This window comes from Rhinoraja longicauda, chromosome 20 (genome assembly GCF_053455715.1).
Source record: "Rhinoraja longicauda isolate Sanriku21f chromosome 20, sRhiLon1.1, whole genome shotgun sequence".
Lineage (NCBI taxonomy): Eukaryota > Metazoa > Chordata > Chondrichthyes > Rajiformes > Arhynchobatidae > Rhinoraja > Rhinoraja longicauda.
Window position 1 is genome coordinate 10,035,431 of NC_135972.1, and position 288,358 is coordinate 10,323,788.

General features: G+C 47.3%; 2 protein-coding genes across 4 annotated transcripts; both read right to left on the reverse strand.

Moving 5' to 3' along the window:
- Positions 1–13,072: 13,072 nt before the first annotated feature.
- LOC144603554 (prosaposin receptor GPR37-like) lies at positions 13,073–33,205 on the reverse strand. Of its 2 annotated transcripts, XM_078416930.1 has the most exons (4): positions 33,178–33,205; positions 31,593–31,885; positions 30,855–31,547; positions 13,073–14,922 (listed from the first exon to the last, which is right to left on the reverse strand). In XM_078416930.1, exons 1-4 carry the CDS (start codon positions 33,188–33,190, stop codon positions 14,104–14,106), a joined length of 1,818 nt encoding a protein of 605 aa, XP_078273056.1. In that variant the 5' UTR covers positions 33,191–33,205; the 3' UTR covers positions 13,073–14,103. The 2 variants fall into 2 exon arrangements, with proteins under 2 accessions (XP_078273056.1, XP_078273055.1); XM_078416929.1 differs by having other exon boundaries at positions 30,855–31,885.
- A 9,249-nt stretch (positions 33,206–42,454) lies between these two features.
- On the reverse strand, positions 42,455–190,530 carry pot1 (protection of telomeres 1 homolog). 2 transcript variants are annotated; one of them, XM_078416516.1, is made up of 20 exons: positions 190,486–190,530; positions 160,862–160,999; positions 154,369–154,441; positions 148,885–148,982; positions 146,320–146,430; positions 139,074–139,124; positions 129,292–129,406; positions 101,562–101,692; positions 86,570–86,860; positions 75,973–76,128; positions 65,125–65,306; positions 59,908–59,996; positions 57,161–57,217; positions 55,094–55,250; positions 53,979–54,187; positions 52,268–52,403; positions 50,610–50,698; positions 49,866–49,960; positions 45,164–45,269; positions 42,455–43,389 (listed from the first exon to the last, which is right to left on the reverse strand). In XM_078416516.1, exons 2-20 carry the CDS (start codon positions 160,982–160,984, stop codon positions 43,274–43,276), a joined length of 2,385 nt encoding a protein of 794 aa, XP_078272642.1. In that variant the 5' UTR covers positions 160,985–160,999; positions 190,486–190,530; the 3' UTR covers positions 42,455–43,273. The 2 variants fall into 2 exon arrangements, with proteins under 2 accessions (XP_078272642.1, XP_078272643.1); XM_078416517.1 differs by lacking the exon at positions 190,486–190,530 and adding an exon at positions 167,248–167,283.
- Positions 190,531–288,358: the final 97,828 nt, after the last annotated feature.

Genomic DNA, 288,358 nt, shown 5'->3' on the forward strand with positions numbered 1-288,358 from the left:
GCAAGTGAAAATGGGGGGGGTTTCCAACAATGCTGAGATTTTCGGCGTGACTTGTAGCATACAGTGCGGAAGAAAGAGAAGATTGTGGACTAATTGAAAACAAAGCAGCAATTACGCCGCTCTCTAAACTCTCGTGGGAATCTCCCCGAAAACTGTCTTCGTGGGCCGGGGCTGAGCTGAGCTCCCACCAATATCGAACAACCGTTTCACTTTGTTGCGTCGAGGCCAATTTTCCCCTCAGCTGCCACTGAGAGTTTTCTTTAACAGGAATAAGACAGGAGCCCAGGCAGTTACATGATAATCGGCTTTTAATGCGCATCGCAATTGCTATCAAATGAGGTGATAATTTAGACACTGGGGCGTTTGTTACGTGAGATTTGATGTGTTGTAATCGTCCAGAAATTGCTAATAAAATGTTTGATTACCCTTGCTGTTATTAATGAGAAAATCCACCGAGCAACTTCTAGCACGGATGAGGCCTGACGTAAGAATGCTTAAACCGTGATGTTTGGCCTGAGGAAGGGTCTCGACCTGAAACGTCACCTATTCCTTTTCTCATAAGGTCATAAGGTAATAAGTGAAGGAGTAGAATTAGGCCATTTGGCCCATCAAATCTACTCCGCCATTCGCTCATGGCTGATCTATCTCTCCCTCCTAACCCCATTCTCCTGCCTGCCTTCTCCCCATAACCCCTGACACCTGTACTAATCAAGAATCTATCCATCTCTGCCTTAAAAATATACACTGACTTGGCCTCCACAGTCTTCTGTGGCAAAGAATCCCACAGATTCACCACCTCTCCAGAGGTGCTGCCTGACCAGCTGCATTACTCCAGCATTTTGTGTCTATCTTCTGTCTGCATCCCGTCCCACATCATGATTTGGACCAATCGTTTGGGGCGGCACTGTGGCACAGCGGTAGAGTTGCAGCCTTACAACGCCAGGTTCGATCCTGACTACGGGTGCTGTCCGTATGGAGTTGGTACATTTTCCCTGTGGTCGCGTGGGCGTTCTCTGGGTGCTCCGGTTTCCTCCCACACTCCAAACAGGTTTGTAGGTTAATTGGCTTTGGTAAAGTTGTAAATTGTCCCCTGTGCGTGGGATGGTATGTGGTGTATGTACAGGGTGCTCGCTGGTCGTCTCAGACTCGGTGGACCAAAGAGCCTGTTACTACGCTGTATCTCAAAAGTCTGAAATCTAAAGTCACTTTCGGCCATTTTGCACCACTTCGCCATTACGCTCAGAAAAAACTTGCAGCTTGACGTTAACCCGCCTTTTACTTTTGAGAACTTGCTGTGTTTGCACGTTTAATTTAAATTAAACATGCTGCCGAAAGATCAGTCCTGTAATTGTCAGCTCAAGTCCATTTTTAATTATGTGATCGTCGTTAATTCATTGCCAATCAACCTCTCCATTAGATGACATTTACCATGTTATTGCATGAAAATCCAGGCTATTATCCACAGGTTAAATATAAACATGAAAAAGCAAACTGCGCGAGCTAGGATTACTACAAACCCTCTCCTAATTATGCATCTCCAAGGTTTCCATGATGTGTATTGATTATTTCATCTTTGATAATGACATTATTTATTCCTCCCCTTCTCCCAATTCAGATCTGCTAATGTGCTGAGGTATTCAGAAGCAGCAATGGATTTATTTCAAACTTGGATTCCAGGCACGTAATTACTTCAATCAAAGAACACTGCCCGTTGAGTTCAGAGGAAAGGTCTTCAACATCAAATGTCCCTCTCTCTCTCTCACTCGATACTCTTTGACCTGTTGAGTAATTCCACATTGTCTCCATTTCGTCCACGCTCAATAATCTCAACAGTTTGGAAGAGCCTGATTTTGGTCTATTTTTTAATCTTGAACTTTCATCGTAGATGTGCATAACTCATGCTGGTGAAATGTTCCATAAAGTCCAATACCTCTTTCAAATCATGAGTGTACATGATCATGAGAGGGATGCATCGGGTAGATGCACAGTTGTGTAGGAAAATACCTGCAGATGCTGGTACAAATCGAAGGTATCACAAAATGCTGGGTAGATGCACAGAGTTTCTTGCCCAGACAGAGTAATTGTATATGACAATAAAAATCTCTTGATTCATTATTTGTTTGCTGCCAACATCTATTTAGAGTCATAGAGTCACAGCGTGATACAGTGTTGAAACAGGCCCTTGGGCCCAACTTGCCCACACTGGCCAACTAGTCCCACTTGCCTACGTTTGGTTCATATTCCTCCAAACCTGTCCTATCCATGTACCTGTCTAACTGCTTCTTAAACGTTGGGATAGTGTCAGCCTCAACTACCTCTTCTGGCAGCTTGTTCCATACACCCACCACCCTTTGTGTGAAAAAAGTACCCCTGAGATTCCTATTAAATCTTTTCCCCTTCACCTTAAACCCATGTCCTCTGGTCCTCGATTAACCTACTCTGGGGCAAGAGACTCTGTGCATCTACCCGATCTATTCCTCTTCAGACTGAGAGTCGGGGAGAGGGAAACTAGAGGTGGCAGCGAGAGAGGGTGCTGCTGAAGTCTCGTCGGAGAGAGGAGGAGAACTTCTTCAAAGTAGACATACCTTGAGGAAGTTTCACAGGGGATTTATGTATTTTAACCATAGTGGGTGAGATTAAGGGGAACAGCCAGGGAAGTGGAACTGAGGTTAAGGTCATACAAGCAATGATCGTATTGAATGATGGAATAAACTCAAAGATCCCTCGACCTGACATCTCACCCTATTGCTAATGTTCTCACGGTCTAATTTTCACTGATTATGGAAATTCAAATGGACAAATTGCAATAATTAATTTCAACATTCCACAATGTAAATTATACACCATTTTAATGCAGCATTAAATAAGTTATTGCAGAGCAGCTATTTATATATCATGTGAGAATTCATTATATCTAAACAGATGAAAACTAGTCTTAGATTTCTTTTGATAGATGCAGTATCACAAACGTGTAATTTATGATGATTATGGCCCCCAGTAAAAACAATGCATTTTAATTTTAGTACGAAGCGGACTATAGAAAGAGCTGCTGTACTGTGCTATAGAAAGAGACACTGTGGTGGTGGGCCGGATCTCCGACAACGATGAGAAGGCCTACCGGGAGGAGGTGGCCGATCTGGCACTCCTCTTGAATGTCAAAAAAACTAAGGAGCTGATTGTGGACTTTAGAAGGGCTCAACATCCGAGGACGTACACGCCACTGGAAATAAATGGGCCTACTGTGGATAGGGTGAGCAGGTTTAAATACCTGGGAGTCCACATCAAAGAGGATCTGACATGGACAACGCACATTGCCACACTGGTGGGTAAAGCAAAGCAGCGCCTTTACCACCTTAGACAGCTGAGGAAATTCAGAGTGTCTCTGAGGATCCTTCAATGCTTCTACTCTGGGGCTGTAGAAAGCATCTTGTCCGGCAACATCACAGTCTGGTTTGGGAACAGCTCTGCCCAGGACAGGAAGGCCCTGCAGAGAGTAGTGCGTTCGGCAGAACGCACCATGGGAACTACACTCGCCCCCCTGCAGGACCGAAACATCAGGAGGTGCAGATCCAGAGCAAGCAACATTATGGGGGACCCCTAACACCCCAGTAACGGACTTCCAGCTGCTACGGTCAGGCAAACGCCTCCGCTGCCACGCTGTGAAAACGGAGAGGATGAGACGGAGTTTCTTCCCACAGGCCATCAGGACTGTTAACTATTATAACTCCAAGGACTAAACTTTTCTTTTCTGTATTAACTTTAATTTACATGCTATAATTGTAATTCTTTTTTTGCACAATCCGCAGGCATTGCCACTTTCATTTCACTGCACATCGTGTATGTGTATGTGACAAATAAACTTGACTTGACTTGACTTGCAGGTTAGGCTTAATCAGCACTTCCATCAACAGCTAGTCAGACTGATCTACCATCCTGCCTTTGCAGTGAAATTCTGCCATTGCCAGCTGTTGCATAATGTAGGCTTGGAGACCTAAGAGCTGTAAAATAAAACTAACTTGCACAGATTGCCCTTTCCCTGACCCTGTGTAAGCCAAAGTGAAATCTTGTGTAGTTGGGAACGCTAACAGCACATTCCAATTAAAGTATTATACGTGGATGCATGCTCTATGATGTATCAACTTGAAAAATGTACTATGGTAAGAAGTTATCAGGTGGTGATGGAGCCATTACAAGAAGCTTCGAGAACTCTATCCTAAGAAAGCCAACTTTCCTGTCATCTTTTGGTGCAGCGGTTCTCTTAACTTTAGACCCCCTCAATTTAGTATCAGGAGACTATTGCGGTAAAATTAAGGTCTTCGTTATGTAAGCTTGTAAAGTTTGAAGGAGGTAAAATTGTCCCCTTACAGCGCCAGAGACCTGGGTTCGATCCTGACTATGGGTGCTGTCTGCACGGAGTTTGTACGTTTTCCTTGTGACCCACGTGGGTTTTCTCCTGGGTGCTCCGGTTTCCTCCCACATTCCAAAGACATACAGGCTAATTGGCTTGGTAAAATTGTAAATTATCCCTGGTGTGTGTCGGATAACTTTAGTGTTTGGGGATCGCTGGTCGGCGCGGACCTGATGGGCCGAAGGGCTTGTTTCCGCGCTGTATCTCTAAACTAAGCTAAACTAAAATCTTCACAGCCCTCATTGGATGTTTAGTTTAGTTTAGTTTAGTTTATTATTATCACGTCCGCCGATATATAGTGCAAAGTTTTTGTTTGCGTGCTATAAAGTAAAAAAGACTAGACATGAATGCAATCAAGCCATCCGCTGTGCAAGGATCGCAAATAAAAGGTCTAAGGTGCCTCCATACCATTAGAGGAAACATCCTCCAACTTGTTGAACCAACTCTGGATGTTTCATTAAGATGATCTCTCAACTTCACTGATGCTCAACTTCGCTGAGCACAGGTGTAATCTGCTCAATCTTTCCACCGAAGATAATCAGTTCATTTCCAAAATCAATTCAGCGACCGTGCCTGAATTTCTATAATGTACGTGCTTCCTGGGGTTGCCAACTTCCTCACTTCCAAATACAGGACAAGGTGACGTCACCGCCCCACGCCCCACGTGACCTCACCAAGCCAGCGGCCACGTGCTCCCGTTCCACCAATGGCGGCCTCCCGGCCTGGGCGGCCGCCATTGGTGGAGCGGGAGCACGTGGCCGCTGGCTGGGTGATGTCACGTGGGGCGCGGGGCGGTGACGTCACCCTTTGTCCCTTATTTGGGAGTGAGGAAGTTGGCAACCCCACTAATACGGGACAAGGACGGTCCCGTACGGGACAGACTAATTTAACCCAAAGTACGGGATGTCCCGGCTAATACGGGACAGTTGGCAACCCCAGTGCTTCCTTCCTTAAAAACGACCACTGTTCCATATTCGACCTGGTGCAGTCAGGCCAGGGCGGCACAGTGGCGCAGCAGTAGAGCTGCTGCCTTACAGCGCCAGTGACCCGGGTTAGATCCTGACTACTTATCCTGATCATGTCTATACGGAGTTTGTACGTTCTCCCTGTGACTGAGTGGGTTTTCTCCGGGTGATCCGGTTTCCTCCCACTTTCCAATGCCGTGCAGGTTTGTAGGTTGATTAGCGTCTGTAAATAGTCCCTAGTGCGTAAGAAAGAACTGATGTACGGAGATCGCTGGTCAGTGCGGAGTGGATGGACACAAGTTCCTGTTTCTGAACTGTATCTCTAAAACTAAAACTAAATTCATACCAAGAGTGCACTACCTTTTTTCACGCCATTGCAATTTCGAGCCAATATTTTATTTTCTATTGCACTACAATTCTATCTGCACTGTCTGACTGTCTTTTGAAGTTTGTCTCTCAGCGACACAAGCATTGGAGCACAACAGGGGACTTAAGGCACTGACTTAATGAAGACTCACTCCGAGGAGCTAAAGACTTCAGTAGGCCACTTCACAGCCCTCATTGCAAAACCAGGCTCAGCATGTCCTAGAGGAAACACTGTACCTTTACACTTTGACTTTAGAGATACAGCTTGGAAACAGGCCCTTTGGCCCACCGAGTCCATGCCGACCAGCGATCCACTAGCACCATGGGGACAATTTTACCTCCTTCAAACTTTACAAGCTTACATAACGAAGACCTGAATTTTACCGCAATAGTCTCCTGATACTAAATTGAGGGGGGTCTAAAGTTAAGAGAACATGTGCATTTTACAAAGTATGTAGAAATTAGCACTGAAGATTCTGTTCACTGAGTCATCTTAGCCTCTTTGAAAATGTTGTTCAATGTATCACATTCCCCAGCCTTTTCATTCCCTAAAGCCGTGAATATTTTCTCCTTCAATCCTTTTTATCCATTTTCCTTTTGAAAATGACTATTGAAAGAATTTCCAACACTCCTTCAGGCAAGAACTTCCAGCTACATGTCCCAGATCATTACAGCTCCATGGATTATTTTTGACAGTTGTTAGACTTCAGACTTTAGTCTTTACTAGACCTAGTGGACCCGTTGGGCCCAAACCTCTCCTGCATTGGTGTAGCACCCTCTCCTCCCCCACTCCTCCCACCCCTCTCCCCCCACCCTTCCCCTCCCCTCCCCTCCCCTCCTTCCCTCTATCCCTCCCTCCCTCCCCATCCCCTCCCCTCCCCTCCCCTCCTTCCCTCTCCCCCTCCCTCCCTCCCCATCCCCTCCCCTCTCCTCCCCCTCCCCCCTCCTCCCCCTCCCCCCCTCCTCCCCTCCTCCCCCTCCCTCCCTCCTCCCCCTCCCCCTCCCCCTCCCTCCCTTCTCCCCTCCCTCTGCCCCTCCCTCCTTTCTCCCCTCCCCCTGCCCCTCCCCCCTCCCCCCTCCTCCCCCTCCTTCCCTCCTCCCCTTCCTCCCCTCCCCTCCCCCTCCCTCCCTTCTCCCTTCCCCCTGCCCCTCCCTCCCTTCTCCCCTCCCCTGCCCCTCCCCCCTCCTCACCCTCCCCCCTCCTCCCCCTCCCCCCTCCTCCCCCTCCCTCCCTCCTCCCCCTTCCTCCCCTCCCCCTCCCCCTCCCTCCCTTCTCCCCTCCCCCTGCCCCTCCCCTCTCCCTCCCTCCTCCCTCCTCCCCTCCCTCCAACCCCTTCCCTCCTCCTCCCCTCCCCATTCCCCTCCCCCACTCCATCCCCTCAACCCCCTTATCCCTCCCTTCCTCCCCTCCCTCCCTCCCTCCCTCCCTCCCTCCCTCCCTAGGAGATAGATTTAAACTTTAAAGTGTGAATAACTTAAAAAAATATAACACCAATTTCAATGAAACTTCTTCCATTAGCACCAAAGGGACGACGGTGAGTAAGGTGGGCCTAAAATTGTCATTGTGTACTGTTTCGGCTGTAGTTCTGGAACAAACAAACAAACAAACAAACGTGAGTTTTAATATATAGATAGACACAGAGCGGAAACAGGTCGTTCGGCCCACCGAGTCTATACTGACCGGATATCACCCCATACACTAGCACTATCCTACACACTAGGGACGATTTACAATTTTACCGAAGCCTATTAGCCTACAAACCGAGACGTGTTTGGAGTGTGGGAGACAAATGGAGGAACCGGAGGAATACCCACACAGGTCACGGGGAGAACGTGCAAACTCCGTACAGAGAGCACCCATAGTCAGGATCGAACCCGGGTCTCTGACGCTGTAAGACGGCAACTCCACTGCCACACCACTGTGCAGTCATATTATGTTCGTTTTCTTCTCATTTTACAATTTCTGAAATAGCATTTTCCATTTTTGCTTTATTATAAAATGTAACATATTCAGAGAATGGGCTATGATTAGAAGGGGATGAGGGTAGGGGGGTGGAAGTTCACGAATTGTAGGAGAAGAATTAGGCCATTCGGCCCATCGAATCTACTCCGCCATTCAATCGTGGCTGATCTCTGCCTCCTATTCCCATTTTCCATGCTGGTACAAATCGAAGGTATTTATTCACAAAATGCTGGAGTAACTCAGCAGGTCAGGCAGCATCTCAGGAGAGAAGGAATGGGTGACGTTTCGGGTCGAGACCCTTCTTCAGACTGATATCAGGGGGGCGGGACAAAGGAAGGATATAGGTGGAGACAGGAAGATAGAGGGAGAACTGGGAAGGGGAGGGGAAGAGAGGGACAGAGGAACTATCTAAAGTTGGAGAAGTCAATGTTCATACCGCTGGGCTGCAAGCTGCCCAAGCGAAATATCCTAATCCTTATCATTCTTATCTTGGCTCCACATTGTATTTACTAAGACAGATCGTTTTAATACTTTTAGGACGTTTCCAGTTTCCAAATTCATGGAGAAAACAGTGAGAAATACTCCAGTATCCATCAATATAAATATTTTATTCTCTGCATTTTTGCTCGATGTTTTGATACATCTGATAGGTTGAAAAGGTATAATAAAGCAGAAATGGAAAATGCTATTTCAGAAGTAGCAAACTGAGAAGAAAACTAAAAGAAGACAACGCCACAGTGGTGCAGCGGTAGAGTTGCTGCCTTACAGCGCCAGTGACTGGGCTCGATCCAGACTACGGGTGCTGTCTATACGGAGTTTACACGTTCTCCCTGTGACTGCGTGGGTTTTCTCTGGGTGCTCCGGTTTCCTCCCACACTCCAAAGACGTACAGGTTTGTAGGTTAATTGACTTCGGTAAATTGTCCCGAGTGTGTGTAGGATAGTGCTCGTGTACGGGGATCGCTGGTCGTCACGGGACCCGGTGGGCCAAAGGGCCTGTTTCCGCGCTGTGTCTCTAAACGAAACTAAACAATCTAAAGAGGCTGGAAATAGAAATTGGATCTCAGAAACTGAAGAACGTCCATGAATTGTGCAGTGGGGAATAAACACCAGGCAGTAAAGCATTGAAATGATCATTGGTATTTATGAAACGTATTCAGAGATAGGGATGCTTTCCTGCTTCAAAATGTGCTCAATATTGGCAGATGGTCTAGACAATCAGAGGGAAAGCAGGAGAAAGCGAACATCTTTGCAGACAACAATGAAACTCACACATCTTCAGTGAGCCGCTCAGAGAGGTGTTTCACTAGTGCGTGTTTTTCATCTTTTACCCCCAAGGAGAGATTCCTGCGCAGGGATTCTGCCCCTCTCCATCGGGGACCTGGGTTGGAGGGTATTGCACTGAGGAGTCTGCAACAACCTGCTCCCCGCGCGGTTCACAGACTCGCCAGCCTGCCTGCCATTTTTGCGGGTTGGAAGAGTCTGTGTACCACGTGTACATGGAGTGTGTGAGGTTGCAGCCCCTGTTCCAATATCTAAAGGGGCTGCTCCTTGCTTTTTGGCTGCACTTTTCACCCACCATCCTCATCTTTGGACACCCTGTGCGTAGGGGAGAGGGTAGGGCCGAAGATGTCCTGGTTGGGTTGCTCCTGGGCCTGGCCAAGCTGGCCATCCGCGAGTCACGGCGCCAGGCGGAAGAGGGCTCTGCCCGAGCCAGCTGCCTGCCCCTTTTCCCGGGTTACATCCACGCCCGGGTGGTGTTGGAGAGGGACTACGCGCTGTCCACGGGCACCCTGGGGGATTTCCGGGACCGCTGGGCGCCGCGGGGGATTGGATGTATCCTGGATGGGGATTGTAATATAATTGTATAATAGTTTCAATTGGTTTATTTGCTTGTATAGATAGTATTCTGGTGGTGGGTTCTGTTTTGGTTTTATTGTATTGTATATGTTATTTTAATATTTGAATAAATATTTTTGATTTTTAAAAAAATTAAAAATCGAGAGATTCCCGGTGAACAGACTTTCTGATCATTGGCGCTTGGCTGAATCTCCAATTTTCAACATTGTGTTTAGTTTAGTTTAGAGACACAGAGCAAAAACAGGCCCTTTGGCCTACCGGGTCCACGCCGACCAGCGATCCCCACACGCCAACACTACCCTACACACACTACGGGCAATTTATAATTTTTTAACAAAGCCAATTAACCTACAAACCTGTACGTCTGTGGAGTATGGGAGGAAACCGGAGCACCCGGAGAAAACCCACGCAGGTCAAGGGGAGAACTTGTGAGAGGACGTGATTTGCAATGAAATGGGTGGAAAGCAAACTGTGTTGCGGAGTAATGTTGAGGGCCAAAGACATCAACAATTAGATGGGACATCACGGGTAATAGAAAGCTCCATCAACATATTGCTCAGCTCAATACTTTCGCTGAACTCCTTCGCTCAGTCCTCCTAGACCTACCCGATCTCTCGATTGCTAAACACTTTAACTCCCCTCCCATTCCCACACTTACCTTTCAATCCTGGGCCTCCACCACTGTCAGAGTGAGACCCAAAGCAAATTGGAGGAACGGCACCTCATATTTCACTTGGGGCAGCTTACACCCCAGTGGTATAAATGTTGATTTCTCTAACTTCAAGTAACCCTTGCTCTCCCTCTCTCTCCATCCCTCCCCCACCCTAGTTCTCGGACTAGTTTCAAAGTCCTTCTGATTAATTTTACCGTTTGAATGCCTCCTTGTCACCTTCCCCTCAGCTAACAATGAACCATTCTACCTTTCCTTAGCATTGTCTGCTTTGATCTGTCATTTTCAAACCTTTCCCTTCCATATCTCTGGACTTCCTCTCTCCTGACCCTCAGTCTGAAGAAGGGTCTCAACCCGAAACGTCACCGATTCATTTTCTCCAGAGATGCTGCCTGACCTGCTGAGTTACTCCAGTGTTTTGTGTCTATCTTTGGTTTAAACCTGCATCTGCAGTTCTTTCCTACATATTCCTTCGCTCAGCCTGTTATTATGTGTAATCTGTTGCCCAGTGATTTGCATGCGTCAATGCTCTCAAAGGCACCCCTACAGTTCCTTTTATGCTCCACCATGCCCATTGTAGGCAGTTTAGATATCTAATCGTATAGAGGCTGACATACTCTCAGTGACAACCTATCCTCATACATATATATATAAAGGATAGTGCAGTCTTCCTAAAGGGAGCTGTGTTGCATGTGTTGGTAACTCGTACAAGCACAACAACACAAGTAACAACCTCAGGTTTAACACTTGCCAGCCGGCATCCGTTTCCTCTTTAAAAAAAAAAAAAAGTTTCGAGATACAGCATGAAAACAGGCCCATTCGCCCACTGAGTCCGTGCCGACCAGCGATCCCCATGCACTAACACTATCCTACACTCACTAAGGACAATTTACAATTTTACCCAAGCCAATTAACCTACGAACCTTTGGAGTGTGGGAGGAAACCTGAGCACCCAGAGGAAACCACGCAGGTCACGGGGGGAACGTACAAGTTCCGTACAGACAGCACCCGTGGTCAGTGTAAGAAAATAACTGCAGACGCTGGTACAAATCGAAGGTATTTATTCACAAAATGCTGGAGTAACTCAGCGGGTCAGGCAGCATCTCAGGAGAGAAGGAATGGGCGACGTTTCGGGTCGAGACCCTTCTTCAGACTGATATCAGGGGGGCGGGACAAAGGAAGGATATAGGTGGAGACAGGAAGACAGTGGGAGATCTGGGAAGGGGGATGGGGGGAAGAGAGGGACAGAGGAACTATCTAAAGTTGGAGAAGTCAATGTTCATACCGCTGGGCTGCAAGCTGCCCAGGCAAAATATGAGGTGCTGTTCCTCCAATTGCTGCGCACTGCTCTGTCTTTCAGGCACTGAATGTTACTTTACCACGAACACCGCTGCACTGGTCAAGAAGGCACAGCAACGACTGTTCTACCTAAGAACACTGAAGAAGTCTGGTCTACCCCAACAGCTGCTAACGACCTTCTACCGCTGCACCATAGAGAGCACCCTAACACATAGCATCCCTGTGTGGTACCTCAGCTGCACGGAGGCAGAGAGGAGAGTCTTCAGCGGGTAGTCCACAGAGCTCAGAAGACTATCGGAACACAGCTACCAGCCTTGGAGGGCATCTACAACACACGATGCCTCAGAAAAGCCACCAGCATTCACAAAGACTCCTCACACCCCTGCAACAGTCTGTTCGAACTTCTACCATCGGGCAGACGCTAAAAGGCCTTCTACGCCCGCACCTCCAGACTCAGGAACAGCATCATCCCCAGGGCCATAGCTGCTATGAACCGGTCCTGCTGAGCCGGATGGTCACATCGCACAGTGAACCAGCACAGACCTACTTGCACTTTATACTGTTTTAAAACTGTTTCTAATTTTGTTTCACTGGGTTGTATAAATTTATACTGATTAGCTAATTAATTTATTGCATCGTATGGGAGGCACATTCCCAATCTCGTTGTACCCCTGTACAATGACAATAAAGATATATTGTATTGTATTGTATTGTATTGTATTGTATTGTACAAGGCATGTAAAAGTCTGTTCCCACTGGGTCCCTGGCTCTTTTGACAATTACCTTAACTAGTCGGCCTCTGGTTATTGATCTCCTGCTTGCAGAAGCAATTTCTCCCTAACAACTCTATCAGCAGATCTCACTGTTGTGAACTCCTCAAGTAAATTGCTTTTACACAAACTTGCACCAGATGATCTGCTCTCGATACTTGATGTGACCAACCCGGGCAAAGCAATCCCATAGTCTTTGACCACCTCAAGGTCAATCTATTTAAATATATCTGCGTATTGTGTTTTAACCAAGTACGGTGCAATATGATTTCTGAATGTTGAGGGCCAGTGGTGCAGTGGTAGAGTTGCTGCCTTACAGCGCCAGAGACCCGGTTTCGATTCTGACCACGGGTGCCGTCTGTACGTAGTTTGTACGTTCTCCCCGTGACCGCGTGGGTTTTCTCCGGTTGCTCTGGTTTCCTCCCACTCTCCAAAGACGTACAGGTTTGTAGGTTAATTGGCTTTGGTAAAAATTGTAAGTGTGTGTGGGATAGTGCTAGTGTAAGGGAATTGCTGGTCGGCACGGACCTGGTGGGCCGAAGGGCCTGTTTCCACGCTGCATCTTTCAACCAAACTAGTCATTTTAATCAGGACAGTGATTAATTAATGACTAATCACTTTTTCAAAATGGATCAATACGTTAATCAGAAAGTTGCAGTAGCTCACAGATTTCCAGTTTAAAATCCATTCATACAAGCATACAAAAAACACGCCAAGCATACAAAAAACACGCGTACGACCAAGTAATAACAATAGGGCTTAATGAATGAAAAATGTTTTAACTTGGGAGTTTATTTGCAAGGAAACTTCTTTAAAAATAAAAATCAAATGGTTACAGAGCCATATGGAGAAACATTAAAGTAAAATCATGTTTTTTTGATTTACAACTCGATTATTACAAAACCAACATCACAAAATAGGGACCAGGTATTGTCAACGTGAGGATGGTCAGGACTCGAACTGCTCGTGTACTTGGCTTCCAACATCAACTCTTGCAAACCAGATAGTCGATGATTGACTGCTCGCTGCAGCTACCGTACAGCACAAAACAGCCTGACGGTTGGTTCACATAAAGATAGACACAAACTGCTGGAGTAACTCAGCGGGAACAGGCAGCATCTCTGGAGAGAAGGAACGGGTGACGTTCTGGGTCGAGACCCTTCGTCAGGCTGATGTCAGGGGAGCTCAGTCCACATAAACCCACCCGATCTCCCGGTTGCTACACACTTTAACTCTCCCTCCCATTCCCGCACGGACCTTTCTGACCTGGGCCTCCTCAGCTGGGTGAGGCCCAGCGTAAATTGGAGGAACAGCACCTCACATTCTGCTTGGGCGACTTACACCCCAGCGGTATTGACTTCTCTAACTACAAGTATCCTTGCTTTCCCCCTCCCTCCATCCCTCCCCCTTCCCAGTTCTCCGACCAGTCTTACTGTCTCCAACTACATTTTTTTCTCTTTCGTTGTTGTTACCTTCTCCCAGCTAACAGTGATCTATGTGTAAGAAGGAACTGCAGATGCTGGTTTAAATCGAAGGTAGACACAGAGTGCTGGAGTAACTCAGCAGGTCAGGCAGCATCTCTGGAGAGAAGGAATGGGTGACGTTTCGGGTCGAGACCTTTCTTCAGACTGATCTATTCTACATTTCCATAACAGTGATGTATTCTACATGTTCTTTCATCTCCATTCCCTTTGTCCTGTTTTCACACCTCGCACTTCCTTGTCTATGTATCTCCCTCTCCCCGTGACACCAGTCTGAAGGTTGGTCCGTCCGGCCCGTCCTTCCTGCCCAACTGGCTGCGGCTCAGCAGTGCGTGGCCACCGAGGTGTAGGTGGACATCTCGCGGCGGATGGTGCTGAAGGGCGACAGCTCCAGCTCGGTGGTGAACTCGTTGTCGTTGTCCTCGCTGGCCGCTACGGACGACTTTGGGCCGCACTCCTCGCAGCAGCAGCAGCAGCAGTCGAGCAAGGCCCTGCTGAAGGGCTTGCACAGGCAGAAGAGGACCACCGGGGTGACGCACGACTTGAAGAACAAGAGGAACTGGCTGATGAGCTGCAGGAGGTCGACGGTGCGCTGGGACACCCCGGTGGCCATGTAGGCAGTCACGATGTTGCAGATGTTCTCGGGGATGATGCAGAGGCCGTATAGGATGGTGAGAGCCACCACCGTGCAGTTCATCTGCCCCTCCAGCTGGATCTGCCGCTTGTTCCCCCGGGCGCACGACTTCTCCGCCGCCCGGATCTTCCTCGCCGTCACCACGGAGCTGCCGATGGTGAAGAGGGTGGGCAGGCAGAAGTAGCAGCCGAAGTACCACCACATCCTGGCGCCGTCGTAGGTGAGGGCCAGCACGTAGATGGAGTCGGGCAGCTGGGGGGAGATCTTCACCAGGCAGCGGTCCACGGTGAGGGAGGAGGAGGAGGCCACCTCCTCGGTGGACAGTTGCCGCAGGGCGATCTCCGGGAGGGCCAGCAGCAGGGCGCCCACCCAAATCACGGCCAGCTTGGCCGCCGTCGACGAGCAGTTCTCGATCATCTCGTAGTACATCTGCACGTTGGTGGCCGCCCGGAACCTGTCGATGCACAGGGCGCACAGGGTGAAGGTGGTCACTCCCAGGGAAGCAACCTGCCAGAGAAGCAACCAAGAGAACAACACTTTAATGTCACGTTCTAACAATAAAGGGGTAGGCAGGCCATTTAAACATAGAAACATAGAAAATAGGTGCAGGAGTAGGCCATTCAGCCATTCAATATGATCATGGCTGATCATCCAACTCAGTATCCCGTACCTGCCTTTCTCTCGATACCCCCTGATCCCTTTAGCCACAAGGGCCACATCTAACTCCCTCTTAAATATAGCCAATAAACTGGCCTCAACTACCTTCTGTGGCAGAGAATTCCACAGATTCAGCACTCTGTGTGAAAAAAAACTTTCTCATCTCGGTCCTAAAAGGCTAAAAGATTTAGGACTGAAATGATAAAAAAAAACATTTTCACCCGGTGAATCTGTGGAATTCTCTGCCACAGAATGCAATGGGGGCCAATTCACTCGTTTTCAAGCGAGAGTTAGATATAGCTCTTAGGGCTAGCGGAATCAAGGGATATGGGGAGAAAGCAGGAACGGGGTACTGATTTTAGATGATCAGCCATGATCATATTGAATGTTGGTGCTGGCTCGAAGGGTCGAATGGCCTACTCCTGCATCTATTTTTCTATGTATTGTTGGCAGATTAATTTCCCTCCTGGGATAAATAAAGTTCTATCGTATCGTATCGTTATGCCTCCTGTTTTATACAATACTGCAAATCAATTAACAACAAACAAAATCACCATCCAGCTAATGCTAACATTTTAATGGAAGCTCCTGGTTCTATTTAGCTTTCCAATGTATATGGAAGATATATGAACGTAAAGCATATACATACGAACATATGAAGGTATTACATGAAGCAATATTTGAAAATCAACACTCACTATAGTAAGTTCATAAGTTCTATGAGCAGAATTAACCCATTTGGCCCATCAAGTCTACTCCGCCATTCAATCGTGGCTGATCAACCCCATTCCCCTGCCTTCTCCCCATAACCCCCTGACACCCGTACAAATGAAAGGGGAGAAATGTTTAATCTCGGCCAGATCACATTGATGGCTGAGACAGTACAATGGATATTCCTGAGATAGACACAAAATGCTGGAGTAACTCAGCGGGTCAGGCAGCATCTCTGGAGAAAAGGAATAGGTGACATTTTGGGTCCAGACCTGAGTCTGAAGAAGGGTTTCGACCAGAAACCTCACCTATTCCTTCTCTCCAGAGATGCTGCCTGACCCGCTGAGTTACTCCAGCATTCGTGTCTAGTTTCATGGTAAAACAGCATCTGCAGTTCCTTCTTGCACAATGGATATTCCTTGGTTCTATTTTGCTTGACATCGCATTTATTTGAACATCAACGCACATTATTGCACTCGAGAAGAAACATTTAATCTCGGCCAGATCACTTTGATGGCTGAGGAGCACAAGGACTTTGACTTGGAACATAGGCAGCGGTTGTTGATAAACAGTGTGCTCTTTCACACAGGCAAAACTGAGCCTTTCAGAACAGTGGTAGGCCATTCGTGCCACAGGACTCATGCTAGCTCCTTAAAAGCATGATCTAATAATCTTTCCACACAGCCTTATAATTTTCTTCCCCTTCTTTAGTTTAGTTTGGTTTATTGTCACTTGTCACAGTATTGTCACAGTGAAAAACTTTTGTTACGTGCCATCCAGTCAGCAAAAGGACTATACATGATTACAATCGTCCTTGACATAAATGCAATACCCTCATTAAATAAAAAAGATTCTTCAAGCTGAGAGCAAACCTACTTCAAATATGATCTGTGTAGTCCAACCACTGTACAACCTTCTCAAAGACTTCATTCTATGCCATCCATCCAAAGACAATAAGTGCACCTTTCCAACTCACTTTATTTCTTTCACAACATCTACATTTTAAGATCATGTTCAGCTGTGGTATTTTATCATATATCATATCATATATATACAGCCGGGAACAGGCCTTTTCGGCCCACCAAGTCCGTGCCGCCCAGTGATCCCCGCACATTAACACTATCCTACACCCACTAGGGACAATTTTTACTTTTACATTTACCCAGCCATGGAATATTTTGTGCTTTAAGACTTTACGAGCATTGACTTGAAACATTCTTTTTAACAAGAGTATTTGCTGTCTAAAACATTCCCTTGCTGATGTCATTGTGGTGTCCCTAACATGCATTGCACCAACTTGTCAAGAATTTCTTGACAGGACAATTCAATGGCATAACCTCCAAATTTCTTGATTAGGAAGGACGTCAAAAGTTGCGGGGAGAAGGTAAGAGAATGGAGTTTAGTTTAGTTTAGTCTAGAGATACTGTGTGGAAGCAGGCCCTTCGGCCCACCGAGTTCATGCCAACCAGCGATCAACCGCTTACTCGTTCTATCCTACACGCGAGGGACATTTTACAGAAGCCAACTAACCTAAATACCTGTACGTCTTTGGAATGTGGGGGAAAATCAAAGCAACTGGAGAAAACCCGTGCACGTGGTCACAACTCCGTACAGACGGCACCTGTAGTCAGGATTGAACCCGGGTCTCTGGCGCTGTAAGCCAGCAACTCTACCACTGTGCCATTCTATTTGAGTGGGAAAAATAAATCAGCCATGATTGGCTCTCCCAGTGACCGCGTAGGTTTTCTCCGGGTGCTCCGGTTTCCTCCCACACTCCAAAGACGTACAGGTTTGTAGGCAAATTGGCTTTCGGAAAACTGTAAATTGTCCCTCGTGTTAGTGTACGGGGATTGCTGCGCAGGATAACAGCTAATTAATCTACCAACCCACGTGTTTTTGGAAGTAGGGGTAAACTAGGGCGCCCGGGGGAAACCTATGCAGCGACAGGCAGGACCTGCAAACTCCACGCAGACAGCACTGGAGGTCAGGGTTAAAGCCAAGTCACTGGAGCTGTGAGGGAGATGTTCTGCTTAGATGCACCACCTCTAAGAACTGCCCAGAGCCTCAATCTGGACTAGGGGAGTTTAAACCCCTGCCTCAGTTGGTAATGATTTCCCCTTACAAATGGAAGTCACAACCTGCCGCACGTAATTTGAATTGAAACGCATTTTTGAGCCACAATATCATTGAGTGGATGTTTTAGGTTTGTTTAGTTTAGAGATACAGCTTGGAAGCAGGCCCTTCAGCCCACCGAGTCCATGCCGACCAACTATCACCAGTACACCAGCTTAGTTTAGTTTAGTTTAGAGTACAGGTGTGGAAACGGGCCCTTCGGCTCACTGAGTCCAGCGATCCCCGCACACTAACACTATCCTACACACACTAGGGACAATTTACTTTTATACCAAGTCAATTAACCTTCAAACCTGTACTTCTTTGGAGTGCGGGAGGAAACTGAAAATCTCAGAGAAAACCCACGCGGGTCACGGGGAGAACGTACAAGCTCCGTACAGACAGCACCTGTAGTCGGGATCGAACCCGGGTCTCTGGCGCTGAGAGTGCTGTAAGGCAGCAACTCTACCGTTGCGCCACCGTGCCATATACTTGCCGCATGTAATTTACATTGAAACGCATTTCCCTGCCACAATATCAGCAACTGGAAGTTTTAGTTCGGTTTAGAGAGACAGCCTGGAAACAGGCCCTTCAGCCCACCACGTCCACGCCGACCAATGATCATCCAGAGACTAGTTCTATCCTGGACATTAGGAGCAACTTACAGAAGCTAATTAACCTACAAACCTGCACGTCTTTGGAATGTGGGAGGAAACCGGAGCACCCGGAGAAAACCCACGCACGTGGTCACAGGGAAAACGTGCAAACTCCGTACGGGCAATACTGGTAGTCGGGATCAAACCCGGGTCTCTGGCGCTGTGAAGCAGCAACTCTACTGCTGCACCACTGTGCCGTCCACAAAGTTCTCAACTTCATACTCAACCCATAACATTAAGTGTGTCCTAAACAGTACAAGATGATAAAATAGGAGCTAGCTTGAAAGAAGAGTTGAGTCAGATAGTAAGCAGATGCACAAAATTAATGCTTGGAAAATTTTCACGCACACTCTGTTTTATGATTGTGATTTTAATAACCATTAGAGACTAAAATGTTTTACCTCATAAATATTTGTATTATTTTTTTACTGCGCTCTTCATCATGTTACTTCAATTACGATACAAACGTTTTGAAGCTGGTATTTACGTTCGGACCTTTGGTGCATTTATCAATAATCCACCACCACCCCCCTTTTCAAACGCTCCCTCTTTTGCTGAAAGAAGTAATGCATGGCCTGGTCCCACAGTGGAGCAATAGACAATAGACAATAGGTGCAGGAGGAGGCCATTCGGCCCTTCGAGCCAGCACCGCCATTCAATGTGATCATGGCTGATCATTCTCAATCAGTACCCCGTTCCTGCCTTCTCCCCATACCCCCTGACTCCGCTATCCTTAAGAGCTCTATCTAGCTCTCTCTTGAATGCATTCAGAGAATTGGCCTCCACTGCCTTCTGAGGCAGAGAATTCCACAGATTCGCAACTATGACTGAAAAAGTTTTTCCTCATCTCAGTTCTAAATGGCCTACCCCTTATTCTTAAACTGTGGCCCCTTGTTCTGGACTCCCCCAACATTGGGAACATATTTCCTGCCTCTAACGTGTCCAACCCCTTAATAATCTTATACGTTTCGATAAGATCTCCTCTCATCCTTCTAAATTCCAGTGTATACAAGCCTAGTCGCTCCAGTCTATCAACATATGACAGTCCCGCCATTCCGGGAATTAACCTAGTAAACCTACGCTGCACGCCCTCAATAGCAAGAATATCCTTCCTCAAATTTGGAGACCAAAACTGCACACAGTACTCCAGGTGCGGTCTCACTAGGGCCCGGTACAACTGCAGAAGGACCTCTTTGCTCCTATACTCAACTCCTCTTGTTATGAAGGCCAACATTCCATTGGCGCAGCAGTAGAGTTGCTGCCTTACAGCACCAGAGACCCAGGGTCGATCCTGCCTGCGGGTGCTGTCTGTACGGAGCGTGTACGTTCTCCCTGTGACCGCGTGGGTTTTCTCCGGTTGCTCCGTTTTCCCCCCGCACTCCAAAGAAGTATAGTTTTGTAAGTTAATTGGCTGCGATAAAATTGTAAATTGTCCCTAGTGTGTGTAGAATAGTGTTAGCGTGCGGGGATCGTTGGTCGGTGCGGGCTCGGTGGGCCGATGAGCCTGTTTCTGCGCTGTATCTCTAAAGTCTAAAGTATAGGCACTCTCGACAATCTTCAACGCGACACCTAAGACATCAGATTTTGAACGGGCTTCGTCACAACAGCTGGGCTCTCTGCTTCTGAATGTAGAAATGTAGCTGGAGTACCTCGGCAGGGCAGGCAGCATTGTTGGAAAACATTGATAGGCAACGTTTCAGGTCGGGACCATTCTTCAGTCAGACCTGAAATGGTACCTATCCATGTTCTCCAACAATGCTGCTCAACCCGCTGAGTTACTCCAGTACTTTGTGTCTTTTTTTATTTATTACGATTTAATGTCCAATCACTTCCACGAGTTTTAGGTTGATCATTATTGTCACCTGTACCGAGTTATAATGAAAAGCTTTTGTTTGCGAGCTATCTAATCAAAGCAGATAATACCGTACATTAATAAAATCAAAGATAGCCACAAAATGCTGGAGTAACTCAGCGGGTCAGACAACATCTCTAGAGAAAAGGGAATATGTGACGTTTTGGGTCGAGACAGTTTTTCAGACCCGAAACGTCACCTATTCCTTTTTTGTTCAGAGATGCTGCCTGCCCCGCTCAGTTACTCCAGCTTTGTATGTCAATCTTCAGTTTAAACCAGCATCCGCAGTTCTTTCCTACACCAGAATATGACCGCGCCAAACACAACTACACAGGCAAAGTGAACAGAAAGATACCAGAACACAGAACATAGTTTCTCCGCAATGTAGCGTAACAGTTCGAGAGAAAAAGGCAATGAGGTATGTTGGAGAATCAGACAGAACCCCTTCTTATGGAAGATCATTTAGAAGTCTCATAACAGAGGGGTTCCAGTCTGGAATAAGTGCTTCCAAGTTTCTGGAACAGGGAGGAGAAGGAATGACTTGATTGGGGAAAAGCCATTGATTATGTTGGCTGCTTTTCTGAGGCAGCATGAAGTGTGGATGGGCAAATGGTGGGGATTCTGGTCGATGTAATCAATGGCTAATGAACTCAGAAACAGAAAACCTGTGTCCATGCGGTTAGCAAGCTAATTTATATCAGTGACTGTCTAATCCAGTTTTTGCCCGTGTGCATCATTTGAGGACTATTATATGGAGAAATATAATGACCGGACTCTCGTTTTTTCTATTTTCTTCTTGCTTACATACTTTATTACATGCAGGTTATGCAAACCAGAGCCATATTTGCTAGATCAAAGAAAAGCAAAATACTGTACAGTCTGCAAATTTGAAATAAGAGCAGAAAATGTCAGAGATGCTTAGCAAGATTCAAAGATAAATGTTAGTTTAGTTCAGAGATACAGTGCAGAAACAGGCCCTTCAGCCCACTGAGTCCGCAACGACCAGCGATCCCCGCACACTAACACCATCCTACCCGAGGAACAATTTCTACGTTTATACCAAGCCAATTAACCTAAAAAACCTGTTCGTCTTTGGGGTGTGGGAGGAAACCGAAGTTCTCGGAAGAAACCCACGCGGTCACGGGGAGAACGCACAAACTTCAGCAACTCTACCGCTGCGCTGCCTCGCAATGCATGAAAAGTACAATGTGGCATGAATTAACTTGATGCGTAAACTGGGCAAGTTTGTTCTGGTAGAACTATTTCCTGATAGAAGAATATACCTTCTGGATAGAAGTGTGTAGAAATATAAAATTATTGGAAGCACAGATAAGGTGGATGGTCAAAACCTTTTTTCCCAGGGTGGAAATGTCAAAGCCTAGAAGTCACAGCTTTAAGGTGTGAGGGGCAAAGTTAAGACAATAGACAATAGGTGCAGGAGGAGGCCATTCGGCCCTTCGAGCCATCACCGCCATTCAATGTGATCATGGTTGATCATTCTCAACCAGTACCCCATTCCTGCCTTCTCCCCATACCCCCTGACTCCGCTATCCTTAAGAGCTCTATCTAGCTCTCTCTTGAATGCATTCAGAGAATTGGCCTCCACTGCCTTCTGAGGCAGAGAATTCCCCAGATTCACAACTCTCTGACTGAAAAAGTTCTTCCTCATCTCAGTTCTAAATGGCCTACCCCTTATTCTTAAACTGTGGCCCCTTGTTCTGGACTCCCCCAACATTGGGAACACGTTTCCTGCCTCTGACGTGTCCAACCCCTTAATAATCTTATACGTTTCGATAACATAATAATGTTATACGTTTCGATAAGGTAATAATCTTATACGTTTCGATAAGATAATAATCTTATACGTTTTGGGATATTGGGATTTGAGTTTTGGGATATACGTTTTGGGATATTGGGATTTGAGTTTTCTTGCAATGCTTTATACATTACAAATCTCTTCTCTGTGTTTGAAGTGACAGTGTTAAAAAAAAACTGCATTTGACAGAAAATTCAGCATGTCGAAGAACACAAGATGTGAAAGTAATACTGTGCGTGAAGCGCTAATGGATGTCTGTTGACAGGCAGCAGTCACCATTAAATTGTACCAGTTTGTATAGAAGATAAATCCTACACAGAAATTGAAACATTAAGACTCCCTTTCTGATGCAGGGTTGCAATATATTGTACTCAACTTTCACAGCTGAGCATCAGGGACATGAGATTACTTCAAGGTTTTTAATTGTCCCAACTCAATAAAATGCCGACCCATTTAGCCCATAATTGGCTAGAATCCTCCTGCCAAGCGCCATTATTGCCAGTAAAACGTGTAATTAATTCCGTTGTATTTTACTTCAAGATTCATTGGGCAGGATCAATCATCATGGACTGGTTTCCACTGCTTGGATGGCTTGCCTTGTGTGAACAGTGCGCACATCAATCAGGTATGCACATGCATCTGCATTTCAATAAATAAACTCTGTGTTTTATGACTGTTGGCAGATCAATTTCCCTCCTGGGATAAATAAAGTTCGATCATATCGTATCGTATCGGAGAGGTGAGACTCCTAAATGTTGCTCTTGCTTTTCATTCACTGTCAGACATCTGTGGCAGTGATTAATTTGGTCATTATTAACTGAGATGAAATCCATCTTCATGGTATGATACATGAACCAGTCTTTCCTCTGCCAAGCCTTTACCCAGATAACTGAGAATGAAACAAGATAATAACTTTCGGCAGCATATTCTTCTTCTTCGTGATGAACCTGCGTTCTTTCCAGCTATATTGCACCACATTGTTTAAACATCAGAAATGATTTAACCGCTCCACAGGCATTAACTTGTCTTGTCTCTGAAGAACTGATTGATTTTGCATATCTGCACTTACTGCAGCTATAGACAGACTAGTACAGACCAGGAACAGGCTCTTCGGCCCACAATGTCCATGCCGAACATAATGCCAAGCTAAACTAATCTCCTCTGTCTGCACATGGTGCATATCCCCCCATTCCCTGCGTAACTATGTGCCCGTCCAAAAGCCTGTTAAATGCCACTATTATATCTGCCTCCACCACTACCCCTTGCAGCTCGTTCCAGGCACCCACCACACTCTGTGTGAAAAACACTTGACTCGAAAATAGGGTCATCCTGCACGGAAACAGGCCCTTCGGCCCAACTTGCCCATGCCGACCAAGATGCCCCATCCACGCTAGTCCCACCTACCCACGTTTGGCCAATGTCCCGTTAAACTTTTCCTTACCATGTACCTGTCCAAATGTCTTTTAAATGTGGTAATAGTATCTGTCTCAACCACCTCTTCTGGCAGCTTGTTCCATACACCCACCACCTACTGTGTGAAAAGGTTGCACTTCAGGTTCCTATTAAATCTTTCCCCTCTCATCTTAAATTTTTCCTTCCTTGTTATTCACCTGATGATTTTGTACACCTCTATAAGATCACCACTTAACCTCCTGTGCTCCAAGGAATAAAGTCCCAGCCTGCCCAACCTCTCCCGAGAGCTCATGCACTCAATTCCTGCCAATACCCTTGCAAATTCTCTCTGCATTCTTTGCAGCTTAACAACATAATTCGCAAAGCAGGGTGACCAAAGCTGAACACAATACTCCAAATGTGGCATCACAAATGTCTTGTATAACTGCAACATAACATCCCAACTTCTATACTAATCTCCTTTAAAATTAAAAATCACCTTAGATCCAAAATTAATAATTTTAGGATTATCAGAAAACATTACAAATTTCACACTAAGTCAGAGGCGCTTTCTTGACTACAGTTTAATAACTGCGAAAAAATTAATACTTAAATTTTGGGAAAAAACAGTAACCCCCACAATTAAAATGTGGATTACGGAAATGACCGAGACCTTGCATTTGGAAAAAAATAAGGTTTACCTTAATTGACAAACCAGATCTATTTTTTAAAATATGGTCTCCATTTATTGAATTTAAAAAAAAGTAAATGGGTTTGTCACAAAACTAAAATTTAAAACTAAAGTTAAAACTTGAGTTTAGGGTTGGATGTACAACTATACTCATCAACTCCCGGATCTATCCCCATAACCTTTATATTTGTAATTCTCTTTTTTCTTTGCTTTCTCTCTATTAGTTTATAGTCTTTTTTTTCAGTCTCTTTTCATCTTTATTTTTTCTTTAAAAATTTAAAAATTGAAGCTATGTAAGAATTCTATAACCAGTTTGTCGTTTATTATTATTTGTACATATGCTTTAAAAAATTATAACATTTTTTTTTAATCTATGCTCTCTATCCTTTGATATTCCCATCATGAGAAAAGATTTCTGACTGTCTGCTTCTGGGCATTAGTTCCGTTTATCTGTATTCATAAGAATATCAGGTGTGGCACAGTGGTGCAGCTGGTTGAGTTATTGCTCACAGCACTAGACGCGTGGGTTCGATCCTAACCTTTGGTGCTATCCATGCCCGGAGATTGCATGTTCTCCATGTGACTGTGTGGGTTTTCGATGGGTGCTCCGGTTTCCTCCCACTCACAAATACATGTGGGTTTACAGGTTAATTGGCCTCTGTAATATTGCCCCCAGTGTAGAGCGGAGATGAGGAAGAACTTTTTCAGTCAGAGAGTGGTGAAGGTGTGGAATTCTCTGCCTCAGAGGGCAGTGGAGGCCAGTTCGTTGGATGCTTTCAAGAGAGAGCTGGATAGAGCTCTTAAGGATAGCGGAGTGAGGGGGTATGGGGAGAAGGCAGGAACGGGGTACTGATTGAGAGTGATCAGCCATGATCGCATTGAATGGCGGTGCTGGCTCGAAGGGCTGAATGGCCTACTCCTGCACCTATTGTCTATTGTCTATTGTCTAGAGGGAATGAATGAGAAAGTGGGATAACACAGAACTAGTGAAACATTTGGACAGGAACATGGATAGGAAAGGTTTACAGGGGATATGGGCCAAACGCAGGCAGACGAGACTAATGCAGAAGGGACGTGTTGGCCGGTGTGGGCAAGATGGGCCGAAGGGCCAGTTTCCATGCTGTAAGACTCTATGACGCTAGTGTGCACGGGTGATCGATGGTCCAGGTGGGCCGAATAGCCTGCTTGCATGCTGTATCTCAAAACTAAACTAATTAAGAGAAAATGCTGGAAACACTGAGCAAGCCAGGCTGGCATCTGTATCAATTAAAACAGTTAACTCTTCAGGTCGAAAACCCTTGTCAGAACTTGTGAGAAAGAGGGAAGATTTTCATTACCCATACCGTGGCACTCAATTCCTGCCAATAGATCCAACCAGTAGATCCTGCCAATAGATCCAACCAGTAGATCCTGCCACCTCACAGCTCCTAAGCCCCAAGTTCACCACTGACCGCTGGTGCTGACTGTGTGGAGTTTGCATGTTCTCCCTGTGAGTATACAGGTTTCCCCTGGGTGTTCCGGTTTCCTCCCACACCCCAAAGATGTGTGGATTTGTACGTTGGTTGAACACTGCACTCTGTATCCACTGTGTAGATACATGGTAGACTCTGGGGGAAATTGATGGTATAAAGGGGAATAGAGTTTAGGACGATGAGGTGGGGGGAGGGCCTCATTGAAACTTACTCAATAGTGAAAGGCCTGGATAGAGTGAACGCAGAGAGGATGTTTCCATGAGTGGGAGAGTCAACGACCAGAGGCCACAGCCTCAGAGTTAAAGGACGTATCTTTAGAAAGGGGATGATGAGGAATTTATTTAGTCAGAGGGTGATAAATCTGTGGAATTCATTGCCACAGACAGTTGCGAAGGCCAAGTCAATGGATATTTTTAAGGCGGAGATTGACAGATTCTTGATTAGAAACATAGAAACATAGAAAATAGGTGCAGGAGTAGGCCATTCGGCCCTTCGAGCCTGCACCGCCATTCAATATGATCATGGCTGATCATCCAACTCAGTATCCCGTACCTGCCTTCTCTCCATACCCCCTGATCCCTTTAGCCACAAGGGCCACATCTAACTCCCTCTTAAATGTAGCCAATGAACTGGCCTCAACTACCTTCTGTGGCAGAGAATTCCACAGATTCACCACTCTCTGTGTGAAAAAAAACGTTCTCATCTCGGTCCTAAAAGACTTCCCTCTTATCCTTAAACTGTGACCCCTTGTTCTGGACTTCCCCAACATCGGGACCAATCTTCCTGCATCTAGCCTGTCCAACCCCTTATGAATTTTGTAAGTTTCTATAAGATCCCCATCAATCTTCTAAATTCCAGCGAGTACAAGCCGAGTCTATCCAGTCTTTCTTCATTTAAAAGTCCTGCCATCCCATAGTACGGGTGTCAAGGGTTATGAGGAGAAGGCAGGAGAATGGCGTTGAGAGGGAAAGATAGATCAGCCATGACTGAATGGCGGAGTAGACTTGATGGGCCGAATGTCCTAGCTGCGCTCTTAGAATTTATGAACTTCGGACACTTTTGGATAGGCATATGGAAATGCAGGGAATGGAGGGGTGTGGATCATGTGCAGGCAGATAAGAGTTGGTCTTGGCAGAAGAACCCATTCCTGCCCTATACTGTTCTCTTGTTTAGAGAGATTCAGCAGGGGAACAAGTCCCAGCCCTATCTACTAATACAATTAGATTAATGTAGGGTCAATGCAAATGGGTGCTTGATAGTTGATTTAGACAGCTGATTTAGACAAAGGGCTGATTTAGGCTTGACAGCTGATTTAGTGGTTTGAAAGGCCTGTTTTCTTGCTGTGTGACACTATTTATTGGTCATGATTCAAACATATGTTCAAGGTATTTGCACTGTGTCAAATGTAATCTTATTTATTCACAAAATGCTGGAGTAACTCAGCAGGTCAGGCAGCATCTCAGGAGAGAAGGAATGGGTGACGTTTCGGGTCGAGACCCTTCGTCAGACCCATTCCTTCTCTCCTGAGATGCTGCCTGACCTGCTGAGTTACTCCAGCATTTTGTGAATAAATACCTTCGATTTGTACCAGCATCTGCAGTTATTTTCTTATACCAAATGTAATCTTACAGTCACGTTTTTTTTAGAAGTACAGGCCCATCGGCCCACCAAGTCCGCGCCGACCAGCGATCACCCACCCATACACTCGTCCTATCCTCCACACTGGGGACAATTTACAGAAGCCAATTGACCTACAAACCTGCTCATCTTTGGAGTGTGGGAGGCAACCGGGGCAACCGGAGAAAACCCATGCGGTCACAGGGAGGACGTACAAACTCCGTACAGACAGCGCCCGTAGTTGGGATCAAACTCGGGTCTCTGGCGCTGTGAGGCAGCAACTCAACCTCCGCACCACCATGCCGCCCAAAATAGGATTGTGATGGAGCCACTCTAACACGCCTGCTCTGTTTCTAATGACATTTCAGAGTTGCTTTAATGTAACCATATAACCATATAACCATATAACAACTACAGCACGGAAACAGGCCCGTTCGGCCCTTCCAGTCCACGCCGACCACTCTCCCTGACCTAGTCTCATCTACCTGCACTCAGACCATAACCCTCTAATCCCCTTATCCATATACCTATCCAATTTACTCTTAAATAATAAAATCGAGCCAGCCTCCACCACTTCCACCGGAAGCCCATTCCATACAGCCACCACCCTCTGAGTAAAGAAGTTACCCCTCATGTTACCCCTAAACTTTTGTCCCTCAATTCTGAAGCTATGTCCCCTTGTTGGAATCTTCCCCACTCTCAAAGGGAAAAGCCTACCCACGTCAACTCTGTCCGTCCCTCTCAAAATTTAAAAAACCTCTATCAAGTCCCCCCTCAACCTTCTACGCTCCAAAGAATAAAGACCCAACCTGTTCAACCTCTCTCTGTAGCTTAAGTGCTGAAACCCAGGCAACATTCTAGTAAATCTCCTCTGTACCCTCTCCATTTTGTCGACATCTTTCCTATAATTTGGCGATGTAGCTGACACATTAAAATATTGGTGCAGTCAATGGACTCTGATCCACGCCAATTAAATGACATTGTATGTTCAGAGCAGATTAATCATGCTATTTGGTAAAAAAAAACACCAGTGCTCAATAGAACCCTCTTCAAAATGGGCAAGAATGCTGGAGTAACTCAGGGGGCCAGGCAGCATCTCTGGAGAAAGTAGATTGGTGACCTTTCGGGTCGGGACTCTTCTTCAGACGGATTGTAATCGGGAGAGTGGGGGGAAAACATTGGAAGGGAAGAAAAAAATAAGACCAATCAAGGGTCTCGACCCGAAACGTCGCCCATTCCTCCTCTCCAGAGATGCTGCCTGTCCCGCTGAGTTACTCCAGCATTTTGTGTCTATCTTCCATCTGGATAGCCGACTGTTAGTGGAGAAAGGGGAAGGGTGTGAAGAGGGGAGGGAGAGGGGAGGGGAGGGGAGGGGAGGTGTTTGTAGAACTTACCTGAAATTGGAGAATTCATTCATTCATCATATGGATAAACGTTGAATTCTCCGATTGAGGTGACTTCCACAAACACCTCTGTCCCCTCTCTCCCTCTCCCCCTTTACGCCGAGTGACTATATAGCATGCAACAAAAAAAGCTTTTCACTGTACCTCGTTGGGCATGACAACAAACTCATCTAAACTAAACTAGTTCCACAGGTCACAACGATGTATCCCTCTTGGGTTCACACCCGTCTCTAACCGACAGTCAGCCCATCGGGGAACCTCCTTGCCCGAGCTCACCTGTCTCCGGCTCACCTGTCTCCGGCTCACCTGTGCCCGGGCTCACCTGTCTCCGGCTCACCTGTCTCCGGCTCACCTGTCTCCGGCTCACCTGTCTCCGGCTCACCTGTCTCCGGCTCACCTGTCTCCGGCTCACCTGTCTCCGGCTCACCTGTCTCAGGCCCCGCTTTGTCTTGTTTGTTCCTCGACTTCTTCCAGTTATCCCCATTCTCCTCACTACAGTCTGAAGAAGGGTCCCGGCCCGAAACGCCACCCATCCATCCATTGTCTCCAGAGGTGCTGCCTGACCCGCTGAGTTACTCCAGCACTTTTTTTTGTGGTCTATCTTAGATATAAACCAGCATCTGCAGTTCCTTTTTATTAACCCTGTGGGGTTGGCTTTGGGTTTTCCAGGTGCTTTTGCTAAGAGGTAAGAGCTTTTGGTTTTCTATGCACGTGTTGTGGGAGGCTCAATACGTTGGTTCATTAACCCGCCCATTACTATCTTTATGGATGATTTAAAACAGCAAACACATTCGGACCAGGGGGCATCCATATGCCTATAAATGTACATTTACACGCCAGGAGGCACAGTAGTCCATGCCGATCAGCGACCACCCGCTCACACTAGTTCTGTCTCACACACTGGGGACAATTTACAGCAGTCAATTAACTCACAAAGCTTTTACGTCTTTGGGATGGTGTGAGAGGAAACCGGGAAAACGCGGGAGGAAACTCACGTGGACAAGGTAGAGCGTGGAAAGTCCACACACGGATAAGGGTTAGCACCCGAGGCCGGCATCGAACCGGGGTCTTAGACGCTGCGAGACAGCAACTCTCACCGTGCGCCTCACTGCACTAACCCCATGGTTAGTGGGAGAATGCTGGAGGATGGTAGATAGAGGATGGAGAATGGTGAGGGAAAGATGGACCAAGCCATGATTCAAAGGGGGAGAGGTGCGATGGGCCGAGTGGCCTAATTCTGCTCCTAGAACTTATGAACTCGACCACCCCTGTGCCACTCTGTTGCACAAAGTGGGCAGCGACCTCTAAACCTTTTCTATCCATGTACCAGAGGAGAAGGGCAATCTTTGTCCCCAAGGCTGTTCAGCTCCTCAACTCCCAATCACCCTTGTTCTGCTGCTCACCCTGTTACCCCCCCCCCCCCCAATAGTTTTTGTACTACTTTGTAAATTGCCCCACGGGGACAAATAAAGTGTTTTTGAACTTGAACTTGAACTGTCCAGGTGTATTTTAAACATTGTTATAGTACTTGTCTCAACTACCTCCTCTGGCAGCTTGTTCCATACACCCACAACTCACTGTGTGAAAAAATGATGTGCTTCGGGTTCCTATTAAATCTTTCCCCTCACACCTTAAACCTCTGTCCTCTGTTTCCTGATTCCACTGCTCTGGGTAAAAGACTCTTGTGCATCGGTCTGAAGAAGGGTCTCGACCCGAAACGTCGCCCATTCCTTCTCTCCTGAGATGCTGCCTGACCCGCTGAGTTACTCCAGCATTTTGTGAATAAATACCTTGGTTCTGTGCGTTCAGCCTATCATTCCCCCTCACAATTTTATACCCCCTTATAAGATCACCCCCTCAGTCTCCTGTGCTCCAAGGGATAAAGTCCCAGCCTGCCCAAACTCTCCCTTTAGCTCAGGCCCTCAAACCCTGGCAACATCTTTGTCAAAGATGCACTGTTTCTGCACGGAATTTCTCTATGGCTCTACTTTGGAAGTGTGGGGTGGGGCAGCTAGTCCCAAAAATAAGTATAAAATGCTGGAAAGGGGTTTTCTCCTCACCTCCAGATAAGGGATCACCTTGCATGTAAAATCTCCAAGAAGCCACTTTTTGGTCAGCTCGTGAAATATAACCAGAGGCAGACAGAAAAAGATGACCAGGAAGTCCCAGAACGCCAAGTTGGCCAACAGAGAGTTGGAGATACTCCTCATGTAATAGTTGTGGCAAACGATGCACATGATGGACAGGTTGGCCATGATGCCGATCACGAAGATGACAATGGAGAGACACATGACGGCGTAGGCTCCGTACGAGTCCTCGGTCACCGGGTAGAAAGGGTTCTTCAGCCGGCGTCTCTTGGCCGGCGCTTGGAGCTGGAGCAAGGCTGGAGGCTCCTGCAAGGTCAGGTGGAAGGAGGTGTTGGTGGGACCCCGGGCCCTGGCGGTGTAGACGTTGGGGCCATCCAGCGACCCGTTGAGAAGAAGCCCCGACGACTCCGGCCAACCTCGCACCTCGCTGGAGAACCTCGAGGAGTTGTGACCTTGCAGGTTCTGCCGACCCTTGCCCCTAGTTTGCCCGCCGCTTTTAATCCCGTCCGTCCCCCGCTTGGACCTCGGACTGGTGCCCTTGGGGGCAATTGCAACGGTGCTGCTTTCCACCAAGGTGGGTCGTCCTGGCTCGACCCTTCCACTGGAGACGCGGTGCACGGAGATGCTTTTCTTTGGAGATCCTCGCTGGATGTCCTGAGCTGGGACCTCCTGAGCTGGGACCTCCTGAGCTGGGACCTCCTGAGCTGGGACCTCCTGAGCTGGGACCTCCTGAGCTGGGACCTCCAGCGGCACATGGTTCTCTGGCAGGTTCCACTGGTGCCTGGGACCCCAGTCGGTGCGAGCCGAGTAGTTGCGGTGCCCGGGGAGGTGGGCGAGGGAAGAGGAGTCCTCTCCAGAGGTCCCGGTGGATCGCAGGTGCCCCGGGTTGTCCACCGGTCGCCTCTGCCCGCTGCCGCTGGAGCTCCTCGGCTTCTCCAGGCGAGGGGTGGCCGAGATAACCCGGAGGAGGCAAAGAGCCAGCGCCCAGCGCCGCATCCTGGGGTCTGCACTCAGAGAAGGAGGGGAGGGGGTGGGATGGGAGGAAAGGGACAAGAGAAACGTTCAACCTTCTCTCCAGCGATCAAGGCGACATTGGCAGTGCGCCCCTCTCCACTCCGAGGCGCGGTTAAAGGCACTGTAACAATCTGCCCGTGGACCGGTGGCAAGTGGAAGATAGTCCAAGCATCACCGGGGTCATCGCCAAGACCCTCCCAACTCTGCCTCTCGCAGTAGTAGCCCCTCAGCCGCGTCCTAATCCACCGTCTGAAGAAGGGTCTCCACCCGAAACATCACCTACACCTTCCCTCCAGGGATGCTGCCCGACCCGCTGGGTCACTCCAGCTTTCAGTGTCTGTCTTCGGTTGGAAGCCACATCTGCGGGCGCTCCCTGCACCAACCTCCTCTATCTCGCCTGGCTGTTGGTGCCAGCGCTTGGCAAAGGGGACTGGGGTCCTGGAGAACCAAGGGGCGGAGACGGAGACCTCAGGAGAGGAGAGGGTTGTCAGCCGGGGCGAGTGTGGAGCCCGCTGTTTTCCTGCAAACTTGAATCTCCCCCGGGTCTTGATCCACCCAGAACGGACCCGCCCGCTCACACACCGTCAGCCGGAGTACTTGGACGTTTCATAAGTCTTCATAAGCCTTGTTGCAAACGCCACACTTTGCTCTGCCCGCCTGCACTGTCGCGGGGCGGATGAGCGACTGTACTTGCCTCCTTATTGAATCGGAATCTGCGACTCTCCCCCCTCCTCTCCTCTCCTCACCGCACCTTCTCTCCCATTGCACGCTTGGTCTCAGTACAGATCATCACGGCCGCCTTCTCGCTGTCTACCTGCAGCGCTGGGAGTAGTCGGGTCTATTCGCTCCCTCCCTCTCTCTCTCTCTCTCTCTCTCTCTCTCTCACACACACACTTAGTCAATGCCGAGCAACACTCACTAACAACGTGCCAACAGCTCCCTCCTGCTTCTGCACCAAACGCAACACCCTGACATTTCCATTCTCCAACAGCGTCCCCTTAAAGAGACTGACACACTCTCTCTCTCTCTGTTCTCTCTCTCTCTCTCTCTCTCTCTCTCTCTCTCTCTCTCTCTCTCTCTCTCTCTCTCTCTCTCTCTCTCTCTCTCTCTCTCTCTCTCTCTCTCTGTCTCTCTCTCTCTGAACAAACTGTTGGTTATTTCTTTAAAGTGTTAGAACAAGTTTGGCAAGATCTTAGCCCATGGGTGTCGCGATAAATCACTGCAGCCTTCATGGGGAATGCAGGCACGGCGGCACTTGTGTTCGCTGTGGTTGGGAACTCACCAGGAACATGCATCTTGTTCCTGCATGCTTGAGTGGATCATAAATGTCGCTTGTATTGAGTCTCCGCCAAATTGCTAACTCTCTGTCTGAGACCATATCAGGTTGCAATCTGGCTTCTTCAACCCGTATTTTCTTTTTTTCCAAAACAAGTTATTACACATGTATATATATATATATATTTACATGCATGTGTAAGAAGGAACTGCAGATGCTGCTTTAAATCGAAGTTAGACACAAAATGCTGGAGTAACTCAGCGGGACAGGCAGCATCTCTGGAGAGAAGGAATGGGTGACTTTTCGGGTCGAGGCCATTCTTCAGACAGATCAAGAAGGTTCAGACTGATGAAGAAAGGTCTCGACCCGAAACGTTACCCATTCCTTCTCTCCAGAGATGTTGCCTGTCCCGCTGAGTTACTCCAGCATTCTGTGTCTATCTTCGATTTAAATCAGCATCTGCAGTTCTTTCCTACATATTTGTATACATCTGTATGCATGTGTGTTATATATATAGTGTATAAATGTAGAACACAAGTACTTTGTGTTTTAATAGTTATATATATATATATATATATATATATATATATCACAAAGTATATATACACAGAAGTATATATTACACAAAGCATATTATATATATATATTATACAAACACAAAGTACTTGTACTATACATATATATTACTCAAGTTATCTGTGTTTATATAGTAGTATATATCACTATTAAAACCACAAATAACGTGCTATATGCTATATATATGTATTCATTTGAATTATTGGAAGTATAAACTACTGGTTCAAAAGCAATATACATAAACACTAACACTTACACACTAATGTGGTTCCAGTTGCACATTAAATCAGAATATTGAACGTTAAATGTCGACCAAAGGACTTCAATGCATAATTGGAAATGATATTCAGAATCCCAGGGTCGCTGTATTCACAGGGAGAATACTTTGGTGGTGCAGCGATAGAGTTCATGTCTTACAGAAGGAGACCCGGGTTCGATCCCGACTACGGGTGTTGTCTGTTCGGTGTTTGTACGTTCTTCCCCGTGACCTGCGTGGGTTTTTCCTCGGAGATCTTCGGGTTCCTCCCACACTCCAAAGACGTGCAGGTTTTGTAGGTTAATTGGTTTGGTATAATTTTAATTTGGCCCTGTTGTGTGCTGGGTAGTGCTAATGTGTGGGGATTGCTGGTCGGCGCGGACTGGTGGGCGAAAGGGCCTGTTTCCGCGCTGTATCTCTAAACTAAACTAAACTCAGCGGGACAGGCAGCATCTCTGGATGGAAGGAATGGGTGACGTTTCGGGTCGAGACCCTTCTTCAGACGGGTCTCCTCCAGTCCAAAGCTTGTCAGTCGACCTTCCATGGTTCAGCTCCCTCAAGCTCTGCTGCCCATTCGCCAAATCCGATCAAATTTGTCCACTGCAAATATATTGTCCACTGTAATATTATTCATGGAAACCTCCATTTATAAAGCACCTGTAATCTAAAATACCCAAAGCATTTCAAAAGAGGGATTACCTAAAAAATATATACTTGACGTGGAGCCAGATTAAGTGAATTTAGGGCAGATCACCAGAAAAACAAGTCAGAAGTGAGACAGGGAGATTTACGGAGGGAATTCCAAATTTAGGACCGAGGAAGCTGAAGGAACAATTGCTAATGCTGGAATGGAAGAAATGGAGAGTGTGCAAGTGGATTGGATTTGGAAGGCAGCAGAGATTATGGAGCAGGTTACAGAGTTCATTCCACACCAGCCTTTACTGATGGCCGCGTTTTAAAATCTCATTGTTTTCAAATCTTCCCATAACACTGGCCCCTCCCTTGCTCAGCGACCTTCTCCCACTCTGTAACCTGCTCCATAATCTCTGCTGCCTTCCAAATCCAACCCACTTGCACATTCTCTATTTCCTCCATTCCAGCATTACCAATTGTTCCTTCAGCTTCCTCGATCCTAAATTTGGAATTCCCTCCGTAAATCTCCCTGCTTTTCTCTCTCACTCCTGACTTGTTTTTCCGGTGATCTGCCCTAAATTCACTTAATCTGGCTCCACGTCAAGTATTATTATTTTTTTAGGTAATCCCTCTTTTGAAATGCTTTGGGTATTTTAGATTACAGGTGCTTTATAAATGGAAGTTTCCATGAATAACATTACCAAGCTACGTCTAACAAAAACAGTTTGGCGAGATTAAATTGACTATACGTGTAGGAAGGAACTCCAGATGCTGGTTTGAACCGACGATAGACACAAAATGCTGGAGTAACTCAGCGGGTCAGGCAGCATCTCTGGAGAGAAGGGATAGGTGACGTTTCAGGTCGAACCCTCCTTCAGACTGACAGTGAGGGGAAAGGGAAACAAGAGATATAGGCTTAAATTCTCTGCCTCAGGTGGAATTCTCTGCCTCAGAAGGCAGTGGAGGCCAATTATCTGAATGCATTCACGAGAGAGCTAGATAGAGCTCTTAAGGATAGCGGAGTCAGGGGGTATGGGGAGAAGGCAGGAACGGGGTACTGATTGAGGATGATCAGCCATGATCACATTGAATGGTGGTGCTGGCTAGTAGGGCCGAATGGCCTTCTCCTGCACCTATTGACTATACATTGCGGGCAAATTTGCAAAATTCACCAATGGCACTAAACATGAAAATATACATGTTTTGCTGTTTTGTTTAGATTTTAGTTTAGTTGAGAGATGCAGCACGGAAACAGGCCCTTCGGCCCACCGTGTCTGTGCCAACCATGGGTCCCTGTACACTAGCTCGACCCTACAAACTAGGGACAATTTTACCAAAGCCAATTAACCTCCAAACCTGCAAGTCTTTGTGGGAGGAAACCGGAGCACCCCGAGAAAACCCACGCGGGTCACGGGGAGAACGTGCAAAACTCCGTACAGACATCACCCGTAGTCGGGATCGAACCCGGGTTTCTGGCGCTGTAAGGCAGCAACTCTACCACTGCGCCGCTCTAAACTGTAAATTATTTATCAGATCGGATGATGTAGCCTGCCTTGGATTATTTAAAGCATCCTTCATCAGAACTCAATGAAGGGTCATTGACATGAGACATTTGCTTTGTTTCACTCACCAGAGTTGCTGCCTGACCTGCTATTTATGTTTTCCGTTTCATTTCAGATTGTCGGCATCTGCAGCAATTTGGCTTTCCTTGCAGTTGACAAAACGTGATCAACCTAGTCCTGGGGAGATACTGCGAATGAATTCATCTCCAGGCCCTTCTCTGGGCCAATGGTGTTGGCTTTTGAAGAGGGCAGACTTCCATCTCCGGAGTCTGCTTTCATTGTTGCTGAAACCTCTGTTACTGGGCGAATTCACCACTAGTTGTGTCCGTCTAGCTTCACGCTCACATTCCTTGATCTTATTGAAACTTTTAAACAGAGTTAAAGGTCTGAAAGAGGGTCTCGACCCCAAAGCGTCACCGACCCACGTTCTCCAGATGTTGCCCTGACCTGCTGAGTTACTCCGGCGCTTTGTGCCCTTTTGTGTATTACGATCAGAGCAGACTCGATGGGCCGAATGGTCTAATTCTGCTGCTGCGTCTAATGAACCAGCATCTGCATGTCCAAAGTCTAAAGTCTACTTCAGACTGAAGAGAACCATCCCCCAATGGCCAATAAAACAAGCAGCTCTTTCTGAAGCACAAATACTCAATCACACAAGCTCATCCACTCTGGGCCAAAATCTTTTTACTTCTGACCATAATTCTGTAATTTTATTTTAAATAAGCACAGTATAAACAGTCTGGCAGAAAAGAGTAACGCCATGTTTCCAGTCAATTAACAGACCTCGTCATTATTCAGGATAGGTTTCCATCATTGGCAGGTGACACATTAATAATTAGCCTCCTACAACCTTGCAACTTGAGAACATTTACACCAGCTTGGTACTGTCATCAACTCATCCAAAGGATATGAACAGGCAAGGTCACTGCAACAGCAATTAAATATCCCACACTAATTTTGTTCAGAGATACAGCGCGGAAACAGGCCCTTCGGCTCACCGATTCCGGATCACCCCGCACACTAATACTATCCCACACACGCTCGGGACAATTTTTACACTTTTCCCAAGCCATTTAACCTACAGACCTGTACGTCTTCGGAGTGTGGGAGGAAACAGAAGATCTCGGAGAAAACCCACGCAGGTCATGGGGAGAACGTACAAACTCCGTACCGACCTATGGTCGGGATCGAACCCGGGTCTCCGGCGTCGTAAGGCAACAACTCTACCGCTGCGCCACCCTCTTAAGATTTGGACGAATATTTTGGGTCCACTATTTGAACCCTTTCACTTCCTTGGTTTAATTTCTTCCCTTTTCACTTTGTTGGTTAAGATACTTGGGGCTGTGATCATTATTAAGGCAAACCTATTTGTTGAGTTGTGTGTATGTGTGTGCTGACTCTTTAAGTAATCCAATTAGCCCCATTCCCTTGTTTTTCCTAAAGGTAGGCAATGTGTGTGTTTTTTAGTCTCATAAACTGTTATCCAATTCAATTTTCAGTTAACAAAGAATCTGCTCCCACTGTTCCTTCTGGTAGTGCATTTCAGGTCAATTCCACGATTCAAGGTGTAAAACAATAGACAATAGGTGCAGGAGTAGGCCATTCGGCCCTTCGAGCCAGCACCACCATTCAATGTGATCATGGCTGATCATTCTCAATCAGTACCCCGTTCCTACCTTCTCCCCATAACCCCTGACTCCGCTATCCTTAAGAGCTCTATCTAGTTCTCTCTTGAATGCATTCAGAGACTTGGCCTCCACTGCCTTCTGAGGCAGTGAATTCCACAGATTTACAACTCTCCGACTGAAAAAGTTTTTCCTCATCTCTGTTCTAAATGGCCTACCCCTTATTCTTAAACTGTGGCCCCTGATTCTGGACTCCCCCAACATTGGGAACATGTTTCCTGCCTCTAACGTGTCCAACCCCTTAATAATCTTATATGTTTCGATAAGATCCCCTCTCACCCTTCTAAATTCCAGTGTATACAAGCCTAGTCGCTCCAGTCTTTCAATATAGGACAGTCCCGCCATTCCGGGAATTAACCTAGTAAACCTACGCTGCACGCCCTCAATAGCAAGAATATCCTTCCTCAAATTTGGAGATCAAAACTGCACACAGTACTCCAGGTGAGGTCTTACTAGGGCCCTGTACAACTGCAGAAGGACCTCTTTGCTCCTATACTCAACTCCTCTTGTTATGAAGGCCAACATTCCATTGGCTTTTCATTGAATCTAAAATTCAAAAAACGATTTCATTGAATCTCTGGTAATTTTGTAAATTATTATTTATGTCCTCTGGTTACGTCCCACTTCTAACGGCGGGAAGAAAATGCTCGCAGTGATCATTTATAAGAATCATCAGCGGAGGCTCTGAGCCAGCATGTTGAAAGGCTGGAGCGATTGGGCTTGTATACATTGGAATTTAGAAGGATGAGGGGGGATCTTATTGAAACATATAAGATAATTAGGGGATTGGACACATTAGAGGCAGGAAACATGTTCCCAATGTTGGGGGAGTCCAGAACAAGGGGCCACAGTTTAAGAATAAGGGGTAGGCCATTTAGAACGGAGATGAGGTAGAACTTTTTCAGTCAGAGAGTGGTGAAGGTGTGGAATTCTCTGCCTCAGAAGGCAGTGGAGGCCAGTTCGTTGGATGCTTTCAAGAGAGAGCTGGATAGAGCTCTTAAGGATAGCGGAGTGAGGGGGTATGGGGAGAAGGCAGGAACGGGGTACTGATTGAGAGTGATCAGCCATGATCGCATTGAATGGCGGTGCTGGCTCGAAGGGCTGAATGGCCTACTGCTGCACCTATTGTCTATTGACACAGAGCTTAGCTGACGGCCACGAGAAGACCAGAGGTGGTCACAAACCATCAGCAGCAGTGCCTGGTCCGCGTGCTTTAGTCCGTTAGCAGTCATCTGGCACAAGGTGATGAGCCCCCCAAATTTAAGATGCCGTTCAATGTTCTTACACCTGTGCCTAAACACCACTTTGACATCAGTAGCTTTAAGCAGTAAGTCACAATGAAGGACGATCAGAGTTCTTGCGTTAATTTGAGTTTGCCACCTGGTTTAAATTTTTTTTCTTTAATCTTCAAACAAGTTTATGCAAAGGTTTAATTTACATGGTGTACACATTGGCAACCTGTTTATGAGATCATAAGATGTAGCAGCTGAATTAGGCCCATCGAGCCTGCTCTGCCATTCGATCATTGCCCGTCTCCGTCCATCCCTCTCCTCCACAGCTGCAGAAACCCTCATCCACGCCTTCATCACCTCCCGTCTGGACTACTGCAACAGCCTCTATGGCGCACCCTCAAAAATCATCAATAAACTTCAATACATTCAAAACTCCGCTGCCCGTCTACTCACACACACCTCGATCCGTGACCATATCACCCCCGTCCTTTATAAACTCCACTGGCTCCCCATCCCCCAGAGAATCCAGTACAAAATCCTCCTCATAACCTCCAAAGCCCTCCATAACCTGGCCCCATCCTACCTGACCGACCTCCTCCACAGGCACACTCCCACCTGCACCCTCCGCTCTGCCGCTGCCAATCTCCTATCCCCCCACATCCGGACTAAACTCAGATCCTGGGGGGACAGGGCTTTCTCCATCGCTGCTCCCACCCTATGGAACTCACTACCCCAAACCGTTAGAGACTCCCCCACACTCACCACATTCAAAACATCGCTGAAGTCTCACCTGTTCAGCACTGCCTTCAACCACTGAAGGTCACCTCACCTACTGTCTCCTTTCTCTGTTCATTTATTTATTTACTTATTTATCTATTTATTAATTTCCCTATGTTCTCAAAATCTCTGTAAAGCGTCTTTGAGTATATGAAAAGCGCTATATAAATAAAATGTATTATTATTATTATTATTATGGCTGATCAATCATTCTCTCTCAACCCCATTCTCCTGCTTTCTCCCCATAACCTTTGACACCCTTACCAATCAAGAATTTATCAATCTCCGCTTTGAAAATACCTTATGATGGCCTCCACAGCCTTCTGTGGCAATGATTTCCACCGATTCACCACCCTCTGTCGAAAGAAATTCCTCCTCGTCTCCATTCCAAAGATGCGTGCTTTTATTCTGAGGCGTGCCCTCTGGTCCTAGACTCTCCCTCTACTGGATACATCCACTCTGTCTCGTCCTCTCAATGTTACTATTCTCAGATATGGCCACTTTCTTTGACTAAATATATAAATGATACAATGAGGAAGACACTGCAGGATGAGATGCCACTGACACCCTTTCTGGTTAACATTCGGTTGGGAAGTCTTTGCTGGGATGAATTGGGCTTCAGGGAAGAACACCTGAAACAAGGAGCCAGGTGATCAGTGCAGCACCTGAGATGTACATACCACACGTGTAAAATAGCTGAACATCGATTATCATTGGGAATAAAATCGCAAGGGGGCCTCGTTGAAACTTACCAATCGGTGAAAGGCCTGGATAGAGTGGATGTGAAGAGGTTGTTTCCACTCGTGGGAGTCTCGGACCAGAGGCCAGATCTTTAGAATTAAAGGATGTTCCTTTAGGAAGGAGATGGGGAGGAATTTCTTTAGTCAGAGGGTGGTGACTCTGTGGAATTCATTGCCACAGCAGGCTGTGGAGGCCAAGTCATTGGGTATTTTTAAGGGAGAGATAAATAGATTCTTGATTAGTGTGGGCGTCAGGGGTTTCCACGCTGTATCTCTAAAGTCAAAATTCCAAAGACGTGCAGGTTTAGAGGTTAATATAAGGTCATAAGTAATAGGGGCAGAATTAGGCCATTTGGCCCATCAAGTCTACTCTGCCATTCAATCATAGCTGATCTATCTCTCCCTCCTAACCCCATTCTTTTGCCTTTCCCCCATAACCCCTGACACCCTACTATTTTCTTCTTCAATAATTCCAGCAGATTCCCCTTCTCCAAAACCATGCTGACTTCGGCCTGTTTTATCATGAACATTTTATCATAATATCTGGTAAACTAAGCTAAACAATGCTCATCATTCTAACCAGCCACTTCTCTATAATCTTAGTGTTAGAAGTTTTCATATTTCTGCTTCGTTTCCATAAAGTGTCAGTGTTTCCACAAGCTGTTAGTTTAGTCTATTGTCACGTGTACCGAGGTACAGTGAAAAGCTTTTGTTGCGCGCTAACCAGTCAGCGGAAAGACAATGCATGATTACAATCGAGCCGTCCACAGTTAATGTGCTAACAGATTTGGATGTTTCAGTCACTGACAGCTGGTTTGGCTTGGCAGTAAAGACAGAAACGCTGATTCTGTAAACAGATGACATACAGCCCAAAATGTTTGCCCTTTAGGCATGCCAGCTTGCAAATAAAACTTGCCCTTTATCATGGCATCATCCCTCTCATCTCAGCATCTGAAGACCGTGGCTTGAATCGGCACATCCTTCAGCTCCCCTTTGATGTAGGAATACTCTATTCAAGTGCCACCTTCGAGACATCATATCACACCGAGTCCTTATCTATCATCCCTGTTGAAGTTAATACAACCCCTGGTATTTTTGTTTACGAGATACAGCATGGAAACAGGCCCTTCGGCTCACCGAGTCCACGCCGACCATCGATCACCCATTCACACTAGTTCTACGTTATCCTACTTTCCCATCAATTCCCCACACATTTTTATATATATATATTTATATATATATATATATAGTGTGTTTTAAAAATACAGCATGGAAACAGGCCCACCGAGCCCATGCCGATCATAGATCAACCATACACTAGTTCTATGTTATCCCACTTTCGCATTCTACACACTAGTGTCCAATTTACAGAAGCCAATTAACCTACAAATCTGCACGTCTTTGGAGTGTGGGAGGAAACCGGAGCACCCGGAGAAAACCCACATGGTCACAGGGAGAACGTGCAAACTCTGTATAGACAGCACCCGGAGTCAGGATCGAACCAGTGTCTCTGGTGCTGTAAAGCAGCAACTCTACCACTGCGCCACCTTGCTGTTCACTATGTGTGTGTGTGTGTGTACATGCACAAATATGTCTACTGCCGGACCCTGACGTGAGAGGACGCTGGCGTTGTGTATTCGCCGCTTTTCCGTCAGGATAGTTTGTCTGTTTGTTTCTATGTTAATTGTTTTTGTAAAGCGCTTTGAGCATGTGATAAGGCGCTATATAAAATAAATGGATTATTATTATTATTATTATGTAAACCTAGTACTTTGTAAACACCCAAAAGCAAAAAAAAACTTCAGTGTCTTTATAAATATGTGTATGTATATAAATACATACATCTACATACACACATATATCACACACCCACACACACACATATATATATATACATACAACAAAAGTTGAACTTTTTTGGTGTTTATTAAGGTGCTTACAGAGTACTATGTTTACAAATGTTTGTGCTGCTACAAGTAAGAATCTCAATTTTCCTTTTCAAGACACGCGGCAATAAAACACTCTTGACTTTTATTGTACTCGCCGTCAATTGAAGCTTTACCATGAACCACAGTCTTCTCCGTGTGCTCTGCGTCTCCAGGGGTTGCCATAAACGGGATCCATTACAATTGAAGTTGGGCACAAAAAGCTGTAGTTACTCAGCGGGACAGGCAGCGTCTCTGGAGAGAAGGAATGGGTGACGTTTAAGGTCGAGGCCCTTCTTCACAAGGGTCTCGACGCGAAACGTCATCCGTTCGTTCCTTCTCTCCTGAGACGCCGCCTGTCCCGCTGAGTTACTCCAGCTTTTTGTGCCCATCTTCGGTTTAAACCTGCACCTGTAGTTCCTCCCTACACACTCCATTCCAATTCATGCAGTGCAGCGGATGATAAAGCACTTGTGAAGGGAGGAATCCAACCGCGGGTACACAAGTCGACCACGGTGGGTGCAAACCCAGAGTATTGCAGCCTGCGTCCCGTCCTGGTGAACGAAACAGTGTACTGAAACCTTAAGTGTTTATCAACCCTTCTCCTGGCCCGTAGAATGGTGAAGATTTATCACTGCCTTTGTTCCAGTGATAAATATTAAAGCACAAGAGGGCGAACTCGTGGTAAAGTTGGTGAAGATCGAGGATGTGAAATACTAAATGGCTTCAAACCCTGCCACTGTTGAATCGAACACTTGATAGCAGGTCTTCTGTTCCGAGCCTTCCCCAACGTTATAGGACTTGAGGCAGCATTCCAGCCATGGATAATCCTCTGTGGGAACACGGATAACACAGGAGTCAGCATGCTCATCACCACAGGCCTGATCAACACCCCAAACTCTGCGCGCTTAGTTCCCTATCAGAAAGGACAATTAATAAATGGTTTAATTAATTTCATGGACCGTGTCACAGAGAGAGAAACAAGGACAAAAAGAGGGGAGGAAAATGGGCAAGGGGAAGATGGAAGGCTAGGGGAAGATGGAAGGCTAGGGGAAGATGGAAGGCTAGGGGAGGAGTCAGTGAAATGGAGCGACTGGGAGCTTAGACTGTAGAGATATGGCGTGGAAACGGACCCACTGAGTCTGCGCCAACCAGCGATCCCCATACACTAGCACTATCCTACACGCCAGTGTCTCACTTCCACCAGGTGGCGCCAGCAATGGCTGCCTCGCCAACAGCCTATCTGACCCTTCCTTCTTTGTTGTTTTTTTTAGTATGTGTTAAATGTATGTTTTAGTGTTCCTTCGTTTGTTTTATGTGGGGGGTGGGGGAAACTTTTTAAAATCTCTTTCCTCGACGAAGATGCGATTTTTTCCCGTATCGTATCTCCGTCCGCACTGCGGCCTAACATTGTGGAGCTGGCGGCGTCTGCTGGAGGCCGGCTTCGGGAGCCTGCGGACTTAACATCGTGGAGCTCGCAATCCCAGTTGGGGATCGTCCTTGGAGCACCAACCGCGGAAGCCTGCGGACTTTAACATGGTGGAGCTCGCGGTCCCTGGTGGGAGACCGACTTTGGGAGCTCCAAGCCGCAGGAGCTTCGATCGCCCCGAACGCGGGAGCTTCAATCGCCCCGACACGGGGAGCTTCAACCATTGGCTGCGGGAGCTTCGATCGCCCTGACCGCGGGGAATAAAGAGGGAAGATTAGACTTTAAGGCCTTCCATCGCAGTGAGGAATGTGGGGAATCCGCTGTGGTGGATGCTTATGTTAACTTTTATGTAGTTGTGTGTCTTGTTGCTTTTTTTAAAAACATGGCTGTATGATAATTCGAATATCACTGTACCTTAATTAGTACACGTGACAATAAAAGTCCTTTGAAACATTTGACAAGTTACAATTTTACCGAAGCTTGTTAACCTACAAACCTGCACGTGTTTGGGAGTGTGGGAGGAAACCGGAGCGCCCGGAGAAAACCCACAGGTCAAGGGGAGAATGTGCAAACTCTGTACAGACAGCGCCAGCAGTCAGGATCAAACTCTACCGCTGCGCCACTGTGCTGCCCGAAATTCCTACTCCATTTTCTGTCTTTTAACTAATTCTCAATAGTTTTGAGTACAGGCCCAGTGCCGTCACACGCTCATCAGAAGGCAGTGGAGCCTCAGAAGGTAGTGGAGCCTCAGAAGGCAGTGGAGCCTCAGAAGGCAGTGGAGCCTCAGAAGGCAGTGGAGGCCAATTCTCTGAATGCATTCAAGAGAGAGCTAGATAGAGCTCTTAAGGATAGCGGAGTCAGGGGGTATGGGGAGAAGGCAGGAACGGGGTACTGATTGAGAATGATCAGCCATGATCACATTGAATGCCGGTGCTGGCTCGAAGGGCCGAATGGCCTCCTCCTGCACCTATTGTCTATCATATGTTAACCCAATCATTCCTGGCATCATTCTCGTAAACTGTTTGTGTGTGCGTGTGTGTTTGTGTGTGCGTGTGTGTGTGTGTGGGCGCGTGCGTGTACAACAAAATATGCATAAATCACATTGAATCCCGCCCCAGGCATCCCTCTTCGCCTTCCCGAGTGTAGGTTATTTAACGCGCACTATCGCCCCCATTACCAGGACTTGTCTTTGGAGGACATAAGGTGTTCATTATTCTTGTTAGCTTTTCCTGAAGTACTTCACTGATCACAACATCAGCTGCAGAAATCCCAAAGAATTTCTCCTGCAAGTAAAGATGAGCCACAATTAATTGGATTCCTATTACCCGCTGAGTCCTCCTTTTAATTATCAACTGCAATCGACTTAAAACAAACACAAGATTCTTCCCGTCACTGTCTTATATGAGCTCTGAACAATACAGCTTCTGTGATTAGCCGCACCAGGCACTGAAGCCACAGATGTTTGGAGCTGTAGGTAATTATTTCTGATCGACGTCGAGGGGACAGCAGAGTCTGTTACCACCAGCAGCAAGAGAGGAGAGAAGTCTGGGTTGAGAATCTTAAAACAGGTTTAGTTTAGTTTAGAGATACAGCGCGGAAACAGGCCCTTCGGCCCAACGAGTCCACACCGACCAGCGATCCCCGTACACTAACACTGTCCTACACACACCAGGGACAATATACAATTACAGCAAGCCAATTAGCTGACAAACCTGTACGTCTTTGGAGTGTGGGGGGAAACCGGAGCCCCCGGTGAAAACCCACGCAGGTCACGGGGAGAACGTACAAACTCCCTACAGACAAGCACCCGTAGTCAGGATCTGAACCCGAGTCTCTGGCGCTGTAAGGCAGCAGCTCTACCGCTGCGCCACCGTGCCGCCCTTGTTTATTGAGGTAAATACATTTAAAATAGAAAAAAGGCAAAATGCGATAACAGTGGATCGAACTCAAGGAGTATGAAAACCTATTCCAGATCGTCTGCGCATCTTTGGGATGCGGGAGGAAATTGGAGTCACTGGAGAGAACCCGTGCGGTCAACAGGGAGAACATGCAAACTCCGCAGACAGCACCCGAGAACACGATGGAACCCGAGGCAGCAGCACTACCTGCTGCACCACTGTACAACCCACAACCACACGACATCAATGCAAGATGATAATACAGAAGGACATAAGTACAATCAAATACTGATGAATAAATTGGAGAAAATAATTATTAATAAGCAACGTTATTAGAACGTCACTGGGAAACATTTTATATGATGTTTAATGGAGAACAGGAAACATTACAGCCTGCTAAAGAGACAAATTAAACTCTCATGAGATGCGAATAGTGAAAAGCTTGGATAGAGTGGATGTGGAGAGGATGTTTCCACTAGTGGGAGAGTCTAGGACCAGAGGTCAAAGCCTCAGAATTCAAGGACGTCCCTTTAGGAAGGAGATGAGAAGGAATTTAGTCAGAGGGTGGTGAATCTGTGGAATTCTTTGCCACAGAAGGCTGTGGATGTCAAGTCATTAGATATTTTTAAGGTAGAGATAGATAGATTCCTGATTAGTGCAGGTGCCAGGGGCTTTGGAGAGAAGGCAGGAGAATGGGGTTAGGAGGGAGAGATAGATCAGCCATGATTAAATGGCAGAGTAGACTTGTGTTGAATGGTGTAATTCTGCTCCTATCACAACTTAAGATAGAAATTGAGGATAAGGAAAAAGGGCACCCATTAAATATAATATACAGCAGCAAAGTTGCATAGCAATAGAACATGGTAAGGAGACAAAACAATATAAATCAAAGAGGAACCATGAAATTAAGTTATCATGGAATTGAAGCAATAAAGTGGAATATTTTATAGTATCAATAAAACTAGGATGGTTGGGATGGAAATTAGGACTAACAAGAGTTAGAGTTAGAGGATGGAAATTAGGACTAGTAAGGGTTAGAACAGGCAATACCATGAGAAATGACAGTAAGATGACAGAGAAAGTATTTATTCACAAAATGCTGGAGTAACTCAGCAGGTCAGGCAACATCTCAGGAGAGAAGGAATGGGTGACGTTTCGGGTCGAGACCCTTCTTCAGACTGAACCCAACTGAAACGTCACCCATTCCTTCTCTCCTGAGATGCTGCCTGACCTGACCTGCTGAGTTACTCCAGTATTTTGTGAATAACTACCTTCAATTTGTACCAGCATCTGCAGTTATTTTCCTACACTGACAGAGAAAGTAAATCATTATTTCACCTTGGCCAGGGTAATTGGACAATAAGTCTATTGAGATTTAGAGATACAGCACGGAAACAGGCCCTTCGGCCCACCGAGTCCGCGCCGACTATCGGTTACTCGTTCACACCACTTCTATCACACCACTCCCACTTTCTCATCCACTCCTTGCACATTAGGGGGAATTTTACAGAGGCCAATGAACCTACGAACCTGCACGTCTTTGGGGTGTGGGAGGAAACCAGAGCACCTAGAGGAAACCCACATGGTCACAGGGAGAACGTGCAAACTCCACAAAGACAGCACCCGTAGTCAGGATCAAACACGGGTGTCTAGCACTGTGAAGCAGCAGCTCTACCAGCTGCGCCACTGTGCCGCCCTAATATCTGTATACTAAAACTCTCGTTTGTTATCTTGTTTGTGACTGAACTTCAGCCAAAACAGAATACGATAGCGCGACAATTTTAGGCCCAACTTGCTCCCCATTGTCACTTTAGTGATAATGCAAGTAGTTTTATTGAAATCGGTGTTATATATTTAAAGTTATTCACATTTTAAAGTTTAAAAGGAGGGGAGGGGAGGGGGGGGGGGGGGGGAGGGAGGGAAGGGGGGAGTGGGGGAGAAGGGGGGGTGGGGTTGAGGAGACAGGGGAGGGGGGAGGACAGGGTGCTGCACCAATGCAGGAGAGGTTTGGGATCAACGGATCCACTTGGTCTAGTTGCGTATAAAATTTAAAAAGGGGATATGTTATAAAATTGAATTAAATTCAAAGAGGATAAAACCCATTCCAGATTATCTGCATCCACACTATTTAGTGGAGAATTAGCAGATACATATCTAATACCTTGTTAAATAAAGATGCATTCCCAGAAGAGCAGTAGATAATTAATATAACGTCTGCATTTAAGAAGAGGTGGAACAAGTTCAATGAATTATAAACCAGTCAATTTTACATTCGGAAAATAATAGAATTCCCTCGCTTTAAGGTAAGACGGGCAAAGTTTAAATAATTGTGAGGGACAACGTTTTGTTTTACACAGAGGGCGGTTAGTGCCGAGAACACGCTGCCAGGAGTGGTGGTGAAAGCAGATACTATAGTGGGAGTTTAGAGACTTATAGATAGGCATATGGATATGCAGGGAATGGTGGGATATGGGTTATTGAAGATAGATAACAGATGGTCTTGACATCATGTTTGGCACAGACTTTGTGGGCCGAAGGGCCTGTTCTTGTGCTGTACTGTTCTCTGTTCTTTATGTATGTATATTATATGTGATGCCAAGACCATCTCTAATCTATCTTCAATAACCCATATTCCTCCATTCCCTGCATATCCAGTCTTTAAAATGCCACTAGAGCATCTGCCTTCACCACCATTATATATAAACATAGCACAAAAAGTAAGGAAATTTGTGTTTGGTAGATTATTTCTTTGTTGTAACAATGCTTCTTGGCAATAAATCTTATACCGTTGGAAAGCCTGTTTATTTCCCTTTTAAATGGCGCCACATTTGTAAGGAACATGCATTTGTGGGATGAGCAGCAGAGCTGAGTATATGGGTTGCGCCCATGAAAAATTTCCCAAATCTTCACTGCCAATGCCAAACAGCTTATTCTGCTGTTGCTATTGACTCTTGTTTTGAGCTTCTGGTACCCACAGGTGCTGACAAGAATGGGATGCCATTCCACAACAGTGTGTGACCAGGCTGGTGACCAGCATGAGGAGGAGGTGCCAGGCTGTTATGGCTGTGTATGGTTCTTCCACACGCTACTGTGGCTCCTGTTTATTAAATGAATAAATTGTTAAATTGCCAATATGTCTTGTTTCTTTAGACTTCAATCATCCAATCCACCAAACAATACCGAACAAGAGTCAATGGCAGAATAAGCTGTTTGGCATTGGCAGAGAAGATTTGGCAAATTTTCCATGGGCGCATCCCATATACTCAGCTCTGCTGCTCATCCCACAAATGCATGTTCCTTACAAATGTGGCGCCATTTAAAAGGGAAATAAACAGGCTTTCCAACGGTATAAGATTTATTGCCAAGAAGCATTGTTACAACAAAGAAATAATCTACCAAACACAAATTTCCTTACTTTTTGTGCTATGTTTATATATAATCAAGGGATATGGGGAAAAAGCAGGAATGGGGTACTGATTTTAGATGATCAGCCATGATCACATTGAATGGCAGTGCTGGCTCGAAGGGCCGAATGGCCTCCTCCTGCAGTTATTTTTCTACGTCATATAGATATATCTATCTGTGTGTGTATGTGTATACAGTATATAAATATGTGTATGTATGTGTATATGTGTGTGTGTGTGTATGTATATGCATGTATGTATACATACATGTGTGTGTGTGCGTGTATATGCATGTATGTATACATACATGTGTGTGTGTGTGTGTGTGTGTGTATAGTGAACTTTTTTTTCTTGTTTATTATATTGTTTACAGAGTACTATGTTTACATATTCTGTTGTGCTGCTGCAAGTAAGAATTTCATTGTTCTATCTGGGACATTTGACAATAAAACACTCTTTTCTATGTTAAATGAAAGAAGGGAATATCAATCTACTGTGTGTGTGATCGATGGTTGGCATGATCATTGGTCGGTGGGTCCACAGTGTGTCTCTAAAACAAAGTCAAAGACAAACTCACTGCTTCATCCCACAGAAAAGCATCCAGTGATCCCGATCCATCATCGAGAGTAAACTTCATGACGAAAACATAACTCAGCGGCTGGACACCTAAGACTGATGCAAAGATTCCATGTTAGCAAGTCAATAGACAATAGGTGCAGGAGGAGGCCATTCAGCCCTTCGAGCCAGCACCACCATTCAATGTGATCATGGCTGATCATTAAGTCCCGAGTTTAGTTTGAAGATATAGCGCGGAAACAGGCCCTTCGGCCCACCGAGTCCGCTCCGACCAGCGATCCCCCGCACGTTAACACTACCTTACACACCAGGGACAATTTTTACATTTTACACCAATCCAATTAACCTACAAACCTGTACGTCTTTGGAATGTGGGAGGAAACCGGAGATCTCTGAGAAGCCCCACGCGGGTCACGGGGAGAACGTACAAACTCGGTACAGACAGCACCCGTAGTCAGGGTCGAACCCGGGTCTCTGGCGCTGTGAGGCAGCAACTCTACCGCTGCGCCACCGTGCCCATGTTTGGGTTGGCTTTTCCATTTTGCTGAACTAATGCTAAAATCATGAGGAGTAAGATGAAAAGTCAGAGATTTCACCCCCCCCCCTTCATAGTTAAGGAGGTGTAAAACTAGAGGGCACAGGTTTAAGGTGAGAAGATATCAAAAGGACCCGAAGGGGCAACATTTTCATATGGAGGATATGGGTCACCACCCTATACCTACCCCAGTGGGGATATCAAACTTACCTTTTGCTATTGCCGATGACTCCCATGTATCATCTTGAGTCAGTGACTGAAGAACACTGACCGGTTGAGGGTCAGAACAACGCCTGCATCTGGAGTAGAGAAAGCAATTCAACTTTTCGGAAGCAAACCGTAAACGAGGCTGCCCTTATCTTAAAAACACACAGCAAACCATTCGTCAGTTAAGAATTCACTTTAGACTCTAGTTTGGACTTTTACTTTGATGTTCAGCGCGGAAACAGGCCCTTCGGCCCACTGAGTCCTCGCCGACCAGCGATCCCCGCACATTAACACTGGCCTACACACGCTGGCGCTGTGAGGCATTAGCTCTACCACTACACCACCTATTTAAATATTCACTTTAGACTCAACTTCACACTTTAGAGATACAGCGGGGAAACAAGCCCTTCGGCCCAACGAGACCGTGCCGCCCCATACACTAACACAATCCTACACACTATCCTTCTGCTTTTCTTTATCTCTGGCTTTTGTCCAACCATCTGCCCTGGTAGAATTGCTGTGGTAAAGTGCCAGAGACCTGGGTTCGATCCTGACTACGGGTGTTGTCTGTACGTTCTCCCCGTGACTGTGTGGGTTTTCTCCGGGAACTCCGGTTTCTACCCACACTGTAAAGACGTACAGATTTGAAGGTTAATTGGCTTCGTTAAAAATTGTAAATTGTCCCTAGTGTGTGTAGGGCTGTGTTAGTGTACAGGGATCGCTGGTCGCCTTGGACTCGGTGGGCCGAGTGGCCTGTTTCTGCGCTGTATCTCTGAACTAAACTGTAGAAGGGTCTCGACCTGAAACGTCACCCATTCCTTCTCTCCAGAGATGCTGCCAAACCTGCTGAGTTACTCCAGCATTTTGTGTCTATCTAAACTAAATAAAATCTGCCTATCGAAAACTCCCCTCGCCTGCATTCACCTATTGCCTGCCACGCTTTGTCCTGCCTCTCCTGTCTTCCAGCTTTCTCCCCCCCCCCCCACCCCCCCAACAATCAGTCTGAAGAAGGCTCCTGACCCCAAGCATCACCTATTCATGTTTTCCCGGGATGTTGCTTCTGAGTCACTCTGCCTCTTACTTGCAAAAGCACTTTGTGTCTATTCTCACACTCCAGCACCTGTAGTTAGTTCACTGTCACCACTATTCCCTCAGGGAATAGTCTGGAATACGGCAATAAACCAATGCGGTGAATTAGTTTATACCTCACGCTGCCTCGGCAAGGCCAGCAGCATAATCAAGGACCAGTCTCACCCCGGCCACTCCCTCTTCTCCCCTCTCCCATCGGGCAAGAGGTACAGAAGTGTGAAAACGCACACCTCCAGATTCAGGGATAGTTTCTTCCCAGCTGTTATCAGGCAACTGAACCATCCTACCAACAATCAGAGAGCAGTCCTGAACTATTATCTACCTCATTAGTGACCCTCGGACTATCTTTGATCGGGCTTTACCCTGCACTAAACGTTATTCCCTTATCATGTGTATCTGTACACTGTGAATAGCTCGACTGTAATCACGTATTGTCTTTCCGCTGACTGGTTAGCGTGCAACTAAAGCTTTTGACTGTACCTCGCTCGGTACACGTGACAATAAACTCCACTGACTGAGGATGGTGCAGCCGCTTAAGTTGGTAAGATTAGTTGAGCTTCAGCAAGAATTACCCGTAATGCCATTTCCCGTCTTGAATCAGGAAGGGGACGGACAGGTCATTCAATACCAGGTGATCAGGCCTGGTTGCAGTAGGAATGACGTTGCCAAAAGTCTCCGAGAACTGGTACAGCTCATTCAGCGATACACCTTAAAAAAAAACAAAAAAACGTAAAATAAGATCCTTAACAATGTTGATTTCTCCAACTTCAAGTTACCCCGGCATTCCCTCTCTCTCTCCGTCCCTCCCCCACCCACCCACCCAAGACGCACCAGCTTCTTGCTCTTACCCAACAAACAGCTAATAATGTGCAGGAAGGAACTGCAGGCACTGGTTTAAACCGTAGACACAAAATGCTGGAGTGACTCAGTGGGACAGGCAGCATCTCTGGAGCGAAGGAATGGGTGACATTTTAGAAACATAGAAAATAGGTGCAGGAGTAGGCCATTCAGCCCTTCGAGCCTGCACCGCCATTCAATATGATCATGGCTGATCATCCAGCTCAGTAACCTGTACCTGCCTTCTCTCCATACCCCCTGATCCCTTTAGCAAAAAGGGCCACATCTAACTCCCTCTTAAATATAGCCAATGAACTGGCCTCAACTACCTTCTGTGGCAGAGAATTCCACAGACTCACCACTCTCTGTGTGAAGACCCTTTTTGGGTCGAGACCCTTCTTCAGACCGACAGTCAGGGGGGGGGGGGGGGGGGAGGGAGACATAGAGATGTGGAAGTGTAAGATGCGAGAACGAGAGATCAAAGAAGACGAAGCTCAAGGAAAACCTAGAATGGATGATTGTTAACTGAGGGGAAGGTGTGTAGGATAGTGTTAGTGTGTGAGGATCGCTGGTCGGTGCAGACTCGGTGGGCCAAAGAGTCTGTTTCTGCGCTGTATCTCTAAACTAAACTGAACTAAATGCCACATCTCGGGAGAGAAGGAATGGGTGACGTTTCGGGTCGAAAACGTCACCCATTCCTTCCCCCCCGAGATGCTGCATGACCCGCTGAGTTACTCCAGCATTGTGTGTCTACCTTCGATCGTAACCAGCATCTGCAGTTTTTTTCCTCCAAAACTAAATGCAATTCTGGCCTTCATCCTGTATCTCATAAGTTCATAGGAGCAGAATTAGGCCATTCAGCCCATCAAATCTATTCCTCTGTTCAATCATGGCTGATCTATCTTTCCCTCTCAACCCCATTCTCCTGCCTTCTCGCCATAACCCCTGACACCCACGTACTGATCAAGTATACTGTCGATTGCAACCATGTATATTCTTTCCACTGACTGGATAGCACGCAACAAAAAGCTTTTTGCTGTACCTCAGTAGACATGACAATAAACTCAACTGTTCTCAAGGCATTTCCTTAATAATGTCCCTCTACACAATGAGCAGTCTAGTTTAGTTTAGTTCAGAGATACAGCGTGGAAACAGGCCCCTTGGCCCACCAAATCCGCGCTGACCGGCGATCCCCGCACACTAACACTATCCTACACACACTAGGGACAATTTCCACTTACACCAAGCCAATTAACCTGTACGTCTTTGTGGAGTGTGGGAGGAAACCAAGATCTCCGAGAAGACCCACGCAGGTCACGGGGAGAACGTACAAACTCCGTACTGACAAGCACCCGTTAGTCGGGATGGAACGCGGGTCACCGGCGCAGCAAGCGCTGTAAGGCAGCGACTCTACCGCTGCGCCACCGTGTCCTGGGGTCATCTCACCTTCCACCAGGATGGTGGAGCGCTCGGGAGTCCGCAGTCTGTTTGTCTTCACGAAGCGGACGTTGATCTGGCGCCGCCTCTGGTCCCCATGTTCCCACACAGTCGTCTCATACCAGCCAGCGTCGTGCGGCTCGGAGCCAGAGGCCGCTCCAGCCCTGCCAACGTCTCGCAGCCACGTGGCCACGTCGTCGTCGTCTGGAACCTCCTGCCTGTGAAGTGAGCCCGCAGGGAGCAGTGATCGCCCATGCCTCAGAAAACCACAAAGCTCGAAAACACCCACCATTAAATAAAGGGGGCGGCACGGTGGCGCAGCGGTAGAGTTGCTGCCTCACGGCGCCAGAGACCCGGGTTCGATCCTGACTACGGGTGCTTGCCTGTACGGAGTTTGTACGTTCTCCCTGTGACCACGTGGGTTTTCTCCGGTTCCCTCCTGACTCCAAAGATGAGCAGGTTTGTAGGTTAATTGGCTTGGTGAAATTGTAAATTGCTCCCAGTGTGTACGATAGTGTTAGTGTGTGGGAATCCCTGGTCAGTGTGGACTCGGTGGGCCGAAGAGCCTGTTTCCACACTGCATCTCTAAACTAAACAGAAATAAGAGAAGCCAAGTGTTTCCAAGCTTCAATTTTGGCACATTGGCCTTCATCAGTTCACCATTGGCCCTTAGCCCTCTAAATCTACCCTATCCATGTACCTGTCTACATGTTAGATAGTACCTGCCTCAACTACCTCCTCCGGCAGCTTGTTCCATACACCCACCACTCTTTGTGTGAAAAATTTACCCCTCAGGTTCCAATGGTTCAACCATTGAATATTACTGGATATGTTTAGTTTAGTTTAGTTTGGAGATACAGCGCGGATACACTGTGCTTTGGCTCACCGAATCGACGCCAGCCAGCGATCCCCGCACACTGGCACTATCCGACACACATTAGGGACAATTTACCTACAAACCTGTACGTCTTTGGAGTGTGGGAGGAAACCCGAACACTGGAAGAAAACCCAGGCGGTCCCGGGGAGAAGGGACAAACTCCGTACGGACAAGCGCCTGCCGTCAGGATGGAACCCGCGGGGGTCTCTGGCGCTGTAAGGCGGCAACTCTACCCGTTAGTACTTACAGCCAGCGACACTGGGGACAGTATAACTTCACTGACTGGTGGAGAGCTCTGGGTTGATAATTCACCAGCTTTGCTCGAATGCGGTGCTTCCGTGGAGCTGTGTGGTGCAAGACCTCTCCCAGCGAGTCTGGGTTGATGTGTTGATGAGCCGTGAGCACTGTAACACAGATTTTGACAGGCGGATAGAAACAAGCACAACGATGGGATCGGACAATAAAATTACTGAAGGTCAGCGCATCGTCGAGTGTCATTTATTGGCATCCGTCCCAAACAGAACAATGAAAGTCTTACTTGCAGCAGCACAACAGAATATGTAAACATAGTACACTGTAAACAATGTAATCAATCAAAGTTCAGTATATATATATATATATATATATATATACACACACACACACACATATATAAAATAGACATATACACAAACACATGTATATATACATGAATATGTATACGTATATATGTATATATGTGTATATATGTGTGTGTATATATACGTGTGTGTGTGTGTGTGTGTGTGTGTGTATGAATATATCTATGTATATATATCATATCATATCATATATATACAGCCGGAAACAGGCCTTTTTGGCCCACCAAGTCCGTGCCGCCCAACGATCCCTGTACATTAACACTATCCTACACCCACTAGGGACAATTTTTTACATTTACCCAGCCAATTAACCTACATACCTGTACGTCTTTGGAGTGTGGGAGGAAACCGAAGATCTCGGAGAAAACCCATGCAGGTCACGGGGAGAACGTACAAACTCCTTACAGTGCAGCACCCGTAGTCAGGATCGAACCTGAGTCTCCGGCGCTGCATTCGCTGTAAAGCAGCAACTCTACCGCTGCGCTACCGTGCTATATATATATGTATATATCTGTATATATATATGTATGCATGTGTGTGTATGCATGTGTGTGTGTGTATGCATGTGGAGTATTGCGTACAGTTTTGGTCTCCTAATCTGAGGAAAGACATTCTTGCCATAGAGGGAGTACAGAGAAGGTTCACCAGATTGATTCCTGGGATGGCAGGACTTTCATATGAAGAAAGACTGGATAGACTCGGCTTGTACTCGCTGGAATTTAGAAGATTGAGGGGGGATCTTATAGAAACTTACAAAATTCTTAAGGGGTTGGACCGGCTAGATGCAGGAAGATTGTTCCCGATGTTGGGGAAGTCCAGAACAAGGGGTCACAGTTTAAGGATAAGGGGGAAGTCTTTTAGGACCGAGATGAGAACGTTTTTTTTCACACAGAGAGTGGTGAATCTGTGGAATTCTCTGCCACAGAAGGTAGTTGAGGCCAGTTCATTGGCTATATTTAAGAGGGAGTTAGATGTGGCCCTTGTGGCTAAAGGGATCAGGGGGTATGGAGAGAAGGCAGGTACGGGATACTGAGTTGGATGATCAGCCATAATCATATTGAATGGCGGTGCAGGTTCGAAGGGCCGAATGGCCTACTCCTGCACCTATTTTCTATGTTTCTAGGACGGCACGGTGGCGCAGTGGTAGAGTTGCTGCCTTTACAGCGCCAGAGGCCCGGGTTCAATCCTCACTACGGGTGCTGTCTGTACAGAGTTTGTACGTTCTCCCTGTGACCTGCTTGGGTTTTCAGTTTCCTCGCACATTACAAAGACTTACAGGTGTTATAGATTAATTGGCTTGGGATAAATGTACATTGTGCCTAGTGTGTTTATCAGAGATAGTGTTAGTGTGTAGGGATCGCTGGTTGGCGTGGACTCGGTGGGCCGAAGGGCATGTTTCTCTAAACTAAACTAAACCAGAACAGTACAGCACAGGACCAGGCCCTCCAACCCACAACCCCAAACATGATGCTGCCTGACCAGTTGAATTACTCCAACACTTTGTATCTTTTTTTTTTGTTAACTGGCATCTACAGTTCCTTGCGTCTCTACCTCCAAAGGTTTTGACTCAGAAGGGAGAGGCTGACCACTGTGCCTGAGGTGAAGGTCACCAATTGTATTTGGGATGTCAGGGGCTTTCTGTGGGAGGACTGGGATCAGATGCAACTTTCCACATGGTGTCTGTCGGTACGAACCTGTCATAGATTCCTGCTGACAACGCTCCAACGATCCTGCTGAGATGTCTCCTGATGCTGAAAGCAACAACATTTAATTAATACACTTTGCAGCCGACCGACGAACGAATGGAAAACTGATTCAGGAAACGTTTCCCCCAGCTAAATGGAAAATTCATCTCATCTTCTTGAGTACACCTGAGGCATTTTTTTCACGCCAAGAGGAAGCACCACCTTGTCTAAGCCTAATCTGATATCAGGACTGAATGGTGTGGTGAACTCATTGCAAATAGCACAGTGCCGTTTACCTTGAAGACACCAAACAGGAGGAGAACTTGGGGGGAAGTTACCAACAAAATTAATTTGTCGTTTCTAAAGTGAATGGCTGCAAGAGAGTAAAGATTTGATAGAAAAAAAGATTTGCAATTTATATGGAGAAACCAGGACTGCAATGCAGATGCTAGTTTGGACAAAAGGACACAAAGTGCTGGAGTAACTCAGCGGGCCAGACAGCATCTCTGGAGAACATGGAAAGGTGATGTTCCGTGTTGGGACCCTTCTTCAGAACAGTTTGAAGAAGTGTAATGGCTCGAAACATCACCAATCCACGTCCTCCAGAGATGCTGCCTGGCCCGCTGAGTTACTCCAGCACTCTGTGAAACGTCACCTATCCATGTTCTCCACAGATGCTGCCTGAGCCGCTGAGTTACTCCAGCACTCTGTGAAACGTCACCTATCCATGTTCTCCACAGATGCTGCCTGAGCCGCTGAGTTACTCCAGCACTCTGTGAAACGTCACCTATCCATGTTCTCCACAGATGCTGCCTGGCCCGCTGAGTTACTCCAGCACTCTGTGAAACATCACCTATCCATGAACTCCAGAGATGTTGCCTGACCCGCTGAGTTACTCCAGCACTCTGTGAAACATCACCTATCCATGTCCTCCAGAGATGCTGCCTGGCCCGCTGAGTTACTCCAGCACTTTGTTCCCTTTTGTTTAGTATTTATATACCACTTTCAGTTTAGAGAAGCAGCGTGGAAACAGGCCCTTCGGCCCACCGGGTTGGCACCGACCAGTGACCCCCGCACACTAACACTACCCTTCACACACTAGGGACAATTTTACATTTATACCAGGCCAATTAACCTACAAATCTGTACGTCTTTGAAGTGTGGGAGGAAACCGAAGATCTTGGAGAAAACCCACGCAGGTCACGGGGAGAACGTACAAACTCTGTTACGGGCAGCACCCGTAGTCAGGGTGGAACACGGGTCTCTGGCGCTGTGAGGCAGTGCTCTAACGCTACGCCACCGTGCCGCCACGTTTTAAACCTAACTATTTTCCAAATGCCAACGCACCCTATGAATACTTTCTCCGGCCACTGAAGATTAATTTCTTGAACATTATTGTGACCAGCCAGGTTGAAATAAAATATCAAGTTGTTGAACAGAAAAGTGACTTTATTATTTTCTTTGAATACTGTTATTGCTTATTCAAATACCAGAGATGAGAGAAACAGTTGCCTGACTTGGTAGGGGTTACAATGCAAGAGATGAAGCCAGTGGAAACAGAGCTGGCAATTCTACCAGTGCCATAATTAGGGTGAGGTGAGGGTAATTTTGTCCAGGGCCAAGGTCTTGTTATGGGATAGACAGTTTAGCACCACAAAATAAAATGATTGAGGCATTTTCAGACATACACTTAAAGAAGAACATGTTAAAATATTTCTTGCTCATGTTGTAAATCTGTGGAATTCTCTGCCTCAGAAGGCAGTGGAGGCCAATTCTCTGAATGCATTCAAGAGAGAGCTAGATAGAGCTCTTAAGGATAGCGGAGTCAGGGGGTATGGGGAGAAGGCAGGAACGGGGTACTGATTGAGAATGATCAGCCAAGATCACATTGAATGGTGGTGCTGGCTCGAAGGGCCGAATGGCCTCCTCCTGCACCTATTGTCTATTGTTGTAGGAGCAGAATTAGGCCATTCGGCCCATCGAGTCTACTCCTTCATTCAATCATGGCTGATCTATCTCTCCCTCCTCACCCCATTCTCCTGCCTTCTCCCCATAACCCCTGACACCCGTACTGATCAAGAATCTCCGCCTTAAATATATCCATTGACTTGGCCTCCACAGCCGCCTGTGGCAATGAATTCCACAGATTAGCCACCCCCCTGACTGAAGATATTCCTCCACTTCTCCTTTTTAAAGGCACGTCCTTTTATTGTGAGGCTTTGGGCTCTGGTGCTAGACTCTTGCACGAGCTGAAACATCCTCTCCACATCCACTCCACTCTCTCCAGTCTGAAGAAAGGGCAGGTGAATGGAACCAAGTCAGCTGCTGCCTAAACGCACACTGTGCCACAGGAGGAGTGGCCCGTTCGCGTGCTGTAAAATCGGATGACTTATTGGGAGGTCACACGGGCTTCCGACCAACATTTAAATCTTTGGAGAGGTCCGTGTCCTCGGCATTCGTGAAGCTTTTCTGACAATGAGCCCTGCGTCTTTCTGGAGCGGCAGATTCGTTCTCACGGCCGGTTTCCGCGCCGATCGGCGGGTGGAATCTGCCCCCTGCAGCCGGGGCTCTGGAACTGCAGCCCGGCCGGCAGTTCTGTTCGCACGGCCGACTTTGCTGCCCCAGGCCGTGACCTCTGTTGGCCCGGCTAAACGGATAATCCAGAAAGGCTCTGGAACCCATGGGTGCCGGGTAATCGGTGGTGGACCTGTACCAGCCTGCCGGGCTAGAAGGACACCACAGGGCCGATGGCTTACCTGAACGTCCACTTGAACTGTTCAATGCATCCAACATGGTGAGGTCTTGCATGCTGTCCTGGTCGGAAGACAGCGCTGATTCTAAAAATCTGCAGCAAAACAACCCCCCAAGAACTTAAACCAAACATATTTCATGAACGTGGAGAAACAAGCTAAATGTGATAAAAAGGGAATTTGGGCGAATTCAGACACAGGGTGGCGCAACTGGTAGAGTCGCTGCCTCACAACGCCAGAGACCCGGGTTCGATCCTGACCTCGGGTGCTGCCTGTGTGGAGTTCCTCCCACACCCCAAGGACGAGTTCTTACTCAAGGTCCTATCCTCCTCAGCCCTATCCCTGCCTCCAGGAGCCCCCCCCTCAGTGTCACTGTGCACAGTACTCTTCCCAACGGGCTGCACAGTGGCGCAGCGGTAGAGTTGCTGCCTTACAGCGCCAGGGACCCAGGTTCAATCCTGACAACGGGTGCTGACTGTATAGACTTTGTACGTTCTCTCCATGACCTGTGTGGGTTTTCTCCGGGTGCTCCGGTTTCCTGCCACACCCCAAGGACGAGCAGGTTAATTGGCTTTGGCAAAATTGTAGACTGTCCCTAGTGTGCAGGGTAGTGTTAGTGTACGGGGTGATCGGGGGGTCAGTGTGGACTCGGTGGGCTGAAGGACCTGTTTCTGCACTGTATCTCTAAAGTCTAAAGACACTGCCTCATTAATCAGGAGGTTTGAACTGGACAATTCAGGCAACAAAGAAATCAACAGGAATGGTATTTGGCATCAACTGTAAAAGCAAAATTCAGAAATTAAACTGCGTCTACTTTGTCATCTTGACTCATGCAGCATCTACTGCTGATTTAAATCAAAACGTAGACTCCAGTGGTGACCAGTCTGTGTTATATTCACAAGGAGGGAGATGGGACTTCAATCACAAATGAATAAACTTTGGCAAAAAGAACGTTCTCCCTGTGACTGAGTGGGTTTCTCCGGGTGCTCCGGTTTCCTCCCACATCCCAAAGACGTGCGGGTTTGTAGGTTAATTGGCCCCATGTAAATTGCCCCTAGTAACTTTGAGGGTATGAGGCGTGAATTGTCCAAGATAGACTGGCGATTGATGCTGAAAGGGTTGACGGTGGACATGCAATGGAAGGCATTTAAAGGTCGCATGGATGAACTACAACAAGTGTTCATCCCAGTTTGGCAAAAGAACAAACCAGGAAAGGTAGTGCATCCGTGGCTAACAAGGGAAATCAAGGATAGTATTAAAACAAAAGATGAAGCATACAGATTAGCCAGAAAAAGTAGCATACCAGAGGACTGGGAGAAATTCAGAGTCCAGCAGAGGAGGACAAAGGGCTTAATTAGGAAAGGGAAAATAGATTATGAGGGAAAACTGGCAAGGAACATAAAAACTGACTGCAAAAGCTTTTATAGATATGTCAAGAGAAAAAGATTAGTTAAGACAAATGTAGGTCCCTTGCAGTCGGAAACAGGTGAATTGATCATAGGGAACAAGGAGATGGCAGACCAATTGAACAACTACTTTGGTTCTGTCTTCACTAAGGAAGACATAAACCGTCTGCCGGAAATAGCGGGGGACCGGGGGTCTAATGAGATGGAGGAACTGAGGGAAATCCAGGTTAGTCGGGAAGTGGTGTTAGGTAAATTAAATGGATTAAAGGCAGATAAATCCCCAGGGCCAGATAGGCTGCATCCCAGAGTGCTTAAGGAAGTAGCCTCAGAAATAGTGGATGCATTAGTGATAATTTTTCAAAACTCTTTAGATTCTGGAGTAGTTCCTGAGGACTGGAGGGTAGCTAATGTAACCCCACTTTTTAAAAAGGGAGGGAGAGAGAAAACGGGGAATTATAGACCAATTAGCCTAACATCGGTAGTGGGGAAAATGCTAGAGTCAGTTATTAAAGATGTGATAGCATCACATTTGGAAAGTGGTGAACTCATCGGACAAAGTCAGCATGGATTTTCCAAAGGCAAATCATGTCTGACGAATCTTATAGAATTTTTCGAGGATGTAACTAGTAGAGTGGATAAGGGAGAACCAGTCGATGTGTTATATCTGGACTTTCAGAAGGCCTTCGACAAGGTCCCACATAGGAGATTGGTGTACAAACTTAAAGCACACGGTATTGAGGGTTCAGTGTTGAGGTGGATAGAAAATTGGTTGGCGGACAGGAAACAAAGAGTAGGAATAAACGGGTCCTTTTCGGAATGGCAGGCAGTGACTAGTGGGGTACCGCAAGGCTCAGTGCTGGGACCCCAGTTATTTACAGTGTATATTAATGATTTGGACGAGGGAATTGAATGCAACATCTCTAAGTTTGCGGATGACACGAAGCTGGGTGGCAGTGTTAGCTGCGAGGAGGATGCTAGGAGGCTGCAGAGTGACTTGGATAGATTAGGAGAGTGGGCAAATGCATGGCAGATGCAATATAATGTGGATAAATGTGAGGTTATCCACTTTGGCTGCAAGAACAGGAAAGCAGAGTATTACCTGAATGGTGACCGATTGGGAGAAGGGGAGATGCAACGTGACCTGGGTGTCATGGTGCACCAGTCATTGAAAGCAAGCATGCAGGTGCAGCAGGCAGTGAAGAAAGCGAATGGTATGTTGGCATTCATAGCAAGAGGATTTGAGTTTAGGAGCAGGGAGGTTCTGCTGCAGTTGTACAGGGCCTTGGTGAGACCGCACCTGGAGTATTGTGTGCAGTTTTGGTCTCCTAACCTGAGGAAAGACGTTCTTGCCTTAGAGGGAGTACAGAGAAGGTTCACCAGATTAATCCCTGGGATGGCGGGACTTGCATATGAGGAAAGACTGGATAGACTGGGCTTGTACTCGCTGGAATTTAGAAGACTGAGGGGGGATCTTATAGAAACATATAAAATTCTTAAGGGGTTGGAGAGACTAGATGCGGGAAGATTGTTCTCGATGTTGGGGGTGTCCAGAACCAGGGGTCACAACTTAAGGATAAGGGGGAAGTCTTTTAGGACCGAGATGAGAAAACATTTCTTAACACAGAGAGTGGTGAGTCTGTGGAATTCTCTGCCACAGAAGGTAGTTGAGGCCAGTTCATTGGCTATATTTGAGAGGGAGTTAGATGTGGCCCTTTTTGCTAAAGGGATCAGGGGGTATGGAGAGAAGGCAGGTACAGGCTACTGAGCTGGATGATCAGCCATGATCATATTGAATGGCGGTGCAGGCTCGAAGGGCCGAATGGCCTACTCCTGCACCTATTTTCTATGTTTCTATGTTTCTAGTGTGCAGGGAGTGGAAGAGAAAGTGGGATAACATAGAACTAGTGCGAACTGGTGATCGCTGGTCGGCGTGGACTCGGTGGGCCGAAGGGCCTGTTTCCATCCTGCATCTCTAAACTAAACTGACAATAATGACCTTAATGCAAATTGCTGACAATCGCCAGAATCTGAAAGTCCAACAATAAATAAAACTTTGAACAAAGACCAGGGGAGATGATAGTGAGACGATATTTATTTCGAGAGGACTGGAATATAAAAACAGGGGTGTAATGCTGAGGCTCTATAAGGCGCTGGTCAGGCCGCATTTGGAGTATCGTGAGCAGCTTTCGGCCCCATATCTGAGGAAGGATGTGCTGGCTCTGGAGAGGGTCCAGAGGAGGTTTACAAGAATGATCCCAGCAATGAGTGGGTTAACAGAGGGCGGGCGTTTGACGGCTCAAAGCCTGTACTCGCTGGAGTTTAGAAGGATGAGGGGGGGACCTCATTGAAATGTACTGAATAGTGAGCGGCCTGGGTAGAGTGGATGTGGAGAGGATGTTTCCACTAGTGGGAGAGTCGAGCATTGCTTTAGAATTAAAGGATGTACTTTAGAAAGGAGACGAGGAATTCATTGCCACAGACGGCTGTGGAGGGCGTCAATGGATATTTTTAAGGTGGAGATTGACAGATTCTTGATTAGTACGGGTGTTAGGAGTTATGGGGTGAATGGGATTGAGAGGGAGAGATAGATCAGCCATGATTTAATGGTGGAGTAGACTTGAAGGGTCGAATGGCAAAATTTTGCTCCTATAACTTATGAACTTATATAAGCTTACTTAAGATAGACCCAAAAAGCTTTTTTCGATTAGTTTAGTTCGGAGATACAGCACGGAAACAGGCCCTTCGGCCCACCGAGTCTGCGCCGACCAGTGATCCCCGCACACTAACGCTATCCTACACACACGAGGGACAATTTACACTTACACCAAGCTAATTAACCTACAAACCTGTACGTCTTTGGAGTGTGCGAGGAAACCGGAGAACTCGGAGAAAACCATGCTGTCACGGGGAGAATGTACAAACTCCGTACAGACAGCACCTGTAGTCGGGATCGAACCAGGGTCTCCGGCGCTACAAGCATGGTAAGGCAGCAACTCTACCGCTGTGCCGCCCTTTTTGTGTCTATCTTCGGTTTAAACCAGCATCTGCAGTTCCTTCCTACACATTTTTATCAGCTTACTTACTTGGTTTACAAACCAGTTGCCAGCCAAGTCTATTCCAATCACTGTCTCTGTATTTAAGGGTCAGGTATTTTAATGTGACTTGAGCAGGACTTTATTGCATTTATGTATAGTATTACATAGTGCATGCAATAAAAGTTTCTTCACTGTACCTCGGTACGCGTGACAATAACAAACCTAAACCTAAATGGGGACCTGAGCCTCAAATGTGGAGGGAAGGGATTGGTTAGGATCAGCAAATGAAGAGTCTGAAGAAGGGTCTCGACCCGAAACGTCACCCATTCCTTCTCTCCAGAGACCCGGCCCGTCTCGCTGAGTGACTCCAGCATTTTAGTTTAGAGATACAGCGCGGAAACAGGCCCTTTCGGCCCACCGGGTCCGTGCCGACCAGCGATCCCCACACATTAACACTATCCTACACCCACCAGGGACAATTTTTACATTTACCAAGTCAATTAACCTACATACTTGTACGTCTTTGGAGTGTGGGAGGAAACCCACGCAGGTCACGGGGAGAACGTGCAAACCCCGTACAGACGGCGCCCGTAGTCGGGATCGAACCCGGGTCTCCGGCGCTGCATTCGCTGTAAGGCAGCAACTCTACCGCTGCGCCACCGTGCTGAAGGTCTTGTGTGTATCTTGGGTGTAGGCCAGCTTCTGCACAGCGAGTGGAGTGTTGGGTCGAGCGCTGTGAGGGAGGGACGTGTCGTGCGCGTCGCTGCCCGTACGTTACTCACCGCCTCAGCTGGCGGACGTCCTCGTAGTCGGTCGGCAGCGGCATTATCCCGCGGCCGTACGCCATGCCCCCGTGAAGGTGGAACTCCATCTTCGGCGCGGCGCCCGGACATGCGGCCTGCGCCTCGCTGCTTCCTGCGACCAGCTTCGCGTGAAGGTTGCAGATTCTCAAGTAGGTTCCTGGCTGCAATAGGGTCAGAAAAGTCAATAGACAATAGACAATAGGTGCAGGAGGAGGCCATTCGGCCCTTCGAGCCAGCACCGCCATTCAATGTGATCGTGGCTGATCATTCTCAATCAGTACCCCGTTCCTGCCTTCTCCCCATACCCCCTGACTCCGCTATCCTTAAGAGCTCTATCTAGCTCTCTCTTGAATGCATTCAGAGAATTGGCCTCCACTGCCCTCTGAGGCAGAGAATTCAACGGGCATTTTTAAGGCAGAGATTGTTTGATAAGATTCTTGATTAGCATGGCCATCAGGGGTTTCCACGCTGCATCTCTAAAGTCTAAATTCCAAAGACGTGCAGGTTTGGAGGTTAATATAAGGTCATAAGTGATAGGAGCAGAATTAGGCCATTCGGCCCATCCAGTCTACTCCTCCATTCAACCGTGGCTGATCTATCTCCCCCTCCTCACCCCATTCTCCCGCCTTCTCCCCATAAGCCCTGACACCCGTACTAATCAAGAATCTATCTGCCTTAAAAATATCCATTGACTTGGCCTCCACAGCCTTCTGTGGCAATGAATTCCACAGATTCACCACCTTCTGACGAAAGACATTCCTCCTCATCTCCTTCTTAAAGGAGCTTCTGTTCATTTTGAGGATAAGACCTCCAGTCCTCGATTCTCCCACTAGTGGGAACATCCTCTCCACATCCACTCTATCCAAGTCTGAAGAAGGGTCCCGACCCAAAACGTCACCTATCCACGTCCTCCAGCTGTGCTGCTTGAACGGCTGAGTTACTCCAGCACTTTGTGTTTCTTTGTTTACTGTTTGTCAACGTTATATCTTGTAATAAATGTTGTACCCTTCAGAAAGGAGATGAGGAGGAATTTCTTTAGTCAGAGGGTGGTGAATCTGTAGAATTCATTGCCACAGAAGGCTGTGATGGCAACGTCAATGGATATTTTAAGGTGGATATTCACAGATGTTTGATTAGTACCCGTGTCAGGGGTTATGGGGAGAAGGCAGGAAAATGAGGTTAGAAACATAGAAAATAGGTGCCGGAGTAGGCCATTCGGCCCTTCGAGCCTGCACCGCCATTCAATATGATCATGGCTGATCATCCAGCTCAGTAACCTGTACCTGCCTTCTCTCCATACCCCTGATCCCTTTAGCAAAAAGGGCCACATCTAACTCCCTCTTAAATATAGCCAATGAACTGGCCTCAACTACCTTCTGTGGCAGAGAATTCCACAGACTCACCACTCTGTGTGAAGAAATGTTTTCTCATCTCGGTCCTAAAAGACTTCCCCCTTATCCTTAAGCTATGACCCCTAGTTCTGGACTTCCCCAACATCGGGAACAATCTTCCCGCATCTAGCCTCTCCAACCCCTTAAGAATTTTATATGTTTCTATAAGATCCCCCCTCAGTCTTCTAAATTCCAGCGAGTACAAGCCCAGTCTATCCAGTCTTTCCTCATATGCAAGTCCCGCCATCCCAGGGATTAATCTGGTGAACCTTCTCTGTACTCCCTCTAAGGCAAGAACGTCTTTCCTCAGGTTAGGAGACCAAAACTGTACTAAACATCAGGAAAGATTTCTCAAAATAGCAATAGCAGTAGCAAAAAAATGAAATAAGATTTGAAAGATGGTATGCAGAAATGCGTAGTTGTGTCCCATTAGAAAAAGCAACGTATAATCTGAGAAATGGATATGACTTCTTCTTGAAGGTGTGGAACCTATTCATTTTAAAGCTAGGATTAAGAATTGGAAATATTTAAATTCAGGATTGTTTTGATACCTTTAATAAGAATTTAATAAGTTATTACCCGGAAGTGTCTCCTTCTGGACTCCAGGTTTCTTTCTTTCTCTCTTTCTTTTTCTTTTTCTTTTTCCTTCTTTTTAACTGGGGGGTGGGGGGAAGGGGGTGTGTGGGAGGGGAGATAATACAGAACAATACGTGTATAATCGAATTTATAATGTAGTTATTATTGCTTACTATGAAATGTAAAATGTATGAGTTCTGTTAAAACTTAAATAAAATTAAAAAAAAAAAAAAAAGATCCCCCCTCAGTCTTCTAAATTCCAGCGAGTATAAGCCTAGTCTATCCAGTCTTTCCTCATATGAAAGTCCTGCCATCCCAGGGATCAATCTGGTGAACCTTCTCTGTACTTCCTCTAAGGCTAGAATGTCTTTCCTCAGATTAGGAGACCAAAACTGTACATAATACTCCAGGTGCGGTCTCACCAAGGCCCTGTACAACTGCAGCAGAACCTCCCTGCTCCTATACTCAAATCCTCTTGCAATGAATGCCAACATACCATTCGCTTTCTTCACTGCCTGCTGTGCACTACCTGCACGCTTGCTTTCAATGACTGGTGCACCATGAGAGGTTGAGAGGGAGATAGATCAGCCACGATCGAATGGCGGAGTAGATTTGATGCACTGAATGGCCTATTTCTACCCCTGTGATTTATGAACACGATTATTAATTGATTAAATTATTGATTACTGTACATTCATTTGTGTGTATGACATTACTGGGCCTGTAAAGCTGCAACAAGTAAGAATGGAATTATTCCTTTGCAAGTACACCCTTGACTCTCGATTAAGTTGAACAGAGATGGGAGGAAGACTTTCAGGAACCATTATCAATAAAAGGGAATTTATTTATTTACCACTGTCCCTTCAAGAAAATCCCACAGTACTTCGTGGCCACTGAAATGTTATCAATGACGACCGCATTTCAAAACTGCTGCAACATACCACTCACTCACTCAGCACGGTGGCGCAGCTGTAGAGTTGCTGCCTCACAGCGGCAGAGACTCGGCGGGCCACGGGTGCCGTCTGTACGGAGTTTGTACGTTCTCCCTGTGACCGTGTGGGTTTTCAACAGCTGCTCCGGTTTCCTCCTGCACTCCAAAGACGTGCAGGTTTGTTGCTAATTGGCTTTGGTAAAGATTGTAAATTGTCCCTAGTGTGCAGGATAGTGCCAAGTGCACAGGGATCGCTGGTCGGTGCGGACTCGGTGGCCGAAGGGTCTGTTTCCGCGCTGCATCTCTAAACTAAACTGAACATTTTTAATCGGAGGATACGGGAGCAAAATTAGGCCATTCGGCCCATCGAGTCTCCCATCAGCTGATCTGTTTTTCCCTCTCAACCCCATTCTCCTGCCTTCTCCCCGTAACCTTTGACGCCCTTACTAATCAAGAGAAAGTCCCCCCAAATTTCACTGTCGGGGCACTGTCAAACACTCTTTTTATGCCGCTCTGCCAAGCAATTTGAACTTAACAGCCCTTAACTACAGATGTAATCAAAGTGAAATCAACTATTAATAATCTGGCATCTGTCATTTAGACAATAGACAATAGACAATAGGTGCAGGAGTAGGCCATTCAGCCCTTCGAGCCAGCACCGCCATTCAATGCGATCATGGCTGATCACTCTCAATCAGTACCCCGTTCCTGCCTTCTCCCCATACCCCCTCACTCCGCTATCCTTAAGAGCTCTATCCAGCTCTCTCTTGAAAGCATCCAACGAACTGGCCTCCACTGCCTTCTGAGGCAGAGAATTCCACACCTTCACCACCCTCTGACTGAAAAAGTTCTTCCTCATCTCCGTTCTAAATGGCCTACCCCTTATTCTCAAACTGTGGCCCCTTGTTCTGGACTCCCCCAACATTGGGAACATGTTATCTGCCTCTAATGTGTCCAATCCCCTAATTATCTTATATGTTTCAATAAGATCCCCCCTCATCCTTCTAAATTCCAGTGTATACAAGCCCAATCGCTCCAGCCTTTCAACATACGACAGTCCCGCCATTCCGGGAATTAACCTAGTGAACCTACGCTGCACGCCCTCCATAGCAAGAATATCCTTCCTCAAATTTGGAGACCAAAACTGCACACAGTACTCCAGGTGCGGTCTCACCAGGGCCCGGTACAACTGTAGAAGGACCTCTTTGCTCCTATACTCAACTCCTCTTGTTACGAAGGCCAACATTCCATTGGCTTTCTTCACTGCCTGCTGAACCTGCATGCTTCCTTTCATTGACTGATGCACTAGGACACCCAGATCTCGTTGAACTCCCCCTCCTCCTAACTTGACACCATTCAGATAATAATCTGCCTTTCTATTCTTACTTCCAAAGTGAATAACCTCACACTTACCTACATTAAACTGCATCTGCCATGTATCCGCCCACTCACACAACCTGTCCAAGTCACCCTGCAGCGTTATTGCATCTTCCTCACAATTCACACTACCCCCCAACTTAGTATCATCTGCAAATTTGCTAATGGTACTTTTAATCCCTTCGTCTAAGTCATTAATGTATATCGTAAATAGCTGGGGTCCCAGCACCGAACCTTGCGGTACCCCACTGGTCACTGCCTGCCATTCCGAAAGGGACCCATTTATCCCCACTCTTTGCTTTCTGTCTGTCAACCAATTTTCTATCCATGTCAGTACCCTACCCCCAATACCATGTGCCCTAATTTTGCCCACTAATCTCCTATGTGGGACCTTGTCGAAGGCTTTCTGAAAGTCGAGGTACACCACATCCACTGACTCTCCCTTGTCAATTTTCCTAGTTACATCCTCAAAAAATTCCAGTAGATTTGTCAAGCATGATTTCCCCTTCGTAAATCCATGCTGACTCGGAATGATCCCGTTACTGCTATCCAAATGCTCAGCAATTTCGTCTTTTATAATTGACTCCAGCATCTTCCCCACCACTGATGTCAGACTAACTGGTCTATAATTACCCGTTTTCTCTCTCCCTCCTTTCTTAAAAAGTGGGATAACATTTGCTATTCTCCAATCCACAGGAACTGATCCTGAATCTATAGAACATTGAAAAATGATCTCCAATGCTTCCACTATTTCTAGAGCCACCTCCTTAAGTACTCTGGGATGCAGACCATCAGGCCCTGGGGATTTATCAGCCTTCAGTCCCATCAGTCTACCCAAAACCATTTCCTGCCTAATGTGGATTTCCTTCAGTTCCTCCATCACCCTAGGTGATCACCCTAGTTTCATTACCCAATATTTAAATTGAAAGCTCCCCACATAGAACATCTGCAGTGAAAGTCAAATTCAGTTATCCTTCAAAATTACTCACTAATTTAGTCAGATTCTTGTAATCAACTGCCTAAAGAAGTCTCTGCTAATGTTACACAAAATTACACAGGAGCCCACATTAGCTCAGATCAGACGCAGGCCGATTTAAAGAGATTACAATCTATCCTCGGCTGCTTACCTTTGTGAATTGTATCAGCCATTCCATTAACAAACATAAACTCCACGCTATTTAAAGTGTGAGGGATTTGAGAAACTTCTCTGTTTCGATTAGTTGGAGGAGCTTCTAAATACTAAACACTCATGAATCTTGAGCAGCTGTTTGTACGAGGATGTGTGTGTGTGCATGTGTGTGTGTGTGTGTGTGTGCACGGATGTGCGTGTGTATATGTGTGTGTGTGTGCGGATGTGTGCGCGCATGTGTGTGTGCATGTGTTCATTTTTTATGCGTGTGGGTGCGTGTGCATGTGTACGCATGTATATAAAGACGTACAGGTATGTCTTTAATCTCTTTAATTGACTGGGTAAAAAATGTTTTTAAAAAAATTGTCCCTAGTGGGTGTAGGATAGTGTTAATGTACGGGGATCGCTGGGCGGCACGGACTTGGTGGGCCGAAAAGGCCTGTTTCCGCGCTGTATATATATGATATGATATGATATATATGTGCTTGCATGTGTGTGAATGCAAGTGCACGTGCGTGTATATGTTTATGAAGGAACTGCAGATGCTGAAGAAGGGTCTTGACCCAAAACCCATTCCTTCTCTCCAGAAATGCTGCCTGTCCCGCTGAGTTACTCCACTATTTGGTGTAGATGTTTAGTTTAGATACAGCGTGGATAAACCGGCCCTTCAGCCCACCGGGTCTGCGCTGAGGAAATGGGAGCACCCGGAGAAAACCCACGCAGGTCACGGGGAGAACGTACAATCTCCATGCAGACAGCACCTGTAGTCAGGATCGAACCGGGGTCTCTGGTCCTGTAAGGCAGCTACTTTACTGTTGTGCATTGTGCCATATATGTGGTGTGTGTGTGTATACATATGTCGTATGTGTGATAGAGTCATACAGCGTGGAAACAAGCCGACTTGCCCACACCCACCAAGATGCCCCATTTACACTAGTCCCACCTGCCTGCATTGGGCTCATACCCCTCTAAACATATATCCTTTAATCAGATAATCCAGAAGGGCTCTGGAAGCAAGGGTGCCGGAAAATTGGTTGTGGACCTTTGATTCTGGACCACTGAATGCAATACCGCTATTGATCAGCAGGGTTCACCAGAGCTCCATCTACCAGCAACGTCACTAATGGTAAACAAGTCACACTGTGTTGGAAAAGGGAGGGGGAATGAATGTAGGATCAGAGAAAATACTTGCAAAATCCATTTGATGGATTGTGTTCCATCTGATTATCTTGAAACACATTCTCGTCTGCAAGTGTCATGGTTAATTAGTTTAGTTTAGTTTAGAGATGCAGCGTGGAAACAGGCCCTTTGGCCCATCGAGTCTGCACTGACCAGCGATCACCCTGCACACTAGTTCTATGCTACACGCGGGAAACAATTTACAATTGCTACTGATGCCAAACAGTCTACAAACCTGTACATCTTTGGAGTTTGGGAGGAAACCGGCACACTGGAGTTGATGTATTCAAGAGAGAGTTAGATATAGCTCTTTGGGCGAACGGAATCGAGGGATATGGGGAGCGGGGCACTGATTCTGGATGATCAGTCATGATCATATTGATTGGCGGTGCTGGCTCGATGGGCCGAATGGCCTACTCCTGCTTCTATTTTCCATGTTTCACCCGGAGAAACGGGGAGAACGTACAAACTCCGCACAGACAGCACCAGTAGTCAGGATTGAACCCGGGTCTCTGGCGCTGTAATGCAGCAACTCTACCGCTGTGCCGCCCTGCACTCTCCCACATCCAGCTGTGCTCACACACATCTGGCCATGTTCCTGCTGTTGCTCGAGTTAAGCAGCAGAGGGCAGCAGTGCTACACAAACACACACACACATATTGCTGTATCTAGCGTCTACCATCCTCTCCCCCCCCACGCTGTTCCCCCGTCCCCCACCCCCACCGGTCCACTGAATTACTCCAGTACTTTGTGTTTTTTCCCCATAAGCCAGCATCTGCAGTTCCTTGTGTCTCCATCTCAGGTGAACATGGATGGGTGATATTTTGGGTCAGATCGGATGGTACTATACATAAGTACAATCAGTCAAACTCCAACCACGTTGTAGATAGAGCAAAGGGGAAGACACAGAGTGCAGGAGATAGTGGTCAGCACAGTAACAGGGCACCAGTTCCATTGACAACGTCCAATGTTCGCATTGGGGGGAGTGGTGGATCAGATCGCAGCCTTGCTCATCCTCACAACATGGTGGCGTAGCGGTAGTCGCTGCCTTACACCGCCAGAGACTCGGGTTCGACCCTGACAACGGGCGCACTCTGTACGGACTTTGCACGTTCTCCCCTTGACCACCTAGGTTTTCTCCGGGTTTCCCCCCACACTCTAAAGACGCGCAGGATTGTAGGTTAATTGGCTTCGGTTAGAATTGTAACTTGTCCCTAGTGTGTAGGATAGTGCTGGTGTACGGGGTGATCGCTGGTCGGCGTGGACTGGGTGAGCCAGCCGAAGGGCCTGTTTCCGCGCGGTATCTCTTGACTAAACTAAACGCAAATGATCTCTGCTTTTGTGCAGGAATGAACTGCAGATGATGGTTGAAACCGAAGATAGACACAAAAAGACACAAAAAGCTCAGCAATCGTTTCGCTCAACACCTTCGCTCAGTCCGCCTTAACCAACCTGATCTCCCGGTGGCTGAGCACTTCAACTCCCCCTCCCACTCCCAGTCTGACCTTTCGGTCATGGGCCTCCTCCAGTGCCATAGTGAGGCCCACCGGAAATTGGAGGAACAGCACCTCATATTTCGCTTGGGCAGCTTGCAGCCCAGCGGTATGAACATTGACTTCTCCAACTTTAGATAGTTCCTCTGTCCCTCTCTTCCCCTCCCCCTTCTCCCTCTATCTTCCTGTCTCCACCTATATCCGTCCTTTGTCCCGCCCCCTGACATCAGTCTGAAGAAGGGTCTCGACCCGAAACGTCACCCATTCCTTCTCTCCTGGGATGCTGCCTGACCTGCTGAGTTACTCCAGCATTTTGTGGATGCATTGGTGATCATTTTCCAATGTTCTATAGATTCAGGATCAGTTCCTGTGGATTGGAGGGTAGCTAATGTTATCCCACTTTTTAAGATAGGAGGGAGAGAGAAAACGGGAAATTATAGACCATCGTCTGACATCAGTGGTGGGGAAGACGCTGCAGTCAATTATAAAAGACAAAATTGCGGAGCATTTGATAGCAGTAACAGGATCGTTCCGAGTCAGCATGGATTTACGAAGGGGAAATCATGCTTGACTAATCTTCTGGACTTTTTTGAGGATGTAACTAGGAAAATTGACAGGGGAGAGCCGGTGGATGTGGTGTACCTCGACTTTCAGAAAGCCTTCGACAAGGTCCCACATAGGAGATTAGTGAGCAAAATTAGAGCACATGGTATTGGGGGTAGGGTACTGACATGGATAGAAAATTGGTTGGCAGACAGAAAGCAAAGAGTGGGGATAAATGGGTCCCTTTCAGAATGGTAGGCAGTAACTAGTGGGGTACCGCAAGGCTCGGTGCAGGACCGCAGCTATTTACAATATACATTAATGACTTGGATGAAGGGATTAAAAGAACCATTAGCAAATTTGCAGATGACACAAAGCTGGGTGGTAGTGTGAACTGTGAGGAAGATGCTATGAGGTTGCAGGGTGACTTGCACAGGTTGTGTGATTGGGCAGATGCATGGCAGATGCAGTTTAATGTGGATAAGTGTGAGGTTATCCACTGGTGGTAAGAATAGGAAGGCAGATTATTATCTGAATGGTGTCAAGTTAGGAAAATGGGACGTACAACAAGATCTGGGTGTTCTAGTGCATCAGTCACTGAAAGGAAGCATGCAGGTACAGCAGGCAGTGAAGAAAGCCAATGGAATGTTGGCCTTCATAACAAGAGGAGTTGAGTATAGGAGCAAAGAGGTCCTTCTGCAGTTGTACAGGGCCCTAGTGAGACCGCACCTGGAGTACTGTGTGCAGTTTTGGTCTCCAAATTTGAGGAAGGATATTCTTGCTATTGAGGGCGTGCAGCGAAGGTTTACTAGGTTAATTCCCAGAATGGCGGGACTGTCATATGTTGAAAGACTGGAGGGACTAGGCTTGTATACACTGAAATTTAGAAGGATGAGAGGGGATCTTATCGAAACATATAAGATTATTAAGGGGTAGGACACGTTAGAGGCAGGAATTAAACTAAACATGTTCCCAATGTTGGGGGAGTCCAACACCAGGGGCCACAGTTTAAGAATAAGGGGTAGGCCATTTAGAACGGAGATGAGGAAAAACTTTTTCAGTCAGAGAGTTGTAAATCTGTGGAATTCAGTGCCTCAGAAGGCAGTGGAGGCCAATTCTCTGAATGCATTCAAGAGAGAGCTGGATAGAGCTCTTAAGAATAGCGGAGTCAGGGGATATGGGGAGAAGGCAGGAACGGGGTACTGATTGAGAATGATCAGCCATGATCACATTGAATGGTGGTGCTGGCTCGAAGAGCCGAATGGCTTACTCCTGCACCTATTGTCTATTGTTAGATAAAGTGGGCGTTCCACAGACTGAGGCAAGATAAATTATGAAGAAATAGCTCGGGAAATGTTGTTAAATAGGTTAAACAAATATTACACTTCAAGGAAGTGAAACCAGCGAAAGTCCTGGATAGATTGGATGTGGAGCAGATGTTTCCACTAGTGGGAGAGTCTAGGACCAGAGGCCAAAGCCTCAGAATTAAAGGACGTTCCTTTAGGAAGGCGAGGAGGAATTTCTTCAGTCAGAGGGTGGTGAATCTGTGAGATTCATTGCCACAGAAGGCTGTGGAGGCCAAGTCAACGGATATTTTTAAGGCAGAAATAGATAGATTCTTGATTCTTGATCTAGGAGGGAGAGATAGATCAGCCATGATTAAATGGTGAAGTAGACTTGATGGGCCGAATGTCCTAATTCTGCTCCTATCACTTATGAACTTATGAAAACCAATAGCTAATAGTGGGGAACAGTCAACACGATGAAAAGGAATTAGCGTTGATCCACAGTTGCGTGGAGAAAGTATTGGAAGTGAATGCCAAAGTCATCAGCACCTTCTGCTCTGCATCAGACCAGATTAGAAAACAGTTCGCACCAACAGAACATCACAGAATAAAGCACAGCAACAGGCCATTCGGTCCAAATGTCTATGCTGGCCATAATGCCAAGTTCCACTAGTCTCCTCTGTCTGCACGTAGGAGCAGAATACGAATTAGGCCATTCGGCCCATCAAGTCGACTCCGCCATTTTTCGCTGGTCGGCACGGACTCAGCGGGCCGAAGGGCTTGTCTCCACACAATAAAGCAAAGCACCTGTGGAGAGAGAAACAGTTGTGCTTCGGGTCGATGACCCGACCATCAGAACCTCTTGGTTCCAACGTCTCGTTTCTTTCCTGCATCCAACACTACCAGTCTGAAGCCAGGGTACCTTGAGAGACTTTGCTGTTCCAGTGTGGTTGTCGTAGGTCAGGATGTCCACCGTCAGAGGGCCCAGGCGAGTAATCTCACTTTCATCTCCTTCCAGGGTGCTGTGGGCGACTGGAACCTCCTTTAATGGGTACGGACATTTGGTACCGTCCCAGACCTGATGGGAAAAGCCATTTTCATAAGTTCAAGTTTTGCTTAGTTTAGAGATACAGCGTGGAAACAGGCCCTTCGGCCCACCGAGTCCGCGCTGACCAGCGATCCCCGCACGCTAACACTATCCTACACACACTAGGGAAATTTACGTTTATACCAAACCAATTGGCCTACAATACATGGACACAAAAAGCTGGAGTGACTCAGCAGGATCAGGCAGCATCTCTGGAGAGGAGGTATGGGTGACGTTTCGGGTCGAGACAAGGAGTCCCCCTCTCCAGAGATGATGCCCGTCCCGCTGAGTTACTCCAGCATTTTGTGTCCATCTTCAGTTTAAACCAGCATCTGCAGTTCCTGCCTACACAGTCAACCGACAAACCTGTACGGCTTTGGAGTGTGGGAGGAAACCAAAGATCTCCGAGAAAACCCACGCAGGTCACGGGGAGAAGGTACAAAACTCGGCACAGACAAGCACATGATTCGATACTTTACTCCTGCTCCTAATTCATATGTTTGTATGCAGAATGTCCTCTCCCAATGTGCCACGTGTAGATAGAACTCAGAAGGTTTAGTGTATCATATCATATCATATATATACAGCCGGAAACAGGCCTTTTCGGCCCTCCAAGTCCGTGCCGCCCAGCGATCCCCGCACATTAACACTATCCTACACCCACTAGGGACAATTTTACATTTACCCAGCCAATTAACCTACATACCTGTACGTCTTTGGAGTGTGGGAGGAAACCGAAGATCTCGGAGAAAACCCACGCAGGTCACGGGGAGAACATACAAACTCCTTACAGTGCAGCACCCGTAGTCAGGATCGAACCTGAGTCTCCGGCGCTGCATTCGTTGTAAAGCAGCAACTCTACCGCTGCGCTACCGTGCCGCCCGGTAGATTAGTTAAAAGATACAGCGAGGAAACAGGCCCATCGCGTCCACAACGGTCACCCGTACACCAGTTCCGTGTAATCCCAATTTGGCATCCTGTACACTAGGGGCAACTTTACAGAAGCCAAATAACCTGCAAATCTGGACGTCATTGGAATGTGGGAGGAAACCGGAGCGCCCGGAGAAAACCCACAGTCACGGGGAGAACGTACAAACTCCGTACGGACAAGCACCTGTGGTCAGGATCGAACCAGGATCTCTGGCGCTATGAGGCAGCAATCCTACCGCTGCGCCACCGTGCCGCCCGGTCTTATTCATAAATGATAGGAGTAGAGTTAGGCCATTCGGCCCACCTTCGCTATTGACTCGAAAGATTCACTTCGTTTCTCCAGAGTCGGTTGCTGAATATTTCCAGCATCTTGTTTTTAATTTCTGCCTTCCAGCGAAAGCGGAGAAACATGTTTCACGCGCTGTTCTCAGAGTGGGGCACTCAGAGAACGAACGGCCTGTTATCTTGCAACCAAGACAAAGGCACGGCACAGTTATATAACCCAGAGTAAAGTCAATTGCAATTCCACAGTGAACTCTTGCGATTTCCTCGTTTGAATCCATAAGTGTAAAACATCCAGCTAACCATATAATCATAAAGGGATTAACTCACCCATGAAGGAACTCTGCATCAGAGCAAATAAGACATTCTCTACAGCTGGTCATGCTACACAACTGCTTTTCTATCTCTCCGCAGGGAACCCAGAGCAACAAACAACAGCCAGGACAGCTTGTATCGATACAGAGCGTTTAATTTAGCAAAATGCCACGAGGCTGTTACTTGGTAAAAGTTGACACCGTGCCATTCAAGGTACAGGTGCTCCCCGACCTACGTAAGGGTTACATCGCGCGGACCCCAGCCTCAGTCGGATGTTACACAAGGTGGAAATGGGAGTGCTACCGAGCAAGTGTAAATTTACTGCGTCGGTGAAATGCGTTCATCGCTAATTAACACGTGGCAGAGGTGACGGTACATGTACATGTGACAATAAACTAAACCGAACTGGGCGATCCAGCCAAAGAAAGGCGCTACACATGATTACAGTCAAGCTGTCCACAGTGTACCGATGAAGGGCACATTTAGTGCAAATAAAGTCCAATTTAAGACAGTTTAAAGCTCTCCAATGAGGTAGATGGGAGGTCAGGACCGCGCTCGAGCTGATGAGTCTTTTAAAGCCTGTAAACATTGGGGCGGCACGGTGGCGCAGCGGTAGAGTTGCTGCCTTACAGCGCCAGAGACCCGGGTTCAATCCCGACTATGGGGGCTGTCGGCACGGAGTTTGTACGTTCTCCCCATCATCTGAGTGGGTTTTCCCCGGATTTCTCCGGTTAACTCCCACACTCCAAAAATGTGCGGGTTTGTCGGGTAATTGGTTCCAGTAAAGATTGTAAATTGCTATTGAGGGCGTGCAGCGTAGGTTTACTAGGTTAATTCCCGGAATGGCGGGACTGTCATATGTTGAAAGACTGGAGCGACTAGGCTTGTGTACACTGGAATTTAGAAGGATGAGAGGAGATCTTATCAAAACGTATAAGATTATTAAGGGGTTGGACATGTTAGAGGCAGGAAACATGTTCCCAATGTTGGGGGAGTCCAGAACAAGGGGCCACAGTTTAAGAATAAGGGGTAGGCCATTTAGAACTGAGACGAGGAAGAACGTTTTCAGTCAGAGTTGTGAATCTGTGGAATTCTCTGCCTCAGAAGGCAGTGGAGGCTAATTCACTGAATGCATTCAAGAGAGAGCTAGATAGAGCTCTTAAGGGTAGCGGAGTCAGGGGGTATGGGGCGAAGGCAGGAACGGGGTACTGATTGAGAATGATCAGCCATGATCACATTGAATGGCGGTGCTGGCTCGAAGGGCCGAATGGCCTCCTCCTGCACCTATTGTCTATTGACCCCAGTGGGCGGGATAGTGTTACTGTGCGGGGATCACTCGTAGGCGCAGACTAGATGGACCGAAGGGTCAGTTTCCGTGTTGTAAACTAAACTAAATTCAGCAGCAGAGGCGGCAAGACATTGATGGGGGAAAATAGCTCTTACCCTTTTTGCTGAGATCTTCAGATTCCACCCACACTCCAAAGGAAACGTTCTTCTTCTCATTTTCTTCCCGATTATATTTAGCGTCTAGGAAATTTAGCGGTGATGACTTTCCTTCTTGTTTCTCAGCCACATTGGAGAGCCTCGAACTATCTTTGATCGGACTCTACTGGCTTTTATCTTGCACTAAACAATATTCACGCTGTTCCCTTTATCATGTATCTGTACACTGTGGACGGCTCGATTGTAAACGTGTATTGTGTTTCCGCTGACTGGTTAGCACGCAACAAAAGCTTTTCACTGTACCTCGGTACACATGACAATAAACTACACTAACTAACTATTTGACTCATTGCTCGAGGCAGCACGATAGCGCAGCGGTAGAGCTACTGCCCTACAGCTGCAGAGACCCCGGTTCGATCCTGACTACGGGTACTGTCTGTACGGAGTTTGTACGGTCTCCCTGCGTGGGTTTTGTCTGAGATCTTCGGTTTCCACACACACTCCAAAGACGTACATGTTTGTAGGTAAATTGACTTGATGTAAATGTAAATTGTCCCTAGTGTGTGTAGGATAGTGTTAAAGTGCGGGGATCGCCGGTCGGCGCGGACACGGCGGGCCGAAGGGCCTGTTTCCGCGCTGTATCTCTAAACTAATTTGTAGTAGGAAGGAACTGCAGATGCTGGTTTAAACCGAAGATAGACACAAAATGCTGGAGTAACTCAGCGGGACAGGCAGCATCTCTGGAGAGAAGGAATGGGTGACGTTTCGGGTCGAGACCTTTCTTCAGACTTGTTAGAGAAATGGAAAACGAGATGTAGAGAGATAAAGAACGATGATGTGGAGAGAGATAAAGAACAAATGAATGAAAGATATGCAGAAAATAACGATGATAAAGGAAGCAGTCCAGTGTTGGCTGCTTGTTGGGTGCGAACGAGAAGCTGGTGTGACTGGGGAGGGGGAGAGAGGGCTTGCCGGGGTTACTTGAAGTTAAATAAATCATAAAGATTCATACCACTGGGCTGTAAGCTGTCCAAGCAAGATATGAGAAGTAACGGCGGCACGGTGGCGCAGAGGTAGAGTGGCTGCTGTGACAGAGCTTGCAGCACTGGAGACCCGGGTTCAATCCCGACTACGGGTGCCGTCTGTACAGTTTGTACATTCTCCCCATGACCTGAGTGGGTTTCCCCCGGATACTCCGGTTAACTTCCACACTCCAAAGATGTAGGTAAACTGGCTTGGTAAATGGAAAAAAAAACTTGTCCCCAGTGTAAGTAGGACAGTGTTAATATGCGGGGATCGCTGGCCAGCACGGACCCGGTGGGCCGAAGGGCCTGCTTCCACGCCGTACCTCTAAACTAAGCTAAACTAAACTAATTTAGCTTTGTTTCACCCGGCAGTAAGATAGCGCCGACATTTTAACGACCTGCGGCTGAGTGTTGGAGGATGTTCACTTGATGTCCTGACACCAGCCTCGGGTGGCGGTGATGATGGTGGCTACGATCCCTGTGGAGATGATGCCAGGTTTACTGCCAGCATTAATCCACCTACACACTGCTCTGAATGTTAAAGACGACAGCCGCTGCTCACATCTCATCTCACTCGCCATCAAATTATATGGTGGTCGCTTCAATGGCATAGAGCCCTGGGAACGTCGAGCAGGCACTCGAGATTTCAAGATCAAGATTGCAAGATCAATTTATTGTCACATGCAACCGATTAAGGCGCAGTGAAATTTGAGTTACCGTACAGCCACACTAAGTGAAAAGCAACAAGACACACAGCCACATAAAGTAACATTTAACATGAACATCCACCACAGCGGATTCCACATGGAATTCCACATGGAATTCTCACCGTGCCAGAGAGCCGGGTTCGATTCCGACCTCGGGTGCTGTCTGTACGGAGTGCGTACGTTCTCCCTGCGACCTCGTGCATTTTTCCCGGGTGCTCTGGTTTCCTCCCACACTCCAAAGACGTGCGGGTTTGCACGTTAATCGGCTTCAGTACACCCTAGTGTGTAGGAAAGTGCTACAGCACGGGGGTCGCTGGTCGGCGCGGACTCGGTGGGCCGAAGGGCCTGTTTCCCCGCTGTGTCTCTGAACTGTCTCTGATCTGATTGAAAGATACAGCACAGAAACAGGCCCATCGATCACCCGTCCACACTAGTTCTATGTTATCCCACTTTTACATCCACTGCCTACACTCCAGGGGCAATTTACAGGGGCCAACCGCCAACACAGGGAGGCACGATGGCGCAGCGGTAGAGTTGCTGCCTTGCAGCACCAGAGACTCGGGATCGATCCTGACTATGGGTTCTGACTGTGTAGAGTTTGCAAGTTCTCGCCGACCAGCGATCACCCCGTGGACTAACACTATCGTCCACACTGGGGATCACTTACGATTTACAGAAGCCAATTAACCTACAAACCTGTAGGTCTTTGGAGTGTGAGAGGAAACTGGAGCACCTGGAGGAAACCCACGCGGTCACGGGGAGAACGTACAAGCTCCGTACAGACAAGCAGCCGTTGGATCGAACCCAGGTCTCTGGCGCGGTGAGGCGGCAACTCTACCGCTGCACCACCGTGCTGTACTGCCCTTCAGCATTTGCCTGCGGTAACTAATCCACTTTTCCCCCTTCGGATTCTGCACATTGCACTCATGGGCGGCAAGGGTGGCGCAGCGGTAGAGTTGCTGCCTTACAGCGAATGCAGCGCCGGAGACTCAGGTTCGATCCCGACTGCGGGCGCCGTCTGTACGGAGTTTGTACGTTCTCCCCGTGACCTGCGTGGGTTTTCTCCGAGATCTTCGGTTTCCTCCCACACTCCAAAGACGTACAGGTATGTAGGTTAATTGGCTGGGCAAATGTAAAAAGATTGTCCCTAGTGTGTGTAGGATAGTGTTAATGTGCGGGGATCGCTGGGCGGTGCGGACCCGGTGGGCCAAAGGGCCTGTTTCCGCGCTGTATCTCTAAATCTAAAATCTAAATCTATCTTCAAGGATTCGGCAAAATTAAAGTTGTAGATTACTCTGGGAAAGGGAAGGGTAAATCACAGCTGCGGTTCGCAGTAACAGGCCAGACAGACTTTAAACACTAATTTAAGGGTTAATTAAGTTAGCAGATAGTTACACAGAGGACTGTGTCCAGGTTAATCAGTGTGGCTTTGTGCAGGCTATGTATTTCAGGCCTGGCTGTCTGCTTTATCACCAAGGCTGGACACACTTGTGGGGGGGAGTATATCAAGCGGCACGGTAGCGCAGCGGTAGAGTTGCTGCTTTACAGCGAATGCAGCGCCGGAGACTCAGGTTCGATCCTGACTACGGGTGCTGCACTGTAAGGAGTTTGTACGTTCTCCCCATGACCTGCGTGGGTTTTCTCCGAGATCTTCGGTTTCCTCCCACACTCCAAAGACGTACAGGTATGTAGGTTAATTGGCGGGTAAATGTAAAAATTGTCCCTAGTGGGTGTAGGATAGTGTTAATGTGCGGGGATCGCTGGGCGGCACGGACTTGGTGGGCCGAAAAGGCCTGTTTCCGGCTGTATATATATGATATGATATGATATGATAACTCCAATGTCAAGCCTCACCATTACACCAACTTTAAACCGTAAAAACAGCCTTTGATTCATCATTTCTTGTGTTTGGAGGCCAAGCCCGATGAAAATCATGGTCGCTGCTTACCTGTTTGAGGAAGGGTCCCGACCCCAAAACATCGCCCATTCCTTCTCCCCAGTGATGCTGCCTGACCCGCTGAGTTGCTCCAGCATTTTGTGTCAATGCAAGAAAGCTGGAATATTTTGTGCACATGGCTATGAATGATACCTACAAGACACCTACACCTTCATCTACGTACCTACGAGAAGGTGACCCAATTCCACACAGCAAACTCGGATTGATGGTTTACAGCTTACAAGCTTAAGGGTGGCACGGTGGCGCAGCGGTAGAGTTGCTGCCTTACAGCGCTGGAGACCCGGGTTCGATCCTGACTACGGGTGCTGTCTGTGCGGAGTTTGCACGTTCTCCCCGTGACCAGCGTGGGTTTTCTCTGGGTGTTCAGGTTTCCTTCCACACTCCAAAGGTGTACAGGATGGTAGGTTAAATTGCTTGGTATAAGTGTAAATTGTTCCTCGTGTGTGTAGGGCGGCGTTAATGCGCGGGGATCGCTGGTCAGCACGGACTCGGTGAGCTGAAAGGTCTGTATCCGCATTGTATCACCAAACTAAACTAAACCTGGGTTGGATTCTGACCATGGATACAGTCTGTACAGAGCTTGCATATTTTCCCTGTGACCATGTGGGCTTTCCCGTGTGATCCAGCTTCCGAACACATACAGGTTTGCAGGTTAATTAGCTTCTGCAATTTGTCCCTAGTGTGTTGGATAGAACTAGGGTACGGGGAGGTAGCTGGTCGGCGTGGACTCTTTGGGCCGATGGCCTGTATCTCTAAACTGAACCAAACCAAACTCATCTTCTAACAGGAAGGCAGAAACAAATAAAGTCCTGCCCCATTTCCTCATTCTGCAGCTTGGTTAATCTCGTCTTCGGCTATAAGGGAAGCAACATTAATCTTTTCCTTTTTACATATGGGGAGAAGCTTTTACGATCTGTTTTTATGTTTCACGCTAGATTACTCTCATCCACATTCCCTTTCCCTGTCGATGCCTCGCATCTCCTCTGCTGAATTTTGAAGTGTTTCCAATCCTCAGGCTTGTGTGTTTGTTCACATGTAGTTAGTTTCTTACTAAATAAGGCACAGATAGAGTGGATGTGGAGAGGATGTTTCCACCAGTGGGAGAGTCTAGGACCAGAGGTCATAGCCTCAGAATTAAACGGCACTCTTTTAGAAAGGAGGAGAGGAGGAACTTCTTTAGTCAGAGTGTAGTTAATCTGTGGAACTCATTGCCACAGAGGGCTGTGGAGGCCAAGTCAGTGGATATTTTTAAGGCAGAGGTAGACAAATTCTTGATTAGAACGGGTGTCAAGGGTTATGGGGAGAAGGCAGGGAAATGGGATTAGGAGGCAGAGATCAGCCATGATTGAATGGTGGAGTGGACTGGTGGAATGGTGGTGGATGGGCCGAATGGCCTAATTCTACTCCTATAACTTGTGAACATGTAAATATGAAGCCCTATGGCATAAGTCCTCGAGCATAAGTGTGTATTGGTAGATTAGATAGTACTTTGGCATTGGGCTTGGTTTTCTTGGTTGAGTGCTTATCCTCGTGTTATAGCACAAGTACTTTGTGTTTTGGTAACAATTGCCTCTTCCTTTGATCTAATACTGCCTTCATTTGCTGCTGTTCTCTCCGGCTGAACCATGTTTCCCAATGGAGTTTACTACCTGAAAGGATGTATAATCACTGTTAAATCACAAACTACTCGAGCTTTGCCACTTACACCGGGGGTACAGTGGAAAGCCTTTTGTTGCGTGCTGACCAGTCCGCAGAAGGACAATCGATCCGTTGTAGTGTATGGATACATGACAAGGGAATAACGTTTTGTGCAAGGTAGAGCTAGCAAAGTCCGAGGGACATCAAAGAGATAGATAGATAGTAGTTCAGCACTGCTCTCTGGTTGAGGTAGGATGATTCAGTAACCAGTTGACCAAGAAAGCCAATCCCAATGTCACATGAGAATCTAACATGCCTTTACACAGTTAAACTATAGGACAACCTAGGATGGCACGGTGGCGCAGCGGTAGAGTTGCCGCCTTACAGCGCCAGAGACCTGGATTCGATCCTGACTATGGGCGCTGTCTGTACAGAGTTTGTACATTCTCCCCGTGACCTGCGTGGGTTTGCTCCAGGATCTCCGGTTTCCTCCTGCACTCCAAAGACTTACAGGTTTGTAGGTTAATTGGCTTCTGTAAAATTGTCCCGAGTGTGTGTAGTGTGCAGGGATCGTTGGTCGGCGCGTACTCGATGGGCCTAGTTCCGTGCTTTATTTCTAAGCTAAACTAAACTCCCTTCACACCTCAACTCTGCTGAAACAGGATTACTCCCAGAGCGACCATTTTAAATTGAAAAAGTGGAAGCAGCTCTGGATTTGTGACACAAACACCTTTTGCAATTCAACACCTCCATCAGCATCGAGCCAGGCCGGCAGTTTGACTCCATTACTATTGACCGGTTCATTCAATAACCATTTTGTCCAGCTGGAAATGCAAACATGAGTTCAAATCCATAGAATAATCACTGCAACAAAAATAATTGGATTCGTTGAGAATAACCTTGAATCTTGCCAGTAATGTCTTCACTAACTCCACAGACTTTGCAGTTGAAGACACTCAGAAGTTCCAAAACACAAATTGCAATATTTTACTTATCCTATCTAGTTCCAGCACCCTGATCATGTTTAAGTATTGGCTGTTTCAATTACAGTTTTTACACCGAGTGGATTAATCAATAGTTGGATGCAGTACAAATATGGACAGGTGTTCACTGTGTTATAAGTCATGCCAGCAGATCTGAAAGTAAATTGCTTAACCGATGAATATGGGCTTTTATTCACTGCCTCTGGTTTCTCTATTTTATCCAGCCATATATATGCTGGGAGAGGGAGAGAAAGTGGGAGGGGGAGAGGGAGAGAAAGAGGGAGGGGGAGAGGGAGAGAAAGAGGGAGGGGGTGAGAAAGAGGGAGGGGGAGAGGGAGAGAAAGTGGGAGGGGGAGAGGGAGAGAAAGAGGGAGGGGGAGAGGGAGAGAAAGAGGGAGGGGGTGAGAAAGAGGGAGGGGGAGAGGGAGAGAAAGTGGGAGGGGGAGAGGGAGAGAAAGTGGGAGGGGGAGAGGGAGAGAAAGAGGGAGGGGGAGAGGGAGAGAAAGAGGGAGGGTAGGAGGGAGAGAAAGAGGGAGGGGAGAGAAAGAGGGAGGGGGAGAGGGAGAGAAAGAGGGAGGGGGAGAGAAAGAGGGAGGGGGAGAGGGAGAGAAAGAGGGAGGGTAGGAGGGAGAGAAAGAGGGAGGGGTGAGGGAGAGAAAGAGGGAGGGGAGAGAAAGAGGGAGGGGGAGAGGGAGAGAAAGAGGGAGGGGGAGAGGGAGAGAAAGAGGGAGGGGGAGAGGGAGAGAAAGAGGGAGAAAAGGTAAAGGCAGAAAAAAGCGAGAGAGGGAGAGAGAGAGAGAGATATGGAGGGAGGGGGAGGAAGAGAAAGGAGAGAAAAGAGAAGAGAAACAGAGGAAGGGAGGAGAGAAAAGACAAGAGAGGAGAGAGAGAGAGAGTTAGAGAGGGGGAGGGGACAGAGGAAGAGGAGGAAGAGGAGGGAGAGAGACAGACAGACAGACAGGGACGCAGTGATAGGTAGTTCCAGGCTACTGAAAAGGGCATCGGCAATGAGCAACCACGATGACTTTAAATGACTGTGATGAAGGAGGTTCCACCCATTAACCACCGACGCCGGTAAAGGAGAGGGATCTGATTGGCGTTGTCGTGCTCGCACGCAGTGCCACGGAGGGTCTTCCACGCGTCCTCTCTCACCTTGAGCATTACCGCGGAACTGTCCACGACAGCCTTGGCTACGAGTTGGCAGGTGAGGTCAAAGTACTCGACGTCCCTGATGTCCGAGAGTGTGACGGTGCTCTTGAAGGTGGAGGTGTTGGCATTTGCCCACCTGCGCAGTTCCTCCACCATCCGCAAGTCAGTGGCGGTGAAGTGGTACGACTTGCTGGATGCCCGCGGTGTGGCGGGCACTCCCACAGCTCCATCAAACGTCAGGGCCGAGAAACCAGGACCACTGATGGCCTGGACCTCACTGTTGAATTCTTGAATCTGTACAGAGATCACACAAGAGCGTATTTAGTATACAATACAATACAATATATCTTTATTGTCATTGTACAGAGGTACAACGAGATTGGGAATGCGCCTCCCATACGATGCAATAATTTAATTTGCTAGTCAGTATTAGTTTAGACAACCCAATGAAACAAATTGTAACAGTTTTAAAACAAAATAAAGTGCAAGTAGATCTGTGCCGGATCACTAAGCGATGTGACCATCCGGCTCAGCAGGACCGGTTCATAGCAGCTATGGCCCTGGGGATGAAGCTGTTCCTGAGTCTGGAGGTGCGGGCGTAGAAGGCCTTGCATCGTCTGCCCGATGGTAGAAGTTCGAACAGACTGTTGCAGGGGTGTGAAGAGTCTTTGTGAATGCTGGTGGCTTTTCTGAGGCATCGTGTGTTGTAGATGCCCTCCAAGGCTGGTAGCTGTGTTCCGATGGTCCTCTGAGCTCTATGGACTACCCGCTGAAGAGCTTTCCTCTCTGCCTCCGTGCAGCTGAGGTACCACACAGGGATGCCATGTGTTAGGATGCTCTCTATGGTGCAGCGGTAGAATGTCGGCAGCAGCTGTCGGGGTAGACCAGACTTCTTCAGTGTTCTTAGGTAGAACAGTCGTTGCTGTGCCTTCTTGACCAGCGCAGCAGTGTTATTGGACCATGTTAGATCCAACGAAATGTGAGTGCCCAGAAACTTGAAGCTGGACACTCTCTCCACACTGTCCCCATTGATAAAGATCGGGGCATATTCCCCGTTGTGTGACCTACGGAAGTTGATGATCAGCTCCTTGATCTTGGTGGTATTTAGGGACAGGTTGTTATCAGAGCACCAGTCCGCCATGTTCTGCACCTCCGCTCTGTATCACTACCAAGATAGAGACAAGCCTGCTGGAGTAACTCGGCGGGACAGGCAGCATCTCTGGAGAGAAGGAATGGGTGAGGTTTCGGGCCCAGACCCTTCTTCAGACTGGTGTCAGGGGAGTGGGAGACACACAGATAAGGAGGTGTAAGGTGTGGAAACAGGACAAAGGGAATAGCGATCAAGGAAAATGTAGAACAGATCATTGTTAGCTGGGAGAAGGTAACAACAAAGCAAACAGAGATAGAATGTAGTCGGAGACAGTGTGACTGGTCGGAGAACTGGGAAGGGTGAGGGATGGAGAGAGAGAGAGGGAGGGAAAGCAAGGGTTACTTGAAGTTAGAGAAGTCAATGTTTCCGGTAGAGACCCTTCTTCAGACTGCATGTTTGTGACCTTAAAGCCATGTGGCATGGAAACAGGCCCTTCGGCCCAACTGGTCCATGCCGATCAGGCGAGCTGTCCAAGATATTCCCATTTAATTTAATTTAGTTTATTGTCATGTGTACCCAGTGAAAAGCTTTTGTTGCGTGCTAACTAGTGAGTGAAAAGACTATTTCAATGATTACAATTGAGCCGTCCACAGTGTACAGATGCATGGTAAAGAGAATAACATTCAGTGCCAGATAAAGTCCAGTATAGTCTAATTAAAGATTTAGGTTTTAGATTTTTTAGATTTTGAGATACAGCGCGGAAACAGGCCCTTCGGCCCACCGAGTCCGCGCCGCCCAGCGATCCCCGCACATTAACACTATCCTACACACTAGGGACAATTTTTACATTTACCCAGTCAATTAACCTACAAACCTGCACGTCTTTGGAGTGTGGGAGGAAACCGAAGATCTCGGAGAAAACCCACGCAGGTCGCGGGGAGAACGTACAAACTCCGTACAGACGGCGCTGCATTCGCTGTAAGGCAGCAACTCTACCGCTGCGCCACCGTGCCGTCCTGAAAGATAGTTCGAGGGCCTTCAAGAAGGTGGGTAGGATCTCAGGACCGCTCTCTAGTTGGTGAGTGGATGGTTCAGTTGCCTGATAACAGCTGGGAAGAAACTGTCCCTGAATCTGGAGGTGTGCGTTTTCAGACTACTGTACCTCTTGCCTGATGGGAGACCCGAAATGTCACCCATTCCTTCTCTCCCGAGATGCTGCCTGACCCGCTGAGTTACTCCACCATTTTATGTCTACCTTCGATTTAAACCAGCATTTGCAGTTCTTTCCTCCACAAACACCTCCCTCAGCTGCGTGCACACATTACCCACCGCCTCTCCCAGCTTTCCTCTACAACCCCCCCCCCTCATCCATCCCCCACCCCCCCCCCCCCCCCCCCCCCCCCATCCCCCCCAATGTCTGAAGTTCATAAGTTCCAGGAGCAGAATTAGGTCATTCTGCCCATGATTTAAAAAGCAGTTAGACAGGTACATGGATAGGACAGGGTTGGAGGGATATGGACCAAATGCTGGCAGGTGGGACATGTTGGCCAGTGTGGGCAAGTTGGGCCGAACAGCCTGTTTCCATACTGCATCACTCGATGACTCCACGTCTACTCCGCCACTCAATCATGTCAGGTCAAAAGGAATAGGAGTAAAATTAGCCATTCGGCCCATCAAGTCTATTCCGCCATTCAATCATGGCTGAACTACGTTGCCCTCTCGACCCCATTCCCCTGCCTTAGACAATAGACAGTGGACAATAGGTGCAGGAGGAGGCCATTCGGCCCTTCGGGCCAGCACCGCCATTCAATGTGATCATGGCTGATCATTCTCAATCAGTACCCAGTTCCTGCCTTCTCCCCATACCCCCTGACTCCGCTATCCTTTAGAGCTCTATCTAGTTCTCTCGAATGCATTCAGAGAATTGGCCTCCACTTCCTTCTGAGGCAGAGAATTCCACAGATTTACAACTCTCTGACTGAAAAAGTTTTTCCTCATCTCCGTTCTAAATGGCCTACCCCTTATTCTTAAACTGTGGCCCCTGGTTCTGGACTCCCCCAAAATTGGGAACATGTTTCCTGCCTCTAACGTGTCCAACCCCTTTAATAATCTTATATGTTTCGATAAGATCCCCTCTTATCCTTCTAAATTCCAGTGTATACAAGCCTAGCCGCACCAGTCTTTCAACATATGACAGTCCTGCCATTCCGGGAATTAACCTAGTAAACCTACGCTGCACACCCTCAATAGCAAGAATATCCTTCCTCAAATTTGGAGACCAAAACTGCACACAGTACTCCAGGTGCGGTCTCACTAGGGCCCTGTACAACTGCAGAAGGACCTCTTTGCTCCTATACTTGTCCCCATTACGCTTGACACCCTTATTAATCAAGAAGGGGTCTTACTACATACACCCTTACTAATGAGGAAAGGCTCTCGGCCTGAAACATCGCCTATCCATATCCTCTAGAGATGCTGCCTGACTGCTGTGTTACTCCAGCACTTTGTATCCTTTTGTGTATTAACCAGCATCTGCGGTTCCTCAGTTCCATGAATAAGGCAATGGTAAAACACCAGGGCTCCATCACGCGAAGGGCTTTACAGTGGAAGCCTCTAATACTTTCTCCAGGTAATGAACGATGAAAAGTTAGCACCAGTAGCATGAGCCCAAAGGGCCAATTGGTATCCAAGACTTTGGAGCGTTCTGCTCTGGAAGCAATTTATTCAGTGCCACAGACTGCACAGATTCCTGCAGTAATTAAAATCCACCAGACTTTATACAAATCCATTTCTAATGTTCAGGATTTTTGAAGCTTAAAATATTTTTAATGCCGACATACTCATAGGCCACACACTTCACTGGTTTCATTACTCAAACGATCCGAAGCTCGGCTGACTGAGAATCAATGATACGCACAAAGAGCGCCGTTATTTCTCCCACGCTACCCGCACACCTTTGCCAATCAGGCAGCACTAGGCGCCCGGAAGAATATCTACCCTCGGAAAATGCCAATATCGGGCCGCACAGTGGCGCAGCGGTAGAGTTGCTGCCTTAGCGCGCCGGAAACCCGGGTTCGATCCCGACCACGGGTGCTGTCTGTACGGAGTTTGTACGTTCTCCCCGTGGGTTTTCTCCGAGATCTTCGATTTCCTCCCACACTCCAAAGACGTGCAGGTTTGTAGGTTGTGGCAAATTGGATTAGTAAATATGCAGATGATACTAAGATAGGTGGTGTAGGTAATAATGAAGTAGAGTTTCAAAGTCTACAGAGAGACTTGGGCCTTTTGGAAGGGTGGGCTGAAAGATGGCAGATGGAGTTTAATGCTGATAAGTGTGAGGTGCTGCATTTTGGTAGGACAAATCAAAATAGGACGTACAGGGTAAATGGTAGGGAATTGAGGAATGCAGTGGAACAGAGGGATCTGGGAATAACTGTGCATTGTTCCCTGAAGGTGGAATCTCATGTGGATAGGGTGGTGAAGAAGGCGTTTGGTATGCTTGCCTTTATAAATCAGAGCATCGAATATAGAAGTTGGGATGTAATGTTAAAATTGTACAGGGCATTGGTGAGGCCGAATCTGGAGTATGGTGTGCAGTTCTGGTCGCCAAATTATAGGATGTCGACAAAATGGAGAGGGTACAGAGATTTACTAGAATGTTGCCTGGGTTTCAGCACTTAAGCTACAGAGAGAGGTTGAACAGGTTGGGTCTTTATTCTTTGGAGCGTAGAAGGTTGAGGGGGGACTTGATAGAGGTTTTTAAAATTTTAAGAGGGACGGACAGAGTTGACGTGGGTAGGCTTTTCCCCCTTGAGAGTGGGGAAGATTCCAACAAGGGGACATAACTTTAGAATTGAGGGACAAAAGTTTAGGGGTAACATGAGGGGTAATTTCTTTACTCAGAGGGTGGTGGCTGTATGGAATGGGCTTCCGATGGAAGTGGTGGAGGCAGGCTCGATTTTATTATTTAAGAGTAAATTGGATAGGTATATGGATGAGAGGGGATTGGAGGGTTATGGTCTGAGAGCAGGTAGATGTGACTAGGTCAGAGAGAGTGGTCGGCGTGGACTGGTAGGACCGAACAGGCCTGTTTCCGTGCTGTAGTTGTTATATGGTTATATATTATATTATATGGTGAATTGTAAATTGTTCCTCGTGTGTGTGTGTGTGTAGGATAGTGTTAATGTGCGGGGACCGCTGGTCGGCGCGGACTCGGTGGGCCGAAGTGCCTGTTTCCACTCTGTATCTCTAAACTAAACAAACATTTTTCCTCCACAAATGTATATTATTATGTCAAAAAGAATCACCCCTTCTAAGAATAAATTCAAGGCTTTATAACTTCAATTATAATGTTTTTCCCGAAGGGATTTCTCACAATGAACACAGAGCAAGTTACCAAATAATTTAATAGACTTCATCAGCTCACATCACTGTGCTGACCTTATGATTAGGGTTTGTTTTACTTAAAATCACTACGGCCAGGATTGCTGGCTAGAATGATGGGACAGAATATAGAACACGACTGCACAGGAAGGGGCCCTTCGGCCCACAAGGTTTGTGCTGAACATGATGCCTAGTTAACCTGAAGTGGTTTTGGGCCCATGGTAAGACCATATCTGGAGTATTGTGTACAGTTTTGGTCTCCTAATTTGAGGAAGGACATCCTTGTAATTGAGGCAGTGCAGGGTAGGTTCACGAGATTGATCCCTGGGATGGCGGGACTTTCATATGAGGAAAGATTGAAAAGACTAGGCTTGTATTCGCTGGAGTTTAGAAGGATGAGAGGGGATCTTATAGAGACATATACAATTATAAAAGGACTGGACAAACTAGATGCAGGAAAAATGTTCCCAATGTTGGGGGAAGTCCAGAACCAGGGGCCACAGTCTTAGAATAAAGGGGAGGCCATTAAAACTGAGGTGAGAAGGAACTTTTTCACCCAGAGAGTTGTGAATTTGTGGAATTCTCTGCCATAGAGGGCAATGGAAGCCAAATCACTGGATGGATTTAGGAGAGAGTTAGATAGAGCTCTAGGGGCTAGTGGAATCAAGGGGTATGGGGAGAAGGCAGGCACGGGTTATTGATTGTGGATGATCAGCCATGATCACAATGAATGGCGGTGCTGGCCCGAAGGGCCGAATGGCCTCCCCTGCACCTATTTTCTATGTCTATGTCTATGAACTTATCTGCCTGTACACAATTCGTGGCGTAGCGGTAGAGTTGCTGCCTTACAGTGCCAAAGACCAGGGTTCGATCCTGACTATGGGTGCCGTCTGTACAGAGTTTGTATGTTCTCCCAGTGACCGTGTGGGTTTTCTCCAGGTGCTCCGGTTTCCTCCCACACTCCAAAGAAGCCCAGCTATATGTAGTCCAATTGGCTTGATAAAAATTGTAAATTGTCGTGCGTGTGTGTGTGTGTAGGACAGTGTTAAGTGTGCGGGTATCGCTGGTCGACCTGGACACGGTAGGCCGAAGGGCCTGTTTCTGCGCTGTATCTCTAAACTAAACTGATCCATATGCTACTTTTCCCTGCAGTTCAATGTGCCTATCTAAAAGCCTCTTAAACACCGCCATCATACCTGCCCCCTGGCAATGAGATCAAGGCACCCACGACTCTCTGCGCAAAAAAACTTGCCCCCTACATCTCCATTAAACTTTCCCCCTCTCACCTGACACCTATGCCCTCCAGTGATGCACATTTCCACCCTGGGGGGGGGGGGGGGGGGGGGGGGGAAGGTTCTGATTGTCTACGCTACCTATGCCTGTCATAGTTTTATACCCTTCTATCAAGTCTCCCTGAACCTCCGACATTTCAGTGATAACAATCCAACCTCTCCCTGTAGCTAAAACCCTCTAATCCAGGCGGGAATAAAAAGGCTTGGATCAGAGTGGATGTGGAGAGGATGTTTCCACTTGTGCGAGAGTCGAGGGCCAGAGGCAGTAGCCTCAGAATTAACAGACGTTCCTTTAGGAAGAAGAAGAGGAGGAATTTCTTTAGTCAGAGGGTGGTGAGTCTGTGGAATTCATTGCCACAGAAGGCTGTGGAGGCCAAGGCAATGGATATTTTTAAGGCGGAGATAGATAGATTCTTGATTAGTAGGGGTGTCAGGGGTTACGGGGAGAAGGGAGGAGAATGGGGGTAGGAGGGAGAGATAGATCAGCCATGATTGAAGGGCTTAGACTTGATGGGCTGAATGGCCTAATTCTGCCCCCATCACTTGTGGACTAACAAATGTTTGCCGTGATCGGTTTGCATTTGATGCGGGTACATCGTTTCTGACTGAGCAGCCATGAGGTTTTCATTTTAGAACAGTTTTTGAAATTTTTGTTTGCAGAATTATGCAGCCCTCGAGAATTGGACCATTAAGCACTTTAATCTGAAATATCACTTCAGATCTGTCGAATATCAAATCCCGGATAATGTTTACGACTTTTTTGACCACTGTTAGATACAGATGATAAATTTGAATTGTAAGCACAAGAGGAATGAAAATACTCTGATGTTATTTTCCAAATGATGTACTGTACTTACAACATGTAATAACTCCACATTTATGGTAGACTTTAGAGATGCAGCGCAAAAAACAGGCCCGTCGGAGAATAAAGAACTATTGAATCTCAGTCAGAGCCTCCGCTGAAGGTCACCTATGAAGTTTCTATCCAGCTGATAACAGGCAACTGAACGATCCTACCCACAACTGCAGAGCAGTCCTGAGCTACTATCGACCTCTTTGATCAGACTTTCCTGGACTTCATCTTGCACTAAATGTTATTCACGTTAATCGGTTACAGTTTAGTTAATAGTCACAGTAAAAAGCTTTTGTTGCACGCTATCCAGTAAGCGGAAAGACAATACATGATTACAATCGAGCCATTTGCAGTGCACAGATACATGACAAAGGAATCACGTTTAGTGCAAGGTAAAGCCAGCAAAGTCCGATCAAGGATAGTCCGAAGGAGTGAAGGAAAATAACTGCAGATGCTGGTACAAATCGAAAGGTATCACAAAATGCTGGAGTAACTCAGCGGGTCAGGCAGCATCTCAGGAGAGAAGGAATGGGTGACGTTTCGGGTCGAGACCCTTCTTCAAGAAGAGTCTCAACCCGAAACATCACCCATTCCTTCTCTCCTGAGATGCTGCCTGACCCGCTGAGTTACTCCAGCATTTTGTGATTCCAAGGATAGTCCGAAGGTCACCAAAGAGGTAGATAGTAGTTCAGCACTGCTCTCTGGTTGTGGTTGGATGGTTCAGTTGCCTGATAACCGCTGGGAAGAAACTGTCCCTGAATCTGGAGGTGTGCGTTTTCACACTTCTATACCTTTTGCCCGATGGGAGAGGGGAGGAGAGGGAGTGGCCAGGGTTCGACTGGTCCTTGATTATGCTGCTGGCCTTGCCGAGGCAGCGCGAGGTATAAATGGAGTCAATAGAAGGGAGGTTGGTTTGTGTGATGGTCTGGGCTGTGTCCACAATTCGCTGCAATTTCTTGCGGTCTTGGACGGAGCTGTTCCCAAGCCAAGCTGAGATGCATCCCGATAGAATGCTTTCTATGGGGCATCTTCCCGTTAATCCCTTCATCCTGTGCACGCACACTATGAAGGGCTCGACCCTAATCACGCTTTGTCTTTCCGCTGACTGGTTAGCACGTAACAAGAAGTTTTTCACTGTACCTTGGCACAGGTGACAATAAACTAAACTCAGACCCCAAGTCCGAACAGCACGGAGTGCAGACTTAAACCCACAGGTGGCAGTAGTGTGCATTGTTCAAAACCGGGCTTGGCACGTCATCTCCCGTTGTTTTCATTTTTAATTCCCATACAGAGGAAAAATTAGACTCACTTCATTACACCTTTTATGCGAGTGGATTATAGAGCAGTCCCAACGGAGGGCTAATTGGAAGAACTTTAGTTACTGCAGTGATTTCCATCCTCCAACTGCGACCGTTTAATTTGTCCCGCATTAAGGTGCCGCAGGGGAGCGTCTTGTCAAGATGCCTCGTGAGAGGACTAGTCTCTGCTGAAGAATGAAGGTCATCTCGTACTCCCCTTCATGCTCCAGTGTCCTGCACACAGATGGGGTACATTCACAGGCGCAGTGCAAATCCGTGTGCTCGGTGTTGAAAACAAAGTCTGTGCAGACGCCCTGCGAAGTTGATGGTTTAAGATGCAGTGGGGAAAACGGGCCCTTCGGCCCACCGGATCCGCACCTACCAGCGGTCCCCGCACATTGACACTATCCGACACACACCAGGGACAACTTGCATTTACACCGAAGCCAATTAACCTACAAAAACCAGTACGCTTTTGGAGTGTGGGAGGAAAACCGAAGATCTCAGAGCAAACCCACGCAGGTCACGGGGAGAACGTGCAAACTCTGTACAGAGAGCAGCCACAATCAGGATCGAACCCGGGTCTCTGGCGCTGTGAGGCAGCAACTCTACCGCCACGCAACCGTGTCTCATGGTATCAAGCGCAACATTGGAATAAATAGCGCTGCCAAAAATTTCCTCTTTTTCAAACAGGCCCTTCGACCAACTGAGCCCACACTGACCATCGATCTCCTGTCCACACTCGTTCTATGTTATCGCACTTTCCCTGCACACTAGAGGCAATTTACAGAGGCCAATTAACCTGCAAAACCCACACATCGTTTGGATGTGGGAGTAAACTGGAGCACCTGGAGAAAGCCCACGAGGTCAAAGGGAGAACGTGCAAACTCCACAGGGACACCGGCAGAGGTCAGGATCGAACCTGGGTCTCTGGTGCCGTGAAGCATTTTGTTCTAAAATCTATGGTTCAGTCACACATAAAGACGCTCCTATCCAGCACCTTTTACTACTTTAGGGGGAAGTTGGTCAGTTTTAGTTTAGTTTCGAGATAACAGCGCAGAAACAGGCCCTTTGGCCCACCGAGTCCGCGCCGACCTGCGATCCCCCCCGTACACTAGCACCAGGCTACACACACTGGGGACAATTTACAATTTTGACTGTAGCCAATTAACCTACAAACCTGTATGTCTTTGGAGTGTGGGAGGAAACCAAAGCACCTGGAAACCAAACCCACACGGTCACGGGGAGAACGTGTAAACTCCGTACAGACAGGATCGAACCCGGGTCTCTGGCGCTGTAAGGCAGCAACTCTACCGCTGTGCCACTGTGACGCCACCTAGTGGTTGAGACGCACCAAGCACACTGCTTCGCACTTGACACTAAAATTACATTCAGAAAATCCACGTCAGTAAAGTCTGCCTCCATTAATTATAATGGAGATTAAAGGTGATTAAATTATGAACGGCAATAATGGAGGCAGAACAGTGACACAAATGTATCGCGTTGATAATGTAATTCTACCCTAACAGCACAACTCACAAATAAAACATTTCCTTTTGGTTTGATGTCTTCTGTTATCTATCAAAATTTAAGTTTGAAGTTTTCCCGCCATTGTTTATGCATATCCGACAAAACAGGTTCAAGAAAATGCTAACGTGGTATTTTCTTCATTGCAACAATTTACAAAATCGTGAGAAGAAACGAAACACACTCAAAGCGATAGAACATATTCTGCAGTTACCTTTTTAAAGGACTCACTAAACTGCACAAAGTAAATCACTGCCGTGCCTATTTCTATTTCTGCATTCAATCCCTGCCTCCGAATTTGAGCAATGTGTGAGCCATGTGTGGAGGATGCTTTGCAGAAGGCTACCTGAACAGTTAAAACTAAACACTAAATCAACGGAACCTGTTGTGTTCTGTCACTTAGAACAGATGAAACCCACTTTAAAGCACTTTAACTTCCCCCTCACATTCCCACACTGACCTTTCTGTCCTGGGCCTCCTCCATTGTCAGAGTGAGGCCCAGAGCAAATTGGAGGAACAGCACCTTATATTTCGCTTGGGCAGCTTACACCCCAGCGGTATGAACATTGACTTCTCTAACTTCAAGTAACCCCTGCATTCCCTCTCCCTCCATCCCACCTCCCTTCCCTGTTCTCCGGCTAGTCTGACTGTCCTCATTTACATTTTACCTCTGTTTGCATTGTTGTTACCTTCTCCCAGCTAACAATGATCTCTTCTACATTTTCCTTGATCTCCATCCCCTTTGTCTCATTTTCACTCCTTACACTTCCTTATCTGTGTATCTCCCTCGCCCCTGAATCCGAAACATCACCCATTCCACCTATCCAGAGTTGCTGCCCATCCTGCTGAGTCACTCCAGCATTTTGTGTCTGTCTTCGGTTTAAATCAGCATCTGCAGTTCCTTCCTACAACTTCCAAGTAAGGTTCGATGTTTCAGAATAAGTAATGATAAAACTTCAGGATTTGCTGTCTGCTATGCTTCGTCAACTTTTAGAATATTTAGGTTTAGGTTAAATATTATCACATGTACAGGGAGGGGCACAATGGTAGAGTCGTTGCCTTACTGCAGCTTGCAGACACCCGGGTTCCATCCCGACTATGAGTGCTGTCTGTACAGAGTTTTGTACGTTCTCCCCGAGACCTTCGCTTTCCTCCCACACCAAAGACGTACAGGTATGTAGGTTAATTGGCTTGGTGTATGTGTAAATCCGAATATGAGTAGGATAGTGCGGGTATCGCTGGTCGGTGTGGACTCGGTGGGCCGATGGGCCTGTTTCCGCACTGTATCTCTAAACTAAACTAAGTTACAGTGAAAAGCTTTGTTCGGCATGCTATACAAACAGACCAGATATACCAAGCGCAGAGAAAATTCAGCCCAATGAATCCACGCTGACCATCGATCGTGTGTACGCTAGTTATATCCTTCACCCCAGGGACAATTTACAGAAACCAATTAACCCACAAACCTGTACGTCTTTGGAGTGTGGGAAGAAACCGGAGCACCCGGAGAAAACCCACGCGGTCACAGGGAGAACATACAAACTACACACAGCACGCGAGGTCATGATCGAACCTTGGTCTCTGGCGTTGTAAGGCAGCAACTCTACCGCTGTGCCACCGTGCCTCAACTTCCTTCAATCTGAAGAATGGTGGACTACCCATGTTCACCAGAGATGCTGCCTGACCTGCTGTGGTACTCCAACACTTTGTATCTTTTTGCGTAAACCAGCATCTGCAAAATTCCTTGCGTCTTCATTTAAACAGATTGTGCCTTTACAACAATCCGGTAGTTTTAATTGTCATCGTTACTGAAAGTACATTTTTTAATTCCATATCTATGTAATTCACTGTAATTGGCAGTTAATTAAATGGGCCAATACAAATTAATTATGCAATGGGAGGCAGCGGTGGAGTTGCTGCCTTACAGCGGCAGAGACCCTGACTACGGGTGCTGTCTGTACGGAGTTTGTACGTTCTCCCCGTGGCCGCGCGAGTTTTCTCCGGGTGCTCCGGTTTCCTCCCACATGCCAAAGACGTCCAGGTTTGGAGGTTAATTGGCTTTGGCACAATTGTAAATTGTCCCTAGTGTGTGTAGGATAGTGCTAGTGTACACGAACGATCGCTGGTCAGTGCGGACTCGGTGGGCCGAGGGGCCTGTTCCTTCGCTGTGTCTCGAAACAAATCTTAAATTAAATTTCTCAGCTGCTACGGCTGGTGTTTGCATCCTTCGCAGGGCCCTGGCCTCTGGATCGCTTGTCCACTAACATGCCCATGGCAAACATATCAACTTCTTAAGGGACTGGACAAGCTTGATGCAGGAAATAAATGTTCCCCATGTTGGGGGAGGTGCAGAACCAGGGGCACAGTTTAAGAATAATGGGTAGGCCATTTAGGACCGAGATAAGAAAAAGCTCTTTCAGCCAGAGTTGTGAATCTGTGGAATCCACTGTCCCAGAGGGCAGTGGCAGCCAATTCACTGGGATGTATTCAAGAGAGAGTTAGATGTAGCTCTTAGGGTTAACGGAATCAAGGGATATGGGGAGAAAGCAGGAACACGGTATTGATTCTGGATGATCAGCCATGATCGTATTGAATTACGGTGCTGGCTCGAAGGGCCGAATGGCCTACCCCTGCAACTATTTTCTATGTTTCTATTATATGCTCTGGAAATAATTTATTCACTGCACTGATCAGGGAATAAAACTTTTCTTTCTGACATCGACGTGGAGTTTGTTCAGCATTCACTTCCACTCTGCTGAATCCGAGAAGGTTATGCTGCCTCAAATCTCATTCACTTCTGCTGATTATCCTCCCTCTGCATCTGGTCCCGGCAGGGATGTGAGAAAAAGCATGCCTTCATAAAAACCTTTTAAAGTGGTCCCTGGTTCATGTTCTGCGGGACCGGGAACCCTCCCAAAGGCTTGTCGCTCGGTGGGACCGGGAGGGAGCTGGAGACTTCGGGCGTGAGGAACAAGGGCAGGTGGGAGGGTGAACCAGGGGTAATGCCTCTAGCGCCTTCAAGGGCCTCACTCTGACAATGGAGGAGACCAGCTGAGCACAACTTCCTGACCATAACAGCCCCTGCGGCCCCTCGAGACCACTCCGCCATTCAATCACGGCTGATCTGTCTTTCCCTCTCAACCTCATTCTCCTGCCTTCTCCCCTGAACCCCTGACACCCGTACTGATCAAGAATCTATCAATCTCCACCTTAAAAATATCCGCTGACTTGGGTTCCACAGCCTTCTGTGGCAATGAATTCCACAGATTCACCACCCTCTGACTAAAGAATCGCCTCCTCTTCTCCTTTCTAAAGGTACGTCCTTTTATTCTGAGGCTATGGCCTCGACTCTGACACTGGTGGAAACTCTATCCAGGCTTCAATGGTGCTTGTCACATGTACCGAGGTACAATTAAATTCATTTTTGGATACAGAACAGTACAAGTATCCGTTCACATAAGCACTTAGTTACGTCTTAAATAAGCAAATCACATACAGTACAGGTGTACAGCAGTGGTACACTGAGACAGTATAGAGAGTTGCCGGTGTTTGAAGCCATTTTCAACTTTATCACTTGTAAAATGCTTTGGGCTGACTTGAAACATGGAAAATAGGTGCAGGAGTAGACCATTCGGCCCTTCGAGCCAGCATCGCCATTCAATATGATCATGGCTGATCATCCAGGATCAGTACCCCGTTCCTGCTTTCTCCCCATATCCCTAGATTCCATTAGCCCTCAGAGCTATGTCTAACTCTCTCTTGAAAACATCCAGTGAATTGGCCTCCGCTGCCTTCTGTGGCAGAGAATTCCACAGATTCACAAAGTTTATTGAAGTTGCAAAGCTGCAAGTTCCCTCTAAGAACATATTTCGCTTGGGCAGCTGACAACCCAGTGGTATGAATATTGATTTCTCTAATTTCAAGTAACCCTTGCATCCCCTCTCTCCCCGTCCCGCCCCCACCCTACACGCCCTGCTAGTTTTACTGCTCGTATCCCCTCGTTATTCCTGTGGAATTCTCTGCCTCAGAAGGCAGTGGAGGCCAATTCTCTGAATGCATTCAAGAGAGAGCTAGATAGAGCTCTTAAGGATAGCGGAGTCAGGGGGTATGGGGAGAAGGCAGGAACGGGGTACAGATTGAGAATGATCAGCCATGATCACATTGAATGGCGGTGCTGGCTCGAAGGGCCGAATGGCCTCCTCCTGCACCTATTGTCTATTGCCTATTGTTATCACCTGCTCCACTGCCAACAATGGACCATTGTGGGCTCCTTGGCCACCAGTGCCAGCTCTGACTCATCTGTGCCTTTTCATACATCTAGTTTCCCTCTCCCCTGACACTCAGTCTGAAGAAGGGTCTCGACCCAAAATGCTGTCCACTCCAGACATGCCGCCTGACCCGCTGAGTTACTCCAGCATTTTGTGTCTACCTTCGGTGTAAACCAGCGTCTGCAGTTCCTTCCTGCATATTCTTCCTATATATATATATATTAGTTTTTTTTTTTTTTAAGTCATCAAGCTCACAACACTCGAAGCAACCGAACAAGACCCACCTTGAGTCTATGGAAACGAACCACATCCCCAGTTCTGTAGATTTTTGGTAGATGATCAGCATTTCCGTTGAAGATCACACAGTGAAGTTCCCCACCAGAGGGGTCCATGAGGGTGACCGTCATACAGTAATCTGCAAAAGTGCAACCGCAATCAGTTAAAACGGGCAAGGCAAAATAATACTTCTATATATTTAGAGTTTCAAAGTTTCTTTATATTTACAGGGCATAAAACGCTATATAGTGAAGATAGACATAAAATGGTGGAGTAACTCAGCGGGATGGGTGTACCCAATGGGGTAGTTGGCGACAGTCACACTCCTCCCCTCTCCTTCCCTCTCCAGCTGACTGTAGACACACAGCACGGGCACACACCCTTCGGCCCGCCGAGTCCGAGCCCATCGATCTGTGCTGTCACACTGTCACATTCACGCCCTGCACACGAGGAGCAATTAACCTACGCAAACGCTGGCCCGTACTCGCTCAGAAGGATTAGGGGGACCTCAATGAAACTTACCGAACAGTGAAAGGCCTGGATACAGTGGATGTGGAGAGGGTGTTTCCATTCGTGGGAGAGTCTAGGGCCGGAGGGCACAGCCTCAGAATAAAAGGACGTGCCTTTAGAAAGGAGACGAGGAGGAATGTCTTTCGTCAGAGGGTGGTGAATCTGTGGAATTCATTGCCACAAAAGGTTGTGGAGGCCGTCAATGGATATTTTCACGGCAGAGATTGATAGATTCTTGATTAGTACGGGTGTCAGAGGTTGATAATATGCCTTTATTGTCATTGTACGCACAGTACAACAAAATTAGAAGTGCTACAGCTGAAAACAGTGCGACAGTGCATATCTTTCAAAGACAATCGCACAGACATACGAACCAACACAACAAATACCAGTATCAATAAAAAAACAATTACCAAACCTAATAAATAATGAATGAGTTTTACACCTAAAATGCTAAAAAATGTTATTTTTGGTATTTTTTTAAAAGTGCGACGAAAATGAGAGTAGTCAAGTCATGTGCTTCCATTCACTGTTCTTATGGCCCAGGGAAAGAAACTGTTTTTGAGTCGATTTGTTCTGGCCCTTAGGCTCCTGTAGTGCCTCCCAGAGGGCAGGAGAACAAACAGTTCGTATCCTGGGTGTGTGCTGTCCTTGATTATATTTCTGGCCCTGTTTAGACAACAGGTTATGGGGAGAAGGGAGGAGAATGGGGATAGAAACATAGAAAACATAGAAAATAGGTGCAGTAGGCCATTCGGCCCTTCGAGCCTGCACCGCCATTCAATGTGATCATGGCTGATCATCCAGCTCAGTAACCTGTACCTGCCTTCTCTCCATACCCCCTGATCCCTTTAGCCACAAGGGCCACATCTATGAGATGAGAGGGAAAGACAGATCACCCATGATTGAATGGTGGAGTGGACTTTAGAAGTTTCCTAAAATTGAAGGATTGAATGTTCATACCACTGGGTTGAAAGCCACCCGAGCAGAATATGAGAACAACATTCTGCACTCTGTTTTTGCTCTATCATTTATACATGTGTTTGGCTTGCTTATATTCATATATAGTCAAATAAATATAACAGATTATATAATAATAAAATATATATATTATCTTACTGTTGTGTTATCTGATTTGATTGGATAACACACAGCCACACACAGGCTATATCACTGTACCGCGCAGTATGCATGACAACAATAAACTAAAATCTAAACCGAAACATTGCTTCTAAGTAATTTGAGGGACTTTTTAAAGAAAAAGCTCCTTAATTCATGGTAACTTTAGATTTTAAGCAAGGATGTCCGAGCCAATTGGTGCACAAAATGTGTGTAGGATGGAACTGCAGATGCTGGTTTATACCGAGGATGGACACAAAATGTTGGAGTAACTCAGCGGGTCAGGCAGCATAGTGTCATAGAGTGATACAGTGTGGAAACAGGCTCTTCGGCCTAACTTGCCCACACCGACCAACATGTCTCAGCTGCACTAGTCCCACCTGCCTGCGTTTGGCCCATATCCCTCTAAACCTGTCCTGTCCATGTACCTGTCTAATTGTTTCTTAAACATTGCGATAGTCCCTGCCTCAACTACCTCCTCCGGCAGCTTGTTCCATACACCCACCACCTATTCTGTTACCACTCAGATTCCTATTAAATCTTTTCCCCCTCACCTTAAACCTATGTCCTCTGGCTCTCGATTCCCCTACACTGTGCGTCCATCCGATCTATTCCTCTCATGATTTATACGCCTCGATAAGATTAAAACGTCGGGAGAAGAGGATTATGTGGCATTTCGGGTCGAGACCCTTCGGTCTGGCATTGCAAAGAGGCAAATTCCACAGGAATAGGGAAAACCTGGCAAGAGTATGAAAATAAACAAGTTTGCAACTTGCATGAAATGTGTGTTTCAAAAGCACTCGAAGTACTTGCTCTCAACAAAGCAGTGGAAGCTGGTCCCAGAATAAATTAATTTCCACTTTGTGAAGAAAAGCAGCAGGAAGTCATTAGATTAACCTTTTGGATTTTAATGCCTGGGGTTTTTGTGCCTCTTTCTAAACGACAACTTAACATAATAGCACTTATTCTCCTGTGCTAACGGCATGCTGGTTGACATGTGTATCCACCATCACATCTGACACGCACGCGAGCTCCTGGGAACCATTATGCACATAGCTTCATCTATTAGGCACCTATGTTTTTGAAGCAGAAAATAGAATATTTCTCAGCTGCAAATCCACACCGTTTTACAGTGAGATTCAGTATTAAAAGGCAGAGACGGATGGATTCTTGATTGGTACAGGAGTCAGGGTTACGCAGTCAAGGTTACCCCTCAGGTTCCTATTAAATCTTTTCCCCCTTCACCTTAAGATCATTTGTCACAGCCCAGGAACACCAAGTCCTTCCTATTCAGAAGTCTGAACCTTTGCAAAGTCTCTCTTACGGGACAGTGAATTCACCCTCTTCCCTCGTCCCACTCTCTTACCCACACAATGGCGGCACGTTGGCGCAGCGGTAGAGTTGCTGCCATACAGCGCCAGAGACCAGGCTTCGATCCTGACTGTGGGGTGCTCTCTGTACGGAGTTTGTATGTTCTGCCCCCTGACCTGCGTGGGTTTTCTCCGGGTGCTCCAGTTTCCTCCCACACTCCAAAGACGTACAGGTTTGTAGGCTAATTGGCTTCAGTAAAATTGTCCCTTGTGTGTGTGTGTGTGTAAGATAGTGTTAGTGTGCGGGGATCGCTGGTCGGTGCAGACTTGGTGGGCCAAAGGTCCTGTTTCCGCGCTGTATCTCCAAACTAAACTAAACAAGGGGCAACTCACCAAGACCAATTCGCCAACAAACCCGCATGTTCTTTGGGATGTGGGAGGAAACCGGAGTATCCGGGGGAATGGAAACATGGACGTGGATGGAAACATGGAGGACCATGGTCAGGATCAAACCCGGGCCTCTGGCGCTGTGAGACAACAGTTCTGCCAGTTGTGCCACTCTGACACCTTAACGTCATCTCATTTAGTGTCGACTTCTGCAGGGACGATACTTCATGAAGTATCTTAGAATAGTAAACATCGAATAGTTGACCTCTTTCCATTGACTGGTTAGTGCACAGCAAAAGCTTTTCACTGTACCTCGGTACACGTTGACTATAGACTAAACTGAACTGGAGCACAACAATTGATATCCACCAGTTACCAAGGTAACTCTAGTGACACTAGAAATCCACCTCATTGATTTAAGAGTATTATGCGGAACAACTGATTGAAATGCAGAGCAAAGCTCATGCACACTGTTAATCCTGCTGCAACCTAAAACAACCAAAGGCGAGGACTCTCACAGAAAATAATAACCAGCCCCATAAGACTGAATCAGGCAGAAGGATTGATTATCTGTTAAGTGCAAAGATCCTGAATAGTCAGGGAAAATAAAAAAGCATTTAAACACAGAAAAATATCCTCCAGGTGCAGATCGACCAAACACTTCAACGGGTTTGTTTTGTCATGGGCGCACCGCAGAGTGAACGCAGGGACGATCTCCTTGGAAACAAGGCAAGGTAATCTCAAGACCACATTTAATTTGCCCAGTGAATGGTACTACAGAGACACTCTCAATAGCAGGAGCACCACTCACTGTGCTTCATTACGCACTGCCCCCCCCACCCCCCGAGAAATAAATAATTATTTTTTTATTAATACATTAGCACTTTCACCATTATGCCCTCAGCAATTTGCTAATCAAATAGTGATTTGATACTGCAGGCATTCATCAGTTGGGTGTCGTGTTCTCATTTAACGGTTAATAGCCGACCAGTAAACTCGAAAGTCAGGTGAAAGCGATCATTTGCCTTGCCGCTGTCCAACGGTGTTGCAATTATGCTCGCAGGCGGTTTCTAACGCGTCACGGTCCCCCCACACGGGCCAGACGCGGAGGGAGGCCGCAACGCACCAAACGCGTCCCTAATTGCAGAGAAGACAGACACAAAATGCTGGGGTGACTCAACGGGTCAGGCAGCATCTCTGGAGGAGAGGGAATAGATGATCTTTCCAGTGGAGACCCTCCAGCAGACGGATGAAGGGTCTCGACCCAAAGGGTCTCACCTCTTCCCTTTCCTCCAGAGATGCTGCCTGACCCGCTGAGGTGCTTCAGCATTTTGTGTCCATCTTCGGTGTGAACCAGCACTTGCAGTTCCTTTCTAAACCTCGTTGCAGGGAGTTGTGGACGCAGACCATCATGCAAACCACCCCCCCCCCCCCCCCCCCCCCCCCCTCCCTCCCACTCCCCTCCATTTACACTTCACGCTGCCTCGGCAAGGCCAGCAGCATAATCAAGGACCTTGGTCATTCCCTCTTCTCCCCTCTCCCATCAGGCAAGACGTATAGAAGTGTGAATACGCACACCTCCAGATTCAGGGACAGTTTCTTCCCAGCTGTTATCAGACATCTGAACCGTCCTATCACCAACTAGAGAGCGGTCCTGAACGGCCAACGACCTCATTGGAGACCCTCAGACTATCTTTAATCGGACTTTACTGAATTTTATCTTGCATTAAATGTTATTCCCTTACTCTGTATCTGTACACAGTAGACTGCTCGATTGTAATCATGTGCAGTCTTTCCACTGAGCGGATAGCACGCAACAAATAGCCATTCACTGTTCCTCGGCACATGTGACAATAAACTGAACTCAAAATAAATTAAATGGAGTCAACAAACCTGCTGACAATACCCCAGATGTGTCAGAGGGTCTTTAGTCAGAGGGTGGTGAATCGGTGGAATTCTTTGCCACAGAAGGCTGTGGAGGCCAAGTCAGTAGATATTTTTAAGGCGTAGTTAGATTCTTTGATTAGTACGGGTGTCGGGGGTTATGGGGAGAAGGCAGGAGAACGGGGTGAGGAGGGAGAGATCGATCAGCCCATGAATGAATGGCGGAATAGACTTGATGGGCCGAATGGCTAATTCTACCCCTATTCCTTGTGGCCTGACGAAGTGTGCTCACACCAAAATCACACCAAGATGTCTCCCATCTTGTAATGAAGGCCAAGAAAAGGGAGTCCAATTCAATGCCGAGAATTAGTCGAAAGGCAATGGTTCAAATGAGGGCATGCCAAAAGAGAAAAGCGTTAAAATCGACCTGCATTTCACCTTTAAAGAGCCTATTAATCACCATTTCTGGCGCTATTGGTGCTGAACTATTCAGCTGATCAAAAGGAGGCAGTGATAGAAACATAGAAAATAGGTGCAAGAGGAGGCCATTCGGCCCTTCGTGCCAGCCCCTCCATTCAATATGGGCGGCATGGTGGCGCAGCGGTAGAGTTGCTGCCTTACAGCGAATGCAGCACCGGAGACCCGGGTTCCATCCCGACTACGGGTGCTGTCTGTACGGAGTTTGTATGTTCTCTCCGTGACCTGCGTGGGTTTTCTCCGAGATCTTCAGTTTCCTCCCAAACTCCAAAGACGTACAGGTATGTAGGTTAATTGGCTTGGTAAATGTAAAAATTGTCCCGAGTGGGTGTAGGATAGTGTTAATGTGCGGGGATCGCTGGTCGGCGTGGACCCAGTGGGCCGAAGGGCCTGTTTCCGCGCTGTATCTCTAAACTAAATATGATCATGGCTGATCATCCAAAATTCCTGCTTTTTCCCCATATCCCATGATTCCGTTAGCTCTATCTAACTCTCTGGATTAAAACATCCAGTGAATTGGCCTCCACTGCCTTCTGCGGCAGAGAATTCCACAGATTCGCAACTCTCTGGCTGCAAAAGTTTTTCCTCATCTCAGTCCTAAATGGCCACCACCCCTTATTCTTAAACTGTGACCCCTGGTTCTGGTCTCACCCAACATGGGGAACATTTTGCCTACATCTAGACTGCCCAATCCCTTATGATCAGCCATGATTGAATGGCGGAGTAGACTCGATGGGCCGAATGGCACAATTCTACTCCTATAACTTGTGAACCCTCAGAGATCGATCTCACGGATCGGGCACGGCCTACAGCGGCATGGAAGCCACTGTCAGCAAGGCCAGGCCAGGCCAGGCCGACCCAGGCCACACCGACCTAGTGCCACAGTCAGGCCCTTAAGGCTGGGATAAGACCCTGGCGTTTTAAGAACTTGAAACCTGAACAGCGCAAGATGGCGCCGGGGACAGAGCGATGCGTTTGGACGTCGCCCAAGTGAAGCCGGCTGTCGCCGCACCACAATCCTGTACTCGTAGGCCCGACTCGCCCACCGCGGACTCCGAACCCGACCCCGGGCCACCAGCATCGCCGGGAACCGTGCCGCCGAGAGCGAGGAGGGACCGCTAGCGTGGTGGACCGCCAAAAACAACGGTGTGACCCCGGCTCATGATTCTAGCTGTAACCTCGTGTCTCCATCTTCAGCCACTTCACATTTCATTCGAAATTTCCCACATCCACTGAGTCTGAAGAATGGTCTCGACCCATTCCTTCTCTCCAGAGATGCTGCCTGCCCCGCTGAGATACTCCAGCATTTTGTGTCCATCTTCGATTTAAACCAGCATCTGCAGTTCCTGCCTCCACAGTATTTCGCTTTGGTCCTCGCTGAAGGAGATGACAGTAGGTCATAACGCGTTCAAATATACATGCCGTTCAATAGGGTAATGGATTTTCTTTTAATTACCATGGTATTTTTCGTACTGACACACAGAAAGCAATTTGAAGTCAAAAGTCATTACTGAATCCAGTTTACCCTCATTATCACACATCAGCATTTCTAAGTTGCTACTTTCTTTACGGCTTCAATACAGAAACTCAAACGGAAACAAAGAACATATTTCATACGTAATGCATTCAAACAAAACGCAACACTAATTGGAGGAACAGCACCTCAGAGTTAGCTCTGGCAGCTTACACCCCAGCAGTATGAACATTGACTTCTCTAACTTCAAGTAACCTTTGCTTTTCCCTCTCTCTCTCCATCCTTCCTGCATCCTAGTTCTCCCACCAGTCTGACCGTCCCCCTGATTAAATTTTACATTGTGTGCCTCGTTGTCACCTTCCCCTAGCTAACAATGATCTAGACGACATTTTCCTTGAGCTTCATCCCCTTTGATCTCTCCTTTGCACACCTTACCATTCCACATATCTCTCGTTTCCCTCTCCCGACTCTCAGTCTGAAGAAGTCTCGACCCGAAACGTCACCTATTCCTTCTCTCCAAAGATACTGCCTGTCCCGCTGAGTTACTCCAGCCTTTTGTGTCCATCTTTAAAAACAAAACTGCCATCCAGATACTAACTCCTTGGTCTGGTAATTTTGCCAGGAGCCTTCAGTGAAGGACTCTCCAAGAATCGTGATTCACTTCATCAGCCTGTGGGGTATTATCAGTTGTCTATCCGAAACGGCCAGGTTCATTGTGTGAACCTGATGGAGCTGCTGCCTCACGTGGAGTTTGCATGTTCTCCCTGTTACCGCGTGGGTTTCTTCTCAATGCTCCGGTTTCCTCCCACATCCCAAAGACGCGCCCAGCGTGTCTACGCCGACCATCAATCACATATTCGCACGAGTACTATGTTACCCCACTGTCTCATCCACTCCCTGCACACGAGTGGCAGTTTACAGAGGACCGATTAGATTATTAAGGGGTTGGACACGTTAGAGGCAGGAAACATGTTCCCAATGTTGGGGGAGTCCAGAACAAGGGGCCACAGTTTAAGAATAAGGGGTAGGCCATTTAGAACAGAAGATGAGGAAAAACTTTTTCAGTCAGAGAGTTGTAAATCTGTGGAATTCTCTGCCTCAGAAGGCAGTGGAGGCCAATTCTCTGAATGCATTCAAGAGAGAGCTAGATAGAGCTCTTAAGGATAGCGAAGTCAGGGGGGTATGGGGAGAAGGCAGGAACGGGGTACTGATTGAGAATGATCAGCCATGATCACATTGAATGGCGGTGCTGGCTCGAAGGGCCGAATGGCCTCCTCCTGCACCTATTGTCTATTGTCTATACACCTGTACAGCTTTACAATGTGGGAGGAAACCGGAGATCCCAGAGAAAACTCACGAGGTCACAGGGAGAACGTTCTTTTTGCCAAAGTAATAATTTATGATTGAAGTCCCATCTCCCTCCTTGTGAATATAACACAGACTGGTCACCACTGGAGTCAACGTTTTGATTTAAATCAGCAGTAGATGCTGCATGAGTCAAGATGACAAAGTAGACGCAATTTAATTTCTGAATTTTGCTTTTACAGTTGATGCCAAATACCATTCCTGTTGATTTCTTTGTTCCCTGAATTGTACAGTTCAAACCTCCTGATTAATGAGGCAGTGTCTTTAGACTTTAGAGATACAGTGCAGAAACAGGTCCTTCAGCCCACCGAGTCCACACTGACCCCCCGATCACCCTGTACACTAGCACTACCCTGCACACTAGGAACTGTCTACAATTTTGCCAAAGCCAGTTAACCTGCTCGTCCTTGGAGTGTGGGAGGAAACCGGAGCACCCGGAGAAAACCCACACAGGTCATGGAGAGAACGTACAAAGTCTATACAGTCAGCACCCGTTGTCAGGATTGAACCTGGGTCCCTGGCGCTGTAAGGCAGCAACTCTACCGCTGCGCCACTGTGCAGCCCATTGGGAAGAGTGCGGTGCACAGTGACACTGAGGGGGGAGGGGAAGGGCTCCTGGAGGCAGGGATAGGGCTGAGGAGGATAGGACCTTGGGTAAGAACACGATTTTAAAACGGGAAGCGGCTCTGAAGAAGGGTCTCTGAAGAAGGGTCTCAACCTGAAACGTCACCTATTCTGCAGAAATGCTGAGTGGAAGTAAACAGACTAGTTAATGAAAGAGAGACACGTGTGTCTTCAGCTCTTCGCACCTGATCCACCGTTCAATAAGACAGAAAGTGCCTGGAGTAACTCAGCAGGGTCAGGCAGCATCTCTGGAGAAAAAAAAGATGCCTGGCGTTTCCGGTCGGGACCTTCTTCAGACTGCAATCCCAAATCGTGTGGTAGACTGAGTCTGAAGAAGGATTGTGACCCGAAACGTCACCGTCCTTTATCTCCAGACACTTTGTGTGTAGGGGAGAGGGTAGGGCGGAAGATGTCCTGGCTGTGTTGCTCCTTGGCCTGGCCAAGTTGGCCATCCGCGGGTCACGGCGCCAGGCGGAAGAGGGCTCTGCCTGAGCCGGCTGCCTGCCCCTTTTCCGGGGTCACGTCCGTCCGCGCCCGGGTGGTTTTAGAAAGGGACTACGCGCTGCCCACGGGCGCCCTGGGGGATTTCCGGGACCGTTGTGCGGGTGGAATGCATCCTCAGTGAGGATGGTGATGGAGTCGTGCAGCAGCTTATTTGGTATACTTGTTGGACTTGCATTATGGTAGTGGGTTTTGTTTTTGACTTATTCTGTACTGTAAATAATATTGTAAATCATTGATTAAATCATTTTTGGTTTTGAAAAAAAATATGAAAAGGGAATCAAGGCAGATTAGCAAGGAGCATGATGCTTGGAACCATGAGGTAAAGTGCTCCTAATTTTGCCTGCACAGTGGTGTGCAGTGTTTTAGAAGCTCACTGTGCAACCAATTCATGACTCGTCTCATTTAACACCATTGCGGGGAGATGAGCTGATAGCTCCACAGATAGCTCGGTCTCTCTGCAACAGCCTCACGCAGCCCCCCAGGATCCATGCTTCATTATACTGCCAGCTCAAGCACAGTCAACCTATTGTCCCATCAATTATAAACCTCACTGCACATAAATTAAAAGGCATCTGGAGATTTATTTCGCTCTAAATTTTGTGTAGCTGGAGAGAGAGAGAGAGAGAGAGAAAAAAAAGGTTTCCTCGCTAATTACTTTATTTTTGAAACTCTAGATTTTTTTTTAGCTTAGAGATACAGCGCGGAAACAGGCCCATCGCGCCGACCAGCGATCCCCGCACATTAACGCTATCCTACACCCACTAGGGACAATTTTTACATTTACCAAGCCAATTAACCTACATACCTGTACGTCTTTGGAGAGTGGGAGGAAACCGAAGATCTCGGAGGAAACCCACGCAGGTCACGGGGAGAACGTGCAAACTCCGTACAGACAGCACCCGCAGTCGGGATCGAACCCAGGTCTCCGGCGCTGCATTCGCTGTACTCTACCGCTGCGAAACCGTGACCGCCTCAGTTTTGGTCTTACTTTCAGTGGATTACTGAGGCGGCCGTGTGTCAAAAATGTCTCATCCTCGGACTACAGAGCTGGGACGTGGAGGAAGGAACTGCTGGTTTAATCCCAAGACAGACATAAAAAGCTGGAGTAATTCAGCGGGTCAGGCAGCACATGTCCAAAGATGAGGATGGTGGGACCTCTGTTGATTCCCTCGAGGGGCAACTGGATGAAAACTGAAGGTGGAAACGTTTTCTTGCACGTTTGAGGGAAGGCAAAGCAGGCAGAAATACGTAGGCACAGAATGCTGGAATAATTCAGCGGGACAGGCAGCGTTCCTGGAGAGAAGGAATGGACGACGTTTCGGGTCGGGACCCTTCTTCAGACTGACGTCAAGGGGAGAGGGACACGTAGATAAGGAAGGGTGAAGGTGAGAAAACAGGACAAAGCGAATGGAGATCAAGGAAAATGTAGAATAGATCATTCGAAGATAGACACAAAATGGTGGAGTAGCTCAGAGGGACAGGCAGCATCTCTGGAGAGAAGGAATGGGTGACACTTCGGGTCAAGACCCTCCTTCAGACTGGTTGTTAGCTGGGAGAAGGTAACAACAACGCAAACAGAGATAAAATATAGTCGGAGACAGTAAGACTGGTCGGAGAACTGGGAAGGGGGAAGGATGGAGAGAGAGGGAAAGCAAGGGTTAGTTGAAGTGGCAGAGACAGTTTTCCCTCTTGTTTATTTTGTCAGTAGAAGTTCACAACAGTGGACAGGCCTGGTGATATTCAGTGACTTTTTTGGCCATTTACAGTGTATAGATACACGATAAAGGAATAACGATTAGTGCAACGTAAAGCCAGCAAAGTCCGATCAATGTTGCACAGATTGCAAGGATTGCATAGATCTAGAGTCTCTTGCCCAGAGTAATAATAATAATAATAATGCATTTTATTTATATAGCGCTTTTCATATACTCAAAGACGCTTTACAGAGATTTTGAGAACATAGGGAAATGAATAAATAGATAAATAAGTAAATAAATAAATGAACAGAGAAAGGAGACAGAAGGTGAGGTGACCTTCAGTGGTTGAAGGCAGTACTGAACAGGTGAGACTTCAGCGATGTTTTGAATGTGGTGAGTGTGGGGGAGTCTCTAACGGTTTGGGGTAGTGAGTTCCATAGGGTGGGAGCAGCGATGGAGAAAGCCCTGTCCCCCCAGGATCTGAGTTTAGTCCGGATGTGGGGGGATAGGAGATTGGCAGCGGTAGAGCGGAGGGTGCAGGTGGGAGTGTGCCTGTGGAGGAGGTCGGTCAGGTAGGATGGGGCCAGGTTATGGAGGGCTTTGTAGGTTATGAGGAGGATTTTGTACTGGATTCTCTGGGGGATGGGGAGCCAGTGGAGTTTATAAAGGACGGGGGTGATATGGTCACGGATCGAGTTGTGTGTGAGTAGACGGGCAGCGGAGTTTTGAATGTATTGAAGTTTATTGATGATTTTTGAGTAGGTGAATCGAGGGCCAGAGGACAAAGGTTTAAGGTGAAGGGCGAAAGATGTAATAGCAATCTGAGGGGTAACTTCTTCACGCAAAGGGTGGTGGGTGTATGGAACGAGCTGCCAGAGAAGGTAGTTGAGGCAGGGACTATCCCAACATTTAAGAAGCAGTTAGACAGATACATGGATAGTCAAGTCAAGAGTGTGTTATTGTCATATACTAGACCAGGTGGACCCATTGGGCCCAAACCTCTCCTGCATTGGTGCAGCACCCTGTCCTCCCCCCCCTCTCTCCTGAACCCCCCCTCCCCTCTCCCTTCTCCCCCACTCCCTCCTCCCCTCCCCTCCTTTTAAACTTAAAAATGTGAATAACTTTAAAAATATAACACCGATTTCAATAAAACGACTTGCATTATCACTAAAGTGGCAATGGTGAGTAAGGTGGGCCTAAAATTGTCGCGCCATCGTGTACCGTTTTGTCTGAGGTTCAGTCACAAACAAGATAACAAATGAGAGTTTTAGTATATAGATGTCCCGGATAGAACAATGAAATTCTTACCTGCTGCGGCTCAACAGAATGTGTAAACATAGTACACTGTAAAGGAGAGGATTGGAGGGAAAATGGACCAAATGACGGCAGGTGGGACTAGTGTAGCTGGGACATGTTGGCCGATGTGGGCAAGTTGGGCTGAAGGGCCTGTTTCCACACTGTATCACTCGATGACTCTATGAGAGTCCGCGGGTCACCAATGAAGTAGATCGTAGTTCAGGACTTGTGACATTACGAGTTAGTGATCACTTTCTACAACAATCTCCCACCTGAGAGATAGTTTAATTCGGAGATACAGCGCAGAAAGAGGCCCATTGGCCCACCGTGTCCGCGCCGACCAGAACTCACCCCGTACACTAGCACTATCCCACACACTGGGGACAATTGACAATTTTACCAAAGCCAATTAACCTACAAAGCCGCACATCTTTGGAGTGTGGGAGGAAACCGGAGCACCCAGAGAAAACCCACGCGGTCACAGGGAGAACGTACAAACGCGCCGACCAGTGATCCCCATACACTATCACTATCCTACACATACTAGGGACAATTTACAGAAGCCAATTAACCTACAAACCAGCATGTCTTTGGAATGTGGGGTGCCCAGAGAAAACCCACGCGGTTACAGGGAGAACATGCAAACTACGTAGTCAGGATCGGACACAGGTCTCTGGTGCTGTAAGGCAACAACTCTACTCCTGCCCTACTGTGCTCCCCCAATACAGACCTATGGAATTGGTAAAGGTAGGTACCAAATGGTCAGTATGTCTGAAGAAGGATCTCGAGCCATTCCTTCTCTCCAGAGATGCTGCCTGTGCCACTGAGTTCCCTCCAGCACTTTGTGTCCATGGACAGTATGGCACGGTGGGCCGAAGGGACTGTTTCTGCACTCCATCACTCAGAGAACTTCAGCGATTCAACACCTTTGGAAGGAATTCATGCACATCTCAGCTCTAAATGGCCGTCTCTTATCGTGTTACTACGACAAGGCTACTCAGGGCACACCCAAACGCTCGTCGGACGGCAAGACTGGGAACCCGCCCAAGGGCTCATGAGGACATAAGAGATAGGAGCAGAATTAGGCCATTCGACCCATCGTCTAATCCGCCATTCAATCATGGCTGATCTATCACTCCCTCCTTACCCCATTCTCCTGCCTTCTCCCCACAACCCCCGACACCCGTACTGACCGCTCGTTGGTCGGCGAGACCAGGAACCTGCCCGAAGGCTTGTTGGACGGCGTAACCGGGAGGGAGCTGGGGACGTCGGACGCGAGGAGCAAGGGCCGGTGGGAGGGTGCACTGGGGTATTGCCTCGAGCGCCTTCAAAGTCGGCTGCAGGAGGCAACCCCACCCCCCCTCTACACAAAGATGGCCGAAGAGAGGGGAGGAGAGGGATGTCAGTTTGCGGGAACTGCACCCGTACATCGAACGCGCGGGCCGACCGGACGTTGGACTCTGAATAATGGCGCCCAAAATGGCGGCGCCCGCAAGTGTGGTACAGGTAAAAAGAACTTCACTGAGCTGTTGCATATATGGCGAATAAAGCACTGTTGAACTAGCGAGGCTCTCTTACAAGTGGAAACATCGCAATATGCCGCAATACCAACGGCGGCAAATCTAACTCTTTTGGCCTTTTATGACAAGCCAACCCCCTCGTCCTAGGAACGAGCTTCTCGACTCTTTTCTGACTGTCTCCAGTGCTCGTACATCCTTTCTTAAATACAGGGGATGATTAGATATCAATGGCAGCTTGTGAAATGGGAAGATATGGACAGTGCCCATAGGTGTTTGGACCAATGTTCCCAAAGGGTATGATTTCCCTCAGGACTAGCTAACCCAGGTTAAGTCGCATTTATGTGCATCTTGCTTATGTATGTATGTATGTATGTATGTATGTATGTATGTATGTATGTATGTATGTATGTATGTATGTATGTGTGTATGTGTATATGTGTGTGTGTGTATGTGTGTGTGTGTGTGTGTGTGTGTGTGTGTGTGTGTGTGTGTGTGTGTGTGTGTGTGTGTGTGTGTGTGTGTGTGTGTGTGTGTGTGTGTGTGTATGTATGTGTGTATGTATATAAACATAGCACAAAAAGTAAGGAAATTTGTGTTTGGTAGATTATTTCTTTGTTGTAACAATGCTTCTTGGCAATAAATCTTATACCGTTGGAAAGCCTGTTTATTTCCCTTTTAAATGGTGCCACATTTGTAAGGAACATGCATTTGTGGGATGAGCAGCAGAGCTGAGTATGTGGGTTGCGCCCATGAAAAATCTGCCAAATCTCTGCCAATGCCAAACAGCTTATTCTGCCATTGACTCTTGTTCGGTGTTGTTTGGTGGATTGGATGATTGAAGTCTGAAGAAACAAGACATATTGGCAATTTAACAATTTATTCATTTAATAAACAGGAGCCACAGTAGCGTGTGGAAGAACCATACACAGCCACAACAGCCTGGCACCTCCTCCTCATGCTGGTCACCAGCCTGGTCACACACTGTTGTGGGATGGCATCCCATTCTTGTCAGCACCTGGGGGTACCAGAAGCTCAAAACAAGAGTCAATAGCAACAGCAGAATAAGCTGTTTGGCATTGGCAGAGAAGATTAGGCAAATTTTTCATGGGCGCAACCCATATACTCAGCTCTGCTGCTCATCCCACAAATGCATGTTCCTTACAAATGTGGCACCATTTAAAAGGGAAATAAACAGGCTTTCCAACGGTATAAGATTTATTGCCAAGAAGCATTGTTACAACAAAGAAATAATCTACCAAACACAAATTTCCTTACTTTTTGTGCTATGTTTATATATATATATATTTTTAAAAACACGCACCAGTCAATCCAATTTCTTGCCCGATGTTCTCTTGGGCAGAGTATTTATGAAATACGAGTGGCAGGAGGCAAGTTTTTTAACACCAGCTGTCATTTGATTCAAATGGTTCCACAGGGTCACATCGAGTGAACCTGCCAGCCAATTAAACTGTGGAGCAATCAGCTCTACCACTCCATTATTACAACTACAGCCCAGCCATCTTTCCAAGCGATGATTCAGATGGAACAGTTTAAATGCTGGCAGTAAATTGTAAACGGGCAATCCGCCAAACTGTCGGAACGGTGACAATGACTGAACTTCTTACAAGGGGGAAGATGGACCCAAAGTGCTGGAGTCACTCAGCGGGTCAGGCAGCGTCAAGTAGACTTGATGGGCCGAATGGCCAAACTCGGCTCCTATCACCGATGAGCATGCCTGGAGAGAAGGAATGGGTGACGTTTCAGGGTCGAAACCCTTCTTCAGACTGAGAGTCAGGGGTGAGGGAGATATGGAAGGGCAAGGTATGAAAACGACAGATCAAAGCAGACGATGATATGGAAATGTGGAATGGTCCATTGTGAACTGAGGGGAAGGTGACAAAGAGGCATCCAAACAGTAAAATCTAACCAGGAGGACAATGAAACTAGTTGGAGAACTAGGATGGGGGAGAGATGGAGAGAGAGGGAATGCAAGGGTTTCCTGAAGTTAGAGAAATCATGTTGATACCACAGGGTTGTGAGCTGCCCAAGCGAAATATGAGCTGCTGTTGCTCCAATTTTCCGTGTGGCCTCACTCTGACAATGGAGGAGGCCCAGGACATAACGGTCAGTGTGGGAATGGGAGGGGGAGTTAAAGTGTTTAGGATTTAACGAGGAGCTGGTTTCGCTTAGTTTAGTTTAGGTACAGCACGGAAACAGGCCCTTCGGCCCAACTGGTCCGCGCCGACCAGCGATCCCCGCACACATTAACACTATCCTACACCCACTAGGGACAATTTTTACATTTACCAAGCCAATTAACCTACAAACCTGCACGTCTTTGGGGTGTGGGAGGAAACTGAAGATCTCGGAGAAAACCCACGCAGATCACTGGGAGAACGTACAAACTCCGTACAGACAGCACCCGTAGTCAGGATGGAACCCGGGTCTCCGGCGCTGCGTTAGCTGTGAGGCAGCAACTCTACCGCTGCGCCACCGTGACCGCCCTGGTCAGTTGAACAAAAGTGGATTGAAAGACACTTGCACAACATGCAGTCTGCTTTGAGTAAGAATAATCGAGGAAAGGATTTGGATTCATCTCGCATCTTCCTCAGCGTCCGGCCATCCCCAATGTACTTCACTGCTAATTAAGAACTAGTCATATCATATCATATCATATCTATACAGCCGGAAACAGGCCTATTCGGCCCTCCAAGTCCGTGCCGCCCAGCGATCCCCGTACATTAACACTATCCTACACCCACTAGGGACAATTTTTACATTTACCCAGCCAATTAACCTACATACCTGTACGTCTTTGGAGTGTGGGAGGAAACCGAAGATCTCGGAGAAAACCCACGCAGGTCACGGGGAGAACGTACAAACTCCGTACAGTGCAGCACCCGTAGTCAGGATCGAACCTGAGTCTCCGGCGCTGCATTCGCTGTAAAGCAGCAACTCTACCGCTGCGCTACCGTGCCGCCCTCGGTGTGTAGAGACAAACAGCAATGACATAAAAAGACCTGACAATCTGTTTTACTGGTTGATTTTACTGATGGAGAGGTTCTGCTCTCATCCAAATTAGCAGGGTCTTCCATTAAACCTCTCGTTCAACAGATGGCATGCATCTCAGACAAGGCAGCATTCACCCTGTCCTGCACTGGGACGGCAGACTAAAAGACACAAAGAGCTGGAGTAACTCAGCGGGTCAGGCAGCATCTCTGGAGATCATGGATAGGTGACATTTCAGGTCAGGACCCTTTAGTTTAGTTTAGCTTCGTTTAAAGATACAGCGTGGAAATAGGCCCTTCGGCCCACCAAGTCCGCGCCGGCCAGCGAACCCCCGCACATTAACCCTATCCTACACATGCTATGGACAATGTACAATTACACCAAGCCAATTAACCTACAAATCTGTATGTCTTTGGAGAGTGGGAGGAAACCGGTCTCGGAAGAAACCCATTCGGGTCACGAGGAGAACGTACAAACTCCGTACAGACAAGCACCCGTGGTCAGGATCGAACCAGGGTCTCTGGCGCAGTAAAGCGCACTCCAAAGGCATGTGGGTTTGTAGGCTAATTGGCCTCGGGAAAATTGTAAACTGTCCCTAGCTATGTCTAGGATAGTGTTACTGTGCGGGGATCGCTGGTCGGCGAGGATTAGGTGGGCCAAAGGGCCCGTTTCCGCGCTGTGTCTCTAAAACAAACTAAAAGTTGGGGCACAGTCTGTACATTCTTAATTAGCCCGGGTGTCAGAGGTTATGGGGAGAAGGCAGGAGAATGGGGTTAGGAAGGAGAGATAGATCAGCCATGATTGAATGGCAGAATAGACTTGCTGGGCTGAATGGCCTAATTCGACTCCTATTTCTTATAGAAACATAGGAAGTAGGCGCAGAAGCAGGCCATTCGGCCCTTCAAGCCAGCACCGCCATTCAATATGATCATGGCTGATCATCCAGAATCAGTACCCCGTTCTGGCTTTTTCCCCATATCCTTTGATTCCGTTAGCCCTAAGAGCTAAATTGAACTCTCTCTTGAATACATCCAGTGAATTGGCCTCCACTGCCTACTGTGGCAGAGAATTCTTATGACCTTATAACAGTTAGGGGGGGGGGGGGGGAAAGGAAGGCAGATGAGGGGATTTTGGCATATCTAATCATGGGGAATTCAATGCCATCTCACTACGTTTGACTGGTCTGTCTCCCCACTGAGAAAGCACTAGTCAGCTAAAGACACAAAGCAGCTTGGTTAACACCCTGGCGACTGAGCTGTTAATGTCTGCTGTCAGGCACGGTGCAAGAGGAAGTCATTCACTTTGCAGCCCGTCTTTTTGCCGAATGAGTTGTTGCTGACGGTCACACATTGATTTGATACAAGGCCTTTACACAGCGTGAGGCAGGCACATTGCATGTTTAAAGTCACGCCGATGGGCAGTGTCACTGTTCTGAGCTTTGGACTGTAGCGAATGCAGCGCGCGGAAACGGGCCCTTCGGCCCACCAAGTCCGCGCCGACCAGCGATCACCCCGTACACTAGCACCAACCTACACACGAGAGACAATTTACAATTTCTACCTCAGCCAATTAACCAACAAACCTGCACGTCTTTGGAACGTGGGAGGAGATTTAAGCACCCGGGAAAAAACCCACGCGGTCACGGGGAGAACGTACACACTCCATACAGACAGCACCCGTAGTCAGGATCGAACCAGGGTCTCTGGTGCTGTAAGGCAGCGACTCTACCGCTGCGCCACCGCTGCTGAATGCTGGTGTCCATTCACTGTGAATCTCGCAGTGTGAGACTGCAGGAAGGAGGGAGCCTTGCTCAGTACCTCTTCAATACTGTTTTAAGTTTAGTTCGAAGATAGACACAAAATGCTGGAGTAACTCAGCGGGTCAGGCAGCATCTCTGGAGAGTAGGAATAGGTGACGTTTCGGGCCTTGACCTTTCTTCGACAAGGAAGTAGGGTCTCGACCCGAAACGTCACCTACTCCTTTCCTCCTAGGATGCTGCCTGACCCGCTGAGTTACTCCGAAGGTATCACAAAATGCTGGAGTAACTCAGCGGGTCAGGCAGCATCTCTGGAGAGAAGGAATGGGTGATGTTTCTGGTCGAGACCCTTCTTCAGACTGAACCGAGTTGCTCCAGCATTTTGTGATACCTTCGATTTGTACCAGCATCTGCAGTTATTTTCCTACATGCTGAGTTACTCCAGCTTTTTGAGTCTATCTTCGGTTTAAACCAGCATCTGAAGTTGCTTCCTATACATGATTACATTTAATTGGGTATTGAGCATGCGAACATGGTGACATAGTGTACACACATTAAACTGAACAATAAATTAGTCAGTGTTGCTGACTTTAATCAAATGTTTCACATCAGTTCAGAGATGATAGACAGTGATGGACAAACATAGAAAATAGGTGCAGCAGGCGGCCATTTGACCCCTTCGAGCCAGCACAGCCATTCAATATGATCATGGCTGATCATCCAAAATCAGTACCCCGTTCCTGCTTTCTCCCCATAACCCTTGATTCCATAAGAGCTAAATCTAACTCTCTCTTGAAAGAGAGTTATCTCTTCACAGGTAGGAAGACCTTGGTTGTGAGAAACATTTGACTTGTCCAACTCCAGGGCAAAAGGCAAGCTTTAGTTTAGTTTAGTTTAGGGCTTGGTTTTCTTTGTTGAGCGCTTATCCTGGAGTTTCCGCACAAGTACTTTGTGTTTTAATTGTAATTTAGAGATACAGTGCGGAAACAGGACCTTCGGCCCACCGAGTCCGAGCCGACCAGCGATCCGCGTACACTAGCACTATCCTAAATGCTAGGGACAATTTACCACGCCAATTAGCCGACAAACTTGGACGTCTTTGGAGTGTGGGAGGAAACTGGAGCACCTGGAGAAAACTCACGCAGGTCACGGGGAGAACGTACAAACTCCGTACAGACAGCACTGATAGTCAGGAACGAACTTGGCGCTGTAAGGCAGCAATTCTACCGCCGTGCCACCAATAAACAGTAATTTGTACACTCTCCACAATATCGTCCACATAAAGGGCAAGTATGCCGACCTTGGTCGCAAATGAAGACCGAGCTATCCAATGCTGCTGAATGATGGCTTCTCCTGAAAAATACTGTGTCTTAATTTCTTTCCCAACCCACTCCCAAGAGGGATGGAACCCTCATGGACATGGCAACTGACATGGAAACCCAAGGGACACAAAGTGCTGGAGTAACTCAGTGGGTCAGGCAGCATCTCTGGAGAACATGGATAGGGACCCTACTTCAGACTCTGCAGTTTCGTTTAAGACTCAGACTCGGAGTTTGAAGAAAGCTCTCAACCCAAAACGTCGCCGGTCAGCCTGAAGAAGGGTCCCGACCTGAAACGTCACCTCTCCTTGTTCTCCAGAGGCACTGCCCGAGCCGCTGAGTTACTCCAGCACATTGTGTTCTTTTTTGCATTTCTTTGTTTCTGTGCTTTGACTTTGAAATCACTTCAGGTGCACACAGCTCCTGGAGGTACCTGGTGATATTTCCAACATGGTACACAGTAGTCAAGAAGTGCTGTTCCACTCCAGAGAACTCAATGTTCAGGCACAAAGCATTGGAAATGTGCTAAGTATCCAGGTGCCTATATCTTTCTAGAGACTGGGGAGATCTGTGAGATTCAGACTTTCAGACTTTGGAGATGCAGCGGGAAACAAGCCCTTCGTCCCACTGAGTTCGCACCGACCAGTGATCCCCGTACACTAACACTATCCCACACACACTAGGGACAACTAACAATTAACCAAAGGCAATTAACCTAAAAACCTGCACGTCTTTGGAGTGTGGGAGGAAACCGGAGCACGCAGAGAAAACCCACACGGTCACAGGGAGAACGTACAAACTCCGTGCAAACGGCACCCGTAGTCGGGATCGAACCCGGCCCTCCAGCGCAGTGAGGCAGCGCCTCTACCCGCTGCGCCATCGTGCCGCCCCCGATCTCAACGTTTCAGACCCGGGAGCCTTCACCGGCCCAGTTCTTGCCGAGGACGGGCACCGGGTCCGAAACGTTAACCGTTCCTCTTTCCGCGGAGGCTGCCCGACAAGCTGAGCGTTTCCGGCATTTTCGGCTTCGATCCCTGCAGAGCGAGGCACCTCCCTCGCTCCACTCCAGTGCAACAGCCCCGGGGAACAACAATGAACGCACAAGGCGGGAAAGGCACATTGTTTACACTCAACCTGGCACCAGGCTATTGAAACAAACACTGACCAGCGGCCTAGGTTTAAAATGCAGACCAGCTCTCTAATTACGGCCTGTGACAAAGATAAGACTCATTTAGGTCAAACCGCGGGATGCGGTGCTGGGGAAGCGCTGGTGCTTCGGCTCAACGGTCACTAAACGCCCTCGCTCGCTGTCTCATGCATCTGGTGCATGTAAGGCACCACCCACTGGCTCCAGACGCATGAGAAGGCAACGAAATACTGCGACCGTTCAGCCAAAGCACCAGTGCATCCTCAGCGCCGCATCCTGCGGTCTCCACTACCACCTCACGTGCATGGGAGAGTCTAGGACCAGAGGTCGCAGCCTCAGAATTAAAGGACGTTCCTTTTGGAAGGAGATGAGGAGGAATTTCTGTAGTCAGAGGGTGGTGAATCTGTGGGATTCATTGCCACAGAAGGCTGTGGAGGCCAAGTCAACGGGTATTTCTAAGGCAGAGATAGAGAGATTCTTGATTAGTACGGGTGTCAGGGGTTATTATCATATCATATCATATATATACAGCCGGAAACAGGCCTTTTCGGCCCTCCAAGTCCGTGCCGCCCAGTGATCCCCGCACATTAACACTATCCTACACCCACTAGGGACAATTTTTACATTTACCCAGCCAATTAACCTACATACCTGTACGTCTTTGGAGAAGACGTACAGGTAGGAGAAGGCATGGGGGAGAAGGCAGGAGAATGGGGTTCGGAGGGAGAGATAGATCAGCCGTGATTGAATGGCGGGACGAATGGCCTAATTCTGCTCCTACCACTAGTGACCTTCATCAACGCGACCACAATGCCGGTGACCGAGAGTTAACCCCTCTCGGATGCTGGGCAGTCAACTGCGTGACATTTGGCAACATTGGGTCATGCTCAGCTGGAGAGAGAAAAGAAAACCTCACTTGCAAATTCCATCACGGAAGAAATAAATAAGTGATGCGTAGCAATGGCGAAGAGCAGCCGGTGAACTGCTTGGAACTGGACACAGAATGCTGGAGTAACTCAGCGGGACAGGCAGCATCTCTGCAGAGAAGGAATGTGTGACGCTTCGGGTCGAGACCCTTCTTCAGACAATAGACAATAGGTGCAGGCAGGAGGAGGCCATTCGGCCCATCGAGCCAGCACCACCATTCAATGTGATCATGGCTGATCATTCTTAATCAGTACCCCGTTCCTGCCTTCTCCCCGTACCCCCTGACTCCGCTATCCTTAAGAACTCTATCTAGCTCTCTCTTGAATGCATTCAGAGAATTCGCCTCCACTGCCTTCTGAAGCAGAGAATTCCAGAGATTCACAACTCTGACTGAAAAAGTTTTTCCTCATCTCAGTTCTAAATGGCCTACCCCTTATTCTTAAACTGTGGCCCCTTGTTCTGGACTCCCCCAACATTGGGAACATGTTTCCTGCCTCTAACGTGTCCAACCCCTTAATATTCATATACGTTTCGATAAGATCCCCTCTCATCCTTCTAAATTCCAGTGTATACAAGCCTCATCGCTCCAGTCTTTCAACATATGACAGTCCCACCATTCCGGGAATTAACCTAGTAAACCTACGCTGCACGCCCTCAAGAGCAAGAATATCCTTCCTCAAATTTGGAGACCAAAACTGCACACAGTACTCCAGGTTGAAACTATCTGGAGAAGGGTCTCGACCAGAAATGTCACCTATTCCTTTCTCTCCAGAGACGCTGCCTGACCCGCTGAGTTACTCCAGCATTCTGTGTCTATTTCAGGAGGATCTGCGGAAATTATTTTCTCTGATTTCACTTGGGGGTCTTGCACCCCAGCGGTATTAGTGTGGGATTCCGCGATTTATAGAAAACTTGGGTAACTTTAAATAGGTGGCACGGCAGTGGAATTGCAGCCTTACAGCGCCAGAGACCCGAATTCGATCCAGACTACGGGGTGCCGTTTCTACAGAGTATGTACGCTCTCCCCGTGACCAGTGGGTTTTCCCCGGGTGCTCCGGTCTCCTCCCACTTTCCAAAGACGTACAGGTTTGTAGGTTAATTGGCTTCTCTAGGTCATCCCTAGTCTTTAGGGTAGAACTAGTGAACGGGTGATGGCTGGTGATGGCAGACTTGGTGGGCTGAATGGCCTGTTTCCATGTTGTATCACTACTCTAAACTAAACGGAGTGGAGAGACACAAAAAGCTGGAGTAACTCTTCATCTCTAGAGAGGAGGAATGGGTGACGTTTTGGGTCGAGACCCTTCTGCCTGGAAGGGCTGGTGGTGGATGCAGAAAAAAATAGTGTCATTTAAGAAACTTTGAGAGGCGCATGGATATGCAGGGAATGGAGGGACATGGATCACGTGCAGGCAGGGGAGATTATTTTAGCTTTGCATCGTGCTGGGTGTAGACAATGTGGGCTGAAGGGGCCTGTTGCTGTTCTGTGCTCTATTCCAACATACAAAACGGGCCAAGCTTCACCTGGCATTGCCGGCAATAGTTTTAATTTAGTAAGCGAGGATTTTAAGCAGCTCGTGCTCTTTGTTCAGGGGTGGTAGGGAGAGACCCCGGCAGCAGTTAGCTCGACAGTATAATTGCAAGCAGGCTCAAGCCGCTGTGGCAATGCCATGAATGTTACCGCTCTTGTTATCTCTCTGCCCGGCAGTGAACTTTACACTGAAGGGCAGGGAGTCAGGTCTGCCGTGGAAGCGCAGAGGTAATGAGGACTGACTGTGCCACAGAGACTGCCCCCTGGGTCATGCCAAGCTCAATCACCAAGCACACCCTCCACAGCACAGCAGCTGTGGACACCTCCGCCCATCCCCCTTGCTCGACGTCGCTCCAGTGAGAAACTCGGAAACCTTCCAAAGTCAATCTGGGCGGTCGAAAGGGCAGGCTTAAAAAAAAACCCAAGTCAACCTCGTACATGATCCAAGCCAGCCTTTAGTTTTGTTTTGAGTTTAGAGATGCAGGGTGGAACCAGGCACTAGACCGTGCCGACCAGGGATCCCCGCACACTTACACTGTCCTACACACACTAGGGACAGTTTTACACTCGCACCAAGCCAATTAGCCTACAAACCTGTACGTCTTTGGAATGTGGGAAGAAACCGGAGCACCCGGAGAAAACCCACGCAGGTCGCGGGGAGAACGTACAAACTCCGCACAGACAGCACCCGTAGTCAGGATGGTACCCGGGTCCCTGGCGATGTGAGGCAGCAACACTACCGCTGCACCACCGCGCCGAGCCTTCTCAATACGGGCGGTGGAACATGCACATGGAGGTAGACAGAAACTGCTGGGGTAACTCAGCGGGTCCGGCAGCATCTCTGGAGAACATGGACAGGCGACATTTCGGGTCGGACTCTTCTTCAGACTGGCGGAGGTGGGCCGATGAAAGGCCCTGACCTGAAACGTCGTTCATCCATGTTCTCCAGAGATGCAGACTGACCCGCTGAGTCAGTTCACCACTTTGTGTCTTTTTTGTAAGCCAGCGTCTACTGTTCCTTGTGTCGACAGGCAAACAGAGATTTTTAGTTTTAGAGATACAAGGTGGAAACAGGCCCTTTGGCCACTGTCTGTGCCAACCCGCCATCAATCGCACACCAGTTCTATCCTACACAATAGGGACAATTTATGGAAGGCAATTAACTGCTCGAAGGGCCGAATGGCCTCCTCCTGCACCTATTGTCTATTGTCTATAACTGAGAGAAAATGGGTGTCACAGATCCTTCCTCCCTTCTCTCCCGACCACTTTTTCCGGACAGATTAGCAGCCATTAACAAGCCTTCACCACCCTCCCTCTGCCCACATCCAACTGTCTGTGACTTTCATTTCCTCTTGGTTTCAACCTCCTCTTTCTTTGCAACATCCAACATATCGGGCAGCACGGTGGCGCAGCGGTAGAGTTGCTGCCTGCAGGTTCAATCCTGACTACGGGTACGGTCTGTATGGAGACCTCAAAATGTACTAAAGATGCAACCTCAGGACATCCCATGATAGGTTATATTCCAATATTTAGGAAGATAGACATGTGGACAATACTAATCAAATCAAACGGGCGGTCATGGTGGCGCAGCGGTAGAGTTGCACCCTTACAGCGAATGCAGCGCCGGAGACCAGGGTTCGATCCTGACTACGGGTGTCGTCTGTATGGAGTTTGTACGTTCTCCCCGTGACCTGCGTGGGTTTTCTCCGAGATCTTCGGTTTCCTCCCACACACGAAAGACGTTCAGGCTTGTAGGTTAGTTGGTTTGGTAAATGTAATAATTGTCCCTAGTGGGTGTCGCATAGTGTTAATGTGCGGGGATCGCTGGGCGGCGCGGACCCGGTGGGCCGAAGGGCCTGTTTCTGCGCTGTATCTCTAAACTAAACTAAACTAAAAAATACTCTATTGAAAACACAGTACGCTAACTTTGATGCTCAGTAGAATGGGCTCAGATCAGAATGCCATTGAATATGCAGGTAAAGAGGATCTGGTGGCTTCCTATTAACAACAGATGGTAGAAGTCACCGTGACCATCTTATAATGAAGATTAACAACATCTTAATGTAACACTACATATCTCAATTATAAGACAGCATTCTTCCACTGAATTAATTGAAAAAGCAACTTGTATATAACTCGGCCTTACATGGGGCATATGTGGATAACTGGATGATGTTGAACAGTTTTAGATCCAGAGTCCACAGCCCAGATGTACCGAAATGGAACAATGAGATTATTAATTGTAGCAGCATAACAGGTCTATAAACATGATACTCAATAGATAACGTAATAAGCAAACAATCAATATTTAAAAATCCTAATATTGGTGCAAGACAAAACTAAAGCCTGAAGTCTGTAGGAAGGAACTGCAGATGCTGGTTTAAACCGAAGATAGACATAAAATGCTGGAGTAACTCAGCGGGACAGGCAGCATCTCTGGAGAGAAGGAATGGGTGACGTTTCGGGTCGAGACCCTTCTTCAGACTGACGTCAGGGGGGAGGGAGATACATAGATAAGGAGGTGTGAAAACAGGGCAAAGGGAATGGAGATCAAGGAAAATGTAGAATAGATCGCTGTTAGCTGGGAGAAGGTAACAACAGAGCAATAGACAATAGGTGCAGGAGGAGGCCATTCGGCCCTTCGAGCCAGCACCGCCATTCAATGTGATCATGGCTGATCATTCTCAATCAGTACCCCGTTCCTGCCTTCTCCCCATACCCCCTGACTCCGCTATCCTTAAGAGCTCTATCCAGCTCTCGCTTGAATGCATTCAGAGAATTGGCCTCCACTGCCTTCTGAGGCAGAGAATTCCACAGATTAAACAGAGAGCAAACAGAGATAAAATGTAGTCGGAGACAGTAAGGCTGGTTGGTGAACTGGGAGGGAGAGGGATGGAGAGAGAGAGGGAAAGTCTGAAGTCCCGAGTGCAACAAAGATAGTTTGTAGTTCATGATTTAATTGGTGTTTGCAGCGTTCAATAGCCTGATGGTTGTTGGAAGAAGCTGTTCCTGACCTTGCAAGTCTTCAGGTACAGAGAAGATGCATCTTTCCGGAGAGAGAGGGGCTCGAACTGCTACCAGGGGTCAAATATCCGAGGGGTATTAAAACAGGAAACAGACAAAATGGTTTCTACGAGTCTGAGATTGTTCAACCAAGAAGATGAGTGAAGACCCAAAGACCAAAAAAGAGATTCGGTTTATTCTCTTGAAACAAAATGCTAGAAGAATGAGGCCACAAAATGCTGGAGTAACTCAACGGGTCAGGCAGTATCTCTGGAGAGAAGGAATAGGTCAAAAAGGATCTCGACCCAAAACGTCACCCATTCCTTTTCTCCAGAGATGGTGCTTGACCCGCTGAGTTACTCCAGCATTTTGAGCCTGTCTTCAGTGTAAACCCACATCTGCAGTCCCATCCTACACGCTCTAAGGATGTGCATTGCCTCATTTGAAATAGCAGCGGAACCAAAATGAGCAGTGGCTTTTAAAAGAACTAAAGCCAAGGTCCAAAATATCCAAAGGAGAAACGATTGAAAGGAAAGGGCGGGCCTTTGAGTGTAAGTAGGAAGCTCTTTCAGTTCGTAAGTTCATAAGTTCTCGGAGCAGAATTAGGCCATTCGGCCCATCAGGTCCACTCCGCCATTCAATCGTGGCCGATCTATCTTTCCCTCTCAACCCCATTCTCCTGCCATCTCCCCGTAACCCCTGACACCCGTACTAGTCAAAGAAGCAAATACACATCTGACTGTTCTGCTAATGCAAGACTGTTCTACAATTAACCATTAGCAAATTCACATCATGCCATAACACACCCTGACCATTTGCAATGGTACACTTCTACTTGCGTTATATACTTTGACGTCGTGCAAGTCACACGTTCTCACATACCTGTTCCTTTGCTGCGATAAGGCTGCTTGAAGAATTTCACAACACCGTACACGTTGACAGTGACGCCACCTTTGATCATATTGAGCGGCACATACGTATAATCGTGCAATACGACCTAGATAAAGAGAGCACAAAAACAACGCCAGTCACAAAACTAACGTATTCTACTGCAATCTCGGATCATACGGTCCAGCTGGGTTACAAATGTGACTACAATGATTTAGTTTACAGATACAGCATGGAAACAGGCCCTTCGGCCCACCGAGTCCACATTGACCAGCGATCACCCGTTCACCAATACTATCCTACACACAAGGGAGCGAGGTAAAAAAGAGGCAGAGCCGAGCGCGTGAGCGTATAACGGGGGTCAAAAAATTAGAAAATCTTTTAATATTTACACACAAAATTACCAGTTAAAGCCTCTTTTAGTGCATTTCAAAGTAAAAACAGATATTACAAAATAATGTGAATGTGTCACTGTACACTAATAACATTTTGAAGTTTTGAAATTTGCACATTAATTGATAATCAGCCCAAAAAGGTGGTAATTGGCTTTTCTGCTGTTTTAAATTTTAACCGTCTTCATTAATTTAGTTTATATAATCATGCACTTAAATTTAATATTTACTCTTTACAGTTCCACCGCTGATTTTCTGGCACTCTTGGTTCCAGAGCTTTGCTGGTTTATCCAGCCGGCCAAGGAAGTTGGCTATGGGGATAGATTTGCTGGCTCCGGCTGGGCTGGAGTTCCAGAGTCCCGGCCGCAGGTTGCAAATTCAACCCACCGATCGGCCTTGGAAGTCCCGATGAGGTCGAGATTGGCTGCTTTGCCCAGCCTACGTGCCACATTTCCGGGGAGACTTCCAGGGCGCGTGGGAGGGGGATTTACCGCAGAACACCTAGCGACCTCTCACGGAACCCTAGTGTTCATTATAAGTCTATACACCGTTTATTGTTTTATCTTTCTTTTCTTCGATCTGATTTCACCGTTTATTTGGCAAAGTGAAAAACGCGGAAACCATGCAAAAAACGCGGAAAATGGATTTTAAAAACGCGGAAATCCTCGGAAACTTCACATGCCTGAAAGGACAATTTACAGAAGCCAATTAACCTACAAACTTGCACGTCCTTGGAATGTGGTAGGAAACCGGGGCACTTATAATTTTACCAAGCCAATAAGCCTACAAACCTGTACGTCTTTGGAGTGTGGGAGGAAACCAGAGATCCCGGAGAAAACCCGCGCAGGTCACGAGGAGAACGTACAAACTCCGCACAGACAAGCACCAGTGGTCAGGATTGAACTTGGGTCTCTGGCGCTGTAAACCCACGCGGTCACAGGAAGACCATACAAACTCCCTACGAGCAGTGCTAGTGTGTGGGGTGAACATTGGTCGGCGTGGTATCGGTGGGCCAAAGGGCCCGTTCCCATGCTGCATCTCGAAACTAAACTAATCCAAACTACTGAGATGTTTGGGTCGGAGAAACCAGATAATGTGGGGGAATAGGCAAGGTTGAACTTTGTTTGTCTGTTCAAAATGGACGTAAAGTTCATCTGGTGGAGACACATCACTGTCAGAGATTGTCCTCAACATCGGCTTGTGGCCCATGGTGGCCTTGCCACAGTCGCCTGGCATCCACTTTAGACTTGGAGATACAACGCGGAAACAGGCCCGTCCGCCCACCGAGCCTGCATTTCCCGTACTTGAATGAATGAATGAAGAAGTTTAGTGGCCAAGTATGTACACATACAAGGAATGTGCCATGGTGCTCCGCTCGCAAGTAACAACACGGACATACAATAAACAATTAAGAATAAAGCATAAAACATTTAGAATACAACATTACAGTTTAAACATGTGAGAGAAATAAACCAGAGCAAAAAAAGTAGTTTTCAAGAAAGAGTTAGATTTAGCTCTTGGTGCTAAAGGAATCAAGGGGTATGGGGGAAAAAGCCGAACGGGATACTGATTTTGGATCATCGGCCATGATCATATTGAATGGTGGTGCTGGCTCGAAGGGCCGAATGGTCTACTTCTGCACCTATTTTCTATGTACAGCAATACCATCCCACACACCCGGGACAATATTTACACTGTTACTGAAGTCAATTAACCTACAAACCTTTAGTTTTAGTTTTAGAGTTACAATGCAGAAACAGGCCCCTGGCCCCACCAAGTCCACGTCTTTAGATTACGTGACATGCGAGTTAAAAATATAAAGACTTTCAACTAGTCAGGTGGGACTAGTGTAGATGGGACATGTTGGTCGGCATGGGCAAGTTGGACCGAAGGGACTGTTTCCATGCTGTCAGACGCTAGGACTCTATGAGAAGCACACAAGTCCAACTCCACAATACCCACAAGCAGGGAAAAAAAAGAGACAAGAATAAATGTCCTTTTGTCCAGAGTGACAGATAGACACAAAAACACAGAAGGAATGGGTGACATTTCGGGTCGAGACCCTTCTTCAGACTGAGGTGGACAATGCAGACAAGTAGCCCATTATTAGACATGTGTAGGACACTGCGAGTGTACGGGGCGATCGATGCGGACTCGGTGGGCCAAAGGGCTCGTTTCCACGCTGTATCTCTCTAAAGTCTAAAAGACTCTTCGAAGTCTTACCTTGACTGTCAAGTGATTTGGGGGCAATTTGAAACGTCCATTTTTCAATCCAAGAGGGGTGGGCACAGCGGTAGAGTTGCTGCCTTACAGCGCCAGAGACCCAAGTTCAATCCTGACTATGGGTGCTTGTCTGTGCGGCGTTTGTACGTTCTCCCCGTGACCTGCGCGGGTTTTCTCCGGGATCTCTGGTTTCCTCCCACACTCCAAAGACGTACAGGTTTGTAGGCTTATTGGCTTGGTAAAATTGTAAGTGCGGGATAGTGTGAGTGTGCGGGGATCGCTGGCTGGCGTGGACTCAGACAGTTGTGAATCTGTGGAATTCTCTGCCTCAGAAGGCAGTGGAGGCCAATTCTCTGAATGCATTCAAGAGAGAGCTAGATAGAGCTCTTAAGGATAGCGGAGTCAGGGGGTATGGGGAGAAGGCAGGAACGGGGTACTGACTGAGAATGATCAGCCATGATCACATTGAATGGCGGTGCTGGCTCGAAGGGCCGAATGGCCTCCTCCTGCACCTATTGTCTATTGACTCAGTGGGCCGAAAGGCCTGTTTCCGCGCTGTGTCTCTAAACTAAAAAAAAAAGTAAGAGCTCCCAGTATCTAGTTCAAATCAAATCTCATTGTCTGCACTGTGTAAATGAGTGTCCTTGCCACAGCTTATCCTGACACCAACAATGTTTGAAATGGCTAAGGATTTTTAAAATATGCACTATAATGACTTGAGCCCGAGGTAACATCATTTGTACTCATTAAAAGTGAAAATTGAAGCTTTTAATAGATCAGCCCACCGACCACCTACCAACTGTTAGATTATGAAGTAAAAGATTTAACCGCCTGCTTTTGCCACAAGCAAAATCCCCCACATGGATTAGGAGATGACAGGTGCTTTGAAAATAACTTACAAGTTTGTGTTATTAGCAATTTGTTTCCAAACTCCAGCACACACTGTTGCCTCCAATCATACAGAAACCATTGCCAAGGTTTTAGATGATCATCCTAATACTAGTACATCACACAAGTTTCAGACACATGCTCAGATGGCAGGTTCCAAGGGTGGCGCAGCGGTAGAGTTGCTGCCTTACAACGCCAAGGACCCGGGTTTGATCCTGACTGCGGGTGCTGTCTGTACAGAGTTTGTACGTTCTTCCCCTGACCCGCGTGGGTTTTCTCCGGGTGCTCCGGTCTCCTCCCACATTCCAAAGTCGTGCAGGTTTGTAGATTAATTAGCTTCTGTAAATTGTCCCTAGTCTGTAGGGTAGAACCAGTGCACGGGGCGATTGCATTAACACTATCCTACACACACACACACACACACATTCGGGACAATTTACATTTATACCAAGCTAATTAACCTACAAACCTGTACGTCTTTAGAGTGTGGGAGGAAACCAATGATCTCGGAGAAAACCCACGCAGGTCACGGGAAGAACGTACAAACTCCGTACAGATAAGCACCCGTAGACAGGATGGAACCCGGGTCTCTGGCGCGGTAAGGCAGCAACTCTACCGCTGCAACACCATACAGCAATACTTCTTTATTGTCGCACTTTGCAAGAGCTTCAGTAAAGAGCCGTGCTGTCCACAGCAATCGAGAACACCACCTTTGAAAGGGATAAGCTTGGCAGTGCAATAGAAATCATTTTTTTCTTACACTGACTGAGGGATTAGCTTTGGTGACCCAAGCTTTCAAATTTAAACACAGAATGGTTCTGATGGTAGAACGTGAAATAAAGATAATGGGATGGAGAAATAACTTGTCCCTGACTGAAGAAAAATCACAGAGCTCGGACTTATCCATCTGTCGGCAGCTCTGCTCTAGGCTTCCAGGAGCCTTTATCTGGTGCCCAGGAACATTATCTATCCATTTATGGTGACCTGTATTTGTTACGAATTTACTCTATTGATTTAGCTGCAAAAGATGGTTTGCTTGAGTTATCTATCTGTTTTTCTACAGGACCCGAGGATCAATCTGTGTGTTGCTTTTCTGATCCTTGACTCATTTAGTTTCCCTGGTACAGGCAGTAAATCAGTTCGAGACACATGGGAAGCACAGCAATACCGTACAGTGCCAGAGACCCGGGTTTGAACCTGTCTAAGGATGCTGTCTGCATGGCGTTTGTACTCTCTCCCCGTGACCGTGTGGGTTTTCTCCAGGTGTTTTCTTTTGTGGTTTAGTTTAGGGATACAGCGGCGAAACAGGCCCCGTCCGCCCACCTAGTCCGTGCCGACCAGCGACTCCGTACACTAGCACTATCTTACACACACACTAGGGACAGTTTATATATATTTTTTAATTACTGAAGCCAAATTAACCTACAAACCTGCACGACTTTGGAGTGTGGGAGGAAACCAGAGCACCCGGAGAAAACCCACGCGGCCACCGGAAGAACATACAAACTCCGTACAGGCAGCCCCCTTAGTCAGGATCGAACCTGGATCTCTGGTGCTATGCCACCGTGCCCACCTCCAGTGTCCTCCCACTTTGGCCTGCCTTTCAGCCCACTGAGTCCACGCTGACCATCGATCACCCATTTACATAGATCGACGTTATCCTATTTTCTCACCAATCCCTCCACACACTAGGACCAATTGATGGAGGTAACCTACAAACACCGCAAAAGACGAGCAAGTTTGTAGGTTAATTGGGGTGGCACGGTGGCGCAGCGGTAGAGATGTTATCTTACAGCGCCAGAGACCCGGGTTCGATCCTGACTACCGGTGCTGTCTGTACGGAGTTTGTACGTTCTCCCCGTGACCTGCGTGGGTTTTCTCCGAGACCTTCGGTTTCCTCCCACACTCCAAAGTCGTACAGGTTTGTAGGTTAATTGAGTTGGTGTAAATGTAAATTGTCCCTAGTGCGTGTGTGTGTGTGTGTGTGTGCGGGGATCACTGGTCGGTGGGACTGGGTGGGCCGAAGGGCCTGTTTCCGCCCTGTATCTCTAAACAAAATTAAAATTGGCTGCTGTAAATTGTCCTTTGGGTGTAGGATAGAACTAGTGTACAAGTGATCGCTGGTCGGCGCGGACTCGGTGGGCTGATGGGGGCCTGTTTCCGCGCTGTATCTCTAAACTAAACTAAAGATGATTGATGAAAGATGATTCCAGTCTGCCTTACCCACTCGTAAAAAACAATGCTCGTGAAAAGCAAATCCCAGCTTTCAAACACCGTTTGTGAGTGTATCACCTTCACCACACTACAGTTATTGGATGGGTCAAAAAGAGCAGTTGATGGATTATCGATTGGGTTCAGCATTCATTAAATGCTCAGTAAAACAAGTTGCAATCTCCCACTGCAGGCAACAGAAGATTTTATTTCAAGTGTGTCAGAAAGAAAACTGCAGACGCCGGTTTAAATGGAAGGTAGACGCAAAAAGCTGGAGTAACTCAGCGGGCCAGGCAGCATCTCTGGAGAGAAGGAATGGGTGACGTTTCGGGTCGAGACCCTTCTTCAGACTGATCACTTTATTTTAAACGCTCGATAAAAGCAAAGCAAAATTTGGCAGATTCAGCAAAGCTGAAATTAAATCAGGAAATGGTGGTAAAACAGTGAAAGTGAGAGGAAAACAGTAAACCCCTCACACCAACAGTCTTCCATCAAGATTTATTTTAGATGATGTAGTTCACCGCTGTACTGCGATGCTAAGAACTATGTTCCGCACTCGGCATCTTTCCCTTTGTCCTTGAATTTGGTTGACTTACAATAGACAATAGACCATAGGTGCAGGAGTAGGCCATTCAGCCCTTCGAGCCTGCACCGCCATTCAATGCGATCATGGCTGATCACTCTCAATCAGTACCCCGTTCCTGCCTTCTCCCCATACCCCCTCACTCCGCTATCCTTAAGAGCTCTATCCAGCTCTCTCTTGAAAGCATCCAACGAACTGGCCTCCACTGCCTTCTGAGGCAGAGAATTCCACACCTTCACCACCCTCTGACTGAAAAAGTTCTTCCTCATCTCCGTTCTAAATGGCCTACCCCTTATTCTTAAACTGTGGCCCCTTGTTCTGGACTCCCCCAACATTGGGAACATGTTATCTGCCTCTAATGTGTCCAATCCCCTAATTATCTTATATGTTTCAATAAGATCCCCCCTCATCCTTCTAAATTCCAGTGTATACAAGCCCAATCGCTCCAGCCTTTCAACATACGACAGCCCCGCCATTCCGGGAATTAACCTAGTGAACCTACGCTGCACGCCCTCCATAGCAAGAATATCCTTCCTCAAATTTGGAGACCAAAACTGCACACAGTACTCCAGGTGCGGTCTCACCAGGGCCCGGTACAACTGTAGAAGGACCTCTTTGCTCCTATACTCAACTCCTCTTGTTACGAAGGCCAACATTCCATTGGTTTTCTTCACTGCCTGCTGTACCTGCATGCTTCCTTTCATTGACTGATGCACTAGGACACCCAGATCTCGTTGAACTCCCCCTCCTCCTAACTTGACACCATTCAGATAATAATCTGCCTTTCTATTCTTACTTCCAAAGTGAATAACCTCACACTTATCTACATTAAACTGCATCTGCCATGTATCCGCCCACTCACACAACCTGTCCAAGTCACCCTTCAGCCTTATTGCATCTTCCTCACAATTCACACTACCCCCCAACTTAGTATCATCTGCAAATTTGCTAATGGTACTTTTAATCCCTTCGTCTAAGTCATTAATGTATATCGTAAATAGCTGGGGTCCCAGCACCGAACCTTGCGGTACCCCACTGGTCACTGCCTGCCATTCCGAAAGGGACCCATTTATCCCCACTCTATAAGGTATAGTATATATTAAGGGAGGCACAGTAGCTTAGCAGTAGAGTTGCTGCCTTACAGCGCCAGAGACCTATGTTCGATTGCGACCATGGGAGCTGTCTGTACAGAGTTTGAAAGTTCTCCCCGTGACCTTGTGGGTTTTCTCCGGGTGCTCCGGTTTCCTCCCACATCCCAAAGACGCGCAGGCCTGTAGGTTAATTGGCTTCAGTAAAATTGTAAAGTGTCTCTAGAGTGTACGATAGCGTTAGTGTGCGGGGTGATCGCCAGTCAGAGAGGACTTGGTGGGCTGAAGGGCTGATATCTCTAACGTCTAAGGCAGCACGGTGGCGCAGCAGTAAAGTCGCTGCCTTACAGCGAATGCAACGCCGGAGACCCGGGTTCGATCCCGACTACTGGTTCCTGTCTGTACGGAGTTTGTACGTTCTCGCCGTGACCTGCGTGGGTTTTCTCAGAGATCTTCGGTTTCCTCCCACACTCCAAAGACGTACAGGTATGTAGGCTAATTGGCTTGGTAAATGTAAAAATTGGCCCTCGTGGTGTAGGATAGTGTTAATATGCGGGGATCGCTGGGCCTTGCGGACTCGGTGGGCTGAAGGGCCTATATCTTTAAAGTCTAAAGTCTTAAAAACAAAATAGAAATGAGTAATAAGAATGGGAAATACAATGTTCTGTGTAAGGGTGGGAGGAGGCTGGAGAGGAGGAGACCCAATGGCACAGTTTCTACATTTAAATAAATCAAGGAACGCCTCATTCAGTTCAGATCTAAATTATCACCTTGGCTTTGCAATGGCTGGGAAGACTGTTGAGGTATTTGGATTTATCAGCTCAGGGAAAGCAAAGAACCTCATCAAAAATTTTGAGTATCACTGACAATGCGGGGCTCAAACTGAATGCATTGAATAGATTTACAATATTAACATTCGTTTTCATCAACAGCTTCCCCGCCCACCGCCCCCTTGAACACATTCTAGTTGCCGTGAGACATAACCTTTGAAGCCATGCATGGGGCAGCACAGAGCACAGCAGTAGAGTTGCTGCCTTACAGCGCCAGAGAAGCAGGTTCGACCCTGACGACACGTGCTGTCTGACAATAGACAATAGAAAATAGACAATAGGTGCAGGAGTAGGCCATTCAGCCCTTCGAGCCAGCACCGCCATTCAATGCGATCATGGCTGATCACTCTCAATCAGTACCCCGTTCCTGCCTTCTCCCCATACCCCCTCACTCCGCTATCCTTAAGAGCTCTATCCTGCTCTCTCTTGAAAGCATCCAACGAACTGGCCTCCACTGCCTTCTGAGGCAGATAATTCCACACCTTCATCACTCTCTGACTGAAAAAGTTATTCCTCATCTCCGTTCTAAATGGCCTACCCCTTATTCTTAAACTGTGGCCCCTTGTTCTGGACTCCCCCAACATTGGGAACATGTTTCCTGCCTCTAATGTGTCCAATCCCCTAAATATCTTATATGTTTCAATAAGATCCCCCTCATCCTTCTAAATTCCAGTGTATACAAGCCTAATTGCTCCAGCCTTTCAACATACGACAGTCCCGCCATTCCGGGAATTAACCTAGTGAACCTACGCTGCACGCCCTCAATAGCAAGAATATCCTTCCTCAAATTTGGAGACCAAAACTGCACACAGTACTCCAGGTGCGGTCTCACCAGGGCCCGGTACAACTGTAGAAGGACCTCTTTGCTCCTATACTCAACTCCTCTTGTTATGAAGGCCAACATTCCATTGGCTTTCTTCACTGCCTGCTGTACCTGCATGCTTCCTTTCAGTGACTGATGCACTAGGACACCCAGATCTCGTTGAACATCCCCTCTGTACGGAGTTTGTATGTTCTTTTTGTGACCGCATGGGTTTTGTCCGGGTGCTCCGGTTTCCTCCCACACTCTAAAGATGTGCAGGTTGGTAGGCTAATTGGCTTGGTATAATTGTAAATTCTCCCTAGTGTGTGCAGGATAGTGTTAGTGCGCGGGGATCGCTGGCCGGCGCGGACTCGGTGGGCCGAAGGGCCTGTTTCCGCGCTGTATCTCTAAAATAAACTAAAAAAAAACTAAACTGAACCAGTTCCCATGGAAACAAAACCAGGAAGTGCATTTAAATCTTTTTCGTACCTTTAACAGTTTATTCTTCAATGACAACTTGGATGGATGCAAATCTTTCATTGGGATACAGCCTGTGGGGAGGTCTTTGAAAGACATCTATATATCTGAAGATGGACACAAAAAGCTGGAGTAACCCAGCGGGGCAGGCAGTCTGAGCCGCTGAGTTACTCCAGCTTTTTGCGCCTATCTTCACTCTAAACCAGCACCTGAAGTCCCTTCCTATTTATAAAACGGATGCAGCACGAGGACAAACATTTAGCCAGCTGAACTGGCAAATACCTTAGGCTTTCGGATGATTGCTGCCGATTCTGTCCCAGTTTTGCTGCAAACCTAAAATAGAACATATAAATAAAGGTAATTAAAAATTAAAGGTACAGCTGTTGAAGAATAGGCGGGATACAGTCAGATTTACTGATTTTAAACCGTGTTCTTTGCACTATTAATTCAGGTCATTCAAAGTTCTAATTCCCACATATGTACAGTTTCAGTTCAGTTTTGTTTATTGCTGTGTGTACTGAGGTCCAGCGAAAATCTTTTGTTGCGTGTTATTCAGTCAGCGGAAAGACAATACATGATTACAATTGAGCCATTCACATGACAAGGGAATAATGTTTAGTGCTAGGTAAAGCCAGTAAAGTCCGATCAAAGATAGTCCGAGGGTCACCAGTGGGGCAGATAGCAGTTCAGGGGCTGCTCTCTGGTTGTGGTAGGATGGCTCAGTTCTCTAATATGACTGCATACTGAAGAGCTCCAGAGGTATAGTGAACAATTGGACCGTATATCATTGTAGTGGTGGGTGCAGGGTAGACCATAAGCACTGACACGGAACCAAATAAGCAGGATTGCCCATTGCGCGACTAAACTCAAGGCCCGGACGGGCGGATCGTGTGGACGCTGCCAAGCCCACACTGCCACAAACCTCACCCAGGCTCTATAGCTCAGCCTCATGCTCGGGGCAATGGATCATGCCCAATAAATCTACCAGCCCGCACATCTTTGAGTGTTGGGAATGTACCCGCATGGTCACAGGAAGAACGTGAACACTCCATACCAGGATAGATCTGGATAGAGTAACGTGGAGAGGATGTTTCCACTAGTGGGAGAGTCTGGGACCAGAGGCCAGAGCCTCAGGATTAAAGGACATTCCTTTAGGAAGGAGAGGAGGAGGAATTTCTTTGGTCAGAGGGTGATGAGTCTGTGGAATTCTTTGCGGAGGTCAAGTTAATGGATATTTTTAAGGCATAGATGGATAGATTCTTGATTAGTACACGGGTTATGGGGAGAAGCCAGGAGAATGGGGTTAGGAGGGAGAGTTAGATCAGCCATAATTGAATGGCGGAGTAGACTTGATTGGCCGAATGGTGTAATTCTGCTCCTATCACTGATGAATACACTGACGGGACCAGAGGTTAGGATTGAACCGGGATCACTTGGGCTGTGAGGCAGCAGCTTTTCCAACTACACCACTGATTGCCTTTTGCAAAGAAAAATCTCTTTCTTTAACCTTTGTTAATAATGGATTCTCTATACTCTTCAAAAGAATTACCGACAACTAATTAGTAATATTTCTTTTAGTCTAAAGTTGATTACAGCACATAACCAATAGCATTAATCGTAAGGATGCCAAGGGAAAGCAATTTAAATGTGCTACGCTAATTTGTAGAACGGCATTTTAAAAAAAGCATTAATAGTTGGTGTGTTGTGTGCAGTTCTGGTTGCCCCATCACAAAGGTGGCGCAGCGGTAGAGTTGCTACCTTACAACGAATGCAGCGCCAGAGACCTGGGTTCGATCCCGGCTACGGGTGCCATCTGTACGGAGTTTGTACGTTCTCCCCGTGACCTGCGTGGGTTTTCTCCGAGATCTTCGGTTTCCACCCACACACCAAAGACGTACAGGTATGTAGGTTAATTGGCTTGGTAAACGTAAACATTGTCCCTAGTGTGTGTAGGATAGTGTTAATATGCGGGGATCGCTGGTCGGCGCGGACCCGGTGGGCCTGTTTCTGCGCTGTCTCTCTAAAACTAAAACTGTATCTCTAAAACTAAAGAAAATTGGAGGCTTTGGTGAGGGTGCAGAAGAGGTTGACCAGAATGCTGCCTGGATTAGAGGGTATTAGCTAAAAGAGGGGTTGGAACACCTTGGATTAGTTTAGTTTAGAGATACAGCGCGGAAACAGGCCCTTTCGGCCCACCGGGTCCGCGCCGACCAGCGATCCCCGCACACTAACACTATCCTATACCCACTAGAGACAATTTTTTTTTAACATTTACCAAGCCAATTAACCTACAAACCTGTACGTCTTTGGAGTGTGGGAGGAAACCGAAGATCTCGGAGAAAACCCACGCAGGTCACGGGGAGAACGTACCAACTCCGTACAGACAGCGCCCGTAGTCGGGATCGAACCCGTGTCTCTGGCGCCTCATTCGCTGTAAGGCAGCAACTCTACCACTGCGCCACCCTGCCATTTTCTGCTGAGACGCAAAGAAAGGGTAGAGAGCCAGAACGTTATTCCCCCAGGGTGGAAAGGTCAATGACTAAAGGGCACAGGTTTAAGGATAAGAGGGGTAAAGTTTAAAGGAAGCTTGGCGGAATCAGCTGGGGAAGAAGTTTCATGTCGTGGTTGCCCTTTCCCGTGACTTACCGTATGAGGAAGGGTCTCAACCCGAAACGTCACCCATTCCTTCTCCCCAGAGATGCTGCCTGACCCGCTGAGTTACTCCAGCATTTTGTGTCTATCTATTGGGTCTCTTTGCACTGGCCCAAGATGAAGTAACCAGAGCAACCTTTACACTTGAAGGCTGGAACTCCCAACTAACCTACAGTGTCTGGTACAACAGTGTTACCACAATCACACCAAATGATCGAGAAGATTGGGGGGGGCCCAGTGGCAAAGTTGCTGCCTTACAGCGTCAGAGACCCGGGTTCGATCCTGACCATGGGTGCTGTCTGTACAGAGTTTGTACACTCTCCCCGTGACCTGCATGGGTTTTCCCCGGGTGCACTGGTTTCCTCCCACACTCCAAAGACATACAGGTTTGTAGATTAAATGGCTTCTGTAAAAACGTAAATTGGCCCTATGTCCCTAAAGTGTGTAGGATAGTGCTAATGTACGGGGATCGCTGGTCAGCACGGACTCAGTGGGCCAAAGGGCCTGCTTCCACGCTGTGTCTCTAAAGTAAAGTCTAAAGTATCATCAGAGGTCATCTCAAGGCAAGCACGGTTCAGTGAGGTACGACCTCCACCCGATGGGCCGAATAGCCTCTCCCAGGGTGTCACGTGGAAACAGACTCTCTCCGCTGACAAACCCGCTGCCTTTCTTTTATTTATCATCGTTACTTTTTTGCATATTTTTCCATTCATTTGTTCTCTTATCTCTCTAAAACACCGTCTATATCTCTCGTTTCCCTTCCTCCCCGACTCAGTCTGGAGAAGGGCCTCGACCCAAAACGTCGCCTATTCCTTTTCTCCGGAGATGCTGCCTGGCCCATCGAGTTACTCCAGCTTTGTGTGTCCATCGTCAGTTTAAAGCAGCATCTGCAGTTCCTTCCTGGGCAAACCTGCTGCCACTGTTCAGCTGCCTGAAGCCTGAGAAGCCCAAGCTAAAACTCGATCAACAGATTCACAGTTCCAATCCGAGCTCTCTAGAGATTGTCCTTCCACACACATCCAATTGAATCACCACCTTTTTGCTGCCAAATTCATTACAACTTAATAAAGGGATGTAATGAGATTGTGTTTCTGCTTTGCAGCATTTTAGAAAACGATTCTGATGACAAAAGGCGGCGCTGTGGTGCAGCTGATAGAGTTGCTGCCTCACAGCGCCAGGGAGACAGGTTTGATCCTGACCTCTGGCTCTGTCTGCGTGCAGTCGGCCATTTTCTCCCCGTGGCCCCCACGAGTTTTCTCCGGGTGCTCCGGTTTCCTCCCGCATTCATTCGCGCGGGTTTGTTGGTTAATTGGCCTCTAGTAAACTACGCCTCGTGCGTAGGGAGAAGGGGCAAATGCAATGTTAGCATTCCTTTCGAGAGGACTTGGCGGGATGTAATGCCGAGGCTTTATAAGGTACTGGTCAGACCACATTTGGAGTATTGTGAGCAGTTTTGTGTCCCATATCTGGGGACAATAGACAATAGGTGCAGGAGTAGGCCATTCGGCCCTTCGAGCCAGCATCGCCATTCAATGTGATCATGGCTGACCATTCTCAATCAGTACCCCGTTCCTGCCTTCTCCCCATACCCCCTGACTCCGCTATCCTTAAGAGCTCTATCTAGCTCTCTTGAATGCATTCAGAGAATTGGCCTCCACTGCCTTCTAAGGCAGAGAATTCCACAGATTCACAACTCTCTGACTGAAAAAGGTTTTTCCTCATCTCCGCTCCATATGGCCCACCCCTTATTCTTAAACTGTGGCCCCTTGTTCTGGACTCCCCCAACATTGGGAACATGTTTCCTGCCTCTAACGTGACCAACCCCTTAATAATCTTATACGTTTCGATAAGATCCCCTCTCATCCTTCTAAATTCCAGTGTATACAAGCTTAAGGATATGCTGGCATTGGAGAGGGTCCTGAGGAGGTTTTTACGAGAATGATCCCGGGGATGATCGGGTTAGCGAATGGTGAGGGTTTGGCGGCACTGGGAGTACACTTGCTGGAGTTTAGAAGGATGGAGGTGGGGGAGGTGGGGGAGGTGGGGGGGAGGATCCATTTCCATGCTTAATCACTAAACTAAACTAAATAAAAAATGACTTAAAAAAAAACCAATACAGAGAAACAAACTAATACCTTAATGATTCAGGACCAGAATTTTTTTTTGTGGTGACCGCCAATTTGTCAAATGACTTAATGAGACTGAATGCCTGCAGCAAGTTCTTAATATTTAATAAATAACAAATATATAATTGGTTTCTGGTGGTGTTTATCAAAAGTGCAAGCTTCAGGCAAGTGCAGTGCAGTCCACAGTCACTTGACTTGAGCTCCAGATGACCCAGTTACGTCTACAGGCCTGAATCTCGATAATTGATCCTCTACTTCTATAACGTTATAAAAGGGTCCATTTAAATAAGGGTTTACTGTAATGTGGCATTAATTAAGTTGACGAGTCTCAAATCTGGTTTTGAATTCTACTCGATAGTCACTGTATTCACACAGCCAGCAGCTGACCTCATGAATAATCCATCTTAGATAGAGTCATAGAGACATATGGCATAGAAACAGGCCCTTCGGCCCAACTTGCCCACACCGACCAACATGCCCCATCTACACTACTCTACTTTTGGCCCATGTCCCTCTAATCCAGGTACCCGTCTAAATGTTTCTTAATCGTTGCGATAATACCTGCCTCAACTACCTCCTCCAGCAACTTGTTCCATACACCCACCAGGCTTTGTGTGAAAAAAGTTACCCCTCAGGTTCCCATTAAATCTTTCCCCCCTCAGCTTAAACCTAGGTCCTCTGGTTCAGGAAACAAAACAAAAAGAAACACTTAGCCAGTCGATACAGAGAGTGGAAACAGGCACTTTGGCCCAATTTGCCCCATGCTGACCATCTACACTAGTCCCACCTGCCTGCGTTTGGCCCATTATCCCTCTAAACCTATCCCATCCATGAACCTGTCCAAGAGTTTCTTAAACGTTGCGATAGTCCCTGCCTCAACTACCTCCTCTGGCAGCTCGTTCCATACACCCACCACCCTTTGTGTGAAAACGTTACCCCTCAGGTTCCTGCTAAATCTCTCCTCCCTGACCTGAAATCTATGTCCTCTGGTTCTGGATTTACCTACTCTGGGCAAAAGCCTCTGTGCACTTGCCCGATACAGATGCTCCTCGACCAACGATGCTTCGACTTACGATATTTCGCCTTTACAACGGTGCAAACGCTGGGCAACGGCAGCCACCCACAGCTGGCCTTGTGATCAGATGCATTAAATGCATTTCAATGTACGATATTTTCGGTTTGCGATGGGTTAATCGGAATGTAACCCCATTGTAAGTTGAGGACCACCTGTATATTCATCCCATCGTTTTTTTTACACCTCTAAAAGATCGCCTCTCATCCTCCTGCGCAGCGAGGAATAATGTGGCAGCCTGCTCAACCTCTCCATCCCGCTAAGGCCCTGGCAACATCCTTGCAGATCTTCTCTCCACCCTTTCCAGTTGAGCCGAGTTTATTGCCACGTGTACCCGTGGTACAGTGAATAGCTTTAGCGGCGTGCTAACCAGTCAGCGGAAAGGCATTTTGGATAAATTACCCGAAATATTAATCGGGCGTAATTATCCTCATGATCTTGTGATTGAAAAGCGATCTTCACTTTCAATTGCACTCTGGCATTTCTTTGACAAAGATCGGTGCACTGGATTGAATATTCTTCCCACCGCAGTCTCTGGGCTCAGATGTCGCCACCTGCTGCCGATCCTGAAGACTGCAAGCTGGACCGACACAGCACAGCTCAGCTCAACCTTGCCAAATGAGGACTTTTTGCAGCACCACAAATAACGGTCAGATAAACAAAGACAAGATCTTGACTGAGCCTCCCGTCTAAAGTGTTCTCCAACCCCAGGGGCCACATCAATGGCAAGGGTGCCGGGCAAAATATGTGCGAACACGACGCAAATTAATGCAAGTTCATAAGGTCATAAGTGATAGGAGCAGAATTAGGCCATTCGACCCATCAAGTCTAGTCTGCCATTCAATCATGGCACATTCATCTTTCCCTCTCAACCCCATTCACCTGCCTTCTCCCCATAACCCCCGACACCTGTACTAATCAAGAATCTACGTATCTATCTCTGCCTTAAAAATATCCATTGACTTGGCCTCCACAGCCTTCTGTGGCAATGAATTCAGATTCACCACCTTCTGACTAAAGAAATTCCTCCTCATCTACTTCCTAAAGGAAAGGGAATAGGTGATGTTTTGGGTCGAGACCCTTCTTCGTACAGAGAGTCAGTCAGGGGTGAGGGAAACTAGAGGTATGAAAAGGTTCAGAACAATGTCAGAGACATACTGTGCTGAATGTCATAGAATCATAGTTCAGCCCTGAAGGGCCTGCTTCCGTGTTGTATGAGCGATATGGGTCATGTACGCGCTGTACATGGGCAACGTATGTGCTGTATAAGCAATATAGACCATCTATGTGTTGTATGAGAGATATGGGTCATGCATGTGCTGTATGAGAGATAAGGGCCATGTATGCTCAAATGAGAGATGCAGGTCATTTATATGCCTTGAGAGATATGGGTCACGCATGTGCTGTATGAGTGACATGGGTCATGTGTGTGCCTTGTGAGAGATATGGGTCATGTGCGTGCCTTGTGAGAGATGGGTCATGTATGTGCAGTGTGAGATATGGGTCTGTATGTGCAGTGTGAGATATGGGTCATGTATGTGCGGGATGAGAGATATGGACCATCTTGTATAATATCAGCTGCATGGACTCCTTGGTATTTCCAACACATTTTTTTGCCAATATTCCCAACTGTCCTAACGTGCCAAGTACACGCCCGGCTGAATGTAGCTCGACTTACAAAGACCGTGGCTCCTGCCTCGTTGGAGAGTTCGAGCTGGAAAGCGTGCCGCCCATCCTTGCTGGCACTCGATGACTTGCTGGCTTGGAAGTTCGTGAGCACCACCGTGTCCTACGGAGACAAGAGGAGAGAAATAAAGGACTCAGTTACAAACTAGAGAACGAAGAGGTAGTTTGGTTGACATAAGTCACACCACTTCCTTAAATGTAGTCCAAACACTCTGGAGGAAATTCTTTAGCCAGGGGGGGGCTAACACCATTTTTAGTCCTTCCTCTCTTCAATAGTCAATAGTCGTTTATTTGTTACATACACATAAATGTGTAGTAAAATGAAACATTACCCGCAGTTGAACAATAAGACCAATAAGATTAATCAATAAAAATGCAATAACACATACAATCACAACTAACACCAAACAAAAAGAAACATCCATCACAGTGAGTCTCCTCCAGTCCCTCCTCACTGTGATGGAAGGCCAGAATGTCTTTTTCTCTTCCCTGCTGTCTTGTCCCGCGGTCAGGCTGTTGGAGTTGCCACGTCGGGGCGGTCGGGGCTCCCGATATTGAAGCCCCCGCTGGGCGGTGAAAAATCCCGCGGCCTATTTCAGGCCGCGCCGGATGGTGAAAGGTCCATGGCGGGCCGACCCAAGCCCCGCGATTCGGGGCGGGCGAACACGTTGCCTCTGCCGCTGCCGGAGCGCCCATGTTGACATTCATACGTTATAGGAGCAGAATTCAGCCATTCGGCCCATCAAGTCTACTCCGTCATTCAATCATGGCTGATGTATCCTTCCCTCTCACCCCCATTCTCCTGCCTTCTCTCCACAACCACTGACACCCGCACGCAGCAAGAATCTGTCAATCTCCGCCTTAAAAATAACCATTGACTTGGCCTCCACAGCCGTCCGCGGCAATGAATTCCACAGATTCACCGCCCTCTGACTAAAGAAACTCCTCCTCATCTCCTTTCTAAAGTTGCGTCCTTTTATTCTGAGGCTGTGCCCTCTGGTCCTAGACTCTCACACTGGTGGAAACATCTTTCCACATCCACTCTCTCCAGGCCTTTCAGAATTCGGTATTGAGGTCCCCCCCTCATCCTTCTAAACTCCAGTGAGTACAGGCCCAGTGCCGTCAAACGCTCATCAAATGTTAACCCAATCATTTCTGGGACCATTTGCGTAAACCTCCTCTGGACCCTCTCCAATGCCAGCTCATCCTTCCTCGGATATGGGGCCCCAAAACGGCTCACAATACCCAATCACCCCTACACTAGTTCCATCCAACACACACTGGGCACACCTTATAGTTTTGTGTAGCAAGGAACTGCAGTTAAACGGTGGTTTAAACTGAAGATAGACACAAAAGGCTGGAGTAACTCGGCAGGGTAAAGCAGCATCTCCAGAGAAAAGGAATAGGTGACATTTCGGTTCTGAAGAAGGGTCTGGACCCACCACTGCTAAAATGGCGTCACGGTGGCGCAGCCGTAGAGTTGCTGCCTTACAGCGAATGCAGCGCCGGAGACTCGGGTTCGATCCTGACTACAGGTGCCGTCTGTACGGAGTTTGTACGTTCTCCCCGTGACCTGCGTGGGTTTTCTCCGAGATCTTCGGTTTCCTCCCACACTCCAAAGACGTACAGGTATGTAGGTTAATTGGCTGGGCAAATGTTTTTTTTTAAATTGTCCCTAGTGTGTGTAGGATAGTGTTAATGTGCGGGGATCGCTGGGCGGCGTAGACCCGGTGGGCCGAAGGGCCTGTTTCCGCGCTGTATCTCTAAATCTAAACAAAAATCTACACAGCGTAGAAAACAATGTAGTAAAGAATGTGAACAGCTTTCTGCTTGTGATATAACACAATAGATTTAGCACCTACCTGTCTGCCCGAGTTTAATTTAAACATGGAAGGGGAGAAAAAAATCCCACAGTGGCCCAGAGCTCCCACTGTGTATATTTATCACAGTGACATTTACCTGCATTGACAAATCTGACATTTCCAATGATACTTTACTATCACGAGTACCTAGGTACAGTTAAATTCTTTGTTTTGCATACAATACACAGGGTATGTGAAGAGACAGTGAAGGACAGTTATTATTGTCCTGATGGTCCCTCTTTGTTCTCCGCAGCTACCCCCCCCCCCCCCCACGTCGGGTCCCCCTCTGTTCTCAGCACCCCCCCCACCACGCGGGGTCCCCCTCTGTTCTCGGGGCGCCCCTCCCCCCCCCCCTTTAGAACTGCAGATGCCGGTTTAAATCGAAGGAAGACACAAGGTGCTGGAGTAACTCAGCGGGACAGGCAGCATCTTTGGAGAGAAGGAATGGATGACGTTTGGGGGTCAAGACCCTTCTTCAGACCTACAAACCTGTATGTCTCTGGAGTGTGGGAGGAAACCGAAGATCTCGGAGAAAACCCACGCAGGTCACGGGGAGAACGTACAAACTCTGTACAGACAGCACCCTTAGTCAGGTTCGAACCCGGGTCTCCAGCGCTGAAAGCGCTGTATGGCAGCAACTCTATCGCTGCGCCACCATTCTGCCCTAGTTATAAACGCTTCATTGACGTGCTTACCCCTTGTTTCAGAATGCTCTCACAGTCTTCCACCAACTTCCCAAATATAAAGGTGTTGATTGATGCTTGGTTGGACGTAGAAGGCTGTGTAGTTGGTTCTAAGAAAAACAGAAAATTACAGCAGTGTATCTCACGACAAGGGTTTGAACTTTCAGAATCCCACAAAACACAAACGTATATCGATCACACACTGCCACCATTACGTTCAATTAAATTTCTGTAAAGACATTCGTAAAATCCATGTGTGTAAGAAGTAAGTGCAGATGCTGGTCTACACCAGAGATAGAGACACATTGACAGCACAGTGGTGCAGCGATAGAGCTGCTGCCTTATAGCGCCACAGATCCAGGTTCGATCCTGACCACGGGTGCTGTCTGTACGGAGTTTGTACATTTTCCCCGTGCGTATTTCTCCGAGACCTCCGGTTTCCTCCCACTCTCCAAAGACGTACAGGTTTGTAGGTTAATTGGCTTAGGTTAAAATTGTAAATTGTCCCTAGTTTGTGTAGGATAGTGTTAGTGCGCGGGGATCGCTGGTCGGTGCGGCTCGGCGGGCCGAAGGGCCAGTTTACGCGCTGCATCCCTAAACTAAACTAAAGCGCCCCAAGAAGCTGAGCGAATGGTCCTCACGCGGCATACAGCGGAGGAGGAGCAGTGGAGGGCAGCACGACCACGCTTGGCCAGGCCAATCCTGGAACGTTGCCAAGGCAACAGACCTTCATGGACAGGTCCAGATCCCTGCACGTGCGACAACTGGGGCTTGAAAATGGCGTCAAACAGGCGACTCTGTATAGTACTGCCAGACACTTGTACTGTATGTGGGATGCATTTCTAAGATGTACCCAAGAGCTTATGTTCAGGTGCTCCTCAACTTACGATGGGGCTACGTTCCGGGAAACCCATCGGAAACCGAAAACATCGTAAGTCGAAATGAATTTAATACACGTGATCACGTGTATTATAGCGCCAGAGATCCGGGTCGCTGCCGTTTGCACCATTGCAAAGCCGAAACATCGTACGTCGGGGAGCATCGCCATAGTGATACTTGTACTGAACTGTATACAAAAACGAGTTTCACTGTACCTCGGTACAGGTGACAAATAAAGTACCATACCAGACCTAAGAAAAACTAAAACGTTGGAGCAACATAACCTCTCCGAGCCACGTCAGGGCTTGCCTCGTGCCTGTGACATCAAAGATGGTTTACACAGTTGGCTTCCCAAAGCCTCTGGATGTAGCTTAACTCCGAACCCCCAACCAGTTACATTTAAAACCAAAAGGTTTCACGTCAAAATAAGCTGAATAACAAGCGACCAGCACGTTTTTCACTCGACACTGTCGCAACATCAAACATTAGACAATAAACAATAGACAATAGGTGCAGGAGTAGGCCATCCAGCCCTTCGAGCCAGCACCGCCATTCAATGCGATCATGGCTGATCACTCTCAATCAGTACCCCGTTCCTGCCTTCTCCCCATACCCCCTCACTCCGCTATCCTTAAGAGCTCTATCCAGCTCTCTCTTGAAAGCATCCAACGAACTGGCCTCCACTGCTTTCTGAGGCAGAGAATTCCACACCTTCACCACTCTCTGACTGAAAAAGTTCTTCCTCATCTCCGTTCTAAATGGCCTACCCCTTATTCTTAAACTGTGGCCCCTTGTTCTGGACTCCCCCAACATTGGGAACATGTTTCCTGCCTCTAATGTGTCCAATCCCCTAATTATCTTATATGTTTCAATAAGATCCCCCCTCATCCTTCTAAATTCCAGTGTATACAAGCCCAATCGCTCCAGCCTTTCAACATACGACAGTCCCGCCATTCCGGGAATTAACCTAGTGAACCTACGCTGCACGCCCTCCATAGCAAGAATATCCTTCCTCAAATTTGGAGACCAAAACTGCACACAGTACTCCAGGTGCGGTCTCACCAGGGCCCGGTACAACTGTAGAAGGACCTCTTTGCTCCTATACTCAACTCCTCTTGTTATGAAGGCCAACATTCCATTGGCTTTCTTCACTGCCTGCTGTACCTGCATGCTTCCTTTCATTGACTGATGCACTAGGACACCCAGATCTCGTTGAACTCCCCCTCCTCCTAACTTGACACCATTCAGATAATAATCTGCCTTTCTATTCTTACTTCCAAAGTGAATAACCTCACATTTCACATGGACCGGTTTCTACACAAGACGTGATGTTCCCAGGCTCACCACCAGGCTGTGAAAACACACCCCATACACGCAGCCAAGAATCCTAACGCGTTGGCAATGAATTATTGATGTAAAGAATTTAGATCGCAAGTTCATCTGCTAAGTATTCACAATGTGAAATAATAGAATCAAACATAATCAGAAACATCAATCAGATTGTATTTACTCACATCTATCTGAACTTTACTTCAGACTTTAGAGATACAGCGCGGAAACAGGCCCTTCGGCCCACCGAGTCCGTGTCGACCAACCATCACCCGTGCACTAGCGCGACCCGACACTTTAGGGACAATTTTTACCGAAGACCATCGACCTACAAACCTGCACGTTTTTGGAATGTGGGAGGAACCCGGAGCACCCGGAGGAAACCCATGCGGTCACGGGGATAAGGTACAAACTCCGTACAGACAGCACCCACAGTCAGGATCAAACCTGGGTCTCCGGCCCTGCAAGGCAGCAACTTAAGCACTGTGCAACTGTGCTGACCATGTGGTAATAATAATTAAATATTAGCTGCAGAAAGGAAAAGTAAAGGAATCTGGACGATCAGACTGCAGTCAGACCTCAATAGAAAAAAGGTCGCAGCTAAACACAGTAGTATTTCTCTGGACTACTTTTGTGAACAGTTCTTCTCAAAGTTGCATTGCGTTGCATTATTCAGGAGAGAGTGGAGTGCTGCTAAATAGACATAGAAAATAGGTGCAGCAGGAGGCCATTTGGCCCTTCGAGCCAGCACCGCCATTCATTGTCATCATGGCTGATCATCTACAATCAGTAACCTGTGCCTGCCCTCTCCCCATATCCCTGGATTCCCACTAGCCCCTAGAGCTCGATCTAACTCTCTTTTGTTCAGACATCAAAATCACAGACGTTCCAGTTCCAAGCCTGGCGGAGAGGCACCCCAGGGTGTACGTTGGTCACCTATTCCAACTGACTGAAAGAGCTACAATGTCTACTCAAGATGAGTTAAGATCTGGCTCCTAGCAACAAATGGGACATGTATGGACGGTCTTCCCAAACAACTGGGTCAGAGCCAAAGAAAAAAAAGTGCCTGAGGAACTCAGCGGGTCAGGCAGATTCTGGGGAGAGAAAGAACAGGAGACACAGTTTTTGATCGGGGACCTTTCCTCAGACTGAGCAGAGTAGGGGGAGCAAGCTGGAAGAGAGTGGTGGGGCTGGCACAAAGCCTGGCAAGTGATAGGTGGATACAACAGGTTGGGGGGGGGGGGGGGGAAAGTGTTGTTTGAGCAGTCGGTGGGTGGAGCAGGTGACAAAGGCTAGAGGTGAAAAGGAGACAAAAGGAAGTCGGGTATGAAGAATAAGGGGTAGGCCATTTAGAACGGAGATGAGGAAGAACTTTTTCAGTCAGAGAGTGGTGAAGGTGTGGAATTCTCTGCCTCAGAAGGCAGTGGAGGCCAGTTCGTTGGATGCTTTCAAGAGAGAGCTGGATAGAGCTCTTAAGGATAGCGGAGTGAGGGGGTATGGGGAGAAGGCAGGAACGGGGTACTGATTGAGAGTGATCAGCCATGATCGCATTGAATGGCGGTGCTGGCTCGAAGGGCTGAATGGCCTACTCCTGCACCTATTGTCTATTGTCTATTGAGAGGAGGAATGTAAAGCCGAGAGAGGGATATGGGGGTGTGAAGTGATAAAGGGTGGAGATAAAAGGCAAATGGAGGACTCAAGAGTTGGGAGAGCGTATATGAAGGGTGCATGCCCAAAAAACTGCCTACATCGTCAAGTCATGTCGAGTAATATCAAGAAACAGATCGAGTCATATCAAGAAACACGAGTTGGAAAAAAAAAAATCGCATTGATTTATTGAAAAAAAATTTCAATTAAATTCCATGAGAGCAAATGTTATTCTGAACCACACATCCTGGAGTGGTGGTTTGTGAATTCAGTGAGGATGGATTTCCATTACCTGTGGGGCTGTAACGTGGGATTACCTGGATATGATTAATTAATCGAGTGCGCGCGCGTGCATCAAGAATTATTCATTTAATTTTTTTTATCCAATTAAATTCCATGGGAGCAGATTTTATTCTGCAATGCTTTGTGAATGCAGTGGAAAACTGGTGCATCAAAGTCAACATGTGATGCTGGCTCTTATGACCAAAGCTAAACCGGCAACCTTTCTCACTGATAAGAAAAAACCCTATATATTAAAACCCTCGTTTGTTTGCTCGTTTGTTTGTTTGTTCGTTCCTGAACTACAGCTAAAACGGTACACGATAGCGCGACAATTTTAGGCCCACCTTACTCACCGTCGTCCCTTTGGTGCTAATGGAAGATGTTTCATTGAAATCGGTGTTATATTTTTTAAGTTATTCACATTTTTAAGGGAGGGAGGGGGGAGGATAAGAGGGGTTAGGGGGATGGAGTGGTGGAGGGGGGGGGGGGGGGGAAAGAAGAGGAGGGTGCTACACCAATGCAGGAGTGGTCTGGGCCCAACAGGTCAACTTAGTCTAGCAATCTTTAAAAAGCAGCAAAGGAACTCTGTTTCCATGCACATAAATAACTAAAACCTGGTGCACAAGTCAAAACAGAAAAAGAATAAGGGATCTTGTTCTTATCTCAAGGGAAGACACAAAGTGCTGGAATAACTCAGCAGATCAGGCAGCATCTCGGGAGAACAGGGAGAGGTGACGTTTCGGGTTGCGACCCTTCTTCCTTATCTTTACTTTAGTTTAGAGATACAGCGAGGAAACAGGGCCTTCGGGCCCACCGAGTCCACGCCGACCAGCGATCCCTGTACACACACACTGGGGACAAATTACAATTTTTACCGGAGCCAATTAACCCGCAAGACCTGCATGTCTTTGGAGTGCGGGGGGAAACCAGAGCACCCCAGGGAAAACCCACCCGATCACAGGGAGAACGTACAAACTCTGTACAGAGAGCACCCGTAGTCAGGATCGAACCTGGGTCTCTGACGCTGTAAGGCAGCAACTCTACCGCTGCGCCACCATGCAGCTAACTCGAGGAAGATGTTTCTGAATATAATTTTAAAATGTTAACATTTTATATATATGATAATAATAATTTTATTTTTAAATCGGCCTGCATCATAAAAGGTAGAATCAGGCAGCAACATACAATCTCGCTCCCTGCTTAAAATGGCAGCAATTTTAAGTTGCCAGAATACCAATATCATGATAACGATTCTAGTGCAAATTAACAGTTTTAGTGCAAAGAGAGGCATACAGTGCATTTAAGTGTCCATGTTTCATTCTAAATTACAATCTGTTCATCAAATGAAGAGAAGCTTACCTTCCAAAACTATTTTCAGTACTTTTTCTCCTGTTCCAAGTTCATGAGGTGGATACTTCATCGAAATAATCCCCTAGAAATCAGGAAGATACAATCTCAATTAAACAACTGCCACTGCCTTCTTGCATGTGGCTTTCAAGATCCTTTTGTTAAACATTCTTCCCTGCTCTGGGCTTGCTCATAGGTTCTAGGAGCAGAATTAGGCCCATCAAGTCTACTTCGCCATTTAATTGAGGCTGATCTATTTTTCCCTCTCAACCCCATTCTCCTGCCTTCTCCCCATCACCCTTGACATACTTACCAATCCAGGCGGCACAGTGGCGTGGCGGTGGAGCTACTGCCTTACAGCGCCAGAGACCCGGCTTTGATCCTGACTACGGGTCTGTACAGAGTTTGTACTTTCTCCCTGTGACCTGCGTGGGTTTTCTCCAGATTTTTGGTTTCCTCCCACACTCTAAAGACGTACAGGCTTGTAGGTTAGTTAGCTAGGTTATAAATGTCAAATTATCCCCAGTGTGTGCTGGGTAGTGTTAATAGACAATAGACGCAGGAGGAGGCCATTAATAGACAATAGACAATAGGTGCAGGAGGAGGCCATCCAGCCCTTCGAGCCAGCACCGCCATTCAATGCGATCATGGCTGATCACTCTCAATCAGTACCCCGTTCCTGCCTTCTCCCCATACCCCCTCACTCCGCTATCCTTAAGAGCTCTATCCAGCTCTCTCTTGAAAGCATCCAACGAACTGGCCTCCACTGCCTTCTGAGGCAGAGAATTCCACACCTTCACCACTCTCTGACTGAAAAAGTTCTTCCTCATCTCCGTTCTAAATGGCCTACCCCTTATTCTTAAACTGTGGCCCCTTGTTCTGGACTCCCCCAACATTGGGAACATGTTTCCTGCCTCTAATGTGTCCAATCCCCTAATTATCTTATATGTTTCAATAAGATCCCCCCTCATCCTTCTAAATTCCAGTGTATACAAGCCCAATCGCTCCAGCCTTTCAACAGCTGGGATCGCTGGTCGGCGAGGACTCTTTGGGCCGAAGGGCCCATTTCCACGCTGTATCACTAAACTAAACACCCCAGTGGGGTCACTGCAGAAAATTACTCTTCTGGTGACTGGTATTTATTCACAAAATGCTGGGGTAACTCAGCAGGTCGGGCAGCACCTCGGAAGAGAAGGAATGGGTGACGTTTCGGGTCGAGACCCTTCTTCAGACTGATTAAAGCAACTTATGACGAGCTGTACACCACATGTCCAGATGTTGACCACACATCACTTAAGTAGTTTACGTTATTACTGTCACCTGTACCGATCAGAGTCGATCAGAAGCAATTGACCACCCTGCTTTGAAAGGACGTTGTCAAACTGGAAAGAGTGCAGAGAAGATTTACAAGGATGTTGCCAGGACATGAGGGCCTGAGCTATCGGGAGAGGTTGGGCAGGCTACACTATCTATTCCTCGCATGATTTTCTACACCTCTATAAGAATACCCCTCATCTTCCTGCGCTCCAAGGAAAAAAGTCCCAGCCTGCTCAACCTATGCTTATAGCTCAGGCCCTCAAGTCCTGGCAACATCACCATAAATCTTAATCATTATTAATTCTCCTGGATTCAAGTGGGAACAGGTTACAGCGAGACAGAGGTTGACAATAAAGTTTTAAAAAAAACATTTTTTTAATAAAAACCTTTTACTCCCTGCAGCCTTTGATGGTCATTTCATTGAAGTGGGCTTCTCATGAATCAAAATGACAGCATGTTTTAAAGCCCCATAGTTTCTCCTTCCATAAGCGCTTGATCACCACCTTAATCCACTCACCAGAAAACAAACAAAGCAGGAAGGGCGGTCACGGTGGCGCAGCGGTAGAGTCGCTGCCTTACAGCGCTTGCAGCGCCGGAGACCCGGGTTCGATCCCATCTTTACAGAGTTAGTACTTTCCCCCCGCGACCTGCGTGGGTTTGCTCTGAGATCTTCGGTTTCCTCCCACACTCCAAAGACGTACAGGCTTGCAGGTTAATTGGCTTTGTGTATGTGTAAATTGTCCCTGGTGAGCGTAGGATAGTGCGGGGATCGCTGGTCGGTGCGGACTCGGTGGGCCTAATGGCCTGTTTCCGCGCTGTATATCTGAACTAAACGAGCGATCTAGGATTTTAATGTTACAAAAAAAATCATAGATTTGCATGGCAGGGTGACATTGTGTGTTTTGTACACATTCGGATCAGAACATCAACAAATTAGGTCTTATTTGGCTAATATGATTTGAGTTTATGTGTGGGAAGGAACTGCAGGTGCTGGTTTACACCGGAGATCGACAAATGCTGGAGTAACTCAGTGGGTCAATAGACAATAGACAATAGGTGCAGGAGTAGGCCATTCAGCCCTTCGAGCCAGCACCGCCATTCAATGCGATCATGGCTGATCACTCTCAATCAGTACCCCGTTCCTGCCTCACTCCGCTATCCTTAAGAGCTCTATCCAGCTCTCTCTTGAAAGCATCCAACGAACTGGCCTCCACTGCCTTCTGAGGCAGAGAATTCCACACCTTCACCACTCTCTGACTGAAAAAGTTCTTCCTCATCTCCATTCTAAATGGCCTACCCCTTATTCTTAAACTGTGGCCCCTTGTTCTGGACTCCCCCAACATTGGGAACATGTTTCCTGCCTCTAATCATGTTTCCTGTCCAATCCCCTAATTATCTTATATGTTTCAATAAGATCCCCCCTCATCCTTCTAAATTCCAATGTATACAAGCCCAATCGCTCCAGCCTTTCAACATACGACAGTCCCGCCATTCCGGGAATTAACCTAGTCAGGCAGCATCTCTGGAGAAAAGGAACAGGTGACCTTTCCTCAGACTGAGAGTCAGGGGAAAGGGAAGAGAGATATAGACGGTGATGTAGAGAGATATAGAACAAACTGATGGAAAATGCGCAAAAAGGTAACAATGATCAAGGAAAGGCGGAGCCCACAATGGTCCATTGTTGGCTGTGGGGAAGGTGATAACGAGTTACAAAAACAGTGAAAATCAGCTGGACGACAGTGAAACTAGGTGGGGGAGGGATGGAGAGAGAAGGGATGCAAGGGTTAATTGAAGTTAGAGAAATCAATGTTCGTACCGCTGGGGTGTAAGCTGCCTAAGCGAAATATGAGGTGCTGTTCCTCCAATTTGCGCTGGGCCTCACTCTGACAATGGAGGAGGCCCATGACAGAAAGGTCAGTGTGGGAATGGGAGGGGGACTTAGTGTTTAGCAACCGGGAGATCGCTTGGACCAAGGCGGACTGAGCGAAGGTGTTCAGCGAAACAAGCTTAAGTGGTTTCCCCCGCCCCGTGATATCTTCATCAATTATGAGCTCTTTTCTGAACACAGCACAATCCGGTGCAAATATTTTTACAAGCAAAAAAAAAAAAATCCCTAAGATTTGCATTTACATAGTACTTTTCACAATCTCTGGGAAATTCCACACCAGCGGGTACTTTGCCCTGCAACTGACGGCGACACGGTGGTGCACCGGACTCGGTGGGCCGAAGGGCCTGTTTACACGCTGTTGCTCTAAACCAAAACTAGAACAGCACCTCATTTCTCGCTTGGGCAGCTTACACACCAGCGGTACAAACATTGATTTCTCCAACTTCAATTAACCCTTGTATCCCTTCTCTCTCCGTCCCTCCCCCCACCTAGTTTTAATCCAGTGCATTTAAACTGGACGGGAACCTTTAAAGAAGCTGCAAGCACGTTTCACTGTCCTCCTGATTAATTTTACTGATTGGTAGCTGTGGGCAAGGTGACAACAAGGCATACAATGTACCATTCTACATTCCCTGGATCATCATCGGCTTTGATCTGTCGTTCTCACACCTTACCCTTCCATATCTCTGTGTCTCCCTCTCCCCTGACTCTCAGTCTGAAGAAGGGTCTCGACCCGAAACATCGCCCTTTCATTCTCTCCAGAGTTGCTGCCTGTCCCGCTGAGTTAATCCAGCATTTTGTGCTCATAGTCGATGTAAAGACTGAACCTAGTGCCATTTGGCCATCGTAAACAAAATTCATTAATGCAGTACTTTGAAAACTCAGTGGCATTAGAACCTTCTCCAAGTGTTAACGCTCATGATAAAATCCCACTTCACCTGCACGGACTACTCACGAAGGAGTAAGGCTGCAAACAACCCCAAACGGACAGGTGACATTTTACAATTAAGTCAGCCCGCTGACTTGGAACAATTACATACTCTCATAAGTGATAGGAACAGAATTAGGCCATTCGGCCCATCAGGTCTAACTCCAGCCATTCAATCACGGCTGATCTATCTTTCCCTCTTGACCCCACCCTGCTGCCTCCTCCCCACAACCCCCTGACATCGGCACTAATCAAGAATCTATCTATCTGTGCCTTGGAAAACATCCACTGACTTGGCCTCTACAGGCCTCTGTGTTGCAACACATTAATCTCCAACAGTAGTATAACGCAAACCAACTCAAACTCAGGCCAGAGAATTTTCTTTCAAACATAAATCTATGTTCAAAGATAGATTACAGGGACAATTTACAGCTTTTACCGAAGCCAATTAACCCACAAATCTGCTGTCTTTTACGTGTGGGAGGAATCCGGAGCGCCCAGAGGAAACCCACGCGGTAACAGGGAGGACGTGCAAACTCCGCACAGATAGCACCTGTAGTCAGGATCGAACACGGGTCTCCGAATCCAGACTCTGCACACTTTATATATATTTTTTAGATTTAGAGATACAGCGCAGAAACAGGCCCTTCGGCCCACCGGGTCCGCGCCGCCCAGCGATCCACGCACATTAACACTATCCTACACCCACTAGGGATAATTTTTACATTTGCCCAGCCAATTAACCTACAAACCTGTACGTCTTTGGAGTGTGGGAGGAAACCGAAGATCTCGGAGAAAACCCACGCAGAGAACGTACAAACTCCGTATAGTACAGCACCCGTAGTCAGGATTGAACCTGAGTCTCCAGCGCTGCATTCGCTGTAAGGCAGCAACTCTATCGCTGCGCCACTGTGCCGCCCACTTCGCATGACATTCCTGCCAAATTAACCGAATGTGGACGATGGACCAAATGAATCCAAAAGTGGTGCCCACTGCACTCTGTTGTACCAAGTATTCAGAACGAGACCACATTCAATAGTAGAAACAAGGAACTGCAGATGCTAGTTTATATTTTCAAAAAGACACAAAGTGCTGGAGTAACTCAGCAGGTCAGGCAGCATCTCTGGAGAACACGGATAGGTGATGTTTCGGGTCGGGACTCTTCAGCATTAAACAGTGCTGTATATCTGAGGAATCCGTTCCAAGTCTAAGAACAAAGGGGAGGCCATTTAAAACTGAGGTGAGAAAAAAACTTTTTCACCCAGAGAGTTGTGAATTTGTGGAATTCTCTGCCACAGAGGGCAGTGGAGGCCAGTTCACTGGATGAATTTAAAAGAGAGTTAGATAGAGCTCTAGGGGCTAGTGGAATCAAGGGATATGGGGAGAAGGCAGGCACAGGTTACTGATCAGCCATGATCACAATGAATGGCGGTGCTGGTTCGAAGGGCCAAATGGCCTCCTCTTGCACCTATTTTCTAATGTTTCTATGTTTCAAAGTCAACAAAAGATAGAATAAATCACGGACTCGTGTCAAGTCTCCAAGATCCATAAACAGCTGCTGTTCATTCCAAAATTCCAATTGAACAATTGGATTTACACGGGACACAGAAAATAGAACAGCATAGGAACAGACCCTTTGGCCCACAATGTCCGTGCCGAACATGATGTTAGGTTAAACTAATCTTCTCTGCCTGCACATGATCCATATCTCACCATTGCCTACACATCCATGTGCCTATCCAAAAGCCTCTTAAATGCCACTATTCGTATAACACACCCACCACTCTGTGGAAAAAAAAGCTTGCCCCACCCCAGTCAGATTTAAACTTTGCCCATCTCACTTTAAATCTATGTTCCTCTATCTTGATCTTATAGAGGTGTATAAAATCATGAGAGGAATAGATCGGGTAGATGCACAGAGTCTCTTGCCCAGAGTGGAGGACCAGAGTACATAGGTTTAAGGTGAAGGGGAAACGATTTAATAGGAATCTGAGGAGTAACCTTTTCACACAAAGGGGTGTGAGTGTATTGAACGAGCTGCCGGAGAAGGTAGTTGAGGAAAGTACTATTGTAACGTTTGGACAGGTACATGGATAGGACAAGTTTGGAGGGATATGGACCAAACGCAGGCAGGTGGAACTAGAGTAGCTGGGACATATTGGCCGGTGTGGGCAAGTTGGGCCGAAGGGCCTGTTTCCACACTGTATCACCCTATGACTCTAGTCTTTGATATTTCCACCTTGGGGGCAAAAAAAGCGCTTTGACTGTCTATCCCTCTCTTAAATTTATATACTTCTGTCAGGTTGAAAGGTTAAGTGTGACAAAATGAACGAAGCAAGTGAGACTCAGAGGTGCACATGGATGGGTCTTACCTTAATATATTTCTTGATGGGCGCAGACTCCAGCTGTAGTTTATCATATTCAATCCACTCGCCACGTCCAGACAACTGTGTCTCCACTGCGCCATCAGCCTCTCTGAGCTGCTGGAGTGGCATGAATGCCTCGAATGGCTAAAATGGAAAGCAAAATGGCATTCAGTCGAGATTCCCCAGCTGAAACATAGAAAATAGGTGCAGGAGTAGGCCATCCGGCCCTTCGAGCCAACACCGCCATTCACTATGATCATGGCTGATGATTCAAAATCGGTACCCCATTCCCGATTTCTCCATATATCCCTTGATTCCGTTACCCCGAAGAGCTGTATCTAACTCTCTCTTGAAAACATCCCGTGAATTGGCCTCCGCTGCCTTCTGTGGCAGAGAATTCCACCATTCCTTAAAAAGTAAGATGAGTTCAGTAAAGGTAAACATTAGCTTCCTTCAAACATAGGCTATACAAAGGAGGCGGCGCAATGGCACGTCTGAAGTAGGGTCTCGACCCAAAACTTCACCCATTCCTTCTCCCCAGAGATGCTGCCTGTCCTGCTGAGTTACTCCAGCATTTTGTGTCTATCTTTGGCACAATGGCAGATCGGTAGAGTTGCTGCCATACAGCGCCAGAGACCCAGGGTCGATCCCGACTACGGGCGCTGTCTTTACGGAGTTTGTACATTCTACCCGTGACCTCGTGGGTTTTCTCCGGGTGCTCCGGTTTCCTCCCGCACTCCAAAGCCGTGCAGGTTTGTAGCTTCATTGACTTCTGCAAATTGTCCCTCGTGTGTCGGACAGTGCTCGTGTACGAGGTGATCGATGGTCAGCGTGGACTCAGTGGACTGATGGGCCCGTTTCCATGCTGTATCTCCAAACAAAAACAAAGGACACACAAGGAACCGCAGGTGCCAGAATCTTGAATAAAACACAAAATGCTGAAGTAACTCGGTGGGTCAGGCACCATCTCTGCAATAAAAACACTCTTAACCAGGAACAAAGTTCCACACGATGGGTTATTGCGCAGGGAATTCAAACACATACTGGCTAGTGCAAGTGAAATGATCTGGTTTTAGAAGACCGCACATCATAAGCATCTCGCCATTGGCGTGTCAAAAATGTAATGCTACGGTGGTTATGGGAGATTTCAACATGCAGGTAGACTGGGAAAATCAGGTTGGAAATGGACCCCAGGAAAGAGAGTTTGTAGAGTGCCTTCGAGATGGATTCTTAGAACAGCTTGTACTGGAGCCTACCAGGGAGAAGGCAATTCTGGATTTAGTGTTGTGTAATGATCCTGATCTGATAAGGGGACTAGAGGTAAAAGAGCCATTAGGAGGCAGTGATCACAACATGATAAGTTTTACTCTGCAAATGGAAAGGCAGAAGGGAAAATCGGAAGTGTCGGTATTACAGTATAGCAAAGGGGATTACAGAGGCATGAGGCAGGAGCTGGCCAAAATTGATTGGAAGGAGGCCCTAGCAGGGAAGACGGTAGAACAGCAATGGCAGGTATTCCTGGGAATAATGCAGAGGTTGCAGGATCAATTTATTCCAAAGAGGTGGAAAGACTCTAAGGGGAGTAAGAGACACCTGTGGCTGACAAGGGAAGTCAGGGACAGCATAAAAATTAAGGAGAGGAAGTATAACATAGCAAAGAAGAGTGGGAAGACAGAGGATTGGGACTCTTTTAAAGAGCAACAAAAGTTAACTAAAAAGGCAATACGGGGAGAAAAGATGAGGTACGAGGGTAAACTAGCCAATAATATAAAGGAGGATAGCAAAAGGTTTTTAGGTACGTGAAGAGGAAAAAAATAGTCAAGGCAAATGTGGGTCCCTTGAAGACAGAAGCAGGGGAATTTATTATGGGGAACAAAGAAATGGCAGACGAGCTAAACCGTTACTTTGGATCTGTCTTCACTGAGGAAGATACACACAATCTCCCAAATGTTCTAGGGGCCGGAGAACCTAGGGTGATGGAGGAACTGAAGGAAATCCACATTAGGCAGGAAATGGTTTTGGGTAGACTGATGGGACTGAAGGCTGATAAATCCCCAGGGCCTGATGGTCTGCATCCCAGAGTACTTAAGGAGGTGGCTCTAGAAATAGTGGAAGCATTGGAGATCATTTTTCAATGTTCTATAGATTCAGGATCAGTTCCTGTGGATTGGAGGATAGCAAATGTTATCCCACATTTTAAGAAAGGAGGGAGAGAGAAAACGGGTAATTATAGACCAGTTAGTCTGACATCAGTGGTGGGGAAGATGCTGGAGTCAATTATAAAAGACGAAATTGCTGAGCATTTGGATAGCAGTAACGGGATCATTCCGAGTCAGCATGGATTTACGAAGGGGAAATCATGCTTGACAAATCTACTGGAATTTTTTGAGGATGTAACTAGGAAAATTGACAAGGGAGAGTCGGTGGATGTGGTGTACCTCGACTTTCAGAAAGCCTTCGACAAGGTCCCACATAGGAGATTAGTGGGCAAAATTAGGGCACATGGTATTGGGGGTAGGGTACTGACATGGATAGAAAATTGGTTGACAGACAGAAAGCAAAGAGTGGGGATAAATGGGTCCCTTTCGGAATGGCAGGCAGTGACCAGTGGGGTACCGCAAGGTTCGGTGCTGGGACCCCAGCTATTTACGATATACATTAATGACTTAGACGAAGGGATTAAAAGTACCATTAGCAAATTTGCAGATGATACTAAGTTGGGGGGTAGTGTGAATTGTGAGGAAGATGCAATAAGGCTGCAGGGTTACTTGGACAGGTTGTGTGAGTGGGCGGATACATGGCAGATGCAGTTTAATGTAGATAAGTGTGAGGTTATTCACTTTGGAAGTAAGAATAGAAAGGCAGATTATTATCTGAATGGTGTCAAGTTAGGAGGAGGGGGAGTTCAACGAGATCTGGGTGTCCTAGTGCATCAGTCAATGAAAGGAAGCATGCAGGTACAGCAGGCAGTGAAGAAAGCCAATGGAATGTTGGCCTTCGTAACAAGAGGAATTGAGTATAGGAGCAAAGAGGTCCTTCTACAGTTGTACCGGGCCCTGGTGAGACCGCACCTGGAGTACTGTGTGCAGTTTTGGTCTCCAAATTTGAGGAAGGATATTCTTGCTATGGAGGGCGTGCAGCGTAGGTTCACTAGGTTAATTCCCGGAATGGCGGGGCTGTCGGATGTTGAAAGGCTGGAGCGATTGGGCTTGTATACACTGGAATTTAGAAGGATGAGGGGGGATCTTATTGAAACATATAAGATAATTAGGGGATTGGACACATTAGAGGCAGATAACATGTTCCCAATGTTGGGGGAGTCCAGAACAAGGGGCCACAGTTTAAGAATAAGGGGTAGGCCATTTAGAACGGAGATGAGGAAGAACTTTTTCAGTCAGAGGGTGGTGAAGGTGTGGAATTCTCTACCTCAGAAGGCAGTGGAGGCCAGTTCGTTGGATGCTTTCAAGAGAGAGCTGGATAGAGCTCTTAAGGATAGCGGAGTGAGGGGGTATGGGGAGAAGGCAGGAACGGGGTACTGATTGAGAGTGATCAGCCATGATCGCATTGAATGGCGGTGCTGGCTCGAAGGGCTGAATGGCCTACTCCTGCACCTATTGTCTATTGTCTATTGAACCTATCTTCAATTAGACATCAATAGACAATAGACAATAGGTGCAGGAGGAGGCCATTCGGCCCTTCGAGCCAGCACCGCCATTCAATGTGATCATGGCTGATCATTCTCAATCAGTACCCCGTTCCTGCCTTCTCCCCATACCCCCTGACTCCGCTAACCTTAAGAGCTCTATCTAGCTCTCTCTTGAACGCATTCAGAGAATTGGCCTCCACTGCCTTCTGAGGCAGAGAATTCCACAGATTCACAACTCTGACAGAAAAAGTTTTTCCTCACCTCCGTTCTAAATGGCCTACCCCTTATTTGTAAACTACCCCTGGTTCTGGACTCCCCCAACATTGGGAACATGTTTCCTGCCTCTAACGTATCCAACCCCTTAATAATCTTATACGTTTCGATAAGATCCCCTCTCATCCTTCTAAATTCGTGAGTATACAAGCCTAGTATACAAGCCTACAAGCCTACAAGTATACAAGTCAACGTGCTAGAATAACTCAGAGGGTCAGGCAGCATCTCTGGAGGAAAAGGGCAGGTTACGTTTCGGGTTGGGACCTGTCTTCAGACATTGTTCTTCAGACCAGCCTCTGGCGCTGTGAGGCCCTACTCTACCGCTGCACCACTGTGACTCTGGCACTGTGAGACAGCAGCTCTACCGGCAAATGGTATCAGTGCCCAGATGGTTAAAACTAAAGATCAAGGTATAATTATACAACTCTCTCTTCCCCACCACAAGCTCAAATTGCAAGGAACCTCTGACTGAGAGAGCAATTTAACAAACAGTATGCACAGCGCCATCATCTTAATAGCAGATTGCTGCTTGATGAAACAGCCAGGAATAAAAGCTGAAAGCACCAACAAAATAACCAAGGGCAAATTTAGCACAAGCTGGGAGGGAGGGAAACAGCGGGGAAAGAAATGACCTGATTTCCCCTAAGAGTCTCGACCCAAAACGTCACCCATTCCTTGCCTGACCCGCCGAGTTACTCCAGCTACATGTGTCGATCTTCGCTTTAAACCAGCATCTGTAGTTCCTTCCTACCCACTATGTTGGGTTCAGTGATGGAAATGGGGTTTAGGAACTAGGGGTGCTCTAAGGTCCATGAGGCTGAGGTTGGGAAGGAAGAGCGATTGAGGCACGAGACCAGAAACCTACTGTTTATAAATACGCAAAGGCATAATAGGCTTGATATTGAATTGGAAGAAAACAGGCCGAAGAGTATCAAAAAGATCAAGTCAGGCAGCATCTCAGGAGAGAAGGAATGGGTGACGTTTCGGGTCGAGACACCTTCTTCAGACTGATGTCAGGGGGGCGGGACAAAGGAAGGATATAGGTGGAGACAGGAAGGTAAAGGGAGAACTGGGAAGGGGGAGGGGAAGAGAGGGACAGAGGAACGATCTAAAGTTGGAGAAGTCAATGTTCATACCATTGGGCTGTAAGCTGCCCAGGTGAAATATAAGGTGCTGTTCCTCCAATTTCCGGTGGGCCTCACTATGGCACTGGAGGAGGCCCATGACAGAATGGTCGGACTGGGCGTGGGAGGGGGAGTTGAAGTGCTCAGCCACCGGGAGATCAGGTTGGTTAAGGCGGACTGAGCGAAGGTGTTGAGCGAACCGACACAGAGGATGTACGGCACTATATTAAATCAGCTTTTTCAGAAGCTTCTTCGTTTTAAAACCGCACAACGATGACTTCACCCCTTCACGGGTATTTTGCAATTTACAGTCTGAAGAAGGGTCTTGACCCGAAACGACACCCATCCATGTTCTCCAGAGATGTTGCCAGACCCGCTGAGTTACTCCAGCATTTTGTGTCTATCTAGGGTACCTTTGGTGTTATTTTTGTTTACACACACACAGGATACATCTGCTGGTTTAGTTTTGTCGAGTTAACTTTTAGTTTACAGGCACCGGGAAACCAGCCCATCAGCCCATGAGTCCCCGGCGACCATCTATCACCCATTCACACTGTACTCACACTTTATCATCCACTCCCCACACACTAGGGGGCAATTTTACAGAGGGCCAATTAACCTACAAATCCACACACACGCGAGGGGAAAATGGAGCAACCGGAGAACACCCACGCGGTCACAGGGAGGGCGTGCAAACTCCACACAGACAGCACCCGAGGTCAGGATCGAACCCTGCGAGGCAGCAGCTCTCCCAGCTGCGCCACTGCGGTTAATAATAGCCTGAAAACCTATTGCTGGCCAAAGACACAAAGGCTCCGACTTTGATCGCAAGCCGAGAGAGGGCAGGTCTGAGAGCAGCCGGCTTTACATCAGAGTGGAGGCTCGTTGACAGGTGAAACCCTGAACAACTGCACATCCGTACAGCAAGCCTTCCGATTCCCACCATCCACACACCCAGGGAAGGCAGAATAAACCAGAAGGCACTTCACGTCACAATCGCACGAACGAGACTCCTGGGCATCTTTCAAGCGGCAAAGAAACAGGTTTAAACTACCTGGCAGTAGATCTTCATAATATTAATGGAGAGGAGAAAGGAAGAAAAAAAAAAAAACACGAAACAGAAGCTTAATGGCACACAATGCCCCTGGGCTTGTGTCAGCCTCCTCACTTAGAACATCGACAACAGCACAGTTACAAGCCCGCCGGCCCACGTCTCTGCCAAACATGATGCCTACTTCCCACAGTCTGACTTGGCCCTCGCCATCTCCCAGTTGCCAAACACTTTAACTCCCCTTCCCATTCCCACTCTGACGTCTTGTTGAGTTTCATTGTCTGTAACTCGTTTTCACCTAGCCCACAGCTGACAGTGGCCTCTTTCCGTTTTCATCGTCACTTTTTTTGCATATCTTTCTTTCATTTGTTCTGTATCACCATTTATATCTGTCGTTTCCCCTCCCCACCCCCCGCCGGATCTCGCAGTCTGAAGAAGGGTCTCGACCCGAAACGTCACCTATTCCTTTTCTCGAGGGATGCTGCCTGACCCGCTGAGTTACTCCAGCATTTTGTGTCTTTCTCCCACACTGACCTTTCTATACTGGGCCTCCTCCATTGTCAGAGTGAGGCCACACGCAAATTGGAGGAACAGCACCTCATAGTTCGCTTGGGCAGCTTGCAACCCAGCGGTATGAATACTGATTTCTCTAACTTCAAGTAACCCTTGCATCCCCTCTCTCTCTCCGTCCCTCCCGCACCCCAGTCGTCCTACTAGTTTCACTGTTGTCCTGTTATCACCTAGCCCACAGCCAACAATGAAACATTGTAGGCTCCACCTTTCCTTGATCATCAAAGAAGGATGAGTGGAGATCTTATCGAAACGTATAAGATTATTAAGGGGTTGGACACGTTAGAGGCAGGAAACATGTTCCCAATGTTGGGGGAGTCCAGAACAAGGGGCCACAGTTTAAGAATAAGGGGTAGGCCATTTAGAACTGAGATGAGGAAAAACCTTTTCAGTCAGAGAGTTGTGAATCTGTGGAATTCTCTGCCTCAGAAGGCAGTGGAGGCCAATTCTCTGAATGCATTCAAGAGAGAGCTAGATAGAGCTCTTAAGGATAGTGGAGTCAGGGGGTATGGGGAGAAGGCAGGAACGGGGTACTGATTGAGAATGATCAGCCATGATCACATTGAATGGCGGTGCTGGCTCGAAGGGCCGAATGGCCTCCTCCTGCACCTATTGTCTATTATTTTGTGCATATCTTTCATTCATTTGTTCTATATATCTCGTTTCCCTTTCCCTTGACTTTCAGTCTGAAGAAGGGTCTCGCCCCGAATGCTTTTCTCCTGAGATGCTGCCTGACCCGCTGAGTTTTTTGTGCCAAGTTAAATAATCTCCTCTGCCTGCACACAATCCATATCCCTCCATTCACTACCTACCCATGTGCCTATCTAAAAGCCTCTTAAATGCCAAGACCATATCTGCCTCCAACACCAACCATGGTAGTAGGTTGCAGGCACCCACCAATCTCCAAGGCCGCAAGAGATTGCAGAGGATTGTGGACGCAGCCCAGACCATCACACAAATCAACCTCCCTTCCATTGACTCCACATCACGCTGCCTCAGCAAGGCCAGCAGCATAATCAAGGGCCAGTCTCACCCCGGCCACTCCCTCTTCTCCCCTCTCCCATCAGGCAAGAGGTACAGAAGTGTGATAACGCACACCTCCAGATTCAGGGACAGTTTCTTCCCAACTGTTATCAGGCAACTGAACCGTCCTATCAACAACTCGAGAGCAGTCCTGAGCTACTATCTACCTCGTTGGAGATCCTCGGACTACCTTTGATCAGATTTCACTGGTCTTTATCTTGCACTAAACATTATTCACGCTATTCCCTTTGTCATGCATCTGTACACGGTTGATGGTTTGATGATAGTCACGCATTGTCTTTCCGCTGACTGGTTAGCACGCACAAACGTTTTCTCACTGTACCTCGGTACGGGTGGTGTGGGTCCCTGATGAGGCTGGCTGCCTTTTTGAGGCAGCGACTCCTGTAAATGCAGGTGCGGCAAGCAATTAGGAAGGCCAAAGTGGTCAGCCTTAATCACAAGAGGATTTGAGAACAGGTGTCTTCCTGCAATTGCACAGGGCTTTGGTGAGACAGCCTCTGGAACAATGTGTAGAGTTAGAGCCTCCTCTTTAAACAAAAAGTTATTGCTTAAAGGAAGTTCAGTAAGGATTCACCACCAGGACGGTTTCTGGGGCAGTGTAGGAAGGAATTGCAGACGCTGGTTTACACCATAGACACAAAATGAAAACCCAGATAGACTGGATATGGAGAGCAGGTTTCGAGTAGGGGGGAAGTCTAGGACTAGCGGGCACAGCCTCAGAATAAAAGGACCCACCTTCAGAATGGAGATGAGGAGCAATTTCTTCAGAGGGAGGCGAATCTGTGGAATTCACTGCCACAGGCGGCTGTGGAGGCCAAGTCATTGGGTCTGATGAAGGCGGAGATTGATGGGTTCTTGATTAGAACGGGTGTCAGGGGTTATCGGGAGAATTTAAAGTGGAGATTGATAGGCTCTTGATCAGTAAGAGACAATGGACAACAGGTGCAGGAGGAGGCCATTCGGCCCTTCGAGCCAGCACCGCCATTCAATGTGATCATGGCTGATCATTCTCAATCAGTACCCCGTTCCTGCCTTCTCCCCATACCCCCTGACTCCACTATCCTTAAGAGCTCTATCTAGCTCTATCTTGAATGCATTCAGAGAATTGGCCTCCACTGCCTTCTGAGGCAGAGAATTCCAGATTCACAACTATCTGACTGAAAAAGTTTTTCCTCATCTCAGTTCTAAATGGCCTACCCCTTATTCTTAAACTGTGATCCCTTGTTCTGGACTCCCCCAACATTGGGAACATGTTTCCTGCCTCTAACGTGTCCAACCCCTTAATAATCTTATACGTTTCGATAAGATCTCCTCTCGTCCGTCTAAATTCCACAGAGCGTCAAAGGTTACGGGGAGAAGGCAGGAGAATGGGGTTGAGGGGAAAATAGATTGGCCGTGATCAAATGGCAGAGCAGACTTGATGGGGCCGAATGGCCTCATTCTGCTCCTGTGTCTTATGGGGTGCTTGAACTTTAACCGATGTTGGATGAACTTTGCGGTAGACGCTTTGCAGTTGGTGATCGGCCGCGGTGTCGAAACCTAAATTATTTGTTTTCTATCAGGAGGAGGTTGTATTGAATCCTGGCTTTCCGCGTCACCTTGTGGTGCAAATGATCCGTTAAATGTCTCTTACGCATGCGGCAGAAAGAAGGATGGGAGCCAGGAGAGACCAGATTGATTACAACTACCACACATGAGAGGAGACCAAGCTGTGTGCTCCATAAAGGAGAAATTAAGAGGGGGCCATTACATTGGCATTCGACAGGGTCTGCGATGGATAACTGGACTCATTTCCTTCCTCCACAGTAATTAATCGGGCACCAATGCCCAGAATACCTGGCGTCCCACAACTTAACTGCTTGACATTTGGAACTGTGCGCTCAGTTTCCATGCTGTCTCTCTAAACTAAACTAAACTAAACTAAACTGTACGAATAGGAAGGAACTGCAGATGTCGATTTACACCGAAGATAAGGCACAAAAAGCGCTGGAGTGACTCGGTGGGTCAGGCAGCATCTCAGGAGAAGATGGACAGATTTAGATTTAGATTTAGAGATACAGCGCGGAAACAGGTCCTTCGGCCCACCGGGGGTGTGCCGCCCAGTGATCCCCGCACTGAGTTAATTCCCGGAATGGTGGGACTGTCATATGTTGAAAGACTGGAGCGATGAGGCTTGTATACACTGGAATTTAGAAGGATGAGAGGGGATCTTATCGAAACGTATAAGATTATTAAGGGGTTGGATACGTTAGAGGCAGGAAACATGTTCCCAATGTTGGGGGAGTCCAAAACCAGGGGCCACAGTTTCAGAAAAAGGGGTAGGCCATTTAGAACAGAGATGAGGAAAAACTTTTTCAGTCAGAGTTGTAAATCTGTGGAATTCACTGCCTCAGAAGGCAGTGGAGGCCAATTCTCTGAATGCATTCAAGAGAGAGCTAGATTGAGCTCTTAAGGATAGTGGAGTCAGGGGGTATGGGGAGAAGGCAGGAACGGGGTACTGATTGAGAATGATCAGCCATGATCACATTGAATGGTGGCGCTGGCTCGAAGGGCCGAATGGCCTACTCCTGCACCTATTGTCTATTAACACTATCCTACACCCACTAGGGATAATTTTTACATTTGCCTAGCCAATTAACCTACATACCTGTACGTCTTTGGAGTGTGGGAGGAAAACGAAGATCTCGGCGAAAACCCACGCAGGTCACGGGGAGAACGTACAAACTCCGTACAGACGGCGCCCGTAGTCAGGATCGAACCCGAGTCTCCGGCGCTGCATTCGCTGTAAGGCAGCAACTCTACCGCTGCGCCACCGTGCCGCAAGGTGATATAACAGCATGGAAACAGGCCCATCGGCCCAACTAGTCCATGCCGACCATCTCCACTAGTTCCAATGCCACGTTTATCGCTCTAAACCTTTCCTAGCCGTGTACCGATCCAAACCTCTTTTAAATGTTGTTCGAGTACCTGCGTCAACTCAAATACCTTCTGTGGGCATTTCAAGCTTTGAATCTCTTTTGTGTTTACGTTTAGAGATACAGCGCAGAAACAGGCTCTTCGGATCACCGAGTCCGCACCGAATGAAGGAAGGCACAGACAAACTGTTGGCGAGGCAGCCATTGCTGGTGCCACCCGGTGAATATGCAGGTAATCGAGGGATATGAATCGCGGCCGCGGGACACCATTCTGCTTTAGTTAAACATTTTGTTCAAGATGGCCGCGCCGTTGTGTTTGGCTGCCTGCCACTGTATGTTTCTTTTTTTTTCCTAATCAGATGTGCAGCACTTTGGTCAACGTGGGTTGTTTTTAAATGTGCTATACAAATAAAATTGACTTGACTTGACTTGACTTGACCAGTGATCCCCGCACATTACAACACTATCCTACACACACTAGGGACAGTTTACATTTTCACCAAGCCAATTAACCTACAGACCTGGACCAGACCTTGGGTTGTTTTCTCTGGAGTGTTGGAGGCTGTACTCTGATTCCAGTGAACACCACGGTAGCGCAGCGGTAGAGTTGCTGCTTTACAGCGAATGCAGCGCCGGAGACTCAGGTTCGATCCTGACTACGGGTGCTGCACTGTAAGGAGTTTGTACGTTCTCCCCGTGACCTGCGTGGGTTTTCTCCGAGATCTTCGGTTTCCTCCCACACTCCAAAGACGTACAGGTATGTAGGTTAATTGGCTGGGTAAATGTAAAAATTGTCCCTAGTGGGTGTAGGATAGTGTTAATGTACGGGGATCGCTGGGCGGCACGGACTTGGTGGGCCGAAAAGGCCTGTTTCCGGCTGTATATATATGATATGATATGATAACACAGAATGTAGAACATTTCCCCGACTCTCAGTCTGAAGAAAGGTCTCGGCCCAAAACGTCACCTAATCCTTTTCTCCAGAGATGCTGCTTGACCCGCTGAGTTGTTTCAGCCTTTTGTCTCTATCATGGGAAAGGGAGTGAATTCGTAGGCTCTTAATGCCTATGCCAAACATGATGCCAAGATCACTAATGTCATCTGAACGCACATGATCCATATCCCTCAATTCCCTTCTCGACCATGTACATGAGATAATAACGTATCGTTCAACCATTCACTCTGGACCAAGGTGTGGGATGGGTCGCTGGGATTGTGACAAGGAGGTTGACCTTTTTCCCAGAAGGACCCTCCACCATCTCTGCCAAGGTGTCCCTCACACCCTGGGCTGTCAATGCTTGCAATGGTGCAATGGCGTTTTTATTGCCACATGTGCAAACGCAGAGTGAAATTCTTTGCCTACAGACAGTCCAGTAGAGTATTGAAAAATGGCGCCCAAACATGGCGCCTCTTGCAGGCCATTTCTGTACACTTGCGAGCACATCCGCCATTCGCAAGTGTGCAGAAATAGTCCAGCGAGCCCGCCTGCAAGAGGCGCCATGTTTGGGCGCCATTTTTCAAAGTCCAGCCCGCGCTCTAGTTCATTATGAGTGGTGCCCGATCCAGGCGAGCCCCAGGCTGTCTCGGGGCCTCCAGCCATCGACTTCCTTGGATGCCACAACCCTCTCCTCGCCCATCTGCCTTCGTGCCCCAGGGGTGCCTCAAGCAGCTGATCTTGAAGGCGCGGTAGGTCAGACTCCGGTTCCCTCCCCTCTCCCACCGGACTTGCTCCTCCCCCCGTCGCCAGCTCCATCTTCCCGGCCTCCCGGGAGACAAGCAGGGCCAGTTCTTCAGGAGATAACCAAGCTCGCTGAACGATGGAACTAACTTGAGGCGTCACATGCAAACGCAATTCTTTTTCCAACTGCATGCAGGAGAAAACCCGACAAATATCACAAAGCACACAGAAAAACAGAAGAGGATCTATTTTTGTACAACGTATTGGCTTTGAGAGTACAGTGCTAGCCAATTACGCATCTGCATTCACACCACAAATAAAATAAATACTGCAGGAAGGAACTGCAGATGCTAGTTTACACTAAAGACACAGACATAAAATGCTGGAGTAACTCAGCGGGACAGGCAGCATCTCTGGAGGAAAGGAATAGGTGACGTTTCGGGTCGAGACTCTTCTTCGGACCGAGAGTCAGGGGAGAGGGGAAACTAGAGGTATGTAAAGGTGCAAAGAACAAATAAATGAAAGGTATGCAAAAGGACAAATCAAAGCCAGCGACGATGATCAAGGGAAGGTGGAGCCCACAATGGTCCAGTGTTGGCTGTAGGGAAGGCGATAACGAATGGATACAAACAGTGAAACTAGCAGGACATCTAGGGTGGGGGAGGGACAGAGAGAGAGAGAGAGAGGGGATGCAAGGGTTACTTGAAGTTAGAGAAAACAAAATTCATACCGCTGGGTTGTAAGCTGCCCAAGCGAAATATGAGCTGTTGTTCCTCACTCTGACAGTGGAGGAGGCCCATAACAGAAAGGTCAGTGTGGGAATGGGAGTTACCGCGTATGGCTGCCGGGAGATTGAGTGGGCCAAAGCAGACTGACTTGCTTTCAAGAAAACCCAGGCGATTTCCCCCCCCAATTGTACCACGTGGGTGCACCAGCATTTCTTAGCAGAAACTCCAGTTCCCAACGACCTACAGGATTGTAGGTTAATTGGCTTGGTACAAATGTAGATTGTCCCTAGTGTGTAGGATAGTGTTAGTGTGCGGGGATCGCTGGTCGGCACGGACTCGGTGGGCCGAAGGGCCTGTTTCCGCCCTGTAGCTTTAAACCAACCTAAAACGATAAAAAAAAACAATGCACAAGTCCAGGCAATGTTGCAGTTATTGATTACCCTTTCACCTGAAGACTCAAATGCTAATTCAATTGATTTAGAGACCATTACCAGTGCAGCTGGGCCTTTTCAAATTCCACCACATGCGAAGCACTCTCGTTCTGTGGTGACTCAGTTACCATTGGTCGAACTAATTTATTGCCACATTATTTTGGCATCAGTCTTTTTCTAGTTTTCTTTTTCAAATCCATCGGCCCACCCCTGGAGGTGTTAGCTCCTTTCCAGCGAGCAGTTCTGCCGTCTAATTAGCCCTAGTGACGCCTGGCAGGTTTATTGGACCAGGGCCGGATGTGCCTGCAGGCTAGTCGATGGAAAAGACATACTTAGACATGGACGCACACAGAGACGTACAGAGTTGCGCAGAACGGCTAGAATGCAGGAGGCCGAGGGGTGATCTGATGGAGGTGCACGTCCTGAAGGCTAGGCTAGACAGGCTAGGAATGCACAATTTTTTACCCAGTGGAAGGAAATCAAGAACGAAGGGCACAGTTTATTTTAGTTTAGTTCAGAGATACAGAGGGGAAACAGGCCCTTGCACAATTGACGATTATACCACGCCAATTAACCTACAAACCTGTATGTCTTTGGAGTGTGGGAAGAAACCGAGGATCCGGGATGCATGTGTAAAATTGTGTAGGATAGTGTTCATAGGCGGGGGATTGCTGGTCGGCGTGGTCCAAAGTGCCAGTTTCTTCGCTGTTTCCTCACCAAAACTAAAACAAACTAAAACCAAAACCACCCAACGCAAGTTCTAGGAGCAGAATGAGGCCATTCGGCACATAAGTGTAAGAAAATAACTGCAGATGCTGGTACAAATGGAAGGTATTTATTCACAAAATGCTGGAGTAACTCAGCAGGTCAGGCAGCATCTCAGGAGAGAAGGAATGGGTGATGTTTCGGGTCAAGGCCCTTCTTCAGACTGAACCATTCGGCACATCATGTCTACTCCGCCATTCAATCATGGCTGATCTATCTTTCTCTCCTGACCCCATTCTTTTGCCTTCTCCCCAGAACCACCCCCCCCCCCCCCCCCGACAACTGTACTAATCAAGAATCTGTCAACCTCCGCCTTTAAAATATCCATTGACTTGGCCTCCACAGCACTCTGTGGCAATGAATCCCACATACATTCCTCAGAGAAGGCAAGTACTGAGCCCAGTGCCTTTTCAGCAGAAACATCGCCAGGCAACCATGGCCCAACAGACCCAGGCACTTATTTTCCCTTCAACATCTCCCTCGCTGACAGGGCTCCCAGTTACCTGGAGTGAGAATCACGGAGCTAATGGGCGGCACGGTAGCGCAACGGTAGAGTTGCTGCTTTACAGCGAATGCAGCGCCGGAGACTCAGGTTCGATCCTGACTACGGGCGCTGCACTGTAAGGAGTTTGTACGTTCTCCCCGTGACCTGCGTGGGTTTACTCCGAGATCTTCGGTTTCCTCCCACACTCCAAAGACGTACAGGTATGTAGGTTAATTGGCTGGGTAAATGTAAAAATTGTCCCTAGTGGGTGTAGGATAGTGTTAATGTGCGGGGATCGCTGGGCGGCACGGACTTGGAGGGCCGAAAAGGCCTGTTTCCGGCTGTATGTATATGATATGATATGATAATGCCGACAGCAGCACAACCTGCACAGTCCAGAAGAATGGGCAGCTCAGAGACGTGGGGATGAAGTGCTCTGCAGGGATAGAGATTACTATTGGACTTGTGCAGTGGCCGAGAATTGAAATTTAAGAGCAATCTGTAAACGCACCCAGGTCATTCTTATCGTTTGACGGTAGTCCCGGCTGAAGGCAGAGAGAGGGAACAAACAGTAGGTGTAAAACAAAACTTAAATTATAGTGGAGCTCTGGTACAAAATAATACATCTCCCTGGAAAACCCCAGGGAGAGCTCAGCTCAATCTGACGCACCTCCAGGTAAACTCCAGGAAAAAAACGCACACACACACGAGACACGCACACACAAAGACACACGCACACACAAAGACACACACACACACACACACACACACACACACACACACACACAAAGATACACACACACACACACACAAAGACACACACACACACACACACACACACACAAAGACACACACACACACACACACACACACACAGACACACACACACACACACACACACACACACAGACACAAAGATACACACACACACAGACACACACACACACACACACACACACACACAGACACACACACACACACAGACACACAGACAGACACACACACAGACACACACACACACACAAAGACACACACACACACACACACACAAAGACACACACACAAAGACACACACACACACACACACACACACACACAAAGACACACACACACACACACACACAAAGACACACACACACACACACACACACACAAAGACACACACACACAGACACACACACACACACACACACACACAAAGACACACACACACACACACACACACAAAGACACACACACACAAAGACACACACACACACACACACACACACAGACACACACACAGACACACACACACAAAGATACACACACACACACACACACACACACACACACACACAAAGACACACACACACACACACAAAGACACACACACACACACAAAGACACACACACACACACACACACACACACACACACACACACACACAAAGACACACACACACACACACACACACACACACACACAAAGACACACACACACAGACACACACACACACACAAAGACACACACACACACACACACACACACACACACACAAAGACACACACACACACACACACACACACACACAAAGACACACACACACACACACACACACAAAGATACACACACACACACACACACACACACAAAGACACACACACACACACACACACACACACAAAGACACACACACACACACACAGACACACACACACACACACACACACACACAGACACACACACACACACAAAGATACACACACACACACACACACAGACACACACACACACACACACACACACACACACACAGACACACACACACACACACACACACACACACAGACACACACACAGACACACACACACACACACACACACACACAGACACACACACACACACACACAAAGACACACACACAAAGACACACACACACACACACACACACACACACAAAGACACACACACACACACACACACAAAGACACACACACACACACACACACACACACACACACAAAGACACACACACACAGACACACACACACACACACACACACACAGACACACACACACACACACACAAAGACACACACACACAAAGACACACACACACAAAGACACACACACACACACACACACACAGACACACACACACAAAGATACACACACACACACACACACACACACACAAAGACACACACACACACACACACACACACACACACACACAAAGACACACACACACACACACACACACACACACACACAAAGACACACACACACACACACACACACACAAAGACACACACACACAGACACACACACACACACACACACAAAGACACACACACACACACACACACACACACACACACACACAAAGACACACACACACACACACACACACACACACAAAGACACACACACACACACAAAGACACACACACACACACAGACACACACAAAGATACACACACACACACACACACACACACACACACACACACACAGACACACACACACACACACACACACACAGACACACACACACACACACACACAAAGATACCCACACAGATACACACACAGACACACACACACACACAGACACACACACACACACACACACACACACACACACACACAGACACACACACACACAAAGACACACACACACACACACACAAAGATACCCACACAGATACACACACACAGACACACACACACACACACACACAAATACACCTTGCACTAACCATTACTCCCTTATCGTGTACCTGTACACAAACTCGATTGTAATCATGAATTGTCTTTGTCGAGGACCAGATGACATAGGTTTAAGGTGAAGGGGAAAAGATTTAATAGGAATCTGAGGGGTAGCCTTTTCACACAAAGGGTGGTGGGTGTATGGAACAAGCTGCAGGAGGAGGTAGTTGAGGCTGGGACTATCCCAACGTTTAAGATAGTTAGACAGGAACATGGATAGGACCGGTTTGGAGGGATATGGACCAAACGCGGGCAGGTGGGTCTAATATAGCTGGGACATGTTGGTCGCTGTGGGCAAGTTGGGCCGAAGGGCCTGTTTTCATACTGCATCACTCTATGACACAATGTTATAGGAAAGATGTTGGCAAGCTGGAAATGGTGCAGAGAAGATTTACAAGGATGCTGCCAGGACTCAAGGGCCTGAGCTATAGGGAGAGGTTGAGCAGGCTAGAACTATTCAATGGAGCGTGGGAGGATGAGGGGTGATCTGATGGAGGTGTATAAAATCATGAGAGGAATAGATCGGGTGGACGCAGAGTCTTTTGCCCTGAGAAGTGGAATCGAGAACCAGAGGACAAAGGTTTAAGTTGAGGGGGAAAGATTTAATAGGAATCTGAGGGGTAACATTTACACACAAAGGGTGGTGGGTGAATGGAACACACTGCCAGAGGAGGTGGTTGAGGTAGGGACTATCCCAACATTTAAGAAACAGTTGGACAGGTACATGGATAGGACATGTTTGGAGGGATATGGTCCAAATGCAGGCAAGTGTGACTAGTGAAGCTGGGACATGTTATCCGTTGTGGGCAAGTTAGGCCGAAGAGCCTGTTTCCACGCTGTGTCACTCTATGACTGTCTTGGCCACTGAGACCAGGATTTGCCAGGTAATTTGTTAAAAAGTTTACCAACTTCAGAAAATGCCAGTGAAAGTAAACTAGCGACGAAGAAACAAGAGGCGGTGGAGTATGCTTGTATACTAACCAGGGCTGGTGCAGTGACATCACGGTACTGTCTAACTCCTGTTCGGCTAATCTGGAATCTTATTTTATAAATTGCAAACCCATTTATTCTCCGGAGGAATTTACCTCTTTTATTCTCGCTGGAGTTTACAAGCGCCCCCCCCCCCAAGCCTGCATACGTGAGGCGCAAACACAACTCGCTGACCAGGTAATAAGGGTAGACAGCGACTTCCCGGACTCCATGGTCATTGTTTTGGGGGAATTTTAACAAGGCTAAACTCAGCCAAGAGCTTCCAAAATACAGACATCACGTTACCTGCCCCACCAGAGGGGAGAGAACACGCGATCATTGTTATACTACAATCAAGAACGCATATCGCTCTGTTCCCCCTGCGGCTCTGGGACTCTCTGACGATTGTTTAGTTCACCTTATTCTGACCTACAGCCATGACACACTGGTCAACCCGAGGATCACCTTCAGCGACAGACTGCTTCCACTAAGGTGCAGCACAGAACACCGACAGGAGACCCTGCTTCCATGTGGCTATCAAACTGCACCACTCCTCCTCCCCCTTCTGTCCTGGGGTAGACTGAGACCGAGACTGACCCCCCTCCCCGCCCCAACCTTTGCACATCCCCCAATCCTTTCCACCAGTCATTTTAATTTCATGTCTCATGTAATTTGTGTTTTTGGTGACTGTTGGCAGATCAATTCCCCTCCTGGGATAATTAAAGTTCTACCGTGTCGTATCGTAACGTGTGGGGCCCCAGGGAGAAAAGGAGGGTTGGCTCAATGAAGCCATGGCCTGCTGCTTACAGAGCCTGGCTTCACCAGGGGTCAACATGGAAGGTCCAGATGACCCAAAGACCGCCTCAAAATTGGCAATTGAGCGGCATAGTTAGCCCGCAGAGACATGTTCCGAGGCGCACAAGTCTCTCTCACACAATTTGCAGCAATTTAACATGATTTTTATCCGAGAGACAGATTGCCGAGGAGAGAAGGATTAAGGACTTCCAGCTCCATCCCCTGGGCCTCAATTACAGCAGAACAAACTCCGAGCAAGAGTTCTATTTTTGCAAGCAAACATCATGAAATGCCTTCATCATTAAAACAAAAAAAAACAAAAAGAAAATCACACAGGGTCTTGGAATAAACCTGCAATTTTTCCACAGTTAGTGCAAATCCAATTCTGTGCATTTTTAAATAACTACTAGACCAAGTGAACCCGTTGGGCCCAAACCTCTCCTGCATTGGTGCAGCACCCTCTCCTCCCCCCTTCCCTCTCTCCTCAACCCCCTCCCCTCTCCCCACTCCTCCCTTCTCCCCCACTCCCCCCTCCTTTTAAACTTTAAAATGTGAATAACTTAAAAAATATAAGACCGATTTCAATAAAACTATTTGCATGATCACTAAAGTGACAATGGTGAGTAAGGTGGGCCTAAACTTGTCGCGCTATCGTGTACCGTTTTGGCTGAAGTTCAGTCACAAACAAGATAACAAACAAGTTATAGTATGTATAAGAAAATAACTGCAGATGCTGGTACAAATCGATTTATTCACAAAATGCTGGAGTAACTCAGCAGGTCAGGCAGCATCTCGGGAGAGAAGGAATGGGTGACGTTTCGGGTCGAGACCCTTCTTCAGACTGATGTCGGGGGTGGGACAAAGGAAGGATATAGGTGGAGACAGGAAGATAGAGGGAGATCTGGGAAGGAGGAGGGGAAGGGAGGGACAGAGGAGCTATCTGAAGTTGGAGAAGTCGACGTTCATACCACCGGGCCGCAAACTGCCCAGGCGAAATATGAGGTGCTGCTCCTCCAATTTCCGGCGGGCCTCACTATGGCACTGGAGGAGGCCTATGACAGAGAGGTCAGACTGGGAATGGGAGGGGGAGTTAAAGTGCTGGGCCACCGGGAGATCAGTTGCGTTAATGCGGACCGAGCGCAGGTGTTCAGCGAAGCGATCGCCGAGCCTGCGCTTGGTTTCGCCGATATAGATAAGTTGACACTAGTAGATTACTAGTATTGTCAACTTACCTGCAAGATCAAAAGCAGGTTTCCTCGCCAACAGATGATCATACCCTTATCATGCATCTATCTATACACTGCAAATGGCTCGATGGGAACCGTGTATTGTCTCTCCGCCGACTGGTTTGCTCACAACAAACGCTTTTCTCTGTACCTCGGTACATATGACAATAAACTGAATTGAACTAAACTTATTTTTGCTGGCAGATTGTCACAAAATCCTGGAGAGAAGGAATGGGTGACGTTTCGGGTGAAAAAGGGTCTCGACCCGAAAAGTCACCCGTTCCTTCTCTTCGGCGATGCTCCCTGTCGCGCTGGGTGACTCCAGCATTTTGTGTCTATCTTCGATGTAAACCAGCCTCTGCAGTTCCTTCCTACACATTATTTTTGCTGGAATTCTGCTCCACGTTTTGCAGATGGGTGACAAAATTCCCCACAACACCCTCAGATTTGCCGAGAACTACTATCAAATGAATCCCTTGTTCAAAGGACAAGTCTTCAATGGCTTCAACCAAAAGAATATCGTGCAGCACATGTGTAGGTGGTTACCTTGACTGATCGATGAACGACAATGCTAAGTTAGTATGTGTGGATAGGAACTGCAGATGCTGGTAGACACTGCAGATGAAGATAGACACAAAATGCTGGAGTAACTCAGCAGGTCAGGCAGCATCTCAGGAGAAAAATAGGTGACGTTCTGGGTCAGAACCCTTCAGTCTGAAGAATAGGGTTGAGAGGGAAAGGCAGATCGGCCATGATTGAATGTGGAGGAAGGAACAGCAGGTGCTGGTTTAATAAACTCAAAAAGATTGAGTAACTCAGCGGGTCACACAGCATCTCCGGAGAAAAGGAATAGGTGACGTTTCGAGGTCGAGACCGTTCTTCAGACTGAGAATCAGGAGGGAAAGCACGGATCCTTCTTCAAACTGAGTCAGCCTTCCCCCACCCCCCCCCCCCCGACACTCAGTCTGAAGAAGGGTGTCGACCCGAAACGTCACCTATTCCTTTTCTCCAGAGATGCTGCCGAGTTACTCCAGCTTTTTGTGTCGAACCATGATTGAATGACGGAGTAGACTTGATGGGCCGAATTGCCTCATTCTGCTCCTAGAACCTACGAACAACTTACAAACTTAAACCTTTCTTGCTCTCTCTTGTCTTTCTGACAAAGGGGCTGTGACCTGAAACGTTAACACCGTCACTCTGACCCGCAGTGCGCCTTCACCAATCTTCCTCTCAGTTTCAGACTGTCAGCATCTGCGGGGTTTTAATTTTAAATGAGATAACACGGGGCCTGCCCATTGTCATGAACCACGTGACTAATTGTTAATTAACAAGGCGTCACAAATGAGGAAACCCAAATATATATTTTTTTAAAACAAAGAAACTTCTATAAAAGGCAATCATAACATTATTGCCTGCATCTTTAATTCATTGCATTTTCTTTGGTGATCCCTTGACATCCACAATTACCCTCACCTCGTTTCCTACATTTTGATCTGCTCAACCAGCCAAGAAAATTATGAGCTATCTTCAGGCAGCATTAATTTACATTGTGTAATGCTTGTGATTTACAATCTATTCCAATACTTGACTCACTTTTTCTCTCTCATTATCCAATAATTCAAATTGGCTGCTGCAATTTTTTTTTTAAAGTGCACATTTCAAAACTAAAGCAAGCCATCGGGCGGCAAAGCGGTAGAGTTGCTGCCTCACAGCGCCAGAGGCCCGGGTTCGATCCTGGCTATGGGTGCTGTCTGCATGGAGTTTGCACGTTCTCCCCGTGACCTGCAGGGGTCTTCTCCGAGATCTTTGGTTTCCTCCCGCGCTCCAAAGACGCCCAGGTTTGTAGGTTAATTGGTTTGGGATACATATGTAAAAATTGTCCCTAGTGTTGGACAGTGTTAGTGCGCGGGGATCGCTGGTCGGTGCGGACTCTGTCCTCCGAAGGGCCTGTTTCCGCGCTGTATCTCCAATCAGGAGAACACAAAACAGATTCCAAATCGACAGGAGTTGTAGATACAAGGAACTGCAGGAGGTGGTTTACCAAATAGATGCAAAGTGCTGGAGTAACTCAGCGGGTCAGGCAATAGCTCTGGAGAACATGTATAGGTGACATTTCAGTTCGGGAAGGGTAGCCTACCCATGTTCTCCAGAGATGTTCTCCAGACCTGCTAAGTTATTCCAGCACTTTGTAATCGTGGTGTTGCAGTGGTGACCGAAACATCACCAATCCATGTCTGAAGAAGAGTTCCAACCCAAAATGTCACCGATCCATATTCTCCCGTGAAGCTCCCTGACATGCTGAGTCACTCCAGCACTTTGTGCCTTAGTCTGTAGTAGTAAAATATTAAAAATAAAATGTACTCGATCTGGCGGCCAGAAGCATTTAAAGTATCTTCAATGGATTGCTTCCCAAATGCATAGTAGGACACTTAGAAGTTCTGCAGGAGCAGATAGACAAGGCTCTCAGAATGACTGTCGTCTGGCTGTTCAGATGGTAAAGACACACGGGATAAATATTTATGAACTCTATGCATGAACTTTCACCATAATATCAATCACTCTTTAGGGTCTATGACCTGGATTTACAAAGCCTTTCTCGCTATATTGAAAAGTTCACCAATCTCCACCCATAATTACGATATGACATGACTTTATTTATCCCAGGAGGGAAATTGATCTGCCAACAGTCATAAAACACAAGATACATGAAACATGAAATTAAAGTGACGAGTGGAAAGGATTGGGGACGTGCAAAGATTGAGGAGGGGATTCAGTCTGTGGTGTTCTGTGCTGCATCTTGGTGGACCCAGTCAGTTGCTGAAAGTACTCGTCAGGTTGACCAGGGTGCCATGGAGGGGGTGAGCTGTAATGTCCAGGATGCTCTGCAGTTTGAGGAGCATCCTCCCTCCAAGACCACCTCCCATGAATCCACCTCCGCCCCCCGGGACGGAGCCAGCCTTCCTGATGAGCTTGTTAATCCTGCTGGCATCCACAGGCTTCGCCCTGCTGCCCCAGCACACGGCAACAAAGAAGATGGCACTGGCTGCCACCGATTGGCAAAACATCAGCAGCATCTTATTGCAGATGTTGAAGGAGCAGAGCATCTCAAAAAGTACAGCCGGCTCTGTCCCTTCTTGTACAATAGACAAGGCCTCAGCATTCCTGGACCAGTCCATTTTACTGTCCAGGTACACTCCAAGGTATATGTACTCCTTGGTAAACTGCACATCCACGCCACTGATGGAGTCAAGGGTACCAAATTAATTTGGTACCTCCTCCCACACTAATTTGTCCTCTTAAAAAAATAAATCACAGATGCTATTGGAATTCAATTTATACTAGGCATCCTTCAAATCACCCTGGTAATTCCAAGGGTTGTGCTGACCATAAAAAAAATCTCAGCGATCTCTACGCCTTAACATGGACATAATTAGTTGGAAAGGCAAGCTATCTGTGCCATGTGTCTTCAGCATCTTAACAAACAGACTACAATCGTTCTGAGAGCTTAAGTCCTTGTGCTTCTGTGCACCTCCAAGTGTTCAACTGTGTTTCGCTACAGATATTCACATTTGGGGAAAGGCCGACATTTGTCCTTTATTAAATTCTGGAGCGTTGATGGCACAGATAATTCTTGACAATGTGGACAAAATAAAAGTCAATGCTCCAAGCATTATCCCTGGAAGCGGCACGGAGGTGCAGCGGTAGAGTTAATGCCTTACAGCGCCAGAGATCCTGACTACGGGTGCTGTCTGTACAGAGTTTGTACGTTCTCCCCGTGACCATGGGTTTTCTTTGGTTTCCTCCCACACTCCAAAGACGAACAGGTTTTCCGGCTAATTGGCTTCGGTAAAATTGTAAATTGTCCCTAGTGTGAAGGATAGTGCTAGCGCATGGGGTGATCGCTGGGTGGTGCGGACTCGGTGAGCCGAAGGAAGGGCCTGTTTCAACGCTGTACATCCGAAGTAAAGTAAATTAAAAGCTATGAAACTACCAGCTTGAATAAAAACTCATCTGGAATTTAGACGGATGAGAGGGGATCTTATCAAAACGTATAAGATTATTAAGGGGTTGGACACATTAGAGGCAGGAAACATGTTCCCAATGTTGGGGGAGTCCAGAACAAGGGGCCACAGTTTAAGAATAAGGGGTAGGCCATTTAGAACTGAGATGAGGAAAAACTTTTTCAGTCAGAGAGTTGTGAATCTGTGGAATTCTCTGCCTCAGAAGGCAGTGGAGGCCAATTCTCTGAATGCATTGAAGAGAGAGCTGGATAGAGCTCTTAAGGATAGCGGAGTCAGGGGGTATGGGCAGGAACGGGGTACTGATTGAGAATGATCAGCCATGATCACATTGAATGGCAGTGCTGGCTCGAAGGACCTCCTCCTGCACCTATTGTCTATTGTCTATTGATTGACTCGTCCAATCTCTGTCAGGAAATGAAATCTGTCGCACTTGCTCTAGTCTGGCTTCCCATTATGTGGGGATCGCTGGTCAGCACAGACTCAGTGGGCCGAAGGGCCTGCTTCCGTGCCGTACCTGCTGTGCATTACATGGTGTTACTATGGAAAGAACGGATGAAGGGTTCAGTAAGTGGTTAGATGACCTGGGTCAGCAGCATATACTGCAATGATCAGCACCTAGTGTGATGGAAAGTTGAAGTTAATACGCCAAGACTCAAAGCAAAACAACGTGAGGGAGTGATGGATCGTCTGGGTTCAAGGCCAGTCGCGGCTGCTTCCAACATTTCAAGGAGTAAGCAAACCTGCTAACTATTAGACACAAGGAACTGCAGATGCCATTAAATATTAGACCCGGAGGCAGCAGGTGCAGGAACTGTAGCAGCAGAATTTTCTTTCCCAAAGACGCCATACAAATGGAAGAAAGTACCTGGCATGGTAGCGCAGCGGTAGAGTTGCTGCTTTACAGCGAATGCAGCGCCGGAGACTCAGGTTCGATCCTGACTACGGGTGCTGCACTGTAAGGAGTTTGTACGTTCTCCCCGTGACCTGCGTGGGTTTTCTCCGAGATCTTCGGTTTCCTCCCACACTCCAAAGACGTACAGGTATGTAGGTTAATTGGCTGGGTAAATGTAAAAATTGTCCCTAGTGGGTGTAGGATAGTGTTAATGTACGGGGATCACTGGGCGGCACGGACTTGGAGGGCCGAAAAGGCCTGTTTCCGGCTGTATATATATGATATGATATATGATATGATACCTACTCTCCTAGCCACACGTTTTAACGCGGACAGAAAAAGGTCTTTTGGAAAACGTCACCCTTGGGTAAGTTGATGGAAATGATGGAAAAGAAAACTACAGACATCAAGACAGCTACAGATATCCTTACTGTTCTGCTTGGAAGCATTGACAGGGGGGTCTCTCGGTCAACCAGAGTTGGCGCAGCGGTAGAGTTGCTGCCTTACAGCACCAGAGGCCCAGGTTCCATCCCGACTAGGGGCGCTGTCTGTACGGAGTTTGTACCTTCTCCCGGTAACTGCCTGGGTTTTCTCCGGCTGCCTCCCACATTCCAAAGACACAGGTGTCCAGGTTAATTGGTTTCTGCAAAGTCCTGAGAGCGTGGGATAGAACTAGTGCACAGGTGATCACAGGTCGACGAGGACTTGGTGGGCCTTGGTGGGCCAGAAGGCCCGTTTCCACACTGTATCTCCAAAACAAAAACTAAAAACTGTTGGATGCCCTGCAGACCATTACTATCAATGTGCTTGCTCCATTATTTTTGTAAACGTCAGGCAATATGGGTGTTATTTGGAATATAGTTGCATACCTTTCTAGTGCCATTGCATTATCGCCAAAGAACATCATACTTCCACTTATTTTTAGTTTAGTTCAGAGATACAGCACGAAAACAGGGCCTTCGGTCCATAGTGCCCGTGCCGACCAGAGATCCCTGCACATTAGCACCACCCTACACACACTAGGGACAATTTACATTTATACCAAGCCAATTAACCTACAAACCTGTACGTCTTTGTAGTGTGGGGAGGAAACCGAAGATTTCGGAGAAAACCCACGCAGGTCACGGGGAGAACGTACAAACTGCGTACAGACAGCAGCCGCGGTCGGGATCGAACCCGAGTCCCTGGCTCTGTAAGGCAGCAACTCTACCGCTGCACCACCGTGCCACCCTCTATTGTCCCCCTCCTCAACATGTTAAACCCAGCAAATAGGCCCATGGTGGCCATCTCTCAGTAATTCCCCCATTACAACGACACGATCTGGAGTTATACATAATACTCACCAACACACATTGCCACGTATAAATAAAATCAAGTACATATTTGGAGTGCTGTGAGCAAACTTGGGCCCCATATCTGAGGTAGGATGTGCTGGCTCAGGAGAGGGTCCAGAGGAGGTTTACAAGAATGATTCCAGGAATGAGTGGGTTGGCGCTTGACAACACTGGGCCTGTACTCGATGGATTTAGAAAGTTGAGGGGGGCCCTCATTGGAACTTACAGAATAATGAAAGGCATAGATAGAGTGGATGTGGAAAGGATGTTTCCACTGGTGGGAGAGTCTAGGACCAGAGGTCACAGCCTGAGAATTAAAGGGCTCTCTTTTAGAAAGGAGGTGAGGAAGAACTTCTTTAATCAGAGGGTTGTTAATCTGTGGAACTCATTGCCATAGAAGGCTGTGGAGGCCAGGTCAGTGGATTTTTTAAGGCAGCGATAGACAAATTCTTGATTAGAACGGGTGTCAAGCGTTATGGGGAGAAGGCAGGAAAATGGGATTAAGAGGCAGAGATCAGCCATGATTGAATGGCGGAGTAGACTCGATGGGCCTAATTCTACTCCTATGACCTATGAAAGTGTCCCCTTTGCAACACAGAATATTATTTAACATGACACACAATTCTTTACCTCAAAATCAATTTGGCAAAGATAGCCATACAAAAATGCATTATGAAATCATAAACCCTAGAGCAGAATTTCAAATTTAAGCAAAATTCAACATTATACATGCAGCTAATTATATTTAGGCACCAAAAATGATTTCAACATGTTTGCAAAAGCACTAGTCTGTAAAAGGTGATGCACCTTCTTAAAAATTCCATGTTATTGCCGTAAGGGCAAGTTGAAAACTGTATGCTTTTTAAATAGGAAAGAAAACTGCAGATGCTGGTTTAAATCGAAGATAGACACAAAATGCTGGAGTAACTCAGAGGGTCAGGCAGCATCTCTGAAGAAAAGGAATCGGTGACATTTCGGGTCGAGACATTCCTTATCTCCAGAGATGCTGCCTGACCCGCTGAGTTACTCCAGCATTTTGTGTCTACCATGCTTTTTAAATAGGCACTTTCTTAAAGATTGGTAGAACCTCCAAACTCCTATTCACAAACTACAACTTGCACAGCAGCTTTAAGGTTAGGTTTGCTCGTGTGCAAATGGAAATTATGGGCCTTCAGGGTACATTTTCCACTTAATGTGGAGATACATTGGGAGCCGATCCCAAACTTTTATTTCTGCAATAAAACTGTACAAGAGTGCACGTGTAAGCTTCTGTACTCTGGAGGGACTTGCTGACATACTGCCAGATGTACGAGAATTACAACTTTTGACCTGAAACTTATACAACACTCGGTACAGATGGACAGAGTTACTGAGTCGATGAGCTGTTTCAAAAGGTCACCTCCATTTTAAATCATCATCATCACCATTTGTATGAACAGAATCTGCAAATGGCCAGCGGACATAGAAACTTTATCACGAAATAAGCTGGGACACAGAAACACAGCAGGGTACACACAAGGAACTGTAGATGCTGGTATACAAACAACAAAAAAACACAAAGTGCTGGATTAACTCAGCGAGTCACAAAGATGTTCCCAATAGAAGGCAAGAGGTCATTGTAACCTGCAAGTGTTAAAAGCATCAATAGCATACTCCCTCTCTCTCTCCCTAGTTGTCATACTAGTTTCACTGTCGCTGTACTTAGTTTCACTGTTTGTACCACTCGTGTATCACCTTCTCCACAGCCAATACTTGGGGATAACAGCATTGGAGCAGAGGATAGTACAGTCGTCCACAGCCAACAATGGACCATTGTGGGCTCCACATTTCCTTGATCATCCTTGCTGGATCATAATTTGTTCTTTGTACCTTTTCATCTCTCCTTTCCCCCTCCCTTTTTCTCATCTCTCGTTTCCCTCTCCCCTGTCAGACTCTCAGCCTGAAGAAGGGTCTCGACCCTAAACATCACCTATTCCTTCTCTCCAGAGATGCTGCCTGCCTGGCCCGCTGAGTTGTTCCAGCTCTTTGTGTCTCGCCCACCTTCAATAAAGTTTAAGGCGCTGTAGTTTCTGCAGAGGAATGTGTTGGTCAATGTGAATACAGCCCATGTGGATATATGTACACATATGACTTGAGTCCTCTGCTCATTGTCAGGTAAATGTTGCAAGTTCGCAATGCACGAGGTCCAGTTGTTTGCAAGCAATGGTTTATCAGGTAGACACAAAGAGCTGGAGGAACTCTTTTCCCTCTTTTTTCTAACGGGGGGGGGGGGGGGGGGGGGGGGGGAGGGGTGGGGGAGGGGGGTTGGGGGTGGGAGGGGGAGGGGTGGGGGGTTGGGGGGGAGGGGTGGGGGGTTGGGGGGGGAGGGGTGGGGGGGAGGGGTTGGGGGGGGGAGGGGTGGGGGGTTGGGGGTGGGGGGGGAGGGGTGGGGGGGGAGGGGGGTTGTGGGTGGGGAGATAATACAGAACAATACATGTATAATCGAATTTATAACGTAGGTATCATTGGGTACTATGAGTTGTAACATGTATGTGCTTTGTTAAAATTTAAATAAAATTTAAAAAAAATTAAAAAGAGCTGGAGGAACTCAGCATCTTTGATGGGACAGGCAGCATCTCTGGAGAGCGTTTGCATCCTATACACAATTTGCAAGAACACCCTGTGTGTGGAGACACACACCAGCCTCCCCGCCTCTCTGCAATCACTTCCAGTGCTTTGTTTTTGGTTGCTTTGCACCAGCATTTTCCCTCCAATTTCGTTTTTGTTTTTGTTTTTGTTTTGCATTTAAAACACAGCCACACACACACCACAGAAAAATAACCAGCACAAGAGTGAAACCCCAGCTGTAAAAGGACAAGCTGGGATTTCAACCCTGGGAACTGCTTACTTGCAGAGGAAGGCATCTAAAGACTGACTGACTGACTTACCCACTCTGTTTACCCGCAGCTTTTCAAAGGCAGGGCTGAGGAACCCGGAAGCGATCGTTTCATTGCGACTCAGTCACGTGTTTCCAGAGCACTGAACTGTTACATTGATCCTGCCCTCTCCCTCCACTGTGGGAGAGAACAGCAGGTAGCAAGCAGTGCATGGCTGTTAACAAGACAATTCCTCTACCCAACACAAGCATAACACAGGGGGGGGGGGCTGGTGTTAACAAAACACATCTCCTTTCCCTGGAGTATATTTTCCCCCAATAATGTATATACTAAATACGTTTGGTTTAGTTTAAGGTCGGCACAAAATGCTGGAGTAACTCAGCGGGTCAGGCAGCATCTCTGGAGAGATGGAGATGGGTGACTTTTCAGGTCGAGACCCTTCTTCTTCAGACTGATAGTCAGGGGAGAGGTAAACACAGAGATATGAACGGCGATATAGATAGAACACATGAATGAAAGATATGCAAAAAAAATAACGATGATCAAGGAAACAGGCCATTGTTAGCTGTGGGCTAGGTGAAAACGAGTTACAGGCAATGAGACTCAACAAGATGACTTTGAAGCTGGTACGAATTGGGTGGTGGGAGGGTCAGAGAGAAGGGGTTGGAAGGGTTACTTGGAGTTAGAGAAATCAGTAGAGAAATCATTCATTCATTTGTTCTATATCTCTCTATTCCAACGTCTATATCTCTCGTTTCCCTCTCCCCTGACTCTCAGTCTGAAGAAGAATCTCGACTCGCTGGAATTTAGAAGATTGAGGGGGGATCTTATAGAAACTTACAAAATTCTTAAGGGGTTGGACAGGCTAGATGCAGGAAGATTGTTCCCGATGTTGGGGAAGTCCAGAACAAGGGGTCACAGTTTAAGGATAAGGGGGAAGTCTTTTAGGACCGAGATGAGAACGTTTTTTTTTCACACAGAGAGTGGTGAATCTGTGGAATTCTCTGCCACAGAAGGTAGTTGAGGCCAGTTCATTGGCTATATTTAAGAGGGAGTTAGATGTGGCCCTTGTGGCTAAAGGGATCAGGGGGTATGGAGAGAAGGCAGGTACAGGTTACTTAGTTGGATGATCAGCCATGATCATATTGAAGGGCCGAATGGCCTACTCCTGCACCTATTTTCTATGTTTCTATGACCCGAAACGTCACCTACTCCTTTTCTCCAGAGATATTGTTTGACCCACTGAGTTGCTCCAGGTTTACTGAACTGCTACCTTAAACCAGCTGTCCCCTTCCACAGAGGGAGAGAACAGAAGCCAGTGGGTGCACAGCTGATATCAAGACAATTCTATTTAACATTTAACACAAGCATAACACGGGGCTGTGTTAACAAAACACATCTCCTTTCCCTGGAGTATATTTTATCCAATAATATATACACTAAATACATTTAGGACATCATAACCCACATGTATTGTGGGTTATACGTATAGGTATAGGTTGGGTCTATTCCTGAAAAAAAGATTGAACTGGGTATAATTCTTGTTCCTCCATTTAAAATATCCCTGCGTTTCATCATGACCTCTTGGATTTCGTCTAATTATTATCTTGGTTCCTGGAACATTGCAATAAGAATGCCTGTCTTGAATTGCAGTGTTTAAAGAGGACAAGACAACGCCATGAATTCAAAGTGCAGCTGTGCAAACTGTGCACCCACTCTCAGCTGGAATGCCACCTGCATGACCCATCTGCCGCGTGTCCCATTTAGCGTCCAAATTGCGACTTGCCGGAATGACAAATGAGAACAGCAATCACAGTTTAGATTATGGATTTCGAATCGTGGTCTCATTTCCTCTCCCCCATTTGTTTGTCGAAGTACAAAGTTCAGCCTCAGCAATGAAATGGCTCTGTTCAGTTTGCCTTCCATTTTATTAACTGCCTCTATATTCCGCTGTATCTACCGAGGTCAATGATGATGTGGTCTCGTTAACCAGTACAAGCACTACCATGAGCTTGTTGTGTCCCTGTTACTGTGTTGGTTGGTTTCACCCAGAAATCATAGACCATAAAACAGTACAGCACAGGAACGGGCCCTTCGGCCCGCAATTTTTGTGCCGAACATGTTGCCAAGCTAAACTGATCTCATCTGCCTGTACATGATCCATATCCCTCTATTCCCAGCACTTCCATTTGCCGATATAACTGCCTCTTAAAGGCCACTATCGTATCTGCCTCCACCACCACCCCTGGCAATGGATTCTAGGTCCCCACCACTCTCTGTGTACAAATCGTGCCCCCTACATCTCCATTAAACTTTCCCCCTCTCACCTAAATGCTAAGTCCTCTATAGTTGGACATTTCCCCCCTGGGAAAAATGTTCTGACTGTCTATCATGTCTATACCTCTCGTTATTTTATATACTTCTGTCACGTTTCCCCTCAATCTCTGACGTTCCAGAGAAAATAATCCAAGTTTCTCCAACCTCTCCCCGTAGCTGAGACCCTCAAAGCAGGCAGCGCGCTGGTAAATCTCCTGTGCACCCCCTCCAAAACCTCCACATCCTGGACTGGAGCGACCAGAACTGCACAGAACTACAGAGTAATCCCTGAACACGTTTTCTGGAGAAAAGGAGCTGATTTTTATCCCCATTTTATCCTCCACTGCGACTCTATAAATAAACCACCTGATTTTCTTTTTGAAAGGACTGTAGGTGCTGGAAGTCTGAAATAAAAACGTAAAATGTTGAAAACATCGAGCTGAATCCGAGGAGAGAGAAGCAGTTCGTATTTCAGGTCAACCCTTCATCTGAACACTTTTACAGATGGGACAGCAAATGGTTGATATTCCTCCCTGTTTTTTCCTCCAACAATACACAAACATTCCACTGTTGGAGATGCCAGCTCCCTGGCAGTGGATCATGACTACAGAAGTTGGGAGGTCAAGTTGCAGTTACATAAGACGTTGGTAAGGCGCGTTTAGGGTATTGTGTTCAGTTTTGGGCACCATGTTTATAGGAAAGATGTTGTCAAGCTGGAAAGTGTGCAGAGGAGATTTGCGAGGATGTTGGCAGGACCCGAAATGTCACCTATTCCTATACTCCAGAGATGCTGCCTGTCCCTTGTGGCGACACGGTGGCGCAGCGGTAGAGTTGCTGCCTTACAGCGAATGCAGCGCCGGAGACTCAGGTTCGATCCTGACTACGGGCGCCGTCTGTACGGAGCTTGTACGTTCTCCCCGTGATCTGCGTGGGTTTTCTCCGAGATCTTCGGTTTCCTCCCACACTCCAAAGACGTACAGGTTTGTCGGTTAATTGGCTGGGCAAATGTAAAAATTGTCCCTAGTGGGTGTAGGATAGTGTTAGTGTGCGGGGATCGCTGGGCGGCGCGGACCCGGTGGGCCGAAGGGCCTGTTTCTGTGCTGTATCTCTAAATCTAAATCTAAATCTAAAATCTAAAAATCCAGCCGGAGTTACTCCAGCTTTTTGTGTCTGTCTTCAGTTAAGACCAGCATCTGCAGCTCCCTGCACAAACCTGTGTCTGTTTAGGTTCCCCTGTGGATCCAAAGAGCTACAGTCAGCGTCCTACTAAGATCAAGTAGAATTGGACATGGTTGAATACAGGATGCAGAAGCCTCGTGCAAGTGTCCTACAACCTGTGAATTGCCTGATACCCTTTCCTATAGGATTGCAAGAGAAATAGTTACTGTGCTTTGAATATGTATTATTTGAATGGAGCTATCAATTTCAAGGAACAGGGCTTGGGGAAGAGTTGGTGGGTTGGGGTCTTCTGGGGATCTTCTCCTCGCGAGAAGATCGAGGTGAATCTGCGAAACAATCACGGGTGGCACGGTGGCACACCAGTAGAGTTGCCACCTTACAGTGCCAAAGACCAGTGCCAGGTTCGATCCTGACCACGTTGCATGTACAGAGTTTGTACGTTCTCCCTGTGACCGTGTGGGTTTTCTACGGGCACTCCCACACCCCGAAGATGTACACGGTTGTAGGCCAATTGGCTTGGTATAATTGTACATCGTCCCTAGCGTGTGTAGGGATAGTGTAAGTGTGCGGGGATCGCTGGCCAGAGCGGATTTGGTGGGCCGAAGGGCCTGTGTCCGTGCTTTATCTCTAAAACTAAAACTGGAACTAATCAAAGGGGAGTCCGTTGAGAGAGTTGGTCGGCATGGAGACCAGCGAGAAATTGTCGGAAAGTGATGGGAAGATGGTGATCAAGTGCAGGCACAAAGAAGAGCATAGCGTTTGTGGAGAGATGGAGGGTTCTTGGGGAAGAATGGACAGGAATGGGATCCAGAGCTGGTAATCGCAGAAGGGTGAGGAACGAGAGACCTAGCTTTAAGAACAACCACTCCTGGATGGTTCCTTGCTACCAAACAACAGGTCAGGCAGCTTACAACCCAGCAGTATGAGTATTGATTTCTCTAACTTCAAGTAACCCTTGCATCCCCTCTCTCTCTGTCCCTTCCCCCATCCTAATCATTGGACTAGTTTCACTGTCGGCCTGTTTAGTTTCATTGTGTGCAATTCATTTTCACCTAGCCCAGAGCTAACAGTGGCCCGTTTTTTAAAATCATCGTTCCTTTTTTGAATATCTTTCATTTATTTGTTCTATATCTCTTTATATCGCCGTCCGTATCTCTCGTTTCCCTTTCCCATGACTCTCAAGTCTGAAGATGGGTCTCGACCCAGAACGTCACCCATTCCTTCTCTCCAGAGATGCTGCCTGACCCGCTGAGTTACTCCAGCTTTTTGTGGCGGTCAACAGGTCAGGAAGGTCTTTTGAGTAAAGCCTAGCAGCTGCGGCTTACCTGCGGTCCATTTGTCTTTGTGTTTTTGTTGTTTTTTTGTCTTAATTGTAGTTGTGATGTCGTGTTTTTGTGTTTGTGTACTATGTGTGTATGTGGGGGGGAGGGGGGAACTGTAAAATTGTAAATAGGTGTCCCTTCCGAACGGAGACCCGACCTTTGTTTTCTGGGTCGGGTCTCCGTTCCTGCTGCGGCCTACCATCGGCCCAATTCCTGGAGCTGGCGGCCTCCAGGGCTCCGGTTCGCTGAGCTCGCGGACCGGACTTACCATTAGCGGAGCCGGCCGTCCTCGGAGGCTGCGGGAGCGGCTGCGACTCGCCTTAGGCTCGGGCCGCGTGGATGCCGACATCGGGAGCTCTGGCAGCGGCAGCGGGTTCGCCCGCCCCGGGTCGCGGGGCTCGGGTCGCGGACATTTCACCGTCCGGCGCGGCCTAAGATATGCCGCGGGATTTTTCTCTGCTGGGCGGGGGCTTCAATGTCGGGAGCCACGACCGCCCCGACGTGCAGCAACAGCAGCAGCGTGTTCGCCCGCCCCGGATCGGACTTATCATCAGCGGAGCCGGCTGTCTTCGGAGGCTGCGGGAGCGGCTGCGACTCGCCTTAGGCTCGGGCCGCTGTGGACCGTCCGGCGCGGCCTGCAACCACAACAACCTGACCGCGGGAGAGGACAGCAGGAGAAGGGAAAGACATTGTGGCCTTCCATCACAGTGAGGAGAGAGAGGACTGGAGGAGACTCACTGTGATGGATGTTTCTTTGATGGATGTTTCTTTTTTTGTGTGTTTTTGGGGTTGTGTGATTTTAATGCCTATTTAATGCTTTTATTGTTGGACTGCGGGTGACTGAATTTCGTCCAATATTGGATGACAAATAAAGCTATCTTGAATCTTAAATCTTGAATCTTGAAGTTGGGATACTCCATCAAAGCCCTTCTTCTGCATTCAAAAACCCATGCCTCTTGTAAACTGCATGTTCTTGGGAGAATATTAATGGAAATGTCTTACTTTCCAGAACAATGTTTGCCAATTAGACTTCCAGGCTGAGATCTGTTGTTCACAATGTGCTCATATTTCAGCTTCTATGTCCTCTAGACACTCAGTACATGGAATATACTGCATATCTAGTGATGCAGTACAGCACTTACAAGACAGTACGCATACATTATGGTTCCCTACTCAATCATGAACAATCTATATTTAATATTTTATTCAGATGACATATTTTTTCATTATTTTTTAAATTTTTGCTTATCTTTCGTTCATGGGTTCTATATCTCTCCACCACCGTCTATATCTCTCGTTTCCCTTTCCCATGATCTTCCCATATGTTTCCCATGTATTTTAAACCCCATTTATTACCTGCTACACTGTTGCTGGACACAAAATGCCCGAGTAACTCAGCGGGTCAGGCAGCATCTCCGGAGAGAAGGAATGGGTGACGTTTCGGATCGAGGCCCTTCCTCGGACTCGACCGGAAACCTTACCCATTCCTTCTGTCCAGAGATGCTGCCTGACCCGCTGAGTTCATAACATCATAAGAGGTAGGAGCAGAACTAGGCCATTCGGCCCATCAGGTCTACTCCGCCATTCAATCATGGCTCCCCCTTCCCAGATCTCCCACTGTCTTCCTGTCTCCACCTATATCCTTCCTTTGTCCCGCCCCCCTGACATCAGTCTGAAGAAGGGTCTCGACCCGAAACGTCGCCCATTCCTTCTCTCCTGAGATGCTGCCTGACCTGCTGAGTTACTCCAGCATTTTGTGAATAAATACCTTCAATCATGGCTGGTCTATCTAACCCCATTCTCTTGCCTTCTCCCCATAACCTCTCCATTTTGTGTCTATCTTCGGTTTAGACCAGCATCTGCAGTTCCCTCCCGCACACTGTGGCCGGTGTTGCACGAGCCATTTTAAACTGTAATCGTCGTTGATACGGGGCTCTGTTTCGTTGATACTGTGTTAGCTTTGCCCGCTTGCTGCTGGGTTTACACTTGCTGCAGATGGTCACGGCGATATGGCTGCTGCTAAGTGTTTCATCTTCTCAGGCCGACCCAGATCCCTTGCTGAGAAAGCAGCTGTACCTTCTCATCCTTGTCAGCCTCTTTGATTTTACCCCACTTTGTAGCTGCCACGCCTATCGAGTGCCGTATAGACAAACCTACATCTCTCATCTCGTCTCCTGCAGTGACTCTCAAGACAGATCATCTGCTGACATTTCTTCATGCCCTGCTTTGTATTTCAGGGCAAAACCCTAACACTGAAGCCTCGTTTATTAATATTGCCCCAGCCCCACGTTGGGCATTTTTGTAGACTTGCTTTGGTTCAGTTTAGTTTATTGTCACATGTACGAGGTGCAGTGAAAAGCTATCCAGTCAGCGGAAAGACAATACACGCTTCCAATCGAGCACTTTACAGTGTATAGATACATGATTTAGGGAGTAACGTTTAGTGCGAGGTAAAGCCTGCAAAGTCCGATCAAAGATAATCCGAGGGTCACCAAAGAGGTAGATAGTAGTTCAGGACTTAGGAGTTAGTGATCACTTTCTACAACAACCTTCCACCAGAGGGATAGTTTAGTTCAGTTTAGTTTAGTTCAGTTTAGTCCAATAACACCGCTGCGCTGGTCAAGACGACGCAGCAACGACTGTTCTACCTAAGAACATTGAAAAAGTCTGGTCTACCCCATCAGCTGCTGACAACCTTCTACCGCTGCACCATAGAGAGCATCCTAACATGGCAACCCTGTGTGGTACCTCAGCTGCACGGAGGCAGAGAGAAAAGCTCTTCAGCGGGTAGTCCATAGAGCTCAGAGGACCATCGGAACACAGCTACCAGCCTTGGAGGGCATCTACAACACACGATGCCTCAGAAAAGCCACCAGCATCCACAAAGACTCCTCACACCCCTGCAACAGTCTGTTCGAACTTCTACCATCGGGCAGGCGATACAAGGCCTTCTACGCCCGCACCTCCAGACTCAGGAGCAGCTTCATCCCCAGGGCCATAGCTGCTATGAACCGGTCCTGCTGAGCCAGATGGTCACATCGCACAGTGAACCGGCACAGATCTACTTGCACTTTATTCTGTTTTAAAACTGTTGTAATTTGTTTCATTGGGTTGTTTAAATTAATACTGACTAGCAAATTAATTTATTGCATCGTATGGGAGGCGCATTCCCAATCTCGTTGTACCCCTGTACAATGACAATAAAGATATATTGTATTGTATTGTTTTGTATTGTATGGTATGTCTTTGGAGTGTGGGAGGAAACCGGTACAACCAGAAAAACCCCACACGGGCTACGGGAAGGACATACAAACTCCATACAGACAGCACCTGTGGTCAGGATCGAACCCGGGTCTCTGGCACCGTGAGGCAGCAGCTCTACCAGCTGTGCCATTGTGCCGCCCCACCTGTTGGTTTCGACCAATATGCACCAGATGCGTCTAACCAGTCTGAAGAAGGGTCTCGACCTGAAATCGAACCCGAGTCTCTGGCACTATCGCTGCTCCACAGTAATTGTGACAATTGTATTTGCCTTCATATTCTTTGCAGGGTAACATCAAAAGAGATCAGAAATTACTGATCAATAACAGCACGGTGGCGCAGCGGTAGAGTTGCTGCTTTACACGCTTACAGCGCCAGAGACCCGGGTTCCATCCCGACTACGGGTGCTGTCTGTACGGAGTTTGTACCTTCTCCCCGTGACCTGCGTGGGTTTCCTCCAAAATCTTCGGTTTCCTCCCACACTTCAAAGACGTACAAGTTTGTATGCTAATTGCCTTGGTATAAATGTAAAATTGTCCCACATTTGTGTGTAGGAGGTTGCTAATGTGCGGGGATCGCTGGCCGGAGCGGTCTCGGTGGGCCGAAGGGCCTGTTTCCGGGCAGTATCTCTAAACTAAAATAAACTAAACAGAAAATACTGGGGGAAAAAAACCAAGTGGTTAGGCAGCATCAGTGGAAAAATAAACAGTCAACAATCTAGGATCGTTCATCGCTAACATTTAGTTAACTCATGTTTGTCTTGGGGTCGTGTGTCCTGTGTACTTTTTTTTAAATTTTTTTTGTGTTTTGTGACTGCTGTAATTTTGTTCGGTATTTGTACTGAATGACAATAAAGTTCTGTATAAGGTGGCCAGGATTCAATTTTTTCGATGACAGCTTTGAAGTTTGAATGAACAAATTTCTTATGTACAAACTCAGTTCAGAAATGCAAATGTGTACTAATCAATTACATTTCCCACATGCATATTTTATGCTTTTGCATGCATATTAATGGAATACAAATAAGTTATATTTCGTCCTGTTACTGAAATCTTACTTATAGATTTCCCTGAGGATAGAAATTTGTTAGACATAATAAGCTAAGAGAAAGTACATCAAGGGGCGATTTTTTTTCTTATTACATTTCAACATTATCTCTATTTATAGTCGGAGGCAATAAATCTTCTAAAGTTTTATTTAATACTAGACTGAGGTGGACGGGTTGGGTCCAAGTCTCTCCTGCGGGCCTCTCCTGGGGCAGCCCTCCCCCAAACTGACGTTCCTGCAACCCTCTGCATCTGACGAAGTCCGTTGCCGGGTGGGGAGTGTGTCCTGGGGCCATGGGCGGGCGAGGGGGGACAGGGAAGGGGAGGGGGTGCCACTCACCTCGGCCCCCTGCCGCCAGCACTGCAGCCAGAGCGAGTCGTAGACCCAAAGCCTCTCCTGCATTGGCCTAGCACCCTCCCCTCCTCCACTTCCCCACTCAACTCCCCTTAACTTCAATCAGAAGACTGCATTTGACCTTTTACCAAGCATTTTAGGTTTAGTTTTAGAGATACAGGTGGAAACAGGGCTTTTTTCTGCCCACTGACTCCAGGCCGACCAGCGATCAACTATATTTTAGTTCCGTCCTGCACATTAGGGATAATTTCCAGAAATTAATTAACATGCAAACTTGCACATCTTTGAAATGTGGGAGGAAACCGGAGTCTCCAAATTTGAGGAAGGATATTCTTACTATTGAGGGCGTGCAGCGTAGGTTTACTAGGTTCATTCCCGGAATGGCGGGACTGTCATATGTTGAAAGACTGGAGCGACTAGGCTTGTATACACTGGAATTTAGAAGGATGAGAGGGGATCTTATCGAAACATATGTTTATTAAGGGGTTGGACTCATTAGAGGCAGGAAACATGTCCCCAATGTTGGGGGAGTCCAGAACCAGGGGCCACAGTTTAAGAATAAGGGGTAGGCCATTTAGAACGGAGATGAGGAAAAACTTTTTCAGTCAGAGAGTTGTGAATCTGTGGAATTCTCTGCCTCAGAAGGCAGTGGAGGCCAATTCTCTGAATGCATTCAAGAGAGAGCTAGATAGAGCTCTTAAGGATAGTGGAGTCAGGGGTTATGGGGAGAAGGCAGGAACGGGGTACTGATTGAGAATGATCAGCCATGATCACATTGAATGGTGGTGCTGGCTCGAAGGGCCGAATGGCCTCCTCCTGCACCTATTGTCTATTGTCTATTGTCTATTGTCTATTGTCTATTGTCACCCGGAGAAAGCCCACGCAGTCACAGGGAGAATGTGCAAATCATACAGACAGCACCAGTAGTCGGGATTGAACCCGGGTCTCTGGCGCTGTAAGGCAGCAACTCTGCCGCTGAGCCACTGTGCTGCCCTATTTGGGGAATAAAACACAAGAGGGAGTGACTCATCCTTGATTATGGGTGGCACGGTGGTGCAACTGGGTGACACGGTGGCGCAGCGGTAGAGTTGCTGCCTTACAGCGCTTGCAGCGCCAGAGATCCTGGTTTGATCGCGACTACGGCCGCTGTCTGAACGGAGTTTGCACGTTCTCCCCGTGACCGCGTGGGTTTTCTCCGAGATCTTCGGTTTCCTCCCACGCTCCAAAGACATACAGGTTTGTGGGTCAATTGGCTTGGTATAGGTGTAAATTGTCCCTAGTGTGCTGAGATCGCTGGTCGGTGCGGACTCGGAGGGCCGAAGGGCTTGTTTACACGCTGTACCTCTAAACTAAAAGAACTATGCTGGTGGCCTTGCTGAGGCAACGCGAAGCGCAGGTGGGGTTAATGCAAGGGAGGTCGGTGTGTGTGGTGGTCTGGGCGGTGTCCACAACTCTTGGGAATTTCGTGCGGCCTTGGATGGAGCTGTTCCTAAACCACGCTGTGATCCATCCTGATAAAATGCTTTCTACAGCACTTAGGCGTTTCTGAGAAGGAATATTCGTAACTAAGCAATAACAACATTGAATCAGATTCCATAATGACTGGAAATTACTTCCATGGAAATGGAGCAGTTAACAGAACTTTGGTACTTTCCCAGAAGCCTCAGTGGTGCTAAAGAAAGATTGGGCCTAATGTGCATATGGTTATAACTAAACAATCGACATTAAATGTGAGCAGTTTCTTTCCAAACCATTGAAAGTTCAGCTCACTGAAGATTTTCCCCAGAAGAATAAGGAACTTTTTTTAATGCTAATTAAAAAGAGACAGTCTTCGTGAGATTTGTCCCAGAGGGCTTCATAGCAAAGGGAGCTATCTGCTTTGAAGCGGAAAGCTTATTAACAGTTATATGTCTTTGGATAATCACTGGCACATGGCTGAGAGAAACACCACTTTTTAAGGAGGAATCTGCTCTTTGCTCTGAATCTCGACTGTTTCTGCATCATCAGGGAAACGGTTGAGTTCAAAGGGGTCAGACTCTGCAAAATAGATTTTAGTTTAGTTTAGAGATACAGAGCGGAAACAGGCCCTTCGGCCCACCAGGTCCATGCCGACCAGCGATCCCCGCACATTAACACTATCCTACACATACTAGGGACAATTTTACACATATACCAAGCCAATTAACCTACAAACCTGTACGTCTTTGGAGTGCGGGAGGAAACCGAAGATTTTGAAGAAAACCCACGCGGTCACGGGGAGAACGTACAAACTCCGTACAGACAGCACCCCGTAGTTGGGATTGAACCTGGGTCTCTGGCGCTGCAAGCGCTGTAAGGCAGCAACTCGGGAGACCCGGGTTTGATCCTGACTAAGGGTGCTGTCGGAATGGAGTTTGTACATTCTTTCTGTTGACATGCGTGGGTTATCTCCAGGTGCTCCGGTTTCCTCCCACATTCCAAAGGCATGCAGGTTTGTAGGTTAGTAGGCTTGTGTAAAATTGTAAATTGGCCCTAGTGTGTAAGATAGTGTAAGTGTACGAGGATCGCAGGCCAGTGTGAACTCAGTGAGCCGAAGAGCGTGTTTCCGCTCTGTATCTCTAAACTACACTAAAACTAAGGTCAAATATTACAACGTGTGTTAACTTACTTGACACCAAAAATAACTTGAAGCAGGTGTAAATCTAAAGTCTAAAGTCCTTGTTTCCTGTTTGGTGGCACATTACCTGTGGATCTTTGGCATGAATTACCTGAAGTCATAGAGTTGTAGAGAACGGAAACAGGCCCTGCGTCCCCACTCGCCCATGCCGATCCAACTAAGTTAGTTCCCATTTGCCTGCGTTTTGCCCAAATCACTCTTGTTGGTTAGTAGTGAGATTCTGTTGGTCTTGCAGTTTTAACCAGATAGACTGTTGCTGGTCATAAGATCATAAGTGATAGGAGTAGAATTAGGCCATTCGGCCCATCAAGTCTGCTCCGCCATTCAATCATGGCTGATCTATCTCTCCCTGCTAACCCCATTCTCCTGCCTTCTCCCCATAACCTCTGACACCCGTACAACCTCTCCTCTCCCCTATCTTATTTAATCTTTCAAAAGCAGCAGAAACAAGACTAGCCCTTTTGATATCTTCTTCAAAAATCACATTTGATGACACTGGCTAGGTTGATTATTATAACATGTACCAAGACGCAGTGGAAAGTTTTGTTTTTGCATGCTGTCCAAACAGATCATATAGATGCAATCAGTTCAAACTCAAGTGCAATAGATAGAGCAAAAGGGCAGATACAGACTGCAGAATATAGTTGTGAGCATTGTAGTGTATCTGTTGCTTACGCAATGTTCAATGGACTCAAAGGAGTAGATATGAATCCAGCAGAACCCCAGCTTATGGAAGAACTGTTCATAATTGCAAAATATGCATCTTCGTTATCTTATAATAATAATAATAATATAATAAACATTTATTTTTTATAGCGCTTTTCCAAATGCTCAAAGACGCTTTACAAAAACAGTCAAGACATAAAAACAAACAGACAAACTATCCTGACGGAGAAGCGGCGAACAAATAGCGCCAGCGTCCTCTCACGTCAGGGTCCGGCAGTAGACAATAAAGAACACAAGAGTCAATTACAATTTTTAACACAAACAGCCATCACAGTGATTGCTCCAGGCACACCCTCACTGTGATGGAAGGCAAAGAAAAGTCTTATCTCCTCATTCTTCTCCCGTGATGCCACGAGGCGATCGAGGCTCCCGACTTTTGAAGCCCCCACCGGGCGATGGAAAGTCCCAGGGCCGAGCCGAGCAGGCCGATGAAGGTCCTGAGCCCCCACCGGGCGATGGAAAGTGCCGCGGCCAGGCCATGCAGGGCGATCAGGGGCCTGCGAGCGGGTCAATCAAACCTCGCGCTTTGGGGCGGTTGAAGCTGCTACGGCTGGAGCTCCCGAAAGCCGGTCGCCAGCCAGGGACCTGCGAGCTCCCGATGTTGCGGTCTGCAAGGCCCACGGCCGAAGCCTCCGAGATGGTAAGTCCAGGCCCTGCGACCGGAGTATTCAAGGTCGATCCCAGCTGGAGGCCGCCAACTCCACGGTGTTAGGCCGTAGCACGAACGGAGACACAACACGGTAAAGGTCGCATCTCCGTTGAGGAGGAGATTAGAAATAAAGGTTTCCCCCACCCCCCCCACCACCCCCCACATAAACAGAGTTAAAAATAAATCAAAAGAAACATTTAAACGATAACAAAGACAAAAACAAAAAAAAGACAGAGAGACTGCCAGTGAGCCACAGCTGCAGAACGCAGCCACGCCCATAAGATATTAAGTTATCTTGGTCTTATTTTGCTAAGACGCAATACAGAGCTACTATCTTAATGTAAGGGCCCAAGATAGAGTGAATGTGGAGAGGAGTTTCCACTAGTAGGAGTCTAGGACCAGAGGGCACTGCCTCGGCATAAAGGACATACCTTCAAAGAGGAGAATTAAAGGACGTTCTTTTAAGAAGGAGATGAGGAGGAATTTCTTTAGTTGGAGGGCAGTGGATCTTTGTAATTCTTTGCCACAGAAGGCTATAGAGGCCAAGTCAATAGATATTCTTAAGGCAGATAGATAGATTCTTGATTAGTACGGGTGTCAGGGGTTATGGGAAGAAGGCAAGAGATTGGGGTTAGGAAAGAAAGAGATAGATCAGCCATGATTGAATGGTGGAGTAATGGGCCTAATGGCCTAATTCTGCTCCTATCACTTATGACCTTATGGCCTGTATCCACCTATCACTTTGCAGGCTTTGTCCCTTCCTGACCTCTCTTCGAGCTTTCTCCCTCCTACTTCAAACAGTCTGAAGAAGGATTGCGACTCGAAACGTCACCAATCCATTTTCTCCAGTGATGCAGCCTGACCTGCTGAGTTACTCCAGCACTTTGTGTCTTTTTTTTTTGTAAACCAGCATCTGCAGTTCCTTAAATCTTCCCCTTGTTATCACGGAGCTAAGTCAGCTGATTAAGTTATATTAAACACAATGGGTGACACGGTGGCGCAGCGGTAGAGTTGCTGCCTTACAGCGCCGGAGACCCGGGTCCGATCCTGACTACGGGTGCTGTCTGTTTTACGTTCTCCCTGTGACTCCCTGGGTTTTCTCGGAGATCTTCGGTTTCCTCCCACATTCCAAAGACGTACAGGTTTGCAGGTTAATTGGGTTGGCGTGAATGTAAATTGTTTCTAGTGTGTGGGATAGTGTTGGTGTTGGGGGATCGCTGGTCGGTGCGGACTCGGTGGGCTAAAGGGCTCGTTTCCATGCTGCATCTCTAAACTAAACTAAAGGACAATCTAAACTGCTGCAAGCCTAATTCAGACTCAGTAGTTCATGTACATCGGGGTTCTGGAGTCAGAGGGATAGTGTGGGCTCTGTAGTGTGATCCCATTATTGCCAAAATAATGCCATGGAGGGTCATTGTCAAAGAGAATAAAATACCTAGAAAGAACCTATTATGAATGATGTGTAATTACTTTAAAAGTATGTAAGTACTTGGCTTAGAAATTCAGCAAGGACACCGAATCAACCTTCATTTAAATATCCCTTGTTAATACTAATATAAGATCATTATATTTTGAAACAATTCCAAGATTTGCGGCATTCATGAATGCAAGCCTTGTTTTTCATTTGATGAACGGGTGTACAGGATTGTGCAGGAGGGAACTGCAGACGCTGGTTTACACCAAGGAAAGGACACAAAGTGCTGGAGTAACTCAGCGGGTCAGGCAGCATCTCTGGAGAGAAGGAATGGGTGACGTTTCGGGTCGAGACCCTTCCTCAGGCCTGAACAGGATTTATGTCAGCGAGTCTCCATCCAGACATATCTCCAGGCCTGACCTACTCCAACACTCTGTGCCTATCCGATGGGGGGGACGGACAAACTCACTTCTGGCAAGCGTTATTGAATCTGCTCAGGGGTAGGCTGAATATCACCATGCAAATACCAGACACAAAATGCTGGAGTTACTCGGCGGGCCAGGCAGCATCTCTGGAGAACGTGGATCGGTACCGTTTCGGGTCGGGACCCTTCTGCAGTTTTCATTTCTGGCCTTTGCCCAACCATCTGACCATCAAAACTCCCCCATCGCCTGTATCCACCTATCACTTTCCAGGCTTTGTCCCGCCCCCACCCCTCTTTTACCTTTCTCCCTCCCACTACAATCACTCTGAAGAAGGGCCCCGACCCGAAAAGTCACCTGTCCATGTCCTCCAGAGATGCTGCCTGACCAGCTCAGTTTCTCCAGCTTTTTGTGAATTTCACTTTCAGTCTGAGTTTAGTTTATTGTCACGTGTACCGAGGTGCAGTGAAAAGCTTTTGTTGTGCACCTACCAGTCAGCGGAAATACATGAAGATTCAACACAAAGAAAGGTCTCACCCCGAAACGTCACCCATCCCTTCTCTCCTGAGATGCTGCCTGACCCGCTGAGTTACTCCAGCATATTGTGTCTACCTTCGATTTGAACCAGCATCTGCAGTTATTTTCCTATACATAACTTGACTTCATGATGAGTAGTGAACCCTGTCAATGTAGGAAATAATTAATTATGGTTTGAACTCAATATTTTGCTCATATTTTACGCCATTCAATATAAAGAGCAAATATGAAAACAAACAAATCTGGACTCTAAAAATGCAAATATCTTTAATTAATATATTTTGGAACAAAAGCTTTTTTTTTCTGACAATTAATTTACGTTTTCCAAATGCTTTAATTAGCTATTACTTCAGTAAATTTTAATACTTTATGAACAGAAAGTCCATTAAAAATGTTGGTATTGTTAATGAACAGTGTTTATATAACACTAATTTTGTCTTCCTGAAAAATAAGCTTCTTTTCATGTTCATATAAAGAGAAATGTGGGAAATCTCAGTCTCAGAGGATATGTAAAGCGGCCATTTTAACATACCTCAAATTTGAAAACCCTTTCGTCATATTTTATTGATGTTTTTCCCTGCAAAGTTACTGCTATTTTAGATTAGTTTAGTTTAGAGATACAGCATGGAAACAGGCCCTTCGGCCCACCGAGTCCGCGCTGACCAGCGATCCCCGTACGCTAACACTGTCCGACACACACTAGGGACAATTTACACTTATACTAAGCCAATTAACCTACCTACGTGTACGTCTTTGGAGTGTGGGAGAAAACTAAAGATTTTGGCAAAAGCCCACGTGAGTCACGGGGAGAACGTACAAACTCCATACAGACAGTTGGGATCGAACCCGGGTCTCCGGCGCTGTAAGTGCTGTAAGGCAGCAACTCTACCGCTGCGCCACCGTGCCGTACTCCCATTGTATTTATTTAGTTTTATTTATTTGAGGCAGTCTATCCTATTTGTTCTCCCTTCCATGGAATATTCTTTTCATATCGCAGAGTCAATAGCTCATCGGGCTGAATAATTAGTTTAGATTAATTTAGTTCAGTTTATTATTATTGTCACATGACAAGCAGTGAAAAGCTTTTTGTTGCATGCTATCATTGTCTGCCGAAAGACTGTACATGATTACAGTCAAGCCGTCCACAGTGTATGGATAAAGGGTAAAGGGAATAACATTTAGTACAAGGTAAAGTCCAGTAACATCCAATTAAAGTTAGTCTGAGGGACTCCAACAACATTCATGGTAGGTCAGGATTTGCTCTCTATTTGGTGATAGGATGGTTTGGGTTGCCTGATTACAGCTGAGAAGATGTTGTCCTTTAATTGGGAGAAATGAATTTTCACAATACACTGCCGTCCACAGTGTACAGGCACAGGTTAAAGGGAATTACATTCAGGACAAAATAAAGTCTGATTAAAGATAGTTCAAACGTCTCCAATTGCAATTGGTAAAAGGAATAACGTGAATAACGTTCAGTGCAAGATAAGGCCACAAAGTCCGATCAAACATAGTCTGAATGTCTCCAATGAGGTAGATAGTAGTTCAGCACTGCTCTCTGGTTGTGGTAGAATGATTCAGTTGCCTGATCACAGCTGGGAAGAAACTGTCCCTGAATCTGGAGGTGTGTGTTTTCAAACTTCTGTACCTCTTGCCTGATGGGAGAGGGGAGAAGAGGGAGTGACCGGGGTGAGACTGGTCCTTGATTATGCCGGTAGCCTTGCCGAGGCAGCGTGAAGTGGAGATGGAGTCCATGGAAGAGGGGTTGGTTTGCGTGATGGTCTGGGCTACGCCCTCAACTCTCTGCAATTTCTTGTGGCCTTGGATGGAGCTGTTCCCAAACCATGTTGCAATGCATCCCGGTACAATAATGAACTGGAATGCAATGAAAAGGATCTCAAGTGAGGCAGTCTTGAGTTGTTGTATGTCCCCTGAGTTTGGTGACCATCCCGTTAGTTTAGTTTAGTTTAGTTTAGTTTAGTTTAGTTTAGTTTAGTTTAGTTTAGTTTAGTTTAGTTTAGTTTAGTTTAGTTTAGTTTAGTTTAGTTTAGTTGCAGGAAGATTGTTCCTGATGTTGGGGAAGTCCAGAACCAGGGGTCACAGCTTAAGGATAAGGGGGAAGTCTTTTAGGACCGAGATGAGAAAACATTTCTTCACACAGAGAGTGGTGAGTCTGTGGAATTCTCTGCCACAGAAGGTAGTTGAGGCCATTTCATTGGCTATATTTAAGAGGGAGTTAGATGTTGCCCTTGTGGCTAAAGGGATCAGGGGGTATGGAGAGAAGGCAGGTACAGGTTACTGAGTTGGATGATCAGCCATGATCATATTGAATGGCGGTGCAGGCTCGAAGGGCCGAATGGCCTACTCCTGCACCTATTTTCTATGTTTCTATGTTTCTATGTTCAGTTTAGTTTAGAGATATAAGAATACAAGAATACAAAGATACAAGTTGCTGGAATAACTCAACGGGTCAGGCAGCATCTCTGGTAAACGTGGATAGGTGATACAAGACCAGCAGCATTATCAAGGACGAGTCGCACCATGGCCACTCCCTCTTCCCCCCTCTCCCATCGGGCAAAAGGTATAGAAGTGTGAAAACGCACACCTCCAGATTCAGGGACAGTTTCTTCCCAACTGTTATCAGGCAACTGAACCATTCTACTGCAACCTGAGGACGGTCCTGAACTCCTATCGGACTACCTTTGATCGGTCTTTACTGGCTTAACCTTGCACTAAACGCTATTCCCTTTATCGTGTATCTGTACACTGTGAATTGCTCAATTGTAATCACGTATTGTCTTCCTGCTGGCCGATTAAGCATGCAACTAAAGCTTTTCACTCGGCACATGTGACAATAAACTCAACTAAAACCTATTCTGGTGTGAGGTTAGAACTGAGGCTGCAATAAGTGGCACTTTTGGCCAAGATGTCTGTTGTTCTCAAATTCCTCCTTGAACATCTTCGATCCAATTCCTTGCTGAGCGCCCCCTTCCTACTTCCAGCATCTTTTTGCGTTCCACCCAGTCTCCCAGTAATGCCCGAGGCAGTGTGAAATGCCGACTGATACCTATAGGGGGCGCGGTGGCATTGAGGGTGCAGCGGTAGAGCCAGAGACCACCGCCCTCTTTAGTCCGACGGTGGTGAACCTGTGGAATCCTTTGCCACAGAAGGCTGTAAAGGCCAAGTCAGTGGATATTTTTAAGGCAGAGGCAGACAGAGACAGACAGATTCTTGATTAGTACGGGTGTCCGAGGTTATGGGGAGAAGGCAGGAGAATGGAGTTAGGGGGAAGAGATAGAAGGAATAGGTGACATTTCAGGTCAAGACCCTTCTTCAGACCCGACCAGAAACGTCACCCATTCCTTCTCACCAGAGAAGCTGCCCGACCCGTTGAGTTACTCCAGTATTTTGTGTCTCTTCGGTACAAACGCATCTGCAGTTTCTTCCTACATATTCTCCAGGGCATCTGGCTGTGCTAAAAAAAAACATTGGATGATCAGAATAACATTGTTACTCCAATAATGTTTCAGATGCCAAACACACGAGGTCCCACGTGTGTAAATAAAGTATAAAAACCTCAGAGATAATGCAAGATTAATTGGCGTGCCAAGTTTAAATCAGTTATAAATCAGTTAGGTCTCCTCAGGTTAATGAGTGATTTTCTGATTTTGTTTGGTGTAAACCTCATTATCATTTATTCAATCTTTATTAAATAACTCAGCCCACAGATGGGCAATTAATAAGAGACAGGAGGAGTTTTTATTTAGAACATCATGTGGATGTAACTTACTGTATTATGCAGTCTAAAAATGATTAGCAACCAAACACATGCAGGCATTTATTCACAAAATGCTGGAGTAACTCAGCAGGTCAGGCAGCATCTCGGGAGAGAAGGAATGGGTGACGTTTTGGGTCGAGACCTTTCTTCAGACTGATGTCAGGGGGGCGGGACAAAGGAAGGATATAGGTGGAGACAGGAAGAAAGAGGGAGATCTGGGAAGGAGGAGGGGAAGAGAGGGACAGAGGAGCTATCTAAAGTTGGAGAAGTCGATGTTCATACCACTGGGCTGCAAACTGCCCAGGCGAAATATGAGGTGCTGTTCCTCCAATTTCCGGTGGGCCTCACTATGGCACTGGAGGAGGCCCATGACAGAAAGGTCAGACTGGGAATGGGAGGGGGAGTTGAAGTGCTCGGCCACCGGGAGATCAGTTTGGTCAATGCGGACCGAGCGCAGGTGTTCAGCGAGTGGACGAGTGGACCAGGGAGTTACGGAGGGAACGGTCTTTGCGGAACGCAGAGAGGGGAGGGGATGGGAAGATATGGCCAGTGGTGGGGTCCCGTTGTAGGTGATGGAAATGTTGGCGGATGATTTTGTGGGACTAGTGTAGATTGGATGTGTGGGCCGGTGTGGGCAAGTTGGCCAAAGTGCCTGTTTCCACCCTGTAAGACTCTATGACTCTAAACACATATGGTGCAGCGCTAGAGCCACTACCTCAACAGCGCCAGAGACCCGGGTTCAATCCTGACCCTGGGTGTTGTCCGTACGGAGTTTGTACATTCTCCCTGTGATCTGCGTGGGTTTTCTCTGAGATCTCCGGTTTCCTCCCACACTCCCACACTCCAAAGACACACAGGTTTGTAGTTTAATTGGCTTGGTGTAAATGTAAAATTGTCCCTAGCGTGTGTGTAGGGTTGTGTTGATGTGCGGGGATCGCTGGTCGGTGCTGACTTGGTGGGCCGAAGGGCATGTTTGCGCCTTGTATCTCTAAACTAAACTAAACATGTTGTCAATGCAGAAGGTCTGCACTCCTCTCTGTAACGCAGGGCAGCACAGTGGCACGGCGGCATATGTTTGCTGAAGAGTCAGGGTCTGCACTCCTCTCTGTATCGCAGGGCAGCACAGTGGCACGGCGGCATATGTTTGCTGAAGAGTCAGGGTCTGCACTCCTCTCTGTAACGCAGGGCAGCACAGTGGCACGGCGGCATATGTTTGCTGAAGAGTCAGGGTCTGCACTCCTCTCTGTAACGCAGGGCAGCACAGTGGCACGGCGGCATATGTTTGCTGAAGAGTCAGGGTCTGCACTCCTCTCTGTAACGCAGGGCAGCACAGTGGCACGGCGGCATATGTTTGCTGAAGAGTCAGGGTCAGCTTTCCTTGCAGAATTCCAAGATAATTAAATTAGAATTCATTGCCAGAGACCCGGGTTCGATCCTGACGATGAGTGCTGCTTGTACGGAGTTTGCACGTTCTCCCCGTGACCACATGGGTTTTCTTCGGGTGCTTCGGTTTCCTCCCACATTCCAAAGTCTTAGGTTTGTAGGTTAATTGGCTTCGGTAAAATTGATCGCAGGTCAGCGCGGTCTTGGTGTGCTGAAGGGCCTGTTTCCGTGCTGTACGTCTAATCTAAACGTGCAAACTCCACAGATGGTGTCAGAGCGTGGGGATGATCGGTCGGTGCTGACTCGGTGGGCCAAAGGGTCTGTTTCCGCGCTGCATCTCTAAAGTCTACAGACCATCTGCTCGCGGGAATGGGTAGCTGCAGGGGGATGAGAATGGCTATGATTGAATCACAAACTGCCTCAGTTATTCTTAAGTTGCAGCAGAGAATCGACATGTAAGGTTCATTTAATGTAACAAATAATGATGCGTCCAATTCTATACACCCTTATGAGAGCTGTTCTTCCCAGAACACAATTGCAATGGTCCATTTTACCCATTCTTGGTCAGTATAAGGAAAAATCATAATCGGTGCTGGTCATAGAGTCACAGAGTGATACAGTGTGGAAACAGGCCCTTCGGCCCAACTTGCCCACACCGGCCAACATGTCCCAGCCACACTAGTCCCACCTGCCTGCTTGTGGTCCATATCCCTCCAAACTTGTCCTATCCATATCCCTGTCGAACTGTTTCTTAAACGTTGGGATAGTCCCTGCCTCCACTACCTCCTCTGGCAGCTTGTTCCATACACCCACCACTCTTTGTGTGATAAAGTTACCCCTCTTATCTATATACTAAAACTCTCGTTTGTTATCTTGTTTGTGACTGAACTTCAGAACCAAAACGGTACACGATAGCGCAGCAATTTTAGGCCCACCTTACTCACCATCGTCACTTTAGTGATAATGCAAGTAGTTTTATTGAAATCGGTGTTATATTTTTAAAGTTATTCACATTTTAAAGTTTAAAAGGAGGGGAGGGGGAGGGGAGGAGGGAGGAGGGAGGGAGGAGGGAGGGAGGAAGGGGGGAGTGGGGGAGAAGGGAGAGGGGAGGGGGGATTGAGGAGAGAGGGGAGAGGGGGAGAGGGGGAGGACAGGGTGCTGCACCAATGCAGGAGAGTTTTGGGTCCAATGGGTCCACTTGGTCTAGTTCCTACTAAATCGTTTTCCCCTTCACCTTGAACCCTGGTCCTCTGGTCCTCAGTTCCCTTACTCTGGGCAGAGACTCTGTGCGTCTACCCGATCTAACCATAGCATCATTTCCCAGATAATATTTTCATATTTTCCTGGGGATAAAAATTAACTGAGAACGATGACTTTAATAACGCAGGCAGCCAATGCACCAATTCTATCAGTTGCTTATTACCTGAAAGTGATTTAAACTCAAAACACGAGAATAAATTAAGTGCAAGTAATTAGTCAGAAAATTGCTTGCTTACTCTGAATGCATGGGTTTATTATTTGGAAGTTAGGCTGTGTCACTTACACAAGTATCCTGCAAAATCTGGTGCAAAATTATACATGTAAATAATATGTTCTATTTACATTTATCAATCTAATAGGCAAACACTGACAATGTTATTAGGAAGCAGAGATTTGTATTTACTGTTTGCTGTCAACCTCAGTTCAGTCAATTAATACATGAATGCGTAATCTGCCTTGATCATTCAGGCTGTCAGTACTAGGGTGGCACGGTGGCGCAGCGGTAGAATTGCTGCCTTACAGCGAATGCAGCGCCGGAGACTCAGGTTCGATCCTGACTACGGGCGCCGTCTGTACGGAGTTTGTACGTTCTCCCGGTGACCTGCGTGGGTTTTCTCCGATATCTTCGGTTTCCTCCCACACTCCAAAGACATACAGGTATGTAGGTTAATTGACTGGGTAAATGTAAAAATTGTCCCTAGTGTGTGTGGGATAGTGTTAATGTGCGGGGATCAATGGGCGGCGCGGACTCGGTGGGCCGAAGGGCCTGTTTCCGCGGTGTATCTCTAAATCTAAAATCTAAATCTACTGGCTGCTTCCAAATATGACTTTAGACTTTGGAGATACAGATCAGACACAGGCCCTTCGGCCCACCGAGTCCGCGCCGACCAGCGATCCCCGCACACTTACACTATCCCACACACACTAGGGACAAGTTACAATCGTACCAAAACCAATTAACCTGCAAACCTGTGTGCCTTTGGAACGTCGGAGGAAACCGGAGCACCCGGCGAAAACCCACACATTTCAGGGAGAACATGCAAACTATGTACAGACAGCACCCGAGGTCAGGATCGAACCAGGGTCTCCAGCGTTGTGAGGCAGCAACTCTGCCGCTGCGCCACCGGGCCGCCTTTGGTGAGTACGGTTAAATAAATGGAGAGCCGTCACGTATCCATCAGATGCAAAGAACGGGAGGAATATTAAACCGCACAGCATGACACAGGTGCAAAGAACCTGGTGGAATCTCACGCTGCATAACACCACCATTTATTTCTGTGCCTCGAAGAATGAACGGAAGGTGTTTTGCTTCAGGGTGAGAGTGACACAGAGGCCAATGAACCTACAGACCCGCAGGTCTATGGGATATGGGAGGGAACCTGAGGAACCCCATGTAGTCACGGGGAGAACCCGCAAACTCCACACAGACAGCTCCGAGGTCAGGATCAAACCCGAGTCTCTGGCACAGTGAGGCAACAGCTCTACTGAGGCGAAGACGGTTGCCTTTAATGTTAAGGCTGCTTTTGACCAGCACGGCATCAAGGAGCATGGGTCTTTGGCTCTGTGAAGTAGCAGCTCTAACAGCTGCGCTACTGTGCATTATTTGATATGGGTGAGGCACTGTAATGGGGAATTAGAAAATCAAAGGGTGGCACAGTAGTGCAGATGTAGAGTTGCTGCCTTACATCATCAGAGACCTGGGTTCAATTCTGACTACGGGTGCTGTCTGAACGGAGTTTGTACCTTCTCCCTGTGACCGTGTGGGTTTTAGACAATAGACAATAGAAAATAGACAATAGGTGCAGGAGTAGGCCATTCGGCCCTTCGAGCCAGCACCACCATTCAATGTGATCATGGCTGATCATTCTCAATCAGTATCCCGTTCCTGCCTTCTCCCCATACCCCCTGACTCCTCTATCCTTAAGAGCTTTCTCCGGGTGCTCCGGTTTCCTCCCACACTCCAAAGACGTACAGGTTTGTAGGTTAATTGGCTTCTATAAATTGTAAATTGTGGCTAGTGTGTAGGATGGTGCCAGTGTCCAGGATGATCGCTGGTCGGTGAGTCGGGCTGGTTTCCACACTGTATCTCTGAACTAAACTAAACTGAGGTGATACTAGTATAGACGGGGCGTGTTGGTCAGCATGGGCAAATTGGACCAAAGGGCCTGTTTCCATGGTGTTAGGTTCTGTAAATTGCAAATTGTCCCTCGTGTGCAGGATGGTACAGTGGTCGCTGGTCGGCACAGACTCGATGGGCCAAAGGGCCTGTTTCCACGCTGTATCTCTAAAGTCTAAATCTACCCCTTCCTTGACGTGCTTTTATTTTGAAATGGTGCCTGTTAAATGTGAAGGCATATTTATCTTCACAAGTCCCTTACACCTCCGCACTAAATCAAACGTGAGTTGACATTTTTCTGATGGCATTATTAATGGCGCTCTTTGCACTAGTGCAAATGGTACTTCATGCTCAAGGCTTGACACTCAGGTAATGTAAAGGAGCAATGGACTGTCAAATATCTCACAGTAATCTACAACCCCACCACTTGCAACGCTGAATGTCTCTTGGCCTGGTTTCCCCTGATTATCAGGCAAACGTGATACACTTGTTTTGTTTAGTTTAGTTTAGTTTAGTTTAGAGATACAGCGCAGAAACAGGCCCTTCGACCCACCGAGTTCGCACTGACCAGCGATCACCCCACACTAACACTATCCGACACACACTAGGTATAATTTACAAATTTACCGAAGCCAATTAACCTACAGACCTGTACGCCTTTGGAGTGTAGGAGGAAACCGGAGCACCCGGAGAAAACCCACGCAGGTCACGGGGAGAACGTACAAACTGTAAATTGTCCCTAGTGTTAGTGTACGTGGTGAAACTGTTCTACGCAGTCTTGAAAGGCCTGTTTCTGTGCTGTACTTCTCAACTAAACCAAAGTAAGGTGGGGCAGCATAGTTGGGGCTTGATGGCCAGCAGGGGCAAGTTGGGCCAAAGGGCCTGTTTCCGTGGTGTTAAGTCCAATGGCTCTCTGACTCTAAGTGCTAGCTGATAGCACTGCCAACAGCTCAATATCATTGTCAACAACACTTTCCATCACTTTGCTGATTATTGAGAGTACGTTGATTAGGCGAGATTTAGCAGGCAGCAATTTTATTCGTGAACGAGATGTAATGGGTGGCACGGTGGTGCAGCGGTAGAGTTGGCACAGCGCCAGAGGCCCAGTTCGATCCTGACCATGGAGGATCTTGCTTGTCTGTACGGAATTTGTACGTTCTCCCCGTGACCTGCTTGGATTGCCTCGGGTGCTCCAGTTTCCTCCCACACTCCAAAGATGTACAGGTTTGTTGGTTAATTGGCTTGGTATAATTGCAAAATTGTCCCTGCTGTGGGCAGGATAGTGTTAATGAGTGGGGATCGCTGGTGAGTGCAGACCCGGTAGGCCGATGGGCCTGTTTCCGCGCTGTATCTCTAAACCCAACTAAACCTTAGCAATGTTCCATGTTGTCTGGCAGATGGCACTGTCTCACTACACTGGCACAGCTTGGTTAGAGGCGTGGCTGGTTTATGAAGTGCATTCTTCAGCACTTTTCTCTGGTCCCATTAGCTTTGCTGCATCCAATGCTCTCAGCCACATCTTGATATCACACGCAGTGAATCAAAGTGGCTGCAATTATCTCCTGTGAAGGTGGGGATCCGAGGAAGGTGGATTGGCATATGGTTCATGAGTTCTTATGTTCTAGGAGCAGAATTCGGCCCATCAAGTCTACTCTGCCATTCAATCATGGCTGATCTATCTTTCCCTCTCAACCCCATTCTCTTGCCTTCTCCCCATAACCCCTGACATCCGTGTTAATCAAGAATCTGTCAATATCCACTGACTTGGCCTCCACAGCCGTCTGTGCCAATGAATTCCACAGATTCACCACCCTCTAACTAAAGAAACTCCTCCTTATTTCCTTTCTGATGTTACGCCCTTTTTATTCTGAGGCTATGCCTTCTGGTCCCAGACTCTCCCACTAGTGGAAACATCCTCCCCACATCCACTCTATCCAGGACTTACACTATTCGGTAAGTTTCATTGAAGTTTAGATTTTTTTTATTTTTAGATTGAGAGATACAGCGCGGAAACAGGCCCTTCGGCCCACCGAGTCCGCGCCGCCCAGCGATCCCCGCACATTAACACTATCCTACACACACTAGGGACAATTTTTACATTTTACCCAGTCAATTAACCTACATACCTGTACGTCTTTGGAGTGTGGGAGGAAACCGAAGATCTCGGAGAAAACCCACGCAGGTCACGGGGAGAACGTACAAATTTGCAGATGATACTAAGTTGGGGGGTAGTGTGAATTGTGAGGAAGATGCAATAAGGCTGCAGGGTGACCTGGATAGGTTGTGTGAGTGGGCGGATACATGGCAGATGCAGTTTAATGTAGATAAGTGTGAGGTTATTCACTTTGGAAGTAAGAATAGAAAGGCAGATTATTATCTGAATGGTGTCAAGTTAGGAGGAGGGGGAGTTCAACGAGATCTGGGTGTCCTAGTGCATCAGTCAATGAAAGGAAGCATGCAGGTTCAGCAGGCAGTGAAGAAAGCCAATGGAATGTTGGCCTTCGTAACAAGAGGAGTTGAGTATAGGAGCAAAGAGGTCCTTCTACAGTTGTACCGGGCCCTGGTGAGACCGCACCTGGAGTACTGTGTGCAGTTTTGGTCTCCAAATTTGAGGAAGGATATTCTTGCTATGGAGGGCGTGCAGCGTAGGTTCACTAGATTAATTCCCGGAATGGCGGGACTGTCGTATGTTGAAAGGCTGGAGCGATTGGGCTTGTATACACTGGAATTTAGAAGGATGAGGGGGGATCTTATTGAAACATATAAGATAATTAGGGGATTGGACACATTAGAGGCAGATAACATGTTCCCAATGTTGGGGGAGTCCAGAACAAGGGGCCACAGTTTGAGAATAAGGGGTAGGCCATTTAGAACGGAGATGAGGAAGAACTTTTTCAGTCAGAGGGTGGTGAAGGTGTGGAATTCTCTGCCTCAGAAGGCAGTGGAGGCCAGTTCGTTGGATGCTTTCAAGAGAGAGCTGGATAGAGCTCTTAAGGATAGCGGAGTGAGGGGGTATGGGGAGAAGGCAGGAACGGGGTACTGATTGATAGTGATCAGCCATGATCGCATTGAATGGCGGTGCTGGCTCGAAGGGCTGAATGGCCTACTCCTGCACCTATTGTCTATTGTCTATTGTCTAACTCCGTACAGACGGCGCCCGTAGTCAGGATCGAACCTGAGTCTCAGGCACTGCATTCGCTGTAAGGCAGCAACTCTACCGCTGCGCCACCGTGCCGCCCCTCATCCTTCTAAACTCTAGCGAGTACAGGCCCAGTGCCATCAAACGCTTATCATATGTTAATCCAATCATTCCTGGAATCATTCTCGTGAACCACCTCTCCAGTGCCAGCAAATCCTTTCTCAGATGTGGGGCCCAGAACTGCTCACAATACTCCAAATGCGGTCTGATCAGTGCCCAGAGTCGACAAATGCTCATCATATGTTAACCCAATCATTTCTGGTATCATAGTCGCAAGCTCATCAGCTTTAGTCTTCATCACCTATCCATTGAGCCCCCTAACATGGGGGATAAGGATGTTCAAATTGTAGTCAAATTGTTCACTAAGATTCATGAATAGCTGTCGCAGGATTTCAGAGCATTGATGTGATCCGTCAGCTGTGTAATGACTCATCTCTGTGTATTGTGTGCCTTTCATATGGGTGACACATCGTGTACATCCGGCACTGTTCCCTTCACACTCCCCTGCACTGCTCATTGAACCAGGATTCATCTCCTGGCTTCAGAGAGCAATGGAGAAATGAGGGAGAGGCCAGGCCATGATGGTTCGACATTATGGTGATGTTCATTTCTGATTGTCCACAGTGACTCACGGGGTTATAAGTTACACGGTGCCAGAACTTCAGCGTACACCTTAGAACACAGAACAGTGCAGAACACGAACAGTATCTAGGGCAGCGCAGTGGCACAGCGGTAGAGGTGCTGCCTTACAGCGCCGGAGTCCCAGGTTCGATCCTGATGACGGGTGCTGTCTTTGCTGAGTTTGTACATTCTCCCTGAGACCGCATGGGTTTCTGTAGGTTATTTGGCTTTGGTTAAAAATTGGAAAATGTTCCTCGTGTGTAGGATAGTGTTAGTGTAGGGGGATCGCTGCTTGGCGTGGCTCGCTGGGCTGAAGGGCCTGTTTCCACGCTGTATCTCCAAACTGAACTAACCTGAAGCATAGATCACAGAACGTGGAACGGTATTGGACAGGAACTGGCCCTTCAGCCCACAATGGCCATGCTGAACAGGATACCAAGTTAAGCAGAGGAGACTCTGCCTGCATGTGATACATAAGCCATTTGGCACAATGATTTGCCACGCAACGTGATGGAGGGTGGACTTGGTGCCTCCACAAGAACTGTGCAGTGCTGACTTCTACCACTGCTCCCATCGGCAGATACATCTACCAGAGATAGACTGGTGAGACTGAGGCCGTGAAAGGCCTGGATAGAGTGAATATGGAGAGTCTAGGAACAGAAGACAGAGCCTCAGAATAAAAGGATGCACCTTTAGAAAGACGAGGAGGAATTTCTTCACTCAGAAGGTGGTGAATCTGTGGAATTCATTGCCACAGATGGCTGTAGAGGCCAAGTCAGTGGATATTTTTAAGGCGGAGATTGACAGATTCTTGATTGATAAGGGTGTCAGGGGTGATGGGGAGAAGGCAGGAGAATGGGGGTGAGAGGGAAAGATAGATCAGCCATGATTGAATGGTGGAGTTGACTTGATGGGCCGAATGGTCTAATTCTGCTCTTAGAACTTATGAAGTTTGGCTTATTCCTGATGTTGGTCGACTCACTGAGTGCACCACACCCAGTGCCACCAAACTGTCCTTAGCAATGGACCTCACAGTCCACCGTACAGAACACATTCTATACCCGTTCGGCGATCGTTTCGCTCAACACCTTCGCTCAGTCCGCCTTAACCAACCTGATCTCCCGGTGGCTGAGCACTTCAACTCCCCCTCCCACTCCCAGTCTGACCTTTCTGTCATGGGCCTCCTCCAGTGCCATAGTGAGGCCCACCGGAAATTGGAGGAACAGCACCTCATATTTCGCTTGGGCAGCTTGCAGCCCAGCGGTATGAACATTGACTTCTCCAACTTTAGATAGTTCCTCTGTCCCTCTCTTCCCCTCCTCCTTCCACAGTTCTCCCTCTATCTTCCTGTCTCCACCTATATCCTTCCTTTGTCGTCGTCCCCTGACATCAGACCGAAGAAGGCTCTCGACCCGAAACGTCACCCATTCCTTCTCTCCTGAGATGCTGCCTGACCTGCTGAGTTACTCCAGCATTTTGTGAAATAAATACATTCTATACCCTTGTTCATTCAATGCTTATTCCAAATGTTCTTCAACTAGGAGGAGTGCTCCTCATCAGCTGTGGGAGAGCGAGAGGTGATAATCAGACGGATGTTTCCTTGAACTGATACCAGCGGCATAGTGGCACAGCAGTAGACTTGCTGCTGAGCAAAGCCAGAGACTCGGGTTCAATCCTGTACAGAGATTGGGTTTTCTCAGGGTGGTCCGGTTTCCTTCCACGCTCCAAAGGCGTTTGTAGGCTAATTGGCTTGGTAAAAATGTAAAATGACTGTCATGTGTGTAAGAGAATGTTAGTGTGTGGGGATCGCTGGTCGGCGCGGACTCGGTGGGCTGAAGGGCCTGTTTCCATGTTGTATCGGCACGGTAGCGCAGCGGTAGAGTTGCTGCTTTACAGCGAATGCAGCGCCGGAGACTCAGGTTCGATCCTGACTACGGGTGCTGGACTGTAAGGAGTTTGTACGTTCTCCCCGTGACCTGCGTGGGTTTACTCCGAGATCTTCGGTTTCCTCCCACACTCCAAAGACGTACAGGTATGTAGGTTAATTGGCTGGGTAAATGTAAAAATTGTCCCTAGTGGGTGTAGGATAGTGTTAATGTACGGGGATCACTGGGCAGCACGGACTTGGAGGGCCGAAAAGGTCTGTTTCCGGCTGTATGTATATGATATGATATGATATGATAAACTAGACGAAACTGACTGCTAAAATTAAAACTGCTCCTTTTGCCTCAACGATGGTGTTGATTAATCATGCCTATGTGGTGTAAAGCACAGCACGTTTGGTTTAGTTTAGTTTAGAGACGCTCCGTGGCCCACCGTATCTGCACCGACCAGCGATCCCCACACATTAGCACCATCCTACACACACCAGTGACAATTTTACTTTTTGTACCAAGCCAATTAACCGACAAACCTGCACGTCTTTTGGAGTGTGGGAGGAAACCGCAGCACCCGGAGAAAACCCACGCGGGTCACGGGGAGAACGTACAAATCCGTACAGAGAGCACTCGTGGACAGGATCAAACCCGGGCCTCTGGCACTGTGGGGCAGCAGCCTGCCGCTGCGCCACCGTGACGCCCTCAGTCGTAGATTGTACCCCAAGAAGGGTCGAGAATGGTGGTGGAACAGCTCCGATGAGAAACTGTAAAACAGCCCTTCTTTTTGTATACATGTGAAAAATAATAATTCAAGCTGTGATCCAGGGTTCCTAAGAAATCACAGTGATATAAAGAACAATGAAGAGACAGGCACATATTATCAATATCAACCCCTTCTGTGCACTGATGGGTCTTAATAATCACTCTCTGAAGATTCTTCAGCCTTTGATGGATCTTAATAAGCTGTTAGCAACACATTGGGTTTTCATTTTCGTTAGGTATTCATTTTAATTGTCCAATTTCTGCAAGAGGCAATTGTCATTGCTATCACTGTGCAGTTAAAATGCCATAATTGCTATTTTATGTTTTGAAATTCATTTGATCAACAAATAAAAGGGTCAGCATGGAATGGCCACTCTGGTTCCGTGCACGAGTGCGTTATGGAAGGGCCATGTAAATAGTAACCGCTTAATGTTAAGCTAATCTTAAAATGCTTCTCTAAATCACTATATATTTTATGATTTTGAAATATAAAGTAAAGGTTGTGGATTCTAATATATATTTTTCAGAAGGATCTATAAACACTGAAGTGGCGGCTTATTTTCATTTCTATTTTGCAAATTGGATTTCCTGCACAATTAACGGCTCTCGATAAAAATACAGCTGATAAGTCGTTGGACCGAAAAGTTAATTCTGTTTCCTTAGAATTTAGACTTTAGAGATACAGGCCCTTTGGCACAACGAGCCCACGCCGACCAGCGATCATCTCGTACACTAGCACTATCCTACACACACTAGGGACAATTTAGAATTTTACTGAAACCAATTGGCCTACAAACATGCACGTCTTTGGAGTGTGGGAGGACACCAGAGCACCCGGAGAAAGCCCACACGGTCACAGGGAGAACGTACAAACTCTGCACGGACAGCACCCGTAGTCGGGATCGAACCGGGGTCTCTGGCGTTGTGAGACAGCAACTCTATCGATGCACCACCGTGCCATCCAGATCTCTGTCATGGGCCTCCTCCAGTGCCATAGTGAGGCCCGCCGGAAATTGGAGGAGCAGCACCTCATATTTCGCCTGGGCAGTTTGCGGCCCGGTGGTATGAACGTCGACTTCTCCAACTTCAGATAGCTCCTCTGCCCCTCCCTTCCCCTCCTCCTTCCCAGATCTCCCTCTATCTTCCCGTCTCCACCTATATCCTTCCTTTGTCCCACCCCCGACATCAGTCTGAGGAAGGGTCTCGACCCGAAACGTCACCCATTCCTTCTCTCCCGAGATGCTGCCTGACCTGCTGAGTTACTCCAGCATTTTGTGAATAAATCGATCTGGATGATTACTCTTGTGGCCAGCACCGATTGCCCATTCCTAATTGCCCTTTGAGAGGGTGATGGTAAACAACGTATAACCTGGCCATTCCAGAGCATATTCAACAGTTAGCCACAGGTAGCTAGACCAGGTAAGGATCAGTGACACTGGTGGGTTTTTACAACAACATGCTAATGTTTATGTGTAGGAAGGAACTGCAGATGCTGGTTTAAAGCAAAGATAGACACAAAATGCTGGAGTAACTCAGCGGGACAGGCAGCAGCTCTGGAGAGAAGGAATGGGTGATGTTTTGGGTCGAGACCCTTCTTCAGACCCTCAACCTGAATCGTCACCCATTCCTTCTCTCCAGAGATGCTGCCTGTCCCGCTGAGTTGCTCCAGCTTTTTGTGTTTATCTTCATGCTAATGTTCATGGTTCTCACGTTGATCACTGCTATAACAAATAGGTAACTGAGTTTAAATTCATCAGGTGCCTTGTTGGGATTTGAACTTAGATTTCTCAACATTGGGCGGCACAGTGGTGCAGCAATAGAGTTGCTGCCAGATACCTGGGTTCGATCCTGACTACAGGTGCTGTGTGTATGGAGTTTGTACGTTCTCCACGTCACCTGCGTGGGTTTTCTCTGGGTCCTCCGGTTTCCTCCCACACTCCAAAGAGTTTACCTTGTACGTAGGATCTCTCAGCTCTAAAGATGGCAATTCAGGAAAAAGTGATGGTCACTCACTTGTGGGTTTTCTCCGAGATCTTCGGTTTCCTCCCACGCTCCAAAAACGTACAGGTTTGTAGGTTAATTGGCTTTCTGTAAATATAAATTGTCCCTAGTGCGTGTAGGGTGGTGTTAAAGTGCGGGCCGACGGACCTGTTTCAGCGCAGTATCTCTAAACTAAACTAAACTAAAAAAAAAACTATACTAAACTCAGTGGGCCGAAGGGCCTCTTTGCGCACTGTATCTCTAAACTAAACTAAACTAAACTAAATTAGGAGCCACCACTTTTGCCTTGAAGAAACATTTAGTCTCCCTCCCCCCCTCCCCCCCTCCCCTCAGTGTTCCGTTCCCCCCCCCCCCCCCCCCCGCCCTCCCCTCCCCCCGCCCCGGGCATCTCTGTCACCTCTTCCAAGCAATGTTTAACGTTACACACTCATAATTTTGAATTGCGTTCCAGATGATTAAACACAAAGTCAGTAATTACAATGGAGTGCAATTTGTTTCAATCGGAATTTGGGTCTGAGGAGGGAAGGAGGCAGTGATCCAACAGTAAATTGGCCCTGTCCCCTGCCGTGGACAAGCCAGGTATATTACTGCTGGGTGGTAGCACCTGTGCTTCAGTTCAATGGTTAGAGTGACATCAAAGGCCAAGGGTTTACTTAATCGAAGAAGAGACGTTTTGTAGGACCAGTGTTGGTAAGTTCACAAGTTCATGTTTAATTTAGTTTAGAGATACAGGGATGTAAAAACTTTTTAAAAACTTCCCAGTTGTACCAAAGTAAATCTTTGGCATGTGTGAGCAGACAACTCCTGTACATCGGTATTGCTTAAAAGAAGTTTGGGATAAAATACAAACATAAATCACTTACTTTGCAACAGTATGGTGAACTCGACAGCTCTGTAGACCAGAAAAATGGCAGGAGATCTGACAATTGTTTTTCTTTCTCTCTATCTGTGGCCATTCTCAGAACTTGAAAACTATCACCACCAGGTTCAGGAACCGCTTTTCTCTCGGACAACCGTGAGGCTCTTGAACACTAGAGACCGTGCCAACCAACAATCACCCGCACATGGATTCTACGTTATCTCACTTCCGCGTCCTGCACACGAGGGACAATTTACGGAAGCCAATTAACCGACAAACCTGCACGTCTTTGCAGTGTGTGAGGAAAACCGGAGCACCTGGAGAAAACCCACGCGGGTCACAGAGCGAAATGTGCAAACACCTTCCAAAGTCAGGATCGAACCCAGGTCTCTGGCGCTCTAAGGCAGCAACTCTACCGCTGCAACGCTGGGTCATCCCAGCTACTCCGGACACAGAATCACCGACATAGTCAACGAGTTGTACAGTCAACCAGTCCTGTTAACGTTGGCACAGTTTGCCACTCCTCTGGTGGCACTGATACAAAACTAAGCACGCAAAATAAGCAGGCAAAACAAAGATGTTCACTGTACCTCGCTCGGTACATGTGACAATAATAAACCTAAATCTATCTTGTATCTATTCACGAGAATCTGGATTTCATTCCCTCTAAAGCTACTTTCCATAGGAACCCAATAGTCTTAGGTTATTAGTTTAGAGGTTCACCTGCACCTCCTCCAACCTCATCTATTGCATCCGCTGCTCTAGATGTCAACTCATCTATATCGGCGAAACCAAGCGCAGGCTCGGCGATCGCTTCGCTGAACACCTGCGCTCGGTCCGCATTAACGCCACTGATCTCCCGGTGGCCCAGCACTTCAACTCCCCCTCCCATTCCCAGTCTGACCTCTCTGTCATGGGCCTCCTCCAGTGCCATAGTGAGGCCCGCCGGAAATTGGAGGAGCAGCACCTCATATTTCGCCTGGGCAGTTTGCGGCCCGGTGGTATGAACGTTGACTTCTCCAACTTCAGATAGCTCCTCTGTCCCTCCCTTCCCCTCCTCCTTCCCAGATCTCCCTCTATCTTCCTGTCTCCACCTATATCCTTCCTTTGTCCCACCCCCGACATCAGTCTGAAGAAGGGTCTCGACCCGAAACGTCACCCATTCCTTCTCTCCCGAGATGCTGCCTGACCTGCTGAGTTACTCCAGCATTTTGTGAATAAGTCTTAGGTTATTAGTTTAGTTCAGAGATACAGCGCGGAAACAGGCCCTTCGGCCCACCGAGTCTGTGCAGACCAGTGATCCCCGCACACTAACACCATCCTACACACTCTAGCGATAATTTACACATGTACCAAACCAATTAACGTACAAACCTGTACGTCTTCGGGGAGAACGTACAGACTCCGTACAGGCAGCACCCGTAGTCGGGATCGAACCCGGGTCTCTGGCGATGCAAGCGCTGTAAGGCAGCAACTCTACCACTGCACCACCATGCTGCCTTCATACCTTCGTATAAATCTACAGTTTAATTGATATATTTAACAGAAACCTGCAATGAAGCAGTCTGACATTAAAATGAAACATTTTGGAATAAAATTCTTCGGGAAAGGACATTTGCCTGTTATATTACCTTCATTATATGACATGAGAGATTACTGCAAACAAACGAATATATAAACTAGGAACCGCCTCATCCACTGTATCCGTTGTTCTCTGTGTGGACTCCTATATATCGGCGAGACCAAGCGCGGTCTGGGAGATAGGTTCGCTGATAACCTCTGATCAGTCTGCCTGGACCACACGATCTTCCCATCCCCTCCCCTCTCTGCGTTCCGCAGAGACCGTTCCCTCCGTAACTCCCTGGTCCACTCGTCCCTTCCTACCCAAACCACCCCAACCCCGGGCACTTTCCCCTGCAACCGCGCGAGATGCAACACCTGTCCCTTTACCTCCCCCCTCAACTCCATCAAAAGGACCCAAACAGTCTTTCCAGGTGAGACAAAGGTTCACCTGCACCTCCTCCAACCTCATCTATTGCATCCGCTGCTCTAGATGTCAACTTATTTACATCGGCGAAACCAAGCGCAGGCTCGGCGATCGCTTCGCTGAACACCTGCGCTCGGTCCGCATTGACCAAACTGATCTCCCGGTGGCCGAGCACTTCAACTCCCCCTCCCAATCCCAGTCTGACCTTTCTGTCATGGGCCTCCTCCAGTGCCATAGTGAGGCCCACCGAAAATTGGAGGAACAGCACCTCATATTTCGCCTGGGCAATTTGCAACCCAGTGGTATGAACATCGACTTCTCCAACTTTAGATAGTTCCTCTGTCCCTCTCTTCCCCTCCCCTTCCCAAATCTCCCTCTATCTTCCTGTCTCCACCTATATCCTTCCTTTGTCCCGCCCCCCTGACATCAGTCTGAAGAAGGGTCTCGACCCGAAACGTCACCCATTCCTTCTCTCCCGAGATGCTGCCTGACCTGCTGAGTTACTCCAGCATTTTGTGAATAAATCACACGATCTCCCGATTGCCAAACATTTTAACTCCCCCTCCCACTCCCACACTGACCTTTCTGTCTGGACCTCCTCCACTGCCAGAGTGAGGCCACACGCAAAATGGAGGAACAGCACTTCATATTTTGCTTAGGCAGCTTACACCCCAGCGGTATGAATATTGATTTCTCCTCTATCAAATAACACTTGCAATCCCCCTTCCTCCATCCCTCCCCCACCCTAGTCATCCTGTTAGTTTCACCATTCATATCCCCTCGTGATCCCCTCCTCCACAGCCAACAATGGACCATTGTGGGCTCCTTGGCCATCGGTGCCGGCTCTGATTTGTTCTGTACCTTTCATGCCTCTAGTTTCCCTCTCCCCTGACTCTCAGTTTGAAGACGGGTCTCGACCCGAAACGTCACCCATTCCTTTTCTCCAGAGGTGCTACCTGACCCGCTGAGTTACTCCAGCATTTTGTGCCTATCGTCGGTGTAAACCAGCATCTGCAGTTCCTTCCAACACATACTAACTCACACATGCTGGGATTCTGCCCACTTTATAAAATGTAATTGGTATGCTTGCATAAGAACCTGGGCTTATGACTTCATCAGGGCATAAGTGATAGGAGCAGAAGAAGGCCATTTGGCCCATCAAGTCTACTCCACCATTCAAGCATGGCTGGTCTATCTCTCCCTCCTAACCCCATTCTCCTGCCTTCTCCCCATAACCTCTGACACCCATTCTAATCAAGATTCTATCTATCTCTGCCTTAAAAATATCAATTGACTTGGCCTCCACAGCTTTCCCTGCCAATGCAATTATTGCAATTATATATTTTTTTATGAAATCTGCTATTAATAATCAGAAACCTCTGTTATCTCATGTACCCACGGTTTAAAATGATCAGGCCCAGGAATTATATTTACTGCAACAAATTGGTTTCGGTTAACGTTGACAAATTAATTAACAAAGGCACTCCATTTACCCTTGCAGGCAGAATAGAGCAGTCTAATTTGACTTCTAGTTAATGATCCAGGCCGCATCGATGTCCTTTATAAATCTTGCCTTCTTAGGGAGTTGCTTCCACTGTTTTTAGTTTAGTTTAGCTTAGAGATACAGTGCGGAAAAAGGCCCTTCGGCCCAACGAGCCCACACCGAACAGTGATCCCCACACACTAACACTATCCTACGCACACCAGGGACAATTTACACACACTGCACACCAAGCCAATTAACCTACAAACCTGTACGTCTTTGGAGTGTGGGATGCAACCGAAGATCTCAGAGAAAACCCATGGAGTCACGGGGATGACGTACGAACTGCGTACAGGCAGCACCCGTAGTCGGGATCGAACCCGGGTCTCCGGCGCTGTAAGGCAGCAACTCTACCGCTGCGCCACCTTGCCACCCTAGTTCATGTTTGCAGGCTCCACACAATAAGTGGCGACTGTGGGCATTCACTTTACCTTAAACGCCAGGAGGAAGGCAGCGAGAATTAGGCAGATAGTAACGGGAGTGCCCGCTCGAGTTGTAACTGGTGGTCGGCACGCAAACAAAGCTTTCCACTGTACCTCGGTACGCGTGACAATAAACTAAACAATAAGCTACACTAACTATTAGCTGTCTTAGTTTCCCCCTACTCACGGGAAAAAAGATTGTGCACTCACCCTCTCTATTCCCCCCACGATCTTATATATCTCTGTGCAGTCACCCCTCAGGATCTCAGAAGCAGTCTCTGATCTTGATGAACCTGGCAGGGAATGAATGATATACCATCACTAGCACAGTGTAGCTTTTTACCTTTATCACTGATAATCACTTCAAAAGAAGTTCTCTTAACCTGCTTGGGGAACCCACCACGGGAACACATACTTCACCTTGCAGTCGTATAAGATGTCGATGAGGCCGCATTTAGAGTACTGTGTTCAGTTCTGGGCACCATGCTGTACGAGAGATGTTGTCAAGCTGCAAAGGGTACAGGGAAGATTTACCAGGATGTTGCCAAGGCTCGAGGGCCTGAGTTATAGTGAGAGGTTGAGCAGGCTGGGAATCTAATCCTTGGAGTGCAGGAGGATGAGAGGTGATCTTATAGAGGCGTATAAAACCATGAGAGGAATAGATCGAGTAGATGCACGGAATCTCTTGCCCAGAATAGGGGAATCGAGGACCAGAGGACATAGGTTCAAGGTGAAGGGGAAAAGATTTAATAGGAATCTGTGGGGTAACTCTTTCACACAAAGTGTGGTGGGTGTATGGAACAAGCTGCCAGAGGAGCTGGTTGAGGCTGGGACTATCCCAACGTTTAAGAAACGGTTAGACAGGTACATGGATAGGACAGGTTTGGAGGGATATGGACCAAGCGCAGGCAGGTGGGACGAGTGTAGCTGGGACATGTTGGCCGGTGTGGGCAAGTTGGGCAGAAGGGCCTGTTTCCACGCTGTATGACTCTATGACTCTATCCAATAGAAGAACATATATCTGTTTCCAACACATGATATAACTCCTTCACGTGACTTCCTTCAATCTGAGAAATAGTTGTTCTAAATGATAGATATCAACATTGTAAGTAATGATCTGGTTTGCTTTAAAATCAGGTCTCCTGTGATCACTGTTAAGTGGACCAGTTACTGGTGACAAGAACTAATTACAGAGAATATTTATCTTCTTTAGTCGTGCCTCAAATGATTAATGTTCCCATGTTGGACAAGTAAAATAAATAGAAAGACTGAATGTACCAACTGGGTTAGTGCTGACAATACATATATTTCAACTCTAACTCACATGCATTCTAAATTACTGAAAACAAAATAGCAGATGTAATATCAATGCTATAAGCAAAATCATGTATTTGTAAATGATTGAACATATTAGTATGTAAGGATTGAGGATTTGAAAAGAACAAAGCTTCTTCTCATATCTCACTTGGGCAGCTTACACCCCAGCGGTATGAATATTGACTTCTCTAACTTCAAGTAATCTTTGCCTTCCCTCTCCCTCAATCCCTCCTCCCTTCACAGATCTCCGACTAGTCTGACTGTCCTTGTTTACATTTTATCTCAGTTTGCTTTGTGTTACCTTTACCGAGCTAACAATGATCTATTCTACATTTGCCTTGATCCCCCACCCCTTTTTCCACGTTTTCATACCTGACATTTCCTTTTCTCCATATCTCCCTCTCCCCTGATCCAGTCTGAAGAAGGGTATTGACCCGAAACGTCACCATTCCTTCTCTGCAGAGATGCTGCCTGTCCCGCTGAGTTACTGCAGCATTTTGTGTCTATCTATTGTTTAAACCAGCATCTGCAGTTCCTTCCAACAAAGCTTCCTGCCTTTATTATGCAGGCACTCCCTGACTTACACAATAGGCTTTAGATTTTAGAGATACAGTGTGGAAACAGGCCCTTCGGCCCACCGAATCCGTGCCGACCAGCGATCTCCCCGTACCCTAGCACTATACTGCACACTGGGGATAATTTACAATTTACAGAAGCCAATTAACCTGCAAACCTGGATGTCTTTGGAGTGTGGGAGGAAACTGGAGAATCCGGAGAAAACACGCGCAGGTCGTGGGGAGAACGTACAAACTCCGTACAGACAGCACCCGTGGTCTGGATCGAACCCGGGTCTCTGGCGCTGTAAGGCAGCAACTCTACTGCTGCGCCACCGTGCTGCCCACTAATACTTATGTAAACTCGCGCTTACGTGAGCAATCCTGTACTCAGTCCCTAGTGCAATCAAGGCAATTTGTGATTTCCACAACACTGTACCATCACTCCAGTTTACATAGAAATAGCCGGCAATGGCAGTGGTGCTTACCCAGAAGGCCATGCGCCGCAGGAAGTGTGCGAGTCGGTGATTCAGACTTACGTAAAATCTGACTTGCGTAAAATCTGATTTGCGTAAAATCTGACTTGCGTAAAATATGACTTAGGCAAAATATGATTTCGGTAAAATCTGATTTACATAAAATATGACTTAGGCAAAATATGACTTACGTAAAATCTGATTTTCGTAAAATATGACTTACGTAAAATCTGACTTACGTAAAATCTGATTTACATAAAACATGACAGGCAAATTATAACTTACACAAAGGTTCATGGAAGATAACTCTTATGAAAGTCGGGGAGTGCCACGATATGTAATGCTTTAAACCTTTCTAATTTGCCAATTCATCGTTTGCAGCTCATATTCCATAATTCATATTTCCTTGCTGCACAGTCGGAGCCTATTCATCTGTACTTTCGCTCAAAGTCTTCTTACCTATAATATTCCCCCACCAATTATTTTTTCTCACATCCATCAATATTCAAGTCAAGTCGAGTTTATTGACATGTGCAGCAGTAGAGTGAGATGCAGGTGCAGCAAGAACCTTACTTGCAGCAGCCTCAAAGGCACAGGAGACAGACAACATCAAAATACATAAAATATGCATGTTATAGAAGACAGTGAATATGGGAAAAAAAAAACCATGTAAAAATAAGACGGTAGCACAAAACATAATTAGAAAACAGGTCTGTGGTATCGCAAGAGGCGGTGGAATTAGAGGGAGGATATAGTTGTGCATGATGGCACAGTAGGGCGTTGCCTTACAGTGCCAGAGACACAGGTTCGATCCAGACTGCGGGTGCTGTCTGTATGGCGTTTGTACCATACCGCGTGGGTTTTCTCTGGGTGCTCCGGTTTCCTCCCACTTTGCAAGGACGTGCAGGTTTGGAGGTTTTTAGGCTTCTGTAATTTGCCTTAGTGTACAGAATGTGAAAGTGGGATAACATACAACTCGTGTGAACGGGTGATGGACGGCCGGCGTGGACTCGGTGGGATGAAGGGCCTGTGTCCACACTGTACCTCTAAACTCGAAAGTATTCCCCGTGATGTCATTCACATTGGAGCTCTCCACGAAAAAGGGAAAGGTTTCCTCGCTGTTGTATATCTCAGCTCACTCGGAATAATGACTGATCCCATAAACCGGAGAGAAGCCTGTGTGATCCCCCATCATCAAGAGGAAGGAAGAGGACTGAACCAGCGTATGACCGGCACCCTGGTTTGACTTTAGCGATGGGCAGGATGCTGCGAAGCATCGTTAAATATATTCTGGATGCGCACATTTTGTGAGAAAGGTTTGATTAAGGAATCGTAACACTGCACAGCTACGGAAATCATCAATCCTCAGTTCAGCCTTTGGGGAAGGTGCTAGATTAGAAAAAGTGGATAACATTCTGGCGATAGACACAAAATGCCGCAGTAACTCAGCGGGACAGGTAGCCTCTCTGGAGAGAAGGAATGGGTGACATTTCGGGTGCAGACCCTTCTTCAGACGGAGAGTCAGGGGAGAGGGACACACAGAGATAAGGAAGTGTAAGGTGTGAGAACGAGGAATCAAAAGGGGTGAGGGTCAAAGAAAATAGGCGAAGAAGGGTCTCGACCCGAAACGTCACCCATTCCTTCTCACCGGAGATGTTGCCTGTCCCGCTGAGTTACACCAGCATTTTGTGACTGTCTTCGGTGTAAACCAGCATCTGCAGTTCCTTCCCACACAATAAAATTCTGGTGTTTATAATATATATTGCAAATTGGCTCGTCTGCACATATTTGAGCAATAAGTGCTTTCTCCTCTCAAAGCAAAGACCCTTCTTCAGACTGAGGGTCTGGGGAGAGGGAACTAGAGGGACTGAAGGAAACTAATATGATGTCCCTCCCCCACCCTGGTCATCCAACTAGTTTCACTGTCGTCCTGCTTACTTCCACTGATTGTATCCGCCAGTTATCACCATTTCCCGCAGCCAACAATGGACCATTGTGGGCTCCATCGTTCCTTGATCATCCTTGCTGGCTTTGATTTGTTCTTTCCACACGTTTGATTCATTTGTTTTTTGTACCTTCTCATACCTCTAGTTTCCCTCTCCCCTGATTCTTAGTCTGAGGAAGGGTCTCGACCCAAAACGTCACCTTTTACTTTTCTCCAGAGGTGCTGCCTGACTCGCTGAGTTACTCCAGCATTTTGTCTCTATCATCAGTTGTAAACCAGCACCTCTATTCCTTCCTACACAAATGTTTTTTTATACATGGCAATCGATCTCTAGAATAGCTGAAATAAGTATTAAGACTTGGTGGGTGTATGGAACAAGCTGCCAGAGGAGGTAGTTGAGGCTGGGACTATCCTTACGTTTAAGAAACAGTTAGACAGGTACATGGATGGGACAGGTTTGGAGGGATTCGGACCAAACGCAGGCAGGTGGGACGAGTGTAGCTGGGACATGTTGGCCGGTGTGGGCAAGTCTCTACTGTATCACTCTATGACTATGACTTTTGCTCTTTGCAGAACAGAGGTTTTGGGAGAGTTTTCACAGGCTTGTGGATGGTTAGGACCCTGGGATTAGAAGAAGTTGGACTACAGCAGGACTTGGAAGTGACGAAGATGGGTCCCGACCCAAAACATCACCCTTTTTCTCCAGAGATGCTGCCTGACCCGCTGAGTTACTCCAACACTCTGTGCCTATCCGATGGGGGGGGGGCAAACTCACTTCTGGCAAGCGTTATTGAATCTGCTCAGGGGTAGGCTGAATATCACCATGCAAATACCAGACACAAAATGCTGGAGTTACTCGGTGGGCCAGGCAGCATCTCTGGAGAACGTGGATCGGTACCGTTTCGGGTCGGGACCCTTCTGCAGTTTTCATTTCTGGCCTTTGCCCAACCATCTGACCATCAAAACTCCCCCATCGCCTGTATCCACCTATCACTTTCCAGGCTTTGTCCTGCCCCCACCCCTCTTTTACCTTTCTCCCTCCCACTACAATCACTCTGAAGAAGGGCCCCGACCCGAAAAGTCACCTGTCCATGTCCTCCAGAGATGCTGCCTGACCAGCTGAGTTTCCCCAGCTTTTTGTGAATTTCACTTTCAGTCTGAGTTTAGTTTATTGTCACGTGTACCGAGGTGCAGTGAAAAGCTTTTGTTGTGCACTTACCAGTCAGCGGAAATACATGAAGATTCAACACAAAGAAAGGTCTCGCCCCGAAACGTCACCCATCCCTTCTCTCCAGAGGAGATGCTGCCTGACCCACTGAGTTACTACAACACTTTGTATAAGAAAATAACTGCAGATGCTGGTACAAATCGAAGGTATTTATTCACAAAATGCAGGAATAACTCAGCAGGTCAGGCAGCATCTCAGGAGAGAAGGAATGGGTGACGTTTCGGGTCGAGACCCTTCTTCAGACCCGTCTTCAACACTTTGTGTTGTTTCTTTGTAAACCAGCACCTGCAGTTCCTTGTGTCTCAATGCAAGTATAATGCAAGGCGGCAAACATAAGATTTTTTGTGTGGAAAGGAAAAGCACGTTTTCTATAATAAATGAAGATTTTTTAAACTAGTATCACAAGGATGCATGGTGGCATAAGTAGAGTGGTACAGACAAAATGTGTAGGAAAGAACTGCAGATAGTGGTTTACACCGAAGATAGACGCAATATGCTGGAGTAAGTAACTCAGCAGGTCGGGTAGCGTCTCTGAAGAAAATGGATTGATTATCCTATCCTATTCACCTTGACTACTGCAACTCCCTATACACTGGGATCAGCCAATCTTCCCTGTCCCGCCTACAACTGGTCCAAAACGCCGCAGCGAGACTCCTGACGGGTACCCGTAAAAGGGACCACATCACCCCGATTCTGGCCTCTCTCCACTGGCTCCCTGTACGGTACAGAATCAACTTCAAGCTCCTCCTATTCACGTATAAAGCCCTAAATGGACACTCCCCCCCCTACATCAAAAATCTTCTAACCCCCCTCTCTAACTCCAGGTCCCCCAGATCGGCCGACTTGGGGCTATTCACTATCCCGCGGTCTAGGCTTAAACTCAGGGGTGACCGCGCTTTTGCGGTTGCAGCTCCTAGACTGTGGAACAGCATCCCTCTCCCCATCAGAACTGCCCCCTCCATCGACTCCTTTAAGTCCAGGCTCAAGACATATTTCTACTCCCTAGCGTTTGAGGCTCGTTGAGGAGGGGCTGTGAACTGTTTGCGTGCTACTGTATGTTTTCATTTTTTTTTCTATTGGAACCTAATCAGGTGTACAGCACTTTGGTCAACGTGGGTTGTTTTTAAATGTGCTATACAAATAAAATTGACTTGACTTGACTTGACTTGAAGTTACTTGAGTAACATTATTTTCAGAGAATCCTGGTCACACAACATGGAAACAGGTCCTTTAGCCCAACTTGTCCATGCGAACAAGATAGCACTTCAATGCAGGTCCCATTTGCCCACCATTGGCCCATATCCATCGTGAACGGTACGGTGGTGCAGCGGTAGATTTGCTGCCTTACAGCACCAGAGACCTAGACTCAATCCTGTCTGTGGGTGCTGTCTGGTACTGTTCTCCCTGTGACCAGGTGGGTTTTCCCCCGGTGCTCCGGTTTCCTCCCACACTCCAAAGAGGTGCATTTTTGTAGGTTAATTTGGCTTTTTAGATTTTATTTTTAGATTTAGAGATACAGCGCGGAAACAGGCCCTTCGGCCCACCAGGTCCACGCAGCCCAGCGATCCCCGCACGTTAACACTATCCTACACACACTAGGGACAATTTTTTTACATTTTACCCAGTCAATTAACCTACATACCTGTGCGTCTTTGGAGTGTGGGAGGAAACCGAAGATCTCGGAGAAAACCCACGCAGGTCACGGGGAGAACGTACAAACTCCGTACAGATGGCGCCCGTACTCAGGATCGAACCTGAGTCTCCGGCGCTGCATTCGCTGTAAGGCAGCAACTCTACCGCTGCGCCACCGTGCCGCCCTCTTTGGCTTCTGTAAATTGTAAATTGTCCCTGGCCTGTATAATACTGTTAGTGTACGGGGATCGCTGGTCGGCGTGGACTCAGCGGGCCGAAGGGCCCGTTTCCCCGCATTATCCCCAAACCAAACTAAACTAAAATCCCTCTAAATCTTTCCTATCCATATATCTGTCCAAATGCCTTTTAAATGTTGTTACGCTACGGCACTTGCCTCAACTACCTCCTCTGGCAGCTCGTTCCATACACTCACCGCCCTCTGTGTGAAAAAGGGTCTTTGACCTTTGCAATAAGACGCACTGTATGTTGATTCAGTATTTTCCAAGAATTTGTCCTTCGTTTTCTGTCGCTATTTTGCCCCCAGATATTATGTGCCCTTCCAACAGGAGAGGAGGCGGCAGAGACAGCTCTGTTGAATTTTAAATTCCACCGCGATGACAGCCCGCAGTGTTGATAATATTTGATAGCCTGATCTCACCGTTCCATGATGGGAACGTGACTTGCCAAAGGTAACATTACCACGATACCTCATCTGCAGTTTGCACAGCATTCTGAGCGAATGTGGGCGGAATTTTAAAAAGAGCAATTCAAATCATAAAGACAATTTTGAAGCGCATTTGTAAAAGATTAACATTTGTTTGCTTGCCTGCTGCCCTCAAGGCAGACGGGAACCTAGAAATGACCCGGGCTTTGATTCAATTCAAGGAAATGGTTTCAATCAACACTCTTTCTATTTTAGTTCATTTGCGACTTTAGCTTTATTAATTTGGAGATACGGCGCGGAAACAGGCCTTTCGGCCCACCGGGACCGCACAGGCCACCTATCCCCACACATTAACACAATGCCTGCACACACTAGATACAATTTACACTTATACCAAGTATACAAACCCAAGCCAAATAACCTACAAACCTGTACGTCTTTGGAGTGTGGGAGGAAACCGAAAATCTCGGAGAAAACCCACGCAGTCACGGGGAGAACGTACAAACTCCGTACAGGCAGCACCCGTAGTCGGGATCGAACCCAGGTCTCTAGCACTGTAAGCACTGTAAGGCAGCAACTCTACCGCTGTGCCAGCGTGCCACTCTTCATTTAAGTGATTAACTTGCAAACACATTAGAGCTTTAGGATTCCAAATTCCTTTCCTTAAACAACTATCGCATTAAGCTGCAGTGTTTTTTGAATGAATATTTGCCTCCACCATCTTCAGTAATGGAGGTTACGATGCTAGCAACTCTGACACTGTGCAGTGGGATTGATGGTCAATTGGTCTGAGGGCTAATTTAGATTTTGTACTTCATGGAAACAGGCCCTACGGCCCACCAGGTCACCGACGACCAGTGATCACCCCGTACACTAGCACTATCCCACACACCAGGGGCAATTTTACAATGTTACTGAAGCCAATTAACTTGCAAGCCTAGTTATTTATTCACAAATTGCTGGAGTAACTCAGCAGGTCAGGCAGCATCTCAGGAGAGATGCTGCCTGACCTGCTGAGTTACTCCAGCATTTTGTGAATAAATACCTTTGATTTGTACCAGTATCTGCAGTTATTTTCTTACACAACTTGCAAGCCTGTACGTTTTTGGAATGTGGGAGGAAACCGGAGATCCCGGTCATGGGGAGAATGTACAAACTCTGCACAGACAGCACCCGTAGTCAGGATCGAACCCAGGCCTCTGGCGCTGTGAGGCAACAACTCTACTGCTGCACCACCGTGCCACCCCAATGTGGATTAAAGGGCCTGTTTCAATGCTGTGCGTCTTCATGACTCCAAATGACAACCAGAGCTTTATAATAACTGAGATAAGGTTGAAAATAAAATATGGGCCTGTCATGAAACAGATAACGGTTTCAATCTTTTGCTGTATTGAGTAAAACCAGCATAAACTGACAAGGTTTTGGCAGTGTAAGTAATGGAATAAACCAGATGTCAGTCTGTATGCTATTCTTATTGATCTCAAGTAGGCTGGGACTGCATTCCTTGGCGAGCAGGAGGATGAGGGGTGATCTTATAGAGGTGTATAAGATCATGAGAGAAATAGATCGGGTAGATACACAGAGTCTCTTGCCCAGAGTAGGTAGGTACTGTAAATTGAGGACCTGAGGACATAGGTTTAAGGTGAAGGGGAAAAAAATTAATAGGAATCTGAGGGGTAACTTTTTCACACAAAGATTGGTGGGTGTATGGAACAAGCTGCAAGAGGAGATAGTTGAGGCAGGGACTCTGCCAACATTTAAGAAACAGTTGGACAGGTACATGGATAGGAAAAGGTTTGGAGGGATATGGACCAAACGCGGGCAGGTGGGACATGTAGCTGGGACATTATTGGCTGGTGTGGGCAAGTTGGGCCGAAGGGCCTGTTTCCACACTGTATCACTCTATGCCTCTATGACTTTATTTTGGCAGTTCTCATACAAAGCCTAATTGTATTCATTAGGGAAGAGTTAGTTCTTTGCACTGAAAGTTGAACCCTTTATCTTTTATCTTTGCACTGTTGACGGCTCGATTGTATTCACATATAGTTTTAACATTTTTGCATACCTTTCATTTTATTTGTTCTATATCTCTCTATGTCACCTTCTATATCACTTATTTCCCCTCCCCCTGACTCTCAGTCTGAAGAAGGGTCTCGACCCGAAACGTCACCTATTCCTGGTCTCCAGAGATGCTGCCTGACTCATTGAGTGACTCCAGCTTTTTGTGTTCATCTTTAGTCTTTTTCTTGTCTGGATTGCATGCTACATTAAGAAAAAGCTTTTCACTGTACCTCGTACACATGACAATAATAAACTGAACAAAAATAAACAATGGTCATACTTTCGTAAAAAGTTCAAGGACAAAATTAGGCCATTCAGCCCATCTACTCTGCCATTCAATCATGGCTGATCTATTTTTCCCTCTCAACCCCATTCTCCTGCCCTCACCCCATAACCCCTGACACCCATACTAATCAATAGTATATCTAGCACAATCTGTACAGCTTTAAAATGTCTTTTCTTTTTACAGTTTCCACTCAAACTCAATTTCATATCGATAATGTGTCCCAAATTAGCAAAATTGAGCAGCATTTTCAAAACGTACATTCTTCTGAAAAACTGCTTTAAAAATCTGACCTCAATACTATTACTACATGCGGTAACTTGGTCAAATTCGACAAATAGAGCTAAAAATGAATCTCACGGGATGTAAGGGGGTTCCAATGAGCGCAGTCAACTTGATTTTCATTTTTTCAAGAGGTTTTTTGAAGAAAATAGAAAACAATTTTCCAGTCAGACTGGAGTCACTTAGTTGGCTAGAACTTTTAAAAAATGTGATTCAAACCCTTATTAAACATAGCTTTTGGAGATCTTATGTCTGTAAGGTCGATTTAGTTCCAGTGGAAAGTCCCAACGGAAAATAGTCCATCCAATACTTGAGAACCGGAGACAGAATCCGTCGAAGAGTAATGTACAGATATTCCAACATTTATACATTTTAATGCCACTGCCTCTACAATTTGTGAAGCTTTTTCTTTTGCCTTGAAGAACAACATGTCACTCTCGACCCATAGAACTACAGTGTAGGCAAATTCATATCGTGCACATCAATTCAGTTCAGTTTAGTTTATTGTCATGTGCAACGAGGTACAGTGGAAGGCTTGACAACTTACCAAAGCCAATCAACCTATAAATCTGCACGTCTTTGGAGAGTGGGAGGAAACCAGAGCGCCTGGAGAAAACCCACACAGTCACAGGGAGAGCGTACAAACCCGTTACAGACAGCACCCGTGGTCAGGATCGAACCCCAGTCTCTGGCACTGGAAGGCAGCAACTCTACCGCTGTGCCACTGTGCTGCCCAAATTCGTGCTTTTATGTCTCCCTATATGAGTTTGGGGGGAATGAATACAATTCTGGCCACAGTGATGATGATGCTCTCTCAGGCTTTGGTCAGGCTGCAAGTGGAGTACAGCGTACAGTTCTGGTCGCCCCATAACAGTAAGGATGGGCAGGTTTTGGAGAGGGTGCGGAGGAGGTTTACCAGAATCTTGCCCGGATTAGAGGCTTACAGCTTTAAGGAGAGGTTGGACAAACTCGGATTGTTTTCTCAGGAACGTCGGAGGTTGAGGGGAGACTCGGCAGAAGTGTGTAAAGTTATGAGAGGCACAGATAGGGTGGACAGTCAGATCTCTTTTCCCAGGGTGGAAATGTCCATCTCCAGAGGACAAAGCTATAACGTGAGAGGGGAAAGTTTAATGGGGAACGATTAATCTCAAAGGTTATGGGGAAAAGGCAGGAGAGTGGGGTGGAGAGGGAAGGATAGATCAGCCATGATTGAATGGCGAAGTAGACCCGACGGGCCGAATGGCCTAATACTGCTCCTATTATTTATGAACATGAGATGTGTGGGGCACGATTTTTACACAGAGAATGGTGGGGGCCTGGAACTCATTGCCAAGTATGGTGGTGGAGGCAGATACCATAGTGGTGTTTAAGAGGCTTTTAGACAGGCACATGGCTAGGCGCATGTATTTGTACACTGTGGATGACTCGATTGTAATGATGTATTGTCTTTCCATTGACTTGTTAGCACGCAACAAAAAACCTTTCACTGTAGACGTGACAATAAGACGTGACTAAGCTAAAACTTAGTGTAAGGAATAGAGGGACATGGATCATGTATATGTCATATGTGGAAAGATTGAAAAGACTAGGCTTGCATTCACTGGAGTTTTATTCGGATGAGAGGGGATCTTATAGAGACATATAAAATTATAAAAGGACTGGACAAGCTAGATGCCGGAAAAATGTTCCATATTTTGAGCGAGTCCAGTACCAGGGGCCACAGTCTTCGGATAAAGGGGAGGCCATTTAAAACTGAGGTGAGAAGGAACTTTTTCACCCAGAGAGTTGTGAATTTGTGGAATTCTCTGCCACAGAGGGCAGTGGATGCCAAATCACTGAATGAATTTAAGAGGGAGGTAGATAGAGCTCTGGGGGCTAGTGGAATCAAGGGGTATGGGGAGAAGTTGGGCACAGGTTACTGATTGTGGACGATCAGCCATGATCACAGTGAATGGCGGTGCTGGCTCGTAGGGCCGAATGGCATCCTCTTGCACCTATTTTCTATGTTTCTATGTACACACAGATGAGATCAGTGTAACTTGGCATCATGTTGGGAACAAACATTGTGGGCGGAAGGGCCCGTTCCTGCTCTGTGATTTAGGTTCTACATTTTTCCACATTAACAAAGGTACCTTGGATAAGATGGTACTTCTATCCTGGGCATTTTCATGCAGCTTTAACAACATATTAGTTTATTTTAGTTTAGTTTAGAGATACACGCACTGTGTCCTCGCCGACCAGCGATCACCGGACACTAACACTATCCCACACACACCAGGGACAATTTACATCAATACCAAGCCAATTAACCTGCAAACCTGTACGTCTTTGGAGTGTGGGAGGAAACGTAAGATCTCAGAGGAAACCCACGCAGGTCACGGGGAGAACGCACAAACTCCGTACAGACAGCGCCCGTGGTCGGGATCGAACCCGGGTCTCTGGCGCTGTAAGGCAGCAACTCCACCGCTGTGCCACCAGTTGCAAGTGTTTACCATTACTGCCTGCTGGAGTCAAGTCCATTTTGAAACTGGACCATTCTCTCCCCTTCGTGACCTCATTCCCCTCTGCTGCGCCCCACCCGGTCATCACCAACATGTGTAGCTTCCGTAAACGACTCGGCATTGGCTCACAATGTCCTGGCCACCAACCTTCATTATTAACTCTCAATTAAACATGAAGTGCATTCTGCGGAAAGTAACGATCCATATTCGATTCCCCGCTGCTAGTCATTTTTAAGAGACTATAAATCCACCCCCTTGTCATTTTAATGTATTAAAGTCTCATCGCAACAGTACTGAGTCCAGGTTGAAGCATCCATATACCACTAACTTCAGGTCTCTGACGCCTCTCTCTCTCTCTCTCTGTGGCCTCAACGTGCTTATTTGTAGACCAGTTGTTGATATGAGGACAGCTATTTAATCGGACAGCTTGCTCCCCACTGACAACAGAGCAGCCTCTGAGAAAACCGTTGCAGGTCACGGGGAGAACATATATAAACGCTGTACAGACAAGCACCCATGGCCGAGATCGAACCCGGGTCTCTGGCGCTGTAAGGCAGCAACTGGACCGCTGCGCCACCGCGCCGCCCTCTATTGGCCCCCTTCTCAACACGGTCAACCCAGCAAATAGTCCCATGGGGGCCATCTCTCAGCAATTCCCACATTACATTAATTACAAAGACAAAATCTGGATCTGCCCCTGGGTCTCTGGCGCTGTAAGCGCTGTAAGGCAGCAACTCGACTGCTGCACCACCGTGTTAATAAAATGCATGTGATTTATGCTACGTCGGCTCGATAGAGAAGTATACAGTGAGGCTTCATGTTTAATAATGCATCCTGATTTTGTGTTGTTCTTTATTACTGAATTTTGGCCTCTTTACATTAAATGGAATTGTCAACGGCATTGGGTATGTTTGCTTAATCTGTCTTAAAAAGCACACACACACGTCCTGCAACAATCATGTGTAAGCTATAGGTAGAATATTAAGTACGGTAGTTATGTCGTTTGGATACAAATATTCAGAAAGTGCATTGCTCCAATTTCTCCAGCAAGGCAAAAGAATAACCTCACCATCAGCTGTAAGATAGAGACACTAGGAACTGCAGGTGCTGGAACCTTGAGCAAAACACAAAGTGACGGAGGAACTCAGCGGGTCAGGCTGCGTCTGTGGAGGGAACGGTCTGAAGTTCATGTTCATAAGTGATAGGAGCAGAAATAGGCCATTCGGCCCATCAAGTCTACTCTGCCACTCAATCATGGCTGATCTATCTCTCCCTCCTAACCTCATTCTCCTGCCTTCTCCCCATAACCCCTGACACCCGTACTAATCAAGAATCTATTCATCGCTGCCTTAAAAATATCCATTGACTTGGCCTCCACAGCCTTCTGTGGCAATTAATTCCACAGATTTACCAGAAGGGTCCCAACCCGAAACGTTTCCTGTGCATGCCTTCCACAGATGCTGCCTGGCCCGTTGAGTTCCTCCGGCACTTTGCATTTTGCTCAAGGTCGGCAGGTTTGTCAAAGCTCCTGCACCTCTTCAAATACACCATTTATTTTCATCTTTGCACATGCAAAGCATTGTTCCCAACATCACTTATCAACAGACAATCTATTCATCGCATCGACTGTGTGGCACGGCAAGGATTAAAAAAAAACCAAGACCTACATTTTTCCCCTGCCTCAGAAGGCAGATTAAACAAACAATAAACGCAGCAGCTTTAAGGGTAGGGGATTAAGGGCCTAGGTGATGCATATTTTACCATTAGGCTCCTGGAAGTATCAATTGTGGACACAGCCCAGACCATCACACAAACCAGCCTGCCTTCCATTGACTCCATTTACACCCGCAGCGCCAGAGACACGGGTTCGATCCTGACCTCTGGTGCTGTCTTTGTGGAGTTTGCACGTTCTCCCTGTGAATGGCTGGGTTTTCTCCCACATCCCAAACAAGTGCAAAGGTGAAGAGCATTTGCATTTATATAGTGACGAAGGGAACTGCGGATGCTGGATTAACTCGGCCTCGTGCACCTAATCCTGACTGCCTGGACAGACACGGAGACCAGGTGCAGTATTTGCTCTCGCTGGCAGTCTGTTTGTCCTTTGTCCTTTTTGTTTGTGTGTTGGTGGTGGGGTGTTTTGTTTTGGTTGTGTATGTGGGGGGGGGGGGGGGGGGGTGGTGAGGGTGGGTGGGTATGTGGGGGGGGAAATCTTTCTTTTTTTTTTAGGTCTCTTCCGCGGGGCCTTCCATCGCCCGGCGCGGCTCGGCCGCGGGACTTCCATCGCCCGGTGCGGCGCGGCCGCGGGACACCATTCTGCTTTAGTTAAACATTTTGTTCAAGATGGCCGCGCCGTTGTGTTTGGCTGCCTGCCACTGTATGTTTCTTTTTGTTTTTCCTAATCAGATGTGCAGCACTTTGGTCAACGTGGGTTGTTTTTAAATGTGCTATACAAATAAAATTGACTTGACTTGACTTGACTCATGCTGCCTCGACAAGGCCAGCAGCATAATCAAGGACGAGCTGCAGCCCGGCCAACCCTCTTCTCCCCTCTCCCATCGGGCAAAGGGTACATAAGTGTGACCCCCGTGACCTGCGGGGGTTTTCTTCGAGATCCTCGGTTTCCCCCCACACTCCAAAGACGTGCAGGTTTGCAGGTTAATTGGCTTGGTATAAATGTAAACTGTCCCTGGTGTGTGCAGGGTAGTGTAAGTGTGCGGGGATCGCTGGTCGGCGCGGACACAGGGGGCCGAAAGGCCAGTTTCCGCACTGTATCTCTAAACTAAAGGTTAAATAGACCCGGATCTGTTCAGGGTGAGATGGGTCCCATCTGCAACTCTAACCAAGTCCAATTACTGCCCTTGGAACATGTCGGACCAGTGCTCAGTGAGTGAGCTAACAGCCCGCGAAGGGTTTTATGCCTCAACATGTTCACTGCACACCTGCCTTTAGGAAAGCAGAGTACGAAGTATTTTGAATCAATGAATTATTGTTCTGGCTTCTCATCGCCATCACCTCTCCATCACCATCCGACGACCATTCTATTGTATCCACTGCTCTAGATGTCAACTTCTTTACATCAGCGAAACCAAACGCAGGCTCGGCGATCGTTTCGCTCAACACCTTCGCTCAGTCCGCCTTATCCAACCTGATCTCCCGGTGGCTGAGCACTTCAACTCCCCCTCCCACTCCCAGTCTGACCTTTCTGTCATGGGCCTCCTCCAGTGCCATAGTGAGGCCCACCGGAAATTGGAGGAACAGCACCTCATATTTCGCTTGGGCAGCTTGCAGCCCAGCGGTATGAACATTGACTTCTCCAACTTTAGATAGTTCCTCTGCCCCTCTCTTCCCCTCCCCCTTCCCAGTTCTCCCTCTATCTTCCTGTCTCCACCTATATCCTTCCTTTGTCCCGCCCCCCTGACATCAGTCTGAAGAAGGGTCTCGACCCGAAACGTCGCCCATTCCTTCTCTCCTGAGATGCTGCCTGACCTGCTGAGTTACTCCAGCATTTTGTGAAATAAATACCTTCGATTTGTACCAGCATCTGCAGTTATTTTCTTACACTGCGCCATCACCTCTCACTACCCTTTCACTGGGCAAAGTGATGTTTCTATCTACGTGCCCGAGAGAAGCTTTTTGCTGTCAAAGCTGTTTCTGGGCGATCTTGTTCGAACAACCTTCAGCGGCATTCTGTCTTACTCTCTGCGTCTGCTGTCAAGTAAAATGGACATTTGCCACGAGCATCCTCCAGTGGGGAGGGAAAACGTAGCTGGATAGAAAAGGAAGGATGGAACAAATCAAGTCAGGGGCAGCATGGTGGTGCAGTGGTAGAGTTGCTGCCTGAGCGCCGGACAGCAGGATTTGAAGAACAAATGAATGACATGTAGGCAAACTGGCTTTGTTTTTATTCTTTGCAAACCTTTCATTCACTTGTGTACGAGCGGCATGGTGGCGCAGCGGTAGAGTTGCTGCGTTACAGCGAATGCAGTGCCGGAGACTCAGGTTCGATCCTGACTACGGGCGCCGTCTGTACGGAGTTTGTACGTTCTCCCCGTGACCTGCGTGGGTTTTCTCCGAGATCTTCGGTTTCCTCCCACACTCCAAAGACGTACAGGTATGTAGGTTAGTTAATTGGCTGGGCAAATGTAAAAAAAAAAATGTCCCTAGTGGGTGTAGGATAGTGTTAGTGTGCGGGGATCGCTGGGCGGCGCGGACCCGGTGGGCCGAAGGGCCTGTTTCTGCGCTGTATCTCTAAATCTAAATCTAAAAAAATCTAAAGGAACGAGATCCCGGAAGCCAAACACTTTAACTCCCCCTCCCATTCCCACACTGACCCCTCTGCCCTGAGCCTCCTCCACTGTCAGAGTGAGGCCAAATGCAAATTGGAGGAACAATTTCACTCGGGCAGCTTGCAGCCCAGTGGCATGAACATTGAAGACAGACACAAAAAGCTTGGAGTAACTCAGCGGGACGGGCAGCATCCCTGGAGAGAAGGAATGGGTGACGTTTCAGATCGAGACCCTTCCTCAGACTGAGAGTCAGGGGAAAGGGAAATGAGAGATATAGATAGGTTTTGATAGAGAGATATAGGACAAATGAATGAAAGATGCAAAAAAGGTATCGATAATAAAGGAAACAGGTCATTGTTAGCTGTGGGCTTAGGTGAGAATGAGTTACAGGCAATACAGAAATATTGATATCCTTATCTACAAGTAACCCTTGCATCCCCTCTCTCTCCGACCCTCCCCAACCCTAGTCAGCGTACTAGTTTTACTGTTGTTCTGTTGAGTTTCACTATCTGGATAACTCGTTATCACCTATCCCACAGCCAACAATGCACCATTGTGGGCTCCACATTTCCGTGATTATCATTACTTTCTGCGTAACTTCCATTCATTTGTCCTGGGAACCGTCTGTATCTCTCCTAGAGTCATAGAGTCAAACGGTCGGCCCAACTTACCCGCACCGCCCAATATGCCCCACTTACACTGGTCCCACCTGCCTGCGTTTGGTCCATATCCCTCCAAACATGTCCTATCCATGTACCTGCCTAACTGTTTCTTAAACGCTGGGATAGTCCCTGCCTCGACAACCTCGTCTGGCAGCTTGTTCCACACCCACCTCCCTTTGTGTGATAAAGTTACCCCTCGTTCCCCTTTCTCCTGATTCGCAGCCTTGAAGAAGGGTCTTGACCCGAAACGTCACCTTCTCTCCAGAGCTGCTGTCTGACCCACTGAGTTGCACCAGCCGTTTGTGTCCATTTGCAGTATATCGGTACTGGGCACAGCTTTGCAAACCTGCAGCAGTAACCGTGAGACCCAGCGGTTATGTATCAAAGATCTGCAGCATTAAAAACTGAGGCAGGCACAGGCAGACAGCAACATGTCATTTTGACGATCTGGACCCTTCGATTTATGACTTCTCGTCAATGTGCTATGGGTTTAGCTGCTTGTGTGACCTTGAGTGAAAATTGAAGGTCGCAGCATACACGTTTAGTTAAGTTTACTTTAAAGATACAGCGCGGAAACAGGCCCTTCGGCCCACCGAGTCCGGGCCGACCAGCGATCCCCACACACTAACACTATCCGACACACACTACGGACAATTTACACTTATACCAAGCCAGTCAACCTACAAACCTGTACGTCTTTGGAGTGTGGGAGGAAACTGAAAGATCTCGGGGGAAACCCACGCAGGTCACGGGGAGAACGTACAAACACCGTACAGACGGCGCCCGTAGTCGGGATCGAAAACCTGGGTCTCTGGTGCCGCAGGTTATTGTTCCAATTTCTGTCAGTAATCAGATACGAGGGTCGCACATTGGTGCTATCGATGTTGTCAAGCTGGAAAGGGTGCAGAGAAGGTTTATGAGGATGTTGCCAGGACTCAAGGATTGAGCTATATGGAGAGGTTGAGCAGGCTGGAAACTCTATTCCCTGGAGCGTGGGAGGATGAGGGGTGATCTTACAGAGGTGTGCAAAATCATGAGGACATCTCAGGTAGATCAGGTGGATGCACTGGGTCTCTTGCCCAGAGCAAGGGAATCAAGAACCGCAGAACATAGGTTTAGGGTGAAGGGGGAAAGATTTAATAGGAATCTGAGGGGTAGCTTTTTCACACAAAGGGTGATGGGTGTATGGAACAAGCTGCCAGAGGAGGTAGTTGAGGCTGGGACTATCCCAATGTTTAAGAAACAGTTCGATAGATTCATGGATAGGACAGGTTTGGAGCGATATGGACCGATTTGCGGGCAGGCGGGACTAGTGTAGCTGGGACATACATGTTGGCTGGTGCGGGCAAGTTGGGCCGAAGGGCCTTGTTTCCACACTGTATAAAATGTATCATTCTATGACCAAACATTTTTAAGTACTTGCTCTAGAAAGCAACATTTAATGTACAATAGATTTGATTACCCAGGCTCAATCATCCTACCACAACCAGAGAGCAGTGCTGAACGATTATCTACCTCCTTGATGATCCTTGGATTAACCTTGATCGGACTTTGATGGCTTTACCTGGCGCTAAATGTTATTCCCTTGTCATGTATCTGTACACTGTAAATGCATCGATTGTAATCAATGTATTGTCTTCCTGCTGACTGGATAGCATGCACCAAAAGCTTTCACTGTATCTTAATTGGTACATGTGACAATAAACTGACCTCGAAACCTTGGCAATAAACTAAACTGAACTGGACTTCCATGCACCCACCACCCTTTTGTGCGGGGAAAAGCAGCCCCTCAGGTTCCTGTTAAACCTTTCCCCTCTCACCTTGGTCAACATTGGTCACTAATTTCCCCATTTGCTGTAACTATGATACCTTTTTCACTGCGAGCTTCCACAAGAGCTTTTCACTGTACCTCGGTGCTCGTGAACTGATAAACTAAGATTGGTTGAGTGTTTAATCTTGTAAAGTTAAGCAAATTGAGCACCAGCCATGTGTAAAACACATTGCCTCAGCAAATGAGCATTTCATTAGGATCTTCTGCTTTGATTTATTGCATGAGTTCGTGGATAAATGAGACCCGGTGATTGTGTTCTGACACTCATTTAAATTTCTATTTTGACATCCACTGGATTCTCAGCAGTGAGAACAGCATTTCTGTCGCGGCCTGACTCAGACAAAGTCAGGAATGGGACCTCTAAAATCATCCTTCCAATTTGAATTTTACTCCGGATGGAAGCAATGTTCCAAAGACATTTAATGCACCAGTTGGACTCCAGGCATGAAAATAAATCTGTTCCAGCAGCAATATTAAACTTCGTACTGTTTTGAACCCAGCATCAGCATTCTGCCAATTCCAGAAATACACTGGTTGATTATAAACCAGTATGAATACCTTCACAGCTACTTCAATAAATGTTGCCATAACTGTTGGGGTGGCACGGTGGCGCGGTGGTAGAGTTGCTGCCTTGCAGCGCCAGAGACCTGCATTCGATGCTGACTACAGATGCTGTCTGTACGGAGTATGTATGTTCTCCCCGTGTGGGTTTTCTCCGGGTGCTCCGGTTTCCTCCCACACTCCCAAGACATACAGATTTGTAGGTTCATTGGCTTTGGTAAAATTGTAAAAATTATGCAGAATAGTGGTCGGCACGGACTCGGTGGGCCGAAGGGCCTTTTCCCGCACTGTATCTCTAAACTAAACTAAACTTTTCATTTCAGACCTAATAGTTATTTAATCTGAACATAATTCAGTGATACTTGCCCAGAGTAAAGTGACCGAGAACCAGAGGACATGCGTTTAAGGTGTGGGGGGAAAGATTTATTAGGAACCCGGGGTAACTTTACCACACAAAGGGTGGTGGGTGTTTGGAACAAGCTGCCGGAGGAGGTAGTTGAGGCAGGTACTATCGCAATGTTCAAGAAACATTTAGACAGGTACATGGATAGGACAGGTTTGGAGGGATATGGGCCAAGCGCAGACTAGTGTGGATGGGACGTGTTGGTGGGTGTGGGCAAGTTGGGCCTGTTTCTACACTCTATGACTCTATGCCATAGGTGTAATGTCCTCTGTAAGACCCTGTTGTGGCTAGCACAATGAATATACGCCTGACATCTTGTAAGAAGATTTTATTACTGATTCTTCACCAGGAAACTTCTAGAAGGTCACCTGATCTCAGTCACAAGGCACAAGCCCATTGGCCCTAGAAGGTCACCTGACCTCAGTCACAAGGCACAAGCCCATTGGCCAGCTTCTGCTCTTGGCCTCAAGGGGGCATTGGCATTTATACTACATATACATCACATCTCCCCCTTTACTTTACTTACATCACATCTCCCCCTTTACTTTACTTACATCACAATAGGTTTAGGGTTGAGAACGTAAAGGCTGTCCGACGGTCCCCTCGCTCTCCGATGGCCCTCCTCACTCGGTTGTTGCTCTCGGGTCCTTCCTCACTCTCGCTCTCGCGGTGCGGGGCCACTCACCGTCCGCAGTGGACGAGCCGGGCCTACTGGAGGGCTCGGCCCAGAAACTGTGTGGAGTCCTGTTTTTGTTAGGCCTGCTTGAAATTTCCCGGCACGTTTACTTTGGCGGCTCAGGGAACACTCCCGGCCGCGCTGCCCGCCGGCTACGCTCCTCTCCGGTTCCCGGTCAACAAGGCAAAGGAGGGAGGGACGGGGGGACGGGGGGGGGGGGGAGCAGGAGCCGTGGAAAATGTCTCCCTACCGACAAAGGGTGTGGCAAATGTCACCTGAATATCGGATCGACTGATTCCTTATTGGAGATGCACCGAGGTTTCTCGATCCCCCCTCACCGACATTCCTCAGGAATTCTTCAAACTTCTCTTGGCTTCTGCATTATCCTTTTTCCAATAACCCATCATGAAGCATTGTGGCAAGGAGTAAGGTTTCCCTGCTACGAAGGGATTCGAGCAACTGATGGCTTTCTGGCTCGGTACAATAGACAATAGACAATAGGTGCAGGAGGAGGCCATTCGGCCCTTCGAGCCAGCACCGCCATTCAATGTGATCATGGCTGATCATTCTCAATCAGTACCCCGTTCCTGCTTTGTCCCCATACCCCCTGACTCCGCTATCCTTAAGAGCTCTATCTAGCTCTCTCTTGAATGCATTCAGAGAATTGGCCTCCACTGCCTTCTGAGGCAGAGAATTACACAGATTCACAACTCTCTGACTGAAAAAGTTTTTCCTCATCTCAGTTCTAAATGGCCTACCCTTTATTCTTAAACTGTGGCCCCTTGTTCTGGACTCCCCCAACATTGGGAACATGTTTCCTGCCTCTAACGTGTCCAACCCCTTAATAATCTTATACGTTTCGATAAGATCTCCTCTCATCCTTCTAAATTCCAGTGTATACAAGCCTAGCCGCTCCAGTCTTTCAACATATGACAGTCCCGCCATTCCGGGTACCTATCACTCGTTCCCCCATCCACCTTGGGTAATGAACTTGCAGACCGTGACCCCAAAGGAGCTCTTGCTGGATCCCAGTGGAGCAATCCGACCCGTCCCATCCCCCTTTCTTTCCGCCCTCTCGTGCTTGCCTCTCAGGTCCCCTTTGATTCATTAGGCACTTCCGTACGCCAAGGGGGCAATTCTCAGCAGCCATTACGATGTGGAAGGGAATTGAAACTCCTGGCAGGAAATCCTGTGGGTTGCAGAGAAAATGTGCAAACTACACACGAAGGTGAGATGAAACGCAGGTCCCCGAAGCACACAGCCCTTGCAACATCACGGTGATCTCGAAAGCTGCTTAGAAATATGAAACTCCATTACTTGTCCAACAAGGAACTAACTTAATCAACAGAACGAGAGTCAATGTACAAGGAGATTCTCTATGTGTAGGAAAGAACTGCAGATGCTGGTTTAAATCGAAGATAGACACAAAATCAGCAGGACAGGCAGTATCTCTGGCTACTGAGAAGGAATGGGTGACATTTCAGGTCGAGACCTTCCTTCAGACTCTTAAATATATAAAATAAAGAAATTCTTTAATTTAGATATACAGCGTGGTAACAGGCCCCTCAGCCTACTGAGTCCAGGTCGACCAGGCCTCACACTATCCTAGGGACAATTTACAATTTTACCAAAGCCAATTAGTCTACAAACATGTACGTCTTTGGTGTGTGGGAGGAAACCGGAGATCCTGGAGAAAACCCACGCAGGTCACGGGGAGAACGTACAAACTCCGTACAGACAGCACCCATAGTCAGGATCGAACCCGGGTCTCTGGCGCTGTAAGGCAGCAACTCTACCGCTGTACCACCCTGGAGTTACTCCAGCATTTTGTGCCATTACAAATAAATTCTTACTAGCAGGAGCACAACAGGTCTCTGAACACAGTGCCGATAGATAATATAATATACAAAACAAAGTCTAATAAATTGACAGAAAAAAAAATGGAAGATGGGGGACTGTTCTCTTTCACCTTTCACGGTTTTTACTGTCTTGAACTTTACTCATATGTTATTGAGCTCCAGTTAGTTCGTGAAACCAATGGTACTTCATCAGGTTTGGCATCTGTGGGATTTTCTGGAGTTCCACCTCTGATGTTCCCTGATGTGCCAAAGTAAACGTGCTCAGAAATTTCAAGCAGGTCTAACAAAAACAGGATCCCACACACTTTCTTGATTTGACATCGTTTCATCCGTGATTGTGAATCTTCATGCTGTGAGCTTTATTTTGACAACCTCATTTTCCTCAGGTCTCTCGTTCGGTCCACTGCATCCTTGCCAAATTAACCCTCAAAAAAAGGAACTGCAGATGCTGGTTTACGAGAGAAAAAAGGACACAAAGTGCTGGAGTAACTCGGTGGGTTAGGCAGCACCTCTGGGGAACATGGGCGGGACCTTTCTTCAGACTTTGAATAGTTTCTTTTCCGGAAGGGTCAATCGGGCCATTTGCAACCAGGTCCTTCTTCAAGTGTAGACACAAGTAATGATACAACCCCTCCCTCCCCACCCCCCACCCCCTCACCTGTACCCACCTATCACTTGTCCCACCCCCACTTCTCTTCCAGCTTTCTCCCCCCCCACACTACAATTAGTCTGAAGGAGGGTCCCAATCTGAAACGTCACCTATCCACGTCCTCTAATGGGCGGCACGGTAGTGCAGCGTAGAGTTGCTGCCTCACAGCGGCAGAGACCCAGGTTCGATCCTGACTACGGGTACTGTCCGTACAGAGTTTGTACCTTCTCCCTGTGACCACGAGAGTTTTCTCTGGGTGCTCCGGTTTCCACCCAAATTCCAAAGACGTGCGTGTTTGCAGGTTAATTTGCTTCAATAAAAATTGTAAATTGTCAGTAGTGTGCTGGATAGTGTTAATGTGTGGGGATCGCTGGTCGGCGCAGGCTCGGTGGGCAGAAGGGCCTGTTTCGGCGCTGTAACTCTAAAGTTAAAATCGAAAGTCTAAATGGACCATCATGATTATCTATGATCATCCCACATTGTACAGTGTTAGAGTTGCCAACACCATAACTGATAGTGGGAGACCAAAACAACACACGTCTGGACACAAGATTGCCATTTTAACTCTGTGCATTTTAGCAAATGCGCAGGCACAGCTTTACCATATTGTTGCATGTATACATCACATAGCAGCTTTACCATATTGTTGCCTGTATACATCACAATAACCTCCATTACTGAACATGGTGGAGGCAAATATTCAATCAGTCGACACTGCAGCCTAATTATTAAGTTATTTAAGGATAACAATTTAGAATCCTAAAGCTCTACGTTTTTGAGAGACACACATTAAACTGAAGACTCAGATGAATTAAAATATAAACAACATTAGTCCCACAGATGGACAGGTTTGTAGGTTAATTGGCTTGGGTAAAAATTGTAAATTGTCCCTAGTGTGTAGGATAATGTTGGTGTACGGGGTGACAGCGTGAACCTCGATGGGCCGAAGGGCCTGTTTCCACGCTGTATCTCCAAAATAAAGTATTGTAAAATAAATTAAAGTAAAGTAATGCAAAGTAGTGTAATATACTGTAAAAGAAAAGTATTACAAAAAGATGCTCCCTCCTACGCTGAGTTATCCCAGCACTTTATCTCTTTCCTACTTTAAATGACTTAATGAATTCCCCACTGGCTGATTCGTGTTGGTCGGCTAAGTGTGTTTCAGTGCACAAGGTCCACATTTAGACATTGCATCCATCTTAGTTTTCCTTCTTCCATTCAAAGCAATTTCGGCTTTTGCTGCAGCCTTCAGTTGCTTCACATTAAACCTACTCCTTTTGTTCAATTGCTGAAAGGAAAGGCATTTAAAGCATTGTATAGACTCAAACTGACAACACTGATCAGTGTCTGCCCAGTACACACTGGAATCACACGCTACACATGCGATCACGAGGTAACCTTTTGTGAGAAAGATTTGGGCATTATGTACTTTTTGATCAATTTACTAAGGTAAACTCAGAAGCTGCTACCAAGTAATCTTCGTAACGTCCGTCTAACGATTAAGTTAATATTGAAATAAGATGTAACGTTTTGAAAGTATACAACATTATAAAACAGATTCAGTGGAGCAGCGGTAGAGTTGCTGCCTTTCAGCCCCAGAGACCCGGGTTCAATCCTGACTACGGGTGCTGTCTGTGTGGAGTTTGTACATTCTACCCCGTGACCACGTGGGTTTACTCCGGGTGCTCCGGTTTCTTCCCACATTCCAAAGGTGTGCAGGTTTAATTGGCTTCTGTAAATTGTCCCTAGTGTGTAGGATAGAACTAATGTACAGGAATCACTGGTAGGCATGGACTCGGTGGGCCAAAGGGCCTGTTTCCACACTGTATATCTAAGCTCAGACTATAATCTTTTTTAAAAACCCAATTAAAGGCGGCACAGTGGCGCAGCGGTAGAGTTCCTGCCTTACAGCACTTGCAGCGCCAGAGACCCAGGTTCGATCCCGACTATGGGTGGTGCCTGTACGGAGTTTATACGTTCTCCCCGTGACCGAGTGGGTTTTCTCCGAGATCTCCGGTTTCCTCCCACACTCCAAAGACGGTTAATTGGCTTTGTATAAATGTAAATCGCCCCTGGTGTGTGCAGGACAGTGTTAGTGTGCGGGGATCGCTGGTCGGTGCGGATTCGGTGGGCCGAAGGGCCTGTTTCCATGCTGTATCTCTAAACTAAACTGAAACTAAACGAAAAAGTAACTTAGCATGCATAAAAGTCTGAAGAAGGGTCCTGACCCAAAATATTTCCCATCCTTTTTCACCCGGAGATGTTGCCTGACCTGCTGAGTTATTCCAGCACTCTGTGTCTATCTTTGGTATTAACCAGCATTCGCTGTTCTTTGTTTCTATGTTTGCGCATTAAAGTCGTTCTTTTCAAGCCCGGCCTAATTTCACTCAATGTTTTGCGTACATGTTACCTCTTACGTCTATTCGGAACACAATCCTATTTTTGCTATGTGCATTTGCACTGTTATCATCAACCATTTATTTGGAGCAGTGTGGTGCTAAATAATGTATTGTATTCCTCTGCATCAGGTGAAATTAAGCACTGCCAGATAAATAATTAGATTTTTTATTTAGAGACAAAATGAACAATTCTTTCAAATTACCGGAGCACATTTGCTGTTCTCTCCTCCCCAATGTTGCCACGTACCTGGTAGAGCAGCTGCTTGCTGTGTCACAGACCCCAGGATCCATCCTGTCCTCCATGCTGCCTCCCCAAAACCCTTGACATCCATTCTAATCAAGACTTTGTGCAGGAAGGAACTGCAGATGCTGGTTTGAAACCAAAGAAAGACACAAAAAGCTGGAGTAACTCAGCGGGACAGGCAGCATGTCTGGGAGAGAAGGAACGGGTGACGTTTCGGGTCGAGAAGGAGGGTCTCGCCCTAAAACGTCACCCATTCCTTCCCTCCAGAGATGCTGCCTGTCCCGCTGAGTTACTCCAGCTCGTTGTGTCATTCTAATCAAGAATTTGTCTATCTCTGCCTTAAAAATATCCACTGACTTGGCCTCCACAGCCCTCTGTGGCAAAGAGTTCCACAGATTAACTACCCTCAGACTGAAGAAGGGTCGCTTGTAATCATGCATTGTCCTTCCGTTAAATGGTTAGCATGCAACAGGAAGCTTTTCACTGAACATTGGTACACGTGACAACAAACTAAACCGATCCTTTCACCCTCAGGCTCCATCTTAATTCCACCGTTGCCACGGGGCCCCCTGGTTCTCATCTGCCAGTTTCTGCCCGTCTGACTTGTGTTGAGCTCTCTCCCCTTCACCCTCTTTCCAACCTCTCAGGAATTTGCTCTCCAAAACCTTAGAGATACTGCGAGGAAACCGAGTCTCTGCCGACCAGCGATCACCCCTTAAACCAAGGTATCACAAAATGCTGGAGTAACTCTGGATGCTGGAGTCAATAGACAATAGACAATAGGTGCAGGAGGAGGCCATTCGGCCCTTCGAGCCAGCACCGCCATTCAATGTGATCATGGCTGATCATTCTCAATCAGTACCCCGTTCCTGCTTTCTCCCCATACCCTCTGACTCCGCTATCCTTAAGAGCTCTATCCAGCTCTCTCTTGAATGTATTCAGAGAATTGGCCTCCACTGCCCTCTGAGGCAGAGAATTCCACAGATTCACCACTCTCTGACTGAAAAAGTTTTTCCTCATCTCTGTTCTAAATGGCCTACCCCTTATTCTTAAACTGTGGCCCCTGGTTCTGGACTCCCCCAACATTGGGAACATGTTTCCTGCCTCTAATGTGTCCAACCCCTTAATAATCTTATACATTTCGATAAGATCAGGCAGCATCTCTGGGGAGAAGGAATGGGTGACGTTTCGGGTCGAGACCCTTCTTCAGTCTGACCTGCTGAGTCACTGCAACATTTTGTGATACCTTCGATTTGTACCAGCATCTGCAGTTATTTTCCTACACCCCTTAAACCAACACATTCCGACTCACTATGTGTCTGTGCACTGTGGACTGCTCGATTGCAATCACGTGCTGTCTTTCCGCTGACTGGTCAGCACGCAACCAAAAGCTTTTCACTGTACCCCCGGCACACGTGACAATCAAAACTAGGGACCATTTATAATGTTACCAAATGCCAAAAAACCCTACAAACCTGTACGTCCTTGGAGTGTGGGAGGAAACCAGAGCACCCGGAGAAAACCCACGCAGGTCACGGGGAGAACGTACAATTTCCGTACAGATAGCCCCCGTAGTCAGGAACAAACCCGGTTCTCTGGCGCTGTGAGGCAACAACTCTACTGCTGCACCACCCCACCCCCCTACTCGAAACCTACTCCTTGATTACTCCTAATCTTTGCTTCCCATTTTCTGTCTGCCTGTCTCCAGAGTACTCTGCGCCCTTTCTTGAAGTATATCACCTGTTATTGTTAGCTTAATAACACCATTAAGTTAAAATTATGCAGCACGGCTACGCTTCAAAGAATAGATTTCTGTTAAAACCACGTGACAAGCAGGAAAACTGCCCATCACTGCATTTGCCAAAGCAGCACCAAGTTCAGGGGAGAATGCACATAATCTGCATAATAAACGTTCCATTATATAATATTACACTGCAAATCACAGGCGCGTCCTTATTAAACTAATGCAACTGCAATAATATCCTTCATAAACCTTTGACATCAGCATCCTCTAAGGATTTGACTGTAAACTGCATGGCTAACGATATCATGACCAGCCTGCTAATAAGATGACAACATAAATTCACCAAGGGAGGAGAACTATTGTAATGAGGATTCGAGAAGCAGGATCAAGTCTGAAGATTTTCTCGGCTTCCGAATGGAGATAATGTGCTTTTATTTCTGACTTTAACACAGTGGAAATACTTCCAAAGTATTTAATTGGCGGTAACGTCCTGGCATTGTGGAAGGCGTTGTATAATAGCCTTGCCATCTTCGCTGTGGGTTTAGTTTAGTTTAGTTTAGAGATGCTGCGCGGGAACAGGCCCTTCGGCTCACCGTGTCCGTGCCGACTAGCGATCGCCGCACATTAACACAAGCCTACACTCTCTACAAGTACACAAACCCAAGTCAATTGACCTACAAACCTGCACGCCTTTGGAACGTGGGAGGAAACCGAAGATCTCGTAGAAAATCCACGCAGGTCACGGGGAGAACGTACAAACTCCGTACAGACGGTACCCGTAGTCGGGATCGAACCTGGGTCTCTGGCGCTGCAAGCGCTGTAAAGGCAGCAACTCTACCGCTGTGCCGCCATGCCCCCAATAAAGTCTGCAGACTGCCCAGGCGGCTGGTGCTCTCAGGCAGCGTGATGAACGATAAGCTTAATAAAAAGGCCACGTAAAGAACCTCCCAGTCTCCGTGGAGATTCGAAGCATCGCAGTGGGCTAAGTTAGACGCAACTGAAAAATGAGCAAAGGGGTCAGGGCGAGTGATTAATCCACGTGCGTTCCCACTCATTGCAGGCTGCCATCTCAGCTCACAGTGTTTTCTCTTCATAATGATTAGTGTGCATCAGTGCTCATTACAGTGACCATTGGCTTGTAACCTCTGTCAATTCCACAAGCTGCAAGCACCACTCAAAGCCAGCCTGAGTCATCTCAATGCCTTGGATGGAACTGCAGATGCTGGTCTATGCCGAAGATAGACACAAAATGCTGGAGTAACTCAGCGGGTCAGGCATCATCTCTGGAGAGAAGGAACAGGTGACGCTTCAGGCGGAGTCTGAAGAAGGATCTCGACCCGAAATGTCACCTGCTCCTTTTCTCCAGAGATGCTACCTGGCCCGCTGAGTTACTCCAGCATTTTGTGTCTATCTTTGGTGTAGACCAGCACAGCGGTAGAGTTACTGCCTTATAGCGGCAGAGACCCCGGTTCGATCCTGACTACGAATGCTGTCTGTACGGAGTTTGTGCGTTCTACCCGTGACTGCGTGGGCTTTCTCTGGGTGCTCCGGTTTCCTCCCACACTCCAAAGACGTACAGGTTTGCAGGCTAATTGGCTTCAGTAAAACTGTAAATCATCCCTCGTGTGTGTAGGATAGTGTTAGTGTGGGTGGATCGCTGGTCGGCCCACACTCGGAGCATCGAAGGGCCTGTTTCAGCGCTGTACCTCTAAACTAAACAAGGCGAAACTAAACTAAACTAGTCTCTCGACTTGACCTTTCGCCGTCTGGTCTGGGCAAACTCCACATTACAGAACGTAGAGCAGTAAAGTGCAGAAGCAGGCCCTTCGGCCCATTATGCCAGTGCTGAACATGATGCCTGCACATGATCTGTATCCCTCCATATCCAGGTGCCTATCTAAATGCCTCTATCGTATTTGCCTCCACCACCACCCCCTTGCAGTTCATTCCAGGCACCCATCTGTGTGAAAACACTTGCCCCACACATCTTTAAATTGACCCGCTCTTGCCTTAGAACTATGCCCTCTAATATTTGACATTTCCAACTTGGGGAAAGGCTTTTGACTGCCTACCCAAATTATGTTTCTCATCGTTTTACAAACTTTTATCAGCTTTCCCCTCAGCCTCCGAAGCTCTGGAGTGAATGGAAAAGGTGCATGGAAATGGCTGGGAACGGTTGATCACAGCGTCTCCTGTACGCAGGCCGGCAATGCCGCAGGTATTTCTCCGAAACCCGTCTCCTGAAGCCATTTTACCACATGTACATCCCGACATCTTCTACAGATGCTCCATGGAAAGCATTTTATCAGGATGCATCATCACAGCATGGCTTGGGAACGGCTCCATCCAAGACCACAAGAAATTGCAGGTAATTGTGGACGCAGCCCAGACCAGCCGCCCTTCCATTGACTCCATCTACACCTCACGCTGCCTCGGCAAGGCCAGCAGCATAATCAAGGACCAGTCGCACCCTGGCCACTCCCTCTTCTCCCCTCTCCCATTGGCCATCGTGAAAACGCACACCTCCAGATTCAGGGACAGTTTCTTCCCAGTTGTTGTCAGGCAACCAAATCATCCTACCAGCAACTAGAGAGCAGAGCTGAACTACTATCTATCTCTTTGGTGACCCTCGGACTATCTTTCATCAAACTTTGCTGGCTTTACCTTGCACTAAACGTTATTCCCTCATCATGTAAATGGCTCGATTATAATCATGCATTGTCTTTCCGCTGACTGGCTAGCGCGCAACAATATCAAAAGCTTTTCACTGTACCTCGGTACACGTGACAATAAACTAAACTGAAACTGAAACTGAGAACAGAATGATAATTTGCAGTGGTAATAAAGAAGATTAAATGTGAAAAAACAGTCACAGCAAGCTGCAAAAACTGCAGGCAAAACTTCCCAAGGAGGGATTCCCATTGATGTCCTGATTCACGCTTTAGTTTAGTTTGATTTAGTTTAGTTTATTGTCACGTTTACCGGGATACAGGGAAAAGCTTTTGTTGACAATAGACAATAGACAATAGCCAATAGGTGCAGGAGGAGGCCATTCGGCCCTTCGAGCCTGCACTGCCATTCACCGTGATCATGGCTGATCATCCACAATCAGTACCCCCCTGCCAGTTCCTGCCTTCTTCACATATCGCTTGACTCCGCTTGTTGCGAGCTAACCAGTAAAATGTTGTTTATGTGATGAGGAATTCATGCAAAATGATTGAAGCCAAAATCCCACGAGCAACACCAATAACCAATGAATCACTTAATGAATTCATTCACTGGCATCGGCTTCACTTAATATTTCAAAGTTGATGGAAAGTGTGCAATGCAGCAGTGATTTGCTGCAAATGATGCTGAAAATGTGTCTTTGATTACGAAATAAAGAGGGTGAAAGCTACATTATTCCACAGTAAACCATTCCGTTGTATCAAATCCTACTGATTACAGGGTGCACAGGATTAACTTCAACTAATCAATCTATGGGGAATGCATTGGCGGGTTAGTTTAGTTTAGTTTAGTTTAGTTCAGTTTAGTTTAGAGATACAGCGAGGAAACAGACCCCTTCGGCCCCCCGAGTCCGCAGCGACCAGCGATCCCCGCACTCCTAACACTACCCTACGCACACTAGGGGCAATTTGCACATTCACACCAAGCCAATTAACCTACAAACCCGTACGTCTTCGGAACGTGGGAAGTAACCGAAGTTCTCGGAGAAAACCCACGCAGGTCACGGGGAGGACGTACAAACTTCCTGAAGACAAGCGCCCGTAGTCGGGATCGAACCCGGATCGCTGGCGCTGTAAGGTAGTAGCTCTACCGCTGCGCCACCGTGCCGCCCAAATTCTAACGGGTGCGATTGAACAGTATTTATGTTACAGCCTGAGAATACGTGCCACGCATTAAATGCGTTTCATCATCTCCACCATTAATCCAGCGTGCCTTTGCAATTCTTCCACTGATTGTAATTCCAGTGGCCACCTCCCTGCCTCCAGCCCCGGCTCACACAATTAAATTTGACTTGAATGATTGTACCAATTGCCGATTTGCCAAACCCGTCATATAATGTTCTTCAGGGTGAAAATACGACTGTGGAATAAACCGTTGAAAGATATTAACGCTTGAATGGGCTGGACCCTTGGTATCCAGTTTTTATAAGTTCACAAACGATAGGAGCAGAATTAGGCCATTCGGCCCATCGTCCACTCTGCCATTCAATCATGGCTGATCTATCTCTCCCTCCTAACCCCATTCTCCTGCCTTCTCCCCATAACCTAGACACCCGTACAAATCAAGAATCTACCTATCTCTGCCCTAAAAACATCCATTGACTTGGCCTCCACGGCCGTCTGTGGCAATGAATTCCACTTTAGTTTAGTATATGCTTTGTAATTGTCATGTGTACCGAGATGCAGTGAAAAGCTCTTTTGCTGCATGCTAACCAGTCAGTGAAAAGACTATACATAGAAAGGAACTGCAGATGCTGGTATATACCAAAGATAGACACAAAGTGGTGGAGTAACTCAGCGGGTCAGGCAACCTCTCTGGAGAAAACGGATGGGTGACGTTTTGGATCGGAACCCTTCTTCAGATGAGCAGCCGGTTGGAACGCAAAGCAAAATTCTACCTCCTGTCTAAACGTTCTAAAAAATGCACTGGGTCACCTAACTTTGATTTGAAAATGCACATTTAAGACATTTGGCTCCTTGAGACCAGTCATCCTACCATCAAAGAAAGACATAAAGTGCTGGAATAGCCCGATGTGTCAGGTAGCATCTCTGGAGAACATGAACAGGTGGCGTTTCAGGTCAGGACCCTTCTTCAGACTGATTGTAAGGGGGGGAGGGGGGGGGGGGGGTTAATGGTCACCTATCCATGTTCTCCAGAGATGGTGCCTGACCCGCTGAATTACTCCAGCACTTTGTGTCTTTTTTTTTGTCATGTGTACCGAGATACCGGGGAGAACGTACAAACTCCGTACAGACAGCACCCGTAGTCAGGATCGATCCCGGGTCTCTGGCGCTGTAAGTCAGCAACTCATAGAAACATAGAAAATAGGTGCAGGAGGAGGCCATTTGGACCTTCGAGCCAGCACCACCATTCATTGTGATCATGGCTGATCGTCCACAATCAATAACCCGTGCCTGCCTTCTCCCCATATCCCTTGATTCCACTAGCCCCTAGAGCTCTATCTAACTCTCTCTTAAATCCACCCCGTGATTTGGCCTCCACTGCCCTCTGTGGCAGAGAATTCCACAAATCCACAACTGTCTGGATGAAAAAGTTCCTTCTCACCTCAGTTTTAAATGGCCTCCCCTTTATTCTAAGACTGTGGCCCCTGGTTCTGGCCTCCCCCAACATTGGGAACATTTTTCTTGCATCTAGCTTGTCCAGTCCTTTTATAATTCTATATGTTTCTATGGTTCTATAAGAGAACGCTGAGGCTGGTTGTAATACTGCAATAAATGTTTCCTGGGGCGGCACGGTGGCGCATCGGTAGAATTGCTGCCTTACAGCGAATGCAGCGCCTGAGACTCAGGTTCGATCCTGAGTACGGGCGCCGTCTGTAGGTACGTTCTCCCCGTGACCTGTGTGGCTTTTCTCCGAGATCTTCGGTTTCCTCCCACACTCCAAAGACGTACAGGTATGTAGGTTAATTGACTGGGTAAATGTAAAAATTGTCCCTAGTGTGTGCAGGATAGTGTTAATGTGCGGGGATCGCTGGGCGGCGCGGACTCGGTGGGCCGAAGTGCCTGTTTCCATGCTGTATCTCCAAATCTAAAAAAAAAAAATCATATATGTTCGATAGGTCGGCTCTGGGGGAGGAGGAATGTAAATGGTAGGAGCAATACTGAGTGCTGGCTAAGGGCAGAAGGTGCCGGAAGGAACTGCAGATGCTGGTTTAAACCGAAGATAGACACAAAATGCTGGAGTAACTCAGCGGGGCAGGCAGCATCGGGTGACGTTTCGGGTCGAGACCCTTCTTCAGACTGATCTAGAAGGGGCTCGACCCGAAACGCCGCCCATTCCTTCTCTCCAGAGATGCTGCCTGCCCCGCTGAGTTACTCCAGCTTTTTGTGTCTATTTGAGGACATAAGGCATGGGATCACTCTCCCCGTCGAGATGGGCGATGAAAACTCGCAGCGGAATGATAAAGGGAAAGGCAAATTAAGGGAATGAGCATATGCTGCTTATCTTGAATGATGGAATTTTTCAGACAGTTTCAGTCAATATAACGCATTTGGCTTGTCAACAGATATAATATATGTGTGTTATTATTTCCCACTGGAAGGGTTATTCGGTTCATTTAAGTAAAACTAATGGCTGCTTGTAAAATATATTGCGTACATTTACAGGTGATTGGCGAGATTAGATTTGAGGGATTACTTAGGTCAGGCAAAGAAATTAGAGCCCGTATCTTGAAGGTCTTTGATCATTCATTGAAATATTGTACCATCTCTTTATATCCTTATTTCTTCTGCGAGCACACATGTTATCTTGAGGAATAACAGTGACGTTTCTGCCACACGTGATCATTTATTGAAAGAGATTGATAAATAAAAATAAAATAAATATTGCAGATGCTCAAAATCGGAAATTAAAAAACTGACAATGCTGCATCTCTAAAACTAAACTTAGAGCAAAATAAAAGATACTGCAGAATGGTGTCGACCCGAAACGTCACCTATTCCTTTTCCAGCTGTCTGACCCGCTGAGTTACTCCGGCACTTTCTGTCTTTCTGCTGCCTGACCTATTGAGTTCAGTTTAGTTTAGAGATACAGCGCGGAAAAAGGCCCTTCAGCCCACCGAGTTCACGCCGACCAGCGATCCCCGCACTCTAACACTATCACACACACACGAGGGGCAATTTGCAATTTTACCGAGCCTTACAGACCTGTACGTCTTTGGAGCGTGGGAGGAAACCGGAGCACCCGGTGAAAACCCACAGAGGTCACGGGGAGAACGTACAAACTCCGTACAGACAGCACCCGTAGTCAGGATTGATCCCGGGTCTCTGGCGCTGTAAGTCAGCAACTCTACCGCTGCGCCACCGTGCCACTCATTTCCTGCATAAATATATGAGATGCTGAGTTACTCCGGCTTTTGGTGTCTATCTTTGGTTTAAACCAGCATCTGCAGTTCCATCCAACACGTGATATGCCAAATGGTTTCCCTCAGTAACATAAGCATTCTATGCTTCTGTCAGCAGATATTTCTGTTTACGATTAATTGAGTGTGTCATCGTGGCAAAGTGTTAGAGTTGCTGCCTTACAGCACCGGAGTCCCGGGTTCGATGCTGACCATGGTTGCTTTCTGAATGGAGTTTGTCCGTTCTCCCTGTGTACCACTGAGGCATAAGGAGTTATCCTCGTAAAGTCTGAAGAAGGCTTTCGACCCAAAGCGTCACCTCGTCCTTTTCTCCCGAGGTGCTGCCTGACCGGTCGAGTTACTCCTCCTTTATGTGTCTGTCTTCGGTGTAAACCTTCCTACACAGAAGTTATCTTGCATTTGCTTCCGCCATCAGATGCTGGGCTTAATACCTTGCATTTCAAGCATACCCCTGAGGAGAATTGCACTGGAGTATCCAGGCTCACATCTCCCAGCCACTTACTCCACTCTTCAGATCCAATTTGCTCTCAATTTTCGTGTGCCAGTACTGGGGGCAACTTCAAATGTCAGGGTACAATTTATCCGACATTGCCAGAGATGTCACTCAGAGCGTTTTCACCTTCAGAGAGAGTGGGGCCAGATTCACCATTCTATCTTCGTTGTGCAGGTTTGGTTACTTGATTACTGACGGAGCAAGAAAAAAAAAAAAGCTGCCTCGATTAGCAGGCGATTCATGGACCTGAGAACTCATTTTTCAGGTGAAGGGCAAATGACGGATTGGTGATGGGAGAAAAAAAAGCTCTTGCACAAAGAAAGGTGATCAGCAGGAGCTCACTCACTGAACGCAGGTCGGTGGAACATGAGGGGAAAAGCAAAAATAACTTGCAGGACTCGAGATCCAGAGGACATAGATTTCAGGTCGAGAACCTGAGTATCGAAGTTGGGAGGTCATGTTGCAGTTCTATAAGACGTTGGTGAGGCCGCGTTTAGAGTATCGGGTTCAGTTCCGGGCACCATTTTTATCAGAAAGACGTTGTCTAGCTAGAAAGGGTGCAGTGGAGATTTACAAGCATGTGGCCAGGGCTCGAGGGCCTGAGCTATAGGGAGAGATTGAGCAGGGTAGGACTCTACTCCTTCGAGCGCAGGAGGATGAGGGGAAATCTGATAGAGGTGTGCCGATTTATGAAAGGAATAGACCAGGTAAAAGCACAGAGTATCTTGCCCAGTCTAAGGGGAATCGAGAACCAGAGGACACACATTTAAGGTGGGGGGGGGGGGGGGGGGAAGATTTAATAGGAACCTGACCGGTAACTTCATCACCCAAAGGGTGGTCGGCATATGGAACGAGCTGCCGGAGGAGGCAGTTGAGGCAGGTACTATCGCAACGTTTAAAAAACATTTAGACAGGTACATGAATGGGACAGGTTTGGAGGGGTATGGGCCAAACGCAGGCAGGTGGGACTAGTATAGATGGGACATGTTGGCCAGTGTGGGCAAGTTGGGCCGGAGGGCCTGTTTTAACGCTGCATCACTCTCTGACTGAGACTATTGAGAAACACCAGAGAAATGGGACATAATAAAAAAGGTGATAGAACGATGGGCTGAATGGCCGCTTTCTGTCCTGTAACAATTCTACGATCCAGTGATGAATTCTCTACTCACCTACTCTGTGAGGACTGAGGGTGGCACGATGGCGCAACGGTAGAGTTGCTGCCTTACAGCGCCAGAGACCCGAGTTCCATCCCAATCATGGGTGCTGTCTGTATGGAGTTAGTGTCTGTGACCACGTGGGTTTTCTCTAGGTGCTCCGGTTTCCTCCCACATTCCATTGACGTGCAGGTTTAGAGGTTAATTGGCTTCTGTAAATTGTAAATTGTAAGGATAGCGTTAGTGTGCGGGGATCGTTGGTCGGGGCGGGCTCAGTGGGCCGAAGGGCCTGTTTACGCACTGTGTCACTGAACTAAACTATCTCTAAACTGCTCATATAATCCCCCGACAGTTCCGCCACCTCCAATGGGATCCCAACACTAGTCACATCTTCCCATCTCCACTCCTTTCCGCCTTCCGCAGAGACCGTTCCCTCCGCAATTCCCGGGTTAACTCATCCCTTCCCACCCAAATCGCCCCCTCCCCAGATACCTTCCCCTGCAACCGCAGAAGATGCAACACCTGTCCTCCCTTGACTCTGTCCAGGGACCCCGACAGTCCTTTCAGGCTAGGCAGAGGTTCACTTACACCTCCTCCAACCTCATCTGCTGTATCCATTGTTCAAGATATGGACTCTTGTACATCGACGAGACCAGCGATCGTTTCGCTGAACACCTTGGCTCAGTCTGCCTGGACCTACCTGATCTCCCGGTTGCCAGACACTTTAATTCTCCTTCCCATTCCCACACAGACCTTTCTGTCCTCGATCTCCTCCATTGTCAGAGTGAGACTAAATGCAAATTGGAGGAACAGCATCTCATATTTCGCTTGGGCAGCTTGCAGCCCAGTGTTATAAATATTGATTTCTCTAACTTCAAGTAATCCTGGTATTCCCTCTCTCTCTATCCCTCCCCCACCCAAGTCGCACCGGCTTCTCGTTTTCACCCTACAAACAGCTAACAATGGCCTGATCCCTTTACCATTGTTAATTTTTTTTGCAAATCTTTCATTCATTTGTTCTATATCTCTCTGCATCGTCTATATCTCTTGTTTCCCTTTCCCCTGGCTAGTCTGAAGAAAGGTCTCGGCCCGATACGTCACCCATTCCTTCTCTCCAGAGATGCTGCCAGTCCAGCTGAGTTACTCCAGCTTTTTGTGTCTATCTTCTGTCTCCACGCTAATGCACCTTTGCTGCACACAGAATATTGTATGCACTGCAGCACAGTTGATCATAAAAGTACTGACTGAATCATCTCCAGCAATCGAAAAACCATGCCTTCAGCGAAACACAAAGGCAAGATGCAATTAATTGTTCTTCTACCAGCATGTACTGTGGGGTTAGTATCAGTGAGCAACCTGCCGGTATCTTCAGATTCCTTTTTTGTGGCCTACAGCCACATACAGTAGCTTATATTCCCACTATTTATTAGTTTTGCTCATATTAAATGCTAATGCGACCCAACCTCCTAACTTGTACACTTCAAATTTGATTTGCTCGCCATCATTTTAAACCCATGACTTCAAAGTTTATTCTCTGCTTCTAATACACCGGTCAATACGAGGTCGACACGGAGGCGCAGTGGTATAGGTAGACAATAGACAATAGACAATAGGTGCAGGAGGAGGCCATTCGTCCCTTCGAGCCAGCACCACCATCCAATATGATCATGGCTGATCATTCTCAATCAGTACCCCGTTCCTGCCTTCTCCCCATACCCCCTAACTCCGCTATCCTTAAGAGCTCTATCTAGCTCTCTCTTGAATGCATTCAGATAATTGGCCTCCACTGCCTTCTGAGGCAGAGAATTCCACAGATTTACAACTCTCTGACTGAAAAAAGGATTTCCTCATCTCCGTTCTAAATGGTCTACCCCTTATTCTTAAACTGTGGCCCCTGATTCTGGACTCCCCCAACATTGGGAACATGTTTCCTGCCTCTAACGTGTCCAACCCCTTAATAATCTTATATGTTTCGATAAGATCCCCTCTCATCTTTCTAAATTCCAGTGTATACAAGCCTAGTCGCTCCAGTCTTTCAACATATGACAGTCCCGCCATTCTGGGAATCAACCTAGTAAACCTACGCTGCACGCCCTACGTTGCTGCCTCACAGCACCAGAGACCCGGGTTCAATCCTGACTACGGGTGCTGGTCTGTACAGAGCTTGTATGTTCTCCCCGGGACCGCGTGGGTTTTCTCCGGGCGCTCCGGTTACCTCCCACACTCCAAAGAGGTACAGGTTTGTAAGCTAATTGACTTCAGTAAGTTGTAAAATTGTCCCTCGTGTGTGGGATAGTGTTAGTGTACGGGGTGATCACTGGTAGGCACGAAGTGTGAAGAAGGGTCTCGATTCCTTGTCTCCTGAGATGCTGCCTGACCTGCTGAGTTACTCCAGCATTTTGTGAATAAATACCTTCGAGTTGTACCACCATCTGCAGTTATTTTCTGACACTGGTCGGCACGGACTCAGTGGGCCGAAGGGCCTATTTCCATGCTGTATCTCTAAAATCTAAAGTGTTAATAGATCATCAACAAAAGACACAAACCTGTGTTTCTGGCAAAGTTCGATGCGATGCAATTTCCAATCCGTAGGCATTATTGTGCTCTCTAATGGCTTTCTAAAGATTTAAATTCACCACCCACTGATATAAAGCTGGCCAGTTTCTCTTCCTTAAACTTACACAGCCTGCCACATTATTTCTCTTCACCGTAGAACATCCTCCTTTGTAATTTATGCGGCACGGTGGCGCAGCGGTAGAGTTGCTGCCTTACAGCGCCAGGGACCCAGGTTCGATCCTGATTATGGGTGCTGCCTGTGTGGAGTTTGTACGTTCTTCCCGTGACCTACGTGGGTTTTCTCTGAGATCCTCGTTTTCCTCCCACACTCCAAAGACGTACAGGTTTGAGGTAAACTGGCTTGGTATAATTGTATGTATAATTAAAATGTAAATTGTCCGTTTCCGCGCTGTATCTCTAAACTAAAATAAAAAGGAAACTTTACCCTCCAAAATCTCCACTTAATCTCCATAATCTCCACTTCCCTGCAGATGCACAACTCAGAAGTGCAATGGTATCCTCAACCCCGGCGTGTCTTTATAAAAGCCTCCCTTATAAACATTCCCTCGGGATCACACTTTAGAGTGATAGAGTCAAACAGCATACAAACAGGCCCTTCGGCCCAACTCATCAACGCTGATCAAGATGTCCCATCTAAGCCAAACCCATTTGGCTGCATTTGGCCCATATCACTAAACCTTTCCTGCCCATGTATCTGTCCAAGTCTCGTAACTGCTGTTGCAGTACCTGCCTCGACTACCTCCTCTGGCAGCCCGTTCTATATACCCACAACCCTCTGAGTGAAAAAGTTGTCCCTTTGGATTTTACTAAATCTTTCCCCTCTCACCTTAAACCTATGTCCTCTGGTTCTTGATTCCCCTACCCAGGTAAAATACTGTGTTTTCACCCCATCTATTCCTCCACATGGTTTTACACACCTCTATAAGTTCACAACTCAGCCACCTGTCCCCCCCCCCCCCCCCCCCCCATAGGACGTTCTTCCTGTGACCGCGTGGGTTTTCTCCGGGTGTTCCGGTTTCCTGCCACACACCAAAGACGTGCAGATTTGTCAATTAATTGGCCTCTGTAAATTGGAAATTGTCCATCGTGTGCAGGGAGGGGGGGGGGGAATCGCTGGTCGGCACGGACTCGGTGGGCCGAAGGGCCTATTTCCGCGCTGTATCTCTAAAGTCAGAAGGACGTGGTGCGAACCTGCGCAACCTCTCCCTGTAGCTCTGGCCCTCGAGTCCTGGCAATGTCCTCGTAAATCTTCTCTGCATTCTTTCCAGCTCAATTCGCCTATTGACCATGCATATATTCACAACGCTGCTAAAGATTTCCTTTAATAATGTCTGCTCGTTGGAACTTACTTTCCATCTTAGCTCCACTGCATGATGCACTTAATCTCCGACACCTTGTTTGCATCCAGTGCTCACTTGATCATTGATACTTCACAATGCAGCTAAGGATCTATACCCAGAGTGACGTCAATCTTTTCACTGACATTACTTTAGGAGTGAGAGTGAAACGCTTGTTTTCAGAAAGGTTAATGCTAGCATTGAAATGGCATGAGTCAGAAAAAAGTAGGCCTTTATGTACATTAAAGTGCTTCTTGGAACTTAATCTGTGTCACGAGTGTACAATTTCCTTAATTCCAGACTTCTGTGCCTGACCAGCAAACCGATAAAATGGTAATTAATTGGTAGCTGATGAGATGCAGTACAAGCAAGTCCCAGACACATTAAATGCAGGGAAAAGACAATCACGTTTATTGTTACATTGGCTGTATTATTATAGACTTCGTTCAATCAATACAGCCGGAGTAGCAGGGTGGCGCAGCGGTAGAGTTGCTGCCCGACAGCGCTTACAGCGCCAGAGACACGATCCCGACTACGGGCGCTGTCTGTACTGAGTTTGCACGTTCTCCCCGTGACCGCGTGGGTTTTCTCCGAGATTTTTGGTTTCCTCCCACACTCCATGTCTGTAGGTTAATTGGCTTGGTATAAATGTAAGATTGTTCCTAGTGCGTGTAGGATAGCGTTAATCTGCAGGGACCACGGGTTGGCGCGGTCTTGGTGGGCCAAAGGGCCTGTGTCCGTGCTGTATCTCTGAACTGAACTAAACGGAATGTCTCTGCTTCCAATGTCCTGGATCGGGCAAAAATATATTTTGCAGCTGCTATGGATCCAGCTCATATTAATTATTATTTAATAATAATAATAACTTCTTCCTCGTGCAGTCTTCCAGTGTTTGACTTGATTTACTCTATATAATCATCACCTCTTGATAATTGGAAAAAGGCCGGATGCAAGATTTCATTCATTTCCAACTAATAGTCAGAACAGTGGGGCAGCACAGTGGGGCGGCACAGTGGGGCGGCACAGTGGGGCGGCACAGTGGGGCGGCACAGTGGGGCGGCACAGTGGGGCGGCACAGTGGGGCGGCACAGTGGGGCGGCACAGTGGGGCGGCACAGTGGCGCGGCACAGTGGCGCGGCACAGTGGGGCGGCACAGTGGGGCGGCACAGTGGGGCGGCACAGTGGGGCGGCACAGTGGGGCGGCACAGTGGGGCGGCACAGTGGGGCGGCACAGTGGGGCGGCACAGTGGGGCGGCACAGTGGGGCGGCACAGTGGGGCGGCACAGTGGGGCGGCACAGTGGGGCAGAACAGTGGGGCAGAACAGTAGGGCAGCACAGTGGGGCGGAACAGTGGGGCGGAACAGTGGGGCGGAACAGTGGGGCGGCACAGTGGGGCGGCACAGTGGGGCGGCACAGTGGGGCGGCACAGTGGCGCGGCACAGTGGCGCGGCACAGTGGGGCGGCACAGTGGGGCGGCACAGTGGGGCGGCACAGTGGGGCAGCACAGTGGGGCAGCACAGTGGGGCAGCACAGTGGGGCAGCACAGTGGCGCAGCACAGTGGGGCAGCACAGTGGGGCAGCACAGTGGCGCAGCACAGTGGGGCAGCACAGTGGGGCAGCACAGTGGGGCAGCACAGTGGCGCAGCACAGTGGGGCAGCATAGTGGCGCAGCACAGTGGGGCAGCACAGTGGGGCAGCACAGTGGCGCAGCACAGTGGGGCAGCACAGTGGGGCAGCACAGTGGCGCAGCACAGTGGGGCAGCACAGTGGGGCAGCACAGTGGGGCAGCACAGTGGGGCAGCACAGTGGCGCAGCACAGTGGGGCAGCACAGTGGCGCAGCACAGTGGGGCAGCACAGTGGGGCAGCACAGTGGGGCAGCACAGTGGGGCAGCACAGTGAGGCAGCACAGTGGGGCAGCACAGTGGCGCGGCGGTAGAGTCGCTGCTTTTCCAGCGCCAGAGACACGGGTTCGACCCTGACTATGTGTGCTGTCTGTGCAGAGTCTGTACCCTCTCCCCCTGACTGCGTGGGTTTTCTCCGGATGCCTCGGTTTCCTCCCACGCTCCAGAGACGTACAGGTTTGTAGGTTAATTGGCTTCAATCAACAAAAAAAATTGTAAATTGTCCCTAGTGCGTAGGATAGTGTTAGTGTACGGGGTGATCGCTAGTCGGCACGGACTCGGTGGGCCGAAGGGCCATTTTCCGCGCTATATCTCTAAAGTCTAAATTCCAGCAAAATGGCAGGCAACCCAAGAGACGGTAGACGCTGGGTTATAGACCAACGCACAGAATGCCGGAGGAACTCCAAAGATATACAGGTTTGTAGGTTGACTGGCCTGGTATAAATGGAAATTGTCCCTAGTGTGTGTAGGGTAGTGTTAGTGTGTGAGGAATCACTGGTCGGCACGGACTCGGTGGGCCGAAGGGCCTGTTTCTGCGCTGTATTTCTGAACTAAACTAAACTAAACTAAACTCAATGGGTCAAATAGCGTCTGTTGAGGCAAAAGATATCAGTTCACTGTCCCAGGAGATGCTGTTTCACTTGGAAATGATCACTTAACAATATCAAAAGCGGGCTAAGTTAATTATGTATGATTTCCTCATTAGAAAATTCTCAGATCATGAGAGGAATAGATGGGATAAATGCACAGTCTTTTACCCAAAGTAGGGAAATCAAGAACCAGAAGACACATGTTTCAGGTGAGGGGTGAAAGATTTAATAGGAACCTGAGGGACAACTCTCTTACACAAAGGGTGGTGGGTGTACAGAAGGAGCTGCCTCAGGCAGGTACTATCACAACATTTAAGAAACGTTTAGACCGGTACATGGACAGGTTAGGCTTATAGGGATATGGGCGCGACGCAGGCATGTGGGACTAGTGTAGATGGGGTATGTTGGTCGGTGTGGGCGAGTTGGGCCGAAAGGGCCTGTTTCCACGCTGTGTGACTCGATGGCTTTGAGTAGAAGCCAATTGATTCATTTCCCTGGGCATTTATTTTGAATGTGAATGTAAAAGATAGTTATGGCTTTAATTACCCATATTAATTTGAGCTCGTGTTGGCAGTCCAGTTCTTACTTACACTTCATTATATAACAAGACTCGAGGAAGAAAATTCTTATCGGACGTTGGTGTAGATTCACTAAGATGCTGCCAGTTGAAAGGAAATTGAAGGATAGAAAGCTCAAACATTGTGTGGGTGGAGACTCGCCCTTGCTTACAGTTACAAACGGAGAGAAGTCGGATTGTGTTGATGTGTTGCAAACGGCGGCAGAAACCTGGATCCACTGAAGTCAATGTTAATCGGTGTTAATTGTGCCTCAGCTTACTTCTCCACAGTCTCCCTGTGACTTTGTCTCGCGTGCACATCCTCCAGCTGATTTAATTTCCTCTCATATCCCAAAGAGGCGCTAATAGATGAAACGGCTGCTGTAAATTGTCCCCCCTGGTGCCGGTGGATGGCAGGAGAATTGATGGGAGGTTTTAGTTTAGTTTTTAATTCAGAGATACAGGGCGGAATCAGGCCCTTCGGCCCACTGAGTCCGCGCCGACCAGCGATCACCCCGCACACTAGCACTATCCTACACACTAGGGACCATTTACAATTCACAGAAGACAATAGTCTTCCAGTCACTGAAAGGAAGCATGCAGGTACAGCAGGCAATGAAGAAAGCCAATGGAATGTTGGCCTTCATAACAAGAGGAGTTGAGTATAGGAGCAAAGAGGTCCTTCTGCAGTTGTACAGGGCCCTAGTGAGACCGCACCTGGAGTACTGTGTGCAGTTTTGGTCTCCAAATTTGAGGGAGAATATTCTTGCTATTGAGGGCGTGCAGCGTAGGTTTACTAGGTTAATTCCCGGAATGGCGCTACTGTCATATGTTGAAAGATTGGAGCGACTAGGCTTGTATGCACTGGAATTTAGAAGGATGAGAGGGTATCTTATCGAAACATATAAGATTATTAAGGGGTTGGACACGTTAGAGGCAGGAAACATGTTCCCAATGTTGGAGGTCCAGAACCAGGGGCCACAGTTTAAGAGCATAGGATAGGCCATTTAGAACGGAAATGAGGAAAAACTTTTTCAGTCAGAGTGTTGTAAATCTATGGAATTCTCTGCCTCAGAAGGCAGTGGAGGCCAGTTCTCTGAATGCATTCAAGAGAGAGCTAGATAGAGCTCTTAAGGATAGCGGAGTCAGGGGGTATGGGGAGAAGGCAGGAACGGGGTACTGATTGAGAATGATCAACCATGATCACATTGAATGGTGGTGCGGGCTCGAGGGGCCGAATGGCCTCCTCCTGCACCCATTGTCTATTGTCTATTGTCTATAATAATTAACCTTACGTCTTTGGAGTGTGGGAGGAACCCGGAGTAAACCCACGCTGGTCGCGGAGAGAAGGTACAAACTCCATACGGACAGCGCCCCAGCGTCAACTCTTTAGAGGCTACAAACCATCTCTCTGAGTGCTCTCTCTTCAACCAGAAGGAAACATTTTCACAATTACATCGTAGAGTTATAGAGCCGTGGAAACAGGCCCATCGGCCCAACGTGCCCACATGGGCCAACATGTCCCACCTGCCTGCGTTTCACCCATCTATGTACTAAAACTCCCTGTTTGTTTGTTTGCTTGTCGCTGAACTACTCACACGACAGCGCGACAATTTTAGGCCCACCTTACTCACTGTTGTCCCTTTGGTGCTAATGGAAGAAGTTTCATTGAAAACGGTGTTATATTTTTTTAATTATTTACATTTTAAAATTTAAATCTATCTCCTAGGGAGGGAGGGAGGGAGGGAGGGGGATGGAGGGAGGGGGGAGGATGGAGGATAAAGGAGGGTTGGGGGGAGGGAAAGGGGGAGGGGAAGGGGAGGGGGAGGGGGAGGGGAGGGAGGGGGGCGGGGAGGGGGAGGGAGCGGGGAGGGGATGGGGAAGGGGGGTGGGAGCGGGGAGGGGGAAGGGAGGGGGTGATGGGGGAGGAGGGGGAAGGGAGGGGTGAGGGGTGAGGGGGGGAGTTGGAGGGAGGAGGGAGCGGTGAGGGGATGGGGAAGGGGGGGTGAGCGGGGAGGGGGGAAGGGAGGGGGAGGAGAGGGGGGAGGGGAGGAGAGGGGTGCTGCACCAATGCAGGAGAGGTTTGGGCCCAACTTGGTCTATATCCCTCTCAACCTGTTGTGTCCATGTACCTGTCTAAACGTTTCTAAATACAGTGCAGAAAACAGGCACTTCGGACCACGGAGCCCACACCGACCAGCGATCCCCACACATTAGCCCCACTCTACACCCACCAGAGACAATTGTTTTACATTTATACCAAAGCCAATTAACCTACAAACCAGTACGTCTTTGGAGTGCGGGAGGAAACCGAAGATCTCGGAGAAAACCCACGCAGGTCACGGGGAGAACGTACAAACTCCATACAGACAGCACCCGTGGTCAAGATCGAACCCGGGTCTCAGGCGCTGTAGGGCGGCAGCTCTATCGCTACGCTGCCCGATGTATGTATAAAGATTCTGTGTAAATTTCCTTTTACTCAGTAGGGCAATAAAGATTCTGACTTACAGATAATGTGGTAGCATCTAGGGAAACATACGTGTGCATTTCTAAATCTTCCCTCTATTATGCCGAATGTCCCATGGTAGCAGTAGCGGTTTGTCTGTATACAGCTCACTCTGTCTCTCAAAGCACCGAGCTCAAGTAGTTTCTCCCTATAAACTATTGATCAATATAAAATAACTTCCTGGAAGGGCATCATTATTTTGATCGAAATGGAGACTGGCGAACATCTTATTTAGTCATCTCTCTCCAGTAGCCTCAGCCCTTCATCAGTAAGTTATATAGCAATCAATCGCAGCAGAGAAACACTGCTGCTTGGCATGACAATGATCTTTCACACCACAGTACAGAGGCTGATGTGGAAATCCATTAGATGCTCTATTTGGTCAATACATCTACAAAACCCAAGACCAAGGCAACAATTTCTGCTGCTGACTTTGGGAGTATTAAAGAGAAAGCTAGATAGAGCTCTTAAGGATAGCGGAGTCAGGGGGGTACGGGGAGAAGGCAGGAACGGGGTACTGATTGGGAATGATCAGCCATGATCACATTGAATGGTAGTGCTGGCTCGAAGGGACGAATGGCCTACTCCTGCACCTATTGTCTATTGTCTATTGTCCCTATTTTTGCTAGAGTACTCAAGTATGACATTTGTCTCATACTTCCCCAAAATCAGGTCAATACCAATTTCTAAATTGTTCCTAAAATTGACTGGAACTTCTTCGTTGCAAAAGACTAAGACGGGGCTATAATTTGTTCGTTTTGTTCAGTTTGGTTTAGAGATGCAGCACGGAAACAGGCCCTTCAGCCCACCGAGTCCGCACCGACCAGCGATCCCCGCACGCTAGCACTATCCTGCCCACAACTAGGGACAATTTACACCAAGCCAGTTCACCTACAAACATGTACGCCTTCGGAGCGTGGGTGGAAACCGGTGCACCCGGAGAAACCCCACGCAGGTCAAGAGGAGAGAACGTACAAACCCCATACAAACAAACACTCATAGTCAGGATCGAGCCTGGGTGTATGGTGCTGTGAGGCAGCCACTTTACTGCTGTGCCACCGTGCCGCCCTGAGGTCAGGTGTATCCCAGTAGGGTTTCTGAAACAGTGTGTGGTTAGTCCAACTCAAAGATGGACCATTCTCTACATCGTACCGGGTTAATGTTCCAGGCCAGGTGACTGGTGTTTCAGTGGAAGAGCATTTCTGGGAACAGACTTCAGACTTTAAACACACAGCGTAGAGACAGGGCCTTCGGCCCACTGAGTCCGCACCGACCTGTGTTCACTATGGCTACCACACGAGACAGGGGCAATAAGAGATTGGTTTAACTTGGCACCATGTTCGGCACAGACGTTGCGGGCCGAAGGGCCTGTTCCCTTGCTGTTCTATGTTCGCTGTTCTAAAGCCTTTGTGCCTGCTGCACACAGTGACGATGTGGAATTGTATTTCCATGTTTGATCAATTGCTTTCAAGATGATAAACATTTGAAGAGGGAAAATATGCAGTGCTATGGGAAAAGAGCAGAACTGTGGGACTAATTGGATAGCGCTTTCAAAAGGTGGTACAGTCTGTGCTGGATCATTTTTTTGTCTCAATGGGAAAAAAATACAATTTAATCAGTCTGTGGACTACCTGAAAATGTATAAATGCAGCACGAAAAACCATGCTTCATGTTCACTTTACAATGAAAATCCAGATTTTAGTGTGAGGGTTGATTCTGTAGTATAATTTAGAAATACAGTGATACAGGCCCTTCGAGATACATTTACAGACACAGGCCCTTTGACCCGAGTCCACGCTGAGCAGCGAACCCCGCACACTAACACCATCCCACACACACGAGGAACAATTTACGTTTTTTCCAAGCCAATTAAGCTACAAACCTGTACGTCTTTGGAGTGTGGGAGGAAACTGGAGATCGCGGACAAAACCCACGTGGTCACGGGGAGAACGTACAAACACTCTATGCAGCCACCCTCTGTAGTCGGGGTCGAACCCGGGCCTCCGGAGCTGTAAGGCAGCAACTCTACCGCTGCGCCACTTTTTATGTTAAAATTCTCTGCAACAATCTACAATGGCGGAGGAGATCAAAATTTCAGGAGCAGATTGAATCCTGGATTGTAAAGGTTTGTCTGATGAGGAGAGAGATGAAGCAGGTTGGGCCTAGGCCAAAGTTAGATGCAAAAACACTGCACGGAGACAGGCCCTTTGGCCAGAACCCTTCTTCAGACTGAAAGATCGAGAAGACCAGAACAAAACAGGGCCGGCAACAGATGACCTCAGGGAGGGTGGAGCCCACAATGGCCCATTGTGGGCTGGGGAAGATGAGCTAACAACAGAGATATAAGGATGCAAACAGTGGGACTAGTAGGACGTCTAGGGTGGGGGAGGTGGGGAGAGAGAAGGGGATGAGGAATGCAGGGGTTACTTGAAATTAGAGAAATCAACGCTGGATGGTAAGCTGCCCAAGGAAATATGAGGTGCTGTTCCTCCAATTTGCCTTTCAGATCGAGACCCTCCTGTAATTCATTACAGAATTAATGGCGGCACAGTGGCACAGCAGTAGAGTTGCTGCCTTACAGCGCCAGAGATCCTGATTCGATCCTGACTACGGGTGCTGTCTGTACGGAGTTTGTACGTTCTCCCCATGACCTCGTGGGTTTCCTCCGGGTGCTCCGGTTTCCTCCGCACTCCAAAGCCGTGCAGGTTTGTAGGTTAATTGGCTTCGGTAAACATTGTAAATTGTCCCGAGTGTGTGAGATGGTGCTAGTGTGTGGGGGATCGCTGGTCGGCATGGACTCAGTGGGACGAAGGGCCTGTTTCCGCCCGTATCTCTAATGTCTAAAGTCTAAAGTGAAAACAGTCATTGTTCGTTATTAATCACGACATAATGCACTCAGTCGAAGCCTGGGACAAAATGGCACATTTATCAGAGATAACATCTACAACCGCAACAGGTAAACGGCAACAGTTCCCTGGGAATAAGGTCATAGATAGGAGCAAAATTAGGCCATTTGGTCCATCAAGTCCACTCCGCCATTCAATCATGGCTGATCTATCTTTCCCTTTCAACCTCTTTCTCCTGTCTTCTCCCCATAACCCCCTGACACCCGCACTAATCAAGAATCCATCTATGCCTTAAAAATATCCATTGACTTGGCCTCCACATCCTTCTGTGGCAATGAATTCCACAGATTCACCACCCTCTGACTAAAGAATTTCCTTCTCATCTCTTTCCTAAAGGAACGTCCTTTTATTCTGTTGCTGTGACCTCTGGTCCTAGACTCTCCCATTAGCGGAAACATCCTCTCCACATCCACTCAATCCAGGCCTTTCACTATTCGTTAAGTTTCAATGAGGTGTCCCCCCCCCCCCCCACCCCCATCTAAAATCCAGCAAGTACAGGCCCAGTGCTGTCAAACGCTCAACATATGTTAACCCACTCATTCCTGGGATCATTCTCGTAAAACCTCCTCTGTACCCTCTCCAGAGCCAGCACATCCTTCCTCAGGCACGGGGCACAAAATTGCTCGCGATACAATAAATGCGGTCTGACTGCCACATTAGGGAGCCTCAGCATTACGATACGACACGACACGACACGACACGACACGACACGACACGACACGACACGACACGACACGACACGACACGACACGACACGACACGACACGACACGACACGACACGACACGACACGACACGACACGACACGACGCGACACGATACGATACGATAGAATTTTATTTATCCCAGGAGGGATATTGATCTGCCAACAGACATAAAAACACAAAATACACAAAACGTGAAAACATATTACCACATCCCTGTTTCCGATCACCACAACAACCATAGCGATCAATACACCTCTGCAGGTGATCCTCCATTGACTCAGCTTGTTGCCAGGGCAGTCATTAAGACTCAGGTTCTCCTTCGGATGTGGGGCCCAGATTTGCATTGCAATCAGCTGCTGAACCCAAGTGCTCTCCTCCTCGTGATTGTGAGTTGCAAATTACCTTCCATTGCCTGAGCACAACGACAAATGAATTTATCCCAAAATACTGAATCTACATTCTGGTAATGTTTGCGGTATTTATGTTAATTCTGCCTAAGTACTCTCATAACCGTTTTTACTAATCTGGTTTATTTGTAATTATAACAATATTTATGTTTGGTTGGACTTGGCTTTATGTTCCCGCTGTCTACATTAAGTATCTTGTCAATAGCGGCATGCCCTTAGAGGATTACAATTATGTTCAAAGCTGGGGCAAATCTCAGTGAACCCACATTTACAACACGCCTAAGCACAACAGCCCAGAATACACATGAATACCACACATGCTTACATATACAAACTTGCACTTTCAGACATCGGAGCTCTCACTGTATATTCTGCACTCTGTTTCTTTTTTCTTTTTCAGCGGCTCAGCGGTAGAGTTGCTGCCTTACAGCACCGGAGACCTGGGTTCGATCCCGACCACGAGTGCCGTCCGTACGGAGTTTGTACGTTCTCCCCGTGACCACGTGGGTTTTCTCCGAGATCTTCGGTTTCCTCCCACACTCCAAAGACGTACAGGTTTGTAGGTTAATTGACTGGGGCGCAAATGTAAAAATTGTCCCGAGTGTGTGTAGGATAGTGTTAATGTGTGGGGATTGTGTAGGATAGTGTTAATGTGCGGGGATCGCTGGTCGGTACGCGGACTCGGTGGGCCGAAGGGCCTCTTTCTGCGCTGTATCTCTAAACTAAACTAAACTATACTACCTGATATACTCAAGTATGGTATTATTTAATAGCAAGGAATTGGAGGTACTGGTTTATACCAAAGAAAGACGCAAAATGCTGAAGTAACTCAGCTGGTCAGGCAGCATCTCTGGAGAGCATGGATCGGCAATATTTCGGCTCAGGACCCTTCATCAGACCAATAATATTATTAATATATTATATATATACTTGCTCCACCCATACCCTTTAAACCTTGCTCCCCTCATCTGAAAGCTACGCCTTTTAGAACATTTCCACACTGGGGTAAAGGTTCTGTTTACCCTGCCTAATTCTCTCATTATTTTATATACCTCCATCAGGTCTCCCCTCAGCCTCTGAAGCAGAACATATTCTGGTGTATTTTGCCTGGATAACGTGCAAAACAAGGATTTTCACTCTACCCAGGTACATGTGACAATATTAAACCAATACTGACACACATATAGCGACACACACATCCGCAAACGCACCATTTCTAACAATTGTACTTATGTAGATCCAACTCTTAAGCATTTCCATTGTACCTGATCTCTCAAATTCACTCTCAATTCACTGGTATTATTTAGTTTAGTTTAACTTAGAGATACAACGCGGAAACAGGCCCTTTTGCCCACCGAGTCCGCACTGACCAGCAGTCCCCGCACATTAACACTATCCTACACACACTAAGGGCAATTTACACATACACCAAGCCAATTAATCTACAAACCTGTACGTCTTTGGAGTGTGGGAGGAAACCGGAAGTCACGGAAAAGACCCAAGCAATCATGGGGAGAACATACAAACTCTGTACAGACAGCACCCGTAGTCGGGATCGAACCAGGGTCTCTGACGCTACAAGCACTGTAAGGCAGTAACTATCGCTCCGCCAACGCGTCACCCTTATTTCAGACTAAATATCCCAGATCAATCAAGTCAAACTTAAGCTAATTCTAGGCTATGAACTTCACCAGTTTGTTCCAATTGCAGTCAAATACATACAAAGACAATCTGTAAATAATGATGCCAATAAATGCCACTGAATAGTACAGAGATTGGGAATTATAACTAATTACCTCCCTTAAATTATCTCATTACAATAAATAAGATAGAGATGAAATCAATTATAGCAGCTACAATTGAACAAAAGGCAGCACAGTGGCACAGTTGGTAGAGTTGCTGCCTTACAGCATCAGAGACCCAGGTTCGATCCTGAGCTCGGGTGCTGTCTCTGTGGAGATTGCCCGTTCTCCCTGTGACTGCATGGGTTTCTTCCCACATCCCGAAGACGTGTGGATTTGTAGGTTAATTGGTCTCTGTTAATTGCCCCCAGTGTTTAGAGAGCAGATGGGAAAATGGGGTAACGTGGAACTAGTTGGACAGGTACTCGATGGTCACCATGGGCACGATGGGCCGAAGGGCCTGTTTTCATGCTGTATCTTTCAATCAATGAATTAAAAAGGGTTTTTTTAAATTTATTTCAGATACAGCGCGGAAACAGGCCTTTTCGGCCCACCAAGTCCGCGCCGCCCAGCGATCCCCGCACACTAACACTATTAACACTATCCTACACCCACTAGGGACAATTTTTACATTTACCCAGTCAATTAACCTACATACCTGTACGTCTTTGGAGTGTGGGAGGAAACCGAAGATCTCGGAGAAAACCCACGCAGGTCACGGGGAGAACGTACAAACTCCTTACAGTACAGCACCCGTAGTCAGGATCGAACCTGAGTCTCCGGCGCTGCATTCGCTGTAAAGCAGCAACTCTACCGCTGCGCTACGGTTCATTTTTACCTGAATGCTTTTGCCAACTGTATTTCACTACACTTTGTTTTCTAACTAAACTGATACGCACAGCAACTAGAGAGGAGGCCTGAACTGCCATCTACCTCATCGGGGACCCTTGGACTATCTTTGATCGGACTTTACTAGCTTTAACTTGCACCAAACGTTATTCCCTGATCATGTATCTGTATATCGTGAATGGCTGGATTGTAATCATGTATTGTCTTTCCGCTGGCTGGTTAGCACGCAACAAAAGCTTTTCACTGTACCTCGGTCTACGTGACAATAAACTGAACTGAACTAACAGTTGTTGGAGGTGCCTTACAAGCAGTAAACTGATTGAGAATCCCAAAGGTTTTAAACTGACTGGAGAAAAATTTAACAACAAAAAATATTTTGTCCTGATTAATATTGTTTATTTTATGTATTCTTGCATTTCAACATATTAAAACACTAGACAGAATTTACAGATGCTCCTCGATTTATCATTTGAAGAAAATTCCCCTGCACAAAAGAAACTAAAATGAATATTGAGAAGGAAAATAAAAAACATGAAATATTTTTTAATGTTTGTAGAATGTCTTACAAATTAGTTTCAGCACAATTTAGAGGATTAGCTTAGTCTCGTTTTAGTGTAGTTTATTGTCATGTGTACCGAGGTACAGTGAAAAGCTTTTGTTGCGTGCTAACCAGTCAGCAGAAAGACTATACATGATTACAATCGAGCCATTCACAGTGTCACATTCCCAGGAGTCAATGAGAATGCCCCATTTTTCCAAGGAGGCTTGGCGTCACATCCTTTAATCTTTTCAACCACCTGATGAAACTTACAAAATTCTTAAGGGGTTGGACAGGCTAGATGCAGGAAGATTGTTCCCGATGTTGGGGAAGTCCAGAACAAGGGGTCACAGTTTAAGGATAAGGGGGAAGTCTTTTAGGACCGAGATGAGAAAGTTTTGAGTGGTGAATCTGTGGAATTCTCTGCCACAGAAGGTAGTTAAGGCCAGTTCATTCGCTATATTTAAGAGGGGGTTAGATGTGGACCTTGTGGCTAAAGGGATCAGGGGGTACGGAGAGAAGGCAGGTATGGGATACTGAGTTGGATGATCAGCCATGATCATATTGAATGGCAGTGCAGGCTCGAAGGGCCGAATGGCCTACTACTGCACCTATTTTCTATGTTTCTATGTTTCTATGAACAACAGTGCCACAGGACACTGTAAGGGGTACCCAATGCTGCCAACTTTTCATTCAATTTTTGCCTAGAGATACAGCGCGTAAACAGGCCCACCTGCCCACCAATTCCGCGCTGAACAGCCTATATATTCCATTCCCTGCACATTAACACACTATCCCACACACACCGGGAACAATTTCCAATTTTACCAAAGCCAATTAGCCTGCAAACCTGTACGCCTTTGGATTGTGGGAGGAAACTGGAGATCCCAGAGAAAACCCACACGGGTCACGGAGAGAACGTACAAACTTCGTACAGACAGCACCCGTAGTCAGGATCGAACCCGGGTCTCTGGCGCAGTAAGGCAGCAACTCGACCGCTGCGCCACCGTGCCGCACAAAACATAGTGTTGATATGACTCTTCAACTAATAATAATAATAATAATAATAATAACTAATAATAACTTCACCCACCTATCTATCTATCTACAAAGGTGGTAGTAATCTCTTAGAAGCAACCCGAAAGTTTACTACCAACCTAGTATAAGATAAAACATTGCAGCAGATCACTTAATTAAAATCGAACACTTGACCTTCCTTGATAATTTATGTTCTGACAGAAACATGCAAACATATTTTTGTAAATGGACCTTTGCAATTAATTAGAGAGAAAAAGTCAGCTTCCATCTATTCTTTTTAATCCTAGCGGCACCTGAGGTTTTACATAATCTTCTTGCAAGATAACATGTAAATGTGATCCATTGCAATCTCTTGATAATAGACAATAGACAGTAGAGCAGGAGTAGGCCATTCGGCCCTTCGAGCCAGCACCACCATTCAATGTGATCGTGGCTGATCATTCTCAATCAGTACCCCATTCCTGCCTTCTCCCCATACCCCCTGACTCCGCTATCCTTAAGAGCTTTATCTAGCTCTCTCTTGAATGCATTCAGAGAATTGGCCTCCACTGCCTTCTGAGGCAGAGAATTCCACAGATTCACAACTCTCTGACTGAAAAAGTTTTTCCTCATCTCCATTCTAAATGGCCTACCCCTTATTCTTAAACTGTGGCCCCTGGCTCTTTTTTCCGAGAGTTGTGAAGCTGTGGAACTCTCTGCCTCAGAAGGCAGTGGAGGCCAATTCCCTGGATGCTTTCAAGAGAGAGTTAGATAGAGCTCTTAATGATAGTGGAGTCAAGGGATATGGGGAGAAGGCAGGAAGGGGGTACTGATTGTGGATGATACAGTGAAAAACCTTTGTTGCGTGCTAACCAGTCAACAGAAAGACAACACATGATTACAATCAAGCCATACACGATATAGATACACGATAAGTGAATAACATTGAGATAGGTAAAGAGCTGCCAGGGGAGGCAGTTGAGGCAGGTACTATCACAACGTTTGAAGGACATTTGGACAGGTACATGGATAGGGAAGGTTTAGAAGGATACGGGCCAAATGCAGGCAGGTGGCACTCGTGGAGACTGGGCAACTTGGTTGGCACGGGCAAGTTGGGCCAGTTCGCATGGGCCCAACTGGTTGGCACGGGCAAGTTGGGCCTGTTCCCATGCTGTGTGACTCTAACTTCAACTGAGTTAAATATATAACAGCAAAATCAGAGTACTTACTAAATGGTCCATTGGCCTTAATTGCAAGGATGTCTCACTGAAGCTTTGCAAGGTCTGGTGAGTCTCCTTACGTGACATTGTCTTCAGCTTCAGCCTCTCACCTAAGAAGAGGGAATGCAGTGAAAGTCAATACGACCATTTTCTACGATGACAGGACTGCAAACAACAATTTGCTGGAAGAACTCAGAGGGCCAAGCAGCATCTTGGAGGCAAAGCAACGGTTGGCATTACCGATGAGAGCCAACAATCACAATCCGCACCTAGTCTTGGACCTTAGAGATGCTTTCCCTCGCTTGCGGTTGAAACAAAGAACTGCAGATGCTGGTTAATACACAAAAGGACACAAAGTGCTGAAGCAACTCAGAGGGTCAGGCAGCATCTCTGGCAAACATGGATAAGCGACATTTTACAACTGAAGCCAATCAACCTACAAACCTGTACGTCTTTGGAATGTGGGAGGAAACCGGAGCACCTGGGGGAAAACCCACGCGGTCACGGGGAGAACGTACAAACTCCCTACAGACAGCACCTGTAGTCAGGATCGAACCAGGGTCTCTGGCGCTGTAAGGCAGCAACTCTACCGCTGCGCCCTTTTTGTTCTACTAAACCATAAGTGTACCATTTATAAATAAAGACAATTCAACCCTTGATCCTGCAGCTTTAATGTTTTATTTATCCCTGGTTGCTCTGTTTTTATATTTTCATTTTCATTTTTTTCCTCGTTATGTTTCATAAATCAAGTGAGTTTGTTCCCCTTTAGAGGAGCTTCACACCATTTGATGAGCATCTGGGGTCTCAGATTATTTTTTTCTTCACCAGAGTAAGCTAGCAGTCGTGGCCAAGGCCTGGGTGTTGACGTGAAACAGTTTTGCACATTGCGCCAACGCTCGATCTGCGCGGCGACCAGCACTTCATGTCGTGATCTGAGTGCGGCTTCGATCGACAGAGGCAGCGTGGGAGGTTACGCGGAGTTACTCCTGCATGATCTATTTCGCTGGAGAGCATTCACCGGCACAGTAGCGCAGCGGTAGAGTTGCTGCTTTACAGCGAATGCAGCGCCGGAGACTCAGGTTCGATCCTGACTACGGGTGCTGCACTGTAAGGAGTTTGTACGTTCTCCCCGTGACCTGCGTGGGTTTTCTCCGAGATCTTCGGTTTCCCCCCACACTCCAAAGACGTACAGGTATGTAGGTTAATTGGCTGGGTAAATGTAAAAATTGTCCCTAGTGTGTGTAGGATAGTGTTAATGTGTGGGGATCGCTGGGCGGCGCGGACTTGGTGGGCCGAAAAGGCCTGTTTCCGGCTGTATATATATGATATATGATATATGATATATGAAAACTGTGGCAGAGTTACGTAAAAGAAGGACGTCAAGCACTGAACTTTAGAAAGATGATGGGGGGGGGACCTCGTTGTCTCATCGTCTGAAGAAGGGTCTCGACCCATCGTCTGAAGAAGGGTCTCGACCCATCGTCTGAAGAAGGGTCACCCATTCCTTCTCTCCAGAGATGCTGCCAGAGTTACTCCAGCTTTTTGTGTCTATCTTCGGACCTCATTGAAACTTACCGAATAGTGAGCGGCCTGGATAGAGTGGATGTGGAGAGGATGTTTCCACTAGTGGGAGAGGCCATACCCTCGGAATAAAAGGACATAACCTTTGGAAAGAATTTCTTTAGTCAGAGGGTGGTGAATCTGTGGAATTCATTGCCACAGAAGGATGTGGACGTCAAGCCAATGGATATTTTAAAGGCGGAGATTGGTAGATTCTTGATTACTACGGGTGTCAGGGGTTATGGGGAGGAGGCAGAAGAATGGGGCGAAGAGGGAGAGATAGATCAGCCATGATCGAATGGCGGAGTAGACTTGATGGGCCAAATGGCCTAGTTCTGCTCCTATCACTTATGATCTTATGACATACCCAATCTCCCCAATCTTCCAAGGAGGTAGATACTCCCTTGAAGATTTCTTCATAAGAGGCCATCCAGATGTCCAGATGACAAAAAAATCACGAGTTCAAATAATATATCAAGCTAACTTGATGAGCTCCCAGTGCACTGATGCGGTCCCACAATGGGCGAAAGTTGCATCTTTGAAATCCAGTTGATATCGCTAACGGTGGTAATGGTGGTTGTTTGATGTCAGTGGGTGCGAATCTGAGGCCGTCAAGAATCCAGTCGTCACTTAACCTGGAAATGATCGCCAGGGTGGTTTGCTCTCGGTTAAATCAAATTCAGTGCAGTTTACCCCTGAGAAGCAGGCACCAACAGAATCAATCCTGAACATTAAGAAGCATTTGACGCACCAAAATGCTTTCAAGAAATGAAACGCTAATGGTCTGAGAGATGGTCTGGACAGGTTTCAGTTGCTGCCGTGGGTCAGAGGGGGAATTTTCCAGACATTTTTTAAAACAGTTTTTGCTCTTGACTGCTTTTCCAAAAAGACTGGAAATCCATTCCTGGACTTCCTTGGATCTGGAGTTTGGAAGCGGCGTACCCCACACTGTGATCACCATGTTGTATGTTTAGTGCTTCTAGCCCAGCTGGGCAGGTTGGGCCGAAGGGCCTGTGTCAGTGCTGTAAGACTCGATGAACTGTGCAATAAGTGGTATTGGGAAAGTATGCAGTTCTGTCCTGGTTATAGGGTAAGGTTTTCAAAAGAGAGTTAGATATATCTCTGTTTTCAAGGGAGAGTTGGATAGAGGGCGGCACGGTGGCGCAGCAGTAGAATTGCTGCCTTACAGCGAATGCAGCGCCGGAGACTCAGGTTCGATCCTGACTACGGGCGCCGTCTGTACGGAGTTTGTACGTTCTCCCCGTGACCTGCGTGGGTTTTCTCCGAGATCTTCGGTTTCCTCCCACACTCCAAACACGTACAGGTATGTAGGTTAATTGGCTGGGCAAATGTAAAAATTGTCCCTAGTGTGTGTAGGATAGTGTTAATGTGCGGGGAAACGCTGGGCGGCACGGACCCGGTGGGCTGAAGGGCCTATTTCCGCGCTGTGTCTCTAAATCTAAATAGCTCTGTTTTCAAGGGAGAGTTAGATATAGCTCTGTTTTCAAGAGATAGTTGGATAAGGCTCTGTTTTCAAGAGAGAGTTAGATCTATCTCTTAGGGCTAACAGAATCAAGGGATCTGGGGAGCAAGCAGGAACGGGGTACTGATTGAGAGTGATCAGCCATGATCGCATTGAATGGCGGTGCTGGCTCGAAGGGCTGGATGGCCTACTCCTGCACCTATTGTCTATTGTCTATTGAATGGGGTATTGATTTTGGATGATCAGCCATGATCATATTGAATGGTGGTGCTGGCTCGAAGGGCCGAATGGCCTAATCCTGTACTTACTTTCTATGTTTCTATGATTGATGGAATATTTTTACTATTTATCTGTCTCATGTTTTTGGGTGTTCAATTTTTGTAGTGTTTGATCATTTTGATTGCTGCAAATGGGAGAGGCTCAGCAGGTGGAACCATTGCCTCATAGCTCCATCCATCTGGGTTTAATCCTGGCCTTGGGTGCTGCCAGTGTGGAGTTTGCGTGTTTTTTACTGTGATCGTGTTGGTTTTCTCCAAGTGCTCCAGTTTCCTTCTCCAAGGCGTATACGTTGGAAACTTGAGGGATAAAGCACAAAGTGCTGGAGAAACTCAGCGGGTCAGGCAGCATCTGGGAGGCAGTGGGCAGGGCAATGTTTTGAGATGGGTCCCTTCTTCAGACTGAAGAAGGGTCCCGGCCCAAACCATTCCCTCCTTGGATGCTGCCTGACCCGCTGTGTTCCTGCAGCACTTTGTGTTTTCCTCAGGTTTCCAGCATCTGCAGCCTTGTGTCCCCAGGACTTCCCGAGGTCCCACGACCGCAGTACCGGGAGGGAACCACTGGAGACACCAGACGCGAGGAGCAAGGGCCGGTAAGGAGGGTGAGCCGGGGTAATACCTCCAGCCTCTTCAGGTAGGCTGCCCCCAGGACACAAAGATGGCCGGCCGAGGAGAGGAGAGGGACGTCGGTTCACGGGCTGAGCCGGTCGAGGGCTTAGACAATAGACAATAGACAATAGGTGCAGGAGTAGGCCATTTGGCCCTTCGAGCCAGCACCGCCATTCAATGTGATCATTCTCAATCAGTACCCCGTTCCTACCTTCTCCCCATACCCCCTGACTCCGCTATCCTTAAGAGCTCTATCTAGATCTCTCTAGAATGCATTCAGAGAATTGGCCTCCACTGCCTTCTGAGGCAGAGAATTCCACAGATTCACAACTCTCTGACTGAAAAAGTTTTTCCTCATCTCCGTTCTAAATGGCCTACCCCTTATTCTTAAACTGTGGCCCCTTGTTCTGGACTCCCCCAACATTGGGAACATGTTTACTGCCTCTAACGTGTCCAACCCCTTAATAATCTTATACGTTTCAATAAGATCCCCTCTCATCC

Excerpts from the sequence above, each read along its gene's own strand:
- pot1 (XM_078416516.1), bottom strand. The coding sequence starts at position 160,984 with ATGCCACTCCAGCAGCTCAGAGAGGCTGATGGCGCAGTGGAGACACAG. Across the intron at positions 148,983-154,368 it reads ACTGAAAATAGTTTTGGAAG|AACCAACTACACAGCCTTCT; the intron begins GTAAGCTTCTCT and ends TGTTTTTCTTAG. Across the intron at positions 101,693-129,291 it reads TTATCGCAGCAAAGGAACAG|ATTACTGTATGACGGTCACC; the intron begins GTATGTGAGAAC and ends GCACTTTTGCAG.
- LOC144603554 (XM_078416929.1), bottom strand. Across the intron at positions 14,923-30,854 it reads AGGTGATCCCTTATCTGGAG|GTTGCTTCCCTGGGAGTGAC; the intron begins GTGAGGAGAAAA and ends CTTCTCTGGCAG.